We start from the raw sequence: 206,573 nt of genomic DNA, 5'->3' as shown, positions 1-206,573 counted from the left end.
AGAGGGAGGAGAGTTACATGGGCTCAGAGATTCTCCCTGAGGAATGAGCAGTTCAAACCACATATGAGGGCACCCCAACCCTGGGGTCTGATACCAGGAGTCTCTATTGTTGTTCAGTTGCTCAGTCGTGTCTGACTCTTTGTGACCGCATGGACTGCAGCACACCAGGCTTCCCTGTCCTTCACCATCTCCTGGAGTTTGCTCAAATGTATGTCCATTGAATTGGTGATGCCATCCAACCATCTCATCCTCTGTTGCCCCCTTCTCCTCCTACCCTCAACCTTTCCCAGCATCAGGGTCTTTTCCAGTGAGTTGGCTCTTCACATCAGGTGGCCAAAGTATTGGAACTTCAGCTTCAGCATCAGTCCTTCCAATGAGTATTCAGGGTTGATTTCCTTTAGGATTGACTGGGAGTCTCCACAGCAGGTTTGAAAACTACTGAGACTAACAGAAAGACTAAGTAGGGGCTTCCCAGATAGCTCAGTGGTAAAGAATCTGCCTGCAATGCGGGAGACCTGGGTTAAATCCCTGAGTTGGGAAGATACCCTGGAGGAGGGCGTGGCAACCCACTCCAACATTCTTGCCTGGAGAATCCCATGGACAGAGGAGCCTGGCAGGCTACAGTCCATGGGGTCGCAAAGAGTCACACACGACTGAAGCAACTAAGCACACACAAGCACATGAGAAACCTAGACCCCACTGGTGAAGAGCACACACGTGCTCGCTTACGCCTAGGAACAAGGCAGAGGAAGCAGACTGAAACTGCCCAGAGCTCTAGCTGGTTCCCCACAACTACCCTTGCGTGTGCCCCTACCCATGATGAGCCGCTGCTCCTGCCCCTCTTGCTTCAACACTCCTCCCCTCTGGGGTGAAGGTGTCAAAACTGGGATGGGAAAGAGTGTACCCTTAGAGGGAACCTGAACTTCAGGGCTTCTGCTCTAGTACCTTGGGACCCTCTCTGACCCCCAGTAGGGTGGTGTCAGCCACTGAGCAGAGGAGAAGCACTGGCTTACAGTGGGCTCTGGCTCTGGCCCCTGCATGTCCAGCCTCACCTTCCACCAGCATGACAGCTGACAGCACACCCTGGGGAAGGACATGACCTGTGCTCATTTCATATCCAGCTCTCCCATCAAAGCCACTGGGCACACAGAGTTTGCATACAGGTGCTCCTACACAAGGACAGAATGAGTAACTGTTTCACCTAATTCCATCGAGACAGAGAAACTTAAGCAAATGAGAGACAGAGGAATTTGTTTCAAGTGAATAAGGGGGGGAAAAAAAAGCCCTGCTGTAATAGCACAATAGCACAGGAAACTCTACTCAATACTCTGTAATAGCCTATCTATATGGGAAAAGAACCTTAAAAAAAAAAATAGTGGGTATGTGAATATGTATAACTGATTCACTTTACTGTACACCAGAAACTAACACAACATTGTCAATCAGCTATACTCCTATAAAAATTAAAAAAAAAAAATCCTAATGACACAGGGATAACTTTCCACCTAAAGAGTTCAATGCATTTGTTTTTTCAAAGCATTTGTAATAAGAGTGCTATCTGAGTTAGGGAAAAGAATACATGAACACAGAACTGTTAACAAGCAACTAGAAAATATAAAGAACCAGTTAGAGCTGAAGAGTAAAATAACTGAAATGAAAAACACACTAGAGGGAATTAACAGCATATAGGTGATACAGAAGAACACATAAGTGCTCTGGAAGGTAGAAAAATGGAAATCACTCAACCAGAATAGCAAAAATAAAAATTTTTTAAAGATGAGAATAAGGGACCTCTGGGATAAGACCAAGCACACTAATATTCACAGAAGAGAAAAAAGGGTTAAAGAAAAAAAAGATGAAATTATGGCTAAAAACTTCCCAAACCTGAAGAAACAGGTATCCAGGTTTAGGAATCACAGAGTTCCAAACAAGATGAATCCAAACAGACCCACACCGAGACATGTCACAATTAAAATGGCAAAAGTTAAAGACAATTCTAAAGGCAGCAAGAGAAAAATAAAGACTCACACACAAAGAAACCCCCTCAAAAGGCTATCAGCTAATTTTTCTATAGAAACTTTGCAGGTCAAAAGTGCAGTGGCATGACACTGAGCTGAAAAGGAAAAAAAACTATAATTTAGGATTCTCTACCAAGCAAGGTATCATTCAGAATTGAAATTAGAGCATCTTCTTACACCATATACAAAAATAAACTCAAAGAGGACTAACCTGGTGTCCCAGTTGTTAAGAATTTGCCTTGCAATGCAGAGGACATGGGTTTGGTTCCTGGTGGGGGAACTAAGGTCCCACATGCCACAAAGAAACTAAGCCCAGGCACTGCAACCATTGAGCCTGCCTGCCTGCAAGGAAAGATCCTGAATGATACAGTGAAGATGCTGCTTGCCACAGCTAAGACCTGACACAGCCAAATAAATATTTTAAACAATAGATAAACTCAAGATAGATTAAAGACCTAAATGTAAGACTGGGAACCATAAAACTAGAAGAAAACATGTGCAGAACACTCTGACATAAATCATAGCAATAATTTTTTTTTTTTTTTTTGGATCTGTCACCTAAGGCAAAGGAAACAAAAGCAAAACCAAGTAACTGGAACCTAATTAAATTTTAAAGCTTTTGCACAACAAAGGAAACCATCAACAAAATGAAAAAACAACCTATGAATGGGAGAAAATATTTGCAAATGATATGATCAATAAGGGGTTAATATTTAAAGATATAGAAACAGCTCATACAACTCACTATCAAAAAAACAACCTGATTTTAAAATGGGGAAGGCTAGAGATCTCTTCAAGAAAATTAGAGATGCCAAGGGAACATTTCATGCAAAGATGAACACAATAAAGGACAGAAATGCTATGGACCTAACAGAAGCAGAAGAGATTAAGAAGAGGTGGCAAGAATACACAGAAGAACTGTACCAAAAAGATCTTAATGACCCAGACACCCACGCTGGTGTGATCACTCACCTAGACTAGACACCCTGGAGTGCAAAGTCAAGTGGGTCTTAGGAAGCATCACTACTTTGTTAGCATCACTACTAACAAAGCTAATGGAGGTGATGGAATTCCAGCTGAGCTATTCCAAATCCTAAAAGATGATGCTGTGAAAGTGCTGCACTCAATATGCCAGTAAATATGGAAAATATGTAGCCTCAGCAGTGGCTACAGGACTGGAAAAGGTCAGTTTTCATTCCAATCACAAAGAAAGGCAATGCCAAAGACTGTTTAAACTACCGCACAATTGCACTCATCTCACATGCTAGCAGAGAAGGCAGTGGCACCCCACTCCAGTACTCTTGCCTGGAAAATCCCATGGACAGAGGAGCCTGGTAGGCTGCAGTCCATGGGGTCGCAAAGAGTCGGACACGACTGAGTGACTTCACTTTCACTTTTCACTTTCATGCACTAGAGAAGGAAATGGCAACCCACTCCAGTATTCTTGCCTGGAGAATCCCAGGGATGGGGGAACCTGGTGGGCTGCTGTCTATGGGGTCGCACAGAGTCGGACACGACTGAAGTGACTTAGCAGCGGCAGCAGCACATGCTAGCAAAGTAATGCTCAAAATTCTCCAAGCTAGGTTTCAACAAACAGTACATGAACAGAGAACTTCCAGATGTTCAAGCTGGATTTAGAAAAGGCAGAGGAACCAGAGATCAAATTGCCAACATCTGCTGCATCATCGAAAAAGCAAGGAACTTTCAGGAAAGCATCTGCTTCATTGACTACACTAAAGCTTTTGACTGTGTGGATCACAACAAACTGTGGAAAATTCTTCAAGAGATGGGAATACTAGACCACCTTACCTGCCTCCTGAGAAATCGGTATGCAGGTCAGGAATCAACAGTTAGAACCGGACATGGAACAATGGACTGGTTCCAAATTGGGAAAGGAGCACGTCAAGGCTGTATATTGTAACCCTGCTTATTTAACTTCTATGCAGAGTACATCATGTGAAATGCCAGGCTGAATGAAGCACAAGCTAGAATCAGGATTGCAGGGAAAAATATCAATAACTTCAGATATGCAGATACCACCATCCTTATAGCAGAAAGTGAAGAGGAACTAAAGAGCCTCTTGATGAAAGTGAAAGAGGACAGTGAAAAAGCTGGCTTAAAGCTCAACATTCAGAAAACTAAAATCATGGCATCTTGTCCCATCACTTCATGGCAAATAGATGGGGAAGCAATGGAAACAGTGACAGACTTTATTTTCTTGGGCTCCAAAATCACTGCAGATGGTGACTGCAGCCATGAAATTAAAAGATGCTTGCTCCTTAGAAGAAAAGCTATGGCCAACCTAGACAGCATATTAAAAAGCAGAGACATTACTTTGCCAACAAAGGCCCATCTAGTCAAAGCTATGGTTTTTCCATCTTCAAGATGTGAAGATCATGAACTCCTTATTGCCAAATTCATACTTAAATTAAAGAAAGTAGGGAAAACCACTAGACCATTCAGGTATGACCTAAATCAAATCCCTTATGATTACACAGTGGAAGTGACAAATAGATTTAAGGGACTAGATCTGATAGAGTGCCTGATGAACACTGGACCGAGGTTCATGACCTTGTACAGGAGACAGGGATCAAGACCATTCCCATGGAAAAGAAATGCAAAAAAGCAAAATGGCTGTCTGAGGAGGCCTTACAAACAGCTGTGAAAAGAAGAGAAGTGAAAAGCAAAGGAGAAAAGGAAAGATATTCCCATTTGAATGCAGAGTACCAAAGAATAGCAAGGAGAAATAAAGCCTTCCTCAGTGATCAATGCAAAGACATAGAGGAAAACAACAGAATGGGAAAGACTAGAGAACTCTTTCTTTTTTATTATTAATTTATTTATTTTAGTTGGAGGCTAATTACTTTACAATATTGCAGTGGTTTTTGCCATATATTGACATGAATCAGCCATGGGTTTACATGTGTTCCCCATCCTGAACCCCCCTCCCACCTCCCTCCCCATCCCATCCCTCTGGGTCATCCCATTGCCCCAGCCCTGAGCACTTGTCTCATGCATCGAACCTGGACTGGCGTTCTCTTTCACGTATGATAATATACATGTTTCAATGTTATTCTCTCAGATCGTCCCACCCTCACCTTCTCCCACAGAGTCCAAAAGACTGTTCTATGCATCTGTGTCTCTTTTTCTCTCTCCCATATAGGATTATCATTACCATCTTTCAAATTCCATATATATGCGTTAGTATACTATATTGGTGTTTTTCTTTCTGGCTTACTTCACTCTGTATAGTGGGCACCAGTTTCCTCCACCTCATTAGAACTGATTCAAATGTATTCTTTTTAATGGCTAAGTAATATTCCATTGTGTATATGTACCACAGCTTCCTTATCCATTCGTCTGCTGATGGAAGACTAGAGATCTCTTCAAGAAAATTAGAGATACCAAGGGAACATTTCATGCAAAGATGGGCTCGATAAAGGACAGAAATGGTATGGACCTAACAGAAGCAGAAGCTATTAAGAAGTGGCAAGAATACACAGAAGAACTGTACAAAAAAGATCTTCACGACCCAGATAATCATGATGGTGTGATCACTCACCTAGAGCCAGACATCCTGGAATGTGAAGTCAAGTGGGCCTTATGAAGCATCACTACGAACAAAGCTAGTGGAGGTGATGGAATTCCAGTTGAGCTATTTCAAATCCTGAAAGATGATGCTGTGAAAGTGCTGCACTCAATATGCCAGCAAATTTGGAAACCTCAGCAGTGGCCCCAGGACCGGAAAAGGTCAGTTTTCATTCCAGTCCCAAAGAAAGGCAATGCCAAAGAATGCTCAAACTACCACACAATGGCACTCATCTCACAGGCTAGTAAAGTAATGCTCAAAATTCTCCAAGCCAGGCTTCAGCAATACGTGAACCGTGAACTTCCAGATGTTCAAGCTGGATTTAGAAAAGGCAGAGGAACCAGACAGAAATCAAATTTCCAACATCTGCTGTATCATCGATAAAGCAAGAGAGTTCCAGAAAAACATCTATTTCTGCTTTATTGACTATGCCAAAGCCTTTGACTGTGTGGATCACAATAAACTGTGGAAAATTCTTCAAGAGATGGGAATACCAGACCACCTGACTTGCCTCGTGAGAAACCCGTATGCAGGTCAGGAACCAAGTTAGAACTGGACATGGAACAACATGTTCCAAATAGGAAAAGGAGTACGTCAAGGCTGTATATTGTAACCCTGCTTATTTAACTTATATGCGGACTACATCATGAGAAACACTGGGCTGGAAGAAGCACAAGCTGGAATCAAGATTGCCGGGAGAAATATCAATACCCTCAGATATGCAGATGACACCACCCTTATGGCAGAAAGTGAAGAAGAACAAAAAAGCCTCTTGATGAAAGTGAAAGAGGAGAGTGAAAAAGGTGGCTTAAAACTCAACATTCAGAAAACTAAGATCATGGCACCTGGTCCCATCACTTCATGGCAAATAGATGGGGAAACAGTGGAAACAATGGCTGAGTTTATTTTGAGGGGCTCCAAAATCACTACAGATGGTGACTGCAGCCATGAAATTAAAAGACGCTTACTCCTTGGAAGGAAATTTATGACCAACCTAGACAGCATATTAAAAAACAGAGACATTACTTTGCCAACAAAGGTCCGTCTAGTCAAGGCTATGGTTTTTCCAGTGGTCATGTATGGATGTAAGAGTTGGACTGTGAAGAAAGCTGAGCACCGAAGAATTGATACTTTTGAACTGTGGTGTTGGAGAAGACTCTTGAAAGACACTGGGACGGTAAGGAGATCCTTCTTAAAGGAGATCAGTCCTGGGTGTTCATTGGAAGGACTAATGTTGAAGCTGAAACTCCAATACTTTGGCCACCTCACGCGAAGAGTTGACTCATTGGAAAAGACCCTAATGCTGGGAAGGATTGGGGGAAGGAGGAGAAGAGTACGACAGAGGATGAGATGGCTGGATGGCATCACCGACTCAATGGACATGGGTTTAGGTGGACTCCAGGAGTTGGTGATGGACAGGGAGGCCTGGCATGCTGCGATTCATGGGGTCGCAAAGAGTCGGACACGACTAGCGACTGAACTGAACTGATGTGAAGAACTGACTCATTGGAAAAGACCCTGACACTGGGAAAGATTAAAAGCAGGAGGAGAAGGGGATGCCAGAGGCTGACATGATTGGATGGCACCACTGACTCAATGGACATGAGTGAGCAAGCTCTGGGAGTTGGTGATGAACAGGGAAGCCTGGCATGCTGCAGTCAATGGGGTCACAAAGAGTTGGACACAACTGTGTGACTGAACTGAAAAGATCTAAATAGACATTTATGTATACACACACACTAACAGACATACACACACACTCATATATATATACACAACGGAATATTACTCAGCTATAAAAAGAATGAAATTTTTCTATTTGCAACAACATAGTGGATATCAGGGCTTCCTTGGTGGCTCAGACAGTAAAGATTCTGCCTGCAGTGTGGGAGACCTGTGTTTGATCCCTGGGTTGGGAAGATCCCCTGGAGGAGGGCATGGCAATGCACTCCAGTATTCTTGCCTGGAGAATCCCACGGACAGAAGAACCTGGCAGGCTACAGTCCATGGGGTTGCAAAGAGTCAGACATCTATCCTTCTATAAAAAAACTAAAGAAAAAACAAAAGAGTCAGACAGGACTGAACGACTAAGCACATAGCACAGTGGATATTGTGCTTAGTAAAATAAGTCAGAGAAAGACAAATACTGTATGTTATCACTTATCAGTGTAATCAAAAAAGTAAACAGGACTTCCCTGGTGGTACAGTGAATAAGAATCCACCTGCCAATTCGGGGGACACGGGTTTGATCCCTAGTTCAGGAAGAGTCCCCATCCGAGGAGCAACTAAGCATGTGTGTCACAACTGCTGAAGCCTGAACATTCCAAGGCCTTCAAGCCACAACTAGCCAGCCCGCGCCGTAGAGCCAGCAAGCGGCTGCTACTAAGTTCATGCACCTGGAGCCTGTGCTCCGAAAAAGGAAAAGCCACCACATCAAGAAGCCCATGCACCTCAACTGGAGCCTACCTCCCGCTTTCTGCAACTAGGGAAAGCCCGCAAAGCAACGAAGACTGAGCACAGCCAAAAGTACAATTAATTAATTTTTAAAAATTAAAAAATAAATTTCAAAATGAATGAATGTAACAAAAGAGACTTCCAATAGAGAAAACAAATTAATGGTTACCACTGGGGTATGGGACATGGCAAGGGGCAAGATAGAGGTAGGGGTTTTAAGCTTATAAAATAAGCGACAAGGATATATTTTACAACAAAAGGGATTTAGCCAATGTTTTATAATTTTAAATGGAGTATAATCTATAAAAATAAATCACTTAATACATACACCTGAAACTAATATAATATTGTAAGTCAACTAGACTTCAATAAAAAAATAGAACAAGGAAAAATACAGTGAAAGAAATGGAAACCGTAGTTCCCTCAAGAGGTAGAGAATGGAGATAGATTACGAAGGGGCAGGAAGGAGCTTTTGGGAGCATGAGAAAGCTTTATATCTTAATTGGAGGAACTGGTTACACAGGTGTATACATTTTTCAAAACATCCAACTATATACTCATGATCTGTGTCTCATCATAGGTAAATTTTATCAAAAAGCATAAGCTAGGGACTTCCCTGGTGGTCGTGAGGCTAAGACTCCACACTCCCAATGCAAGGGGTCTGCGTTCGATCCCTGGTCAGGGAACTAGGGCCCACATGCCACAACCAAGACCCAGCTCAGCTAAATAAGTAAATATTATTTTAAAAGCATAAGATAAATATGAATGTGCTCATAATCCAATGGAAAACGGTGGACCTTCCTAAACTTCTCTGTGTAGCCACTCCTCTCAACCCCTGGTGGTGGCTCTCAGAAGCAAGTTTTTCCACACCCAATCACAGAAGGCGCAATAAACTGGCAGCCACTTGTCATGCTGAAAAGAGGACCCCAGGTCAGGGATGCAGTCACCAGAGATTGCAGGAAGATGCCCCTTCAGAGTAAAACCACACCAGGTATCTGCCAGGAACAGCCTGGGAGTGTGCATATCACCTATGGAACTAGTAGCAATGTAGATTCTGAAAAATCCTAATGAGTACATTCAGAATAAAAATGGGGACTTCTCTGGGTGTCCAGTGGCTAAGACTTGGAGCTCCCAATGCAGAGAGCTGGGGTTCGATCCCTAGTCAGGGAACTAGATTCCATATTCTGCAACTAAGAGTTTGCATGCTGAAACTAAAGATCTTTCATGTCGCAACTAAGATCCAGCACTGCCAAATAAATATTAAAAAAAAAAAAAAAGAATAAAGATGGATGCTGCATCCATAAAACAAGAAAGACTGTAATGGGTATGAAAATCTGTTTTTTCCACAAAATATCTCAGTTGATAGAGTATTAATTTTTTGTACATTTTCCAAAGCATGTTAATGAATGTTTATTGAGTATTTATATACACAGAGAAGAGAATGGGTACCCCCTCCTGTATTTCTGCCTGGAGAATTCCATGGACAGAGGAGCCTGCTGGGAATTCCATGGGACTGCAAAGCAACAGACACAACTGAGTGACTAACACTTTCACTTTTCATATTCCCCCCAAAAAACTTCAGCAATTCCCCTCCTAAGCATACGTTCAACAGAAAATATTTATTTACCAAAAAGGTGTTGACTAGCCTAATAAGAACAAAATTCATAATAGCCTCAAACAAGAGACTAGCCAAAACACTAGTAACATTAGAATGAGTAAGCTGTGGTCTAGTCACACAATGATTGCCATAAAGCATCAACAGCTGCATACAATAAGGATGAATCTCACGAAATGTTGGACAAAAGTTGCAAGATACAAAAAAGTAATACTGCATAATTTTATTAACATAAAATTCAATAACTGATGAAATTCATTTTTTAATTAAAAAAAAGTGTAAAAAAGGGCAACAAGCTAACAGTAGTTTTCCTGAGGGGGTGGGAGGAACATTTTTAAATTAAACAGAAGGGTTGGGTACAATGGAAGATCAGTGCTCTGGAAAAAATTAAGTCCAGGAAATTTCCCAGAAAGTAAAGCAAAAAAGGCAAAGAGATTATTTTAGAAGAACTTAAGAGAGACAGGGAGGATAAATTCAAGAGGTTCAACAATCATCTAAAAGAGATCCCAGAAGGTGTGAACAGGAAAAAAAAAGGGGTGGGGGGAGAAAACAAAGAAACGATAGGAAAACATTGTTATATTAATAAAAAAGCTAGTCTTCTGATGTAAAGGGGCCACCTGGTGGTGAGCAAGTTTACCGGAAAAGGATCCTCACATCACATTTCTTGGTGAAATATGGGAACTCTAAAGATAAAAATGCTGGCCACCTGATGCAAAGAATTGACTCATTGGAAAAGACCTTGATGCTAGAAAAGATTGAAGGCAGGATGATAAAGGGATGACATAGGATGAGATGGTTGGATGGCATCATTGATTCAATGGACATGTGTTCGAACAAGCTCTGGGAGTTGGTACTGGACAGGGAAGCCTGGTGTGCTACAGTCCATGGGGTTGCAAAGAGCTGGACATGACTGAGTGACTGAACTGAACTGACTGAAAGATAAAATCCTTCAAATTTTGAATGAGAGAAACAGTAAGTCTCTTGTTACTGACAAGAGGACAGTAGGAAATATCAAAGGTCACCCTGAATATTAGAAAACAATGAAGCAGTAGCTTCAAAATTGGAGGGAAGTAGCAATTAAGTGAGAAGGCAAATAAAAATCTCCATCGCCTGCACCCCAGGTAATGACTCTAAGATTACCACTGACAAACACTTGCTAAAAAATAAATTAATTAATTAAAACATAGGACTTCCCTGGTGATCCAGTGGTTGGGAATCTGACTGCCAATGCAGGGGACACAGGTTCCATCCCTGGTCCAGAAAGATTCCACATGCTGTGCACATGCTAAGCCCGTGCGCCACAACTACTGAGCCCATGAGCCTTGAAGCCCATGCTCTGCAACAAGAGAAGCCACCTAACGAGAGGCCTGTGCAACAACTGAAGTGAGGCCCCCACTCGCTGCAACTAGAGAAAGCCCATGCACAGCGATGAGCAGCCAAAACTAAATAAATTTTTAAAAAATAAAAAGCATAATACAACAAAAAAGTTTTTTTTAATTCGAAGAGAAACTTCTTTTGTCTAATCCTTTATTTGCTTATAAAAAAAAAAAGCAAAAGAAGAAAATGAAAAAAGAACTGCACCTCAGCCTTAGACATATCAACTTGAAATCTGGTAAAATACACATAAAATTTACCATTAGTGACATCTAGTACATTCACAGTGTTCTGCAACCATCAACACACATCTAGTTGCAGAACGATTTCATCACTCCAGAAAGAAGCCCTGTACCCATTAAGGCATCATTCCCCATTCTTTCCTCTTCCCAACCCCTGGAAACCAGTAACTTCCTTTCTATTTTTATGGATTTGACTACTTTGGGTATTTCATGTAAATGGAGTCATGCACTATGTGACCTTTTGTGTCTGGCTTCTCTCACTTAGCATGTTTTCAACTTTTGTCAATGCATAGTATGTATCAGTACTTCTTCCTTTTTAAAAAAGAATATTTAAAATTTTTATTGAGGTACAATTTACATAATATAAAATTAACCATTCTACAAGGGCTCAGGGCCAGGGCAATGGGATGACCCAGAGGGATGGGATGGGGAGGGAGGTGGGTGGGGGGTCCAGGAAGGGGAACTCATGTAAACCCATGGCTGATTCATGTCAATGTATGGCAAAAACTATTACAATATTGTAAAGTAATTAGCCCCCAACTAAAATAAATTAAAAAAAAAAATAAAAAAAAATAAATAAAAGCAGAGACATTACTTTGCCAACAACAACAAAAAAATTAACCATTCTAAAGTGAACAATTCAGTGGCATTTGTTACATTCACACACTTGATGTATGAGAACCAGACAATGTCTCATGAAGGAAAAGGCAATCAACAGATAATAATTCTAAGAATAACACAAACGTTAGGAGGATTAGACAAAGATTTTAGTGAGAACATTATAACCATGCTATAATAATACATGAAATAAATGGAAAGTCTTAGAGAAGAAATAGAAGATTTTTTTTAAAAGAATCAAGAGGAAATTTTAAAACTTATAACAATAATCAAAATATGTAACTCACTGAATGGGCTTAATAGAAGAATGGAGAAGATGACAGAAGAGTTAGTGAACTTGAAAAAATTTCAGTAGAAATAATTGTGTTTCACAAAAGGGAGTAAAAAGATCAAAAAAATGAAGAGTGTCTCAGGGACTTTAGAGATAATTCCAAAAGGTCTAACATTTGTATAAATAGAAGGAGAAGAGAAAGTGAAGAGTCTCTTGATGAAAGTGAAAGAGGAGAGTGAAAAGTCTGGCTTAAAACTCAACATTCAGAAAACTAAGATCATGGCATCCGGTTCCATCATTTCATGACAAACAGATGGGGAAACAATGGAAACAGTGACAGACTTTATTTTCTTGGGCTCCAAAATCACTGCAGATGGTAACTGCAGCCATGAAATTAAAAGATGCTTGCTCCTTGGAAGAAAAGCTATGACCAACCTAGACAGCATATTAAAAAGCAGAGACATTACTTTGCCAACAAACGTCCGTGCAGTCAAAGCTATGGTTTTTCCAGTAGTCATGTATGGATGTGAGAGTTGCACCATGAAGAAAGCTGAGCACCAAAGAATTGATGGTTTTGAACTATGGTGTTGGAGAAGACTCTTGAGAGTCCCTTGGACTGCAAGGTGATCCACCCAGTCCATCCTAAAGGAGATCAGTCCTGGATATTCATTGGAAGGACTGATGCTGAAGCTGAAGCTCCAATATTTTGGCCACCTGATGTGAAGAACTGACTCATTGGAAAAGACCCTGATGCTGGGAAAGATTGAAAGCAGGAGAAGGGAATGACAGAGGATGAGATGGTTGGGTAGTGTCACCGACTCGACAGACATGAGTTTGAGCAAGTTCCGGGAGTTGGTGATAGACAGGGAGGCCTGGTGTGCTGCAGTCCATGGGGTCACAAAGAGTCAGACATGACTGAGTGACTGAACTTAACTGAAGAGAAAGTGTGGCGGAAAAAATTGAAAAAATGATGGCTGACAACTTCCCCAGATTGGCAAAAGACATAAATTTACAATTTCATGTTCAGTTCAGTTCAGTTCAGTCTCTCAGTCATGTCCGACTCTTTGCAACACCGTGGACTGCAGCACGCCAGGCCTCCCTGTCCATCACCAACTCCCGGAGTTTACTCAAACCTATGTCCATCGAGTCGGTGATGCCATCCAGCCATCTCATCCTCTGTTGTCCCCTTCTCCTCCTGCCCCCAATCCTTCCCAGCATTAGGGTCTTTTCCATTGAGTCAACTCTTTGCATGAGGTGGCCAAAGTATTGGAGTTTCAGCTTCAACATCAGTCCTTCCAATGAACACCCAGGACTGATCTCCTTTAGGATGGACTGGTTGGATCTCCTTTCAGTCCGAGGGACTCTCAAGAGTCTTCTCCAACACCACAGTTCAAAAGCATCAATTCTTTGGTGCTCGGCTTTCTTCACAGTCCAACTCTCACATCCATACATGACCACTGGAAAAACCATAGCCTTGACTAGACGGACCTTTGTTGGCAAAGTAATGTCTCTGTTTTTTAATATGCTATCTAGGTTGGTCATAACTTTCCTTCCAAGGAGTAAGCGTCTTTTAATTTCATGGCTGCAATCACCATCTGCAGTGATTTTGGAGCCCAAAAAAATAAAGTCTGACACTGTTTCCACTGTTTCCCCATCTATTTCCCATGAAGTGATGGGACCAGATGCCATGTTAAGTAAATTCCAAATAGAATAAATTTTTAAAATCCATGCCCAGATACATCATAAATTTTTTAAAACTAAAAATAAAGGAAAAAAATCTTGAAAGCAGCCAGAGGGAAATGATGCATTACTTTTAGGAAAACAAGAATTTGAATGATTGAGGATTTCTCATCAGAAACCATGGAACCCAGAAGGAAGTGGTACATTTTTCAAGTGCTGAAAGAAAGTAACTGTCAACCCAGAATACTATATCCAGTGAAATTATCTTTCATCAGGGAAGGCAAAATAAAGACATTCTCAAAAGGAGTAAAACTGGACTTTCCCACTGGTGCAGTGGATAAGAATCTGCCTGCCAATGCAGGGGACACAGGTTCCATCCTTGGTCCGGGAAGATTCCATATGCTGCAGAGCAACTAAGCCTATGCACCACGACCACTGAGCCCTCACTTTCAAGGCCTGTGAGCTGCAACTATGTATATATATGTATACATATATCCCCTCCCTCTTGAGCTTCCCTCCCACCCTCATCACCATTCCATCTTATCTCATAATGCTAGCTCATCCAGCTCATTACAGAGCACCGAGCTGAGCTCCCCGTGCTATATAGCAGCTTCCCACTAGCTATCTGTTTTACACATGGTAGTATATATACATCAATGCTACTCTCTTAATTCATCCCACCTTTTCCTCCCTCCCTGCCACTGGTTGTGTCCACAAGTCCATTCTCTACATTTGTGTCTGTATTCAATATTCAGTCTTTTTAAATACTCATGGAACATTTACAAAAATTGACTATTTATTAGGACACAAATACTAACAAATTCAAAAAAGCAGAACATATAGAACTATTCTCTGAATAAAATAAATAAAATTAGAAACTAACCACAAAGTACAGTCCAAAATTTATCTAATTAAAAATATCTTTTAAAAGTTATTCTTAGATTAAAGAAGAACTTGAAATTGAAACAACCAGCTAGCTGGAAATGGATTGAAAACTAGAGCAACATTTTGGGGATGTATCTGAAGTTATTCTCAGTGAAAAAAATTACGGCTTTAAATCTCCTCATCAGGCAAAATAACACAAAAAATAAAATGAAACAAAAATTAGAGGTCAATTCTATTTATGAAAAATAGGCCAAAATCCCAAGTAAAGTACTAATAAAGTGAACCCAGCAGCTTATCAAAACAGCAAAAACACCATGACTAAGAAAGGCACATCCCACAGATGTAAAGATGGTGAGCATCAGGGAGCCTGCTGCTGTCATTCACTACATTTATAGATTCAGGGAGAAAAACAGCAGGTTCTAAAGGAAAAAAATCTGTGTGGCAAAAAAGCCAAGTAAAAGACAATTGACAAACCAGAAAAAAGACTCATAACTAACATTCAAGATTAATTTCCTGAATATATACTTCTTAGACATCAATTTTTAAACCAGTAATTAACAGAAAAATATGCAAAGGATATGAAAAGTTGCTTCTCAGAAAAGGAAATGCAAGTGGCTCTTACACATGTAAAAAACTCAAGTTTGATCCACTCATAACTAGAGAAATGCAAATTAAGACTGTCCCGAGAGATCACGGTTGCTAAACATGCTTCTCCACTAAAAAGCACTTTTAGCTTCTTAGAAGAACAGCTGATCCTAGGGTTGAGATGGGGAGAATATAAAACGAACCCGAAGCGTCTTATAGTGTCAGGAAATAAGACATGGATGGGACTTCCCTGACAGTCCAGTGCTTAGGACTTCACACTTTCACTGCAGGGTGCACAGGTTAGATCCCTGGTGGAGGAACTAAGATCCACATGTTTCTCAACATGGCCCCCAAAAAAAAGAGGAAGTAGGGGGAAAAATAGATGGGGCATGTTAGATATAGAGGCTCCTACCTGAAGGAGGTGGGTCCTAATGGCCAAAGATGGAACTACGTAAGCAACAAAATTAAGCATGATAGTATTTAATTATAACCTGAAGAATAAGATAAATAAGTGAAGGAGAAAATATTCCTTACACAAAGAATATAAAAGAAAAAGGGCCACCCCACTTCATTCCACAGCTGACATTTCTTAATGCATCCTGTGTGACGGGTTCTGGGATGGGGCGGGCCATGATGACAGGCCCCCGGGAAGCTCAGAGCCTGCCAGGGGACACACAGTGGTCACAGGGCACCTCACGCAAGGGCACCCACCCGTCTCTGCCTGCCCTCTCCTGGGCCGTCTCAGCCACTCTACTCAGTCCCTATATTTTCTTTTTCCTCAGAACCCCTTCAGTATAAGAGGTATAAATTACATGAAATCCTATGCGCCCATTTTAAGTGCACGGTCTGGTGTGTTTTGACACATGTAAGTTCCTGTAAAACCATCACCCCAGTCAAAATAAAGAACATTTCTAACACCCCAGAAAGCTTCCTCATGCCCCCAGGTAACCACAGATCTGACTTTTGTCACCATAGGTTCGTTTCACCTGTACTAAAATTTCACAAAAATAGATTCAAAAGTATCATCCCTTTGAGGCTGACTTCCTTAATTCAACACAATATTTGCAAAATGTATCCATGTCACTGCATGTGTCAATCATTTATTTTTTTTTATTGCTGAGAAGTATGCTATTACATAAGCATCCCATGGTTAGTTTATTCCTTTACCTGCTGATGGACCATGGGTGATTTCCAGTGGGAGCTATTAAAAATAGGCCTACTATAAACATCCATCTACAAGCCTTTGTAGAGATGTGTGCTTTCATTTCTCTTGGGTAAATACCTAGGAGTAAAATGGCTGGGTCATATGGTAGATCTCTGTTTAACTTTTTGTTTAAGCTTTTTATTTAATTGAAGAAAGTTAATCTACAATGTTTTTCTGCTGTACAGGAAAGTGATTCAGTTATACACGCATATATATATTTTCCATATTATTTTCCATTATACTCTATTAAAGGATATTGAATATAGTTCTCTATGCTATACAGTTGGACTTTCTTGTTTATTTATTCTATATACAATAGTTTGCATCTGTTAATCCCAACCTCCCAATCTATCTCTCCTCCACCCCCTTGGCAACCACCAGCCTGTTCTGTATGTCTGAGTCTTTTCTGTTTCATAAATAAGTTCATTTTGCCATGTTTTAGATTCCACATATAAGTGATATCATAACATATTTGTCTTTCTCTTTCTTTGTTCAGTATGATAATTTGTGGGTCCATCCATGTTTCTACAAATGGCATTATTTCATTCTTTTTATGGCTGAGTAGTATTCCACTGTATATATGTACCACATCTTCTGTATCCATTCCTCTGTTTAACTTTTTAAGAAACTGTCAAGCTTTCTTCCAAAGTGGGGGTAAAAATTTCCACCCTTATCTGTGTCTGAGAGTTCCAGTTGCTGCACTTAAATAGCAGCATCCCCTTTTACAAAGCCATTTTGATAGGTGTATAATACAATGTGATCTCATTGTGGCTTTAATTCACATTCCAGGATGTCTAATGATATTGAACATCTTTTCATGTGCTTCTTGGATGTTCATATACCTTTGTTGAATTGTCTGTTCAAGTCTTTGGCCCATTCTTTAAATTGGATTGTCTTCTTACTGAGTTAGTGTTGAATAGTGTTTAATTAACACAGATCAGAACCAGGTCATCCTCTATTCTAATCTTCACCTGGCCACCTCCCAGAGAATCTGGAGTAAAATCTAAACCCCAAGGCCTGGTCTTCTACAGGCTGGCTCCTCCTCTTGTCTGATTCATCTTCTCCCCCTGGCCCTTAGCTCAGTCCTTTCTTCCACACAGGCTGTTTGGCTGCTCTTTGAACCAGCCACTCATTTATTACCAAGAATCATCTTACTCAGGATTGTCTGGACACCTTTAGTGTTTACCCACCCACCCTGCCCTCCCAAACAAATCTGGGGTCCCTGCCTCTTGGGCTTCTAGCACTGGTGTGGAATGAATAAATAAATGACTCAATGACTCTTACCTAGCTGGGAAGGTCGGGAAGTCTCCTGAGACAGTGACAATGTGGTTATGATCACAGAATAAAGAGGAGTTAATCAGATAACACTTTTCTTCCTGGTTATCTGATTCCAGGCAGAGGGGTCAGCATTTACAAAGATCCCTTTGCAAGAAGCAGCATGGAGGAGATAATCGGCTCTACAGGTGGGAGAGACAGAGGAAAGGGCAGCAAGGGGCTGTTTTTACTCTATACCAAGACCCTGAGCAAGATGGGAAGTTATCAAGGTCTTTGCAGGTGAGGAGAATGGAAGCAACTGTGATGGATGACTTAAGCATCCCTCTATCTGCCAAGAGAGGAAGCAGAGATGCCCGCTAAAGGCACCCTCACAGGACTTCTCTGGTGGTCCAGCGGTTAAGACTCTGCTTTCCAAATGCAGGGGGTGTGGGTTTAATCCCTGGGTGTGGAACTAAGATCCCACATGCCAAAAAAGTAAAAAGGAAAAGAAGAAGGCACCCTCACAATAGTCCAGGAAGGAGAGAGGAGTTGTCTTAAGTCTAGTGGAGGCTGCGGTGGTTAAGACGAGATACAAGAAAGCTTTAGGAGGTGAAGATGGGCGGGTCACTGGCTCTTAGGAGTAGAAGGGCAATTGGCACTGTCCATTGCAGAAGCTCAGGCGTATTAAGAATGTCTTGGGCAGGATTTTGGTCACACTGAACTCCATGGAGATATGTGTGTGTGCTGTGTAGGGGCTGGGGCTCCGATGTCTAAGTATGGGAGTCCTCCCAGGATGAAGATGTGTGTGTGTGTGTGTGTGTGTGTGTGTGTGTGTGTGTGTGTGTGTGTGTGTGTGTGTGTGTGTGTGTGTGTGTGTGTGTGTGTGTGTGTGTGTGTGTGTGTGTGTGTGTGTGTGTGTGTGGCGGGGGTGGGGGTGGGGGTGCCGAATCCAGGGCTGGGGCAGCCAAAGAAGAAACTCCAGGAGGCTGAGCAGGCCAAAGAGGGGTGGGGTGGCCAGCGGAGAGAGAGAGGGAGTGGGGCAGGGAGCTGACCGCGAGGGTCAAAGCCCCAGGAAGACAAGAAAGTGGTCTCGCTCTTTGAAGGCGTAAGTTCCTGGGTCCCCAGCACGCATGGGCAGGAAGTTAGACGGGAGACAGCGAAAACCGACAATATTCTGGGTAAGGAGGGGTGGTTTGAGAGCTCCGACGGCAATAAGAAGGTCTCCGGCCGCCAGGACAGGGGTGAGGGGAGAAGGCGGGGATCTGAGGAAGCCCCCGGCCAGCGCGGGCTGCAGAGTACGGGCAGCCGAGGTTCGAGGGGGAGGAGGGGCGGAGGAGGAGAAAGGCGGGCGGAAGAGGGGAGAGAGGAGAGGAGGGGGCAGGAGTCAGGGAGGAGGGCTGCAGGCGGGGAGCGAGGAGAGCACAGGAAGGGAGGCGGGGCGGAGCGGGGGCGGGGCAGCAGGGATGCGCCCCCGCGCCCTGAGAGTCTGGCCCCGCTCTCCTTCCGCACAGTCGGGGTTTCCGCTTCCCTCCCGGGCGTAGGGTGAGAGGGAGCGAGGCCGAGCCTCAGCATCGGCCGCCGTCGCGGCCGCCATGTGGCCCCCAGACCCGGAGCCCGACCCGGACACCGAGCCCGCCGGCCGCTCCCAACCCAGCGCGGCCCTTCCCGGGCTCCGCGCCCTCCTGCCGGCGCGCGCCTTCCTCTGCTCGCTCAAAGGCCGCCTCCTGCTGGCGGAGACGGTGAGTGCGGCGCCCACGGCCCCCTCTCGGCGGAGCCCAGCCCCCAGCGGCCGCCCCCGCCTGCACCCCCGGGGCGTTGGGCTGGGGGCGCCGCTGTCTGCACGCCCGGCGCCCTGCCCGCCGGCCTCGCTCGCAGCCCCGCAGAGTTGGGCTGAGTTGGGCAAACTTCTCCGGTTTGGGATGGGCTCGTTGAAGCTGAGCCGCGCGCGGGTCGCAGGCGATGCGGGGGCCGCAGGGGAGCCCGGGGAGGGGGCGACCCGCGCCCGGCTCAACTTCAATGAGCCCATCCCGGCGCTGTGTGACCTCCGGCGCCTCCGCCCTCTCTGGGCCCCTGGGATGGGCTGCGTCCCCGCATCTTCAGGCCTCCCTCACGGGCACCCCGCTCCGCAAAACCTCCCGCCACGCCCCGGCGGGGCCCGGGAGGCATCGGCCCTTTGCGACCCAGGGTGGGCCCACTGCTCCTTGGCTCGCTTCCTCGGGCAAAGGGAGGACAGGCCCGGCCTCGAGCTGCTGGGCGGAAGCCAGAGTGGAGTCCCGCCAGCTGGGAGGGGGGACCCCCCGGGATTGGGTGAGGCCGGGGTCACAAGGTTGGGGGGCGCGCAGGAGCCTACCCCCACCCAGACGGCGGAGGGGCAGCCGGGGGGGGGGGGATGACTTCATCTCCCCCTTCCCCGCCCTCGCTGCGATCCAGCTCCAGGCGTCCCACCCGCGCTGAGCTCCTTCCTTCTTCCCGCACCCCCTACCCAGGCCCGTCAGCCCTTTGTCTTTGTGACACTCTGAAAACCCCCCCGCACTGTCGGCCTGTGGGGTTGGGGGTTGGAGCTGGGCCTCCGTGGAGGGGAGGGAAGGAAGACGCCTAGCGGGGAGGCGGGATGAGACAGAAGCGCTTGTTACTTGGATCTCCAGCAATTTGATAACCCCTGTCATTATTCCCACTTTGCAGACGGGAAAGCTGAGGCCCCAGCGTCTAGGGGATTTGACACGGGTCGATTGCGGGTCAAGTGACTGGACGGTTGAGAACAGCAGGGATCAGAGGGAGGAGGACTCTGTCCCCACCTCTCCCAGGGGGCAGATGGCAGGTGTCGGTCCTACCACATCCTCTGCCTCTGGGGTCAGCTCAGAGGTCACAAGGCCAGCACCTGTCCAACTCCCCACATGAGGCATCCGGATCCCAGACTCAGCTCACACTGCTGGGAGTCACCTCCTGGTTGGCCACTTTGCAGACTGATAGGAGCCACTTTTGTGGAGGGAAGCCTTGAGTCCAAGGCCCACTGAGAGGACCCCAAACACACCCAGCTCAGGCCCTCCTCGTGGGTGGAGGAGGGGTGGCCAGAGTGTAGAGGAGGCCCTTGGCAAAACTGGGCACCAAGATTCTAGGTCCAGGTGGATAAAGAGGAGGAGAGGAAGGACAGATGAGGGATGGGCACTGAAGAGGCAAGGGGAGCCAGTTGAGATCACTCTTGCCCCCCAGGTCACCTCTGACTGCCCCCAGGCCCAGGCAAGTGGGAGGCTGACATGGGCAGGAAGGGGGAGGAAGTTGCCACCAGGAATCCGGGGAATGAGGAACAGAATCAAAAGGGGGATCCCCAGAATCAGGCTCTGGGGGTAGGGGAAAGGAAAATGAGGGCCACAGATAACAGCCTGTGGCACAGGAAGTAGAGGATAGGGTTGGGCCAGAGTCCCGTGGCCTTGCCTTCCTGGGAGGCCCCAGCAGCCTCTCAGCACATCTCTGTGCCTTAGTTTCCCATCTGTTCAAGCTGGGCTCAGCTACCTCCGTCGTCATGTTCAGAGCAGAGGCCTGTGCTCTGCAGCTCAGTCGTCTGAAGTCACCATGGTGCCCCCTATGGGGCATCTGGGTGTCATCCCTACCGAGCCCCGCCCTGCCCCGTTCAGCCATGGATGTGCTGAAACCCAGCCAGAGCGACAGAAACCAGCACAGAAAAGGGCCAGCAACCACGGAGCAGAATTGCTTAAGAACTCCACATGTGGAGTCAGCCAGACTGGAGTTCAAATTCTGATGCCCTTTTATTAGCTGTATGACACTGAGCAAGCCACTTCATCTCACAGAACCTCACTCTTCTCATCTGCAAAGTGGGCAGTGAACGGCAGTGGGTGCATGGGTGGTGGTGAGAAGCTCCCACAAGCCTCGTCAGGCCCTGGCCCTGTGAACAGCCCCATCAACCCCGTCTGCCCTTCCCGGCGCACAGTCTGCAGAACTGACTGGGCCTTGGCATCCTCCGGCATCAGTTGCCAAGGCTGCAGAAAACATTTCATTCTCAATCAGTTCCTCATGACACCTTGCCCCTCCTTTCACAGGGGCTGAACCAGTGATGCAGCAGGGCATGCAGTGACAGTGTCACCACTCCCTCTCCCTCTGGATGTTTTTTCCTTACGAAAATTTGAAAATATACAGCAAAAACATCCCCACCAATTATATAGTTGGTAACACATTGCCTTATTTGCTACTTACTTTCTCTCATACCTCTTTGAGACCTGGCTGACTCTTTGCGACCCCATGGACTATAGAGTCCATGGCTTTCTCCAGGCCAGAATACTGGAGTGGGTGCCTTTACCTTCTCCAGGGGATCTTCCCAACATAGGGATCGAACCCAGGTCTCCCGCATTGCAGGCGGATTCTTTACCAGCTGAGCCACAAGGGAAGTCCAAGAATACTCTAGTGGGTAGCCTATCCATCCCTTCTCCAGCAGATCTTCCCGACCCAGGAATCAAACTGGGGTCTCCTGCATTTCAGGTGGATTCTTGACCAACTGAGCTGTCAGGGAAGCCCCTCTCATATCTCTCTGTCCATCAATCCATTTTCTTAACTTTATAATTTATTTTTGGTTGCACTGGGGCTTTGTTGCTGCTCGCTGGCTTTCTCTAGTTGCGGCGAGCAGGAGCTACTCTTCATTGCGGTGCATGGGCTTCTTATTGTGGTTTTGCTTGTTGCTGGAGCACAGGCTCTTGGCACATGGGCTTCAGTAGTTGCAGCACACACAGGCTCAGTCGCTCTTTGACATGTGGAGTCTTCCTGGACCAGGGATCGAACCAGTGTCCCCTGCATTGGCAGGCGGATTCTTATCCACTGTACCACCAGGGGAGTCCAATCCGTTTTATTTTTGGTGCATCCAAAGTAAATTGCAGACATCAATACATTTCAACTCTTGAATACTTAAGGATGCATATTATTAACTAAAGTGCCATTATTAACTTTTGTGTCCTGTTTTTCATGTAAATTCTTCATTCATTGAAAAGCACAGATCTTGGGTTTTGCGTGTAATTTTCTGAAACTGGCTCTTGCTTAGTTAACTGCCTTTGAGAGGGCGTAGGTTTGATTCTCCCCTGTGGAGCACCGTATGGGTTGGGTGGATTCTACCACAGAGCCTCGGGGGTGGGTGGCGGGGAGGTAGCCTTCTGGGGGACTGGACACCGTGAGAGGCTGGGGCTTCCTCATTGGGTCCTGGCAGGGAGCTAGCCTGAGTCTGGGTGCAGCACCGTGTGGGTTCTAATCCTGCGGCTGCAGAACTGGGCTCCCTGCTGGAGCCACCTCTTCCTGCCTGCAGGGCGAGGCTGTGCACAGGCCCTGACCTCTCCCTCCCTCACCTCCCAGGGTCTCTCGTTCATCATCTTCGTCTGCTATGTGGCGTCCTCAGCATCTGCCTTCCTCACGGCGCCCCTGCTGGAGTTCCTGCTGGCCCTCTGCTTCCTCTTTGCTGATGCCATGCAGCTGAACGACAAGTGGCAGGGCTTGTGCTGGCCCATGATGGTGAGGGCTGGGGCCCCACGAGGAAGAGGTTGGCTGGCCCTCACCCTCCCTTCAAGTCACTGGAGGCCGTTTGCAGCTGGTTGGAACCTGTTGGGTAGGCCTGGCCTCGGATGATCCAGGCCTCACAATGCAGCAGCCAGGGCACCCAGGGAAAGTTGCCTGCCTCCTGGGCCTCCAGGGTCCCTCTAAGAGGCTGTGAACCCAGATGGCATTCTCACCCTCGGCCATCAGGTGGCGCAGGTGCTCCCAGCTGGGCCTTTTGGAATGAGCCTCAGCCGCAGGAATTCTAGCCATTTCCATATGGGGCAGGGCGGGTTAACTGAGGACTTGCAGGGCTCCCCCAGATCTCAGCCATCTGGCAACTCATTTTATCACCTGGGAAGGTCCAGAAACCCACCCTGGACTTTGCTGTATGAAATGAGTCAGAAGGGACAGCAAAGGTACACTTGAAACACGTGGACCCTGGTCTCCAGCTTTCTCCCCTGTCCCCATTTTAGAGATCAGTAGGTGCAAACCGTGATACATAAATGGATCTGCCACAAGCATGTGGCAAAGCAAGGCCGGTGACCAGATCTCGCTATTGGAGAGCCAGAGGGAGCGGGTGACAAGGTTTCCAACTTCTCCCTCCCCACCAGATGGGGCGATCTGCATCTGGGCCAGGCCACAGGGTGCTCTGCAGCCTGGTCCGTACCCTGTTGTCTACCTGTCAGAGAATGGCAGGCAGGAGGCACCTGGACAGGCAGGAGTAGAGGTTGGAGGAGGACCAGGGCGTGCAGGTGAGGCCTGGAAGGGAGAGTGCATGGATGCTGGTCTGGGGGCCCGGCCTGTGTCCCGGATCTGACAGTGGGATTCTGGCCCTGTCCTTGGCACACACTGCCCTTCTGAGCCCTCCCCCCTGCCTCAGTTCCCTGTGGCCGCCTTCCCATGCTGTGTGCCCCACGCCAGGGAGTCACAGCCATGCGACCGCACCCCTGTCTCCCCAGGACTTCCTCCGCTGTGTCACGGCGGCCCTCATCTACTTCGCCATCTCCATCACAGCCGTGGCCAAATACCCAGATGGGGCTTCCAAAGCAGCTGGGGTGAGTCGCTCCCCAACCTCTGGGAAGGGAGGGTGCCCCACTCACATTCACCCCACTCCTAAGTGGGTACCCCTCCTAGCTCCTTGGGCACAGCCTGCTTCTGCTGAGGTACTTTGGCCTTTCATCGTGGATCTCAGCAATGCCACAGTCCTCTGGTTGAAGACTGACTCTGCCCAGAATTTGGAAAGGCTGTTGGCCAAACCAAATTAACAGCTTGATTTCCTATCTGTCATTAACGGGAGGGGTCTGTGCCTGCCATTCTGAGCTGCTTATCCAAGCAGATGAAGACAAGCTATGCGGATGGGGCAGCCTTCCCCATTCCCAGGCACCCCACTCCTACTGACACGTGCCATCCGCCCACCCGTCTCCCACAGGTGTTTGGCTTCTTTGCCACCATCGTGTTTGCCATTGACTTCTACCTGATATTTAACGACGTGGCCAAATTCCTCAAACAAGGGGACTCTGCACACGAGACCACAGCTGACAAGGCAGAAGGTGGGTGGCTACCCTGTGGGTTTCACCAGAGAACCGGGCTCGCCACTTGGGATGGTTGCTGCGGGGACCCTGCCCTCCCTTGGGGGCACTTGGCTAGTTTAAGGCTGGAGTAAGAGCATTTCCTCTCTCCCCACGGGCAGGAAGTATGTTCACAGCCTGGTTCTAGTATCTCTTCATGTGGCACTGATGATAAAACTGGTCCCCTCTGGGGAACACAGGGTTCTCCGGGGCTTCTGCCTCTCCAGGAAGGGCACACTGAGGGCACGCCTGGCACCTCCTCACCTCACGAGACCACTCCTGGATGTTGTCCACTGGGCTGCAGAGTGGCCACCGGTCCCAGAGTAGCCCCCCAGTCTCGCCTGCCCCCCAGCTTAAAGACCAGCAAGCCAAGCTCTTATCCACAGCACCCAGGCAAATACAAGGCAGCTCGGGCTTGTTTTATCCAAGGATGGATATTTTTTATTTCCAGGGAAAAGTGCCACAGACTTTCTGGCCTCCTCCAGCCATTCTTCAGCTCAGAATGGCTGTTGTGCCATTACCTGACTTAAAGAAAAAACCTGCAAGCTGGATGGCTGGTTTTTCCATCCGTGACAGCACCAGTACCAACATGTCACATCCTTGGGGTACATGTGTGCAGCACAGGGGGGCCCTTGAGGGACATGCCCAGAGGAACCAAAGCCAGTTTGGAGCTTATGATCTCTCAGGGCTTCCCCAGCCACAGCCTGGGGCTTTCCTGCCCGGGGAGGCCATCAGAGGAGGTAGAGGTCCCTGCCCAGAGGGGCGGGACTTACAGAGGCATTGGAGGCTCCAACATAGAAATGCAGGGAAGCCCAGGCGCTGACCTGGGATGGAGGGCCCAAGCTGTTTACCTGCCTGTCCCTCTCCAAACCCCCAGGCAGGCTTTAAATGGACAGGCAGATGTCAGCTCCCTGCAAGTGAGTAAATCAGATGTTTGGCTCAGCACAACTCCTCCCCCCAAGCCTGGTGTCCCTGATCCCTCCCAGCCCTTCTGTCAGCATCTGTTGACCCAAACACCTGCTGAGGCTGCTGTGTGCTGGGCCCTAGGGATGTGCAGATGGGTAGGTTAACTGCTTGCCCTCAGGGAATTGAGAGGGCAGGAATCAGACCCAGAGACAGAGTGGTGGTGTACACCCACAGCACGAACAGGGAGCAGAAGGAACCCGAGTTGATGTCAACTCTAACAGCAAAACGAGAGCTCACAGAGGTGCAGCTGAGGGAGCGCCCATCCTACGGGCCAGCTTGGAGGCTGTGGAGGTGACCCTAGAGCTGGGTTTTGATAGATGTGTAGGAGTGTGCAGGCAAAATAAATGGGGCAGGGGGAGTGAGGACAACAGACTGTAAAGGGCAGGTGCCCCCATCCAGGTGAGGTGTTTCTCTGGAACAGGTAGTCATGCCCTGTGAGGATCAGCAGTGACACGGGGCTGGACAGAGACAAGGGGGGCTTTCGCGGGACATCTTTCCAGTGAGGGCCTGCTGTCCCCAGGCAGGTGACATTGAAACTCCTGGGGCAGGGGAGACTGAAATGGCTGAAAACAAGCTTCCTGCTTTTCCAGTATGTTTTAGTTTCTCGGACAACAGCCAGCCCCACTGCAGGTTGGGGGGGCGGTGGGGGAGCAGATATACAAGCCTGCCACCTGCAGTGAGAACAACCAGGCAGATTTGGGAGGGCCTGAGGCCCGAGGAAAGGGCATCTGGGTTCCCCGCCTCCCTTCTGCTGCACCCTAGAGGGTCCCAGGCACTCATAGTCCCCACACCAAGCAGACACCACCATCAGCTGTTGTGGCCTGAGCCCAGGGTTCCAGCCGACAGCGCCTCCCCAGAGTCGGCTCAGGTACCACTGGCCCCGGAACTCCTGTTAAGTGTCCTCTCTGCTTTCCTTTCAGAAGAGAATTCCGACTCGGACTCCGACTGAAGACCTGCCCTGCCCTGGCACCTGAGCCACGCAGGCCTCCGCTCCCACATCTTCTGACCAGGCCGGCCAGAGTGTGGCCAGGGAAGCATGTGGGGAGGGTCAGGCTGTGATTTCTCGAGCAGCAGTGGGAGCTGCTGACGGAGCAGGCCTCCTTACAGCCCCAAGCAACATTCCTGAGCCCGGTATTCACAATGGCACCCCTTGGCTTAGCGCACTGTCCAGCCTCTCTGCTCCTCTCTGCTCGTGAGGGCATTGTGAATATTCTGCCCTTTCTCATTTCTGCCCCCACGACCTTAAGCTCTTTAATCTCTCTGCCAAAAATAAGCACGGGGGACAGAGCAGATGGAGCCTTGTTACCCCATCACAGGGGGCCCCTTCATGCTGTGGCGGGTGTGGGGGAGAGAAGCAAGATAAAGACTGCCGCAGGGCCAAGCCCTGGGCCCCAGTGGTTTCCGTCTGAGGCTGGGGCCCCTGCTCATGCCAGGCACTTTGTCAAGAATGATCCTTCCAAAAATTCTTTTGTTCAAGGAGCACCAGTTCCCTCTTCCTTCTTGAAGCAGGGAGAAAACTGGCCTTTACCCTGTGACCTAGGAGAGAGGTCCCATTGCCCACCTCACACTCTTGGAGACCACGACCATGACTTCAGGTGACCTGCCTATTCCGGGTGTATGACTGTTTCCAAGAAAAGGTCGTAGACTAGCTTACTAGCTCCAAAAAATCGAGGGCGCCAAATGACAAGTGGCAGCGAGAGCACCTGGGGCAGCTGGGCAGGCCCAGCTCAACCCTCTCTTTCCCCGGGGCCGTCAGCAGGTGAGCGGCTCCCAGGCCCTCAGGACAATGTACTTCTGGACACCTGACCCCCATGAGGGGTGAGACGTGCCTTCTGTGTTCACCTATATGCTGTGCATATATCTTCAACAGGATGTTGTAACTTTATGTGTTTTTTTTTTTTTTTTAAACACAAAAAAGCAGCTTCTTCAATGGCATTTCCTATGACCCGAGAGACCTTGTGAATGAGCCAGAGTTCTGGACCCATGTTTTGGGCATTTGTAGTCTTTCCTTCTTCTCTTGCATGTGAATCTCCTATCCTGAAAAAAGCCATCGTGGATTAAACCAGACTGACTTCCTGCTTGGAGTGTGTGTGTTTGATAAAAACCTTACACACCCAGAGCGACACTGTCAGGCATGATGCATCTGCACATAGTGGTCCCACGCACCGCCTGGATCCTGCATCTGCAGGTTACAGCAGCGATGCCTGTGCACGCACTCCCCGCCAGGCATCTTCGTGTGGCCTCTTTACTCTTCACATGATCCTCTCGTAGTCCAGGAATCTGACGGAAGGTTCGGTGACTTGCTCAGGTCTCCACGAGAGGCCCGGGGTCTCAGCTTCTTGTATCAAGCTAACAGTCCCACAGTGAGTCAGTGTCTTGGCCCAGGCGATGGGAAAGATCAAGGCACTCTGCCCCACCTTTTCACACAATGTGTAACGTGTTCTGAAAACGTATGAAAGCAGAACCTGCAAAAGCCGACAGGCTGCTGGGCGTGGCTCCACCTTGCCAGCCCTGGCCAAGCCACTGGTCAACAGCAGTACTGAAGTGTTGTCACCCCTGACTGTGGCTGTTTGGCCCCCACCTCACAGGCCTGTTTCAGGGTCCGGGCCACAGCCTTTGAAGGGGCGGGAGCAAGGCAGAGTGAAGAAAGAGATGATACAGTTTTTACACGTCCATTTATTAAACAAGAACTCCTTCATGACAATTTAATACAATATTTATTAGCGATTAGTGTTGAGAAAATTATTTCCCTCTACATACAAAAATACAGATTTGAACAATGAAAACAATCAGGACAAGTACCGTGAAAAAAATTGGTCCTTCAAAAGAAATAGAGGGAAAACTGAGGGCAGTGTGAGGCTTTGTAGGCTGTCAGGAATAAACCAACAGGAGTGAAGGCTCTGGGACCCCCAAGCCACTCTGAATGGATAGTCAAATCTGGGGCTGGTGGGAGCTGGGTGGTACCCACCCCAGGACATCCACACCAGCCTCAGAAGCCAGGATGGGAGCTCGGACCGACCAATAGCATTTTGCCAAACACACATCACCTCAGCTCACCCCACAGCTGCATCTACACTGTTAAAGGAAATAGACTTTTAAGAAGCAAAGTGTAGTAGTTATTAAATTAACATTGCCCCTCCCCCAAGTACCACTGGGCCAAGTACCAGAGTAGTCACATGGGAATTATCAGCCATCTGACTCGTCTTCCTTTGTTAGAAAATAATGACACATTCTGTCTGACCCTTCAAAGTGGAAAAAAAAAAAACAATTTTATGTTCCAATAAATCCGTTCCTTCATTTTAAATGGGCTCAGCTAGTTTCCTCAAGATTTCTCTTGACCAGACAACTCAGTCCTGCAGGGGCTGGAAAGCAAAAGGTCATCTGTGTCTTCATCAAGCTCATGACAGCACGGAATCTAGTATGTTTGGGCCAGAAACCAGAAAGGGCTGTCGAACCTATCCAGGGCATCCACAAACCAATCAGAGATCCGAGTGGAAGATGAACCTGAGACCAGCAGAGTCCCCACTCCCACCCCTGCCCCAGGACGTCTCACACAGGCAGAGGGAAGCTGGTAGCTGAGGAGGATAGCCTGAGCGAATCTGGAAGACAGGCAGCAACTGGGAAAGGGCTTGTCACCGTTTCAGACCCAAAGAAGGGGAAGTCAGAGCACCAAGAATGTTCTGTTCTGTTCTTATGGAACCACTTTCCTCTTACCATTTGAGGTGAGCAGTGGCTGTTCAGAAGGAGCAAGTGGGTAAAAAAATGCCAAATGCAGTTATACTGATTAATAACTATTTCACAGAAATATACTCTTACTCTCAGACTGTTTAAGTAAGCAGAAACGAGATGTTGGGGAGAAAGCAGCAGAGAAGAGACAGGGAAAGCTGAGGGGTTGGATTTTTTTTTTTTAAATACATAATGAAGTTTTAAAGGGAAAACAACCGAACCTCAAAACTAGCATTGCTGAAAGCAATGTTAAAAGGACACAATCTAAAGTCATGCTACAAAAATAGTGTTATCTTGTTTAACCAAATGTACATCTTTTTCAATTCCATGATTGACGGGAATGTTTATGTGACTGACACACGGAAGGCACCGAAGGTGAAGTGATTATTATTTGTCTTAAAATATACAAAGACATAATTACCTACTTTTGGAAAACGAAAAAATACAGCCATACCTGTAATAAATAGCTAAGTGTTTTTGCCATGGGTTCCTGAACCCCTACAAATTTCAACATATACAAATAGTTTCACCCCCTAGCTTTCTCTTATTGCTTAGGAAAAGCACTGGTTTTATCCACATACATCAGTTTCATCATGAGGCAGGGTTTGAAAACTCGTTTTTAAACGGGTTACTGGGTGACAGAGCTGGGAGCAGGCGAGGCCTTGGGCCTGGGCCAGTCCTGGGGGGATGGGGGCAGTGCACAGGCGCCCCACCCTTGAGCTCTCCCAGGAGGCCTTGGACCAGTCAGTTTTCCCTCCAAGCCCCGAGTATCTGCCTTTCTCACATCTGCAGAGAGGAGAGCAGAGCCCTGAAACTTGCAAAGTCGATTCTGGAAAAGGCAGAAAAGCAAAATGGGCCACAAAGGGAAGCAGCCAGACACGTCCCTGCCTGCCTGGGCACCAGGCCCCCACGCTGTCCTCGCTTCCTGACCGTTCCTTCGGGTGGCTGTCCTGATAAAAGGGGCACTTCCTACCGCGGGTTTCGGCAGCATCCTCCCAAGATGACTCAAATTGGATAGTTTCAGATTATTACTGAATCCCATATAAACCCTCGTCAAATCAATTGTGTCACGCATTCTCTCTTCTGAGGCGCAATGGTGAAAAGAAACTTTGGGCCTCACCCTAATCCTGCCAGCAAAGCTGATTAAGGTCATTTGAGACAAGGTCCTACTCTAAATGCAAGTTCTGATGTAGCTCAGTAGAGTCCAGGCTATTAACCCCTTTCATGAAGGCTCTCGGCCCTATGTAGGATGCATCCCAAAGGAGATACGACACGCCAGGGTGTCCAGATACCAAGTCACCCAGACTGAAGTCTTGGAATAAAAACTAGACAACAAACTAACCCTGTGAAAAAGATACATGATTCAAGGATCCATAAACTAAACTTTATTCTAGGCAAATTGCCACTGATTTAGACTCAGCGGGCTGGCGGGTAATTTTTTTTAATGTTTATAGAATAATAAAAACGAGAAAGGAAAAAATAAATCCCCAAGGCTGAGAAATTACATCCAAATGAAATGAGAATATAATCTAAACCAAAGAAGGGAGTTTCAAGCCTATAAGTATATAAATGCCATTTACTGGTATGAAGAAAAGCTAAACAAACATTAAACTTTGAGAAAAAAAATTCTTCTAGATCTAACAGATATTGAGGGCAGAAACAGCTTCTAAATAAAAGAAATGTAAAGAGCCACAAAGATTTCCAATTACTTTCTCAACCAAACAGTTACAATTTCAGCAACATCTGCTGAGGAGAGAAGAAATGGGAGATTTTACAAAGAGCCAGGAAGGTTTACACGGCTCGAGGCAGGCGGTGTTAGGTCTGCGTCCTCTCTGAGGGGGCTCCCAGATCAGAATCTGAGTCACCTGTCCACACTTGTGAGTTCCCAAACTCACACAAAGAGCCCAGCAGCGCCCAGGCACGCTGGTCCCTGCATTTGGCTCCTGCTCTCAAGTGGGTTCCGGAACACAAGAAGGACAGGAAGGCAGTTAACCAAGTACAGCCCGGGTGGGTAACCATGTCCAGTGCCCTCGACAGGCCCACAGCAGATGGTCTGGGCCTCCTCCCCCCTCCTCTCACCTCCCAGATCCGCCCCTGCTCCCTCCTCATCAGCTGTCACGGAGCTGCTGCTGGGAGTGGGTGCTGATGAAATAAGAGAACCCCTGGGTACTGCACACTTCACCAGGAGCTAGAAACGTGTCTGGAGACCTCACTCGCTAATGGCAGTCACTAGAGCAGGAAGCAATTTTTTAAGTGGTTGAGACAATCAATTTAGAAGCAGCCCTCAGCTGAGTTGTTTTCGCCTTTTGCTATCTGCTCAGTGTCATGTTTTCCTGTAAACCGCATGTGGAGAAAATGACTATCGGGCCTTGGCACAAGGACTTCATGGTTGCTTTGTTTGGAACATGGGTGGCACACTGGGACCCGCTTACATCGTCACTGCCTCCCAGAATCACTAAAGTGGCCACGTGTTGTCTCCACATTCTGTTAGGGCAGATTCTAAGAAGAGCCCACAGAAAACCTTGCACAGCCCGAGATTAGGAACTTGGTCCACCTCTTAAACACATGGAGAGGCGAAGAGTTCCTTCCCAAACAGGTGAGTCTATGAGAAAAGTGAGCTTGGGCCACACACACATGACACATGGAGGGGGTATTCGAGGGTCATTTGCCGCAAGCAGGAATTCACATACATGTGCAGACCAGAGTTAGTGCTTTATCTCCTCAGAGGCCGCCTGTGGCTCAACGCAAGACTGAGTCACTCAGAAAGCCTCAAAGAAAGGCGAATGAAACTGCAAACTTTAAAAGACTAGGAATGTTTTCAACTGAGTCACCAAGCTCTCTCAAGAAGCCTCTGACATGGGGTGGGGTCAGATGCACTCCATGCCTGCCCACAGGAATGAGCCTTAAGCCAAGGGACAGTGATGGTGCCCAAAGGGTAGGGGATGACATCCACCTCCCAGAGCCGAGCCCCCAGAACCAGACTGGGTCCCCGGCTTCCCGGCGGCCAGCCTGGGCTCTGTCCACATTGGCACTTTGGTTCAAGCTGCCAAGGAAGACATGGATATTGGGACTGGGCAGGTGTCAACATTCTTGCCTTTCTGTGGGCAAAGGTATTCTCTCTTGAATGACTTGCTGCAGAGTGAAAATCTGTCTCCTTTACTTCAAATAGAACTTCTGCTGTGAGGTTTTAATCTGTAACTGCCTGTGCCTTCCCCGGCTTTATATAGAGCTGACAAGTATCTTTAGGCTCTCGTGACTGGAATCTCTCTGTATGAAAGGGGTAAGGTACCCCACCCCTTTGCCATGTCTTTGCAATGTGAAGGGAGGGTAAAGGAGAATTAGACAAAAGAAAAAATACCACATCAACCAGATCAATGCCAGGATAAACCTTCTCTGAAGACGTCAGTGTGTGCATCCATCTAAAACCACCAGAGGCTCCACCAAATGCTTAAGGGTTTCAACCATCCAGTCTCCAGGAACAAATTCAAACATATACAAGTTGGGCATCAACTATGAATGCCAATATCATCCCACCAGAAAATTAAGAAACACTAAGATTGCCTCAGTCTTAAAAGTTCCCCAAACCAAATTGACACTGGTCCATATTACAACTATTAAATGCAAAAATAAGCTTATTTCAATCTGCAAAAAAAAAAGCCCTTTTAAGCCTCCCCAAATCTTGATTGTCTTGTTTGTACACAGAAACAACATAAAGAAAATGCGAGTATCTTTCCCTTCACACTAGACAACCATATTCCTTCCTTCCTTCTCACCACGTGACAAGACTTATGACTGCAGTACGCCAATCAGCATATCTGGTCACTTTCGGCTATACTGGGAGCTAATTAAATATAAAGAAATATATTTACAAAAACCATGGGAGAGCCTCATGGCACAAGGAACATTAAATAGTTACAGGGACATAAATAATTCCAAGATTCTAACACTAAGATGTAAATTAATTCCTAAGTGGCCTATGGCACAAGGTGTCATCACTTTTTATCATCTGTCAGCGTGTACAACTTCAATGGGCTTCAGAACTCTTCCTTGCAGCTGACAACACATCCTCAGGATACCAACAGACTCCTTTCAACCAGAAGATAAACTGGTTTTATTTGACTTGGAAAAACGTGGGCAACAACCCTCACCTGAAGAGTCTTCTTTTTTCCAATCTCACTTCAAAGGCAGCTTTTTATTGAGGCCAAGTAACATGAATCCCAGAAGGAGATTTCTGATAAAGTTCAGGGTGGTCCTTCCAAGTGGGCCCCATTTGACGCAAGGCTGAGTCTTTGTAACCCTGTTTTTAAATGGAACTCTCCGAGGGCAATAAGCCCCATTTTGAAGAAGCATATACACTCCACAAATGCAAAATAAATATATAAAATGAACAGATAAAATCCAGATGTCATAATCTCCTCAAAAGTCACTATACATAATAGGTATGAGGTTTGTGAAGCCTGGTTTGTACTGCCTCACAACATCCATGGGAAGAGGGCTCAGTCAGACCCACCATGACCAGGCCTGGCTGCCCTAGGCAGGGACAGTGGGAGGTCAGTTACCCCCAGACAAGCTGGGTTTCTGAGCAGACCAGGGGCTTGAACAGGTGGCCTAGGTCACGGCCCCAGAAAGGAACTTCAGCAGAACTTGAGTTGTATGTATGGGATGTTCGGTTCAGGGAGCCCTAACCCCGACCCTTCAGAGATGGCACAGTACCATTTCCTGCAGGGTCCCGAGCCAAGCAGTGCTACCTGACGAAGCGTGCAGGAAATCGTACGCTGCTCTGCTCTGCAGAAGACAATGCCAGGCTGTGCAGGGCTGGACATTTCTCACACAGGCTCTGCTCCCCCAGACCCCCTCTCTCATGACACTGCCCGCTGCTGAAGCTGTAACGCTCACTAGCACAAGATCCTGGGGATGCTCCTCATTAATGCAAAATCTTCCCACCAGCAGTGAGCGTTCTTTTCCTTGGTGAGGGCAAAACGCAAAATATTAGAGCTAGAGTGAGGTTTGTAAACATTAAGGACAGTTCAAAGAGTGAAAACCCGACATGTAAAAACAAATTTTCCGTTAAGAGAAACAATTAGCCTCCAACAGAAAAAACCAAAAAACTACGGTATTGCAGGGGCTTGTGTAACTTAGTCACCCACAATAATCTTCACTTTATCAAGAATTCGTACAAAACCTTACGTAACTAGAATGTTCCCCGACAGCCTCCAAGATCGACGTTCATAGTTATGACCTTGAGGTACAGGGTCGTCGCCCTCCGAAACATCAGTGAAAGGGGGTGTCGTGGTGCAGGTTCAAGTAGTTTTCAAATCCTAGACGGAGCCACTTAGAATTCACTCTAGAACTCTTCTCAGGCATTTGAAAATCAGCGCACACCCTTGAAACAGAGGCGTGTCCCCACCTGTGGTCCATGAGGCCAGCAAATGGGCAAGGGTCCGGACTGGTGGAACAGACTGTATTTCTTCTGTGGCTTTTATCTGAGAAGTGACATGACAGAAAATCTGCAGTCCGGCCTCGGCGTATTCAGGGAAGGTAGGAAACTGGAAAACAAGATGGTCCCCGTATTCTTGGAGGAGCATCTGGGATTTGGGAAGATGATTCCAGGGACGTCTCAGCAGGGTAGGAAACAGATGGTGACCTCCTGAAGGTCAGCAGTGCCCTGGAGCCCAGCCAAGAGGATGCCAGCCTCCCCCACCTCCATAAAGCCCAGAGCCAGCAAAGCACCCGGTGGGCACACCCACCGCCGAGACCCTTGGTGTCACACCTGGCTTTCCATGCTCGTGCTGGGGTCCTGGTGCCCCAAGGCATGGAAAACAAAGGGGAGAGGGGCATCCTGGCAGCGAGACTAAAGCGCATCCAGGGCCTCTATGGGGGTTGCCCAGAAATCACTGCTGACCCACCATTCCAACCATAAAGTTTCACTCCTTGATATTTGTTTTTTCCCCTCCTAGCAGCCCCCATTTAATCCAAAGTCCTGACTCATCACGAACACATATGAGGGGGTGGCTCAGAGTCAGCCACAAAGCCTGTGCTCAGGGACAGTGAGGTGGACACGGCGGCCCGCAAGGACAGTGCCTCCCACGGCCACCAAACCAGAGGATTGGGGGGGGGGGGCAGGCCCCTCCCACCACCTCTGTGTGAAAGGCTGGACACAGGGTCCCCCGCCTCCTGCATCCACCATCAGGGCCACCGTGAAAACCCTTTCCCAGAATGAACTGTTACCAAGGAGGACAAAATTCAACTTAGTCACATGATAATCTGATGTGATGAGGGAAAGAAAAACTTGATTGAAAGGACGGGCACGAGGACCAGGGGGAAGAAGACTCCAGTGCGTCCTCACGTGTCCAGGCGCTGGATCTCGGGCCGGCTGTCCACGTCTCTGGACTCAGTACGGGCACGGATGTAGTCGTTGGCGCTCTGCTGCCGGAGGCTGACCCTCCACTTCTTCACGGCCAGGAACGTGTTCACCGCGTAGGCCGCCGTTGCCAAGAAGCCGAATATCTACAAGACACATGCTGGGTTAGTCCGCAGGGCCCCTGGGCAGCTTACAGTGAGCGAGGTGTATTAGCCTCTCCTGGCTGTAACCCCAACACCCAGACCCCGCTAAATGTCCAACTGTCAGACCCTGGCCAAGTTCACAGTCGTGTGACCCACAAAAAGGCAGCCTCAGGTCTCTTTTGAAGTATTCTGGATCTACAAGGGAAAAAAGATCACAGAAGGGCTTCTTTTACAGACCTTCATGACACTGGTCCCCGGGAGAAATGTAGACAAAAACACCATATAGATGAAAAATCAGGGTCTCAAGTGTGACCCAAAATCAAGCCACAAGGCCCAGCATTCCACATCTTAGGCCCCCAGCCCCACTGCCTCTCATGTGGGCAGCTTGACAGTGAGAAGCGGGTGTTTTAATGATCAGATAATGACTGATGAACCTGTTGAGTGACACCTTGGAGAGCTCATCGTTTAGTATTCTCAATAAACCTTTTAACCATCCTCTCAGTTATAAAAGTGCTGCATATTCTTTGTAAATACCCAACAATAAAGAAAGGCAGACCACAGAGAGAGACAGTCTTACATTACCTGGTCCCATCCTCCGCCCCCACCCCCCACTGTGCTGACTGCCATATGGTGTCCAGGCTGCATCTTCTTCATGAACACCCCACACTGGCAGGGAAGGCCCTTAAAAGCAACAGCCCTTTCAGACATCCAGGGCTCCGCTGGACAGACTGAAGCAGAGGTGCTCAACAAGCCAGAGTGTGCATCTGAGAGCTTGTTAAAACACACTGCCCATTCGGCAGCTCTGGGGAAGGCTGAGAACACCATCCCCAACAAGCTCCAGGGTGACGCTGCCATTCCAGGGACTACACTTTAAGAACCACAGCACTGAAGGAACCGCGGCCTCTGCTGGCCCAGTGACATCATTAGCAAAGGAGAAGCTAAAGGAGAAGCAGTGGGACACAAGCCCAGGGGACAGAGGAACAAGGCACAGAAAGTGTATGAACCAGCCTTGTTTCGACCTTTTGAGTTCACTTACCACGGCAGCGATTTCTGCTCCGGTTTTGTGGTTTAAAGCAGCCAGTACAATCGAAGCAATAAAGAAAAAGAAAGTGCTGAGTCCAGTGTTGACCAAATCCTAAAGAATAAGATAAAGTCACTTGAAAAGGATCATTGCAGGTTTTCTGAAAAAACCACTGAAGAACTTTTGACATAAAAAGCACAATACCTAGCCTCTCTGATGGCTCCTTATTTTTGTTTTGGTGACCCAGGGGTATTGATCACACAGAGGAAGGCAAAGAGGATGCTATTAATCCTCTTGAATTTAATTAAATAGTTAATGATGCTGTTTGATAAACCACCACAGAGAAATCCACATTTTAACCAAACACATCATGTTACCATTTCTTTCTTTATTCTTTATTCATGCCTCAAGGCATGTGGGATCATTTTCCCTGACCAGGTATTGAACCCAAGCCCCCTGCAGAGGAAGCTCAGAGCCTTAACCACTGGACCACCAAGGAAGTCACCATGTTAAATGACTATTTCTTAATGACCTATTATAGAAACCAAACTGCTAACCCACAAGGACACACTCATTAATTACCAGGTAGAGTTCTATTGTCTTCTTTCAAAACACATTCAAATCCTCTTGGCATGGACAAGAATGGACTTAAACTGGTGAAACCCCTTCATGCATTTGTGACATATAAAAAGTACTGCTTTCAGACCTGGAGAACCCACTTAGCCAGGCCTCACACTTCTCTTTCTCATGCGTGGTCTTTCAAGTCTCCATGATGCTAAAGCCTAGAGGATTTTCCCCTAAGCTCCTAGCAAAGCAAATCAGGTTACAAATCCAACGCTTCGAAGATTTAGCTCCTGTCTTACTTATCTAGGGGAATACAGCACAGTTATTCATATAAACACCCAGACGAGGGTCCTAACCAACCACAACTGTGGATGGGCCACTTTGCCTCTCATGTCATATGTGGGCACAGCCCCCCACCCCTCCGGAGTTGTTTCAAGGATTGGGTGGAACAGCGTACATGAAAAGCCAAGCATGTGCCTAGCCCACACTTAGGGTTCCCTGCACATTTATTGTTACTTCCAGTATTTCCACTTGTACATTAGGCCCCCACAGCCTGGGTCATACCAGAGCACCTCTGTGATCTCTACAGGCAAAACCCTACAGTGCTTAGGTGCCAGCTCGACTGTATCATCAATATCAGGTGGGTCTTGCTGGCTGACCTGGCTTTGGGGGCCATCTCCTCCTTAAAGATGGCAAAAGGCAACATTCACCTCCTAATAGTCCTGAGCCCTGCAGCAGCTCCTGCCACACTCCTGGCCAGCGCCTCTGCCCCTGCTCATGGACAGCAGTGAAGCACAACTACAAACTCTACCCAGAGAGTTCTACTAGCAGGGCAGTTTTCAGTGGTGACCAGCGTGAAGCCAGGACAAATGTTTCACAAAGTTAAACCTGGACGCATTTATTTACACCCAACTCTGGGTAAGGAGCTGCAGGGATAAAGATAAATATAGTTTCTAAACCAAAAGCTACTCAGAAACAGGAGGAAATGTTTTATGATAAAATGCTGAGATTTTGAAGAGGTTCATGTGTCTATGGCTACACCACCCTGAACATGCCCAGTCTCCTCTGAAGACATGCATGTTAATTGTCTATGAATTCCACATTTGGAAATCTTCTTAAATAGCATACTTCTTAAATTGTCTTAAATAGCATACTAGTTGCACAAAGGTCTAAGCATAAGGATGTTTATCATGTTATTTAAAATAGCAAAAAACTAAAGATAAAATACTTAAGAATCAAGGACTTGTTAAGTAAAATGGTATTTCCAATTGGAACAGTATGCAATCATTAAAACTAATGATATAGTTATATTTAACATGGAAGACACTCAAGGTAGTTCAAATGGGAAAGCTTGACTTGAATGGTTCCATTTTGGGGCATTCACATATCACAACATACATCTACTTGTGAAAGACAGCCTAGGGAATTCTAGAGTATTACACCCCTGTATTAAGTGGTTACCCCTGGATGGCTGCTATCACATATGATTTTAATAACAGTTTTACTGAGATATAATTCACCACAATCTAATTTTAGAACATTTTTAGCACTTCCAAAACAAACCTACTCATTAGCAGGTAATTCTTCATCCTTTCCCTTAATCCTAGGCAACTACCAATCAGTTTTTTGTCTCTAAGAATTTGCCTATCCTGGACATTTCATATAAATAAGAAACTCCTTTAAAATAAAAAAAAATCCAGGGACTTCCCTGGTGGTCCAGTGGTTAACAACCCACCTCCCAATGCAGGGGATTCAGGTTCAATCCTTGGTGTAGGAATTAACACCCCATACACTGTGGGGCAACTAAGCCCGTGCACCACAACTGCTGAGCCTGTGCCACAACTAGAGAAAGTCCTCTCACTGCCACAAAGACCCAGTGCAACCAAAACTTAAAAAAAAAAAAAAAACTTTCAGCTGCTCCTGAAAAATTGTTCTTAAAAGTCCCGTGAAGTAACACAGCTGACTGAGACTTAGTAGGAGAACAACCTCTGGGTCTCAGACTGCTGGCCCATCTCCTCACTTGCCCATTTCCACCACATACCCAGCCGCACAGGGCCCTGAGTCCACGATCCCACTCCAGTCCCAGAGGATGGGCCATCCTACAACGCGCCCCACCCTTCCATACTCTGTGCCCAGCAAGCATCTATTCATCCCTTGAGGCTCAACTGGAATCTGGCATTTCCTCTGAATTTCCCCAATTGACCTGCTCCAGGCCCCCTCCCCTGAGGAATCCACCATGTTCTCCCAGGCCTCACACAAAACTGCGTCACACACAGCACACATACCACAGGAGAGCAGCTAGCATCTACCCTGTGCTTGCTTTCAGTTCCCAAAGCCTGGCCCAAAACAGGTGTTCAACACCACTGGGCTCTGTGACTGGCTGAAGTCAGTTCTACACATGGATAAGAGAGGAGGTTTACAACCATTCAGCCCATATTGTGCCCCGACGGCCCCAGTACCATGAGATCGATCATAGTACTGATGGCAGAGTGATAGAGACAGAGTAAAGGGACAATGTAGGTAATTAAACAGCTGATCCCACTAACAGATTGTAAGTAAAAAAAAAAATATGGGAGACCCTTATAAGTTAATAATCACTTAAGAAAACAGTTTTTAAAAAAAAGAAAAACAGGTTTGCTTAACTACAAAACCAAGCAGGCTTCCTGAGCAACAAAACCATGCAGCAAAAGCATGAGACATGACCCAAGACAATAAAACAATGGTGGCATGAGACCCACATCCTGCCCAGTGAGCTCAGTAAGTTAATGACCCCTAGGACATGCTCTTTGCACCCATAAAAAAACAATAATTTATGGAAAGATGACATTTCAAAGTAAAGACCCTCATTGTACTGAGGCCTGAAATAACATTTCCACAGTGCCATGACCATCTTGGCTTAATCACATAGGGACAAAAAAAAACTCCCCCACTCAACCTGGAGGAGGAGCTGATGATGGAGGCATGATATCTGCTTAAAAAAAAAAAAAAAAAAGAGGAAAAAGAAGTGGTCTCTTTCCCCTCCCCACTTTTTCTTTGATTATAAAACTGTAGCCCTCTCGCCCAGCTGCTTGCAAGCCTCACAAGCATCCTGTTCTAAGAAATCACTTCTTATCTATCACTTTGCCTCTTGCTAAATTCTTTTTGCACTGAGACATAAAGGATGGGAACTCCTCTGTGGAATGGTTTAGTCACTAAGTTGTGTCCAACTCCCGCAATCCCATGGACTGTAGCCCACCAGGCTTCTCTGTCCATGGGATTCTCCAGCCAAGAATATTGGAACGGGTTGCCATTTCCTTCTCCAGGGGATCTTCCCAACCCAGGGAGCGAACCCAGGTCTCCTGCACTGCAGGCAGATTCTTTACCTCCTGCACTACCAGTGAAGCCCCTTCAGAGCCCCCTTGAAACACCACCTTATGGTTTCAGGGGCAGCTACCATCTATAGAGAGCCTACTGTACCAACCATACAACTCCCAGTGTCTCACTGAATCCTAACCTAATTAGGATCCAAGACACCTCTAATGAAGGGCCTTGAGGAAGTTGAATTCTAGAAAAGATGAGTTTGGCATAATGAAAAATACATATATGGTCTTGTCCCAGATTCCTTAACACTTCCTGAGTGCCCTTAGTTGCCCTTTAACCTGTGGGGTCTGCATTGACTCCAGGAGTTAATGTCAGAACTAAACTGAATTGCTGAATACCCAGGAGAATCCCCATGGACAGAGGAGCCTGGTGGGCTACTGTCCATGGGGTCGAAAGAGTCAGACACGACTGAGCGACTAAGCACAGCACAGTTGGTCTTAGAGAATTACTCAGTGTGGAAAAAGCACACAGATTTGGTGTCGGGGGAGAAAAAACAACCTATATATTTGATGTCAAAAGTGGTGTCAGAAAACAACACACAATGAGTCACAGCAAAGTCTCAGGACTCTGCAGGTGGGCCCTCTGGGTGACTCCAGACAGTTCTCAACTCACCACAGCCCCCAGCCTGGGTTCCCAGGTCAGGAGACACCTGTGAGACAAGCAGAGGCCCCAAAGGCCACTAAGAAGGAACACAAAGAGGAAGAAGAAAAACAGACTGTGGTATCATCAGAGGCAAGAGGAGACAGTAGCGCAGGAGAGAGACTGAGCAGAGCACACTCCAGGGCTGACACGATTGGTGGGGGCGGCGGGACTGGAAGCAGAGGATCCAGGAGCACAGCGATCCCCCAGTGATCCTGACCAGAGGATTTTCAAGGACGGAGTGTCGGGGGAGTGGATGGTAGAGGGGAAGAGGTAGTCCCCATGTTTGGAAGAGACACGTGGGAGGCTTGTAGGGTGTTGACACTGTCCTAACTCTTGGCCCAGGGGTCTGGCTACACAGTCTTTATCATTCTTCACTAAACTGTATTTTGACTTCTACAGATTTCTCTGAATATGCTTTATTTGACAATAAAAGCTGAGAAAAAAGAGAGATCGGGAAGTAGGGAAGTGGAGCAGACATGTGCGGACCTCTTTCCTCTACAAAGTCTGACTGAGCTTCCAGGGCTTGAGGGCTCTGAATGCCAGCTACGGGGAATGGGAGACCCTGGTAGGAAAAGGTTGGAAGGACGGAGGGACAGGGTGGGAGAGGAGGCCAGGGGCACCACCCAGTCATCTGCCCCAGCCAACACCATCCTAAAGAAAAGGAGGGATGTTAACTTTTCAGCGAAAAAGATGCATTTTGATACAACCCCCAACATATGGTTGCCAACCAGTAGAAAGACTTTCATGGTTAAAACAGAAAAACTAGGTATTTAAGAAATCTCACCAAATGGGTATTTCTGGAGATAAAGACCTGAATGAATTAATTAGAACCTGAAGTCTTTTTTGTTGTTATGGTGATCTGGGATCAGGGGTCCTTTTAAAATTAAATGTTTATTTATTTATTTATTTATTACTTTGGCCACACCACACAGCTTGTGGGCTCTTAGTTCCTCAATCAGGGATTGAACCCTGGCCCACAGCGGTGAAAGTGCAGAATCCTAACCAGTGGACTGCCAGGGAATTCCTGGCGATTCTTTCTTTAAAAAAAATAAATTGGAAGTGTAGTTGATTTACAATATTAGTTTCAGGTGTACAGCAGAGTGATTCAGTATTTTTGCAGATTCTACTCCCTTATACGTTATTGCAAGATAATGGCTATAATTGCCTATGTTATACAATAGAGTGAGGTATGAAGTCTCCTAATAGATTTATGGCTGTCAAATAAGTAGATAAGATAGAATTCAGGGTGTGACGTCAAAGCTGGTGAAGTCTACAGGAGAATGACGTGACTGACAGACACCAATGGTCTCTGACTCACAGTAAAGTGACTATTTCTCTTACTGGCAGCAGCGCCCACTGGTTTGGAGCCTTTGTACACACTTGTCTCATTTCATTCTTAAAACAACCCTGCAAGAAAATGCTACCATCTCCACTTGGGGGCTCTAAGTGACTTGCCCAGGGTCATATACAGCTCTTAAGAGCCACCTCGGACTTGAATGCAGACAGGGCAGCCTGATTCAAAGCCCCTGGGTCTTAACCATCTTAACAGCTGGTTCTTTGTCAAACAGGATCTCAGGCCTGTTTTTTTATTCACAGCCCAGCCCAGCCCCTCCCTCAAAAGTATTTATCCTGGCCTTAGACACTCCAGGGGTCTGGGTTTCCAATGTACCTTGCCCCAAGACAATGACCTTGTCCCCACGGAGCCTGCATGCTGGTTGGAGGAGGTTTGCGAGGTACTCTTGCATTGCCTGTTCATTACACACTGTCAATTTAGATCACAACACTGGAAGCATTTTCTTTAACATAGACTTTATCTTAAAAAGAGCTGAGAGACTAAAACCTGTCACCAAAAACTGTGACGAAATGCCTCCAGTAAATCTTGAGGTTTTAGAGCTTATTTCTTCCTTTTCAATGTCAGGACAAAACCAACTGAGTTTTCAATGGACAACTTCCCTAGCCCAGTTCTCCTTTCATTTTTCTTCCCAAAAGGGTCTGAATGACGCAGACAGCACTCTGAGGAAGATGGTCACCTCTTGGTTCCCCCACAGGAACACCATGGGAGCGGCCTCGCCAGGCAAGGTGACCAGCCAGGCTGCCTCCTCCCGGGCTCCAGCACTCCAGGCCAGCTCTCCACAGTGCTGCCCGCACCAGCGCCGGCCAGCAGGAGAGGAGCCCAGGTGGGGGCAAGTGGCCTCAGACCCCTCCCCTCCAGTCCGAGGCAGCTAACAGGGCCTGCCTGTGTCTCCCTAACTGGTTCTCTTTGAGCTCCTGCAAGTGCTTATTTGCAAAGAAGTATCAAGGAAACAAGTGCTATTAAGTTCACTCTTCCACTTGGCACAGTAGGGACAAGTAATACAAGTCCATGAAAGGGGGCCTGGGAGTGACTGGCCCTGAGCTTCCCGTGCCGATCAGAAAGTAAGGCTGTCAGAGCTAAGAGCCCCAAACCATGGAGAGAAAAGGACACATTTCCTCACGACTCGCTGATCAATCCAGCAAACCCTCTGGGACCTCCCAGCTGCTTTGAATTTAATAGTAATAATATTCCTAGGTTTCACAAGTTAATGGCAATTTCATTCATATTTTCAGCTCTTCCTGAATCAGTACTTTTGCAAATGGCTTTCAGGTCCAGTGTGAAAATATGCAAATGTATTCATTCCATGCTCTCTTTCCCATATTCTATAAATATCAACATTACCAATCGTCTTAAAGGATCCGCAAATTGAAATGACATCTTTAAAGAAGTCAGAATAATCGTTATGTTTCTGTCATTAGTGAAGGTCCCATTAATTCTGTAGTCATGTTATTCAACCCAGGAAGGAAATTTAAAATTTCACAGTTGCATTACAAGGGAATACTTATGTATCAAAATGAACTGGAACCAAACATGCCATGGAATGATTCCCGATTTTTCTGGGAGCCGTGGAGTAGTCGATTCTTTCCTAGTCAGAGAGCATGACTTTTACTCACTGTCAGGTTCCAGTTGATCTGGGGAATTCTCATGTGAAGGTTGAGACTGAACAGAATCAGCAAGACTCCGGTCACCACAAATGCACTGCAGCTCACAAACTCAAAAAAGTAGAGGCCTTCACATGGGGAGCATTCCATGATGGTCTCTATGCAGATGAATGCGATCAGGGCCAAGATCTGAGAAGAAAATTGCAAACACACATGTACATGTATGGTTAGCACACGTCTGTGGACACACGTGCCTGCTGCCTTTAAATAAAACTCAGCCGCCACCACATAACAACCACGGAGTTTTCCCCTGGGGACAGCAGTCTACGGACAGGAATGTGACCTGATCCAACTCTTACATAAGAATAGGTACAGGGGTACATTAAAAAAAAATACATTTGAATCGGTTCTACTGAGATGGATGAAACTGGAGCCCATTATACAGAGTGAAGTAAGCCAGAAAGAAAAACAACAATACAGTATACTAATGCATATATATGGAATTTGAAAGATGGTAACGATAACCCTATATGCGAGACAGAATAAGAGACACAGATGCATAGAACAATTTTGTGGACTCTGAGGGAGAAGGTGAGGGTGGGACGTTCTGGGAGAATAGCATTGAAACATGTATATTATCATATGTGAAACAGAACACCATTCCATGTTCAATGCATGGGACAGGGGCTCAGGGCCGGGGCAATGGGATGACCCAGAGGGGTGGGATGGGGAGGGAGGTGGGTGGGGGGTCCAGGAAGGGGAACACATGTGAACCCATGGCTGATTCATGTCAATGTATGGCAAAAACTATTACAATATTGTAAAGTAATTAGCCCCCAACTAAAATAAATAAATTTATAAAAAAAAAAAAAAAAGAATAGGTACAGGGGCCTTAATGAAAGGATCAAATTCCTCATGTGAACAACCGTGCCACCACAGGATGCCGACACCAGGCTGCTGCGTGAGGCCCCCCGTGAGGAAGCAGACAGGAACAGGCTCATAGTGTTTTTAGTTCTGTCTCTGCCACCAGTAAGTGGACACCACCTATGTGCGTTTCTCACTTACAGTCTCTATCAGGGTGATGTCAAACATTAACAGGGCAGGGTCCTGGTGGTGTCCGTGTTAAGATATTTGCAACTACCCTTGCTGGTTCAGCTGATGTCATACAGGCTGACTGAGACCTGTGTGAGGTCTGACTGTGAGGCTGACTGAGACGGCTTTAGAAGGACTTGTATAACCCCTCCATTTAGAAGTCCTACCCCAAATAAGGCCCACCTAATTAAATCATGTGTGAAAGGAGATATCGGCGGCAGAGGATGAGATGGTTGTATAGCATCACCAACTCAATGAACATGAGTTTGAGAAAACTCTGGGAGATAGTGAGGGACAGGGAGGCCTGGCGTGCTGTAGTCCATGGGGCTGCAAAGAGTTGGACACGACCTGGTGCCTGAACAACAACTACAATTAATTTATGAGCCGTGCTTTTTAAAATGTTTATCATTGGAGGGACTTCCCTGGCGGTCCAGCAGTTAAGAATCCGCCTTGCAATGCTGGGGACGAGGGTTCAATCCTTGGTTGGGAAACTAAGATGCCATCTGCTGCAGAGCAATTAAGCCTGAGCACCACAACTAGAGAGTCGGGGTGCTCGAATGAGAATCCACATGACACAACTAAGACTGTCTGTGCCAAAACTAAGACTCGGCACCACTAAATGGATGAATGATTCTACCTTGCAATGTGGGGGATGTAAGCTCATCCCCTGGTCGGGGAACTAAGATCCCACGTGCCTTGGGGCAACTAAGCCTGAGTGCCACAACTTGAGAGCCCGAATGCTGCAACGAAAGATCTTGTATGTTGCCACAAAGATCCTGCATGCCACAGCTAAGACCTGATGCAGCCAAATAAATAAATTTTTTCTAAGTTTACCATTGGATTTGACCATGAAGAGACAGCCTGGGAAGTTCATAAAAACATTTAAAATCTACCAACATTAGAAATACTTTCTGAAGGACCACAGTAACACTCTAGCAATATGTCCTAAGAGATCAGAGATCATGAAGGTAAAGAGGTGTCAATGAAAATCACCAGGTCAACTTTTAAAGCAAGATTTCAAGAACAGGAGGAGGCCCAGGGACTGAGTTAATGGCCCTGTGATCAAGGAAAAGTCAGGTGGTCTTACACCTAAAACCAGACCAGTCTTGGGCTCCTGGCCTGTACCCTACTTCTGTAACTCAGCTCCTCACCACCTACCACCTGTCAAGCCTATGCCAGAGCTTCCAGGCTGACCTCCACCTCCAAGGTGGAGGAAGAATGGGCAGGCAGCTCTGTGGTCCCAGGCCTGTCCTCAAGACCAGCAACATCAGCATCACCAGGGAGCTTGTTATAGATGAAAATGCAGAATCTCTGCCTCCCCTCCTTAACCCCCCGAGTCAGAATCTGCTTTTTGACAAGATTCCCAGATGACTGAAGTGTGGGTAGAACGGAAGGCCCAGGCTATTCTGGGGCCCTTCTTTTCCTCCAGGGGTCCCACTCGTGCCTTGATCAGCTCACCTCCTCCCCCTGCCCTCCCTGATGTCGCTTCTCCCAGTCAGACATGACTGATCCCACCCTCCCCCAGGAAAGCTTGGTCTGCGGTTGCATCCCATCTTTTACACCTGCCACTACGCATCTCTCTGCCTTCTGAGCTCTCGGAGGGCAGGGGCCAGTTCACCTCCCTCCACTCCCAAGGCACCAAGTACACGAACTTGCACAAAGCAGGCAAATGGGGGCTCAGGGAGCCTCTACAAACCCACCCCAACAATTCCTGACAGACTCGTCAGTCTCCACATGAAAAGAAGGGAGACTCTCCTTTTTCCATGCCTTTTTAACAATATGTAGTCTTTCCATATTTCCAAGTCAACACGTTACAAATACGGGCCTTTTAAGCACACACTTTCTGCTTCTCCTAATGGCTCTCCTAACCCTCTACAGAACCAGACACTTTAATTCTCCATCTGAATTACATGCCTGACTTGCAATCAATTCACAAAGAAATAGTTTATATAAGGGAAACTCCAGAAAAAAAAATTCTTTTTCACCCCTGTAATTGGATATAGTAATCTTAGACAAGAAATAATACACTCTACTGATGAGTTACAAATGTTTCTGGTATGCTAACTTCAACCATATTTGTGTGGGAAGATAACACCTACATTCTTACATATTAAAATAAAAATGGTTTCAAGAATATGCAAATCAGATAGGCCATTCAACACAGGAGTGCACAGAACAAAATTCCCTGTTCTTTAGCTCATATGCTAATGAAGAATTTTTTAAATTAATTTTTAAAATGTAGCATATTAGACAGTGATAAGTACAAAGGAGAAAAATCAAAGCAGGGAAGGAAAATGAAATGTAACCAGGACAAGGGTGTTGGAAATTTTAGGCAGAGTGACCATGGAAGGCCTCTATGAGAAGGTTCTAGATTTACTATAAAGTTCACTTTAGTTTATTATAAAGTTATTAAAGAATACAATTGAAGAGTCAGATAAAGAGATACACAAGGCAAAGTCCAGAAGGGTCTCAATTACAGGACCTTTGTCTCCCTGAAATTTGAAGTGCACCCACCCCCAGCACTTGGATGTGCTTTGGCTCACCAACGTGGAAGATCACTCCTGTTCAAGAGTTTTTATAGAGTTTAATCTGGAGTCCCCTTCCCTTTCCAGAAGTCGGCGGTAAGGTTAAAAGTTCCAACTCTCTTATCACCTGGTTGCTTCCCCTGGCAATCAGCCCCCATCCTTAGGAGCTTTCCAAAAGTCATCTCATTTAACACAAACTCCAGTGTGGCTGAAAAGGATTTGTTGTAAATATCAAAAATATAGATATCAAACACCTCTTATCACTTAGGAAGTTCCACGAGTTTTAAGAGCTCTGTGTCAGAAATGGAATGAAGACCAAATATATATTTCATTATTCCAAATCACAGTATCTCAAGAGTTAGACATAAATACACACATATATACAACTATAAACATACAGTAATACCCACTGATAGGTGTTTAGGCGGTTTGTAATACTCTAACATAAACTGTACACTTTAAAAAAAAATTGGCTGTGTTGGGTCTCAGTTGCGACTTGTCGATCTTTTCTTGCAGTGCTGGGGCTTAGTCGCTCCTTGGCATGTTGGGGGCTTCCCTGGTGGCTCAGATGGTAAAGAATCTGCCTGCAATGCAGAAGACTGGGGTTCAATCCCTGAGTTGGAAAGATCCCCTGGAGGAGGGCATGGCAACCCATTCCAGTACTCTTGCCTGGAGAATCCCCACGGACAAAGGAGCCTGAGCGGCTACAGTCCATAGGGTCGCACAGAGTCGGACTGAAGGGACTAAGCAGCAGCAGCAGCAGCAGCAGGCATGTGGGATCTTAGTTCCCTGACCAGGGACCTTATTGTTTATCCATTCTATATATAATAGCTTATATCTGCTAATCCCACACTCCCAATCCATACCTCTCCCATCCCCTCTCCCCCTTGGCAACCACAAGCCTAATCTCCATGTCTATAAGTCTGTTTCTGTTTTATACATTGATAAGTTCATTTGTGTTATATTTTAGATGCCACATGTATCAAAGAGTGTTCTGCCTATGTTTTCTTCTAGGATTTTTATGGTCTTACATTCAGGTCTTCAATCCATTTTTTTAATTTTTGTATATGGTATTAGAGAATGTTCTATTTTCATTCTTTTACACAGAGCTGTCCAGTTTTCCCAGCATCACTTATTGAAGAGACTGTCTTTTCTCTATTGTATATTCTTGCCCCCTTTTCTCATAAAGGAACTGATCATAAATTCTAGTAAGGAGAATACTTTTTTTTTTTGCCTGCATTTTGGTACAGCAAATGTCAAATTTCCTCCAGCACAGTCAAATCTAACAGTCATTGCTGAAGTAAAACCTATCTAATAGCCAATAAGAAAACAGAGGCTCAGGTAGTCCCGTGGTTAGGACTGCGCACTTCACTGCAGGAGGCATGGGTTCAATCCCTGGTTGGGGAACTAAGATCCCGTGTGCTGTGTGGCATGGCCAAAAAGAAAGAAAACAGGGACTCAAAGTTATACTGGAAGCCAACAACTTCGAAGCACCTACAGAATCAAAAGTAATTCAATTTATAACAATTCTGGAATAGACAAATATACATGTAGAACTGTACAGAGATGTTCAAAAAGATGTAAATAAGGAAGAGCCATTGCAGTTGCTCACCAGGAGATCACAGTGCACCCTTGAAGAGAGTCCAATCTGTGTAGCACCTACCAACTGTTCAGGAGTAAATATTTGCATGCTTGAAAGGTATTGATATTAAAAGGTTGTCAGTGCTCTGTAACAACCTAAAGGGATGGGATGGGGAGGGGGTTCAGGAGGTAGGAGACACAGGTATGCCAAAGGCCAATTCATGTTGATGTATGGCAAAAAACCATCACAATATTGTAAAGTAATTGGCCTCCAATTAACATAAATTAAAAAGAAACAAAAAAGGTTGTCAAATTTCCACAACTATGGCTAATTATGACTGGCAACATCAAAAAGCATGGATGGGGGGCAAACAGCTGTCTGATTAAGATGACATAAAACTTTTTAAAAATTCATAACCCCTGTTACTACTGGTGGGAGTGCAAACCATCAGGTCAGGACCCTTCTGGAGCACTGTGCTAACAACAGCATGGTTCACAGTACAGCCCATTCTCTGATTTCCAGGCTCACGGTAGGGTTGGAGATTGGGGCTGAGTTTCCCAGGGCGAATTTATTTTCAGGATGATGAAGCTTGTGCCGCAACTTCCCATCCATTACAATGCCTTTTGCCAGTGGTGATGGAGTAACAGTGGGCGTTTTGGGGATTCAGTTAACTGGAAGCTGAGTGAAAGAGACTGAATTTGGGTCTAGCGGTTGCTTCCATGTACAGCCACTGTAGTCTTCCCTTTGTAGGAATGGCCTCCAGATATGCGTTGATCTGACATCATGATGAAGAAACAGGCCTCAAAATTCACAAGATCAACATGCCCTTCCATGCCAAACTAGAAGTGTCTGAGTGGTGAAGGAAGAAAGGGTTTGAATCATAAGGGGCCAGAAGCTAGAATTTTTTAGCAGGAGAATTCTTCAGATCATCAAATTCGTGAAACAGTTGTCAGTGGACAATTCTCTTTTCATCAGTGCCCAAATGGAAGTTATTTCCCAACAGGGATATACCCCATAACGCAGAGTATCCAATTATAAACACATTGTACCTTTCCTCCCATTTTGGTGGGAATCACATGAAATAGAACTTATGAGAATTCCAGGATTCATAGGGCAGAAATCTGCAGCAGTACTATAAAGGGAAAATACCTATGTGTGGGAGATTAACATAATTTATGTAGCCACTGTATCAGATCACATCATAAAGTATCTGAAAAATCCTGAACTGACAAAGTCTGACAGTCCCAAATAAAATGGCACATAAAGTTGCCTCCAACACATGGCAACAGCCTGAAGAGACAAATGTTCCAATGACAGCCTCCTACACACACCCATCAATAAGTTGATGTATGCAGTATAAGAGCATATTGATTGTGTAGTGACATCACCCGACACAAGGGAGTGGGGAAACTAAAACTTGAATTGGCCGGTGTGTGTTATGTCCCTCAGTCGTGTCCAACTCTTTGCCACCCCACGGGCTATAACCTGCCAGGCTCTCTCTCCACGGGATCCTCCAGGAAGAACACCGGAGTGGGTTCTCCAGGGGATCTTCCTGACCCAGGGATCGAACCTGCGTCTCTTGCATCTCCTGCATTGGCAGGCAGATTCTTTACCACTAGTGCCACCTGGGAAGCCCCAGATTGCTCCGATGTCCTCCTAAATTTCAGATCAATTTTTGTGCACTTTTTCAAAATTAACTGATCATACTAACATTCAAACACCATCTATCTTAGTGGTCAGTCAGTTCAGTTCAGTCGCTCAGTCGTGTCCGACTCTTTGCGACCCCATGAATCGCAGCACGCCAGGCCTCTCTGTCCATCACCAACTCCCAGAGTCCACCTAAACCCATGTCCATCGAGTCGGTGATGCCATCCAACCATCTCATCCTCTGCCGTCCCCTTCTCCTCCCGCCCCCAATCCTACCCAGCATTAGGGTCTTCTCCAATGAGTCAACCCTTTGCATGAGGTGCCCAAAGTATTGGAGTTTCAGCTTCAACATCAGACCTTCCAATGAACACCCAGGATTGATCTCTTTTAGGATGGATTGATTCGATCTCCTTGCAGTCCAAGGGACTCTCAAGAGTCTTCTCCAACACCACAGTTCAAAACCATCAATTCTTCGGCGCTCAGCTTTCTTCACCGTCCAACTCTCACATCCATACATGACCACTGGAAAAACCATAGCCTTGACCAGACGTACTTTTGTTGGCAAAGTCACGTCTCTGCTTTTAAATATGCTATCTAGGTTTGCCGTAACCTTCCTTCCAAGGAGTAAGCGTCTTTTAATTTCATGGCTGCAATCACCATCAGCAGTGATTCTGGAGCCCAAAAAAATAAAGTCTGACACTGTTTCCACTGTTTCCCCATCTATTTCCCATGAAGTGATGGGACCAGATGCCATGATCTTAGTTTTCTGAACGTTGAGCTTTAAGCCGACTTTTTCACTCTCCTCTTTCACCTTCATCAAGAGGGTCTTTAGTTCTTCTTCACTTTCTGCCATAAGGGTGGTGTCATCCGCATATCTGAGGTTATTGATATTTCTCCCGGCAATCTTGATTCCAGCTTGTGTTTCTTCCAGCCCAGCGTTTCTCATGATGTACTCTGCATATAAGTTAAATAAGCAGGGTGACAATATACAGCCTTGACGTACTCCTTTTCCTATTTGGAACCAGTCTGTTGTTCCATGTCCAGTTCTAACTGTTGCTTCCTGACCTGCATACAGGTTTCTCAAGAGACAGGTCAGATGGTCTGGTATTCCCATCTCTTTCAGAATTTTCCACAGTTTATTGTGATCCACACAGTCAAAGGCTTTAGCATAGTCAATAAAGCAGAAATAGATGTTTTTCTGGAACTCTCTTGCTTTTTCGATGATCCAGCGGATGTTGGCAATTTGATCTCTGGTTCCTCTGCCTTTTCTAAAATCAGCTTGAACATCTGGAAGTTCACGGTTCACGTATTGCTGAAGCCTGGCTTGGAGAATTTTGAGCATTACTTTACTAGCGTGTGAGATGAATGCAATTGTGCGGTAGTTTGAGCATTCTTTGACATTGCCTTTCTTTGGGATTGGAACGAAGACTGACCTCTTCCAGTCCTGTGGCCACTGCTGAGTTTTCCAAATTTGCTGGCATATCGAGTGCAGCACTTTCACAGCATCACCTTTGAGGATTTGAAATAGCTCAACTGGAATTCCATCACCTCCACTAGCTTTGTTCGTAGTGATGCTTTCTAAGGCCCACTTGACTTCACATTCCAGGATATCTGGCTCTAGGTGAGTGATCATCGTGATTATCTGGGTCGTGAAGATCTTTTTGGTACAGTTCTTCTGTGTATTCTTGCCACCTCTTCTTAATATCTTCTGCTTCTGTTAGGTCCATACCATTTCTTTCCTTTATCGAGCCCATCTTTGCATGAAATGTTCCTTTGGTATCTCTAATTTTCTTGAATAGATCTCTAGTCTTTCCTAATCTGTTGTTTTCCTCTATTTCTTTGCACTTATCGCTGAGGAAGGCTTTCTTATCTCTCCTTGCTATTCTTTGGAACTCTGCATTCAGATGGGAATATCTTTCCTTTTCTCCTTTGCTTTTCGCTTCTCTTCTCTTCCAAGCTATCTGTAAGGCCTCCTCAGACAGCCATTTTGCTTTTTTGCATTTCTTTTCCATGGGGATTTTCCTGATCCCTGTCTCCTGTACAATGTCATGAACCTCTGTCCATAGTTCATCAGGCACTCTGTCTATCAGGTATAGACCCTTAAATCTATTTGTCACTTCCACTGTATACTCATAAGGGATTTGATCTAGGTCATACCTGAATGATCTAGTGGTTTTCCCTACTTTCTTCAATTTAAGTCTGAATTTGGCAATAAACAGTTCATGATCCGAGCCACAGTCTGCTCCCGGTCTTGTTTTTGCTGACTGTATAGAGCTTCTCCATCTTTGGCTGCAAAGAATATAATCAATCTGATTTCGGTGTTGACCATCTGGTGATGTCCACGTGTAGAGTCTTCTTCTCTTGTGTTGTTGGAATAGGGTGTTTGCTATTACCAGTGCGTTCTCGTGGCAAAACTCTATTAGCCTTTGTCCTGCTTCATTCTGTACTCCAAGGCCAAATTTGCCTGTTACACCAGGTGTTTCTTGACTTCCTACTTTTGCATTTCAGTCCCCTATAATGAAAAGGACATCTTTTTTGGGTGTTAGTTCTAGAAGGTCTTGTAGGTCTTCATAGAATCGTTCAACTTCAGCTTCTTCGGCATTACTGGTTGGGGCATAGACTTGGATTACTGTGATATTGAATGGTTTGCCTTGGAAACGAACAGAGATCATTCTATCGTTTTTGAGATTGCATCCAAGTACTGCATTTCGGACTCTTTTGTTGACCATGATGGCTACTCCATTTCTTCTAAGGGATTCTTGCCCACAGTAGTAGATATAATGGTCATCTGAGTTAAATTCACCCATTCCAGTCCATCTTAGTTCGCTGATTCCTAGAATGTTGACATTCACTCTTGCCATCTCCTGTTTGACCACTTCCAATTTGCCTTGATTCATGGACCTAACATTCCAGGTTCCTATGCAATATTGCTCTTTACAGCATTGGACTTTGCGTCTGTCACCAGTCACATCCACAGTTGGGTATCGTTTTTGCTTTGGCTCCATCCCATCATTCTTTCTGGAGTTATTTCTCCATTGATCTCCATTAGCATATTGGGCACCTACTGACCTGGGGAGTTCATCTTTCAGTGTCCTATCTTTTTGCCTTTTCATACTGTTCATGGGGTTCTCAAGGCAAGAACACTGAAGTGGTTTGCCATGCCCTTCTCCAGTGGACCACAATCTGTCAGACCTCTCCACCATGACCCATCCGTCTTGGGTGGCCCCACACGGCATGGCTTAGTTTCATTGAGATAGACAAGGCTGTGGTCTGTGTGATCAGATTAGCTAGTTCTCCTTGTCGGCCGCCACCCCCGGCCCCCGGCCGGGCCTAGCCCCTGTCGGCCGCCGCCCCCGGCTCCCGGCCCGGCCTAGGCCCTATCGGCCACCGCCCCCGTCCCCCGTCCCCCGTCCCGGCCTAGCCCCAGTCGGCTGCCGCCCCCGGCCCCCGGCCCGGCCTAGCCCCTGTCGGCCGCCACCCCCTCTTAGTGGAGGCCAAAGTAAAAACAGAAGGAAAATACTTCTAAAATTTGTAATTTTGTGTGCTTCTCATTCTTAAATACTATTATACCTAGTTTTATATTGTTAATTCTAAATCTTTTTCCTTAAGAGTGGGTCTCCAAAATCATAGGACTCTCAAGCCTCTCAAAACCTGGCTCTGCTTCTGAGTTTGGGCAAAGAAAGGTGAGTGGACAAGACACCTGTTACTTCCGGCTTCCTTCAGGAACGTGAGCAACTTCACGACACTCCTTCTCTAGCTGGCCAGCAGTGTTTCCGGTGGGAGTGACCTCTGAGTGAGGCTGATGGGCAGCCAGCTTCCCACTGACCTGAGATGAGCACATGACATGAGGGAGAAGGAAACCTCCCTTGTCCTAAGCCGTGGAGATTTTAGGTTTGTTTGCTACTATGGCATACTTGAGCTCATACTGACTAAAAAGGGCACCTGGGCATAGAGTTAAATTTGCACAACAGGTCCTGGGTATTTACTACAATGCAAATTTTTGCAGGATAGATACATTACTATACTGCTGCTGCTAAGTCGCTTCAGTCGTGTCCGACTCTGTGCGACCCCATAGATGGCAGCCCACCAGGCTCCCCCGTCCCTGGGATTCTCCAGGCAAGAACACTGCACTACACTACTCACTCTTAAAGATACCAGATTCAAATGGTTTTACAGACCAATTCTTTTTTTTTTTTGGCTGTACAGCTTATAGGATCTTAGTTCCCTGACCAGGGATGGAACCCAGGCCCCTGCATTGGAAGGTCAGAGTCCTAATCCCTGAACCGCCAAGGAATTCCCTACAAATCAATTCATAACAGGCTGTTAAGGTAAAGATATTGACTATATTATTTAAATTTTTTCAAAACAAAGAAAAGTATAAAACATTTGGAATTTCAGGGATCTATCTATGTGGCAGGATTGTGTATTTTTTTTTTAATTTAGGCTTTTATTACTTTCCAAAATTTCTACGATGAGTATGTGTGGTTTTATTTTAAAAATTAAATAATTTTATGTGTAAACACTTTGGGGAAATATCCATATTTATTATGAGTTACGTTTTAGTGACTTCTAAGAATCATTTATTTGTTTTGAAACTAGTCATGAATATTTTAAAATATTATACACTTGAATGGAAAACGAAAGTCACCCTCCAAATCCACATCAGTCCCATTTCTTTATCAGAAAAGTTCATCATCTCCAAGGCCTAACATATGATATGCTTATGTATATATATATGTGTACATGTATGTGTGTATATATATATATCTGAATCTTATACTTTGTTGTACACCTGAAACCAACATAATATTGCTCGTTTCATTAAAAAAAGAAAGAAAAGAAAAAGGCAGCCTGGGCTACCCAGGTGGCACTAGTGGTAAAGAACCCACCTGCCAATGCTGGAGACAAAAGAGATGCAGGTTTGATCCGTGGGTCAGGAAGATCCCCTGGAGGAGGGGATAGCAACCCACTCCAGTTTTCTTGCCTGGAGAATCTTCACGACAGAGGAGCCTGATGGGCTACAGTCCACGGGGTCGCAAAGAGTTGGACACGACTGAAGCAACTTAGCATGCACACACACACACTCTCACCAATGGGATGGCAAGGACCCTCCCCCCCTCACACCTAAGCGAACAGTACCTGTGCATCTATGAAAGCATCTTTGAAGATTAGACAAAACCCTAACCTTCCATGATCACCAGTTTATCAAAGGATTTCATGAAGCTCATTTAAAAATACATCTACAAGCAAAAATCACAGCTTTTAAAAACAATTTTCAGGAGTCTTAAAAACCACCAGGTGTAAACTGACTTCGAAGATGTCTGGAACAACGTTAATCTGCGTGGCTCCTATGTAGTCAGATGGCTTCTTCACCGACCCTGACAGCTCGGGGCACCTGGGGGCTTGCTGTGCTCAGTCTCTGTTCAAACCCAACCACCACATCCCAGAATATACAGACAGGCAACTAACCAGGTACCAGGGGCTTGGGGCAGGGTAGGGAGTACGAGTTGAGGTTTGGAAGGCAGAGGATCACTGAGAGTTTGGGGACCAGCAGAAGGCTCTAGAAGGTTTCCTGGAGAGCAGCAGAGTCAGTGAATGCTTGTGTCTGGTAGTGCCTAGCTTCCACACTGAATTCCTTAGCTAGGGGGGAGGTGGACGAGTACCTTTGTTTTAGTGGTTCCTAAACTCTTCTGATCAAAGAACAGAACACCTATTTTTATTTTTTGGCCACGCTGTGTAGCTTGTGGGATCTTAGTTCCCAGGTATCTTAGTTCCTTGACCAGGAATGGAACCCGTGCCCTCAACAGTGAAAATGCAGAGTCCTAACCAGACTGCCAGGGAATTCCCCAGAACACCTGTTAATAGTCTCCTGAACCAATGCTCCAAGAAGCATAGTTTGCAAATCATCAGCCTGGTTTATGCACTGGGAAAATATTTCTGTTGTGCTTTAAAAAATAAAATTCTTTTAAGTTTGAAAACAACTACTACAGGCTGACTCTTCCAGTTACAGAGCAGCAGTCCTGAATTCACACAGGGTGCTTGGCTGTGGCTCCCACAGCCACCCAGCCTTGGGTTTTCTCACGCTAAGCTCCATGCTGTTTCCATCATAATGACATCCCTCTTGGTCTTGGGGTCCTCAGAACACATGGGCATGTTAATCTTTCTGAAAAGCCTCACAGTCAAAAACCTGTTTACCTTCATCTGACACGTGCACGACATGACCTGAACACAAAATGTTTTTATGTCTCAGGATGCCTATTAACACTACATAGCAGTGTTTAGAGGGAAACAAGTTTTGCAAACACAAAAAGGGTGTGCTGGTCAGTATCCAGCTTTGTCAGGTCACAACAATTTAAATGCACAGAGTAATCTACCTAGAAGGACAGGGTGGTGAGGGTAGTGGGAAAAGGGTTCAGAATGAAGGGGACACATGCATGCCTGTCACTGATTCATGTGGATGTATGGCAAAAATCATCACAATATTGTAAAGTAATTATCCTCCAATTAAATTAATTAAATGCACAGAGTAAAACACAGAAGCTCATTTACTCATCAGGGTGGCAACGACCAAGGACCTGTTAAGTGAGTAATACACATACACACACACACACACACACACACACACACACACACAGAGGCAACGACCAAGGACCTGTTAAGTGAGTAATACACACACACACACACACACACACACACACACACACACACACACACACACACACACACACACACACACACACACACACAGGGTTCAAAGTACCTTCAGAATCAGACCAAGCTCTAATCAACTCTGGCATGTTCAAAATTAAAATCTCTCTCTTCCCACCCATGGAGCTACCCAGGTGGCTCAGTGGTAAAGAATCAGCCTGCAGTGCAGGAGATGTGGGTTCAATCCCTGGGTTGGGAAGATCCTCTGGAGAAGGGAATGGCAACCCACTCCAGTATTCTTGCCTGGGAAATCCCATGGACAGAGGAGCCTGATGGGTTACAGTCCATGGGGGGCAAAAGTGTCCGACATGACTTAATGACTAAATAACAACAACAAACTTCCCACCAGTACTGAAAAAAATATCTGAAAGATGAGCACGTCTGGCATTTAGTCACAGAGATCCAACAGGTAAGTGTTAAAATGCCACCGCACTTCAAGAAGCAGTTCCACTCTAACCACTCACAGCAGATGCTCAGATGGGGTCCCTGGGATCAGAACTGCAGAAGAGGTACAGCAGGCCTTTCCCTTCCATCTTTCTGAGTCTGGAGACCAGGGAATTTAAGCTGCTCTATACCGGGCCAAATGACAGACCACCCTAAAGCATAAGCAAGCTCTCAGGTCAGTAGCCATGCGGCATGGTATGCAAAGGGTCTCAGTAGCAGTGCTTCAGAAAGACAATGGCTTGCATTTAAGCAGCATCAATAATGTAACGAGGATGTTCTGAGGCCTCATGCTGGGCACGATCCATCTGTCATCTCTCTCTTTTTTTTTTTAATATTTATTTATTTGGCTCTGCCAGTCTTTAGTTTCGGCATACAGGCGGTAGTCGTTCCCTGTCCAAGGATTGAACCTGGGCCCCTTGCATGGAGTCCAGAGTCTTAGCCGCTGGACCACCAGGGAAGCCCCGTGTGTCATCTCTGATACTCATGCCTCCCCATGAAGCCAGTGGTACCGAGCTCTGTCCCAGGGCCCAGAGCTGGTTTCCCCACATACCTCATTCTTCTACCCCAGATGCCTAATGGTGGGCTTATCCAGGGTCCAGAACCTCCCCACACCCTAGGCCACGGGAAAAGGCATCCGTGCACAATTTCTCTTCAAGGAACACAGTAGGAGACACCAGGAGCCAGAGTCATGAGAGTCTCTGACAAAACATACAGCTTGATTACTCAAAAGGATCTAACGACAGCAACAACTCAATTTTTCTAAGAAAAATAATCCTTGAGCTGCTCCACTCGAGGGAGGTCATCCATCCCATGAGTTGAAATATAACCCTCCCTCCCCTGAGACAATAGAGCCACAAGCAAACACCTTTTGGTTCCGAAAGAAAGGAGCTAATTACAGGTGTAAATTATTTAATCTGCAATCAATGCTTTTTCCCCATGAGCTCTGGTTCCATTATTTTTCTCCAGCTAAACAATGTCCAAGCTACAGACCTGAAAGATGCAGAAATTAAAAGGAAACTACCTGCTTGGGAAAGGCAGGGACGCCCCCAGAAGCTAAAGGCACCTAGCCTGGTAGGGAATACAAATTAGGCAGTAGTTGAGCAAGGGGGCCAAGGGGGCCAAGGCAAAATAAGTTCCTGACTGCTGAGAAGAAAGGGAGAGATGAAGATAAAAGCGGGGAGGCTGCTGAGGGCTCAGGGCGGTCAGAAGAAAAGCAGGGACTGGGGGGTCGGCTCTGCTAGGTACATTCTAGGCTGTGCTCGCTTCGAACCTCTGAGGGCTTGGTTTTCACTGAGGACAGCAGGGTTCAGGCTGCTGCTGCCCCAGAAAGCCGTCTGTTGGTTGGCCCGAGGCTGACCCATGTGACAAGGACAACTCCAGCCAGTACTCTGACCTGTTGTTCAAGCTGGGTTCTACTGTGTAAATAAGTTTGCTATTTTGGAATCCTAAACCCATATGTAAGTTAAGAGCCAGACTCAGCATTTCCATTTCTTTTTCTGGCAAGACTCTTACCTTTACCATAAATTATTATACTTAAGACAGTGTGAGCTCTAGGGCACACATACTAAACCCACAGGTTACTTGTTGGCAATGGCTGCCCACAGTCTATCAGTCTCAGACCAATTAAAATAGGCTTCTCTGGGGACATTCAGTGACTGAGAGGACGCAAACAATATTATTCGATGAAGTGCAAAAACATTTCCTTGTTTTTTAAAAAAAAAAGTCTAGAAAACCTTATTATGTGGTTGATGATATAATTGCACATGATTTCAGAAAACCACAGGATGGTCAGCATCTTTCCTGCCAAAAGAATGCCCACAACATTTTATTGCAAATGCCACCCTGCCCTCAAAGCTGCGTTTTCAGACCATGTGAATCAGTAATGGAGCGAAAACGATGCATGTATAGAGGACACAGGAAACAAGCCCTTCAAATCATACACATCTGAAGACGTTTAGACGCTGCTGGCATCTGGACTTTCTCTGTCCCCTTCCTTTCTGGTGTCCTAGCTTCATGAGTGAAGCTGAAATCCCAGGAAGCAGTGTCACATCACCAACGTGATTCAAAAGCAAAACCTTTCCCCTTCCTTTTCCTTCCTCTCCCTGCTTTAATTCCTGGGCACCTCCTACCCCAACATCTCTGACAAACTACCTCAACAGATATGAACAGAACAGCTTTTCTCAGGAGACCATGAGCAATTTTTTGCTAAAGATTAGTTGAGGCCAAAATAGAGATGTAAATGGTGTGCCTGAAGAACTACGGACAGAGGTCCATAATATTGTACATGAGATTTTGAACAAAACCATCCCCCCAAAACAGAAAAGCAAGAAGGCAAAGCAGTTATCTGAGGTTTTACAAATAGCTGAAGAAAGAAGAGAAGCAAAAAGCAAGGGAGAAAGGGAAAGGTACACCCAACTAAATGCAGAGTTCCAAAGAATAGCAAGGAGAGACAAGAAGGCCTTCAATGAAAAATGCATAAAAACAGAGGAAAACAACAGAAGGGGAAAGACTAGAGATCTCTTCAGGAAAATTGGAAATGTCAAGGAAACACTTCACCCAAAGATGAGCACAATAAAGGACAGAAACAGAAGAGACCTAGTAGACGCTGAAGAGATCAAGAAAAGATGGAAAGAATACATGGAAGAACTGTACAAAAAAGATCTTAATGAACTGGATAACCATGATGGTATGGTCAGTCACCCAGAACCAGACATTCTGGAGTGTGAAGTCAAGCAGGCCTTAGGAAGCACTGCTGTCAATAAAGCCAGTGGATGCAATGAAATTCCAGTAGAGCTATTCAAAACCCTAAAAGATGATGCTATCAAAGTGTTGCACTCAACATGTCAGCAAATCTGGAAGACCCAGCAGTGGCTACAGGACCGGAAAAGGTCAACCGTCATCCCAGTTCCCAAGAAGGGTAGCACTAAAGAACGTGCTAACCATTGGACAATTTCACTCAATTCCCACGCTAGTAAGGTCATGCTTAAAACCTTGCAAGCTAGGCTTCAGCATGGGCTTCCCTGGTGGTTCAGACGGTAAAGAATCTGCCTCCAATGTGGGAGACCTGGGTTTGATCCCTGGGTTGGGAAAATCCTCAGGAAGAGGACAACCCACTGGCAACCCACTCCAGTATTCTTGTATGGAGAATCCCCACAGACAGAGGAGTCTAACAGGCAGTCCATGGGGTCAAAAAGAGTCGGACACGACTGAGCAACTGAATGACAACAGAGAACTGCATATTCTAAGAGGCCAGGAGGAAGTCTGTCTGGAAAAGCCCAGCACAGCTCTAACAGCCCCCAGCACCGCAGCAGCATCGTCCAGCTGAGGAAGGGTCCCAAAGGAGAGAAGCCTCCTTAAGTGGCCACACCCCAGGGCCCTGTGCATACATTCAGGGACTCAGACATTCAGGTACCTCCCCCCGCACTTTAGCACACAAATCCAGGCACTGCCGTTCAGCACAGTCTTGGTAAGCTGGTGTCCCCAATACCGAAGGCAATAAGGACAGTGCCCTCCAGAATGTGTGACCCTGTGGCCCTTCTCAAAATCCAATATTTGCTAGGTCTTCCCTGATGGCCCAGTCGTTAAGAATCTGCCTGCCAGAAACCCACACAAAATTGTAAAGCAATTTTTCACCAATTAAAAAATAAACAAAAATTTTAAAATAAATAAATAAAAATGTTTAAAAAATGAAGAGGAAGAAGAAGAAGAATCCTCCTGCCAATGCAGGAGACACCACCAGTTCGATCCTTCTCCGGGAAGATCCCACATGCTGCAGGGTAACTAAGCCTGTGCCCCACAACTGCTGAAGCCCACAAACTCGAGAGCCCTGTCTGCAACTGCTGAGCCCGTGTGCCTATCGCCTGCGCTCCACAACAAGGGAAACCACTGCAAAAAACAGAAGAAGAGAGAGAGAAGTCACCGCAGTGAGAAGACCAAGCACCGCAGCTAAGAGAGTAGCCCCCGCTCGCTGCAACTAGACCAAGGCTGGGTGCAGCAATCAAGACTAGCGCAGCCAAAAATAAATAAATAATAAATACATAAATTTTATTTTTTAAAAATTCAAGATTTGCTGAGTCCTTCTACCATGGGTCAAATGCTATGCTGGGCAGTGTCACAAGATTCTCTCCTTTTACTTAACCTGTACCCGATCCTGGGAGGAACATGGTTGGTTTGCTTGCTTTTAATTGAGATGTAATTCACTTGCATCATAAAAGTCATCCACTTCAAGTGTACATAGAATTCAGTGGGTTTTAGCACACATGCACCCATCACCATTATGTAATTGCAGGGCATCTTCATCATGCCAAGAGGAACATCATTTCTAAGCCCCATCCTACTGATAAGGAAAATGAGGGAGCAATGTTAAACAACCCAACCAGGATCAGCAAGTCTCTGGCAGAGCTGTGGCAAAACACAGTCTCTGAACCCCTCATAGCACTGGCCGCCGCTGATCACCCTCCCATCCACCCTTGGCTTCCGCTCCTTCCTTCCCATCCTACGGCCCTGCAAACGGTGGGTGCTCCCCGGGGCAGTTCCCTCTGCTGCTTTCTCATCAGACGTGTGTACCCAACAGATTTCCCTGACCCCGACTCCCACTCTCAAATCTGCTTCTCTAGTCCGAGCTCCTATCTAAGCCCCGGATACAGGCTGCGACACTGCCCCACGTTGGACACCAGCACCTAAATGTCCCCAGTCACCCACAAATGTGAACACAAAACTCCCTCCCTGACGCAGCTAATGGCATCGCCAGCTGTAAGCAACAGTCACTCAGCATAGTAGTTAGAGAGTTGGGGCTCTGGGGTCTCATGATCCTGAGTTCTGACTTCAGCTCTGCCACTTACTAAAAACAGCTCTGTACCCTGGGCACACTGCTTCTCTTCTCTGGGCCTCTGTGGCTGCTGTGAGGATTAAAACCTGCAAGACACTTAGCAGCACACCCAGCACATAGTGAGTGTCCAGTACAATAAACAGTAGCCCTTGTCATGACTATGCGAAAGGTCTGGCAGAACCCACACGCAATCCAGTCTTCATCAAGCTGACGCCAGTGGGGAAATGTGTCCAGGCTGCAAAATTTGTCAGAATTTCCTTGTGAAGGACAAACGATATTCCATCATATGTGTATACCACACTCTGTTTATCCATTCCTCTGTTGATGGACACTTGAGTTGCTTTTATCTTTTGGCTATTGTGAATAACACTGCTATGAATGAGGCTGTAGAAACATCCCATTTGAGTCCCTGCTTTCAATTCTTTTGAGTTCTCCTCAGAAGTAGAACTGCTGGCTGTTGTTCAGTTGCTCAGTTGTGTCCGACTCTTTGCAACACCATGGACTGCAGCACACCAGGCTTCCCTGTCCTTCGCTACCTCCAGGAGTTTGCTCAAACTCACGTCCATTGAGTCAGTGATGCCATCCAACCATCTCATCCTCGGTTGCCTCCTTCTCCTCCTGCCCTCAAGGCAAGAATACTGAAGTGGTTTGCCATTCCCTTCTCCAGGGGAACTGCTGGATCATATGGTAATTCCACTTGTAATTTTTAGGAGTCAAAAACTTAGGCATAAGAGAAAAAGAAATGAAAGTATAAAAATCAAAGTAGTTAAGTAAAACCCCTTAAATTTCAATAGAAAATATTAATATGAATTTATTTCTTTTAAAAAATAGCTGTATCCATTGAAAAGGGCTAGAAACAATAACTCGATAATGATAAGCACCTCAAGTGTCCAGAACAAGGTTCTGAATATTATTTCCCACTAATAAGAATGGAAACTTCTTGGTGAAATAACTGATTCCAGGTCTGGGGCAGGACATACACAAGATGAGCATGTCAGAAAGCAAGGATGCTCTAAAGACTACTGGGACTAAGGATACAAGTCAACCTGAAGAGGCTCCCACTGGCCAAGAGGACGATATAAGCATCAAAATATTTATTCATTAATTTATGTATTTCACTAAAACAACACCCAAATCTTGGTTTCTAAATACCATTCTTTTTCATTGAAAGGAACCAGGGTTCCTTGGAGCTGAGGTAGAAGAGTTTGAGATGAGTCTTTAAACCTTGTGTTAGAGAGTGAAGTGAACATGTCTAAAGGGCACTGGAGCCAGTTCAAAGGGGCTTTCATTGGCCAAACCCAGGACAATCCGATCAGAATAAATAATAATAGTTATTAAAACCCACTGATAACATATGAACTCATGAGTCTACACTGATGTAAACAAACAGGGGAGAAGAGAAAACTCTTCCTTAAGATTGAAAATCCTGCTAATAAATACAGAAGGAATGATGGATTCATAAAACTGCCATCACTGGCAGCCATCATGAATAATACTTGGTTCAAGCAAGAATCATCAGAGGATATTAAAAATACTGAGTGAAAGCTGGAGAAGTTATAGGATATTTACAGTCTAAAAGTATCTCCCCCACAAAAATAGTTACTAATGACATAGAAAAAAAACAACTTCACAGCAGAGAAGTGTGGCACACATCACTTTGACAGAGTTAAAATCATCAGTAATGGAACAAATTGGTATCATTTGCCTCTGAGGTGATCCACTGAAAAGAACGCATCATCATTTCTGTGGTATTCCTGACAATACCACAAAACAACCAGGATCAAAACAGGAGACAACATCAGACACACCCAAACTAAGGAGCCTTCTACAAAATAACTAGCCTGTATTCTTTCAAAATGTCAATGTCATGAAACACAAAGGCTGATACTCCAGACTCAAGGAGATTGAAGAGACGTGACAAGTGAATGCAACATCAATCCAGGACATTCTTGTACCATAAAGATCAGTTTTGAGACAATCAGGGAACACAACTCAGATGAACAGGTTAGCAACTGTATCAGGGTTAACTCCCTGACTTCCATCATTGTACTGAGGTTACTTAAAAAGTGGTCTTGTCTGTGAGGATTCTGAAGTATTTAGGGACAAAGAGGCATCAAGTCTGCAACATATCCTCAAAAGATTTAAAATATTACAAAAATATACAGATACACTTGTGCACATATATACATATAAACAGAGGGAAATAGAAAGGATAAAGCAAAAATGTAGTAAAAAATTGAAAATTTGGAGAATCTAGGTGAGAGTATGTATGATTTTATATTCCTGCAATCCTTATGTAATACTGAAATTATTTCAAAATAAAGTATTTTTAGATGATAACAAAATATTGAAATATATTAAATACATAAAAATTCACAAGTTCCCTGGTGGCTCAGACAGTAGAGAATCTGCCTGCAATGCGGGAAACCCAGGTTCAATCTCTGGGTCAAGAACATCCCCTGGAAGAGGGAACAGCAACCCACTCCAGTATTCTTGCCTAGAGAATTCCAAGGACAGAGGAGCCTGGCAGGCTACAGTCCTGAGGCTGCAAGGAGTCAGAACAACTAAAAGACAAACACCATATCACAAGTTTGTATGGACATTACAAGGAGGAAGAATCCATTGTTCAACTGTGGAAGTTGCTAAACCATCAGCTTGTTATTAGGAATACTGATAAATAAAGGGAAAAAATCTAGCATGTACCCTGCCTTTCCTGTATAAACTGTATTTCAGGGTAATCAAATGGATGATGAGGGCAAGTTCTCTACAGAATCGCAGGTAACAAAGGCAGAAGGACTGATAGAGAATCACCATTGTGTAATGGACCAAGGCCAGAGTTTCTCAATCCACTTGATGGTTTTAACTTTGCTGGACTCAACCAAAAACCTTCTTTTTCTGTATGTTCACTTATCAAAGTCATTATTCTAACTCCAATTTGAGTCAGTCTCCACTAAAGCTTTCTCTGGCTCTTTCTTCTGCCAAACCAGTCTTATCTCTCTCTCTCTCTGATTTCCTGTAGCTTTTGGTCTATGCTAATGGTTCACATCCTTGGTTCATCGTTTCAAAATTCTGATACCCACACTATACCTACCCTGCACTCCATGTTTTCATGAACTCAGCAGTACTGACTCTGTGGGCCAGATCACTTGTTGCAGGGATGTTCCTGTGCACTGCATATGTTTAGCAGCATCACTGGTGCCTACCCTCTAGATGCCAATACTTACTCTAACTGTTGCAGGAAGGGGGACCCCAGTGGTGACAACCAAAAACTGTCTCCAGATACTGTCAAATGTTCAAACGGTTCTCATGGAACAATGGACTAGTTCAAAATTGGGAAAGGAGTATGTCAAGGCTGTAACAAACCCTGCTTATTTAACATATACGTAGAATACATCATGTGAAATGCCAGGCTGGATGAAGCACAAGCTGGAATCAAGATTGCAGGGAGAAATAGCAATAACTTCAGATATGTAGATACTACCATCCTTATAGCTGATCACGCACCCTGCAACTCTCAACCGGATGTAAGCAGGAGAAAGAGCATCTTTCTTGACATAAGAGAAGTCATTTTTGACCTAAGCTATTCTATTTTTGATCTAAGCCTGGGCACAATGCTTGTCCTTAAATGGAGCTCAGTAATCAGTAATCTTAAGGGAATAAAAGAATGTAGGAACACACAACTGCTATCAGGCAGGAGAAGCAATAGTAGCAAAGATAAACACTCCCAGTTAGGTTTCAACAGTAAAGACTAGCCTGAAGTGCTCAAGCACCAGATCAACAGGAACCTAGGGGAAGATGAGGAGATCAAACCAGTCAATTCTTAAGGAAATCAGTCCTGAATATTCATTGGAAGCACTGATGCTAAAGCTGAAGCTCCAACTGGCCACCTGATGCAAAGAACTGGCTCACTGGAAAAGACCCTGATGCTGGGAAAGATTGAAGGCAGGAGAAGAAGGGGACAACAGAGGATGAAATGCTTGGACAGCATCACTGACTCGATGGATATGAGTTTGAGGAAGCTCCAGGAGTTGGTGATAGACAGGGAAGCCTGGCATGCTGTAGTCCATGGGGTCGCAAAGAGTTGGACATGACTGAGCAACTGAACTGAACTGAAGGGGAAGATGGTGTTGACCTTTTCTGACACTTGAGATTTCAATCAACTAATGCTTGGACTCTGCCTACCATCCAAGCCCCTTCATGAATTTGCATGAACTCTTAGCTTAAAACTTCCCCAATTATGCTATTCAAGAGAAACACTGCTTTGGAAAGGATCCCCAGTGTTCTCCTTATTTGCTGCATATAACAATAAATCCTTCCTTCCTCTAATCTTTGGCTTTGCTGTGTCTTTTGGCTTGACATCCAGCAAGAGATGAACCCAATTTTCCACGTAACACTAATGTTGCCTTTTAAAACTCTTCCCTGAAAGCCACTGGGGAGTTTAGCTCTTTTGAGCACGAGTTGCCCATTCTCCTTGCTTGGCATCCTGCAGCAAACTGTGTATTCCTTCACCACAACCTAGTGTCAGCAGACTGGCTTTGCTTGGTGTTGGTTCTGTCTGTGCAGCATGTGGAATCTTAGTTCCCTGATCAGGGATTGAACCTACACCCCTGAATTGGAAGGGTGGAGTCTTACCCACTGGACCACCAGGGAAGTCCCTTGGTGTTGGTTCTGATGCCAAGCAGGACCCTGTGAGGCTCCTGGGCATCGAGGCCTTCAGTTCAGTTCAGTCGCTCAGTCGTGTCTGACTCTTTGCGACCCCATGAATTGCAGCACGCCAGGCCTCCCTGTCCATCACCAACTCCCGGAGTCTACCCAAACCCATGTCCATCGAGTCGGTGATGCCATCCAACCATCTCATCCTCTGTCGTCCCCTTCTCCTCCCGCCCCCAATCCTACCCAGCATTAGGGTCTTTTCCAATGAGTCAACTCTTTGCATGAGGTGCCCAAAGTATTGGAGTTTCAGCTTCAACATCAGACCTTCCAATGAACACCCAGGATTGATCTCTTTTAGGATGGATTGATTGGATCTCCTTGCAGTCCAAGGGACTCTCAAGAGTCTTCTCCAACACCACAGTTCAAAACCATCAATTCTTCGGCGCTCAGCTTTCTTCACCGTCCAACTCTCACATCCATACATGACCACTGGAAAAACCATAGCCTTGACCAGACGTACTTTTGTTGGCAAAGTAATGTCTCTGCTTTTAAATATGCTATCTAGGTTTGCCGTAACCTTCCTTCCAAGGAGTAAGCGTCTTTTAATTTCATGGCTGCAATCACCATCAGCAGCGATTTTGGAGCCCAAAAAAATAAAGTCTGACACTGTTTCCACTGTTTCCCCATCTATTTCCCATGAAGTGATGGGACCAGATGCCATGATCTTAGTTTTCTGAACGTTGAGCTTTAAGCCGACTTTTTCACTCTCCTCTTTCACCTTCATCAAGAGGCTCTTTAGTTCTTCTTCACTTTCTGCCATAAGGGTGGTGGGCCTTACTGTCCCCCATTTCTACTCCAGCCTCCATGACCTTTCCCCAAAGGGCAGCTGCTAATCAAGGGAGGAACAGCCAAGAAACCACCTGAAGCAAGATTAAAGGGACCAGAGAAGCTCATCAAGATTAGGAGATTTGACCACCTGAGACCCTGTACACACCCTAATCTTGTCAGCACCCCCAGCCTTTTGAAGCTCTGCAAAAGAAGAATGTAAGACTATTAACTGCCTTGACCCTTATCACACCCCTGCCTGACTATATAACCTCTCCCTGTTCTCCAGGGAGGGGAGCATAGTTCCTGAGGCACTAGCCTACTGTGTTCCCTCTTTGCCTGGCAAAGAAATAAAGCCACTCCTTTCTTCTCCATAGCTCTGTCTCTGTATTTCTGCTTGGCATTGGTGCACAGAGAGCCAAGATTTTGGCAGCAGCTCCACAACACACTCACCAATCCATGTCTTGTCTCTACAAAGTAAGGCAACAAGACTACTACTGCCTTCTGATGTGGACGCAATAAGACGCAACAGCACCACCTATAAGGCTTCTTGCAGGACCCCTCTCCCAAAATCAAGCGTCTAGACTTAACCAGCTTCCAGGAAATAGATGAGTTAGAGGAACCTGTTAAAATTACACTACAAGGTGGCCATCAGCCAAATCTAAAATGTGGGAAAGTCTACACAACAAATTAGCGTATCGCATCAACAAATACATGGCATTAAAGGAGAGGGGAGCTGTTACAGAAGAACAGAGACTTAAAAACCACAGCAAACTGAAGCAATGTGTGAATCTTGTTTAGATCCTAATTCATTCAAACCAAAAAGGCATTTTTGAGATCACTGGAGAAAAATGAACACATACTAGATATTAAATGATACTGAGGAATTATTAATTATTCAGATGTGATCATTGAGAATGTATCATTTGGGGGAAAATGTCTTTAATTGTTGTTGTTCAGTTGCTAAGCCATGTCTGATTCTTTGAGACCCCATGGACTGCAGCACACCGGGCTTCCCTGTCCTTCACTATCTCCTGGAGTTTGCTCAAACTTCTGTCCATCGAGTTGGTGATGCCATCCAACCATCTCATCCTCTGTTGTCCTCTTCTTTTGCCTTCAATTTTTTCCACCGTCAGGGTGTTTTCCAATGAGTTGGCTCTTCATATCAGGTGGCCAAAGTGTTAAAGCTTCAGCATCAGTCCTTCCAATGAATATTCAGGGTTGACTTCCTTTAGGATTGACTGGTTTGGTCTCCTTTAACTGTTAGGGTTGCATACTAATAAGCATTTACAGTAGAAATGCTATGGTACCTGAGACTTGTTTTAAAATAATGCTAATGTGCTGTGCTCAGTCGTGTCTGACTCTCTGTGACCCCACGGACTGTAGCCCACCAGCTCCTCTGTCCATGAGATTTTCTCCCTACAAGAATACTGGAATGGGTTGCTATTTCCTCCTCTTGGGGATCTTCACAACCCAGGGATAAAACCCAAGTCTCCTGCACTGGCAAGCAAATTCTTTACCACTGAACCACCAGGGAAGCCCTGAAAGGTATACTAGCTAATGGTTAATTTTATGTGTCAACTTGAGTGAGTCACAGGTGCCCAGATTAAACACTGTTTCTAGGCATGTCTGTGAGGATGATTCCAGGTGAGATTAGCATTTGAATTGTAAACTCAGTAAAGCAGACTGCTTCCCCTCAAGTAGCTGAGCTTTGTCCAATCTCTTGAGGGTCTATATAGAATAAAAGGCAAAGGGGGAATTTGTCTCTTTTTCCGGCCTCTCTGTTGAGCTGGCATGTCTCATCACATCTTTTCCTGTCCTTGAATTCGTTATCAGCTCCCCTGGTTCTCAGGCCTTCAGCTTCAGAGTAAATTGCACCACTGACTTTCTTGGGTCTTAAGCTTGCAGATGATCAAGGGACTTTCTCAGCCTCCATAATCTCACGAACCAACTCCTCAATAATAAATCTTTCACATCGCATTGTTCTGTTTCTCTGGAGAACCCTGATTAACACAATTAGTAAACATTTGAAAGTTTCTATAATAAAAAGCTAAATTTAAAAAGAATATTGAAGGACTAGATCCAGAATATACAGATGACTCTCAAATCTTTATAAGAAAACAATCCATGGGAGTTCCCTGGTGGTCTAGTGATTAGCATTTGGTGCTTTCATTTCATGGCCCGGGTTCAATCCCTGGTTGGGGAACTGAGATCTCACAAGTCACACAGCATGGCCAAAAAATAAGCAAAATAAAAATGGAAGGAAGAAAGGAAGAAAGAAAACAAACCCAATTAAAAAGTAGGAAGAAGATATGAACAGACACTTCATGAAAGAAGAAACATTATGGCAAATAAGCACAAGAAAAGATCCTTAACATCATCAGCCATTAAGGAAATACAAATTAAAATCACAATGATATGCTACTTCACACTCACTACCATGGCCATAATTTTTAAAAGTTTTAAGACACTAAAAAGAGTGATGGCAAGGATGCAAAGCAACTGGAACACTCATACACTACTGATGAGAATGCAAAATGGTACGGCCACTCTGAAAACAGCTTGGCAGTTTTTTATAAAGTTAAACATACACTTGTCATATGGCCCAGTAATCCCACTCCTAGGTATTTGCCCTAAAGAAATGGAAATTATAATCCTATACCTCAATGTAAATTGTTTATGTGCTTAGTTGCTCAGTTGGGCCCAACTCTTTGTGACCCCATGGACTGTAGCCTGCCAGGCTCCTCCATCCATGGGAATTCTCCAGGCAAGAATACTGGAATAGGTTGCCACACCACCCTCTAGGGGATCTTCCCAACCCAGGGCTCAAACCCAGGTCTCCTGCATTGCAGGCAGATTCTTTACTCTCTGAGCCACCAGGGATAGCACCTCTACTTATGCTGCTGCTGCTGCTAAGTCGCGTCAGTCGTGTCCGACTCTGTGTGACCCCATAGACGGCAGCCCACCAGGCTCCCCCGTCCCTGGGATTCTCCAGGCAAGAATACTGGAGTGGGTTGCCATTTCCTTCTCCAGTGCGTGAAAGTGAAAAGTGAAAGTGAAGTCGCTCAGTCGTGTCCGACTGTTCGCGACCCCATGGGCTGCAGCCTACCAGGCTCCTCCATCCATGGGGTTTCCCAGGCAAGAGTACTGGAGTGGGGTGCCATTGCCTTCTCCTACCTCCATTTATAATTACCCACAAATTGGATACAATCCAAAATGTCCTCCAATGGGCAAATCGATAAGCAAACAGTGGTATGTCCATAAAATGGAATACTATTCAGCAGTAAAAAGCATCAAATCATAGATACACACAGCAACATGGAAGAATATCTCAAATACATGGTGCTAAGTGAAAAAAGCCAAGCTCAAAAAGCTACACACTGGAAAAGGCAAAACTTACATGGATGGAAACACAATCACTGGTTGCCAAGGGTTGGATCAAAGAAGAGAGGGACTGACAACAAAGTTGCAATGTGAGACAATTTTGAGGGGTGATAAAAGCATTCTGAACTATGCTGTGATGGACACATGACCATATGTCAAACTCACAGAACTGTACACTATGAAAAGTGATTTTATTGTATGTAAACTAAGAATAAAGAAAAACAGAAAAAAGAAAATGCTGTTAAGGCTGTTGGTAAACAGAGGCATGTATAAAATAGTCGTGTTATAAAGCCATTTATAGTTAGTGTGGGTGTGTTTATGCATGCATATGTACATACCCATATTTACACATTAGTAAATACACAGGCAAAAGTATCACATGGGCAACATAAACAATGTTCATCTCTGATTAGCAAAATTCCAAGAAACTTGCTTTTTTCTTTTAACTTACTGCTATTTCCTGATTTTTTTCCCCTAAAATAAATTAGTACTATTTGTACACTTTCTTTAAAAAGTAATTTTAAAATCAACAGATAAAAAGAAAAATGCAAGCTCCTCTGGGAAGCTTTCCCCGATCCCTCCACAAATTAACCTTTCACCTTTCAGGCTTCCCCTCCTTCTCCTCCAAGCACTTGACCACGGGCCGCCCTGCAGCCTCAATCTCTCTGAGGATGAGGAGCCTTAGTCTCCTTTGCTGAGCCAAGGGAGGAAGTGCCTCCTCAGCAGCCTTGCTCCTGTGTTCACTCCAGTTTACTCCAGGGGGCGCCTGCCTCAGGACTCATGTGTATCTGGTTCCCTGCTTTATTCCACAAGCGGCCCCCAACAGGCACTCACTAAAGTGACTCACCAAGCAATTGGGAGTGCATAGGCATCTAATAAATGACCAGTAAAGCACATCTACAGGTAACTGGATACTATCCAAAGGGTGATAATTAATGTTTCACACCAACTCACAATATGGGCTCAGGTGAAGGGCCTTTGAAATGACCCATGCCCACTTTAGTTTCTAGAAATTATTTGGGAGAGAACATACAAGGCTGGCTTATCACTTACCATATTTGTGGATAAGACTTGGGATTGTTAATACTTAAAATTAAGTTTCAAAATAATTCCAACAGGTGATAAAGTGGATGCTACCTAGAATACACTGAAAGTTCAAAGAGCCAACTGAGAGAGACTTGATAAAACAAGTCTTGATAAAACAGAACAGCAGAGGGTAGACTTGATAAAAGCAGTCAGGTAAAAACAGACCTGGTGATCTGAGGTGACATCAGTCACGCTGAAGCTAAATGTCCGTCAGTAAATGATGAAGTTACAAGACAAAATTTTGGTGGCAGGGTTGAGCTGAGTGATCACCAATCTTTCTCATCTAGGACCCTCCATTTTCACATCCACAGGCTGAAGTCTGTGTATTAGTTTGAAAAGACAGTAAGTCCAAACCTTATTAAAATGGTCGTTTTACACTGATGGGAACAGGACCCCACGGACGTTTGTGCCCTTGCAGCCGGTGCGGACCCCAGCCCGTGTAGACTCCCCGGGGATACAGCCCCCTTGGGCGTACACACTGCAGGCACTCTGTCTTCACAACAGTTGGGCCGCATCCATCATCCTGCTGCAGGGATAAATCCGTGTGATCTTCACACATCCTTGTCTAAAAACTGCCAATGTGTGCTCCTTTTGAAATATTCAAGATGCTGGGTGTGATTAAACAGGAGACAGGTTAAAGAAAAATAAATAAAATAAAAATAAAATGGTCGTTTTAATGATTCCATTCACATGTCAGGAATATTCAGAGTGACATTTTAAACATTTCCTTACTTCAAAAACAAATAACAATATAAACAAACCAAAATATGACAGCATTCTAACTTCTCTCTAGCCTAAGCAGACCAAGGTCCCAGCAGCCTGCAAGCCAATAATCTCTCTGCTGAATAAAAACATAACAGAAAGCTTCCAAATGTCACAACTTCGGAATTTCAGTTCCAGTTAATGGAGTAAGTACACTCTCCCCTGGATGCTGCTATCATGGCTGCAAACAATGCATGGAGCAGCTATTTCAGGACTCTGAAAAATACACAGCAGCAGGTAAATGGGAGGAGGAAGACCAGAATGCAAAAGTTCCACTGAGCAAGCAGGCAGTTTCCTATTTTTCCTACAAGATTCCCCAGCTTAGACTCAAAGTAGCCTCAAATTCAGGAAAGGGAACCAGGTGTGGACGAAGAGAGCTCCAGGACAATCCCTCCTATTCTGGCTGGGGACATGGGCAAGGGGATTCTTAATACTACAAACACTGGGAGAAATCTTGTTTTTGTTTTATTTCATTTTTTATTGAAGGATAATTGTTTTACAATATTGTGTTGGTTTCTGCTGTACGTCAACATTAATCAGCCACAGGTACACATATGTCCTCTCCTTCCTGACCCCCTCATTATCTCCCTCCCATCTCACCCCTCTCGGGTATCACAGAGCACTAGGTTGAGCTCCCTGTGTCACACAGCAAATCCCCACTTGGTATCTATTTTACATATGGTAATGTACATGTCTCCATGCCATTCTCTCAATTCGTCCCACCTTCTTCTTCCCCCACTGTGTTCACAAGTCTGTTCTCTATGTCTGCGTCTCCATTGCTGCCTTGCAAATAGGTTCATCAGTACCATCTTTCTAGATCCCATATACATGCATTAATATAAAATATTTTGGGTTTGCTTTAATTTTTTCCCCTTCATTCTCTCCTATTCCAGATTCTAGGCAATCCTGAAGTGGCAGAAACAGCTGCAGCAGCAGAAGCCTGCAGATGCCCGAATCTCTGAGGGAGGGGACTCTTCCTGCATGATCAGAGGAATGAGAATTCCAACAGTGTGGGTGAACCCCCCACTGCTTTTTCCTATCCCTGTCCTCCCAGACAAACAGTTTGGCCCCAGACAAACAGTTGTGACTGTAGTTACACTAGTAACCAAAGGGCCAGCTTTCTGGACACAGACCTGAAAGGGGAGTTACAGAGAAATGGACAGAGACCACAGAAAGGGAAAGCAAATTCATAAAACTGCTGCTGCTTATACAGCAGGGCTCACTCCAAGCTGTACATGCATATCCTACTTGAAACAGCACAGTAAAGACTAAAATCTATGGGACAGGTCACCACACAGGTAATAGACTGGCCACTGGGTGGTACACACAAAGGAGAGATCCAAAGAGCATTGCAAAGGCTTTGAAACAACTGACACTGAATCCTTAACCCACAGAAGACTGGCCACCACTTGCCACCTAAACCCAATCAGATTGACTGTCTTATAAAATAAAACAAAACTCAGCATTCTTCATAGGATTTAAATAAGGCCAGAATTTCAAAACGCAATAATCAATTGTTCATGATATAATCCAAAATTACTTGAAATACAGAAACTAGGAAAATCCCATCTCACAGAAAAAAACAACCAACAGATGCCAATGGTCAGATGACAGAGTTGTTGGAATTATCAGATTATAAAGTAGCTATAATAAGTATAATCCAAGAAAAAAGGATGGACACTCTTCGAAAGAATGGAAAGATAGAAAGCCTCAGCAAAGTAACTGAGATATGAAGAACAAAGTGAAAATTTCAAAACTATAAAAATCACAATATCCAAAATAAATGCAATGTATGGGCAAAAAAATGGAGGTGATGAAGGAAAATAATCAGTGAACCTGAAGATAAGTCAATATAAATTACCAGATCTAAACAACAAAGAGAGAAAAAAATGAACAGAGCTCAACAGAGCCTTGAGATAATACCAAAAGGTCTACTATTGGTGTCACTGAAGTCCCAAAAGTAGAAGAGAATGTGGAATGGAAGAAGTGTTTGAAGAAATAATAGCAGACAACTTCCCATATTTGGCAAAAAAAACACATAAATTTAAAGATTCAAGAAGCGCAGCAAACCCTAAATAGAAAAAAAAAAAAAAAAGCAAAACCTCAAAGAAATTTATGCCCAGATGCATCCTAATCAAACTGCCTAAAACTGAGAAAGACAAAGTCCTAAAAATAGCCAGAGAAAAATGGTGTATTATACATAGCAAAACAATGATTCAAATGATGCAGATTTATCATCAGAAACCACAGAGGCCAGAAATAAGTGGAATAACATTTTTAAAGCGCTAAGAAACAAACTGACAACCCAGCATTATACAGCCAGCAAAACTGTCCTACAGGAATAATGGTGAAGAGACTTCCTTGATGGTCCAGTGGTTAAGACTCTGCACTTCCAATGCAGGGGGCCTGGGTTTGACCCTTGGTTGGGGAGCTAAGATCCCACATGCCTTTGGCCAAAAAAATTTTTTTAAATAATAAAGGTGAAATAAAGACAGTCTCAGACAAAAGAAAATTGAAAGAATTCATAGCCAGCAGAGAGGCTGTAAATGAAATGACAAAATTTCATATATTCAGATAGAATGAAAATGATACCAGAAAGAAACTTGGAACATCAGAAAAGAACAACAGAGACGGTAAAAATCTGGGTAAATAAATAGACAATACTTCCCCTTTTGAGTTTTTTAAAATATACATGATGTTTGAGAGCATCAAATAGATAAACAACAAGGATTTACCCTATAACACGGGGAACTAAATAATATGAAAAACATATGTATTAATATAAGTGAATCACTTTGTTGTACACCCAAAACTAATACAATATTGTAAATCAACTTCAAATGGATAAAAATAAATAAAATAGGTAGAGAGAAAATATGTTTTTCATATTTTGCATATTTTATCACAATTTCAAAAATATAAACATATTGAACAATATCATCTACCACCTGAATCTCATGTTTATAAAACACTTCACCTATCTAGAGGAGAGAACACATTCTTCATAAATACATATGGAACACCACTGAAATAGACATCTTCTTTTATCAGAAAACATACTTGAATAAATTTTAAAGAATCAAAATCACATAAAGTATGTTACCTGGCCATAATGAAACTAAACTAGAATAATAGAAAGAAAATTGGAAAAATCTCCAATCACTTGGCAATTAAATAACATATTCTTAAATAATTGATGTATTAAACAGGAAGTTTTAAGAGAAATTAGAAAATATTTTGAACTGAATGAAAATGAAAACATTATACAACTTATGAAAAGTTTGTGATATAGTTAAGCCAGTGCTGAGGGAATTTATCACACTGAACGCTCACATTAGAAAAGAGCAAAGATCTCAAATCAACAACCTAACTTCCTACCTTAAGAAACTAGAAAGTAATCTCAAAATAAGTAGGAGAAAGGAAATAATAAAGAGCTAAAATCAATAAAGTGGAAGAAAATAGACAAATGTCAGTGCAACAAAAAATGTCAGTTCACAGAAAAAAAAAAAAATTTACCAGTTATCAGAAATTAAGAAAACACATACCAACAAATCCCCACAAACATTAAAAGGATAATACAGAAATACTACAAACAACTCTACACACATAAATTAATAATGACTGGGACCAATTTCTTGAAAGCCATGAACTACCAAAACCTACCCAAGAAGTAAAAGATGACTATACCCTTCATGAACACAGACACAAAAATCTTCAACAAAATATGAGGAAATCAAATCCAACATTAGGTAAAAAGAGTAGTAAACCCCAAGCATTGTGATTTATTCCAGGAACTTAAAAAAATTGGTTCAGTTTTCCAAATCAACAGAAGTAATCCACCATAGAACACCTGATTATTTCAATGGATGGAGACAAAAAAAACCCCAAAAAACTCACATTTGACAAAATTCAATATTCATTCACGATAAATGTTGCCAGCAAACTAGGAAGATAGGCGAACTTCCTCAACCCAAGAGGCATCTACCAAAAATCAACAGCTAACATCATACTTTGTAAAGAAAATGAATGCTTTTCCCCTTAAGATGGAGAGCAAGGCAATGCAGTCTGTTCTCACCACTGCTATTCCACATCCTACTGGAAGTGCTAGCCAGTGCAAGGAAAACAGATAGACGGCAAACAGGTTGGAAAGAAAGAACAACTGCCCCTATTCACTGATAGCATGATTGTCTACACCGACAATTCCATGGGAATCTATTAAAAAAAACTCCAAGGACTAATGTGTGAGTTAGCAAGGTTACAAGATATCAGGTTTACACACAAAAATCTATTGTATTTCTATATCGTAGCAGTAAATCATCAAAAACTGAAATTTTAAAAATATATATTAATTACAATAGATCTGAAAAGAATAAAATACTTTCATATAAATCTAACAAAACATGTACAGGATCTGCACAATGAAAACTACAAAACATTGAAAGAAGAAATTAAAACAACCTAAGTAGGTAGATGGGAGAAGGCAATGGCACCCCACTCCAGTACTCCTGCCTGGAAAATCCCATGGACAGAAGAGCCTGGTAGGCTGCAGTCCATGGGGTCGCACAGAGTCGGACACGACTGAAGCAACTTAGCAGCAGCAGCAGCAGCAAGTAGGTAGATAGACATACACTGTTCTTGAATTGGAAAGCTCAATACTGTTGTAATATAAATTCTCCACAAACTGATCTGTAGGTTTAACACAATCCCAAAATCCTAGCGAGATTTTTTTGTAGATAGAAACAAGGTGATTATAAAATTTATATGGAAAATCAAAGGAATGGTCAAAATAATTTTGAAGAAGAACTAAGTTGAAGGATTCACACTACCTGATTTAAGAATTACTGTAAAGCTACAGTAATCAAGACAGTATAATAGTAATAAAGGGATGAACACACAGATCAGTGGAACAGAATAGAGTCCAGAGACAGACATACACAATGTGGCCAGTCAATTTTTGACAAAGGTGGAAAGGCAACAATAAAGAAAGGATGACCTTTTCAACAGTGTTGGAACTAGACATCAGCAAGTATACGAACCTCAAGCTAAATTTCTCACCTTGTATAAAAACTTACGAAATCTAGGTCTACATAAATGTAAAACATGAAACTATAATTCTTAGAAGAAAACATGGGAAAACTTTTTGTGACCTGAGATTAGTTCTTAGATATGACATAAACAGCAGAATCCATGAGAAAAAAAAATCTGATACACTGATTTTCATCAAAACTAAAAACTCACTCTGCAAAACATGGTTAAGAGAATGCAAAGAAAAGACACAGAATGAGTTTAAAATATTTTCAAGTCATGTATTTGACAAAGTTCTTATATCCAAAGTATATAAAGAATTTTTTTTTTAACACTTAATTAATTAATTCCCTGGGTCTTCATTGCTGTGCATGGGCTTTCCCTACTTGTGGCGAGGAGGGGCTACGCTTCATGGCCAAGTGTGGAAGCTCAGTAGTTGCGGTCCACAAGCTTAGTTGTTCCGCAGCATGTGGAATCTTCCCGGACCAGGGATCGAATCTACGTCTCCTTCATTGGCAGGTGGATTTTTCAACCACTGGACCACCAGGGAAGCCCTACAAAGAATTCTTAAAATTGTCAGGATTTTCCTGGCAGTCCAATGGTTAAAAATCCGCCTTGCCATGCAGGGGACACACATTCAATCCCTGATTGGGGAACTAAGATCCCACATGCCACGGGGCAACTAAGCCCGAGCACTGTAACTAGAGAAAACCCAGGCACTGCAAGTGACAAGCCCATGTGCCACAACAAAGACCCAGCACAGCCAAAATACAAAAAATTTTAAAGCAAATTGTCTAATAAGAAAAACAGTCAGAAGACTCAAATTCTTCTCCAAAGAGAATATACAGATAGCAAATAATAGCATGATGCTTAAATCATTAGCTATTTAGGGAAATGCAAATTAAAACTGCTATGAGATACCACTTATTACCTTGGTTTAAGAAAAAAGATGGTAACACCAAGTGTTAGCCAGGATGCAGGGCAACTGGCACTCTCATATACTGATAATAAAATGCAACATGGTACAGACACTCTGGAAAACTGTTCAGCAGTTTCTTATACATGTAAGGCTTCCCTTATGGCTCAGATGGTAAAGATTCTGTCTGCGGTGTAGGAGACCTGGGTTCAATCCTTGGGTTAGGAAGATTCCCCTGGAGAAAGGAATGGCTACTCACTCCAGTATTTCTTGCCTGAATAATTCCAGGGACAAGAGGAGCCTGGTAGGCTACAGTCTACGGGGTCACAGAGTCAGACACAACTGAGCAACTAACACTTTTACTACACATGTAAACATGCACATACCATATGATCCAGCAATTTCACTTCTAGATATCAACCCCAGTGAAATAAAACCTATGTTCACACAAAAACTGTATATGAATATTTATAGCAGCTCTATTCATAATCACCAAAAACTGGAACTCAAATGTCCTCCAACAGTAAATGATTGTAAACAAACTGTAGTACATACCTACAGTGAGAAACTACTTAGCAATAAAAAGGAATGAACTACTGATAAAACACAGCATAAATGAATCTCAAACGCATCACACTGAAACACAAAATCGAAAGGTTGTATACTCTATGACGCTCTGGAAAAGACATAGCTATAATGATGGGGAAGAGGTGAGTGGTTGTCAAGGGGGAGGATGTGACCACAAAGGAAAAGGATGAGGAAGTTTTGTGGGTTGATGTAACTGTTCTGTATCTTGATTGTGGTAGCGGTTACATGCATGTATGTATATCTTTGTTATAACTCATAGACCTGAACGTCAAAAAAAAAGTCAATTTTATTGTATTTGAATTTAAAAAAATGAACATGTGGAGACCACCAACATTCTTAGCATGTTCCCAAACCTCTAGAGCTTAAACTTCCATCAGTTTTCTTATACTCTCAGAAAGAAAATAGTGTGAATTCCCTTATTAAATTTTTTTTCTTGTTGGTTTATTTCTCAAAACCTCAATGTGACAAATTTCAAATTAGCTTTTAAATGCTGTTTTTCCAGAATTCAAGATACAGAGTGAAAGCCTTCAATTTTGCCACTCAGTCATGAAACAAAAATAATCTAAAGAAAGAAACAGGTCCACTTCCAAAATGGCAACCAAAACAAAGCAAGACTGAGTCGACTGGATGGGGCCAACCAGCTAAAGTCTAAAGCATAATGAAGCATGACATTCAGACATTAGCTGTGTATTTAAGAGCTGTGCACTTTTGGGGCTTCCCTTGTGGTTCAGTGGTAAAGAATGAGCCTGTCAGTGCAGGAGACACAGGTTTGATTCCTGGTCTGGGAAGACCCCACATGCCATGGAGCAACTAAGCCTATGTGCCACAATTATTGAGCCTGTGCTCTAGAGTCTGGGAACTACAACTATGGAGCCCATGTGCCGTAACTACTGAAGCCCGCATGCCCCAGAGTCTCTGCTCCACAACAAGAAGCCACTGCCATGAGAAGCCCAAGCACTGCAGCAAAGAGTAGCCCCTGCTCACGCAACTAGAGAAAAGCCTGCACAGCAAGGAAGACCCAGCACAGTCAAAAATAATAATCTAAAAAAAAAAGATTTGTGCAGTTTTCTGAATATATACAATTCCATAAAAAGTCGTTAAAGGCAATAACATAAATCTATAGCTGTAACTCAAAAAAAAAGAAAGAAAACACCACTCTGTACCATACCTGAAAGCAAGTTACTGAATGATATTCCATTTTTATAAATATGCACACAAAGGAATAACAACAGGTACCCGATCATGGAAGTAGGCTTCCCAAGCAGCTCAGTGGTAAAGAATCTGCCTTCCAGTGGAGGACAAACGGGTTCGATCCCTGAGTCGGAAAGATCCCCTGGAGAAGTAAATGACAACCCACTCCAGTACTTTTCCCTGAAGACTCTCATGGACAGAGGAGCCTGGCGGGCCACAGTCAATACTGTCGCAGAGTTGGACACAACCGAGCAACTAAACAACAATGGAAGTTCTCTCTAGCTAATGAGAATACTACTGATTTTTACTCTTTTCTTCATTGTTATATAGTGGGTTTTTTTTTTTAATAACCACAAATACTTTTATAATCAGAAAAGATGTGGGGTTTTTTTTCCCCCCCATTTTGGAAAACAGCATTCAAGTTGAAAATGTGATATTTATACTACGGTTCCATATATATATATGACTTAGGCTGTGGACTCCTTGACATAATGGAGCCTTGTTAAGCCTCACACAATACCAGATTCCCAAAAGACACTTAACCAGATGCATGACTGGAGAAGGGAGAACAGAAATATGGAAAGTTTGTCATGAGAAGTGGTAACTTCTCTAGTGTCTCTGAATAAACAGAGGGGAAGAAATCAGGCAAGTGGCAAAAGTATTCAGATGGGGGAAGGCCTGAAAGTGATAATAGATGCCGACATGGAACAAAGGCAGGGGAGTAGACCAGGGTGGGGGACCAGGAAACCTAGAAGAGGTAACAAGGTAGAGACCACTGTGCCCACTAAAGATCAGAGAGCTAACTAGTCCATCCCTCTTCCCACCCTGCCTCCCCACACTTAACAGAAGGGACCCCAGGCTGTTCCTTGCCCAGGGGTGTCATGCTCAGGACCCCAGTGCACAAGAGGCATGGGCTCTTGACCCTAGGACAGCCAACCCAGAGGCCGGTGAGGCTGTCTCACCTGGCCTGGCTGGGAGGCTCCACACAAACACAGGCAGTGGTAAGCAGGCCAATCTGACACTTTCTGGAATTCAACTGCAGTGAGCAAGTGAGCATCGGCAAGGGCAGACAGACCTGGGGCTGGCATTTTAAATAATCTATCAGAATCTATTTATGACATGTACATCAGAAACCATAACACCTGCAACTTTACCTAACCGTTCTTTTAGATTCCTCTGAATTGCTTTTTGTGTTATACCATCATTTACAGAAAATACCCAAGGGCACACACTGCAGAGCCTGAATGCTCTCCTGCACTTTGGTGCCGCTACTCAACAGTGAGATGTGTTTATTCCATAGTCAATTCCTAGCAGCAGGAGATTGTGTTCCCCCCACAGCTAACAAGTCAGGCAGCAATGTTTTTAACATGCTCCTCTTTGCAGTCTTTCCCTCAGCCAGTTTTCTCTTCTTGGAAGCAAGCAAGCGGAGGGCTCACATTTTATTAAGAAAACCGTCTCCCTGTGCATAGGTTTCAACCTCCACTCGGATCCCTGACCAGACTCACTGCTAGGATTCTTTCAGGTTGACAGCATCCAGCCCTTGGTGACCTGAGACAGACCCCCTACCACAGGCTACACTCCACAGTGGGGCGGGACCCTGGAGCCCCACCAGCCAGGTCGTGCCCCCAACTTCTCAGACCAAGGCAGTCAGTGCTCAGAAGCCCCTGCTGCCAGACCAGCCCAGCGGACAGATGCCCACCCCTAAGCAGGCCCAGCTGTCAGAGCATGACGTGCTTGGCTGGCCTTGGGTTAGAATGGGGCCAGCTTGGAGCTGGGCAGAGCCCAGTTCGTTTCAGATGTGATGAGGTCACAGGCCAGGGCATGGGCCCTGTGATCATGGAAAGAGAGGACATGGACCATTTGTGGCCCAGGAGCCACAGGCTGCCCTCAACCCGGCAGCTAGAAAGAGAAACAGTCCTGCTGAATGAAGCACCAACTTGAGTAAAACCCCCGAGTCATGAGGGCCCACTGCTTGGCCCTGCCAGGGCTTATCCAAGGTTTATCTGCTCTTGCAGTCCACCCAAAGGAACCTGTGTGTCCCTCTGTTCTGGGCAACTCAGAGCGGACACACATTGCACGGATGGGCTTGGCTGTGTGAGCAGCCCACCCGGTCAGTCCTGGAGGCCCCTCAGTGCTCACACCCAGAGCTCCTGGGGTAGAAGGCATGTCAGGGGATTGGTACGGCCTTGATGACCCAGCACACACCATCAGTTGTTGGACAGATGTTCCAACAATAATTTAGGTTCAGAGCGGGATTGCAAGTTTAATTTCAACAACATGGGAGCTCTCGTTGAAATGAGTCAGAAGGTTACCTTTTTATCTGTATTCACCTATTCAGCACTGAATACATCATCATCTACATACCTCACAGAGGAGCACACAAAAGGCTAGAAGGCCCTGCATACGCTTACTAATCTAGATAAATTTATTTACTGAATCTGGAAAATTAAACTTCAAGTTCACACTTTTGTTTTATCCAGTCTTATTAAAAATGCACTCGCACGACTTCCCTGGTGGTGCAGTTAAGAATCCACCTGCCAGTGCAGGGGACAAGGGTCTGATCCCTGGTCCGGGAAGACTCCACATGCCGTGGGGCACCTAAGCCCATGCACCACAACTACTGAAACCCATGCACCTTAAAGCCTGTGTCCACAAGAGAAACCACTGCAGTGAGAAGCCCATGTACAGCAACTAGAGAGTAGCCCCTGCACAGCAACACAGACCAGCGTAGCCAAAAATAAAAATAAATTTTAAAAAATTTTAAATAAAAATGCACTCTCGTATCTAACTTAATATCACAGCTAAGCCATGCCTCTAAAACAAGTTTCCCAGTTAAATAATCAAGACATAAGCTACTGCACATAGCACCTTTGTGCCAGTCAGAGACATTCCAGTCTGGGTGGCAACTTGGCTTGGCAAGAGGATAGCAAATTAAAAATGGCACCTGCTCTGGGCTGATGAATTGGGACGCTGCCCAGTACCAGGGCATGTGCCTTGGCACAGAGCATGCAGGCTGGATCTCAGCCTCCTTTACCCTCTTGGCTAGACACACTGTGCAGTACACAACCTGTCCAACTGTACAAAATAGCCACGGACAATACAGATTCAGAGCAGGATCTCGGGGACTTTCTTTGTTCCCCTATGACAATAATAATAATACTGAACCAATCTTGCTAAATCCTGCATTTGGCAGGTCTTGATAATCTGTTTGTTAAGTATTAAGAAGCTTACTAAATAGGTAGAATTTTAAAATACTGTTTTACTTTGTTTTCATTTACATGGATCTAGTCTAAGACTCAACGATAGATGTCACTGCCCATTAAAAAAAAAAAAAAGACAAAAAATAAAGGGGCTTTCCTGGTGGCTCAGTGGTAAAGAAACTGCCTGTCAATGCAGGAGACACAGGTTCGATTCCTGATCTGGAAAGATCCCACATGCTTCAGAGCCCGTGCACGTACCTGAGCCCGTGTGCCACAACTACTGAGGCTGTGCTCTAGAGCCTGGGAGCTGAAACTGCTGAAGCCCATGTGCCCTAGAGCCAGGGCTCTGCAACAAGAGAAGCCACTGCGATGACGAGCTCGTGCACCATGACTAGAGAGAAGTCCCCACTCACTGCTAGAAAAATGCCCGAGCAGCAACAAAAACTCAGCATAGCCAAAAACAAATAAATAAATAAAATGATTAAAAAATAAAAATAAAAACGGCAGGTCTCCTACAGAACTCCATGGAGCTAAACACAGAGGAGAAATCTCATAAACTATTGCCCCTGCTGAGTTCCCCCAGGTTTCCCTCAACCTAGTAATTCATCATTCTCTGTGGGCTTCCCTCATCTAATAAGCCTGGCAGTCCCAGGCCCAAAAAATCCCAAACTAAGAGCTGAAATTTTTCCAAAGCATCTAGTGAAGGTGAGATACATGCAGCATCTCCCCAGCTACCTCACCAAAACCAACTCTGAGCACCCACATCACCAGTAACATCCTCATCACCACCTCCACACCATCGCACATTTTGGGACCATGCACAGAGCCGTGTGGATGAGCCCACCTGTGACAAGTGGGGGTCTGTCTCCCTAGTTTCAGCTCTAAAACCAAACTCTAAAGGAACATACATCAATTTGCTGAAAAATTATCTGGATCTCAACTTTTTAAATAACTGTATTTATTATTTTTGGCTGTGGTGGGTCTTTGCTGCTGCACAGGCTTTTCTCTAGTCTCAGAGAGCGGGGTCTACTCTATGTCTTGTACGCAGGTTTCTCATTGTGGTGGCTTCTCTTGTTACAGAACACGGACTCTAGGGCACTTGGGCTCAACAGTTGTGGCTCACGGGCTTAGTTCCTCCATGGCATGTGGGATCTTCTTGGACCAGGGATTGAACCCATGTCTCCTGCATTGGCAGGAGAACTCTTTACCACTGAGCCACCAGAGAAGCCCCCCTGATCTCAATTTTTAAAAAATTATTTTTTGACCTCTCTGTGCAGCTTGCAGGATCTTAATTCCCTGACCAGGGATCATACCCAGGTCCCTGGAATGAAAGCACCAAATCTTAACCACTGACGGCCAGCAAATTCCCCCTGATCTCAATTTATTAACAAACTAAGGAACTAAAAGGCAAATTATATCTACCAACATTAGGGCTTTGTTACAATCCAAGCTTTGGGGGTTCCCAAGTCCACTGCCTACCCTAGTACGTTCACTTGAGCCATGTGCCTGGGCTGGGCAAATATCTGCACTTTAAACCGAATATCACAGGTAAAGACTTGATTTGTCATATACAGCTGTTCTAAAACTACTATCCTAGAATGTGCCTGAGGCTATTAACCATTCATCTGTCTTCCCCATAATCACATAAAGGATAAGAAAGATGATCAGAATTCAGAGCTGTCCCACATCTGGCTTCACAGAAAGGAATCAAACTGTCACCAACAGCAGCAGCTAGCTACACGGGCAAGCACACCAGTCTGAGACCCAGGTTCCAGCACCACCAACAAACTGGGTAGCCATAGGTTAAGTTATAGCTTCTCTAGGGTCAGATTCCTCACCTAGGAAACAAAGGAGGGGCACACATGGATGGCTTCTAGATTCCTTCTAGTCTAAAATTGTAAGTTGGAGTAGGAAACAGCAACCCACTCCAGTATTCTCACCTGGAGAATCCCATGAACAGAGGAACCTGGCAGGCTACATACAGTCCATAGGGTCACAAAGAGTTGGACACGACTGAACACGCATACAAAATTGTATTATAAGTTGGAGTTTCAAGATGTTTTGAGCCATCTCAAACCTGATTTATACCATGCTCTCATCTTGCTATGGACTGAACTGTATCCCCCTACCCCCCAAATTCACACTTCTCACAGCCAAGCTCTATGCTTGGCACTTTCAGTTCAGCTTCACATCAACTCTACAGTGGCAGGTAATCAGCTGTGCGTGTGTGCTAAGTCACTTCAGTAGTGTCTGACTCTTTGCGACCCCATGGACTGTAGCCTGCCAGGCTCCTCTGTCCATGGGATTCTCCAGGCAATAACACTGGAGTGAGTTTCCACGCCCTCCTCCAGGGGATCTTCCTGACCCAGGGATCGAACCTGCATCTCTTATGTCTCCTGCATTGACAGGCAGGTCTTTTACCACTAGTGTCATCTGGGAAGTCCCGGAAGGGCCAGGCTGAGGCCTAAAATGTATAGTTCTACGGATGGGTGATCAAGGTTTATTTTTGTGGAGAACAGTAACCAGGGAGAAATAAGAAAAACAAAAGAGAAATCTAGAGTAGGGTGCAAGAGGCCATAAAGAATGTTCCTCCAGTCACCCGACAATGTGGACATCAACTGTCAGGTTGGAGGAACACGGGAAAGAGAGTAAGGAATGAATAAAATCAGGAAGTTCTAACATATACAAGCTGGATAAAAACCCTGCCTACCCAGAACCCTCCCCATTTATTTCCCTTCTCAGGATAAACTGTGGACGATTTTGAAAATAGACCGAAAAGACATATTCAATGGATGAACAGGCCTTGTTAGGACGTAACTTTGCAACTTATCTGATCCTATGGTTTTTATACTTTTCACAGTCTTTTGAGATATTTTGCAACTCTGTTAAGTTGTACATAAGTGATAGCAGTGCAAATAATTCTTGTCTGAAGACAGGTACATGAATTGTCTGGCAGAGACACAACCGACTCCCCCCTTCAAAGTTGCATCTACTGAAATTCATTTCATGATATTTGTATGTATGCCTACTCTGAATTTTCCTTTGAACAGGCTATAACATCTTACTGGCTCCTTCATTAATTAACCTTCCATATTTGTATGTGAGTCATGATTTTATCTTTTAAAAATTATCTTTTAATACCCATAAACATGGTTTCCCAGGTGGCGCTAGTGGTAAAGAATTGGCCTGCCAATTCAGGAAATATAAAGAGACGTAGGTTCGATCCCTGGGTCAGGAAGATCCCCTGGAGGAGGGCATGGCAACCCGCTCCAGTATTCTTGCCTGGAAAATCCTATGGAGAGAGGAGCCTGGCGGGCTGCAGTCCAGTGGGTGGCAGAATCGGACATGACTGAAGCGACTTAGCATGCATGCACCCGTCCAGTGGGTGGCAGAATCGGACATGACTGAAGCGACTTAGCATGCATGCACCCATAAACAAGCTAAGTCCAAAAGGGTGCCTAAGGGTGTATTAGCTGCTCTAAGAAGGGGAAAAAAAGGTTCCAGAAATCAATAATCCTTCCAACCCCACATACTTTGAAAGCCACTGGCTCAAGCAAACAGGACAATAAAGCTTCAATCTTTACCCCTCTACCCCTCCTCTACCAGCAATTCTTAAATTTCACTGATAATCCAAGGAGTTAGGAGAGAAGGACTAAGGGGCCTCGCTCTGTAATACCACCCACCCCCTCCAACTATGACAGATGTGATTCATGTATTGTGCAAGAACTGGGAGCCAGAAGGTCTCTTAAAGCTGTCAGGCCCACCAGGAGCAATACAGGCAGAAGAGGGAAAACAGAAATGGGTTAAGTCCCTGTAGAATGGGAAAGACGAGTGATGTTGGAACAATTCTCATAATCTGTCTAATGGTTGTATTATAGAATCACACACATGTAGGGGTTCCAGGTGTGGTCTCCAAAGGCAGACTGTGTAGCTCCCCACTCACTAGCTGTGGGGACTCTGAGTGAGTGATTGAACTCAGTAAGCCTCTGTTTCCTCAGCAGTCAAGTATCTGCCTCGCAGGACTGCTATGAGCATTAAATGAAATAACACATGTAGAACACTAGCAGTTTGGACATAGTAGAAGTGCAATAAATGTTAGCTTCAATACTTCTTGGTTTGAGAAACAAACTATGAAAAGTAAAAACGAGGGATATAATAAAACATGTTTGCCACCTCTTCTCTCCCATTTGTCACATCCTTTCCGCCTCTGATCCTCACCTGAGTTACTCAAAGTCTCTTAGCAGGCCTTGGATCATTTTGTCCTTCTCAAAGCCATTCCTCACACTCTCTGACCCAGCGAGGGCCAATAGAAACACACAAGCCACATGAGTAATTTCAAATTTTCCAACAGTCATACTTTAAAAAGTAAAAAGAAACAGGTGGCGTGGACTTTCATGGTGGTACAGTGGATAGGAATCCACCTGCCAATGCAGGGGACATGGGTTCAATCCCTTGTCTGGGAAGATTTCACATGCTGCAGAGCAACCAAGCCCAAGTGCCACAACCACTAAGCCTGTGCTCTACAGCCCACAAGCTGCAACTGCTAAGCCCTGCACCTGGAGCCTGTGCTCTGCAACAAGAGAAGCCACAGAATGAGAAGCCAGCACGCGGCAATGAAGAGGAGCCCCCTTCTCCACAACTAGAGAAAGCCCTCGCACAGCAATGAAGACCCACCACAGCCAAAAAAATACACAAATACTTTAAAAAATAAGACTCCAAAATGGAGACCTTTCCTTGATCCATGGTTCCACATTTTAAAAAAAGAAACAGGTGGAGCAAATCTTAATAGTAAATTTAATTTATCCCAATGTAGCCAAAATATCACCATTTTGACACATAATTTTACATTCTTGTTTTTTCCTATTACATCTTTAAACTCTAGCATGTATTTTACACTTACGCACACCTCAAATTCAATATGTCAGCAAATCTGGAAGACTCAGCAGTGGCCACAGGACTGGAAAAGGTCAATCCTCATCCCAGTTCCCAAGAAGGGTAGTACTAAAGAATGTGCTAGCCATCAGACAATTGCACTCATCTCCCATGCTAGTAACGTCATGCTTAAAATCTTGCATGCTAGGCTTCAGCATTATGCAAATCAAGAACTTCCAGATGTCCAAGCTGGGTTTAGAAAAGGAAGAGAAACCAGAGATCAAATTGCCAACATTTGCTGGATCATAAAGAAACCAAGGGAATTTCAGAAAAACATCTACCTCTGTATCATCGACTACGCCAAGGCCCTTGACTGTGTTCAGTTCAGTTGCTCAGTCATGTCCAACTCTTTGCGACCCCATGGACTGCAGCATGCTAGGCTTCTCTGTCCATCACCAACTCCTGGAGCTTGCTCAAACTCATGTCCATTGAGTTGGTGATGCCATCCAACCATCTCATCCTCTGTCATCCCCTTCTCCTCCTGCCTTCAATCTTTCCCAGCACCAGGGTCTTTTCCAATGAGCCAGTTCTTCACATCAGGTGGCCAAAGTACTGGAGGTTCAGCATCAGTCCTTTTCAATGAATATTTGACTGTGTGGATCATAATGAACTGTAGAAAGCTCTTAAAGAGATGAGAATACCAGACCATCTTACCTGTCTCCCAAGAAACCTATATGCGGGTCAAGAAGCAACAGTTAAAACCCTGTATGGAACAATTGATTGGTTCAGGATTGAAAAAGGAATACAACAGGACTGTTTGCTGTAACCCTGTTTGTTTAACCTATACGCTGAGCACATCATGAGAAATGCTAGGCTGGATGAGTTACCAGCTGGAATCTAGACAGGCAGGAGAAACATCAACAACCTCAGATATGTGGATGATACCACTCTAATGGCAGAAATCGAAGAGAAACTTAAGAGCCTCATGATGAGGGTGAAGGAGTAGAGTGAAAGAGTTGGCTTAAAACTAAATATTAAAAAACCTAAGATCATGGCATCTGGCATGATCTAAGATCATCACTGCATGGCAAATAGAAGGGGAAAAAGTGGAAGTAGTGGCAGATTTCCCCTTCTTGGATTCCAAAATCACTGCAGACAGTAACTGCAGCCATGAAATCAGAAGACTATTGCTTCTTGGCAGGAAAGCTATGACAAACCTAGACAGTGTGTTGAAAAGCAGAGATATTACTCTGCTGACAAAGGTCCATATAGTCAAGGCTATGGTTCTCCCAGGGGTCACGTATGGTTGTGAGAGTTGAACCGTAATTACAGAAGGCCAAGCGCTAAAGAACTGATGCCTTCAAACTGCGGGGCTGGAGAAGACTCCTGAGAGTCCCTTGGATAGCAAGGAGATCAAACCAGTCAAATCTTAAGGGAAATCAACCCTGAATACTTGTTGGAAGGACTGATGCTGAAGCTGAAACTTCAGTATTTTGGTCATCTGATGCGAACAGCCAACTCATTGGAAAAGTCCCTGATGCTGGGAAAGATTGAGGGCAGAAGGAGAAGAGGGCATCAGAGGATGAGATAGCTGGATGGCATCAGCGATTCAACGGACATGAACTTGGGCAAACTGAGAAATTATGAGGGACAGAGAGGCTTCGCCTGCTGCAGTCCATGGGGTCACAAAGAGTCAGACACGACTGGGAGACTGAACAACAACAACAGCACCTCAAATTCACACTAGCCACACTGCAAGTGCTCAACAGCCACCGCTCTGCCTGCTCATCTCTTTCAGAAGATTCAAATTCATTGGCCTAAAGAGTCGGGCCCAATTTCGGTGTCCCCCCCACCCTCCCCCATCCCTGCCCTTCCATACCTTTGTCTGGTGAACCATACCTGGTACCTCCTTCTCACCCCTTTCCTGGGCTCACCCCTGACTCCCAGGACCTGGTATACTCCTTCTCCATAGGACACACCATACCTGTTACCAGGCCCTAGCCATTCAATGTGCAAATATGTCCATTTCCCACAAGGGCTTCCTAGCCAAGCCCACTGTCCTGGGCCACTAGTAGAGCACTTGGCTCCAGTGGTCAGGATGGATGGTGTACCTTTTCTGCCTCACACCAAACCCTCCAAGCCCCTCAGAGGCAGGGGTTTGTGTTCTATTGATGGATGTACAATAGCAACTGGCCCAGCCTAGGTGTTCACACATATACAAAGCATAGATTTTTTTTTTTAATGGAAAGAATATGTTGGAATTTTTACCAACATCTAGTTACTGACCTTGATCTAACTCTAAAATTATTTAGCCAACTCTTAATCTGAAATTATACACAATGTGTAGGGCTTGGACCAAAAATGGTTGAAAGTAGACCAGCTATAAAGAAGCAACTACTGCTGGAAGAGCCATTGTTCCTGAGGTTTGTTTTTTTTCCACTGGCACAAAAAACTTTTAGCCTTAAACTGTTTTTCATAGCTGTGCTGGAATAAACGGGAAACCACAAAAATGAAGGCTTCCCCTGCACCAGTCATCAAATCGTAGTGGCAAGAAAGAAAGCATCCAAAACAATCCACGTTTGATTAAACCCAACATTTTAAGTGTTTATTAACCCACTGAATTCCCAAACTGAACCAATCATTTGAAATGCTCAGAGACACCATTCTGGATTCCAATATTTCCTACGGGCCTCTGCGGTCTTCATTGAAGATCAAGGCCTCCCTTTCTCAGGCCTCACAGAACTGCTATTCTTCTGTTTTCATCAGAGAATGCCATAAAAACAAGCACAAGGACCCTCAGTTGTGACTTCTTTGCACGTGTTAAGTGTCTGCTCTAAGGATTCTCAAAACACTGACTTGGCAGATCCTGAGTGACCCTCTCGCCCAGCAAGTCAATCAGAAAGCAGACAACTTTAATAATAATTACAGAACCCCTGGTTTTCATTTTATACTTTCCTAAGCAGAAAGTTTGGCAAAGCCTCTTATGGTTTCCTCTTCTTTTACAAAAATCTGTCTCCTAAGCAAAAGCTTCTGTTTCCTAGTAGCGCTCTACACACTTTTAAAACTCACAGTTTAAAAAAAAAACAAAGAAAAAAGAATTACAAAGGCATTTGGTTTCTATACTTTCTCCCCAATATTTTCCATTTACAACAGAGTCCAGTTTATCTGCTTAGAAATACATGTTATTGTTCTCTGATAGATTCCATGTTTTCAAACAATTGGACCTTTTAGGAACTCTTAAATACTACATAAACTATAACTTTTTTTCTTTCTTCTGTGAAACAAGTATGTATATTCGCCTGTTTATTCAGGGCCTCCCTATGGGCAGGCACTGTTTTAGACACTGGGGATACAGCAGGGAACTCAAAACACAAAGCTTCAGCTCTAGTGGAGTTGAAATTCTAGTTGGGTAATAAACGCTGCAAAGCAAAGTACAGCAGGGTGAGGGGGATAAAAAGTGGGAATGGGGGAACATCCTACTTTTGACAGGGTGGTCAGGAAAGGTCTCCTGGACAGAATAGAAGAACAGCAGTTCTGAAGAACAGAGCCACGTGGGCATTTTGGGGAAGGGATGGATGGCGGGGGGGTGGGGGGGCGGTTTCTAGGGAAGACTGACTGAACTTCAAATGCAAAGACTCTGAGGCAGGAATATGTTAATCAAAGTTTCTGGTCAAGTGAAATAATCAGTACCTTATAACCCTAGTGAAAAAAGAAATTGGGGGGGGCGGAGGGAGGCTCGTGAGGGAGAGGAGATATATATATATACACACAAACATACATACTTATGGCTGATTCACACTGTTGAATAGAAGAAACCAACACAACACTGTAAAAGAATTATCCTCCAATTTAAAATAAGAAGAAAAACAAAAAGACACTGATGCTGGGCTTTATACGAGATTTTCTGAAATACAACTGGTACACAGTCCCTCAGTCTGACTCTCAATCTCCCATTTCTATCTTAATAACCTTAGGGCTCCCAGGGGACACCCCCACTCTGAAAACCAGTGGCAGACTCGATCATTTAATGTGAGCGCACAAGGCCACACATGAGAGGAGCTGAGATGAGGGCCGGGCCTTCCTTTAAGTGAGAATTTTTCACACAAAAATCCTCCCCTCCAAGAAGTTAAACTGGGCCGTTCTTACATTTTGCAATGGACTTCACTCTGTGAAGTGTGTTTCTCTCTCTAAATAATCCACTTCTTACCTATCACTTTATCTCTCACTCAATTCTTTCTGCGATGAGCTTCATTAAGTTCTGAAATCAGGTGTGTGATCTCAGTTGGAAGACTGTGGGGTTTGGCCAGGTTCCAGTCCCCGTGTATGGGTTCAGGTTCTAATCTGAGGTTTCAAAGGTTACCCAGTGTGTGATTTCAAACAGTTTCAAAGGTTACCCAGTGTGTGACTGGCAGAGCCTGAAGTTGAATCTTGGCTATCCCACTTTAGTGTAGCCTGCATGCTGTAATGTTCCTAGTCTAACGTGCCCACAGCAATCTGTACATATATCACCCCTGCGGTACACTGCAACTATCTGTTTACATCTCTCTCCCAGCCTCGAGGTGCTCTTAAGAAAGAGCCATTCATGGAGAAGGAAATGGCAACCCACTTCAGTATTCTTGCCTGGGAAATCCCATGGACAGAGGAGCCTGGTGGGCTACCGTCCTTGGGGTCGCAAAAGAGTCGGAGATGAGTTAGCAACTAAACATGACTATGCTAAAAATATTTTCAATAGTAAAGGGTATTTTCTTACCTCCATTATCGCTTTAAAAATAGCATTAAAAAAAAAAAAGAAGTTAAACTGTTTGACAATAAGATGGTTTCCAAATGCTAAAAAGACAAGCTCTTCTCCCAAAAGAGGTGTCACTTTCTGACTTCTGTACTACTCACCTGTCCCCTCTTCAGTCAGCTACAGGCCTGCTCCCAGCTCTGGACCACTCTGAACTGAGCCTCTGAAAGTTTAAATTGGCTCCTGGCCACCACATGAGATGCTGAGGCCATGCCCTCAGCCAGAGGTGTCTTGTTCTCTCATTCTCTGCCTTTCCTGGTCTATTCCCCTCCTTCTAGACTCGCTGAAGGCTCACCCTGCTAACGAATCCAAATCCCAGCTTGTCTCACCCACTTTTATCTCTTCTGCACACACAGCCTGTCTCCCAGGAATAATCTTACTTTCCAAAGAAAAACCTCAGAACACACTGTCAATACATGAGCCCTTGCTGCTCTGATTTCAAAGATTGGACTATTTCATAATTTAAAGTACAGTAATTTTTTTTAAACTTAGGATGTACTTACAGAGAGTCTGAGACAGCACAGGAAATAAGGACTGTCTGGGAAAATGTAGGATCTGTGTTCAGGCCTTTGACTGTTGCTCTATTCTCTAATAAACAACTTTATTTTCTAAAGACACATGACATCGTTCTACAAAAGGATTTGGAGCTACTTCTAGGAGTAAGGATAAAGAGTCAGCGAATGATAGCTGTGGGTTGAAGGCCAGAATGCTAGTATTTTCAGTCATTTCAACAGCTCAGGAAGCTAAACGGACCATCATGGAAAATAATCAGCTCTGGCCGCCACACAGACCTCAGCCCTTACTGGGGTGAATCACACACCCCATTACCTGTGCTGGAGCTCAGGTAAATGCAGCACTAATGCCAGAGGATGGAATATGCCTCTCCCCAGCATGCAAGAAAGCACCCATTCATTCTACCAGGAGAAGCCTCGTGGATCTGACAGGACATGTACACCTGACCCCTTGACCCCTCTAAGCATCCTCTGAAGTGCCATGACCTGGGAAAGGCTCTTAGCACTTTCTAATTAAGAAAAAAAGTCATCATAGTGATAATCTGAAATGTATACAAATACCAAACTCTATCTTGTATATAACAGAAACTAACAGTGTGTACGTGCTAAGTCACTTCAGTCGTGTCCAACTCCTTGCGACCCCATGGACAGTAGCCCGCCAGGCTCCTCTGATCATGGGATTCTTCAGACAAGAATACTGGAGTGGGTTGCCATGCCCTCCTCCAGGGGGTCTTCCCAACCCAGGGATTAAACCCGTGTCTCTTATGTCTCCTGCATTGGCAGGCAGGTTCTTTACCAGTAGCGCCACCCGGGAAGCCCCAACACAGTGTTGTAGGTCTATTATACTTCAAAACTGAACTCATAGAAAAAGAGATCAGAATTATGGCTACCAGAGACGGAAGAAGGGGAGGAATGAAGACAGTCAAAAGGTACAAACTTCTAGGAAGAAGGGGAGGAATGAAGACAGTCAAAAGGTACAAACTTCTAGTTACAAGATAAATAAGGACTAGGAATGTTATGTACAATCTGGTAAGTATAATTAACACTGCTATTGTTATATATGAAAGTTGTCAACAGAGTAACTTCTAAGAGTTCTTCTAGTCACAAGGCAAAAAAGTTTTTTTTTCTATTTCTTTTTTTTTTTTACTGTGCCACACGGTGTGTGGGGTCTTAGTTCCCGGATCAGGGATTGAACCTACGCCCACTGCAGTGGAAGCACGGAGTCTTAACTACTGGACCACCAGGGAAGTCCTCTATTTCTTTAATTTTTATCTATATGAGATAGATGTTCATTAAAGTTAACTGTGGTAACCATTTCATGATGTATGTAAATTAAATCATTATGCTGTACACCTTAAACTTACAGTGTTTATGTTAAGTATATCTCAATAAACCAGCCGACTCCGGTATGTTCTTGCCTGAAAAATCCTATGGACAGAGGAGGCTGGCAGACGACAGTCCGTAGGGTCACAAAGAGTCAGGACACGGCTGAGTGACAGAGCAGTCACGTACATATGTCAATAAAACTGAAAGGCATTTTTTTTTTTTAAAGAAAGAAAGAACAAAGGTCTTCCAGAGCTGTCAATTGAGAATTAATTTGGTCCTGGGACCCAGAAGGAGTCCTGAAGGTCTTACCAAGCTCACCATTTCCCATTGGAGGTTCTTATGGGTAAGCACATTGGTAACTTGGAATAAACTGAGACCTTTAGATATGTTGTAGGACCAAGTTCATAATTTCTTAAAAAAATGTTCAGAAATGTAATGATATTGCCCTTTGATCTAGTAGAAGTACTCCTTGAAATTTAACAACAACAACTAAAAAATAGTAACAATTCAAAAGAAGAATGCAGGACATTTACTGAAGGATCCTTCCTTTTAGCAAAAAATTGGAAACCATGATCAGGGGAAACCATAATCAGGGGATCTTATGCAGTCTTCGGAAGGGAAAAATTCCCAAATTCTTTTCATTGCCTAAGATTTTTTTCCCCTAATTTCCTTCTAAGTTACAATTTTTTTTTCCATTGAGATTTACCTGGCATATAACATTATATTAGGGTGTACAACAAAATGATTCAATATTTCTATATACAAATATTCGTATCAATAATGATGCAGACATTATCACCACATGATCAGCACAATAGATGTTATTTAACATGCATCATTATACATAGTTAAATTTTTTTCCTGATGAAAGCCTATCAGATCTATTCTCTTAGCAACTTTCAATTGCAATACAATTGCAATACAGTATTATTAACTATAGTCATCATGCTATAGCGTAAATTCCTTTCAAATGGAAGACGTTTTCCCATTAGCATCAACAAATTTATTAAGCACCTGCTATTACACAGAAGCAGAGAAGGCAATGGCACCCCACTCCAGTACTCTTGCCTGGAAAATCCCATGGACAGAGGAGCCTGGTAGGCTACAGTCCATGGGGTCGCTAAGAGTCGGACACGACTGAGCGACTTCACTTTCACTTTTCCCTTTCATGCACTGGAGAAGGAACTGGCAACCCACTCCAGTATTCTTGCCTGGAGAATCCCAGGGACGGCGGAGCCTGGTGGGCTGCCGTCTATGGGGTCGCACAGAGTCGGACACGACTGAAGCGACTTAGCAGCAGCAGCAGCATTACACAGAAGGCTTTTTATTTTTTTATAGGAAAATAGACTGAAAAACTTCTTAAACTTCAAGTTTCTTCAAGATGTCTGTATTATTGAAATAATTCTCCCCAAGGGCCTCCAAATTATAAAGTAAGGAAAGTAATAAGAGGTTAACTAAAGATTATGATGGTGTAACAGCTTTAAGGCTAATCTATCCTAAGGTAGAGCTAGTGACAGCTGACGCCCTGGGAGTTTTTTCATAGAATACACTTGCATGTGATATACAAAAGGATGAAGTGAAGGATACAGTGAAAAGTAAGTCTCCCTTCCACCCTGACCCTCGGTCACCCAGTTTCCCAACTGGGGCCATTTCAGAGACATGTGCCAGTGCCAACAGGCTCATGTGACTTCTGTGTCAGAGACACTCTGTTGAGGACTTTGTACAGAAGGCTCACGGGTGCCGTGCCAATAGCATTCTGATCAGCTTCGGTTTACAAATAAGGAGACCTGCTTGTGGCCTGAAGTGAACAAGCAACGGCCCAAAGTCTTGTGGTGATAAGAGTACTCTCAGAAGCCCTCCTCATCCCCCTTCCCCCTACACAACCCCCTAAACTCCACATTCTCCCTTCCCGTTGTCTTGTTTCCTCTGCCCTGGAAACCAATCCTTCACCACTCCTTTGCCTGGTTAACTTGACTTTCCATATCAATTTTAGAATCAGCTTGTCTCTTAAAAAAAAAAAACCTTGCTGGGATTTTGGGATTATGTTAAACCTACAGATCAATTTGTGGAGAAAAGATATTTTAATAACTATAGAGTCTTCCAATTCATGAATATGTCTGCCCACTTATATTGGTAGTCTTTGATTTCCTCCTTCAGTGTTTCATAATTTTCAGATCCTGTACATATTTTGTTAGATTTAGACCTATTTCATCTGTTTCAGAGCTATCGTAACTGACATGGGTTGCTTCCCCCCTCCCCCAATTTCAGCTTCCAGTGATTTATTGCTAGGATATAAAAATATGATTGATTTTTGTGTGTTGACCTTGCTAACTCACACATTAGTCCTTGGAGGTTTCTTTTTATAGATTCCCATGGGATTGTCTACATAGACAATCATGCCATCTGCAAATAAGGACAGTTGTTCTTTCTTTCCAATCTGAATGCCTTCTATTTACTTTTCCTGCACTGGCTAGCACTTCAGTAGGATGTGGAATAGCAGTGGTGAGAACAGACTTCACTGCCTTGCTCCCCATCTTAAGGCGAAAGCATTCTCTCACCACCAAGTATGTTAGCTGTAGATTTCTGGCAGATGCCCTTTTCCGGGTTGAGGCAGTTTGCTTACCTTATTCGTCTGCTTGGCAACACTTATCATGAATGAATGCTGAATTTTGTCAAAAGTTTTTTTTTCCTGCATGCACTGACATAATCAAGTGTTTTTTGCCCTTTAAACTGTTAGTATGGTGGATTATATCTCCTGATTTTGGAAAACTGAACCAGCCTTTTGTTCCTGGGACAAACCACAATGATTGTGGCGTACTATTCTTTTTACATAACATTGCTGGATTCGATTTCCTCGTATTTTGTTGAGGATTTTTGTGCCTGTGTTCATGAGGATGACTGGTCTGGAGTGTTCTTTTCTTGAACCGTCTTTGTCTGGTTTTATAAAACAGATGTGTACTAGACATTTTTCTGAGGCCTTGAATGATAATTTTACTATTTTAAGCACCATAAAAACTTATGAATGGTTTTAATCTTCGATTTTCTGCTAGAATTTCTTTGACTCCAAGTTTTTGAGCAGGAACACAACTTTCAAAGATAACAAACTTCCCAAGGTAAAATAAAACGATTCTAACTATTCTCACCTTAAGGTACATGTGAGACCCTCATGCAGTGAAACTATTTCACCTGTCATTCTCTGCACATCCCTGCCCTGCTTCAATATAGTCAAGGAAGCAGGAACTGTGCTCCCCAGCCAGGGATGAAAAACTGACATAGTTTCCATCCAATAAAAGATACATTATTACCCAACCCTGAAAGGCAAATACTCACAGTGGTCTTTGAGTTACCTAAGAAAGCACCTGCCAAACATTAACCCCTTTAGTTCTTATAATTCCCCAAATGTTCAGTCATTACCACTCACATTCTACTATGGGAGAAGCCAAAACACAATGGGGTTAAGAGATTTCAAGGCGATCAGCAGAGCTAAAGTCTGAATTTAAACATCACCTACTACCCAATTTTGTTTTAAAAAATAGTCTTAGACAAATGCAATGCAAGGTCAGAAGGTCAATCGGGCATGGGAGGGACGTCAGAAAGGGATTCAAGGACTTCCCAGACGGTCCAGTGGTTAAGACTCTGCACTTCCACTGCACATGGCAAGGGTTCCAACCCTGGTTGGGGAAGTAATATCGCTCAAGCTGGGCAGCACAGCCCAAAAACATTAATACAAATGATGAAAGAAAGGAAGAAAAGGAGAGAGAGAGAAAGAGAGAAAGGAGAGAAAGAAGGAAAGAAGGAAAGGAAAGAAGAAAACAAAGAAAGACAGGAATCTGATGCAAAAGAGCTCACTGAGGGGTGTTTTAGGAACTTAAATGTTGATTCTGGTCTTGGCTCTTTTGATAAGGCCCATCCCCTCACTGCAGAAAGTGAGCAAGACTAATGGCTGAGGAACACGACACTACACAGGAACTGCTCACCTAGGGACAGCACAATGGCCACAGAGAAATCAAAACCCTTGTAAAGTGTATCATTTCAGCATGTAAAAGTCAGCCAAAAGGTCACCCAAAAGTCGCCCAAAAGGGTGGACCAAAGGCCACAGAAATGTCCCTGGACTCAAGATCTGTCCTGCTCAGTGGAACAACTCAAAGTGATGTGTTCAGGAGGCAGTAAAGGGCACATGTGTGTGCGTGCTAAGTCACTTCAGTCGTGTTTGACTCTGCAATGCTATGGACTGTAGCCCACCAGACTCCTCTGTCCATGGGATTCTCCAGGCAAGAATACTAGACTGGGCTGCCATGCCCTCCTCCAGGGGATCTTCCCGACCCAGGGATCGAACCTGCATCTCTTATGTCTGCTGCGTTGGCAGGCAGGTTCTTTACCATTAGCACCACCTGGGAAGCCTAAAGAGCATACTGCCTGGGTTCAAATCCCAGTTCCACCAACCACCAGCCACGAGACCTTAAAGGAGTCACAACCTGTGCCTCTAATTTTCTCATCCATAAAAGTGACAAGAGTAAGCACTCATTACGATGTCTGCTGTTGTTATTACTCAGAAAGTTGTCCCACAGAGGGCCTGTGCTTTTCTGACACTGTTCTAACATCATGGTATAATTGATGGTGTGCCCCCTTCCCATCACAAGAGCAAAATTCTGCTTTCAACCAAGTGTGCTTGAGGAAAAAAAAAATCAAAACAGAACAATAAACAAATAAATAAACAATAAATAAACATTAACTATTTCATTAAATGATGTCTGGGAGCTAAAAACCAATAAGCACTCACAGAATCCACATTCAAAAGGAAGAAGAAAGTATTTAAATCTATAATTTAAACCAATTGTTTTCCTACAAAAAGCACATTTACATTGTTTGAGATAACCACAGGAGATATTCTCCCCAATGAAGAAACAGGTATGAGTTTCATTTTTAAAAGATATAACCTATGAAAATGCACTGATTAATTTCCACGCTATTTCAGATTAGTTTTACGATCAAATAACGTTCCACTTAAAAGATCAATTTAACTTTTAAATCACTAGGCAGTAAGCTATCTTTAATTCAAATATGTAATTTTAGGACTTCCCCGGTGGCGCAGTGGATAAGAATCTGCCTGCCAATTCAGGGAACACAAGCTGGATCTCTGGTCTGGGAAGTTTCACGTGCTTCGGAGCAACTAAGCCCATGTGCTCTAGAGCCCGTGTTCCCCAACCAACGAAGAGTAGCCCCCATTCGTGGCAACCAGAGAAAGACCTTGCATAGCAACAAAGACCCAGCACAACCAAAAACAAATAAATAAAACTTTTTTAAAAAGAGGGACCAGATAGCTGGTGAAAGTTTATTTTTAAAAAAATTCAATTATAATTTTGGGGTGGCATTTTCATCAAGTTTCTTTAATTAATTAGCAACAGTGACAGCTAACATTTTATTACACACTAACTAAGCACCTAATAAGCTAGGTGCTAATTTCTACGTATTACCTCATTCTCTTAATCCTCTGAGGGAGGTATAGGCTCATTTTACAGAAGAACCCCAGCCTTAATGCTGACTATTTACAGTTCTGACAGAGAATTGATTGCCAGTACCTGTATATAAAATTTTAACACTAAAATGATACACAGCTTCCCTGGTGGCTCAGCTGATAAAAAGAACCCACCTGCCAACGTAGGAGATGCAAGAGACATCTGATCCCTGGGTCAGGAAGATCCCCTGGAGAAGGAAATGGCAACCCGGTCCAGTACTCTTGCCTGGAAAATTCCATGGACAGAGGAGCCTGGAAGGCTACAGTCCATGGGTCGCGAAGAGTTGGACACAACTGAGCACGTATACATGGGTATAAAGTTTTAACACTAAAAATGATTACAGAAAGGTAAGCCTCAAACTCTGACGTGCAGGAGAACTCCTGGCAAATCTTGCTAAACTGTAGATTATGATTCATAAGGTCTGAGATGAAGCCTATGATTCTGCAATTCTAACAAGCTCTTATGTGCTAGCAGTGCTGCCAACCACACTTGGAGCAAGAACCTACAGGTGGCAATAGGCCACAGACCACAAAAAAATGCCTCTAAAGACTAAAACAAAATTTTAAAAAATCAAAATTTTCACAAAAGCCACAGAATTAGAACTTATATTAAACATATTTCCTGATGGGCTGTTCACCATCTTAGAAATATCTTCAGGGACTTCTCTGGTGGTCCAGCGAATAGGACTCCAAGCTTCCAGTGCTTCCAAGGCAAGAGAGATGGGTTTGATCACTGGTCAGGGAACTAAGATCCCACATGCTATTTGGGGCAGCCAAAAAAAAAATCTTCATAACGACTCTTGTTTTCTTTTCCAGTTTAAGTCAAGAGTCCAATTTCTTGGAGTTTTGTGGAGGGGTTTTTCCCCTAAAAACCCTGATTTTTTAATCAAGGCTGAAAAGCTAAATGCATGGGAGACTATTTCATGCCATACCCTCAAGTAGATCCTTGTGCTTCACTCACCCAATATAACACAACCTCTCACTGTTTAAATTCTAGAGGCAAGAGTTAGGGGAGATTTTAGGAGCTGGACACCAAAGTTCTTCCAGATGAAAAGTAAAGTTCTACCAAAAACAGCACCTTACAAAAAGGCAATGATAAATACCATTTATCATTGGCTTCCATTTATGGCCTTAGGTGACAAAATTCCAGCGATGCGGTGATAGCAAACATTTCATACAAACTACTGGATTCATTCTTTTACCAGATCCCTTAAGTGGCAAGGCCTATTTACTTTCAAAAGTCCAGAGTGAACAAAGCAAGGTACTTAACGAGATCCCTAAATTCCACCTGGGTCCAAGTTCCCTTTCTCCCAGCTCTTTTATTCACTTGTGATTATCTGTGCTGTACTCAAACATCAGCTATCTGCCTCTTCTAAATGGCACCTCCCCCACCTTCTCCATTATCTTTACTAACAGCAGTGCCTAAGTCCAGAACCAATATACCTCTGAGAACATTCCAGTTTACCAGATAAGGTCAGTTTAAAATTCTAGAGAGGAATAACCTGCTCCGTTTGTCTTTCAAAAACTACCACCCCACAATCAGCAGAACAAGCCTTTCACTCAAAAGAAAGATAAAACAGTCTATGATTCTGCAATTTACAAACACTGAGACCTTTACTGAAAGGATATTCACGTTAAATGATTCCCAAGGAACCTTTACCGACGTACTCAAGTAAGCACAAGGCGACCAATGCTTGGAAGAAACAAAATGCATATACCGTGCAGGTCCGTGCAAATGGCTTCTCTAGCTGAGAAGTCAATGAAGTTTTGCTAAGGGGCCTCAGAGGAAGGCCTACCTGTGTCAGGGAATACCGGGACACAGTTTTGTCCCAACCGGAGCATGTTCTATCCACAACAGAGCTAAGTAAGCAACTAACCAAACAGGCTCGTTCAGAAACCCACAAAAGAGGGGCAGAGGGGACAGGCCCCTGCCCTGAACGCCCTGGAAGCTAAATATAAGTATTCTGAGGAACGAGCTCTACCATAGACAAGCCCAACAGAAAGTTCTCTGTTTCTATTACCTCCAAAACTGGCTGCCCTCCTGCAGTGATTTAACTCTGGGTACCAATTGGGCAATGCCAGCCACCGTGCTGGGGCGGAGGGTTCAGAGATGCCGGTTCTATCTTCTGGGCTAATTAGAAGGAATCCAAACCTCTGCAGTATAAACTGGAGACTCTGCGGGCAGAGTTGGGCTCCCTCAGTGCCTCTAGACTACATGCCTCCATTCAACCAACATTTATTTGAGCGTCTACCATATGCTCAGCACTCTGTTGGGCACCGGGGGAAGAAATCTTCCCCAGTAGTGGAAGCAGAGACAAACGAGGACGGTCCGGAGGAGTGGAGGACGTGCGGCCCCCGAAAACCTAACACAAGTTGTTGCTACGACCTGCAGCACCCAGGAGAAGGCGTGACCCCCGCCGGGTTCCGCGCACCACCAAGTCCAACAGTGAAAGAGGCTCGCGATAGCGAAGGCTGGCGTGGACAGGTAGGCCCGGGGGCAGGTGTTCAGGTAGAAGGCGCACACCTGAGGCGGCAGGGCTGGGGAAGGCGGGGTCCCCAGGGGAGGCGGGAGGGAGGCCCGGGGATCAGGCTAGAAAAGGGGCGCAAGGAGCCAGGCGATGGGAAGGAAGCCGGGGGCGCCGTGGAGGCCGACCGGGCCTGCGCCCCCTGAAGCGGGAGCAGCGAGGGAAGGCGCGCGGCTAGGCCGCCCGCCCGCACCTGGGGCCCCGCCCGGCACCTACCACTTGGGCGACCTTGAGGCAGCCGAGCGCGCCGCGCAGGTAGTCGGGGTCGCAGCGCAGGCCGGCCAGCCCGCGGCGCTGGCTCACCGGCTCGGTGGTGGGCTGGTACGGGCTGCTGGCGCCCGAGATCATGGAGGTGCTCGAGGCCTCGCCCTCGAAGCCGTCCAGCTCCTCGCCGCTCCGCATGCTGCCGCCCGGCCCGAGCCGCCTGGCGCGGCTGGCTCCCGGCGCCCGGAGCTGGCGGGCTCAGCAGGGCCGCCGCATTGCCGCCGCCGCCGCTGCCGACGGAGACGACGACAGACTGACTTCCCGCACCAGCGCCGCCGCCGCCTCTGCACCCGCCGCCCCGCTGCGGCCGCGGTTCGGTCCGCTCGGGCTCGGCTCCCGCCGCCTCAGCAGCGGAAAGGGAGGGAGGCGGGAGCGAGTGAAGAGGGAAGGAGGCGGGAGCCGGCGCGGCGGGCCGGGAGGGGGCGGAGCGAGCGCCAGCCCGCTGGCCGCTCGGCGGCGCTCTGCTCGGCTGCTCCCGCGAGGGGAGGCGGCGGCTTGCGCCGCGGGGCCTCGGGGAGGCGGGGCCTCTAGCCAGGCGGGGCGGGGGCGGGGCGCCGGGAACTCCGGCCCCGCCCTCACCTGCCCGCGGGGGGCCCCGGCCGCGGCTGCGCGTCAGGCCCTCACGGCGTGGGAGTGCAGGGATCCAGGAGACTGGGGATTGTGGGGACCCTGGAGAGTGGGGGCTAACGGAGGGTTGAGATGGACCTAGAGGGGCACGGTGTTGCTTTCCCAGGGAGCTGCCTCAGTTTCTCCCCTGGAGGAAGTAGGCCGGAGGACTTTCTGGTGAAGGCCGAGATGTGCGACCTCAGTCAGTGCTGAGAACAGTACGAAGTCCGGGGTGGACCTGACTTGGACTGTTTGACTGACTGACAAGAGGGGGCTAAGTGTCTGAGCTCCCACATCGGGCAACAAACCAGTTCTGAGGTCAGGGACACGAGTGAGGAGAAATCAGGGTGAGTGAGTGAGTGAGGTCGTTTAGTACCGAGTCTGCAAGACGGACACACAGTAAGATTTGTGAATAACTCCCAGTGTACGTTCTGGGTCCACCTGCCTGACCGAGGAGTGGCCGCTTGCCCATAGGAGACCCTTGGTGACGAACATTAGTTTCCTCTCTTAGATGCAAAGGTTTTGCCATCTCTGTCTAATCATCAAGGCAGGTAAAACACAGATTTTTTACACTGAAGGGCATTAATTAGGGGCCAATTTGCAATTCAAGTGTGAAGGCTAATTTTAAGCGTAAGTAAAACACTGACTTTCTAAGAATTGTCGCTTTGGTATTGAACCCTTCCACACCACAAATATCTAGAGTTTATCATGCTCTGGGCACTGAGGAAGACGCTTGGAAGTGTTATTCCCATTTTACAGAAGACTCGACTAAGGTTTCAGACTGGTAGTCCCAGGCCACACAGTTGGTGGGCAGAGCCGGCTTATGTCCAATTTTTTTTCACTACACGTTGTTCAGTTCAGTTCAGTTGCTCAGTCCTGTCCAACTCTTTGCGACCCCATGAACCACAGCTCGCCAGGCCTCCCTGTCCATCACCAACTCCCGGAGCCTACCCAAACTCATGTCCATTGCCTAGTATATATTTCAGATGAGGTTGTGGAGTGAGAAGCAGTAAATGCCATAACTAAGGAGATCTCAATTTAAAGGGCTCTCACCCTTTGGTTACCAAAGATGGGAAACACAAGGACTCTAACACTCTATTCAACCAACAAATATTTATTGGGCGCTTATATGCTAAAGGATATGTTAAGACCTGGAGATTGCCAGTGAAAGACAAGTTGAATGACTGGATGCAGGCTCTGGCCTCTGCTTTCTTCCCAAATCCCAGTGAAATGACAGTTACACAGATTTAAGTTTTAAAGGCATAAAACCACAGGGACAAAGAATGAGAGAGGAGACAATGACAACAAAATGTTGGAAGCAGAAGAGCAGAGGGGCAAGTGGTAACTGACTCAGCAGATCCAAGAAAGCTAAACCCTAAGCTGGTACAGGGGAAGGCTGAAATGCAACCTAGATCATATCACAGGAAAAAAGGCTTGGGAATCATGACATCACCAAGCACATCTAGAAGTGGGGGTGAAAGCAGAAATCTAAAAAATAAACTAAAAAAAAAAAAAACCCAACTGAAAGCCTTTTAAGAAGCAAATGGAAAAAAAAAAAGCAAATGGATTCCTGGATCCCCTCCCATGCCCATCCCCCACAACTAGAACTTTTTTCTCTAGAGAAGGTAAGACAGAGAGTCCCTTAGCTAGGGAACACTAGGCACAGTTGAGGGTAGGCGGTACCACATTAAAAATTATATGTATTTGTGTCCTTGGATATTAAATAATATGAAAGCAAACAAATTTTAATTCATAATGAGTTAAAGAAAATCTCACAGAAAAAAGAATCAAAAGACAAAGAAGTGGAAAATGAGAGAAAATAAAATTAGAGGAATAGTCCAAGAGACTAATAGAATAATAAGACTTTCATAAAGTTAGAACAGAGAATATGGAGGGAAGAAAACAAAAAATAATAATTCAGGAACATGTTTACAGAGCCAAAGGATATGAGTTTTGGATTTAAAGGACCCATCAGTGCCCAGCACAATGAATCAACATGGACCAGCATCAGATACATCAGATCACTGGGTCAAAGAGAAGAGCCTCAAGGTTCCAGAGAACTGAGCGGGTTTCATTATAAAGGATCAGGAATCAGATAGGCATCAAGAAAGAAAGAAAGAAAGGCATCAGACCTTTCAAAAGCAACTTAGGGAGGTACAAAGGAATGGAGTAAATCATTCCATATCCTGAGGAAAAATGATGCCCACTTAGAAGTCTGATTCCAGCTGGAGTATAAACTGGGTATGATGACTTATGAAAGACTCTTTTGGACATGAAAGGCTCCTTCTGTCTCTTCTCAGGAGGCTGCTGGAGAATACCATGAGCACAAGGATTTAAACCAAAGAAGCAGAGAACATGGGATACAGGAAAGGGTGGATGCAGCCTAGAGAGAGGTGATAAGGGTCCTTATGGTGAAGGGGACATAGGCCCCTGCGCAGCAGGGCTGGGGTTAAGCAGACCAGATTAGAGCAGCTAGAGGCTTCGAGAGACATCTTCAAGATGAAATTATTCTGTTCGCCAAAAAGTTCGTTCAGGTTTTTCACCATCTTACCCAAAGAACTTTTTGGCCAACCCAGTAAGAATGTGTCTGAATATACAGAAAAGAAAGATTCATAGTTTCAGTAAAGTTTTCAGATAAATTAGTGATAAATGTGTGCTTCCCAGGTGGCTCAGTGATAAAGAATCTGCCTGCCATTGCAGGAGACGCAGGAGACGTGGGTTTGATCCCTAGGTTGGGAAGACCCCCTGGAGGAGAAAATGGCAACCCACTCCAGTATCCTTGTTGGGAAAATCCCATGGACAGAGGAGCTTGATGAGCCCATCAAGCTCCATGGGGTCGCAAAGAGTCAGGCACAACTGAGTAACTGAGCGCACACACACATATAGGGATAAATGCACAGAAAATTAAGGAAATGTTGGTAGATGAACTGTGGGGAAATAAAATGATACATAGAAAAGAAGTATGGTAAATCAGAGGTGAATAATACCTGCATAATTATAACAATGTAAACAATGAGTCTGATCTAACCACAGTACCTGGTCATATTAGGAAGAAAGGACAGAGACATAGAATGTGTCCATGTGGGATAGGGAGAAGGGGAAGATGGGCAAAAGACCTAAATACTCATCATCTATGCTTAAAACTCAAGAGGTAGCAGTATATGCATGTCAATTACAAAGACAATAGTAAAGGGACTTCCCATATAATGATGAATACGATTGGTTAAAAGTTTTAAAATGTCAATTCTGGAAAGCAGAAAATGTAATGGGGGTTATAGGCCTTGTAGAACTATTTGATTCTCTCAACGATATATTCATGTCATTTTTATGTGTTCATATAATTGTAATAAATGCTAGATTTTAAATGATTTTTTTAAAAAGAAACTTGAGCATTTGCTATCATCCCTGCCAGCGCAGATGTGGGGAGCAAGCATTGAAACCAGTAAAATGTGCTGAGTATTGTTCATGGTGGTAAGGGAATTTCCAGGAAGGATTTCACTGAGTCTGTGGGTCAGCATTTCAGCTGAGGTCTGAAATACGAAGAGCAGCTAGCAAGGCAAAGAGGTGATAAGGATTGGTGGAAAAGTGTTTCAGCAAGAGGGAACAACATGCACGAAGACCCAGAGATAAGTGAGAAAGCAAAGGACAACGAAGAGGGTGAAATGCGGCTTTGGGCATCCCTGCAGGGCCTCGGGGGCCATGTGAGAGGATGGATTAAGCAGTGTTAAGCAGAAGAGTGACACCTCCCTCTAGAATGTTCTCTTGGCTTCATCAAAGGAGATAGATTGAGCGGAAGCAAGACTGGAGGCTCCTCTCCAGTCCTCATTAACTGTTCCCTGTTCCTGGACACTAGCCTACATTTATTTTTAGTTCCAGGGACACATTTGAAATTTTTCCTTCTGGTTTTTAACAAAAGTTCACAGACTTTCAATGGGCGTTGTTGGGAATCCCACATAGTAGATAAAACTTGGCATCGTTGCCTTCCTCAAGTGATCAGCTGTAATAGAGCATGAGCTTGTGGCTAGAGCTGTGCCTCCAGGTGTCTGCAGATGCTGAAGACAAAATGAAGATGAGAAATGACAGAGAGGTGGGCAGCCCTCGGGTCCCTGGGTTCCAGCGTCTGGTCCACCTATCCAGGGCTTACTCAAGGAAACCGGACTCAGAAGAGATTGATGAAGGAACCAGACGCTACTTCACTCATTGCAGCCAGTGGATAGCCTCTGCCAGCAAATACAATGCTGATTCTTAGCTCAGTCCCTGAACTTATTGTGAAAGAGCTGCTCAAAGCACAGCATCCTTTGTTGTTCAGTTGCTCTGTTGTGTCGGATTCTTTGCGACCTCATGGACTGCAGCACGCCAGGCTTCCCTATCCTTCACTATCTCTCGGAGTTTGATTGAACTCATATCCATTGAGTCATTGATGCCATCCAACCCTCTTGTCCTCTGATGTCCCCTTCTCCCCCTGCCCTCAATCTTTCCCAGCATCAGGGGCTTTTCCAAAGAAAAGGTACTGGAATAAACTCTTTAATGTCTGAAGGTGCAAGCTATGCCCCAGTGTCCACTGCTTTACCTGCATCAGGCCTGACCTCTTGCCAAGTCTCTCAGCTTCTCATTCAGCCCAAAGGCAACCACCTCCAAGTCTGGGGGACTCCTTACTCTAGCCCTTCTCCCCAAGCATGTGGATTCCACGGAGAGTACTAACCTCAAAAGCATTGGTACTACAAGGGCTTTAGATTCTAAATTCCATGAAAGTCTGGGAGCAAAACACCTTCCCCTGCTGGGGTCCCTGTCCCTGAAGGCATTGCCTGATGATGGTGAGGAGAGAAGGGCTTCCAATTTCACTTTGTTTCTTACTGAGGCCCCTCCCCAGGGCAACTCCCTGAGTGTTGGGGGCTGGGGTAGCTTTTCCTGTGACTTCAATTAAGCAGTAGATCTAATCTACCACTTTTAATAAGCTCAGTAATTAGCAGGATCCCTAGAGACTTCTACCTCAAACAGAAAAACATAGACAGTGGTAGTTAAGTAGAACACTGCAAGCATAAAGCAGGTAGTGGGAAGACTAAGTTGATCATGAACAATTATTAATATTAAGCATGATCCAAACACCCAAGAAAATGATGTTTAATGTTTCCAGACTATGAGCTTGGCCTGAAATGATTCTCTACTTTTAAAGAAAGGTACCGGTATAAACTCCTAATGTCTGAAGGATTCAACTCAAAGATGTAAAAATAAACAAACAACCTCTTTCCATGTTTGAAAGGAGCCGATAACCCCCTCCTCCATCATACCCCCCACCCCCCACCCCGACCTCGAGTGTTCCCATGAGCCTGGAGGGCCTGGGCTGATTCCAGGCGGGAGCGGTTCAGGGGTTAGAGTTAACTGCTGCTTCTGCAAGAACTTGTCCCTTCAGCCGGAAAAATGCTCTCCAAGTCTCCTCTAAAAATAGTGCTCGCCGGGATTTTCCAGTTTGACATTCCTTCAGTTCCTATGACCAAGGACAACCCGGGCCAAACCATCTGCACCCCTCATGGGGCCTCCAGTGGAATCCCACCCTCTGTGGGACCCCAGTTTGTGGTTCCTGCCACCTCCACACCCTGCCGGCACCTGACGATTCAGGGGAAGATTGGCCCGCTCAGCAGCTGTCTGGCTTCTCCCTGGTTGCCTTCCTCCCTCCCCTTCTCTTCCCAGGGCAGGCGCAGGGGAAAGGTTTTCTGGGGAAGAAAGAGGAAAGCATGGCTACAAGGGAATGGGGACACTGCCTACACTTACCTCGGAACGGGGACACTGCCTACACTTACCTCCGATACCTGTGGCCCCCACCAGCCTGGGCTGGCTAAACTAGACTGTGAGCCTCCAGGAGCTGCCCAGGTTAGCCAGGAGTCAAGGCACATAAAGTAAATATTTGCTGACGGCGCACTCCCGGTGCCCGAACCACATGCTGGAGCTCAGAGGCTCTCTGGAAAGAACTGTGGAAGCGTCAAGGACGTCTGTCTGTCCAGCACGATCCCTGCTCCTAGTAACGCAGCTCTTCTGTTCCAGGGCCGTTCCTCTTCTACTCCAGCATCCACCCCCCACCTTCCACCTTCCAGGTGATGCCCACCTGGGAAGAGTCAGTACCTGACCCAAGAATGACCAATCAGGGTTCCCTTTCACCCTAGATGGGCTCAGGGTGGGGCCTGGGACCTAGGTTGAGCCAATGAGAATCCTACCCTGGGATTTTTGTCTCTAGAAAGCAGGCGTCTGCAGACTTTAATGTACATAGGATTCACTCAAAGGGTAGATATTCAGGACCTCCCCCAAGAGTCTGATGCTTAGGCCCTAAGGTGGGGAACAGGAATCTGCTGCTACCATATATACAGGACAGGACTACAAGGCCAGTACAGTCGCCCAGGGTGAGAGAGGAAGAGAAAGCTTCGCGGAGTTATACCGCGTCTCGAAAGCTAAGGAGGAGTTCACCAAGCAGCATGTGATCCTGCCAACTGCTTCTGCCTTCTTGTGACAATCTCCCTGCGTGGCACAGATGGCCCCAGGCTCTCCTGATTTTCCTCCCATCTCTCTGGTGGCTCTCGTCAGTCATCTTTATGGGCTTAACTCCTAGTGTTCGGTGTTCCTCAGGGTGCTAGCTTCATCCTCTTTCCTATGACCTTTCTCCCACTAGAAGTCCCCCTTGGGTGTCCTGAATTCCATTTGGCCAGAATGTAACTCATAATCTCACCTGCTGCACTCCCTTCCACATTAAAAACATCCATTCCTTTATAAGGCCAAGAGGAAGAGGAAGAAGAGGAGAGGAAGGAGGAGGTGGCACCCTTACCATGCTTTCTACATGCCAGACACTGCTGTACTTGTTCTCACATATTAAAGCATTTAAACCTCAAAACAGCAGAGGGCTACGTCCTGCATATCAGGAACACCTTCCTGCATTCCCAGGCTGGGTCAGGTGCTCCGGCCCTGGCTTCCATGGCTCCTTGTATCAAAGTGTTTATAACACTGTGTTATGACTCACTGTTTACCCATCGGTCTCTGACCATGAGCTCCGAGAGGGCAAAGGCCTCTCTGTTGTATCCTCTGGCCTAGCTCAGGGCCAGATGTGGGGTGGACGTGCAAGGAAGCATTTGTGGAACACAGGATTGTATTCACTGGCTGCATGACCTCAAACAAGTCATGAACATCTGTGAGCCTCAGTCTCCTCATCTGTACCTTGTAAAGGCTCTAGCATCGTGTCTGAGACAAAGGAGACACTCAGCAAATGTTTACTCGTTGTTGTCACCATTCTGAACAAGCAAGGCATTCTGGAAAGAGGACCCAGCCTAAGAAAAGGCCCTGATGGAAAGGCTGTAGAGGTTTAGAAAGAGGGGAACAGTCTGGGTTCTTGTTCAGACAGAAAGGGGTTAAAAGGTATGTGAAGGGTGGGGGCAAGGGCAGATTCTGCAGGACCCTGCAGTCAGAGGAGCCATCAGAGCTGCGCTGTGCTTTTTAAGCAGGGAGCTGACGTGATCGGATATGGGTGAAAATGAAGTACTGATGAATAATTCAAGTCCTATCTCTGCTGTATCAAATGGGTACTAGAGCTTGTTATCCTGAAAAATGTAGAGCTCTTTGAAAGAAGAAAGGTCTCAGAGGCCCCTAAGAATACTTCTCTGGATGCCTAGGGGGTCCCCAGACCTACTCAGGGAAAGCCAGGGGGCAGCCAGAAATGCTCCAGGAGCTCTTTGACCTGGTTCTTAGAAGGGGCACGGAGGCCCCGGATCCATTGGCAGGAAAACAGATGGGACTTAGGTAAACGATAAGAGTGGGCAAGAAATCATGATGGTAGGACATGCCAAGGGCAAAGTGTGGAAAGCCAGGAGACTTGGGGAGGAAGAATGAAATATGAGCTGAGAAAAACACAAAGAAGTCATGGCAATGGAAAGGTTCTAGGAGTTACTATGAATGGTGGCCTGAATGTGTGGTTTGTTTGAATTAAATGTATTTGAAAGCAGTCTCCAGAAAAGTTGTAAGTACAGAACAAAGAACTTCCCCCCACCCCAAACTATTTGAGAGTAAGTTGCCAACCTAACACCACATCACCTCAAATACTACAAACAGGGATGATTTCCTCCTTTACCAGAATACAACCATCAAAACCTGAAAGTTACTCAAGATACATTACTACTATCCAACTGTCAATGACATTACTTTGCCTACAAAGGTCTGTATGGTCAAAGCTACGGTTTTTCCAGTAGTCATGTAGGGATAGCCAGACAATAAAAAAGGCTGAGGCCAAAGAATTGATGGCTTCCAACTGTGGCGCTAGAGAAGACTCTTGCGAGTCCCTTGGACTGCAAGATCAAACCAGTCAATCCTAAACGAAATCAGTCCTGAATATTCATTGGAAGGACTGATGCTGAAGCTTCAATATTTTGGCCACCTGATGTGAAAAACTGACTCATTAGTAAAAACTCTGATGCTGGGAAAGATTGAAGGCAGGAGAAGAAGCGGACGACAGAGGATGAGGTCACCAATTCAATGGACATGAGTTTGAGCAGGCTCCAGATGGTGATGGACAGAGAAGCCTGGCGTGCTGCAGTCCATGGGGTCACAGAGTCAGACACGACTGAGCGACTGAACTGATACTGACACTTATATTACTAATGGCATTTACTTCTAGGGATTAGGCTCGGGTCTCCCAGGTTTGTCCTCCACTGTTACTCTTCCCCATCCCTCTTTTGTAATGAACAAATAAATCTGTGAGCAATCAAATTAAGTACTGACTGTAATGAATTATAACCCATCAAAGAAATCACATCCATTGAAATTTTGAGGAGGCAGGGACTGCTGTTTCTTATTAAACTTTGAATTAATTTATATAGACTCACGACTTCATTTTTTTTTAATGGGCTGTAATCCATTACAAATTTTGTTTTTTAATGCTCAGATTGTCCCTCAAACCTGGCCACTGGACTGCTGGTTTTTTTTTTTTTGGACAGATCTTCATTGCTCTGAGCTCTGTCTGGCGTAGATGTCCAAGCTCACTTACACTTTCCCTGTCCCAGCCCTGACTTCTTTTTTTGGAAAATGGTACCTAGAAAATGAGTCTGGACCTGAGGTATGTTCAGTGGGCTGTTGCTGCTGTCAGGCCTGAGCTATCAGTGCAACCAGCTAGGGAATGTGTATGTATATAAACACACACATATACATGCACATGCTTACATCCATATATTCGTTCTCTCTCAGTGTGAAAAGGAGTTCATAACGCTATGTCCAACTCCAATTCAACATTCTAGTTTTCTCTCTCTTCATTCTTTGTAACTCCCTTCTCCGGTGGTGAGGACCCTGGCTACTCTTTTCATCTGGTAATTTGCTTGATCCATGCCTCCATGTTCATCCATCCCCACATCACCCCCACCCCTACCCAGATGCACTTCTACCACCAGCCCCACGCCAGGCCACCCCTCTCCTGTGGAGGCTCCCTTCACCTGCCTCCAGTTCTGACACCTCATGTGGATGCTCTCCTCACCCCACCCACACTGACAGCTTGAGCCAGGTCAGCTCCGCGCCACCCTCCCTCTGGCGGGCTTGCTCTCCTCACCTGACTAGGGCTCCAACACCGGTGTCCCACCCAAGCCCTGCCCTGGGCAGGAGGCTGCCCTCCTCACCCTGCTCAGGTTGATGCTCCATGCCGGGCCATTCCCTCATCCCCACCCATGGGGACACTCTCAGTTTCCAAAACCCAGCCCGGGGTCACCACCCCACCCCTCCCTGACCTACCAAATTCTGCCCACCTAAAGGCTGTAGGCCCAAGTCGGTGGGGAACAGGAAGACCACAAAGACCTCAGCGTTTATTTGGAGCAGAGAGCTGACTGTGGTGGTAGAGACAGCAGGTGTCTGTTGCTCCCAGCAGACTATAAGCCCTGCGGGGAAGGCTCACTTTGTTCCCCTCCATCACCAGCATCTTGAGTCACCCTCTCTTGCCCACGATTCCCTGGGAGAGGGCAGTGGTAGCTGAGGAGGAGCAGGGAGGAGGCCCCAGGAGATCCCATACCTCACCACGTATTCAGGTGCCCACGCACACAGATGGAGCGCTGCCTTGCCCAAGAAATCAGGCAGTTGCCCAGGTGATGGAATTGATGGTGTGCTGAAAGTGTGCCTGCCCTAAAATAGCTCTCTTGCTCACAGTCTAAACTAGCAGTTTATTTCTTCGGATTTAAGACCTGGTGTTTAGCTCGGCCGGGTGGGGAAGAGGCCAACAATTGGGTAGAGGAAGGCAGGGACGGGCAGCAATGACTCTTGGATTCTCAGTCACAACTCTGCTCTCTTCTGTGTGACCTGGACAAGTCATTTCCCTCCCTGGCCTTATTTCCCCACCTTGAAAGTGGTGATTTCTAAGACCCTTTCAAAAACTAAGGTGTGTCTCTCACACAGCTGGTACGGAGTTGGCTATTTCAGGACAGTCTGCACACCAGGCGCTGTGCTGCATGTCCATTTCAATGCATCCAGCCTCCCTGTGAGGCAGGTGAGAATCTGCTCACCGCTTTCCAGATGAAGACGCTAAGACTCAGAGGGGTTAAGTGACTTGTCACCCAAGTCCACCTGACTTAGGGTTCGCAGCTGAGACCACCCAGGCATCCAGGCTGGAACTGTGGGCAGTGGTTTTCCTTGTATGTCAGAGCAGCTCCAGTTCAGCTCAATGCCAGAAACACTTCTGGTTCCAAGTGTGGGCCGAGTGGCTGGTCTGAGGCTGTGTTGGTGATGCTCCCCCTTAAGGACCCACAGCCAGCTGTGTCTGCTGTACTCCTTTTGTGCCTAGGACCACGATGGCTGTGAGAGCCACTGGAGAAACCTACTCCCAGGGGCAAAACCTCCCAGGAGTTGTCCCAGTTATGACAAACTCACCAGTCTACAGAAGCTGATCCCTCCTGGGGCAGTGAGAGGGAAGAGAAGGTGGGGCAGGAAAGAGGATACCGAGAAGCCACATGCAAAGATCACCAGCGTCCAAATTCCACGAGTCATGAAAACATGGACCTTGACCCAGCCTTACAAACCCTGCATGTGGATGTTCTCAAAGGGCGTTCTGTGGGACCTGGAGGTTGTCCACAGTCATGGTCAGCTGGGAACGCCCACAGTTGAGTCTTTCTGAAGAGTCACACCTACCCAGTCCCTTGTAAAACAAATCAAGACTGAAAACCTGTTTCCGCTGAGTTAAACCTTGAGTCTTCCAATCCTTCTTGACCGCCTATACTATGACATGGCCAGAGGACACTCTGGGAAACCTAGATTGAGGCCTTCACAGATGCAAAAAGCGATGTAAAGAGCAAGGCTGCCCAAGAGGGGCCGCACCAGCACAGTCGCTTTACTACAGAGCAAAGCCTTGCAGCCTGCTGGCCTCCTGGAGCTCTGCTGGGAGAGAGAAAGGATCTGCTCAGATGGGCCTGCAGGGCACAAAGCCACCTGATGCTAATTGGAACCTTGGAAATACCCCTCGCCACTCACATATCATCTGTATACATAGTTCAAACAATGACAGTGTTTCCTTTCCCATGGACTCTGAAGATTCATTCCAGGCCAGCATTTGTTAGATGATTCTGAGGAGGTCAGAGATGGATTCACAGTAAAATGGTGCCAAATATTTTAAGTATCAAGGACAGATGTAACATGCCACAGGCTGCTGACAGATGTGCCAAAGCACCCCCCACTCTTTAAAATAAATTACTGCCTTCAACAGGGACATAGTTTAAATTGTTAAATTCTTCCCCATACAAAACTTAAGATGCTTAAAGTCTGAGGTTCACATCATGTTTGCCTTTCAAGGACTTTAAAATAGTTCCACAGAGAAGCTGATTGGGTGAGGTGGGTTTGTGGGGAGGCAGGCTGAGGAAGATGGTGAAGACTGACAATCATTTAGGAATGTTAGCTCAGTCCTACACCCAAAAAGTAAGTTCAATTAAATGTTCCACGAAAACATCTAAGAAACATAAATGAAAACATCTTATTTCGTTCCTGTGATTTATCTTTTGAGTTGCCTGATGAGATCAAGATGGAACACAAAAGTTAATTTTAACTTGACCCACATAGAAATTTCTTCACAAGATTAGAAACACTTTAAAGGTTAGGTTCTTCTTGTCTGAAATGCTGGCCAAGGCTGGAGAAAGGACCTCGTGACTTAACCCTCCCACACAGCACCCTGGTTCCCAGTTAGCTGGTGACCGCCCCTCCCCCCATTCCTGGCCTCTCAATCCCCTGCTATCTCAGCAGCGTCTCCTCTCCCATCAAGCTGTGAGTCCCTCAGTCAGAACCCAGGGAGAGACTTCTGGGCTATGCCTCAGCCAGAGTCTGGTTCCTTGTACCAGCAGGAAGCAATGTCCACCCACAGTGGGAGTTTTGGCTTCTTCCTCCTGCTCCCAACAACCCTGCCTATCATCTCTGTCTCCTCCTAGTCAGAACTCACCATCTGTGCCTCCCCCAGCAAGTCAGAAAGAGCATCCAGACAGCACTTTGCATCCTTGTGGTTATCTGCAGGCCTTCACAGGGTAAGGCACACAGCACGAAGTAACAAGCACTGTCCTTGCCTTCAGAATCCAAGGCTCTGGTGTGGGATCCCATGGGAACAGTACCAGACAAACGGTTACAGGATATCCACCCCTCCGACCTATTTTCTTCAGAGATGAGACGATCTTTAGACTACTAACCGTGAAATCCCACAAATGGATAGGGTAGATTCTACAGGGATACAAATGGGGTTGCTGGGAACAACATTCACTGGAGTTTCCTCGAGGTACTTTCAGGGTCAACCATCACACTGAGGACCTACCACATACCGGGCACTTGTGTGCCTCCTCTAATGTTCACAATGACTGGGAAGAGATTTTATCCCCACTTTACTATGAAAGGAGGCCTAAGAGGGGTGAAGTTACCCAAGCCTCACTGTTTTCATGTTCTACTTGTTGATCAATTTCTCATCTGCCGAAACTATTACTTGCCTGATTCAAAAGTAATGAGACTTCCATAAGGTCAGAGGAAGCACCAGGACTCCCCAACATTCTAGCTGCTTCACTCCACGTGCTGTCCCCAGTCCACAGGTGGCCAGAGAGGGAATGGGGGTGGTGGTGGCACGCAGTGTGTGTGAAGGCCACCAGGCAGGTGGACAGGCAGGCTGGCCTCTCACATACATTCAAGAAGTGTCTGTACTGATGAAGGTCTACACCTGCCAGGAGCCCTTACCACTTGTGACCCACCAAATCACCAAACCTAAGAGGCAGAGATCCTTCCAAGGGGAGTGGCAGGCATTCCAACCTGCATTTCTCAGCAAAGTAACTGACTGCAATCATGTGCCCTTTTGCATAGGTGTACTGTATACTTTTCCTTTGGGTATATTCTCTGCCATGTTTTCCCCCACCTAACAAGGACTCCTTCATCCCCAACAGAAAGGGGAAAGGTTGTAGAGGAGCACCATGCATGCTTCCAATGACAGATGAAAACACTTTCAATTGCTTTTATTTTCCCCATTTGCTTTAAAAATGAGCACAATGAATTCAAGCATAGCTCCGCTGACTGGGTTCAAATTCTGGCTCTGACCCTGGTAGCTGCCTAACCTATCCATGTTTAGTTTGCCTCTACAGGGTTTTTGTAAAGATTAAATCAATTTACATAAAACATCTAGAGGAGTCATTGGCATCATCAAATACAGTAAACTCTATTTACTCACAACATTTCCTAAACTAAATTTTAAGCCAAAATATAATAAGTTAATAATTTCCACAACTGCTGACAGGTGTACAGAATGATGTGATCTTTATGAAAGGGACGCTGAAACATTTAACAAAAACTACATTTACTTGGGGATTTCCTGGCAGCCCAGTGGTTAGGACTCTGAGCTCTCACAGGCTAAGGGCCTGGGTTCGATCCCTGGCCGAGGAACTAGGATCCCACAAGCTGCACAGCACGGTCAGCCAAAACAAAAAGAAACAAGAAAAGAAAAAAAAAAAAAAACAAGTAATGCAGTAAAGGAAGTCACATGAAATTTAAAAACAAAACAAATTCACATTTACCTTTTAACAAGGAAGAGCTGCAACTAGGAATTTATCCTGAAGATGCATCTCCGCAAATGAAAGCAACACATGCACAAGCTTACTCACTGCAGCATTATCTAAAACCAGAACGACTGGAAATGTCCCAAACGCCTATCTACAAGAGACGGGTTCAATAAACTACGGTACACCCGCATAATCAAGTACTGTGTAGCCATCAACAATAACAATAAACTGAACTGATATATATAAACAACTGAAAGGGCCTAGAGGCAACAGCATCCATAACATGAAGCATGCCTACAGTCTAGATCTTGGTTTCTAAATACCAACCCTCCCTAAAGGTACCAGGACTCCTTGGGCAAATGGGTGATTCCAGGTCAGGGGAAATACAAGGTGAGCTTGGAACACCTTTTTGTGGCAGAAAGCAGAGAAATGCTCAAAGAACAATGATGGAGTCAAAAGGACACACTCTATCTGTGAGAGTCTACTATCCAGAATATATAAAGAACTCTTACCATTCAACAATAAGACAAATAGTTTTAAAGTGGGCAAAGGATTTGAACAGACATCTTTCCTAAGGTGTTGGCTATGTAAATGGCCAACAAACAGATGAAAAGATGTTCAACATCATTAGTCATTGAGATACCATTTCACTCACTAGGAGAGCTACAGTCAAAGCAAACAAAAAACTCCAGATAGCTATAGTCAAAGCTAACAAAAAACTCCAGAAAACAAGTCTTGGCCAAGATATAGAGAAAGAACATTATACACTGATAGCAGGAATATAAAGTGGTTCAGTTGCTATGGAAAAGTTTGGTGATTCTCTGCTAAAACAGAATTACAAATTTAGCCCTTCCACTTGTAAGTATCTGCCTAAAGAACATATGCTTACGTAAAAACTCACACATGAATCTTCACAGTAGCCTTATTCATAATAACCGACAACTTGAAATAACCCAAATGTGGATCAACTTATGAATGGATAAAATATGGTCTTCCATGCAATGGGACATCATTCAGTCATAAAAAGGAATAATACAATGTTACAACATGGATGAACTTAGAAAACATGCTAGAAGGAAAGAAACCAGATACAAAAAGGCCACATGTTGAATTAGCCCACCTATGTAAAATATCCAGGATAGGCAAATCCGTAGTTAGATCTGTGGTTGCTAGGAACGGGGAGAAGGAAGTGGGACTAACAGGTATGGAGTTCCTTTTTAGGGTACTGTATATGTTCTGGAGTTTGATGATGGCAATAGGTGCACAATATAATGAATATACACACTAAAAACCCCTGAATATTCTAAAATGATGAATTGTGTCTCAATAAAAGGGAAAAAAGGACACAGCTGGTTGAAGAAGCTCCCACTCATCAAATCTGGAGCAATCTGAGCATCAAAAAGAATGAGCTATTAGATTACAACAATTCGAATTAAAAAAACAAACCTGTAAATTCATAGTGAAAACAAGAAGGGTGGAGGGATGAAAACTTTTTTATAGATGAATATCAGCTGACACAGGCAGGGAATGATGGGATAAGAAAATTACCATTTAAGAACTTCTAATGTGGTAACTGATTTAGGAAAGGATCATCAGTAGATGCTACAAATGATGTGTAAAAGGTGGCTGAGAGCCAAGACCTTCAAGGGTATCACCCCAGTTTGACAGACGGGGAGGACACACCTTCCCCAAGGCATCAGCAGCACAGCGGTAGCCTGATTGCCACACTAGAGCACATACAACTTCACTCATACAGCGTTCTTACAAAAACCGTTTAACCGAAATGAAATCATGAGGGAACACTAAGACAAATCCAGACTGTGGGATAGTCTCACAAGACAACTGGCCTGAACTCAGCTAATACATTTAGGGGTGAAATACCCTGGTGTTTAAAACTGATTTTAAAAGGCTTGGGGGAAAACAAGGTGTATGTGTGTGTACTGAGACAGATATAAGGAAGGAGGGAGAGAGGGAGAGAGGGAAAGAGAAAAAAAATACTGCAGAAAGTCAATTACTGGTGAATCTATGTAAAAGAACACAGGTATTCAATATATTCCTCTTTCAACTTCTCTGTTGAAAACTTTTTTCAAAATAAAAAGTTGGGGAGAAAATTTCTGTAATCAATCAGCTTTAAAAGAACAGAAAATTCAACATACTTAGTGTAATAATCAGAAACACAATTCATCTCTAATATAAAGTATCCGATTTTCTTAAACATACCTTACTGTTGCCCATTTCAGCAAGTGAGCAACATGGTATAACTGCTCTGAAATTCCTCTATGAATCCTCAAGGTTTCTAAATAAGTTAAGCGAAAATTTCTTAGCCCAATTCTGACAATCAAAAATTTACCTAAGAGGCAAGAAACTATGCTGGACAACTCACAACCCTTGCACTTTACCCACAGCCTGGAATTCCACATACCTCAGAATATGGCTTTAACATGTTCTTTCTTTAATAGAATTTCTGATATTTTTAAGTGAGAGAGGTATACATTTTTAGCTACATGGTAGACACCCCATATATGACTAGTGCACAACTCAATGTATCTCCAGCGGGATGATTTATCATAAAGAAAGTCACCAAAAATTGTAAGCAGTCTGGATTCGTGTTTATTGAAGCCAGTAATTAGAGACATCTTCTTTTCAGCACTAGAAAGCAAGGTTCCACATGACTGCATACTGCATCCAGATCGAGTCACACCCCTGGACTAAGGCTGGTGGGGGAATATATCTGCAGTCCTAATTTTTAAGTTAAAAACACCAATAAACTTAGCATAGAGACAACAGTGAACTTTCACTTACAGCATCAACATTGTTAAGGTCATGATGTACAGAGCAGTCACTTTCAATTAACTAATAAAACACATCTTCAGTTTAAATACTGGTTTAAAAATGCCAATCCAAAAAAAAAAAAAAGTGCAAACAAAATTAAATAATTCTAGCAGCATACCCGTTGCATTTTTAGGAAAGACCAATTCATGGCCTTTATCATGGCCATATCTTTAAGGTTGGGCTTGTTTCTTTGATTTTTTCATTTTGAAGACAAACAGCAGATGTAGCCACTACAATGTATATAAATAGTCATAAAATTATCTTTAACAGTCTACCATACAAGTGTATTCTGCAAATAAAATGAATTTTACTTTAAAAAGTAAAGGCTGTTTATTGTTTGGCCTTTGGTTCCAATGCTTGAAAACCCCCAAAATAACAAAAAATATGCCCCCTCCTCCCAGCCCCCGGAAAAAGAACCCTGCAGCTCCCCAAAGTTGGTAGACTTTGGCAACCACTGAGCAGATGACACTATACATCAGCTTCTTTTGATCCTAGGAGTAGCCACTTGTCCCGAGAAACTAAAAGTGATTGCCAAGAAATCCTCCTTCACAAGACAGGTGTCTTGGCATTTCTTCGGTTTTAGTACATTTTATACTGACACAAAAAGTGCTTATCAGTTTTAAGTGATAAAAGTAAAGTCTTGCATTAAAATTTAAAACCACACTGTATCCCTCCTGGATATGTGGCCTTTCAAAGAATTTTGTTTTATTTCTGAGGTCACTTATTTTGTGCCCCCTGCCCACCCCTGCCAGATGCTAGAGAGGGATAAAGTGACCCCATCATTCATGTGGCCGCAAGCTGTTTGGCATCTCTTGGTCATTATACCACAAATATCATTCCAAGTCAGTTTACTGTCATCACCTAGACAATCTGGTAACTGGAAGCCACAATACATTACAAAATAAAAAAAAAAAAACTGAATGAAAAAAGGGGGGAGAAAGTGTATTTTCAACAATAAAACTGGCACGAGAAACATATTTTTATGTTTGTCAGAAAGGTAAGTAAATACTCAGCTTTCTCCTTAACAGTGTTCAGACCTTTACAAAAAAGCAATTCAAGACAGTCTTAGAGTCTTGTTATATAACACAGGATATTAAGTTATACCCAGTACAGTTAGTGGTCAGTCAAATCTGGTATGTAAAGGTAATGATATTAGGGAAGTTATGCTCAGAAACAGTACAACAAACATTCATATAAAAAAAGTAAACTCCACAGAAGTGAACTGTGGTTTTTCCCTTGGTTTGACAACGAAGGTTTTATACATTAAATTAATGGTAGTGTTTGCATTTCAACGTTCTGTGTCATGTATAAAATTAAAAGTGCTGTTTTAAATCCACAGAAGTCACTTCCAGGATGATGGTGTGACATGACAATGTACATGAATGTGCCCTAAATGGAAACACTTGAAACACTTATTTCCATAAGAAAAAAAAAATGCTAGTTTATGAAAGACATAAAACAAGAGAAATGCATCATTTCCATCCTCAATATAAAACATTCGTACTAATTTGTTTATCTGATAGCACTGATCAGACCAGGGAGCTAGGACAAAACCCTTTTGCATCACTGGAACTCCATGAAGGTCTCCAATGACCTTAAGGCAGGGACAGTGTGAGCCAATTAATCAGAGTGCAATTACATTAAAACCTCCCTCATACTTTCTGTAGCACACTGCATTATGGTAAAATGAGAGGTTGGTCATCCATTCTCTACTAGTAGGCCAGCCTGTGGTATTAAAAAAAATAAAAATAAAAATAAAAAATGACAAAGCAGAAGCTATTCAGAAAACACAATTCAAGGTAAACTAATGTTGTAACTGCTGACTTTCAACACATCCCACAGTGACTGACTGCCCCACGATGCACATGTGTGGAGCCCAACACCTCCCACGAGGACATGGCCTGGGCCATGCATGTGAGCCCTGGGCAGCTGCCATCTTTCCCACCCCGACATCAGCTCCACCTGACTCAGGCATCCCCATGCTTAACACATCTTCCGTAAGGTAAAGATGCATTCAGAACAAGTCCAATCCCTATTTTGCTTAGTGTTTAGTTTGGAAACGCTTCTGATTTTTAAGTTTTAAAAATGATTTGACTTCTACTGAACACACAGTATTTACTAACATTGCTCATCTCCTCCTCCGCCTCCTGCAACGTTCAGCTTTCCCAACACTTTTCTCATTCTTCCTTCTCGTCTTTCTCTTCCCTGGACTTTCTGCTACTTAATCTGCTTCCCATGAAGAAGTGAATCTGTTAACATGCAATTGGTTGGACTAGCCACCATCTGATCAATGACTTCCCGGTCTCACTGGCTCCACCCTGAAAGAAAGTGGGCCCTCTTTCTCTCCATCTATCTTTCCCTTCCACAAGAGGCCCAGCTGCACTTGCTGCCCACAAGAGAGCCACACGCCTGAGAGTCCAGGGGTTATCCATCACAAAGGGGTCTGACACACAACCTTCCTAAAGGTGCATTTCACACTCGGACAGCCACTGAAGTTTTTTTTTTTTTAAGTTCATCTCCCCTGCCCCAAAAAACTGATAGCATGTGCCATATCAGAAAAATCCTGGTCTTAGAGAAGATCAATATACATAGTTATTTGGTCATTTTACATATGCACTTTTTAAGGAGGATCAGGCTTCATTTTCTGTTGAAGAGTTTGTTACCATGGAGTCTGGCTTTCGAGTCATTCTATCCAGTTCTTCCTGAACATTTGTCAACACAGTCTTTTGTCCTTAAAAAAAAAAAAAGCAGCAGTGATGAGAGACCAGGAAAAAAAAAAATTTTTTTTAAAGGGACATTTAAAATAATACAGATTTCTATAATCATTTTTGGTGATAATTCCAGTAAGAATGAGAAAAGTCTTTTTTCATTGTACTGATTATAAGGAGACAGACCCTAATTCAGCCCTTCTTTATTCCAAATGCCACAGGTCTGGGCTCCTGGACTACATTACTGACCCCTGCCTGGAGATGCCTTTGTGCCAAACACAAAGGCCTTTCTGAAAACCCTCTGAGCCCTATGCACTCCCATCACCATCTTCCAAGAGGTGGTATTTGAGTTTCTGGCATGCAGCAAACTACTCTCTGTGCCTCAGACAGATGTTTATGTTTTGTTTCTAATACAACGGACTCATATGGAATCCTGGAATCACTATATTTCAATAGGAAAAGGCTGACAATTTCAACCTTGCACAAAGTTGGTGCGCACATTATTGAACACTAACTGGGGCCTAGAAATGATCCCTATTTCCTCCCAGGGAATACCAGCTTATAGCCTGGGCCACCAGGCCAGACTCTTGAGTCTCCAGGAACACAAGAACCCCTGAAGGCCCAGGCTGACTTGAGGATACAGTATTTCCTGAGGGCTTTGATCAGAAAATACCAATTAAGGAAAACACTGTATTAATTAATACTCCTTATAGCCAATGGAAAATTAAAACCCTTCTGAAATGGCCTCAAGCTTCCTGAGAAAATGTATACGTTTTGAGGAAGCTGGTTCTTTTGTTTCAGAGACCTCCGAGTCATAGACTTGCCCCACCTGCCCATCTGGAAGAACAGATGAGTAGGCGGTCACAGAGATGTGTATGTGTGACAAGACAGGGACCTTCATGGAGGAGAAATGCCTGCGGAGTTCACAGGCAGCAGATAACAAGACTGGGGGGCAGCAGAGTGAACAAAATCCTTATAAAGCAACATAGAAAATTAAAAAGTAAATAATACATCAACAGTACACTCTAGACCATACTTCCAATGGACAGACCTTCTACACCAGGGCCATATGTTTAGGATCTACCTCAATTCACCCAGTACTCAGTTCCTGAGAACCAAATATACATAAATACCACCTCAAATGTGCCAAGAAACATGCATGTTAATACGGTAATTCTGTTGTAAAGTATACTGCTCAGTATAAACCAAACACCTGTTCAGAACATCGAGGGTCTGCAGGTCAGTGGAAGCAGACACTCTTGTCTACCACCTCATCTTCCAGCACCCCTCCATCACAAGGGTCATAAATCTTTGGGGCCCTTCAGTACCTGACTTCTTGGATGTGCTCTGCACCCCACCAGCACCAGGACTTCCAGGAGAGCCTGTTTTTTTACTCAATAGACTATTGAAGAAGCTGGCCAACACCCCTTCACTTGCTGCATTATCTAAGAAAACATTAAAGAAAAAAGCATCATACAAACTGGATGACTCAATTAAACAACAAACTATTTTTCAGCTTAGAAATATCCACTTGTGGTTATGATCTTTGATACTGAGCACATTCCTTCACTATGATGCCTCATATACTGCTACTGCTAAGGCTGGTTACATGTTAGCAATAATTAATTAAGTGAAACTTGTTTATATTTCTCACCTGAACCTGTACTCCAAATCATCTCCCTGTCTATGAGGCAGAAGTTTTACAAGCCCATGACATTCCAAAGGTGCTGTGAAAAACTCTCATTCAGAATACAGGCATCAAACATGCAAGAACTAAATACAATTTGAGCGTTTTACTAAAGCCAGTATCTTGGGGTATTATTAAGTCACTGGGATGAGGGCCAAACTAGTAAGGGAATGAGCTTGACAAAAGAAGTGACAATTAATAATTGGTAAAAATATATACCTATTAAGTAACAAAACCAAGGATTCAAAATATACATTTTAAAATGACTTCTTATGCTGTATTCTTCTCTGAATACAGAGAGGCCTAACCAAGGCCTTTACAAAGCGAGGTGTGAGGGCCACCAGTTCCAGTGAAGGAACAGGCCTTGGTCTCTGCCAACCCACGAGCTCCCTCTCTCTAAGACAGGAAGTGGAAAACAGCCCTTGTGGGGAAGAAAATAGCTCAGCTGCCTTACAATTCCACCTTCCAAACCCACCAACTCAGCCCCTAAAGCAGGAAAGAGGCCAAGGACCCTCCAAGAAGACAGGATACATACTTTTGATGTTCGGGTCTGGCTTCTTTACTGACGTGCCTGGGGAGGCACTGGGCACGCTGGCTGGCCCTCCCCGGCCCTGGGTTCTCGGAGAGCCAGAGGGTCCTCTTGCAGGGGATTCCTAAGTCCAAAACCAGGTCGAGTCACACACAGGCATCAAAATATCAGAAAATACATATTCCAAAAACAAAGACGTGCCTCTGCGGGTTATTTTTCACAGTCTAGAGAGATAGGTGGCAGGAATGGGAGTTTGTGCTCAGCTCAGTTTCTTTTTAGACCCCAGTTTCTCCTGAGAGAAAAAATATCAAGATAACAAAGGCTGTTCACTCTAATGCCCAGAGCTCTGTATTCCTTCATCAGACATTTTCTGATTTTCTACCATGTTTCTGGCCCTGGGCTTTTAGGGGGACAACATTCCCTCTGAAAATATAAAAGCCCACACAAATATAAGCTCTCACAAATAACGGTACAAAGCTTGGACACCCATGACACTGGCCCTTGACCCTCAGCTTAATTTAAGGTACTTACGGAGGCTCTAGTGGGCGTGGCTGGCTGCTTGGCAAGGAGTGACTGCAAAGAGAGGGACACACCGGCCATTATCACACGCCTGCAGAGAGCACGGGTCTGGAGAAACACTTCTGAGTATTTCACTAGAGGGCACCATTAACAACAACCAAGTCACAGGGTCTACACTATAAATGCAAACATTTTAATTGAGCAATTTGATAGATGGTGGGAAAAAAAATACTTCCAGGAACCAGTTTTTAAGCTAAAGAAGTAAAGAGAGCACAGAAGGGAGGAAAAGCTGGCAGAGGAACTATCGACTTCCTCTGCTGACCTGTCTGCACCATGGGGTCTGACAACAATCTCAGTGAAACAGAGAGGTGGGACTGGGTCTGCAATCTGAACTGTCAGCTTGGCTTTACTCCCCTCACCTACAAAGTGTGTGTATTGGCTCAACTCCTTCACGCACAGGGCTGTGTGGGGGCTATGTGACAAACTGGAAGTGAGGTCAGGGCATCTGGTAAACTGTTAACATGGAAAACGCTATGTCAGAAAACGTACATTTACAGACAGAACAGGTACTTAAGGGACTTCCCTGGTGGTACAATGGTTAAGACTCTGAGTTCCCAATGCAGAGTGCACAGGTTCAAATCCTGGTGAGAGAGCTAAAATCCCACATGCCACTCAGCACCGTCAAATAAAAATCCCAAAAAGGAACAGGCACTGAATAAGGTAGTAAGCCTACTGCTGTAAGAGAATCTGCAAGGCAGGTACCTTGTACTGATTCGATAAACGAGAGGAAATGACGAGAACTGGTAACAACCCCTTTGTCGCTGCAAGCTCTTTGTGGTATCTCCTAACCTCGCCCCAGGGAGATGACCTTCCACTCACGAGAAAGCCTCTGCACCGGCCTCACTGGTCTTCTTACCTGTTGCTTCATTAGAAACACCTGCTCATCCTCCGCTGCCAACTCTTTGTCGTGGACCAGCTGTGAAGTGAAGCGACACACTCGTTTGTGGTCACAGGCCAAGAACACCCCAACTACTTGTCAAAATTCACGCTGAAAGGAGAATCTTGGGTTCATGTCTCAACATGGGTTTGGGGAGTCTCTGCAGAGGTAGGTTCTTCTAGCCTAGCAAAGACCCTGTTTCAAGGCCAGCCTTGGCACGTGGGCAAATGATATTTTTAAGTCTGGCAGGTTCTAAACAATACCTCCCAGCTCAGGGTCTGCAGGTGATCTCAGGAGCAAAGGGCATCTACGAACAGTAACCCAGAGGCAGTGGGCACTCCATCCCTCATGCCGCACCACCCAGAGCCATTTACATAACACCAGATTTCATCTAAAGACTTTTTAAAGGCCCTTGTATTATTATCTAATTTTTACTCCCTAAATGGTTCAATGTATAAGACTTGTATCTTTATACATTAAAAAAAAAAAAAAATCTACAATTCTTAAAATGACTGATTCGGGTACCTTTCTCACAGGAGGTTTCACAATAAAGTCTTCATATGCATCTTCTGGCTTAACAGTTGTGAAATTTTCATGTAAAATAGCTATTTTCTTTTCATTGTCCCAGCCTGCGGGTCTAAAGGCAAAGAGACAGAGACTGACTTGCTTCTCCTTAGACTGCATTAGAGAACACTCTGCACACTCCAGGTTAGAGAGGAACCCCCGGCTGATACCCTTTTCCCCCAAGTTCTGATATGCAGTTGCTGGACTGGCTGGTAGCCTCTGGCAAACAAGCCAATATTCACTGCAGGTCCAATTCCATACTGAGGTCACAGGGCTAAGGCCTAAGGAGCCAACAAGAGATCTGACTGTACATGCTGACTGACCCACAGCGAGTGTTCAGAGCTTTTCCACAACTCCGCCCAGAACAAGGACTCCACGGGGCCCTGTTCTGACAAGAGGGGAAAATACAGAGCAACACAGAGCTCAGGGTGAGACTTTCTCTTGGACTCTGGCACGGAGACCCCCCTGTGAGTCGTCTGAAACCTGTTCTTTCTGACAATGGCTTTCTTATGGCTGGGCTAATTTTACTGATGTGTGAATATGTACCCTGGAGCAAAGGGGAGTGGTAGAATCTGCACTACTCTGTGCCTCTAACCAGAGGAACACAGTTTTTGAGGATCCTAAATGGGTGCTGCCCAGCTCGACATCGCAGGGCAGGATGGCACCCAGGTTCCATTAAGCTAAGCTGCAGCCTAAGGTAAGGAGCAAGTGTAAAATGCCCTACATGACATACTTTTGTCTAGGCTTCTCATTCTCCATCCAACTCTAGTTCTACAGCTCTATGACCAAGGAGGTGCCTAGTCAGGGTGCTCCCCACGAATGGCTTTACTGACTTTACCGGCTCCTCAATGGGCAACGACCAACAGGAGCCAAGGTGCCAAAGACACTGCCATGACCCATGTCACCCTCAGAAGCTCTGAGCTTCTTCTCCACTCCAGACCGCCCTGAACACAACCAGTCTCCCTGCGTCTCCTCCTCCTGAGATCTTAAGTGACTTGGGTACTGACTGACTCCAAAAGCATACCACTCACTGAGAGGTTGTGGCTTTGGTGCCGGCCTGACTGCTCTGGACAACGGTTCTCTGAAATCAGTCCACGTCTCTAAGTTTGCTGTCTGGGAATCTCCTGAGTGAGGCTCTCCCTAAATGTCAAGGAGACAGCCTGTTCAGTCCCCTGAGCACTCCGGGCTTCCACACCTTCAGTCTTCTCCCACACTGTCCCTCCCGCCCTTCCATTCCTCTGGCCTGCACACACCACTCACCCTCCCAGCATCTCTCCTCTGCTCTCCCTGTGGCACTGCCTCTACTACCCCACTAGTGACCTACCTCCCCTCAGCTGTGTCTCTTACAGGCCACATACAGGGACCACATCTTGTTCCTTTCTGTGTCCTCAGCAAAGAACACGGTCACCTAGGAGGTGCTCAGTGTTTGCTGGATGAACTGCCATTCTTTTTTAAGTCAAGAGGACATCTAAGCCTAAAAACACACAAGTCCTCTCAGAGACCACATCTTCAACATTTATTTATGCATCCACCATACTTCTCATTCTCCAGTGAGAAAATGACACAGGTTCCAAGTCTCTGCCCAGGAGAGTCGGCCTCAGTGGCTCCCAAGTGTGAAACGCCAGAAACACAACAGGCATTCAGTATAGCCAAAGCCCAAGCTGATGAGGTGCCAGGGAGGGCGCAGGCAGTCATCCTGCCAACGATGCCAGTAAACCAGACGTTGCAATGGAAAATGTCCAGGATCCCCGAAGCGCCAATTCCCTATGCTGCCACTCCTTTGCTCAGGAGTATTTTACCAGAGTTGACAGTAAGTGGCAAAAATGTTTTGGCAACTTGCTTTCAATGAAGAGAGAAGCAGCACACCTGACCTCACTCCACCCACTTCCTTCAGACAGGAGGCAGGACGGCAAGTAATCTGGGAAGGAGTGGAGAGGTAAAGTTGGGTGTACCTATGCCCTAGGAGGTCCAACTCCAAGAACTTTGACAAGCAAGCTGGCTGTATGAGAGAGCAACAGAGGTACCTCATTTGGAAGGATAAAATGTAAAGAGCAAATGTACCATAAAGAGAAGCGTTCAAAAGCATCACTCTCTGCCCTCTTCCTGGAGAAGGAAATGGCAACCCACTCCAGTACTCTTGCCTGGAAAATCCCATGGATAGAGAAGCCTGGTGGGCTACAGTCTGTGGGGTCACAACTGTGGGGTCGCAAAGAGTCGGACACAACTAAGCGACTTCACTTTCTTTCTGCCCTCTTCGGATGTCTATGTCAGAAGCTTCTTCTGTCCCTTTTTCACTGTAATAAAACTCTGCTACACACACACACACACACACACACACACACACACACACACACACACACCCCACCTATAAAGAACTCACATAAAAACTGCTTCCTTTTCCACAACTAAGGCAGGTGTGGTAAAGTGAAAACCGTATGTTTTATGAACGATGTACTTATACAACAGGTCGAGGTTTTTCTCTTCTTTAACTGATGTGTATATCAAAGCCGCTCCATCTAATCAATCTGCTTAAGGAAAATAAATTCACTGCAGGCGGAGACAAAAACAAACATATACAAGCACAATCCTCAAAGTATTAGTCACAGGTTGCTCAGTTTTTGATCAATACACGATTAAGAGAAAGTGTTAAAATTTTAAAAACGAAAAAAGGAATAGTAGCAGAGGAAGCAAGTCAAAAGCATTGAGCATGTTGATGACAGCAGGCCATGTAGGTCTTTTTTTTAAACATGTAAACTGCCATCTTCTGACTCATTAGGCTGTGTCCCAAGCAGTCAAGTTACTGGTTCTGAGGCTAGCCCGGGAAAACCCTCAGCACTGCCAAGGCACACAGGCTCTTTCCCAGACTGATGCCCACATGTGATCAAGTGTGCCATTAAGCATAAGAGAGATGGGTACCACCATGTTACTGGCCCTCACCACTGAGCTGGACAAGCTGAAGAGCCCGAAGGAAGCAGCTGAACCCACCTTTACCCTCCCCAGCCCAGGATGTGGGGCTATTGGATTTTCACAGAAATAAGACTCAAAAGACTATTGACACAGCATCTCTCTCATTGACAGGACAAAACATAAACATACAGGAAACTCTGAAGCATCTAAAACACTGTCATTTGGGTAATTAACCTTTTCTAAAAACAAAAAAAAGTTTAGAAAGATTTCCAAGATACAATAAAGATAATTTATAATAAAATTACCACGTATCGGCTTTCTTCTTAATATGAAAGCCTATCATATGTACACCATTAAAAATAGAAATCAATCAAAAACAGGCAGAAATTATTAAGTCTCAAATACCAACACTGTAAAATTTTAAAAAGTAACAACATGTATACAGCTTCATCCTGCCATGAGACTATTCTGGGTTCAGGAAGTACTTCATCTCTTTGAAGATGCCCCATTTGGAGCAAGCCTGGATCAACACACAGAGGGAAGCCTGTGCCCCTGGGCCCCAGCTCAGCGCCCCAAGGATACACTGAAGGCAGAACCTCCGTAGGTGTGACTGGATGAAGTCAAAGTGCTCATCCCTGTAATCGTGCTCCTTCTCCAGGACACTCACCGCATCACACTGCAGGGAAGATAGAAAGAGAAGGGAGTCACCTTTCTGCCTCTCTGCCTGCTGAGGTGGGGACCACTGGCTGCTTCAGAAATAAAAGTATCACAGCTTCAAAGAAGGAAGCCACAGCCCAGAGTCCACAAGAGTTAACTAACTAAACAGACAAGAGTGAAAAGCAATTGGAGATTTTTCCCTTCATCCTGGGCCTCAGCTTCCACATCTGTAAAGTGGGATAAGACAGCCCCGATCATCTCACAGTTGTTGTAGGAATCAGACAAAGTCACACCAGGGAACAGGCCCCCTGGACATGACTGTGCACTGCACACTCCACAGGGCTCCATTCTCACAGAGTATGATGTGAACAGCTCTGCTATACTTAGGCAACCTACCAGCTCTCGCTAAGATCACAGAACTTCTGAAACCCAAAGTGTTTTTACAGCTATTTCCTTCTCATTTCTAAGAGACACAACTTTATGTCTCTATGACTACCCTTAATTTCTATTCCCACCTCATTAGTTTACAAACTCTGAATCCCCTTTCTTCCTTTTCCAGGGTTGCTATGTTCCTTTCTGAAAACAAGTCCAACAGACTTTAGAGACCAAAGGCCAAAAGAATTCTGCTCTTCTGTGTTCCTTTTTCACCACTAGTTTGAGCAAAATGAACTGGTTTACATAGCCTTAAGAAAACTACTTTCAGTTCCGAGTCTGAATCTCTCAATAAAGTTGACAGTGCTCCATGAGGAGATTAATTCAAGCTATAAGTAAATGTCACATTTCTACCAGCAAGGTAAAAATGACGATATTTTCTATACTGATATATTCAGCGTACCTTAATGAATCCTGAATTAGCCCAACATCCCTTTGGGAAGACACCTAATTAGAGCTTCTCAAAGTTTCTTACAGAGGGTGAGTGTTCACTGACCAAACCAGCCAACCTTACGATGCCCACCTTTGTGCACACCACCAGCACTGGGATCCCGAGGTTATGAGTCAGCACGTTGTCACCGAGAGGCAGGGCAACATTTTCTTCATCAGGACCTGAGGTCAGAGGCCCTCTTCTTTGCGGGGAACCTTGACAACCTTCCTCAGGCTCGACATAGTCTTGAAAATCTTTCACAACTACAGGTAAAGAAGGAAAAGAAAATTACACATGCATTCACACAATAAAAAATACAGAAGCCAGCTTTAGAAGACTGAAAGAGGGAGTAATAAGCACAAAACATTAAGAGTTGTGACAAACTTCCTAACTGCATCCGACTTAACTGCAGTATTAGGGATTTAGGGGTACTGATGCAAAAATCTCAATTCTGACATATTCAGTCTGAGCAATGTAACCTCAGAGCAGCAAAGATATTGCGCTGGTCATCTTCAACTGTATCCAGCTCTTAACAATTAAACAGGTTTTTAAAAATCTCCTAAGGTGGAGAAGGAAATGGCAACCCACTCCAGTATTCTTGCCTGGAAAAGTCCATGGACAGAGGAGCCTGGTGGGCTGCAGTCCCTGGGGTTACATGACTGAGCATGCGTGCATGAGGGTGGAGGGAGATGGGTTGGTAGCAATAAACTGGCAGAACTAAAAAAAAAAAAATCTCCTAAGGCTTTAATAGTTCCTACTATGAAAACAAAAAGCAAACACTTTTTTTTTTTGTCCACACAGGGAAGCTTGCAGGATCTTAGTTCCTCAGTCAGGAATTGAACCCGGGTCATGGCAGTGAAAGCGCTGAGTCCCAGCCACGGGATCACCAGGGAATTCCCAACGATTTTCTTATACGTTTTACACTTTCAAAATATTAGGATAGTTGAACTGTATTAATTCAACAGAGACAACCACTCGAAACAGGTTATAACTTATAAAACTCCCCAGCTTTCTCAGTAGAAATAGTTAAAACCACCTGATCTACACAAAAACGTGCTGTTTCCACACAGAGGAGGTGTGTCCGTGGTAAAGAGTGAGGCTGCACTTGCCCAACACCACCTGCATCTCCTCATCGTCCTCACTCTTGCGGACTTTCACCTTTAGGAGATCCTGAGGTGTCATGGACCTGTCCCTGCCTAACACAAGGAGGGGTCAGTCGTACCACACTCACTCCCTGGCGCACACAGTCACTACTTTGGCCAAGGATGCAATCCCACAGGAGGGCCTTCAAGCTGAGAGTGGTCTATGGTCTTGGTCCAGGCAAAGCCCACAGAGCTGCACCTTTTTCTTGGTGCTTCAAGGTCATAGGTCAAGCCAGAGAATAAGGACATGGTGATTAAAGCTGCTTCGAGCCAGAGGAACAAACGGGCAGCTCCACTTTTCTACCAATAACACGAGTAAAGAACCAAAAGGACTTTTACTCACATCCACAACATGCTCACTGAGAAAACACACAGGACTAGATGAAAGCAAACCTGGAGAAAGGCGCATGTTCTCTTCTTCACTCATAGAACGGGTTTCAAATATTTTCAAATGATGAGTTCTAATTTACAAAGGGTTTAGATTATCATTATCCAAGCTTCTGGAATTATCTGGGAACACACTGTCTTTCACATAAATTGAAAACCATTGATTAACCCCAAAAGTGTAGATGTTAATATTTCATCTCTACAACTTCTCTTTAATTAAGCTCATTCATATAATTTCATTGCCAACATAAACAACTGACTGAAGAGATCTTCACTGCATTGCATTTTGGACAAAAACAGAGAAGGGTTTTTTGATGACTGCTGAAGGATCTTGAAGGAATCAAAAGTCCCCACTTATTTTTTTTAAAAATCTGCTTTATTTTAGCTTTATGGAGCCAAGACTGACAAATAACAAACTCCACGTTTAAAATGTAAATTTGATTTTTGTGGGGGGAAGGGGGACCTGACTTGTGTCTTGCTGGAACTCAGTTCCCTGACCAGGGATAGAATCTGGGCCACAGCAGTGAGAGCCTGGGATCCTAACTACTAGGCCAACATGGAATTCCCTAAATTTGGTATTTCTGACATTATGAATACACCCCTGAGACGGTACCACGATCAAGATGCTGCATGTATCTCTCACCCCCAGAAGTTTCCTTATACCTTTCGGTAATCTGTTCTCCCCACCTCTCCTCAACACCATCCCTAACTCCACGCAATCACTGATCCACTTTCTTTCAATACAGATTAGTTTGCGTTTTCTAGAATTATATATAAATGTAACTGAGAATATGTTCTCTTTTTAGCCTTCCCACATTTTCTCTTTTTTTCTCTTCCCACATTTTAACAGATCTTCAGGTCAATGAAAAATACAATGGCTTAACTGGGTGGTATCTGTAACTCCCCAAGGTCACATGCAGCACTCAAACAGGCCGCGAGACAGCGAGCTAGGTGACTGCGGGAAGGCAGGCAGGGGTGGGGCAGCTCCAGCAGTCTGCTCCACGAACCTCCATCCCAGCATGCTGTACAAACTCTGCTGTGTTCTACACATGCCATGACATGAACATGGGTGGGAAACCCTGGGCTAGGCTCCTTATTCTCTGAGGGACTGGCTTAACTACTGCTATCCAAAAACAGTAGGAAATGCACACATGTTTTTAATAATCCAGCATTTTAAAAAATAAGTTGGAAGGCAGAGCAGATATTCCTAACGGGGGTGATGAAAAGGAATGATAAAAATCAAGTGAGGACTGTGTAATCTGAATAATAAAATGCACATTTCCCTTAGGGCACACATATTTGTTGTTGTTTAGTCACTAGGTGGTGGCTGACTCCTTGTGACATCATGGACTGTAGCCCGCCAGGCTCCTCTGTCCGTTGGATTCTCCAGGCAAGAATACTGGAGTGGGTTGCCATTTCCTCCTCCAGGGGATCTTCCTGACCCAGGGATCGAACCTTTGTCTCCTGCATTGGCCTGCGGATTCTTCACCACTGAACTACCAGGGAAGCCCAAGTGCACACATACTATAGTATCAAGTTTCTCTCTAGCAGGTGGGATGGCCAGGATTTCACAGCAGGAGCCATCCGCCCACCTGGGGCGTCAGATGGGAGTTGGTACAGGAAGGAGCAGCGCTCTACCCTAGCTGCTGACGCCTCTTTCTGTTCTTTTCCCTCCTACCTCACTGATCACCTGTTGGTTCCACAGTTCTGAGAAAATGTAAGAGACAGTACCTTACTTTTCTCCTCTTATCTACCTGATAAGCAAGGGAAGCCCCAGACACAAAGCTGGAAAGAGAAGACCAACCTACACACAAGCACCACCTTCTGGCAGCTTCAGGGACTGCTCTATCCTCCCCCATCAATCCTGCTGCCAAACAGCTGACACGGATTCAGGACCACTGGGGACTCTAATCCGGAAACAGAGCGGCTGGCCAGGGAGCAGCCTTCCAAACTCAGCCGACTGGAGACTGAAAGCAGGATGGGCGACAGCCTTTTGCTTATTCAATACAATACCTAGAGCGCAATTAATCTGAAAAGTGGGAGTCCTTCAAGCGAGAAGATGGCCAACCGCTTTATTAAAATGTAACCTAAAACCAGCACTAACAAAGGCACTCCTTCAACGGGTAACACAAAGGCGTGAATACCATTCCAAACATCTCAGAGGGAAGGCAGTGAAAACAAGAGAGGCCCTCAGAAGGTTAGCCAGAGTCATGAGGCATGGATGCAGTTCCAGCAATTGCTAGCTGCCCTCCAGTGTCCCTTCCTCTTCTTCCTTACAACCAAACCGAACCGTGATACTTAAAACACACGGCCACACCTACTACATTTCCTAAGGAAATGTCTTCTTAGGAAGATCACGGGCACACGCCCTTCAGTCCTTCTTTGCTTTTCCTCCATCCAGCTGCCTGCAACACAGATGTGAAGGCTGGAGCTCTAGGTGCCAAGAGGAAGTGAACCACACCCTAGAGTGACCAAGCAGTAAGCAACAAGGAGCCTGGGTCCTTGACCTGTCTTCCTTGAGCTGCTTTCCAGGCCTGAACTAACCACCTCTGGATTTCACTTGCAAGAGCGAGAAATAAAACCCAGCCTTGTTTAGGCCACTGTTATTTTGGGGCTTGTGACACATGCAGCTCAATCTAATCCTAAGTGACACAGACATCAATGACTAAGACCACAAAATAAATTCAGTGTGTCATGGGAACACAAGCTCCCCAGGATTGGGCACCCTGTCTGCTGTATGTATCCCCAACGCCTAGAACAGACCAGGCCCCAGGCAGACACTTGCCCTCTCTGGGAAGCAAAAATATCCTTGGCCCAATCTCCTTTTTTTATCTGTTTTAACAAGCCTTTACAAGGTTTATAACTCTAAGAAAACAGGTTCAGAAACTGAAATCTCTTGTGCCATTAATCTGGGTATGATGGTAAATGTGCAGTGAAAAGGAAAACGGCTCTTCAGCCTCAGAAGTCTTCTCAGAAGTTGTCTTCAGGGTTTCTATTTCAGAGGCAAGATTGACTCTATCTAGAAAGATCAGTATTTGAGGACAGATAAGCTGAGCTGCATAACAATCACTGCAGCACACAGGCAGGTGTCCCAGGAAACATATGCACATGGCAAACCAAACAATCATCCGTTAAACTCATTTTAGCTAATCTGAGACAGGGGCAAGCTGAAGTTAAGACAGGAAGACACTCAGCAAGAAATCTGATTTGAAAAGCACATCGAGATTCCCAATGTGTCTCTGCCAGTAAGTATGAAGGTCCCGTGTGCTATGCCCCAGCAGCCCTCATTAATTCACTAAAGGGAATGATGTCATCCTGTGGAAATAAGCCAGGCGGAGCCAAGACTGCCCTGGCCAAGACAGCACTGCTGCTGCCGCCACAGTTCCAGCCCCTGCCCCTCCCATTTCCCTGGCAAGCGGACAGAAGCTGATGTAACTGCACAGAAGCAAAGAAAACGAAAAACAAGCTTCTGAATCACAAAAAGGAAAAACAAAACAAAAACAAACTTCCTTTAAAGTTTGTTCTCAAAAGGCCTTGGATGTCCTGAGTCTTAAAATATCCTTTCATTTTAATGACAAAAAAAAAAATGAACTTCCTATTTCTTACTAAAATCGTATTTGCTGGATGGCAAAATGAACTAAGGGCTGAAAGATTTATTTTTTGTGAGGCTTCCTTTAAACCTGTAAATGAAAAGGTCCATAGGACCTCAACGATATCCAGGGCAATGGACTTGCTACAGAAATCATAATACATCTCCACACCAAAGATGCGAATTCAGAAGACAAGGGGTAAACAGAAGAGGAAAAAGACTTACAGAACCGATCACATTTTAGGGGATGAGGCAAGAACACTTATTACAAAAGAGAAGCAATGACAATAAGGAATACTGATTCATATATTTTCTTCAACTGTGACAGCTGAGACAAAGACTGCTTTGAAGACTCTTTTTTTGGCCATGCCACGGGGCTTGTGGGATCTTACTTCCCCAACCAGGGATGGAACCTGTATCCCCTGCAGGGGAAGCACGGAGTCCCAGCCACTGGACAGCCAGGGAATTCCCTGCTTTGAAGACTTTCTGACTACTGAATTGACAAAAGCAACTCTGAAATAAATGGTGCAAACAAAACAAACACTCTGAAAGGGGAGCTCTGCAGCCCCTTGATCCTGTGAAAAGGAAGGTGGTTGGAATCATCAAAAGAGACCAGGGAATTTTCCAGTTAAGAAAACCCTACATTACTTACACTTCCGTTCCAGCTCCCTCATTTCTTCTGGTGGGATTTTCATTTTATCAATGTGCTCACGTAAAACACTAGCCCATTTCTGTAGTGATTCCATCACAGTCCAAGGCCTAGACATATCTGCAACAAAGATGACCAGGGTCTCCGGCAAGGATTCAGCAGAAACTGCAAATTTCAGCAGGCCTTTGTGGTATAGATCTCCATCGAGAATCCACACATTGCAGCGCGTGTGATCTAAGAAAAGAAGCGAAGCAAAGTTACTGACGATGACCGTCAGCACAGCTGAAAAGGAGTCACAGCAGGAAAAAACTTGAAGATGACAGCCACAGAATTCCACACAGAACACAAAAAAATCCTAACCAGAAAACACAACAACTCTTCATCAAGGTACCCTGTGCACTGTCCAAACTATAAAATTTCTTTAACAACCATAATATACTGTGCCCACATCTAACAGGATTGCTGCAATGCCTGAGGAGTAAAGAATAAAGGACATTTTAGCTTTCAGTAAGAATCAGAAAATATGAATAAAAGCTACAAAAGTTCCCTGGACAACTGTGCCATAGTCTAAATAGTCCATTCTAAGATATCAGCAATCTGTGAGGCGGCAAGCTGTGGCCAAGAGCCTGTGGTTAAACAAGCTCTTCTTCTGTCAGTCACACTAAACAGTGAGCTCACATACCACAAAGGGTGCCAAAGAGACAGGACCTTTGTATTTAAATGCTGAGATAAACTCATTACTTACATAATTGAGATATGGATTATAGGATGCCTGATGATATTAAGGAACCACACTTATTTCTTGTATAATACAATTACATTCTCAAAAATCCTAATCTTTTAGACATACATATGGAAGTAGTCACAGATAAAAAGACATAATGTCTGAAGTTTGTTTCAAAATAATCCAATGTGGAGTAAAAAGAGGGTGTAAAGTATAGCTGACATAACACTGACCAAGAACTGAAGACAGGGGATGGATATACTAGGCTCATCAAACTAGTCTGTGTTTTAGGCAGTTTGGTTTTCCCCAGTAAAGTTAAAAACACATATGCACAAATGGGCAAGTGCTGACCTTTAATGAATCACATGATTCTAAAATTATACCTAGATAATCAAACCGTAGAATTCTCCAAATTAATAATATACATAAAATTTTTTAAATATCTTTTTCAAGAAAAAAAATTTTTTAAATATAAGCACCTCTTGGGAGCCATCCTACTATCAAAAATAAAATTTTGTCAACTTCTTCCCCAATAAATTCCAACTTATACTTTAAAAAACCTGGAAATTCAAATTCAGGAAAGGTCAAAAGGAGATTCTAGGTGTCTTACTGACCTCCCAGAATCCTCCTTCTTGGAAACCATTTTGGCTGAGCAATGCATATGCTACCAGGAAGGACCCTGAGTCACAGTGACTGGCCAGAGACAACCTAGAAACTAATCCTATCACCATAAAATCTGAGAATTCGAGCCATGAAATCCGAGAAATGGCAGAGCATTTCTCCTGGATTCCCTTACCCTCCTGTGCTCTGCCTGGGTGCCCCTTCCCAATGAAGTCTCTTGCTTTTTTTAAAAAAAAATAAACAAAAAACATATCTTCAGTTAACTACCTTTTTCTGATATAATCAATTCATTTACAGGCTGTAAAAAATTTTATATTCATGACTTTATTTCAACAGTACAATAAAGGTATGTATCTACATCCAACTATGCTTTCAAAACTCTTAACACATTTGAGATAGTGGTTTTGATTTGGATTCTACGAATGCCTTTGAAAATACTGCATTGTACCTAAAGTCTGCAGATTTTAATGCCTGCTCCTCACAAGACATAGCTCCTTTCTTCCCACTGCCCACTACATATAACTCACCTGTGTGCGTGGAGATCACACACACCACAAGTGGTATTAAATGGATACCCCAAGCCCTGAAGGCAGAGGTCCTTTGACATGTCAAGTCCTACCACAAATGAAGGACAAACCAGATCCTATATTCTCTACCTATGTGATTGCCTGCAAAATGTATATTTATAACCCAGTCAAAACACACAATTAAAAAAAGGGAGGCTGAAAGATGTATAATTAACCACAGGTAAGGACAACTCTTTCATCAAAGAGGAACTTGCAAGTAGGCGGCCTAAAAAAAATCCCATAAATGCAGAGGTCAAGAAGTTTTTAAGGCAACCTTAAGGAATCTGAAATAAAAACTAACATGTACTGCAACTCAAAGGCAAGTGAACATGGTTACTTTGAGGCTGGGGATGAGATATATTTATCCCCTTTGAAACAAGCATCTGTAGAAATGTACAGAGTATATACATGATGTTTCATATACTTGCAAAGTTACTAGATCCCTTGCTGTGCCCCTGAAACTACCACAACATTGTTAATCAGCTATATCCCAATACAAAATAAAAAGTTTAAATTTTGGGGGGAAAAAAAATGGGTACTAGACCTATCACTGTGTTTCAAGCACTCAGTGACACTCAACCCCCACGCCACCTCTCCTTCTGTCAACTTACAAACTGGTTTCATTGCCCAATACTGCTAATGAGGAAACCGAGGAACAGAGTGGTTAAGTCAGTTACAACTAGTGACTACAGGAGTGGGATTCTAAACCAGTTCTGCCTGGCTACAATGCCCATTCCACAATAATCATCAAAGACAGGAAGCAAAAGACCCATACATGTAAGGCCCCCTAGTCTAGCTCAGTGACTCCTGAGTCCCAACCCTACTACCTACACAAACTCCAGTGGGCCTAGGCGGGCACTGGAAAGCCTCTGCTCTCCTTAGACAAGGAGTCCTCAGAGCCTTCTACCCCTCTTTCACATCGAACACAGGGAATGTTCAGCAAGGCAAAGGAAGCCAAGGAAGGAGGAGCAGGAAAAAAGTCCCTGGGGTTCTAAGATGACCATAAAGCTAAGATTAAAGGGTTTTTTCCCCTCTATTTAAATGATTCTTGGAGCTCGAAGAATTAAGGTAGAAGGAACCACCTGAGATCAGCTTCTTCATTTCAGCAATAAAGCAATGAGGGACTAGAGGTGGTGGAATTTGTCCCCTTGTAAAATCACTGTTACATGGTGATTCTTACTGTTTAAATGGGTAAAGGCAATTTTAAAGAAAGTAATTTAATTAAGATATTTCATCCTTAGGCTACATAGATAACTTTCCTACAAATTAAAAGACCTAGGCACTAATAATTATTTCTTTTAGAGTCATTCAAGACCTAACATAAAATCTGAAAGTTTAGAAAGGAGGCAATACTGACTGCTGCTGCTGCTAAGTCGCTTCAGTCGTGTCCGACTCTGTGCGACCCCATAGACGGCAGCCCACCAGGCTCCGCCGTCCCTGGGATTCTCCAGGCAAGAATACTGGAGTGGGTTGCCGTTTCCTTCTCCAGTGCATGAAAGGGAAAAGTGAAAGTGAAGTAGCTCAGTCGTCCGACTCTTAGCGACCCCATGGACTGTAGCCTACCAGGCTCCTCCGTCCATGGGATTTTCCAGGCAAGAGTACTGGAGTGGGGTGCCATTGCCTTCTCCGGCAATACTGACTAGTGGTAACCAAAAACCATTATTCCAACTGGACTCATAAGAAAAAACTTTTAAATGATATCTAATCCTTATAAGAGAGCTTACCATGCACTTTTACTCATCCCAAATACTCACAGATAGAAAATGATTACTATCCACATTCTACAAATGTGAATTAAAAGAGAACATTATTGCCTGAGTCTCTAGTCTCTCCACTTAGGGAAAACAAACAAAAAACACTGAACAAATATCCCCCAGGAAATCAGCATTTCTACACTGTCACAAAAAAAAAAACTCCAAAATTCTCTTGTGAATATCTGTTAAGCTGTTACATTCTGAACTACACCAATTTCAGATTTTCCACTAGAACCAGACAGAGTAACAATGGTGCCCAGATCAGCCAGCTAAGCATTTCTCTCATAGAAAAGTCCAAAGCACTTAAAAATTTCTTAGTTTCTTATGTTTATGTGCATCTGTAACTTTACCCTCAGTATCTTCTTTTAAGTGGGGCCACCCAGCTAACAGGCCCATTCCCCATTTTGTTACTATACTCTATATAAAGAGAAGTAGGTAAAGTCCTACAAAGACACACACTTCATCTATTCCCCTGTGACTAATTCTCTTAGAACTAAATACAAAACTGAGAATGCCTGGCCATGTTGCAGGAGTGGTAACCAAGGACTCAGACACCTGCATGGGTATCAATGCTTCACTCACCATCTCGGTCCTCATCGTGGACGCTGAGGTAGAGATACTCTAGGCCTCTTCCTTTTTTGCCATGCTCAGCTCCTTGAAGTTTAGTCATGAGGGTTGTTTTACCAGAACCATCTTCACCTACAAGTGATGCACGTAAGAAACAAAGTGTACTGTTTATTCTAGGCAGGATGGGAAGTCTGCACAGTCACACAAGGAACTTTCATACGGAGCTTGCTACAGAGGTCTCACCTGCATTCATAAACAAAGCAAGACCTGCTGCAAGAGTAGTCAGGGTGGGGAGAGGTGAGAAAGATGGCAATTTCCAAGATCTCAAACGACAATCTACTGCAGCCATCCTTACCTCCCAAGGAAAGGAAGAAGGCAGGTCCACAGATCCTATCTACAATTTATAAGACACCCAAATGGAGAAGTGAAAGTAAAAGGTGGGGCTAGTGTCTCACAAAATAAACTTCTACCCCAAGAAAAGCAAATCTTCAAAATATAATCAACCTTAATGAAAAAAACTCTAATCTTGCCTCATAACCATGAATGATGAGGCTGCTTTTCACTTTCAGTTTTCGTACATTTCTTTCGTAAGCACCCTGAAGTCTAGGAAACCAATGAAAATAATCACAGACCTAAGCAAAACTCTTAAAGTGCAACCTTAGTAACCACCAAGCCTCTCCTCATCCCCCTCCACCAAGCAAACAACTCCCCTTCCCCAGCCTCAAAAGAAACCTTAAACATCAGAAGGAGCCACCACCAAGAAACACTGCTGGCACTCTTGGGATTTAATAATACAGAATTATGGACCAAGAAAACTGAAAGGCAACCCAAGTTCTCCTCTCCGCCCCCAATGCCACTCTCACTCAGGCCCTCCGCATCCCATCTGGATGTGATGAGCACTCAGCCTGACTTCAGGCCACCTGCCGCTCTCTGCCAGAGTCCCCTTTCTAAACAGAGATCTGGTGCCCTGGATCCCCCAATTTGTGAAGACCTCTAAGGGTCTTCCATTACCTGCTGCAGTGATCAACTAAAGATCATCCATTCCCCTCAAAAACAGTGGGAAAACCACCCTCCAAGTGAATTCCATGAAAATCAGACCTCAGAGGTGAAATAAAAAGCCCCCAAGAATCAAGCGGCTTCAGGAAAAAGCAGCAACTCTTCAGCCTTCTACAGTGTACCTCCACCTTACCTCATCAGTCACCTTCCACAAGGAGGCTGTGCCAGCTTCCACCCTCCTCCATCCTCGTCACCTCTGTGTTCCTGAGAACACTAACCCTCTTAGGCCCTGCATGTTGACGCTTATCCTTCAAAACACCTAACTCCAAACAGCAGCAAGGCATGGCTGATGCTCTAGGATCATCTGCCTATGCCCAGGACATCCATTCCCCCCTCACTAGACTGAGATTCTTGTGTAGTGCCTGCAGGATGTCTGTACAGTCCCAAGGCCCAACCTGGCCAGTACAGGGCCCACTCAACAAATGGATATTGGCAATGAACTTAGCCAAAGCCTCTCACTAGACCAGAGATGTTGAGAGACCTAAGCCAGGTAAACCAGCAATGAAGCCTGAAACAATGCAGGAAAATTCCCTGGTGGGGACTCCAAAGCCTGCTGCCCTTTGCGGCGTCCCTCCCATCTTACACTGCTTCAAGATCGAGAAATAGCTCCTGTGGCATCTCCCCCCAGTCCGACGACTCCCAGTCCACCTCGTTCCCTCCGCCTCCTCCGCTAAACTCCTCATCCAGTCCCTCCCCTCTTTATGCCCAGTTTGGTGAACTTCGAGGCTATGAGCGCAGGAAGTCAGGGACATTTAAAGCAAAGCTAATATTGCGCCCAGGCGACTAAGGAATGTGCCGAGAAGCACTTGCCAGCATCCCTGGGCTCTCGAAAAGGGGCAGCGTCCCGACCTCGGCCGTGGTGACTCGGCCACACTAGGACTGTCCAGCCAGGGTCTCCAGGCCCTCCCGAGCAGGCAGGCGGCAGAGGAGAGGAAGGCAGGGACCAGGGAGAGGGCGCCCCACCTCGCCCACCCCAGCTCCCCGGACAACGCCCCGCCGGCGGCGCTCACCGAAGACCAGAATGTTCTTGCCGGACGGTAGCTTGGATCTGGCGCGGGTGGACACCTCGCTCAGGATCGAGGACCTGTGGGGAAACGGCAGAGCGGTCGGCCCCGGGGCCAGCCTGAAACTGACCGGCCCGCGACTGCCCGTCAGTCCGTCCGACGGTCTGCCCCGCCCGGTCGCACCCTCCCCGGACCGGCTGCCCTAGCCCGGCCGCCTCGCAGTCTCACCATAGACTCTGGCCCTCCTCCTCCTCACTGGTCAGGTCGCCGGCGGCCGCCACTGCGGGCCCGTTGGGGCCCAGCAGCAGCTTCTTCTCCACCCCCACCGGCGCCATCTTGCCAACTGCAGCCACAAAGAGGGCCCTCCCCCGGGCTCGCCGAGGACCCGCGAGGACCCCGCCGGGCCGCCCGCGCTCGCCGCGCCCCGCGCCGCCCGCCCCGCACGGTCCGCGCAGCTCGCCGCGCACCGCCGGGCTTGCAAAGTCCGCGGGCTCCTGCAGGGTCGTGAGGCCACCGCAGTGGCGGGAGGTAGGCGGTGGTCAGGCAGCCGCCTGGGCAGCCCTGCTCTGGGAGGCGGCGGTGCGAGTGGGAGCCGCCCGGGCGGAGGTCGCACTGGCGGCCTCTGCCGGCCAAAGGGCGCAACAACACCCCCGTTCCAGGTCTTCCGTCCAGTGGCCGCTCCGGCTGCGCTGTCCGGGGGCCCAGGCACCGGACGGAGGCGCTGAAGCGAAAAGCTCAGGCTTTGGAATGAGAACAATACAGGATAGCGCCGTTTATCGAGCGCTTATCATGTGCCAGAGTCCCACGTTATCTTACTAAATCTCGTCTAACTCTTTAAGGGTGAGGAACCTGAAGCTCAGAAATCTTGAGAAACCTGACCAAGGACTCAATGGTTTCCACCTATCTTCTGATAGCATCCTGGTACTTCCAGTCTTACTCACCAGTTTTAACCTATTATATATACCATGAACTTTGCCTAATCCTAATCGAGCCAAGAGTTGAAAGATCGGCCTTAAACGAGACTCCCCAAATACAAATATCCTGCTTTTCGCCTCGTCCTTCCTTGACCCTATTAAGACCACGAGGCAGTGATTTTTACCGCAGTGAATAATACACTTTTTACGTTAATAACAGGGCTTTTTTTTTTTTTTTAATATTTTCTGGGAGCCAGCGTTTAACACCAAAGATAGGCTTTAATTTCCTTTCTCCAGGAAAAGAAAGAAAAAGGAATAGATGTGAAAGGAGAAGGGGCAGGGGTGAAAAGGGGAAGGAAGAGGGTAATGGGAAAAGGAAAGAAAAAATACATTTCACCTGTCCAGTTTTACTTTAGGTGTGACTGCTACCTGAGGGCTCTGTGGAAGCAGAGGCATTTTACAAGGCACTTCTAAATATCACATGGAAGTAGGATATAGCAGAAAAGCAAAGGAGTATGGGGGTTTCAGATGAATAGGACTCTGATCCTGACTCTGCCAACATTTTGGCAGCATGAATTAAAGGATCCAACATATCGGCATATCATCTGCCAACCTGAATGTAAGGTTCAAACAAGACAATGGGAGTGAAAACTTATTGAGAATTATACCTCTGGAAGTCTAGGAAAAGCAGAGAAAGCATTCTAAATCATAAGGCAAGTAGTATCAGAATTTTCACAGGACAAAAGACAGAGTTGAAAACTACAGGGCAGTGAAATTCATCAGCCCTAGGTGAAATTCTCTAATGTGACCAGTTGGAAGAGGAAAAGATAGCACCAGATTTAGTTTCTTTTTTTTTCTGCAGGAATACCAAGTAGGAGGATGCTGCAGACATAGCAAATTCAGATGTCAACAGGACATTTGCCAATGCACATCACAGACAAGAAAGTGAAATGTAGGCTGGATGATGGTATTGAGGCTTGTTAAAGACCAGGCTCAGAGCGGGCTGATGAGCAAGCCCCCACCCCCACCCCCAGAGGAGGCTGCTAGGAGCCTGCTCCAATCTCCTGCCTTGGCCCAGTCAATTCAGGGTATACCATTCGTGACTTGGATGAGAATGCAGCCTCACACTCATAGAAGTTGTGGATGACCTGAAGCAGGGAGGGAGGCCTAACACACTGGATGACAAACTGAGTACAGAATAAATCTAAGATTCAATTTAACAGGGACCACTGAAGCCTTATGGGGCTTCCCTGGTGGCTCAGATGGTAAATAATCTGCTTGCAATGCAGAAGACCCAGGTTTGATCCCTGGATTACGAAGATCCCCTAGAGAAGGAAATAGCTACCTACTCCAATATTCTTGCCTGGAGAATTCCATGGACAGAGGAGCTTGGCGGGCTATAGTCCATGGGATTACAAAGAGTTGGACACAACTGATTAACACATACAAACACTGAAGTCTTGTAGTGGACTTAGTCTTATTTTAACAAATAAGAACAAGGTAAGAATTAATAAAAAATCATGTCTTAACTATATCAATTATAATTGGAGAGTTGGTCATGTAGAATGCCAAGAAGCATCTTAGGTAAGGTCCATAAAACCTTTGGGGCTTTCCAGGTGGCACTAGTAGTAAAGAATCCACCTGTCAATGCAGGAGACACAAGACACAGGTTTGGTCCCTGGGTTGGGAAGATCCATGGGTTGGGAAGATCCCCTGGAGATGGAAATGGCAACCCACTCCAGAATCCTTGCCGGGAAAATTCTATGGACAGAGGAGCCTGGCAGGCTACAGTCTATGGGGCTGCAAAGAGTTGAACATGACTGAGCACACAAGACTCAATGAATCGAGTCCATGCTCACTTGCTCTTATAAAACCTTTGGGCTAGCAAAGAAACTGGTCCCTATAGTCTGCCAGTCAGTCCACATTTTTGGGGGGACAGTCTATAAACAAAAAGGTGGCCAGTGACTAAGTTCATAAGGGGACATGACACTGTTCAGCTGAAGCAGGAAGTAGCTAAGGTTCAGCAGCATGGAAGATAAAGGATGTAGAGGGGAAATTGATGAACATCTATCTTTAACTCTCTAAAGGGCTGGTATGTGGAAAAGAGATTCGACTTTTGTGGCTCCGCAGGAGGTACTCCAGAAAGGCATATTTCATTTTGGCATAAGGAAGAACTGCCCATCAGTTATCACCCTGTGAAACAGTAAATTCCAGGTTTCTGAGCATAAAGGCAAAACTAAAGACAGCCACCAATGTCCAGATTGTTGTACAGCAGTTCATGCCTCTGGCAGGGAGCTATAACTGAGGTAAGCTCCAACTCCAAGGGTCTGACTTTTTGTTCCCTGTGAAACTGGTCGGGTTTGGGTTCCTAAAACCAAACAGTCCTCTAACATGTGATCATTCTTTGGCTTTCCTTTTGATGTGTACTTATTTACTATCAAATTTCATTTGAGGGGAAGAAAGCAGTTCATGTTAACCAAGTTAGCCAAGGGTTAGGGCAAAATTTCAAGGTTTCAGAAGGCAATGTAAGTTATTTTAAATAAAGTGTCAGTGACTGATACAAAACATTGTCCAAGTTACAGTGTGTCGTACTCTTGGGGATGTTTCTGTAAGTAGTATTTGATTTTCTGTTACATAGATAATTTCCAATTAAAAAAAAAAAACTATTGCCAGCAAGGTTGAGACAACAAAACGTTTTCCCCATTGACCTAAATCAACATTCATACATCTTGAGAATTACACATCAGAATAGCCCAGCAGACCATTTAAATCACCTCCATTGAGCTTAGGAAATACTGACAGATAATGGACTAAATTCACTCACACTTTAAATGATGCAAAGAATTCTCCTAATTGTAAATTATTCTTAGGCCTAAAGGAACTTTTGGATTTTAAACAGAGACTTTTCTCCTTATTGATCCTCCGGAATTTTCATTGTGGAACAGAAATTAATAAAAATTCTGTTTTACCTAAGTTGACATACTCATGATCTGAAAGGGTCAAAGAATACACGCTTAGAGGAAAATACCCTTCAGTATCTGTAAGAATGACATCAAGCAGTGAGCCAATGTGTACAAAAGTACAACTGAGCTTTCAGGCCTTGATACTTGATCACTCTGCCACAGTAACAGTATTTTAAGTATAATGAAGAATGCATTGATGTGATGGAATATAAAAAGAGTAAGAAAAATAGAAGTTTGAGATTTAATAGTTTGGCTTCCAACTAGAAGAAAACTAACTTAAAAGCAAACAATCAAAAATTGTTTCAAACTTTGAAAATGCAGAAGCAGATAAATATGCACCAAAAAGAAGTGAACCTGACAATAGAATTTGGAGTATCTGGAGCAACTGCACAATTGCCTTTAGAAGGAGAAACATTTGAATTAACAAAATGTCAAACAATGATTTAGTATGTGGGAACATGATTTGAACAACTTGGGAAACTATAGTAAGTTCCAGGGAGGGACTTTCACTGGGTAAAAATACTAAATCCAGTGTCTCATATAGTATGTAATGTCAAATAATGTTTAAAGGAATAATTTTTTTTCTCTGACCTAGGTTGAGCTTAAGGGAAAAAAGCATAATCCTAAACATATGTTTGACCTCATATGGAATTTTGTCCTTCCAATCTACACATTGAAAATGTATTTGTTGTAGGGACTTCTCTGGTGGTCCAGTGGTTAAGAATCTGCCTTCCAGTGCATGGAACATGGGTTCAATCTCTGGTCGGGGAACTAAGATCCCACATGCTATGGGGCAACTAAGGTTGCATGCTACAACTAGAGAGCTCTTGTACCAGAACTAGAGAGAAGCCCACACATCACAACTAGAGAAGCCTAAGCGCAGCCAAAAACGATAAAATAAAATTTTTAAAAGAAAATGTACTTGTTTTATAATTTTAAAAAAATTTTATTTATTTGACTGCACTGGGTCTTAGTTGCAGGAGGTCTTTAGTTGCAACTTATGGGATCTAATTCCCTGACCAGGAACTGAACCCAGGATCCCTGCATTGAGAACACAGAGTCTTAGACACTGGACCACCAGTGAAGTCCTTATAAGTTATTTTAATAGTCTGATGAGCTACAGCATCACAAAAAATAATTAAAACAGTATCCCCATTGCCACATTTCCTGTCTCATCAGAGTGTCGAAGAATATTTAAAATTTTGTATTTTTAACACATTGTTTTTCAAAGTGTCAAACTAAAAACTGGCAAGTCTTCCTCCAATCAAGGAGCCACACACTTGGGGTATTTGGTCAGCCTGTGGTATTTGTGAGCAAGGTCCACAGCCTTCCGTCCTTGCTGAAAGGGGAAAGACCACAAAATTAAATTCCAGTGATTTCCCATTTTCTTAACTCCATTGAAAAGGTAATTTATTTCTTCTTTGGTAAAGTTTTTACGAATTCTTCTTTTCTCTGTAATTAATGAGAATTGTAGAATATATTAGTACTTGCTAAAAAAAGAGCTCTTCTTGAGACTCAAAAACTTATTCTAAGAATATAGATTATACAGTGAGAAAACTTCATGCCTGGGCTGCTCATCATACCCACTTCAAATGAAAAACACAAACTGAGTGCCTACTATCAATCTAGATGCTATACTGTGATCTCTGCAATAATTGTAACTTAAGCTTATGATAATCAAGAAACACAAAATTTTATAAACATTTGGTTAACTCTTTCAACATTCCTGTGAGGACAATTAACCACTTACCTGTCTTACAGCTACAGTCTTCCCAAAGGGCTCCATAACTTCATAGAAAAGAATATCAACACTTGTTACTTTAATTATCATGCTTGCTTAATATTTTTAAAGGATTAAGGGTCTTTTTTGAAATTTGACTTAAAGAACATGTTCATCACCTATCTGAGGGCTCAGCTTGATTAAAACTCAAAAAAAAAAAAATAGGCTGCACAAGGAGGAAGTTTCATCTGGTTTTAGGGGTAATTTCTACAACAGAAAGAATACACTGTTGGTATCTGTAAACATATTTTCTAGTCATGATTACCAGGAAATAGTCTTCCTTTTAAGGTTTTTAATTCATTGTTAATGCTGCTGAGGAGGAGTTTTTGTATTTACAATTAAAGTTGCTATTTACCCTAGCAGGACCTGGAATAACTGCTGGGACCTTAGAAAATCTTGCCTTTGCAGGTCAGGACTGTTAGTCCATCTCTCCTAAGATAGAAGCCACAGTTCAGATCTCTTAAATGAGAAGAGAAAAATCTTAGCAGCAGAAGGCCAAGAAATCAATGAAATAATGTCTAATTATTACCTAACGGTATTGCTTAGAATGCAAGATCCATGAAGATTGGGATTTTTGTCCGTTTCACTCACCATTAAGTCCCCTGTGCCTAAAATTGTGTCGGACACACGGGAGGTGATCAATAAATATATGTTGAAAGAAAAAAAAGTTACTACTAGTAAAAAGTGTTTTAAAACTTATCACTGGGACTTCCCTGGTGGTACAGTGGATAGGAATCCACCTGCCAGTGCAGGGGACACGGGTTCGATCTGTGGTCTAGGTAGATTCCACATGCCTCAGAGCAACTAACCCAGTGTGCCACAACTGCTGAGCCTGCGTGCTGCAACCACTGAAGCCTGTGTGCCTAGACTCTGCTCCACAAGAGAAGCCACCACATTGAGAAGCCCATGCATTTGCAATGGAGAGTAGCCCCTGCTCTCTGTACAACTAGAGAGTGCCTGCACACAGCAATGAAGACCAAGAGCAACCAAAAATAAAATATATTTAATATATTTTAAATATAAAATTAATATATACATATATAAATTTTAAAAAAACTCATCAATGAAGTTACTTCTTACTTTTGGGTCTACTGGAAAACTGTAGTTCTCCAAGAAATAGATGATTTCAATTTCACTTGCTAAATGATCTCAAAACTCATTATAATCAGAACCAGATGGGTTATTATATCATTCAGGATATTGGGTCCTGGGGTTGTTCATGTAGAGCCCATCCCCACTTTTCCACTGTGGTTGCCATTTCACTGAATTCTAACTTATATTAACAACTGTGCCCAACTCCTCAAAGGTTTCCGCACCAGAGTAGTGGGCAGCCTAAAAGGGGAAACAGCTCTCTACACCACAAGGCTCCCTTCTGTGCTTCTTTAGTGCTCTTTTTTAACTGATTGGGCATTAGAAGAAAGCAGGGGGAAGAAAACAGCAGGGAAAAGTAGGCAAGAAGACTCAGTTTTACAGACTCTTTTATTTTTCAATCCATCCTAAAAGAGCCTTGTCCCCAAGACTCTTTTAAATACTTAGATGCTGCAATGGTCCCTTCTCAAAAGAATAGTCTCAAATTTGAGTGTAACCTATAACCAAATGAAAGGTAATGAATGTCTCTAGTATGAAAGGGAAATTTATTAAGAGGGGGAAAACAACAGTACATCAAATATTCCTGGCCTGCTTGTAAAAGAGATATGCGTGCATACTAAGTCGCTTCAGTCGTGTCCCACTCTTTGTGATCCCATGGACTGTAGTCTGCCAGGTTCCTTTGTCCATGGGATTCTCCAAGCAAGATTACTGGAGTGGGTTGCCATGCCCTCCTCCAGGGGATCTTCCTGACTCACATCTCCTGCATTGGCAGGGAGGTTCTTCACCGCTAGTGCCACCTGGGAAGCCCCGTAAGAGATATAAGACCAATCTAATCACTACCGCCTCAAGATGCCTACATTTGAAAAAAGCAGGCCAATTTATTATTTGATTTTAACTAAGCAGTTCTAACCTACAAAAAAGATGTAGGTGTTTATGAGTTGAAAATGATCCTAACCATATTTAGGATCCCTCTGTATAATCAATATATAAGAATAATTATGTATATTTCATGAGGCTCTGCAAATGACTTTACTATGAAAAATGATTATCGAATATTTTTAGTTGTTTTATATTTGCTTTTAAGATATGCTGCTGAAGAAATTCTATTGTTAATTTGATGCCAACTCCTTGTCAAAGACAAGATTTCCAACTGCAACATTTCTATGGAAAAATATCTATTTTCTAACAGATTCTACAGAAAATATTACTTCAAAAAGTGGGCTACCCTGTACTGGTACTGTACTTAATTTTAATTTGTATGCAGAAATTTTAATCTTGAAAAAGACCCAGTTATAAAAAGTAAATTTGAAATTTCTTTCAAGGTTTTGGCAGCAAAAATGGCCAAACAAAAGTGAGTGGCAAAATGTTTCCTGGATGAATCAAGTCCAGACCTCTTCTCAATAAATAACAGAATGGCTCTATAGTTACTAATGGCTGTTAATTTCTAGGTTACTTTGACAAGTAATGTACTCAATTGCTTACTCTTATTCTGCAGGTACTAATTCCATACGAACAGAAGAAAATGGTAACGTTAAGTCTCGTGATAAGTTTGAAATGGTGATACACCTGAACTGTTAACCTTGTAGTTTAATAAAAACTCCTATAAATTAACTCATAGTTTGAGAAGTATATTAGTTTTTAAGCAGTTATCTAAGCTTTATACTATTTGTCTCTTCAATTTTGATTATTTGAAGTGCTATAGATGTAAACCAAAATCTTCAAAACCTTTCTGAAGCACTTGTGCATCGGAGAATAACTTTATTCTTAAAATAAAAATGTGATCCAGAGGAATGAACCGGGGGTTCTAGAGAAAGACAAACTTGCATTTGAATCTAAGTTCTGCCATTTGCTCACTGGCAAGTTTTGGCTAGTCAGGGATTTTCCTATTGCTATGCAACCTAAAAGAAAAGAAAGTAAAGTGGAAATAAAGTAATACCTTATCTTACAACTTTATTTTATGAAATAAAGGAAGTAATATCTATAAAACAACACCAATACATAATGGGTTCTTAATAAATGTTAAGTTTTCTCCTGCTCCTTTCTCAGCTAGAAAGCAAGAGATGAGCGAGTGGCAGGAGGAAGGGAGGAGGGAAACCTCTTTGCTCAGAAAATATGACTCTTATCAGAGCCAAGGGTTATTATTTAGAAGCCATTAATGATGTGACTGAGAACAATCATTGAGCTGTTCTGTTTCAGGAATATATGAAATTGCTATTTATTTAAAACTTAAGTATATTCACTTATTCTTCCAGGGGTAGTAGATTCACTACTGAGTTGACGTCTTCTACGCGGGGTCAGCAGAATTTCTGAAAAATACGAAAACATTTAGCCTACTTAGAGTATTAATCTGAGTGGTATCACATCAATTCCATTAGTATGATATTTCCTTTTCCCCCCTTCTAATGGGAATCCTTAGGTGGATTAGGAAGAATTTTTAAACCACCAGAGACTAAATCTACTCCCTGGGAACATTTTAAATCATGGTTACTCAGAGACAGATTTTCTTTTCAACACTTTTTGTACCCTTTAGCTTTTAATATACTTAACGTTCTAGATCATAGTTCAGAAGGTACAGTCATAATTATAGCTTTAAAACTGCTGAATTAATTACTTTTGTTACATATAAGTGATTTCCTTAGTTCACTTTTATATCTGTCTTCAGCTTCCACAATGGCTTTGTGACGATCACATTGGTATGGGCAACAGTGCAAGAGCTTGCTAAAATTTCGACTATTCAGGGATTTTCCTACTGCTATGCAACCTAAAAGAAAACAAATTAAAATGATGCATAGATGTTATAAAATATTTAATAACAAATTTATGAAAGCAAATATCTTTATGATGGTAACTGAAGTGAAATCAGGAAAGTTAATTATAAATACATCAGGAAACGCAAAGCCACATCATATGAAAGAGTAAAGACAACAAATACAATACAGGGAAACAAGTGTTGCCACAGAGATGTAAACGCTTATGGTGATACAGGAAAGGAGCGTCTAGCTTGGTCCAATTCTGAGCAGGAGTCACTGTCAAGGAAGATATCCAAAAGAAGTGACCCTTAGGCTCAGTCATCTTTTTTTTTTAATATTACGGAACACTTCAAATACATGAGAATGAATGGAGAAGAATAATGAACCACCATGTATCCATCATCTAGCTTCAACTATTCTTAACTCATGGCCAATCATATTTTATCTCCCTCTACCTACTCAGCTCTGCCTTCCTGTACACACTGGATTATGAAGCCTGGAAGTTGCATTTGAGTATTACTTCATATGCATTCTTAACAGATAAGAACTCTTTTTAAAAAGTATTTTGTCTTATTTTTTTAAACAGCAAAACCACTATCACACCTAAGAAAATCATGCTTAATATAATCTAATATCCAGTCAGTGCTCAAATTTCCCCATCATTTTAAAACTTTCTCTTTATGGTCGGTTTATTTGAATCATGATTCAAACAAGGTCGACCATTACATTCAGCTGATATGTCTCTTGAGTTTCTTTTAATCTATCAATTCTCCTCTCTTCCTCTTTGTCATTTGCCTGTTGGAGACACCAGGTCATGTGTAATGTGCAGTTTCCCAAAGTCAGGGTTTTGCTGATTATATCCTAGTTGTATCCTTTAAAATGTTCCTGTGTGCCCAAGAAACTGTTAATTAGATTTAGATGACTGATCAGATTCAGATTAAGTTGTTTTTAGCAGAATTCCTCACAGGTAGTACTGTGTACTTCTAACTGCATCACATTAACAGACACATAAAGTCTGACTATCTTTTTTTAAATGTTAACATTGATCAGTAGCTTCAGGTAATGTTAGCCACATCCATACATTATAAGGTACTCTATCTGCCTGTCACCTAAAGGAAAAGTTAGCCAGACAGAAAGCTGGCAGGGATGAGGACATTTTAAGTACAAAGAACATATGCAAAATCACAGAAGAATGAGAAAGTGTAGTGTGTTCAGACAATCACAGGTGTCCTATGTGGCTGGAGTATAAGGTATGAGAGAAGTGTGGGAGAAAATTTGAGGCTGGTAGGGTTGCCAGGGGCCGATCAACAAGAGTCTTGAGAACCATCCTAAGGATTTTTAGCTATCTTCAAGTCAATGGGAGAACTGAGGGATATTTATCAAGCAGGGATATGATGTAATTTGTCTGACAGAAAGCTCAGCTGAAAGTAAGAGAATCAGTTGAGGGGTAACTTAAATAGTCCAGAAAACAAATGAGGGGATTCTGAAATACAACATTTGCTGGGAGAAGGAAGAGATTTCTGAGGTAAAATTGATGAATAATGAGCTATTAGAGTAAGAGAGACGTTTAGGACAATCCTCAATTGTGATGGATCGAATGGCAAAGTCTGGAATAAGCACAGCACATTTCTGGTAGAACAAATGTGCAGTAAAATTTTACAAGCGGAAGCAGAACAAAATTCCACACAATTTTGAAAGCCAGGCAGAGAGTCTGATTTGGTGAGTTACAGAGAAGCACTGAAGGTTCTTTACCCTGGTAACATAATAAAAAGCACACGAGGAAGAGAAGTTAATAGCAATATGCATGACTTGGGGGTTGGTGAGACTGGAGACTGAAAGACTGCTAGAGAGTTGCTGGAGTAATTGAAGCATGAAGGAAAAGGGGCCTGTGTGGGAAAGAAAGAAAGAACCAAATCTGATAGACTAGAAATAGAGGATGTAAGGAGAAAAGATAGTTATAGATGACTCAATGTTTGAAATCTGGGGGGCCAGAAGAATAGTGGCAATATTAACAAAAATGAAGATGCTGGAGGGAGGGCAGTTTAAGAGGGAGAAAGTTGTTGTGTTTTGAATATATTAAACTTGAAATAACAAGATATTAAAGTGAGTATGTCCTGGATACAGCTGGAAATGGCAGAATGTGGCTATAACCCAAGGTACAAGTGAAGTGTGGATATATAGATTTGAAAATCATTGGTAAAATGAGAGATGATACCACAAAAGTATATGTTGCAGCAGAGTTGAGTAAGTGCTGTAGATTATTTAGTGGGGGAAATATCTGCAGAAATTTGGCAGGAAGAGAAAGATCAAGGAATAACACATGGCTCAGTAGTAAAGAATCTTCCTGCCGATGCAGGAGACACAGAGACACAGGTTCAATCCCTGGTCAGGAAGATCCCCTGGAGGAGGAAATGACACCCCACTCCAGTATTCTTGCATAGGAAACTCCATGGACTGAGGAGCCTGGCAGGCTATAGTCCTGCAAAGAGTTGGACACGACTGGTGGAAGACAGAAGAATAGTAGTATTTTGAGCCTAATGTGGAATAGCCTCAATTTTCTCCAAAGGGCAGAGTGCAACAGTAAGAGTAACAAAGAGCAAATACTGGGACATGAAGGAGAAGAAAGGACAGAGTAAGCACGGAGGACCCTGAAGGAAAAAGAAATAATGGGACATGGAACACTAGGAAAACTTATCAATTTACTATAAACATAAAGATAGACTGTTAATGCCTATGATTTTCAGAACATAATCCAGAATATATACCTATTTATTGGCTCTCTGAAAATACAAAAAATGTTTACCTTACTCAGTAAAGCTAAACTTATAGATAGTGACAAAAAGAGAATAATAAGCTAATTTTTAAAAACTATTAGCTGTGTTGACTCATATGAACAAATATTGGGAACACAGGCTACTGTAGATAAAAGGTATTAATTTGAATTTTTTATGACACCCCAGATTGTTATTTCTCCAAAGGGAATGAAGTTTAAATCACACTGGTAGAACTGTTACAAATTCTAGTTAATTTATGTCATATAAACTTTAATTATGAAACAATTACAATTAAAAAAATACTTACCTGAGCATCTATACCTCAACATTTTGGAACAACCATCTGTTTCTAGAAAACTGATGACTTCTTTATTTATTATATCTGAACATAATGTAAATGGATCTGGAGAAAAAATTGCAAAATGCAAGGTATTTTTGATTAGTAAAAAGTATGTGACATTTACAAAATTTATTAATTCTAAAAATTTTCATAAACTGTAGCCTGAGACTACACATCCAATCATCCTAGTGGATAAACAGAAAGGTTTTGGCTATTAACAAAAGGTGACTGAAGCACTTAGTTTAGAAAGAGAGGTAAAGGCATGGCTTGTATGTTAGAGGGAAGATATACCAATGTACATTTTTAGCTATATTAATCACCTGAATATGTTCAACAATCAAAGAAGAAACATTTTTAGTCATACCTGTTACTGGTAACTGCTGCTTTGTGTTTTTGGCAATAGGAGTTGGGTGTTTAAAAATATGGTCTCTAAAAGAAAATAGACACAAGATTACTATAAATAAACATTGGTGTGTGAACAAATGTTTCTATATAAGCAGTGTTCGGCAGACAGAAGGAGCTGGAACCAGGATCTACCAAAACCCACCAAATTCTGCCAAAGTATGGTATGCAGCAGTTACATACAACCTTGTTTCTAGAAGTGGAGTTAACTATTATATATAAATAGATAATAAGGACCTACAGTATAGAATGGGGAACTATATTCAATATCTTGTAGTAATGTATAATGGAAAAGAATCTGAAAAAGACAGTAAGTGAATCACTGGTGTACAGCTGAAACACTGTAACTGTAACATCAACTCTACTTCAATTTTAAAAAAAAAGTGGAGTTAAACAAGACTCCAAAGGGCAATAATACTGATGTCAGCAGAAACAAGGGGAGAAAAAAAGAGGAAAACAGGAAAGAAGAAAAGCAAAAAAGAGGAAATAACAAATTCAGTGGGCCAGAGGGCAAGAAGGCTGGCCCAAGAGCATATCTCACTAATTCCCAAGTCTATATCCCTAAGAAATCAAGTTAAAATTACATGAAGAATGGTTTGGAAAAGCAAAAAGGGAATGTGATGACATAATCCATCTATCTAACACTTGGTTTACCCTGCAACCTCCCAAAACATAGCAGCATCCTCTTCAGTCTCCCTCATAGTCCAGTAACTATCAGAAGAGCAGAACACAAGAAAGGTTCTAGGAAGAAAAGCTATGATTCCAGGTCTAGACCCATAGGCTACCCATGAGGGTACTGGGTAGCGGGTACTGGAGGGGCAGTACAGGGAACAAATGAAAAGGTAAGCCTAAACCAGATCTTAACCACACCTTACCCTCCTTTATCAAATTAAACTTACAAACTGGCTTTTGCCAAATTGCTGATTGATTATCAATATGTGCATCGTTATTTCAGCTACAGACATTCAGTTTAAGTTTTCTGAGTATCCCTTCTAAAATTCAGATCTGATTATGCCATCTGATTTAAAATTGTCAATGGCTCCTTATACCTTATAAGTTAAAACAGAAAATCTTGAGTATGACATGCCAGACCCTAGATGAATTGGCCAAGACTGTCCCATCCAAACCCCTTTCCCAAAACTTCCTACATTAGGTTCCTCCCCAAAACCACGTTTTATCATTTCTATATCCCAGTACTTAAGAGTATAGCACATTGTACTACATGCACACACACACACAAATGCTGAATAAGTAAATAAAAGTTAGAAACAATTATTAAATTATACCTTGACTGAGAAACAAAGTTCTTTTTTTCAGAAGTTGTTTCTTCACATACGTTTTGTTTGCAGCTTGAACTGGCTGTACATAAAGTCTTATTTTGTTCACTCTCCCTATAACAAGCATTAACTGGATTTACACTCCTTAACACCATCTTCACTTGATCATCATTTGTACCTGCTTTAGATGTGACTTTATGGGACTTAGAACCATGCAGCTTCCTAGCCTGGCTTTTATCTTTATCCTCTGCTTTGGGAACACCACCGCTGCTATCTGCATGGAGGTGTTTCAGTGTATCTTGAATATTTATGTTCATAGATGAAAGATTATTCTTATAATTCTCTCCTTGTATGTTTTCCTATAATATAAAAATAAGTAAATAATTTCAAAATAATCATTTGCTTTATAATCCAAATTACACTCCCTTTAAATAATGCATAAAAAGTTTATGATTGTCAATAAAATAAACATTATAAAAGATGAAGTTTACATTAGGGAGAAAGGGGAGAATATTTATTAAATGATTTGGGGACATTTGGGTAGTCAGATGGGAACATATCTCACAATTTACACAAAAATAAAGTCAAAATAAACCATGTATGAATAGAGTCAAGCAGTTCAAATACCTGTTGTTCACGGGTCAACTATTACTTCTCCATTCTTTCTCTTTCTCAAACTCTTACTATATAAATGATAGATCTTATGACTCTATCCTCCATGTCTCTTATTTTTTCAGTCATTATTTCCACTTTTTTAAATATTTATTTTAAGCTGCTTTACAGCTGTGGCACCTAGGCTTCTCTGTAGTTGTAGAGAGCAAGGTTCTGGAGTGCCTGGGCTCTGCCGTCTGCAGCAGGAAGGCTCTCTAGTCGTGAAGGCCAGGCTTACTGCCCCCACAGAATGTGGGATCTTAGTTCCCTGACCAGGAATCAAACCTGCATCCACTGCATTGGAAGGCGGATTCTTAACCACTGGACCACAAGGGAAGTCCTTCATTTTCACTTTTTAAAAATATCTTTTTTCTGTGTTCAAGGATGATTCCTCAAGTATTTATTACTATTGAATTTTAAATTTAAAACCATAAAAATAAAAAGCAAATTTGTAAGAAAAATGCTTTACCCTCCAACCTCTATTATTAAAAAAATTTTGAAAAAAGTTCTGTATTATTTGAAACAAAAAAGCCAACCTCATTTCCTTCTGTTTCAAGTTCTTCTATTCTGTGTAAAATTTCCTTTGCTTTCTTCCAGTAATCTTCAAGATTCTTCTCTTTCATATTTATGTCCTTTAAATGCTCTTCATTTTTATCAAAAGAATATTCTCCTAGACTTAGAGATAACTTCTCAGCTTTGTAATATGGAAAAAAATAATGAGTTTATCCATTACTAGAAATGCTATTTGAACACTTTAAATAAGGACAAACTCATACCCCACAACCCCTTCTCTAAATTTTGCACATCCAAACCATCTTAACTGCCTAATTGGTACTGAAAATAAGTGGAAAGAAAGCGCTTAGCAGAAGTTGAGGACCCAAAGAGTCATAAAATAGACTTTACTTTTCAGACTTATAGGGAAAAAAATAGCATGAAAACATGTTATACCAGGCATATAAACATCCTCAAGTTTATGGATACTGGTTTTAAAGTATTTTTTTAACACAGTTTCCATAACTATGGATTACAGGTTCCTTCCTATAATTTTAAAATTTTTTACATATTGTGGCTGCAATTTTTCTTTCAAAAGGGGCTATTTCCTCTATGCTCCAGCCATCAATTCTTGGATGCACCAGGTTCTCTCCTCTCACAGGACCTTTGTGCCTCACTGTTGCTTATGCTTGAGACACCGGACCAAGAAAAACTCCCTTCTTTTCACCTACATTCAGATCTCAGGTGAAGAATCACTTCCTCCCAAAGCCTGTTCTGCTCCAAGTCTAGGTCACCGTCTTTTATTACAGATTAGGATCTGTGCTCCATCCACTCTTAACCTTTGAATTAATTTATAATAATATATTCATTTACTTCCTATTTCTCTAGTTAAACTAAGTTCTATGACACGTACACATAGACTGCTGTATCTTATCACTGTCTCCCTAAAGCCTAGCACAGTGCCTGGCAAATAAGAGGCACTCAAATAATTTTTAAATAAATAAATAAATGAACATACTTTATATTATGATTTAATCCTAAGTCAACTGTAGCCCTCAGATTTAAGTCCTACAACTAAATCTGTCCACAGTGCATTAAATAAGTGAATTATCTATACTGTTGCTCCCTTCCATAGAAGTTTTTTATATGCTGTAATACTCTAGTTGTCATGTCAAAATTATATAATCCACTTTTCAAATGCAAGAAGAGGCTGGGAGCTAAAGGGGCTTAGTTCATCAAAGCAGATGTAAATTCCCTTTCAAAAACTTTGGTAGGTATTTTTTTAAGTAACAGTAAACTTACTAATTTTTTTGCAGTTGTGAAGCACGAAAGTGGCAGCTTTGTTTAGTTCCTCGCTCTGAGATTCAGTTAAGGCTTGTATCATGAGTGGAAGGCCATTGTTTTTAAAAAGGTCATACTGATTTTCCTCTGGAAAACACATCAAAAATTAAAGTAGAAAATAGTTATTTCATCTTTTTTTTGGCTGTACCATGGGGCTTATGAGATCTTGGTTCTCCAACCAGAGATCAAACTGATAGTGCAAGTACCAAGTCCTAATCACTGGACCACCATGGAATTCTGAGAGTTATTTTATCTTAAACTATATGCATGAGGTCATAATTCTTTCTTGTGATAATTATGAACATAGTTCAAATTTAAAAATACAAAAAACAAAGTTTCAAAAGTATTTTCAATTTAGAAAATAATCTACTTACATAAGATACCTAAGTCTCATAAGTGATAATCTGTGAAATACAGCCACAGAGTAGTGTCATATCTCATAAGAGTAAATGAACTGTCCTCACTTGGTTTAAAAAAAGGTTTAGTTGCCAATTATACCACAATTAAAAAATAAAAATTTAAAGGTATAGTAAACCCTAAATTATATACAGGTGAAGAGAAAGTACAGAGAAACAAATGAATGGAGAGAATGGAAAATGAGGGAAGAGACAGCAGAAGAAGCAAGAAAGCACAAAGAAAGGGAAGTGGAAAAGTGGGAGGAGGAGAGAAAAGTGAAGAAGGCTGGAAAGGAGGCATGTGAACAGGGGAACAATGGTAGGAAACTAGAGAGGGAAAAAAATGAAAGGGGAAGAGAAAAAATAGGAGAGAATGATAAATAAATAAAGAAAGAATTTTTGAAGGTTTTCAACAAGGGAGAACAGGATTATATCTGTGCAGCAATGTGAAGAGTAGAATGAAAAAACAGAGACAGAATGAAGAGGACACAGGGAAAACACTTGCGAAAACACTGATGAAAGATGTTGAGGGGCTGAGGGCTTGAATTGGGAAAGTAGCACTGGAATTGAGCAGAAAATGATAAGGAGGGATAAATAGATGTACTAATAGAACCACAGGTCTTAGTGACTGACTGAATACCATGGATGAAGGATGAGGAGCAATGACTGGCTGGGGGACTAGGAGAAAGGCAACAGTACTTTTAAGCTGGGGAGGAAATAACAGTGTACTTCCACTCTACTGTTTTAATAAACATGCTAAATAAATCCAGTACTTACCACAATCCTCTGTACAATGACCAAGAGTAAGTATGACACTAAATTTTTCTCCTGAATCCAGACTGTCATGAAGCAGCAATGCCAGAAGTTTTGAAACAATGTGGTACTTGGATAATACAACACCAAAAGTAGCTTAAAAAGGGAAAAAAAAAAGAATAAGGACAAACTTACAACTTATCCCTACCTATACATATAGTATTTTCCAGATATTACATATACCATTTTTCAGATCTTATCCGGGAGAATGATATTATATATCTACATAGTATCTAAAATTCACATCTCATATAACATGCCATACATATGTATGACTATAAACAAATGCATTATAATAAGAGAGAGGCTTATAAAGCCCTCATTAATTCCTCTTCCCATACTAAAGACATTATATTAAAGCAAATTTTTTGAAGAATGCTTTCTGCTAAGTTGTCCTGTATAGTGCTGTGAATATGAAGCAATAATACTACCTTCGTAAAAGCTGCTTACTCTCATCTTACATATCTTGTCTTATCTAGACTGACAGTATAGACCTTCCTATGTAATCAATTCCTGCCTGTCATTGAAATACACTACTAACTGGTCATGTTTCTATTGATGTTAATGATGCAGTGAAGCATACTTGAAGCTATACTGAGATGTGAAAAATTCAAGAAGCCTACCATTTTAAACTACACTTCCATGGTGGGTTTTTTTTTTCGCATTTTTTAAAAACAGAGTTCAGAGTCTAACAGTCCTGATAGCAACAAAAAGGTTGTGAATTCCTCAGAGGACTATGTTGTGATCATTTTTTTATCTCTACAGCTTACATACAGCCTAGCACATAACTGAATTTTTAAAAAATGATCTACCATTTTTTTTTCAGTTATTCATGAATGTCAAGAACTGCTTATTACAAAGATTTGTAGACTATCATTCTTCAGTATTTGTACATGTGAGAAGTAGCCATGAGTTCCAGTCTGGTTCAGCCACTCACTAGTTGTGGTAGGATAAGTCCATCTCATACTTACCAGATAGAGGCATACCTTAATTCTTTATCTCATTTTTTAAAATCTATAAATTGGACTTTCCATTCCGTATGTCTCCAAAATGTCCCTTGGTTTCTCATCTAATCTTTTTCATTTAATGCTGCCTTTTAAGTGAAACAAAGATTTAGGACTGATAGACTTTTCTCTTGATCCTGTCATCAAACCTGAAATCAGAAGACCTAGATTTGAATCCTTAGGGACGTCATAACCTCCATGAGAAAATAAGGAGTTGAACTAGATAATTTCTAAGTTTCTCTCCCACTTAGGAGAACCTAGAAGTCCAATCTATGTTTGTGTTCAATCTACCATTTCAACACTCACCATGCCAAATTCAAACAAAATGCAACTGTGGAAAAATTACTAAGCATTTTCACTCACGATTATCAGCAATGCATGCATCCACTGTCTTTGTCACCACCACTGCAAGTTTAGCACTGAAAGGAGTCTTGTGTGAATCAGATTCCAGCTGCACAAGAACTTGAGACAATACATCCAGTCCACCCACAGATATGAAGTATTTCTGAACATAAACTTCAGGAATAAAGTAGCAAAACTATTAATACTTCAAATAAGACAGGTATATGGTTTCATTAAATTAATTGTACTAAATATAACATTAACTTGACTTTTAAAAATACTTACTAAAAATCCCAAAATTAAAGAATGAAAAATCTAATCCTTACCTGTGCATATACATAACCACAAGATTGATTCTATTTACTTATATAAGAAACTCATTTCAACATAGTACAATCATGTGTATAGTACAGTACTTCTTTCTTGTATGTTAGACATCTCATTTCATTTATTAAGAACTGGTAAATTTTGCAAGAATGATATTAAACTCAAGTCCTACAAGAGCTATAGATTCATTCATTTAGCTTGGTATTACAACTAGCAAGCTGCCTATTTTCTGAATTCCAAAATAACTCATTCCTCAGATTGGCTAAATCAACAAAAAACAAAGTAATTTAACTGTTTCAAAAAAACCCCACATATTTCATCCATCTTATTTAAATAAGCACAAGAATATAACATAAGAATATAACACATTACTGAGAGTCATAACAACTATTCCAAGTAAAGATTTGATGACAGACATATTTTTTAAAAGCCTTCAGTCTTTTGTTCCCCTGTTGAAAATGATTCTGATGGCAAAGTACCCCATGGGTCTGTGCATTCAATAGTCTCTATATCCCCTACCCCAGCAGGGGACATATAACAAATGGATATATGGGCTAATGATTATAATTCTGTGATAAACCTTCTTCCCAGTCTACCTTAGAACCACAAATTGAGCCAGGATGATTTAAACACAAAACATACTTTTCGTATTAAAATTGTTTAATAAAACACAAAGCTCTTAATCTAAAAAAAATCATGTTCAAATATCTCTACATCTGGGAACAGACTGTTAGGAAATGTTATTTAAGGATATGTAAACATTTTCAGTTTCTCCAGTTTCCCTGTGGCTTAGACAGTAAAGAATCTGCCTGCAGTGTGGGAGACCCGGGTTCTATCCCTGAGTCAAGAAGATCCCCTGGAGAAGGAAATGGCAACCCACTTCAGTATTCTTGCCTGGAAAATTCCATGGACAGAGAAGCCTGGCAGGCTATAATCCTGCAAAGAGTCAGACACAATTGACCAACTTTCATTCATTCATTCAAACATTTTCAGTATTATAGGGACTCCAAAATAGGTTTCTTTACTAAAAAGTATTTTCAATTATATTCTATGTAATGAAAAATCAGACTTATAAGCAGAACATCCTAGTCTACACTTGTACAGAGTATTTAAAATTGTTGTTCAGTCCAACTCTTTGCAACCTCATAGATTGCAGCACGCCATGCTTCCCTGTCCTTCACTATCTCCCAGTTTGCTCAAACTCTTGTCTACTGAGTTGATGATATCTCTAATCTATTTCATACCAGTCTGCTGAGAGTAATAAGGCCCTATATGTATTATTCACTCAAGTTGGTATTTAAAGAAAGAGGAAATGTCAAAGCATCATGGAAATAGGTTTCAATTTTTGAAATTATATAGAGATATGTTCCTTTCCATATGAGCATGTGAAAGACAACTATTTGCTTTAAATATCTGAATATAGATATACCACCAGCAATGTGTGAGAAAGTTCTAGTTGTTCCACAACCTCAATATTTAATGTCACTAGCCTTTTTACTTTTAGTCATGTTAGTGGGTATATAGTGATATCTCCTTGGGGTTTTCCTGGGCACAGGTTCTTTATCAGATGTACATTTCGCAAATATTTTCTCCCAGCCAATGGCCTGCCTTTTCACCTTAACAGGAACTTTTGAAGAATAAAACATTTTGATTTCAGTGAAGTCCAAATGATAATTTTTTCTCTGGCGGCTCATGTTTTTTGTGTCCTAAGAAATGTGTGTCTACTCCCAAATTACAAAGATTTGCTCCTGTTTTTGTCTAGAAGTTTTATAGTTTATTTCTTATATTGAGGTATATGTATCATTTAAAGTTAATTTTTGTATATTGTGTTAATTTTGTATACCAGCTTCCCTGGTGGCTCAAACGGTAAAGAATCTGCCTGCAATGCGGGAGACCCAGGTTTGATCCCCAAATTGGGAAGATTCCCTGGAGAAGGGAATGGCAACCCACTCCAGCATCCTTGCCTGGAGAATTCTATGGACAGAGGAGCCTGACGGGCTACAGTCAATGGAGTCGCAAAGAATCGGACACGATTGAGCAACTAACACTTCACTTCACTTCATACTGTGTAAGGTAAGGGTTGATATTCATATTTCACAAATAGGTAAATACTTTTACCAGCATCATTTGTTTAAAATACTACCTTTTCCAACACAGAGTTACCATGGCACCTTTGTAGAAAATCAACCATATGTGTGTGTGTGTGTGTGTGTGTGTGTGTGTGTGTGTGTCTATTTTTAGGCTATTTTGTTCCATTGATCTATACCTACACTTAAACCAGTACTACACTGTTGATTACTGTATAGTACGTATTGAAATCAGGTAACATAAATTCTACAATTTTGTCCTTTTTCAAATAAATTTTACTATCCTAGCTCCTTTGCATTTCCATGTAAATTTTAGAATCAACTTGTCAATCTCTATAGAAAAGCCTGCTGAGATTTTGATAGGGAATGCTATGAATTTAAAGACAAATTTGAGAAATGACATTATGACAATATTGAATCTTACAATCCATAAGTATGATATCTCTCCCATTAAGTTTTAACTTTTTTTTAATCTCAGCAATGTTTTAAAGTTTTCAGCATATAGACATTCCACATATTTCACTAAACATATCCCTAAGTATTGAGTTTTTTATATTATAATAAATGATAGCCACTTGAAGTTCCTAATTGTCTCCATATGACCTTGTATCCTGCAACTTTGCTAAAATCACTTATTAGTTTTGTAGCTTTTTGTAGATTCTTTACACAATCAGGTCATCTATGAATAAGTACTATATTTTCTTCTTCCTTTTCAATCTCTATGCCTTTTATTTCATTTTCTTGCCTAATTGCACTGACTTGGATGTCCAATTAAATAAAGAGAGTGGCCATCCTTGTCTTCTTTCCAATCTTAGGGGGAAAGCATTAAGTCCTTCACCATTTAAGTATATTGGCTATAATATTTTGTAGAGGTCCTTCATCACATTGAGAAAGTTCCCTTCTGTTCCTAGCTCACCAAAATCTTTTGTCATGAATGTATGTTAAATTATGTGAAAAGCTTTTCCTACATCTTTAAAGATCATATAGTTTTTTTTCCTAGTCGATGAATATTGTGAATTTCCTATGAATGTCACCTAATCAGAATACATTATCCTTTCTATATTTTGCTGAATTGATTTGTTAATATTTTGTTAAGGATGTTTACATCTATATTTATATAGGATATTGGCCTATAGTTTTCTTGTAATGCCTTTTCAAGCTTTAGTATGGAAATAATGCTGGCCTTAAAAATTTGTTGGGAAGTGTTTCTTCTACTTCTAGTTCTTGGAATAATTTATGTAGAACTCTTTTTCCTTAAATGTTTGGTAGAATTTACCAGTGAAGCCTTTATGACCTAGAATTTCCTCTGTGTTAAGGTTTTAAACTACAAATTCAATTTCTCTGTTAGATACTGAATACTCAGGTTACATATTTCTTCTTGAGTGAGCTTTTGTAGCTTGTCTTTCAAAGAATTTGCCCAGTTCATTTAAGTTATCCAATTTAGTGGCATAAAGCTATATTCCTTATAATTTGGGCCTTCTCTCTATTTCGTGATTAGTCTGGGTAAAGGATCCATTTTACTGATCTTTTCAAAGATCTAGTTTTTGGTTTAATTTATTTCTCTATTATGTTCTTTTTATATTTCATTGATGGCTAATCTTCTCTTTATTATTCCCTTTGTTATGCTTACATTGACTTTAAGTTGTTTTATTATTTAGTTTCTTAGGTGGAAACTAATATAATTGATTTGGAACCTTTCTTCTTTCCTATGCAAGCCTTACTGCTATAAATTTCCATCTAAACACTGATTTTGCATCATCCCACAGTTTAATATTGTTTTTCATCATTATTAAGTTAAAAACATTTCTAATTTCCTTTGTAATTTTTTTTGACTCATAGGTTTGTGTTTTTGTTTTGATGTGGGTTTTTAGTATTTTGTTGCTTACTTTCTAGATATTAGGGACTTTTCTAGATGTTTTATTTTTATTAATTTCTAATTTTTTCAGAGAACACTCTATGTGGGTTTTTATAGTTTTGCTATGTTTTTCTATGTATAAGATTTTAACTTATACAATAGTAAAGTGCATCCAAAATGACCCAATTTACTGGAATTCATTAATTAATTCAATAAGTTATGCTTTGAAATATATTTCTTCAAATAAAGCCTGGAGAATAATGAATACTTACTGTTATTTGCAAGAGTGAGTCCAATAAATGAGCAAATAGGGCGAATTATCTCAGCTTTCACGCAATTTATCAGCCAGTCATTAGCATGTGTAAAAAGTGAGCAGCAAAGCATTTGATTTTCATCTGAAAGGGATAAAGGCAATCATATTTTAGTATACTTGGAAAATATCAGCTTTTTATCTGTCTTTAGTATTTTTTTATATTTAAATATTTGAGATAATCACCATTTTGAGGATTGTTGACACAGACACACAGAGTACTACACACTGAAGACCACAACTGATAACTCTGCAAAGCGCTTTCATCTGACAAATTCAACTCATATTTTGAAAGAACAGTCCTATTAGGTTAAAGAGTAAAGAAAGTAATTAATACATATGTGTTAAGGTATTAAGTTATGAATAATTAATAATAAGAAACATATATATTTACTTACTTGAACAACTTCGATAGAACTGAAATACAACCTGTTTCTCTCACAAGTGTCTGTCCAGTCCCTTAAAAAAATAGCCATGTATTACACGAAAGATTTCTGTTTAGAAAATAATTTTGCACAAATGGAAAACAACATTTAAGTGTAATTAAACATTAGACAACATTTAATCATACTTTTAATAAATAACTTTCAGTCACTTTAAAGTATTATAAAGTACAATACAGAATTACAGTAGGTAAAAATCTATAATCAAGATTATTATGGAAAATATATTACTTATGCTTAGAGAATGACAGTATTCAAATTTCCTCTAAAAATCGCAAAACATTTATTTTGCATAGTTCTGTGTTATAGCACCAAAATATGCTCCAAAATAGAAAAAAAATAATTTAAAATATTAAAACCTGAAAAAATAAAATCTAGAAGCATTTAAATGCATATAAAATTTCTAACAATTTGAAGATCTAAATAAAGCAACAAAAAAATAGCCTTAAGCCTGAGCAAGAGGTATACAGGAACACTCTATATATTATCTTTGCAACTTTTTTGTGAAGCTAAGATTATTCCAAAATAAAAACTAAAACAACAAAAGCAAAGTAAAACTTTAGCCAAGAGCTACATGAAATTCAAGGTCATTGCTGACTGATATAATGACCTTAAATATGATGATAACTGAATGGCCAATTCAATGGAAAATCAACCAAACTAATTCATTAAAATGGGGCTTCCCTGGTGGCTCAGCAGTAAAGAATCTGCCTGCCAATGCAGAAGATGTGGATTTGATCCCTGGGTCAGGAAAATTCCTAGAGAAGGAAATGGCAACTCACTTCAGTATTCTTGCCTGGGAAATCCCCTGGACCGAGGAGCCTGGTAGGCTACAGTCCATGGGGTCACAAAAGAGTTGGACATGACTTCGTGTCAAAACAACAATTCATTAAATGCTTCTCTTTTGCTTTTAATGCCATTCCTTTTCAATGCTAGTTAAATAATACAAATCACTTTACTATTTTTTAAATTAATAAATATCAAATAACTAAAATCATACTATATTGTCTTTAGAGCCAGTAGTTCTAAGAAGTTAGCAAGGTTTTAAAAGGCACTGACTAGAATAAAAAGATTAATAATGTCTGTTCCAATTTATTATTTTTAAAAATATTTCTATAACATAAGAGAATGTACTTACTGTTATTTGAAACCAGAACCAAAATAACATAGACAGACATTCTTTTCAAATTTGTGTTTGAATCACTGTTAGATAAGAACGAAGTTAAGTCTTCAAACAATTCTGAAGTACACAAAGTCTGCTGACAGTAAACTGAAACATGAAAATATAACTTTAATTTCTATGTATTAGCACAAACAAGTTTTAAAATATGCTGAACAAAATATAAAATTGCCATATGGATGGTTCTCAACCAAGTCTCATTTCACTGACATTCATCAGTCATATAACAAATTCTGACAAATTTAAGTGCTTACTCAATTAACAGACCAAAGAAGCAGTATCTTAATCAGAAGTACTTGACCTAGTTCTAAAGCACGTATTGCAATCTCATAGAATTTCCAGTAACTAAATTTCAAAATTGAGCCTAACAAAAATTTAAGATAAAACATGACCAAAAAATTTAAGGATAAGTAACAAAATATAGCCAAAGAAAAACTTAAGAAAACTCAGAAACCTGCTTTAGAAAAGAAGGGTAAATGATAGTTGTGCTATTTTTAAAGATGCTTCTAGATATAAAAATATCTTTCCAAAAAGCAAAAATGACACCTACCTGATAAGGAGGGGTTCTTTGGTGATAATCAAGCAATGAGCAGAATTTTAAAAAATAATTTGAACACATATATACAGTGTCTAGAACAGTTTTTTGACACTCTCAAAGGCAAAGACAATGTCTTATTTATCCCCAGTGCCTAGAGCATAACTTATTCTCAAAACAAGTGATGAAGTTAATGGATGAAAATATAAGAATATAAAATTATTTGATAAATTGATGGTTTAGATTTAAGTTCATTTCAGGTACACTACAGAAAAAATATTTTTGTCAGCCACATCCAAAATATGGAGAAGGAAATGGCAACCCATTCCAGTGTTCTTGCCTGGAGAATCCCATGGACAGAGGAGTTGGCAGGAAACAGTCCATGGGGTCGCAAAGAGTCGGACACGACTGAGTGGCCAAGCACCCAAAACATCTTTATCCACATACAAGATGGTTGTGGGTTATCTTCATATTCTGATTCAAGTACCCGGATACACAGACAATGAACAGAATAGAAAAACTAGAGATAGACTCATTAAGTAATAGTGGCTGCATCTCAAATCAATGTGAAAAAGATCTACTTTACAATAAGAAGTGTTGGGATAGCTGGATTGCCACATAAGACTGGAACCATTCATCATCTCATACAACAGGAGAATTCAAAAAGAATAAAACATGCAAAAGTAAAAAATAAAGTCACACAAGTACCAAAAGAAAACATAGGTGGATTCCTCTATGACCTGAGAATATGGGTAAACTTCCTCTGATTCAAAATTCAGAAACAAGAAAGGAAAAGAAGGATGAATTTTATTTTTATAAAAATAAAAAACTTCTGTATGGCCAAAAAAAAAAAGGATAAGTATAGTAAAAGACAAAGTTAAAAAAATGTTTCCAACTAATGGCAAGAAAAAAATTGTGAAAGATTTCAAAATGGATGATAACAAGTACTGAATGTCCTGTCTAGCCTTCTTTCTAGATTATTTGTGCCTTTTACTGTCTTTGGGCTATTCCATAACTCTAGAAAACTGATAGTGACACAAGTTATTCTTGTCCACAGAAATGCAAAACATTTTGACCAGTAGAATGCAATTGATCTTTGACCTGCAGACACTGACTAGTTATGTACCTGTTCATAAAATTCAGCTTTCCCAAATGTCTACAGCACTGTTTTTTGCCATTACTTTTGAAGCAGTGGTAACATTTTACTGCTTCCCTCATTAGTTAAAAAGTTAAATAAAATCTTTGGCATGCATTAATTTAAATAAAACACTTGGATAAAACTAACCAGACATGTAAAAAATTTAATTCTAAAATTATATTTCAATAGTTTGTTAAAGTAAAACACAATGCTTACGACAGTGAAATAAAGTTTTCATATTTTACCATTTTGTTCTGCAACAGCTCCTAGTGTATATAAGGCTGCTTCTTTTACCATACTATGTTCACTTGACTTTGCAAGATTTTTTACAAACATCAAACCACCAATTTCCCGAAAATAAAGACTTGCATTACCTGTAAAATGTGCAGACAAAACAAAGAAGAATATTTATTGTAATTATTCTTTTAAGGACAATAAATCACATGAACATAGTAACATATAAAGTAACTGAATAGAAGAGAAAGAACAATGCATATTTCATATATCACAATACTAAAAAGAATCACAAACAAAATTTCACTATCACGTCTTACTGTTTTGTTGGCAAATTGAATGAATAGTGACCAAAGCTTCCTTTTGCGAAAAAGCATTGTCCATTTGATACTTCAGACACTCCAATAATAAGTTCAGGTCAGTCTTCACTTCTAAAGAACAAAAGTTTCATTATATTAAACATTTCCTTTCAAAAACTAATCATTTAAGTTTCACCCTCAATATACATATTTTTGTTTTTTAAATAACATGTATTACTTTAAAAAAATCTAACAAGGAATAAAAATATGTAAAAGAAAGATGCTCCTTAAATAAAACAACTTGAAATGAGCGTCTTATAATTATTTGATTTTCCCCTCGCACAGGAGAAGGCAATGGCACCCCACTCCAGTACCCTTGCCTGGAAAATCCCATGGACGGAGGAGCCTGGTAGGCTACAGTCCATGGGGTCGCTAAGAGTCGGACACGACTGAGCGACTTCACTTTCACTTTTCCCTTTCATGCACTGGAGAAAGAAATGGCAACCCACTCCAGTATTCTTGCCTGGAGAATCCTAGGGACGGCAGAGCCTGGTGAGCTGCCGTCTATGGGGTCGCACAGAGTCGGACACGACTGAAGCGACTTAGCATAGCATAGCATAGCACAGCATAGCATTTCCCCTCGCACAAAATACAGGAAAAGAAAATACAAGTATTATTCTCTTTAATTAAAGCCACTTCGGTTTAATTATTTATTTAGAATGAACTGAATGAAAATGAAATACAGTATATTAGAATTGGTGGGATGTACTAATTGCCTGGTGGTCCAGTAGTTAAGACTTAGCACTTTCAGTGCTGGGGCCTGGGTTTGATCCCTGGTTGGGGAACTAAGATCCCACAAGCCATGCAGCATACACTCCTGCAAAAAAAAGAATTTGTGGGATGCTACTAAATCAGTGTTTAGGAGAAACGTGTAATGCTAAATGTCTACATTATAAAAGAAGAAAGTCACATATTAATGATCTCAGCTTCCACCTTAAAAAAACTAGCAAAAGAGTAAATCAAACCCAGCATAAGCAGAAGGAAGGAAATCATAAAGATCCAAGCTGAACTACAGAGTTGGGTCTTTGAGGAGACCAAACAAACCCCTAGACAAACTGATCAGGAAGAAAAAGAGCAAAGACAAAAATTACCAATATCAGACTGAGACAGATGCATCAACATAGATTATAAAGATATTCAAAAGATAACAATGGTCATGTACAACTTCATACCTACAGATTCAATGACTTAGGTGAATGGACAAGTTGCTTCAAAGAAACAAATGACCAAAACTTGCCCAAGAAGAAATAAATATTTTATATATATATATATATATACACATATACATATATATGAAATAGATTGAAATCATAGTTTAAAACCTTTCTATAAAGAAAACCCCACGTTCAGATGGCTGCATCTGTAAATTCTTCTGAACATTTAAGGAAGAAATAATGTCAATTCTACACAAAGTTTTCCAAAAAGTTTCAAGAGAAATAATACTTTACAACTTATTTTAGCAAAGTATTATTTCCTCATTCTAATATTAAAAGTAAGTCATTAGAAAGGAAAAAAGAAAACTACAGACCAATATCCCTCACAAACATACATGCAAAAAACATCTAAACAATTTTAACAAATTGAATTCAAAAATAAATTAAAATAATAATGCATCATAACCAAGTGAGTTTATCCCAGGAATGCAGGATTAGTTTGATTTTAAAAACCAGTCAATGTAATACAACAAACTAAAACAGAATACGTCATCTCAGTATATGCAAAAAAAGCATCTGATAAAATAAAATTTCATTTCTGATCTAAAAAAAAAATTCAGCAGACTTGAAATAGAAAGGAACCTCCTCAACCTGGTGAAGTATATCTACCAAAAACCCTACAGTAAATATACTTAGCAGAGAAAGAATGAATTCTTTCTCCCTAAGGAACAAGACAGAGATGTTTAACATTGTACTGGAGAAGCTAGCCAGTGTCATTCTATTTAACATTCCATTTATCATTGCACTAGAGAGCCTAGCCAGTGCCATCAGGTAAGAAAAAAGAAAAGGCATCCAAATTGGGAAGGAAGTAATAAAACTATCAGTATTCACATACGACATGACCTTCTATGTAGATAATCTGATGGAATCTACAAAATAGCTACTGAACTAATAAATGAGTAGCAAGGTTTCAGAATATCCATCTAGCATGCAAAAATCAGTAACATTTCTATATACCAGCAATAAATAATTAGAAATTGAACTTCAAAACCAATGCCAATTAAAATGGCATAAAAAATATGAAATACTGGGAAGTTCCCTGGTGGTACAGGGATTAAGGCTCTGTGTTTGCATTGCAGGCGGCACAGGTTTGATCCCTGGTTAGGGAACTAGGATCCTGCACAAGGTGTGGCCGAAAAAAAGAGAAAGAAGTTTTACTGGCAAAAGATATGAATTACATACACACTAAAAACTAAAACATACTGTGAGGTACTAAAGAAGACTGAAATAAAGGAAGTGATACACCTTGTTCATGGGTCAGAAGATTAAATACTGTTAAGATGTCAATTCTCCCCCAAATTGATCTAGAGATTCAATGCAATCCCAACAGGCTATTTTGGTACAAGTTGACAAGCTGATTCAGAAATTCATACAGAAATGCAAAGGACCTAGAATAGCCAAACAGTTCTGAAAGAGAAGAGTAAAGATGGAAGACTCAACTCTTTAATTTCAAGACTTAATACAAACCTACAGTAATCAAGAGTATAGTATGGCATCAACAGATAAACAGATAAATGAAACAGAATATAGTCCAAAAATAAACCCATATATATGAGTGGCTGTTTTTTTTTTTTTTACAAAGGCAATGTAGAGAAGAAAGCATAGTCTTTTCAACACATGGTGTTGGAACAACTGGATATTCATATTCAAAAAGACAATAAAACAAAACTTGAATCCATTATTCACACTGTATACAAAAACTAATTGAAAATGGATTGTAGTTCTAAATGTAAAATCTGAAACTATAAAACTTAAAATACATATATATATATATATATGTATATTTGGCTGCGCCACATCTTAGTTGTGGCATGAAGGATCTCCTACCTTCATTTGGTATGTGGAATCTTTTAGTTGGAGTATGAGGGGTCTTTTCAGGTGCAGCATGCAGGATCTTGTTAGTTGGGGCATGCAAACTCTTAGTTGCAGCATGTGGAATCTAGTTCCCTGATCAGGGACAGAACCCAGGCCCCCTACAGTGGAAGTGTGAAGTCTTAACCATTAGACCACCAGGAAAGTCCCTTCACAAATTCTCTTAGCTCTGTACCTCTTATAAGATCCTTAACATTACAACCTCCCTCTAGTTACTGCCATATATCTTCAGATAAGCTCTGAAGAAGAGCAAGCTATTCATGGGAATCCCTGGTGGCTCAATGGTAAAGAATTCGCCTGCAATGCAGGAGACGTGAGTTTGATCCCTGGGTCAGGAAGATCCTCTAGAGAAGCAAATGGCAACCCACTCCAGTATTCTTGCCTGGGAAATCCCACAGACAGAGGAGCCTGGCAGGCTACAGTTCATGGGGTTGCAAAGAGTTGGGTATGACTTAGCAAGTACACAACCACCACCAAGCTATTCATACTGTCTCCAGATTATTTCCCACCCAGACCTCAATATACTTCAATCTGGCTGAAATCTATTAAGTTTACTATTAATAAAACAAATGAAAAGTCCACTGGACACTTCAGTCATCATCTGTGACATTTAACACTGAGCCTCTTGGCTAATGAGAATGCCTTTCTCAAAGCATTCTCATAAGGCTAATTTCCAAAATACCACATTCCTGTCTCTTTACCTTTCTGAAATGTTTTTCTTAGTCTTTGGGGGGGGGGGTCCTCTTCCTCAGCCAAACCCTGATGTGATGGGGTCCATTAGGGAGTACTATTTCCCATCCTATTCTATTTTAGTATTTCCTCTCTGGTTAACCTCCTCCATGCCCATGAATTAAATTTCCATTTTTCTGAAAACAGCTCTGAAATTTGCTGGTGGTCCTCTCAGGTTTCCACTGTTCTTACATATACCTCCACTGAATCAGCTATCATCTGGTATTCTAATTATCAGCATGCCATCTCCCATTAGAATGTCAGCTTCCTGAAGTCAGCGTGACTGGTACAGACTAGATGTTTAATGAATATTTATGTAAATTACTGAATAATTCTTTCAATTCCTGGAGCCTGTCAGATAATCTGGAGTATATTCCACAATACAATAAAAAACAAATCCCAGATATATGATCCATAAATTTCTCACCTTGTATTTTCTTTGTGTCCTCACTTTCCATGCTTGTCTGCATTCTTTTTCCTTATATTTCATCTATAATATAAAGGTATTTTCTCAATTTAAATCTTTTTGAGAATTCCAGAAGTATAGTATGCAAAGGAGTAGGAAAAGAACACGTGTGCTCAGTAGTGTCTGACTCTTTGCGACCCCATGGACTGTAGCCCTCCAGGCTTCTCTGTCTATGGGATTTCTCAGGCAAGAATACTGGATTGGGTTGCCATTTCCTTCTCCAGTAGATCTTCCTGACCCAGGGATCTTCCTGAGCCACCAGGGAAGCCCCTGAAACTTACTAGATATTAGGTATACTTAAGTTCTCTGTGGCTCAGTTTCCTCATCTATAAAATAGAAATTTCCAACTTCACAGAGTTGTTACAAGAATTAAAATTGAAAACATACACGAATGCACCTCACATTCTTAAGTGCTACAGGCATTCAATAGGTTTTATTAAACAAACACATGAATTATTGATTGAATCTAACTGCTCTGCTCCTCCTTCCTTATTTTCTTTTCTGTAAATTTTCATCCCATCATTTCAGATTGGGCACCCCTCCATGAATCACAGGTTTTAAACACAAATACACACACACTCTTTAGATGTGCATTTCTCTTCACAAGCTTAGCTTAATACTAAAATTTTTTTCTAACAATTTCTGCTTACTTTCAAGCTTAAATCTTTGTTTATATATCATTCATTAGAAGAATTTTAAAAATAACTGGCAACCCTAACATGGCCTCTCACATTCTTTACTTTAAAATGCTAAACTGATTTTTTTAGAAAAATATATCAGAGTCCAGTCAACTTCTTAGAACAATAAATCAGGACTCACAGAACTCAAAAATTCTTATTTACCCCAATACTATGTAGTTAAAGGGAGACAATTATTCTATTGTTCATTCTTACTCTCAAAATTAAAATTCCCAACAAAAAAATTAATGATAAATATGCAAATCTTTTATAAAGTAATATACACATATTTACTGGGGGCTTCCCAGGTGGTGCTAGCAGTAAAGAACCTGCCTGCCAATCAGTTCAGTTCAGTTCAGTTTAGTTCAGTTGCTCAGTCGTGTCCAGCTCTTTGCAACCCCACGGACCCCATGCTTGCCAGTACAGGAGATGTAAGAGTCATGGGTTCAATCCCTGGATCAGGAAGACCGCCTGGAAGGGGGCATGGCAATCCACTCCAGTATTTTTGGACTGGAGAATCCAATGGACAGGGGAGCCTGGCAGGCTACAGTCCACAAGGTCACACAGAGTCAGACATGACTAACGTGACTTAGTACACATGCACACACGTTTACTAGTTTTGCCAGTTTTTTAACCTAAACATTCCATTAAAAAAGGAAAGGGTAGGTACATCATAGTATATCCATAGGATAGGATATTGTTACAAGAATATTTACATTTACTTGAAATGTTTGATAACATGGAAAAATGCTTGCTGCTGCTGCTAAGTCGCTTCAGTCGTGTCCGACTCTGTGTGATCCCACAGACGGCAGCCTACCAGGCTCCGCCGTCCCTGGGATTCTCTAGGCAAGAACACTGGAGTAGGTTGCAATTTCCTTCTCCAATGCATGAAAGTGAAAAGTGAAAGTGAAGTCGCTCAGTCGTGTCCGACTCTTGGCGACCCCATGGACTGCAGCCTACCAGGCTCCTCCATCCATGGGATTTTCCAGGCAAGAGTACTGGAGTGGGGTGCCACTGCCTTCTCCTATGTTACAATATAATCAAAAAGAGCAAGACTCAAAATTTTATCTACAGTATGACCCCAATTATCTAGAGGCAAACATAAAATTAGATGGAAAACAGCAACATATTAACACTTGTTGTCTTTAGCTGATAGAGTTTTATTTCACTGTTTTTCATTTTTCACAGGTTTTACAATAGAAGCTTCTAATGTTCAGCAAGCCCAATGGTAGGTCAGGCCCTGTAAACCTCTATAAACATTATAAATGTTATATTTTTAGTCTTTACAGCAACCCTGCAAGGGAGCTATAAGGATAAAGATAGACGAGGAGAAAGTAAACAATTTGTCCAAGTTCAAACAGCTAGTAAGTGACAGAGCTGAAATAAGAATCAAGAAAACTAAGGTAAGGGCTATACTCTTACCCTCCATTACACTGTTTCCTACATATAATTTGGAGACATGTTATAAACAGACATACTATATATACATAAAAGTGTACAGGAAAATTTTCATTCTTTTTTAAAGGTTGAATTGCCTATAAGAAAATGGGTTAAGATTTGGAAAAAGACTAGATTAAAAAACAATCTGTTAAAAAATTAGTCTATTCAGTGGGGAAGGAGAAGGTGGGATGAATTGAGAGAGTAACACTGAAACATATACATTACCATATGTAAAACAAAAAGCTAGTGGAAAGATGCTGTAAAGCACAAGGAGCTCAACCAGGTGCTCTGTGACAACCTAGAAGGGTGGGATGGAGTAGGGGTGAGAGGGAGGTTCAAAAGGGAGGACATATGTGTATTCATGGCCGATTCATGCTATTGTATGACAGAAACCAACACAGCATTATAAAGTGATTATCTTCCAATTAAAAATACTTCTGCAAAAAAAACAGTCCATTATATCATACATGGAGGTTTTTGCTTTGTGAGAGAGTTTAAGGACTAGTTCCTTCATTTTAATTAGTCAATCTGCTTTTTAATAAGATTTTCATTATTAAAGAGGGATATAACTTTTAAACTGAAACTGACAACACAAACTACCTTCTACTCCCCTGTCTTTTTTATACCATTTTTTTAATAAATAGTTACACAGTAAAATAAGGTAAAGTTTGCCAAATATCTAGTAACATTAAAAACAAGTCATTATATTTACTTGCTACATACTTAAAAACATCCACGGCAAAGGACAAGTTATAACTTTCAAGTGATTAATAATTATAAAATTAATTTTAAAGTATAAGATACAGTATATTCCCAAGAACCAAAGCACCTGCCCCAATAAAGCAAATTGTTAAGTATTTTCAGAACTTAGTGAACAGATGCAAACTGTCATGATCAAGATTTCAAAATTATTTACTGTATTCTCACAAGAGGAAAAAAGGGATTCCTCCCCTGACCACCCTCCTCACCCCCCAGGTACCAGAAACAAACTATCCTACTTACAGGTTTCACTCAATAAATTCCCCCAAACAGTACTTACTGTTAACTCAAATTAAAATTTAAGCAAGTAAAGGAGCTGAACATTACTTATTTATGTGGTCTAGAATATGTTAACATGAAAGGCTTTTTGAAATCTAAATAGCACCCCAAAATATCAGAAAGATAAATGACATCATTCTGTGGTGAGGCTGGCAGGGGTGAAAATCCCACAATAAATGCCACCACTAAGTAGCTGACAGTGGATCCCCAGCTTGGACTCATACCGCGTGGAAACATTCCTCTAAAGCAGGCGAGGCAGGGGAGAAAGGGCCAATATGCAAGTAATGTTAAACTTTCCCTTACAATAGTTTAGGTTGAGAAATAACACTCGATCGGGTTCAGAAACAGGCTGCCAGTACCAGGAGCCATTTCACTACAACATCAGCACTCCCAGCCTCAGGAGCCTGGAGCTGCCGGTCCGCGTCCACCCGCATCACCTCGTCCCAGTTTCCACAGGTAACCGATAGACGTCCTTCCCAAGAGGGAGGGCAAACTCCACCCTGTTTCGTCAATGGGCGCTCCTTAACCCCCCCTGGCCTGGCTCACCTAAATAGCTGGAGGAACTCCTTTTGAAGAACATAGGTGGTCCCTCGGGCCTTTCTCTTTTAGACCAGGGTTCTCCAACTCCTGCAGTGAGCGGGGCGCTGGTTAGCGGCCTGAGGCCGGCCCCACCACTTGCGATTCACCACGCAGGACAGTGCGTGGGTCCGAAAATCTGCCCCTTTAGCATGCCTTCCCCCTCAAGTGCGCAGGACACAGGGACCCACACCCGACCTGAGAAACGACCTCCGCAGCCTCGCACACCTCCTTCATATATCAGAATAACTTGGGGAGACTCTCGCCCGGGGATTCTGAAGTACTATCCGGCCGAAAACTGCCAGGATGTAGCCTCCTCAGTGGTACGTGACAGTTCTTTTTCCCTGTGGGGGCCGCAGCCGGGGAGCGGCCGCCTCCTCAGGAAGGCCGCTTCCCGCCAACTCATTCCATCCCCTCTTGTGGGTCTGTTAAGAAGGCTAAGGCGAGGTGTGCCGCATCCCAGACATTCCACATGAGGCGACGGGCTGGTTCCCAGGAGGGACTGAGGCAGGGGCCCAAGACGCAGAGAATGGAGGCCGTGGCCTTTACCCTTTAAGTCGCAGCGCGTTGGGTTTCGCCTTTTCTCCCTCGACGTGCGCCTAGTTCGACGCCGGGCCTGGTTTCCCGCCGAGAGGGCGGCCGCACTTCCGCGGAGCGGGACTTCCGGCCGTCCCGCCCCACTCGGAGTCAAAGGCGCGCAGCCGCTCACCAGCATTCCAAAGGCCCGGGGTTTAGTAACTGTGCGCCCGTTTAAGTGGTGGGAAGTCACAACGTGAACAGGGAACTCCTCTAACCTCACCGCTCTCCAAGTAAAGGGCTTTCTTTCCTTAGAGGGGCGTCTGCCTTGGCTCTGGAGTTGCTGAGGCCTCGGTGTAGGTGTATGCAGACGTGGGGACTAAGACTAGGCCCTACCAGCCCCAAGCCCTGCCTTCATTTCTCTTTTCCAATCTTCCCTCTCCCTCCCCTTTGTAGCCTGTTTTTGTTTTCTGATAAAACTATACATTTGAAATATGTTTTCTTTAAATTGTATTAGTTTTAGCAAGTAGTGATGGGTACTAAGATCTCCACAGCTAAAATCTGCACATGCCTTAAATTCATTATTTAAGACTAAGAAAAAATATTTTAAGCTGTTTCTAATGTAACACATTTCTATAAGTAACTTTGAAATAGCAAGCCAGAAATAATGAACTCAATTAGGAATGGATAACTTTTATTCTCTGAGAAAATTGTTTCCTTCCTCTCCACCTCAGCTCCCCACCCCCTCAAAGAACAAGATTACATTATTACAAATGAGAAAAATGTTTATTAAGGAAACAATTTAACAATTTTCCCTAGCAGAACTTGACAGACTAGGCACAACCTGAAGACAATTACAGTTTCAGTCATTAACACACTACAGGGTGCTTATTCTACAACTGAAAAGTTGCTGAAGTTTGTGACATGCCACTATAAATGTAAGTATTATTAAAAATTACAAATTGTTTGGTGATTATTTTGATAACCTCTTGAGCAGCAGCTCCTGCAAGGAAAAAGGAGAAAGGTTTGAAAAAGGTAAATTTAAAAAATTATATAAATATAAAAATACTCAATTCTGTTAAGAAAACCTTTCCTTTCCAAAACCAAAGATGTTTAACAGTAATCCAAAACAGACATAACTTACTGAGTCATATCAAAACAAGGGACTATAAGCTTTTATAACTAGGTTATTAAAGGAAATAAAAATTTTGTTCTATACATTTACACCTTGAAATATTATGCCATAGTTTAAAAGAAAGAAGCTTTTTAAATTACGGTGGTTTAAAAATATTGGCCGGAGAAGACAATGGCACCCCACTCCAGTACTCTTGCCTGGAGAATCCCATGGACAGAGGAGCCTGGTAGGCTGCAGTCCATGGGGTCGCTAGGAGTTGGACACGACTGAGTGACTTCACTTTCACTTTTCCCTTTCATACACTGGAGAAGGAAATGGCAACCCACTCCAGTATTCTTGCCTGGAGAATCCCGGGGACGGCGGAGCCTGGTGGGCTGCCGTCTATGGGGTCGCACAGAGTCGGACACGACTGAAGCGACTTAGCAGCAGCAGCAGCAAAAATATTGGCAAAATATATTATGCAAGAAAAAGTCAAACAGTATTATGAATTACTGCATTTTTTTAAAAGGCTTTTTTAAAGACAGAAAAGATTCTCAAAGGATACTCTTCTGTTGCATTTGAATTTTACCCTGTGCATAATTTATAATAAAAAGGGGTTAAAGGAATATTTGTAATTTGGAAAAGATCTATATTAAAAACCGCTAGACTGCTATACTCAGTCTGAGTATATAGAGATAGTAACAAGTTTTAAAGTTACTATTCAAAACCTGGCTTCCCAGGTGCCTGCAAAGCAGGAGACACAGTAAACTTGGGTTCCACCCCTGGGTCAGGAAGATGTCCTGGACAAGTAAATGGCAACCCGATCCAATATTATTGCCTGGAAAATTCTATGGACAGAGGAGCCTGGCAGGCTATAGTCCATGGTGTCACAAAGAGTCAAACACGACTGAGTACGCATGCACATTCAAAACAAAACAATAGAAAACAAAGAACAACAAAAAACAACTAAGGAAACCATTTTTCATCTTTTATAATCAAGCTTCTGCTTTCACATTCATTCATTCAATAAAATCAGACTCTGCTCTGTACCAGATACCGTCCTAGGCACTAGGGATACAGCAGGGAACAAAAGACAAAAATCCTTGTCCTCGTGGATCTTACTTTTTAGTAGTGAGGGAGAGAGAATTTACAAACAAGTAAAATGTCAAGTGACTAAGAGCTAAGGAGAAAAAGCAAAGGGTGGGGTGGATATGAGTGCAAGAGGAGGGACTATTTTAAATCAGGGAATCAGAAATGGCCTCACAAAGAATATAATATTTAAACAAAGACCCCAAAGAAGTGACTTGTACAGAATAATAATAGGATGCATGTGTTGTAGACCAAAGGCATGTACTCCAAAATTTGTATGTTAAAGCCTTAGCCCTCATTGTGTCCATATTTGGAGATAGTCTTTGGGAGGTAATTAGGTAACTAAGGTCATGGGGAGGGGCCTTCTAAGAAGAGACACTAGAGAGCTTGTGTTCCACCCACCCTCACCTTTCTGCACAGACAGGTTATGGCACACAGCAAGATGGTGACTGCCTACAAGCCATGAAGAGACGAAGAGAGGCCCCACCAGAAATCAATTACACTGGCCCTGATCTCAAACTTCCAGCCTCCAAGGAGTCTTATGAAAGGGAAGGTGTTGTTGAGTTGGGTTATGAAAAACAGGTCAATTTTCGACATGGAAGAAATAGGGAGATTTAGGGCAAATGGGTCCAGAGAGGGGTAAAGATTCAAGGAGCAGGAAATCAAAGGGCATGTCTAGGGGGAAAGCAAGTAACTTAAAAAAAACAAGGAAAGAAAGTCTGGTTAAAACCAGAACACAGAATGAGGGACTCTGGATTTGTTTTCTGAGGACTACTATAGTGTATATGTGTGTACTGGCAGGTCAGGTTAGTTAAGTGAGAGAAACAATCAGAGCTATGCCTTAGAAAGATTAATTACACTTCAGGACAGCAGTGGGAGAGATGGAAAGCAGGGAAACCACCTGTGCTACACTGACCTCCCTAGTTAAAACAGCTAGGAAAACAAAACCTCACAACTGTACTATGTAACAACAGGTGACAGTCTTCTCGTCTCTGGAACTTACCCCCTAAGAATGCAGCAATGGTGTGTGGTTCAGCAGCTCCGTATCGGCAACTACAGGAAAGGATGGAGACAGGAACACAGATTAGCCATATGACACAACAGTATTGTCTCATATTCCCTAACAAAAAATACTCACAATTCATGGACATAGTCATCTTTCACCATTACAGATAATCCATATTCTTGAAGGAAGCCAGTGAGACAAGACTTCAACTTTCCTATATCTTCTTCAACTTGATAGTTAGACACCCCTAAAACATATATATATATAAATTAATTTTCATTGAAATAAATACATGATTCAAAATTGTTGACTGCCTCTTCTATTTAATCCAGTTTTAGCTGTTTAGTCAAAACTATAAATCTGAAATAAGAACAAAAATAATGGAAAGTATGAGACCAGTATTTGCAACTATCACAAACCTGTAACAATCAAAGAAACCATCTAAAAACCTATTAAAAATTTGAGTTTGACAAATCTGCTTTGTTCAGTGCTCTATACCCAGTATCTAGAAGACTATCTGACACACAGTTGGCGCTCAATAATTGTTTGATAGAACTGAATGAATGAGAAAGTAATGTCCTATATATATATACAAACACACACCCTTTATAAAAATTCTGGTGTTTATTACCCTTTCCAGGAGATTAAATGAAACTAAGGACATAAAGCTATAATAATAAGTAACACTTATGGAGCATTAATAGACGCTGGACATTGTTTTAAATACCATCTGTATATTACTTCATTTAATCCTCACAACAACCCTGTGAAATAGACACTATTATTATCTTCATTTTACAGATGGGAAAACTGAGGCACAGAGAGATCAGGTTATTTGCCTAAGTTACTTAGCTCGTAAGTAGCAAAACTGCAATATGAGCCCAGGCAGTTCTTAATGATCATACTATGATGTCTCCAAAAGGAAGCTGTTATTATTACTACTGGAAGGAAAAATGTAATTGCCATAATATCCAGGTACTGTTAAATCCCTCTGGTTTAGTTTTTAACCCCTCTAGTTTAAAAACTATCACTATTCCTTGTCCTCAAAATAGTAGCATCTACCCTTTATTTTTCCAGTAGTCATGTATGGATGTGAGAGTTGGACTGTGAAGAAAGCTGAGCGCCGAAGAATTGATGCTTTTGAACTGTGGTGTTGGAGAAGACTCTTGAGAGTCCCTTGGACTGCAAGGAGATCCAACCAGTCCATCCTAAAGGAGATCAGTCCTGGGTGTTCATTGGAAGGACTGATGTTGAAGCTGAAACTCCAATACTTTGGCCACCTCATGTGAAGAGTTGACTCATTGGAAAAGACCCTTATGCTGGGAAGGATTGGGGGCAGGAGAAGGGGACAACAAAGGATGAGATGGCTGGATGGCATCACCAATTCGATGGACATGAGTTTGGGTAAACTCCAGGAGTTGGTGATGGACAGGGAGGACTGGTGTGCTACGATTCATGGGGTCGCAAAGAGTCGGCCATAACTGAGCCACTGAACTGAACTGAACCCTTTATTAAGTACTTATAAAAAGCTAGGCAGTGTGTTAAGTGATTTTCATACATCATGTACCTAACCCTAACAATCTAACAGAGTAGTTACTATTATCACCATTCCATACTGAGAGAACTGAGACTTGGAAGGAAATAGTGACTCACTCAAGATCAAGACAAGAAGTGATTTGAACCTAGATTTAACTCCAAAGTCTGTGCTCTATGTAATAGCTAATTTCCCAAGATGGCTCCCCAATGAACACCTCTTCATGCCCTCACGTGGTCCCCCTTCCACTCTTAATCTAAGCTGACTCTGTGAAGCCAATAGGACATAAGTGATGCTCTGTGACTTCCAAAGCCAAGTCATAAAAAGCCTTGTGCCATTGACCTGGGTCTTTTGGAATTGTTAACTCTGGGGAAGGCAGCCACTATGTAAGAAATCTCAAACTGCCATGCTAAATGGAAGCCCCAGTGAGCCACAGGGTGAGAGATGCCTCAGCAGCCCCCAGCAGTTCCAGATATCCTGGCTGAAGTGCCACACATGTGAGTGAAGACGTTTTCTTGGATGACTCCAGCCCCAAGTATCCTGCACCTCCATTCTTGGATGACTCCAGCCCTAAGCATCATGCATCTCCATGGGATCCCCTTTCCCCAGTAAGAACTATCTAACTGAGCCCAGCCAATCCTCAAAGTCACAGACACAATAATGGATTGTTTTAAACTACTAAATTTGAGGATGGTCTGTTACGCAGAAGATAACAAAAAATACATTCTAAGCAAACAATACAAATAAAGCAGTATATTTATTTGGTGTTTTATTCTTTTTCCTTTTCTAGTAAGCTTGCTCATTAAGATTATAACTTGTTGGGTATACTACATCAGTTGGGGCAACAGGCTTCATGACACACCCAGAATGTGCTACTATGCAATAATCTTGCACAATTAAAACTATCATCTTAATAAAGATGTCCTGGACAACTGAAGACCTTTGAGCATATGCCAATTCCCCAATTACTACATTTATAGATAACAAAAAATAGATACTGAGCAAAGAAACATTTCAGAGTTTTGAGTTCAGAAGTCACTGGCATACTTCTTGTGATTTTCCCATTCTACCAAATCAAACTCAGTGTGAATCTTAGAAGTCAACTATAGAAACTAGCAGGAAAAAGTTTTATCCTATATGCAACCAACCAACAGTCCCCTGTAATAGTTCAGAATCAAATACTGTTTGCAGTTGGTTACACTTGGCCTCACTGAGATGAACCATGTATAAACTGTTTACAGAGTGAATTCAAGCACCGTACTACTGTAAATACCCCAAGAACCCTTTAAGATTTCATTCCATTTAAGTATTTATTTAAGATTTTATTGGGAACTCCCTGGCAGTCCAATGGTTAGGATTAGGAGCTTTCACTGCTCTGGCCTGGGTTCAATCCCTGGTTGGGGAACTAAGATCCCGCAAGCCATGCTGTGAAGCCAAAAAAAATATTTTCACTGTATTTGATAATTTAATTGCCATCCTTACCTGGATATCTACCATGCTGTTTATGAAATCTATCAACAGCCCGTAACATTAAGTATAATACTATCTCACTATCTGGATTGTCCATGCTGGAAACTGAAAGAAAAAACATTTCAGTATAATTTGGGTAATTCATGATTTAAAAACAAGGAAAAACCGAATTTACTATATACTCAAGTTTCAGAATACAAGGTAATTCTATCACAAAATATAAATATTTTCTGACAATAAAATAGAAAATGATACATAATCGTAAAATAAAGGGAAATATATTATTAAAATAAAACCCAGTGGTATTATGGATAGTTAGTTATGGTCACATAATCTCTAATAAAGTAGTAAAATCCTAAATTTAGCTCTTCTACACATAACACAACTTACTCAGTGACCTAAATATGATTATATATATATACATTAAGTTTTATAGGCTTCGCTGGTGGCTCAGATGGTAAAGAATCCACCTGCAATGTGGGAGACCTGGGTTCAATCCCTGGGTTGGGAAGACCCCCTGGAGGAGGGTGAGGCAACCCACTCCATTATTCTGGCCTGGAGAATCGCCATGGCAGAGGAGTCTGGTGGTCTACAGTTCATGGAGTGGCAAAGAGTCAGACACGACTGAGCGACTAAGCACCACAGAGCACACTGAGTTTTATATTTTGAAATTACAACCACTTGGACAGGCTTATAGAATAACATTTAGAGTATAAATATTTATATTATCTTTTATATTATCACCATACACTCTATTATACATACTGTTATACTGTATGTATAAAATATCCTATCTTTAAAGTTAATTAATAACCTAGCATCAAAATGTTATTACTCACTAATTTCATCCTTGTTAATTGTATCCAAGCTGTATTCTTCAGCTAAGGATCGACATCTCACCACTCGAAGAAATGCTGAATTGCTGCCTGAACACAGGGAAGGCATGATGGAAGTAAATGGTTAAGATACACTAATATCCTGATTAAGAACAGAAAATTTTGTGTATCCTCTTTACAGACATAGAAATATGAAGAAGTGGCTCTAATGGTTAGCAGAAATGGCACTACAACACAAGCCATCTTAAATTCATGTTCTTGGCATTACAATCAGTTCAGCACTGAGTACATGGGTGACGGCACTTGTCTTGAGCCTCAGTTTTCATTTGTAAAACAGAAATGTATTTTTTAACTTTGAATTGTTCTGTGGATCAGAATTGCAACTGTATAAAGTATATACCTAGCAGAAAGCCTGACAGGGCTCAATGAATAGTAATTTTTATTATTATTCTGGATAAGCAGTCCTGAAGGAGAGTGGTATATATACTGTGCTCTGTGTATATGTTAAGGCTTTAAAAACAAAAAACTTTGTATTATGGGAATTTTCAAACATATTCCAGTAGAGAGACCAAAATAATAGCCAAATACCTTCAAATACTCTCAAATACCCAATATCTAGCTTTTAATCTGGTATCATATAATGTAGTAGAACAAACACTAAAGGCATAAACGAGGTGCAAGATTAGTAGTGGAATAAAACATTAAACCTAAGCCTAAACAAACATTGCTGAAGAATCTTAAAATGGATAATTTGGATACATATATTTTAAGAATGGGTAACATACAAAACATGCTTTTCCAGAAACGAGAGGTCATAGCTACAGGGAAAAACTCTCAGATGGCATATGAAACAGACTTTATTATTCTTAAACTCTTAAATACTCTGGGCTTACTCAAGAGTTACCAAAAAGACCCCAGGAGCCTAGCCACTGAAACTAAATGGCAAAATTCCTAATTCTATCACAGTCTGATCAAATACTGATCAAAACTAGTATTTAAACCAATCTTGTCAATGTACATGTGACTCAAGACTTCATAACCAAACTCTTCAGATAAGACTTTTCCAAGTTATTTAAAATCAGTAAGCCGAAAACAATTCTGCACTACTGATAATTTTCAATGTATTGATACAGATATGGTATGTCTCTGACCAGTCTTAGAATACCTTCTCCTTTCATTAGGAGAGAGAGAAAAAAACCTTACCCAATAATTACCTATATCGATACCACTGAGACCACAGAAAAATTTTAATTTCAACCATTTAAAATTGCTGGGAACAATTCCCATGTCACATTTTTTATCAAACAAAATAAGGAAATTTAAGTCAAGGTGACTTACAGAGTAATTTTAATTCTTTCTCTGAAATGGACTCTGGTGCCTGTAAAGAGATAAATGCAGATTTTGCTCCAGTGTAAAAGAAGATCAACAGAGGGTGCAGCACAAAGCCGTCACTATGACAGGCCTTCTCATTACGCAGGCAAGTGAAAGACCCTCTGCAGAAGGTCTGAGCCAGTGCCACACCCTCTCTCTGAGCCCTTCCTGGCTGGGTTTATGCAATGCAATCCGGCCCATGTGGAGCTGTACTGTCTGTCAAAGGCACTGTGCCCAGCAGCTTACCTGGCCTATAGACTGAAGCAATTTGGCAACATGATTACCCACAGCAGCAGCATCTTTCTTTGCTTTTTCTCGGTAACTGGAAAAGACCAACAAAAAGCTACTATTAACAAATATTTAAATTGCCAGATTTAAATATCACCATGAAGCAAACAAAAAAATGTCTTTCCCTTTCATGAAAAAAATACTGATCTGGCAACGTTATGAAATGTGACAATGACATGGAAATGCTACCAGTAGCACCTATTAGTGATTGGTGATCGACTCTAGGACTTCACTAATACCTAGGCCCTCTGAGTAATTAACAGCACCTAACTTAAAACCTGCCCTCCTGGAGAAGTCCATGATCCATGCTTCTCTGACCAGGACCTAACGAAATATGCTGCAAAAGAACATGCTTAAGCTCCCTCGTGGCTCAGATGATAAAGAGTCTGCCTGCAATGCAGGAGACCTGGGTTCATCCCCGGGTTGGGAAGATACCCTGGAGAAGGGAATGGCAATCCACTCCAGTATTCTTGCCTAGGGAATTCCATGGATGGAGGAGCCTGGCAGGCTATCGTCCATGGGGTCACAAAAGTTGGACATGACTGAGCATCTTCACTTTCACTTTTTCAATCTCCTTGAAGTCGAGTCCAAGGAAAGTTAAACCCTTCAAAACCAGCCATCTAACAAATCCACGTAAAACTTGAGATGGTCACCCTCTAGAGATGATCAGTGTTAAGCTGATCACCTCTGATATGAGGTCATACTTCTTTCTCTCAACTGACTTTTCCCAAGTTTTCAGTAGTTGAACTTTAAGGCTAGGGCAACAAAGATTTGTTAAGAGAATGACTGAGATGAAGAGTACAATCCGTCTATGGACTAGAGACCTTCTCTGTGTGACATTATCTGGCCCTTGAAGAAGCCCGGCCAGGGGCCCTGCATTTATCTGCAGCATGCCCAAAGATACACAAGGGTAATATCTATTGAGACCCATCCTTATGACAGTCTATCTGGGTTCAGGCTAATGGATAGCACATGTCCGTCTATTGTCATGAACTCTTTAAATTATGAAACATTAATGACAAAAAATTTATCAAAAACTAAAGTCCTGAAAGCTTTAAATTACAGATAAAAGAGTATAGAGCCGTGGTTATGAGTCCAGATCTTGGTTTCATGAATTCAAATCCTGGTTTTACCATTTACCAGTTGTCCTGCCCTGAATAAATTACCTCTTCTATGCGTTAGTTTCCTCACCTGTAAAAGTGGGACAATAGCAGTATCTCTTTCATAGGATTTTTGTGACTATTAAATTAGTTAATACATAGAACAGTTCAGAGCACAGAGTTAAGTGTTCAAATGTTAGGGTTTATCTTAAAATATGAAAGAAAAAGTCTGATGCCCAGAAAGTAAGTGGGAACTCTCTATACTTTCTGCCCAATTTTGCTGTGAACCTAAAATTATTCTTAAAAATAAAATAAAATTTTAAAAACATCTGCCCTCTAAGTTTTTTAGCTTATTTTTAAAGCAATGAGATTATAACAAACTTACATTTGATTTCTGGTAGACTAATAAAACATGTTCCTCTCTAATATAAACAGATTAATTTTTCTCTTACATAGCTTGAAGACAGGTGACTTACACATTTTGAAGTTTTATATATTTGCCTGAATCTGCAATCATATCAGGAATTGTGCCTCGAACAGGTAGATTTCCTTGACCCTCTTTGGCAACAAATTCCTTTAAGGCACGAGCTAAAATCCAAAATGTCGGAGTCTAAAAAAAAAAAAAAAAAATTAATATTAAGTGACATCTCAATTTGACCTGAAGGTTAAGGGACACTAATTTTACTTTTTTGTTGTTACCTGTTTGGTGATATTTATGCAGCGATCATCATTAAATATATCTTCAATACTGCTTGGGATCTAATAAAGGAACACAAAACATTTACCTATACTAAGAATTTCCACACCTTTATTTTCACTGTAATCTTCCAAACAAGTTCAAATGCAAACTTCTGATTTGTTTGGACTTTTATTCAGTATTATCACCAGATGGAGATTTGTTGGGGAAAGAGAGAATGGAAGAAAAGTCCCCTCCTGCCCATCCCTGTTAGCATTTAAAGACTGACCTATTTTCTTACATCATATATGGAGTAAAGAAGGAGCCTAAGTAAATCTTTTTATAGTTATATTTGAAGACAGAATGAAAAAAACAAACATTAATCCCAAGCTAGATTTGTAATCCTTCATGTTTTTTCAGCTTGTAAAAAATCTGAAACCCCTATACCCTAACTAGTGATGGTGGAAGGAGATAAGCACTCTGAAAAAAACAAGATAGTTAAATTAAGAACTTTTAGTGCAAGCAAGAACATCATACGTTATAAAATCTATAGAAATTGTAGGCTTTGGTTCTACTGTTATGTGGAAAAAGAAATTTCTTACTGGTAACTCCTAACTGGTCTCTCTGCTTCCACTCCCAGTCCTCTAGAGTCTTTTGTCCTCAAAAGAGCCAGAATAACTTTTTTAGAAATATAAATCAGGTCACTTCATTCCTCTGCTTTAAACACTTCAGTGGCCTGCATTGCCTTTATGATGGGGCCCTTTCTGCCTCTCCAAACTTAAATTCCTCCCACCACTTTCCCCCTTGTTCGCTTCATTCCAATCACAGAGGCTTTCACACCCATCCTTAAACAAACGCCAGGCGTCATCCCACTTCTAGGCCTTTGCACTTGTGCTTCCTCAGCCTGAAAAGCTCTTCTTCCAGACCTCTGCATGTCACACTTTACTTAGGCTTCTGCTTCAACACATCTCCCTCAAAGTCTCCTGGTCCCTCCCGATCCCAGCCCTCCTCCTTCCCCTCATGCTGTACCCCTTTGTTCTGCTCTAATTTTGTTCACAGCACCTAGTACATTTGTCTGTTTGCTTAGCTCACTGTCCCCCAACCACAGAACCTTGTTTGTTTTTTTTCAATTGGGGTAAATTATACACTCAGTGAAATGCACAAATCTTAAATGACAATTTGATGCTTTCTTGTAACTGCTACTGCTACTGCTGCTAAGTCGCTTCAGTCGTGTCCGACTCTGTGCGACCCCACAGACGGCAGCCCACCAGGCTCCGCCATCCCTGGGATTCTCCAGGCAAGAATACTGGAGTGGGTTGCCATTTCCTTCTCCAGTGCAACTACACATATACTTTTAACCATCACTCCAATTGAGACATTAGAAAATTTCTATCACCCCAGAAAACTGTGTGATTCACAGAGCACATACTTTTAATCACTCAGCAACACTACTTCACTGTCTCCAGAAAGTTTGTAATGACACCTTAAGTGCTTTCCTGAAAGGTAGCGTTTTTTTGCTGTTTTAAACTATAAGAAAATTCTAACTTAAACTACTAATTGTGTTATTCCAAAGTTCCCCCAAAACTTCACTGGTCAGACTTCAATAATAAAGTCCTTCAAGTAATTTTTAAGGTGTATGATGTCATTAAGAACATCTTCCAATGTATTCAAATAATTACTGTTAAGAGCAAATGCAAAAAAATAAAATAAAAGCAAATGCAGAGTAAGATTTAACTTTTCAGGCAACACTATTTGGACCAGCAAAATACCACCTTCATTATATAATTCCTACCCCTAAACCCTTACTACTCACAAATCATGTACTTCAAACAATTAATTTATGTACATCACTGCATAAATATTATATGCTGAAGCACTGACATCCATTTTAACAAGGACAATACAGAATCTAATAAAAGAATATTAAAGCTGTATTATAATATTAATATCTAACCAACGATATAATTTAAGAAATATTAAATTAAACCCAAAATCAACTATTTCACCTATGAGGACTTCAGAAAACACCTTTCACTGGTGAATAGTTCAGTAGCGCTTAATACCTGAGTTGTATTTAGTGCTGTATTCACATTTTTAATAGCTTCTTCAAAATTCTCTTCATCTTCTGGAGCCCCATTTTCATTCTTTAAAATTCCTATTAAAATAGAAACTGATTAGCAAAGAACAGCCCTTTTCTTTTCATTCCTTCTCTTTCCTCAACATTAAGGAAATAACCTTGTCAGATTCAGAAGGGAGGATTGGATATTGAACCTTAAGAAGAAATATAGCTAATCATTAGTCATTCTTAAAATTATACAAGGAGTGGTTCCTTAACCTCCCCTGAGGAAAATAAAATAAAAGCTCACGATGGCATCATCCAACAAAAGTGCTGACAGAAATCCAATAAACATTAGCTTCAAGCAATCTTTTTAAACTTTATACGAGGTTTAATCAAATCCCAAATTACCTTGTCTAATCAAATCTCTGAAGTCTTCTTTTTCTTTATACGTTTTAGGTATTCGTCCATTGGTCTAAATTGGGTTAAATAAATTTAAATATAGTTGTAAAAACTCAAGATATGGAAATTAAAAGTCCAGTTTCCCCCCATTTTCCCATCCACGTGAGATTGCATCAGCAAAATCGATACCTCAGTGAAACCAGCTGACTTGATAGAAAACAAAAAGTGTAGGCCATTTCTCTACATTCATTCCTCACTGCCAGTTTCAGAATGACATTTGTTCAAATTTCATTTTGTTAATAAAAATGTCAGTATCAAAAGAGAAAATGCTAGATTCAAACTGAAAAATACCCACCTTTCCTATAACCTCATAAGGAAAAAATATCAGTCTCCCATCCCCTCCAATGAAATTCTTTAAGCTGAAAAAATGAAGTCACATATGGAATGTCCTTTCTCAAGAAAGGACATACTGGGACTTCCCTGCTGGTCCAGAGGTTAAGAATCCACCTTCCAATGCAGGGGATGTGTGTTCGATCCCTGGTCAGGGAACTAAGATCTCACATGCCGTGGGACAACTAAGCCCATACCACAACTAGAGAAGCCTGTGAGCAAGCAACAAGAATGCCCGTGTGCCAACAAAGATCCCACGTGCCACAGCTAAGGCCCAACACAGTCAAATAAATAAATAAATCTTAGAAAAAGAGAAAGAAAGAAAGGACATACTTCACTATACCACTGTGCTAAGTATTTAGCTACGATCACAATCCATGGAGTGTGGCTATGGTCCTAAATATGAAACAATCAAAGAAAATACCAGTATTAGTTAACATGTCACTACACCACATCATTTTCAACAAATTCAACAATATTTTACTCAATTATTCCACCATGTTTGCATCTCTAAGTATATGTGGAATAATGAATAGAGGAAAAATGAGCTGGGTTAATAAAAATTGCTTAACAAAGCTTTTCGAGGCAGTGTCCAATTTAATCCTAGTAAGGCAGGTATATACTACGACTGTCCCCTTTTACCATTCAGAAAACAGTCTCAGAGACTGTCACTCAGAAATAAAGCTCAAGTAGAGCTTCCCTGATAGCTCAGTTGGTAAAGAATCCGCCTGCAATGCAGGAGACCCTGGTTCGATTCCTGGGTTGGCAAGATCCCCTGGAGAAGGGGTAGGCTACCCGCCCCAGTATTCTTCAGCTTCCGTTGTGGCTCAGCTGGTAAAGAATCCACCTGCAATGCAAGAGACCTGGGTTCGATTCCTGGTTTGGGAAGATCCCCTGGAGAAGGGTAAGGCTACCCACTCCAGTATTCTGGCCTAGAGAATTCCATGGACTGTATAGTCCATGGGGTCGCAAAGAGTCAGACACAACTAAGCAACTTTCACTTTCACATCTTGATTTCAGACACCAGTCCTAGACTAAGGACAAGGGATCTTTTCTGTGTTTGCTGATGAACCAAATACCTGCATTTTAATTAATGTGTAGGTAGGAAAATACATATATATGCCTTAAATTACATGGCCTGTTATAAATATCATTATTTCTATAATGAAATATGCAGTTGCCTTGGTAATTCTCAAACTCTAAAAATAAGTTTAAACAAGAGTCAATTTCAACAAACACCCACCCCACATTCAAACTATTTTAAAAAGTACATCTCTTTGTTTGGGAAAAAAGAACCATGAAGAGGGCTTCTGGTATATGTCAGTGTCCAATCCCGTGGTTAGGACTGCATGCTTCCACTGCAGGGACACAGGTTCAATCCTTGGTCAGAGAACTAAGATCCTATGTGCTGCAAGGCAGGCAAACACACACACGCACACACAAAGTCCAATTTCTTGACCTGAGTGTTGATTATACAGATATGTTCAGTTAATGTACTTTTCTTCAATAAAAAAGTTTTTAAATTTGGGGGGAAGATAGATTTATTTAAAATAAATCAGGTACAATGTTGTTACTGTGTGACCTGTGTGACCTGGATGAGGTTTATATTTTCTCACTTTGTAATTCAAAAACCTTAGGTTAAAAAAAAAAGTTTCTAGTATACTTATAAATGAAAAGTCACACACACTACCAACCTTTTTTTCCATATGATCCAAATCATAAGACTGAAAATGTTCTCTCAGTTCAGGAAATGGCTTATCCAGTCGTAGATCCTCTAACGCATTATCTGGATGAGATTCTATTACTGTGAACCAAATAATCCCGAAAGATAAACTTACTTCTTTAGCAGTATTGCTGGCAACATATATATTACAGGAACTTAGAAAATCTGTAATTTTTAAATGGACATAGGGCCTACAGGTTTTTCTCATTGTTCTGTTCATTACTGAATTAAATTTACATATACATATAAACTTATATTTTACTAAATGCACAAATCATAAGTGGACTACAGTATTAATAAAAGTAAAGCCAAGATTCCTTTAGTGCAGAATTTTCCTGTTATTTTAATCAGAAAAGATGAAAATGTGTTCAGATAGCACCCAAAAACCTACCCTTCCTCCTCCTGTGGTTTTCAACAGACAGCATCACCATCTACCTATACCTCTTCCTTAGGAATGTGATGGTCTTCCTTGACTTCGAGCTTCCATGGCCCAGTTATCAGTCATTTCCCACATCCTGATGTCACTTCGTACATAGCTCTCCATATAGAAGAGTACGGGAAAGTGTGTAATTTCAGCAAGTGTTTAGAGTGAGGCTCAGTTCTGTCACTTGCTAGCTGTGTGACCTTAGGCAAATAACTTAATCTCTCTATGCCTCAGCATCCTTATCTATAAAAAGTAGATACAACAGCATCTACTTTATAAGGATTTGGAAAAGAGTAAATGAAATAACCCACACAAAGGCCAGCACACAGCTAGCAAGCTTAACCTTCGTTATCATCTCTCCCCTCTTCTTTATCCTCATAACATCTGCCCTCAGTCAGGGACGCTCTTTGTCTCTCTCTCTTTCTCAGACCTAGACCACTGAAAATCTCCTAAAAGCAATCCTTGCCTCCAACCTTTGTCCCTCCAAACCCATTCACTCCCCACTGGGCTTCAGAGTGACCCATTTAAAACAAAATGTTTACCTTATCACTCTTCTCACAACTCTTAAATGACCCAGCCCCACTGCCAAAAGCTTATCCCCAAAAGCCACTCCCGAGCTTCCCAAGCAGACGTGATGATGACTATCACTGTACTAACAGACGACCTGGCTCACAGCAATGCGTGAGTCCTGAGTGAAAATCTTATGATGATTTAAGATCAAAATTGTGTAAGTAAGGGACTTGAGTTGATGCAAGTCTGCGTTTGAATGACCTCAGTCTCCTACTAACACGGTTTCCTTGAAACAGTAGTCAAATGCCTTGATTGTTGTGTGCAATTACACCTGAACTGGGGGAGCCTGAGGCCTGTATAAGAACAGAATAGAAAACTGGTGGGGAAAAGGTAGTGTAACCTCTCCGTATCAGTGTGACCCACATACCTTGGCTCTTGCCTGTGCCAGCCATATATGCCCTATGTAGGTTAAGAGGCAAAAAAAAGTACTTGCATAGCTGCCAGGCCTCCTAATAACATGAAGAAGCTGTACCTATTTTATCTCCTGCTTTGTATCCTTCTATAATGCTTAGTAAAGGAAATAGGAAGATTAAAGCCTACTGATTCTGATTAGCACTTTGAACCTGTAACCAAAGTTGTGCTGCTATAAATTAACTTTGTGATTTCAAACTGCCTTTCTAAATTATCAAGTTCCTAAAATTATAGCTAAAACAACCAACAGGAAGCCCCATATGTGCAACAATTTTACCTGGATGTTCTTTTATAACGATCCTCATATAACCAACTAGTCCGTATGTCCTACAGATCAAAAGAGGGATTTGGGAATTCCAGAGGACATGTGCTAAACGTAGTAATGTACTGTAAAAGAAGGCATAATAGACAAGAACATAAGCAAATGGATATATGTCCAACATGAAAATGCCTTAGAATGAAGCAACTTCCTTACTAAATAATAAATGCAAAGATATATCTATTGCATTCATATAAACAGCATATTTACATAAAGATAGGCTGAAAAGCAAGCAAGTCCACAAGGCAGCAGTTTCAAAGTAAGTATATTTTTTGGACTAGAGAGATATGAAAGCCTTGTCTTTTGTATTAGGGAGAATGTTACTGAAAAATGTTTCTATAATAAAGAAGAAAATATTTATAAAACCTATTTATCTTCCCCCAGGCACTCCCTATAATTAATTCTGGGTTTTTTTCCACTAAAAAAATTACCAATGTTCAATTTAACTGTTCTAAGTTTCACATCTTAGTGTTTTTCTCTTCCCTATCTTTTTAATGCTGGAGATTTTAATTAGACCACTTCTAATTAAAGGTTTCTACGGAATTGAAGAATTTAAAAGACCATAGACTCTGCAGAGAAAACAAAACTATGCAAATCTAATAAGAGGTTAAAATAAAAACAAATTAACTTAAAAATTTACCTTTCAGAAAGCTGAGTTGCAACCACAATGGTAAACCTACAGAAAAATGAAGGATCATTGTCTAGAAGGTTTTCTGGACTCTAAATAGGACAGGGGAAAGAAAATCCAACAATTTCACAATCATATTAAACACGACAGAAACGGTTAAGCTTTTTTAGAACAAGTGAGGCAAATGATAGACTCCAATGTTAAAATAATTCAACTTTCAACATAAAAATACAAAGATTAAAAATTCTAAATTCCTAGGGCTCTGAATTACTAAAAAATTATATTTCTGTACAGAAATAATAACGTATATACATATATACCTCTTCCACAAAACTCCCAGAGACATCGTTATTTAATTCTTGTAAGAATTCCATGGCAGCTTCAGCTCGGTTCTTTAAAAAACAAAGCATTTGACTTCAATTAGAAAAAAATTTGGTTAAAATGTAACCCCCTAATTTACAGATCAGGCAAACAGACTGTAAAACAACCCAAATTCCATGCATAGATATGAAAAGTCTGCTTTTCATAGTGTTTAAAAACTGAGACTAAGCCATAATATTATTTAAAACAGAGGTAAACCATCATTATTCAGAATTCTTACATGACTACATGATTTGCACTCTACTTTTCTGATTAGGCAAATGACCAGAAAACTCTGGGTAGCAGGCAGGGATATTCTAAGTCATGTTTAGACTTATGCTAACCTTCCACATTTACAATCCTGTACAAGAGAGGTCAGTCATTAAGGAAACTACAGACATAATACTATATAATACATTATGTAGTACATAATACTACACTAAGTTGACTGATATGGTTCTGTAAGATTTTTAATATGCAATACAAAAATAATACACATTCTAACTCTTGGTAAAAAATCTTAACCAAAATACCCCAACTTCTGACCATTAACATTACTCAGTATTTAGCTTTAATACAGGATACAATATAAAACTTCTAAGTACTTAAACTACCAAGCACATAAATCTTTATAAGATCAGAAAGAAATGAGATAACTTTTTTCTCAGAGAAATAATAAGATCTTTTTAAAAAACAGGTTATAATGATTTTAACACAATTTAACAGTTAACCTCTTTCAAAGTAAAGCTTTTCAAGCAATCAAAACACAGTGACATCACTAGGTGTTCAAATACAACTATATTCTATTACAAATTGATTTGTTTACCTTGCCAATACTGCTTCTCTGAAGGAAAAAACTAAAATAGAATAAAAAAAATTTTTAATGGCTTCTTTGACTATAAAGGGAAGGTTATGTGTAATACCCGGTACACTTCATTCATAGTTTAAAACAAACTATATTTTAATTTTAGACTGTTACAGACTTCCTAGAGGAAGAAAGCTGAGTGAAAACTTATAACCAAAGACAGGCTAATAAATCAATGTTTCCCAAAGTGTGTGCCATAGAATATGAATTTCATAGCATTTCAAATGTTGAAATGCTCTGAGAGAAAAGGGTTCCCTGGCTTTAAAAAGTCGGGGAAACACCATGCATTATATCCTCTCTTAGAAATTAATAGTATACATAATACACAATATTAAAATCTTATACTAAGGAAATACTTTATAATTTGACCATGGAATCCATATGTCCATTTAACAGCTATAAATGTTCCCTAGAACCAAAGTTCCACAGACCCGCCCTTGGGAAATGCCAGACTGAGCAGTCTGCTCTTGCAGGCAACTCTAACAGATTTATTCGGGCTTCCTCCCACACATATCCTTATCACGTCCCGAGGCCCAGATCTGAGTCTGCTTCTCAGAGTCAGCGTACTCTACCCAAAGAAAGGATAACCAAGCTCAATATGAACCAAAATCTGATTTCCCTTGTATTTACTCATTGTTGTTGATCTTTGACAAATATGAGAGAACCCAGACTCCAAGTTCCTGAAAAGGGAAGCTTGAAATCCAAATTCGGGAATGCCCTGACAGTCTATATATGATCATCTTTAAAGAATGATATACAAGCCAACTTTAAAATGGCATTTTTATAGAGATAATATAGTATAGAAAGAGACATACCTGGACCAAGCTTAGAAGACACCACAAATAAGAGGCAGTTTTTATTATTCTTATAATCCCAAAATATAATTACTGTTAATTACATACTAATACCTAGGAATCAATGCAAGGACTTAGGAAGGATACAGATTTCACAAATTAAGGAATAATGACTACTCTTTGCATTAATAACAACGATAAAGACAGTAATGATGGCTATCTTTTACTAACAGCCTGTTTGCCAGACACCTTGCTAGCACTTTACCTATATTAACTCACTCCATCCTTGCCGTAATCCTAAACACAGAGTTGACTTGACTTTCCACCTGAAAGTCAAGTCACCCTGACTGAAGAGGTGAAGTTGGGATTTAGGCCTTGCTCTCCCATGACAACACACTGCCTTCCCTAATGCATGTATTTGAAAAGAACAGAACATACTTATTTCCAGCATCTTCTCCGCTGACCTGATTTCCATCAATAATTGTAAATGAACCAATACCTGGGAAACAAAACAGAGTCCGTCAAGAACATGTTTCTAGTTAAAAATCTTAAAGAAGTAAATTTACAGCCACAAAACTATCATACCTGGTAGCACCAAATTTTTAAGGATTTCAGTTCCTGTGGCTGTTGCGTTTATTAGGCAAACATGAGCAGATTCTAGAGCCTCCTGGCCGTGATCACCCCACAACCTACAAAAGAAGACACAAATTTAACATTTTAAAAACTTCCATGAAAATACAACTTTATTTGAATGGTGATCGTTAAAGTGTTCTTGCATCGAATAACTGATGTGACCAGCATGGCACACGCGTGAGACAGGAACAGCAGGAGAATCACAGCAGGGAATCACACAGCTGAGTAACCTGAGACTTAGACAGCTTGAGTCTGTCGTGGTTTAACGGGGGGGTGGGGGGGGGTGGGGGGGGTGTTCAAATTAGAACTAGACACTTGGGTCTTTCAGCTCTTAGTCCATTACCCTTTTTAAGTCAGATAACTTCCAGACAGAAAGTCTTTATATTCATTAACATTAGAGAAGTACCTTAGCTTTAAAACCTATTATTTTCTATTATTATTAAAACCTATTATTCTCAGAAGGCTGAGTGCCAAAGAATTGATGCTTTTGAACTGTGGTGTTGGAGAAGACTCTTGAGTGTCTCTTGGACTGCAAGGAGATCAAACCAGTCAATCCTAAAGAAAATCAATCCTGAATGTTCACTGGAAGGGCTGATGCTGAAGCTGAAGCTCCAATACTTTGGCCACCTGTAAAGAGCCAACTCATTAGAAAAGACCTTGATGCTGGGAAAGATTGAAGGCAGGAGGAGAAGGGGACGACAGAGAATGAGATGGTTGGATGGCATCACCAACTCAATGGACATGAGTTTGAGCAAGCTCCGGGAGATGGTGAAGGACAGAGAAGCCTAGTGTGCTGCAGTCCATGGGGTCGCAAAGAGTCAGACACGACTGAGTGACTGAACAAGAACATTCTCTATTTTGGGTTTCCCAGGTGGCTCAATGGGTAAACAATATGCCTGCAGGGCAGGAGACTCAGGAGACACGGGTTTGATCCCTGGGTCGCAAAGATTCCCTGGAAGAGTACATGGCAACCCACTCCAGTATTCTTGCCTGGAGAATCCCATGGACAGAGGAGCCTGGAGGGTTACAGTCCACAGGGTCACAGAGTCGGACACAACTGAAGCAACTGAGCACACATGCATCTTCTATTTTATTTCTCCTTAAGCTATAGGGATCCAGTGTAATTTAAGATCTTGACATAATACTGATCCACCATGACATTTTCAAAAGTGAGAAAAGCTTTACCAAGAAAACTGAAGTACCATCTGAAAAGCCTTCACACTGACTTCTACAGGAGGGCTTTAAAATGTTATTCCCAACTCTAACAGCATGACTCGTAAATGCATACATTAACAAACAGAAAGATGTAATAAGGATCAGAAATGTGTTATAACCTGAAATATATGTTACATCTTGTCACACCAGCATATCATTAACAGGGCAAGATATGTGATCAAACAAGCATCATGACAGCCGGGCTAACATGGCTATCTTTGCCCAGAAAGCCTAATGTATCTATTCTTGTCAGTATAGGAAATACAGAGGAAACCCAAATTATTAGAAAAATGTCATAGCCTGGAGGACTGAGAGACTTTAAGCTGCTTCCTGCCCGTTGTCTAAAGCAGATCCTCTCCTATTATGTAGCCTGTACGTCCTCCAGAGCAAATCACAACTGTAACGGCCTCATCTGGTGTTTTATTTGCTGAATATCCATCTCTCCATTCCACTCTAAGTTCCATAAGTGCACAAACCACTCCCTACGTTCACCACTGAAGCCCCAGTGCTTGATACAGTGCCTTGCCCAGGATAAATAATCATTGAATAGCTGTCAAATGCATGGAGGATGAGTCTAGAAGAACCAGATAGACTGGAAACCTCTGTTTTTTTCCTATGAAAGTAGGGCACACAGAAGACACTTGGCATATTTGGGTAGTTGGAGAAAGAGCCTAAGAGAATATTGGTGCATCTCTAGGTAATATGTTTCAAGAAATGGCCCAAACAAAAATCAATCCTCTCCATTCTCTTGCTGGCGAAGGAGGGCAGGGCCTGCTGACTGCTAGCTGGCGGCAGCTTACAATCTTGCTTGTAACTGCTTCCCTCTGACACTTCAAAACCAATCAACAGTTCTCACTGTTTGTTCCTTAAATGGACTGGATTGAGCAAAAACTCTCTTTTGTCACAGTTATTTAGTAATCTAAAATATTTTATCAGCGCTGTCATGTATGGTTACCTCTGCTTCAAAACACAAGGATCCCCAAGAATTTACAAGAGAACACAAGTTGGTTACAAAGTCTCTACCATCTTGCTTCTTTCCCCAGAAACTGCCCTTTCCCTTTCCCCAGGGAGCAGACAGTGCCAGCTCTGGAAAAGCCAGAAGGGCCTGAGTTTACATCCTGGTTCAAACACATGGGAGACTCAGGGCAGGTTATCAAACTTTTAAGACTCAGTTTTCCCATCTATAAAGCAGACAGAATATCTGCCTTCAAGACTGCTCTCAGAATTGAGTGCATAAAGACCCTAACACAGTACTAAGCCAGAGGTGCAAAGGAGTTCCGGTTCTTAGGGACATACTGTAACTTCTGGCTTGTGGGTCTTCAGAACGGCGAGGGGCCAAACAGTTGTGCAATTTCTGCTGCCTTTAGTGGTGGTTTAGTCTCTAAGTCATGTCCGACTCTTTTGTGACCCCAGAGACGACAGCCCGACAGGTTCCTCTGTCCATGGGATTTCCCAGGCAAGAATACTGGAGTGGGTTGTCATTTCCTTCTCCAGGAGATCTTCCCAATGCAGGGATGAAAAGCCGTGTCTCCTGCATTGTAGATGGTCTCCTGTATTGCAGGTGAATGTTTTACGGCTGAGCCACCATGGAAGCCCTTTAAACACATAGAAAATGCTCAATAAATAAGGAATGGGGAGTGTTAGGAGAAAAGGCATGGGAGAGGAAGTAGTCAAGGACTAGCCTGATGGACCTAGTCCATTGGACCTGCTGTCCATTAAGTAGATATCCATTTGTCCATTAGCCACATGTGGATACTGGGCACTAGAAATAAGGCTACTCCAATTTGAGATGCGCCAGAAGTGTAAAAAGTTGGATTCTGAGAACAGAATGAAAAAATCGTAAAATATCTCTAATAACTTTTTATACAGATTATGCGTTGAAATAGTAATATTTTGCACATACTGGGTTAAATAAAATAAACTGAATTATTAACATTATTTCCACCTGTTTCTTTTTCCTTTTTTAATGTGACTACAAATATAAATATTATGTATTATATACATATACACACACATATAACTACATATGTGGTTCACATGAGACTGGCATTGTATTTCTACTGGACAGCGCCGGCTTAGAACAATACCTAACATTCGGTGCTGCCCTCGGCGGCCGAGATGGGGTAGTCCTGAGCCCCTCCTTCTTCAAAACCAGGAGCACAGCGAGGCGGAACCGGCAGCCGCCGCGGTGACCCGGCGGACGCTGGGGGCGGTGCACCTCGACCTGCACACCGCGTGGCGAGCGGGCGGGCGCGCCCCTCAGGGAAGGCGAGTGCCGGCCCCCGAGAAGCACCGGGGCCCCAGGCCGGAACCCTGAGCACAGGACGCACGGCCCGGCCCAGCCCGGCGGGAGGCCCGAGAGAGGCCCAACCGCGCCGCCCGCTCGCTTAGGCCCGGCCCGGACGCAGAGGAACCCGCTGGCCCGCCCGAATCGGTGAGCCCTGGCTCACCTCAGCTGCCGGTCGTACTTCTGCTCCTTAAGCAGCTTCCCCGGCTGCGCCATGGCCGCGCCCGCCCCACGGAGAACCGCCGGGCCACTACCGAAAACTGCCACCACCTCCGCGAGCGCGCAGGCGCACTGAGCGCCCCTTTGCCGCTGCCGTCTCCAGCGCGCGGCCGGCAGGGGGCGCCTGCACTGCACTGCGCACGCGTCGCCTGTACACCCGGGCGTCTGCGGCCAAAGCTCAGAAACGGAGCTGGTAACCACGGGTCTAGTCAAGGCTATGGTTTTTCCAGTGGTCATGTATGGATGTGAGAGTTGGACGGTGAAGAAAGCTGACCGCCGAAGAATTGATGCTTTTGAACTGTGGTGTTGGAGAAGACTCTTGAGAGTCCCTTGGACTGCAAGGAGATCCAATCAGTCCATCCTAAAAGAGATCAATCCTGGGTGTTCATTGGAGGGTCTGATGTTGAAACTGAAGCTCCAATACTTTGGCCACCTCATGCGAAGGGTTGACTCATTGGAAAGGACCCTGATGCTGGGTAGGATTGGGGGCGGGAGGAGAAGGGGACGACAGAGGATGAGATGGTTGGATGGCATCACCGACTCAATGAACATGGGTTTGGGTAAACTCCGGGAGTTGGTGATGGACAGGGAGGCCTGGCGTGCTGCAATTCATGGGGTCGCAGAGAGTTGGACACGACTGAGCGACTGAACTGAACTGAACCACGGGTAAGGTGGTTGTGCCTTACCCGTGCAGCAGTCCTTCTGGTCCACCAA

General features: G+C 42.8%; 5 protein-coding genes across 30 annotated transcripts; 1 reads left to right on the top strand and 4 right to left on the bottom strand.

Annotated features, from left to right (window-relative positions):
• The first annotated feature begins 19,296 nt into the window (after positions 1–19,296).
• On the top strand, positions 19,297–27,930 carry CMTM3 (CKLF like MARVEL transmembrane domain containing 3). Its single transcript, XM_081513343.1, has 5 exons — positions 19,297–19,528; positions 23,139–23,294; positions 24,278–24,373; positions 24,748–24,868; positions 26,773–27,930. The coding sequence occupies exons 1-5, from the start codon at positions 19,382–19,384 to the stop codon at positions 26,799–26,801; spliced, it is 549 nt and encodes a 182-aa protein (XP_081369469.1). The 5' UTR covers positions 19,297–19,381; the 3' UTR covers positions 26,802–27,930.
• A 583-nt stretch (positions 27,931–28,513) lies between these two features.
• On the bottom strand, positions 28,514–105,408 carry CMTM4 (CKLF like MARVEL transmembrane domain containing 4). Of its 2 annotated transcripts, none has more exons than XM_081513342.1 (4): positions 104,920–105,408; positions 44,637–44,813; positions 37,119–37,217; positions 28,514–36,085 (listed from the first exon to the last, which is right to left on the bottom strand). In XM_081513342.1, exons 1-4 carry the CDS (start codon positions 105,016–105,018, stop codon positions 35,921–35,923), a joined length of 540 nt encoding a protein of 179 aa, XP_081369468.1. In that variant the 5' UTR covers positions 105,019–105,408; the 3' UTR covers positions 28,514–35,920. The 2 variants fall into 2 exon arrangements, with proteins under 2 accessions (XP_081369468.1, XP_081369466.1); XM_081513340.1 differs by having other exon boundaries at positions 104,833–105,384.
• Positions 105,409–122,082: 16,674 nt separating this feature from the next.
• Positions 122,083–146,109, bottom strand: DYNC1LI2 (dynein cytoplasmic 1 light intermediate chain 2). 3 transcript variants are annotated; one of them, XM_081513314.1, is made up of 13 exons: positions 145,985–146,109; positions 145,763–145,836; positions 143,712–143,828; positions 139,468–139,698; positions 133,791–133,960; positions 132,761–132,854; positions 131,652–131,787; positions 129,233–129,344; positions 128,687–128,746; positions 127,783–127,824; positions 127,258–127,375; positions 126,364–126,480; positions 122,083–125,058 (listed from the first exon to the last, which is right to left on the bottom strand). In XM_081513314.1, exons 1-13 carry the CDS (start codon positions 146,089–146,091, stop codon positions 124,958–124,960), a joined length of 1,479 nt encoding a protein of 492 aa, XP_081369440.1. In that variant the 5' UTR covers positions 146,092–146,109; the 3' UTR covers positions 122,083–124,957. The 3 variants fall into 3 exon arrangements, with proteins under 3 accessions (XP_081369440.1, XP_081369442.1, XP_081369441.1); XM_081513316.1 differs by lacking the exon at positions 139,468–139,698; XM_081513315.1 differs by lacking the exon at positions 143,712–143,828.
• A 4,605-nt stretch (positions 146,110–150,714) lies between these two features.
• On the bottom strand, positions 150,715–182,219 carry TERB1 (telomere repeat binding bouquet formation protein 1). 16 transcript variants are annotated; one of them, XM_081513310.1, is made up of 20 exons: positions 182,113–182,219; positions 181,534–181,614; positions 177,794–177,856; positions 173,513–173,623; positions 173,204–173,332; positions 171,244–171,375; positions 170,061–170,121; positions 169,849–169,964; positions 169,625–169,747; positions 165,105–165,257; positions 163,702–163,833; positions 162,491–162,616; positions 161,233–161,390; positions 160,055–160,404; positions 158,731–158,795; positions 158,334–158,429; positions 155,114–155,263; positions 154,743–154,808; positions 151,384–151,421; positions 150,715–151,085 (listed from the first exon to the last, which is right to left on the bottom strand). In XM_081513310.1, the coding sequence occupies exons 3-20, from the start codon at positions 177,834–177,836 to the stop codon at positions 151,044–151,046; spliced, it is 2,091 nt and encodes a 696-aa protein (XP_081369436.1). In that variant the 5' UTR covers positions 177,837–177,856; positions 181,534–181,614; positions 182,113–182,219; the 3' UTR covers positions 150,715–151,043. The 16 variants fall into 16 exon arrangements, with proteins under 16 accessions (XP_081369436.1, XP_081369435.1, XP_081369423.1 ...); XM_081513309.1 differs by lacking the exon at positions 181,534–181,614 and having other exon boundaries at positions 181,762–182,219; XM_081513297.1 differs by lacking the exon at positions 151,384–151,421.
• A 627-nt stretch (positions 182,220–182,846) lies between these two features.
• On the bottom strand, positions 182,847–205,933 carry NAE1 (NEDD8 activating enzyme E1 subunit 1). Of its 8 annotated transcripts, none has more exons than XR_014060304.1 (20): positions 205,804–205,933; positions 202,091–202,194; positions 201,944–202,004; positions 200,673–200,703; positions 199,807–199,878; positions 199,499–199,578; positions 198,817–198,926; positions 197,106–197,215; positions 195,745–195,807; positions 195,031–195,094; positions 194,627–194,718; positions 192,587–192,646; positions 192,364–192,497; positions 190,746–190,821; positions 190,467–190,506; positions 189,132–189,218; positions 188,275–188,397; positions 185,421–185,598; positions 185,286–185,335; positions 182,847–183,082 (listed from the first exon to the last, which is right to left on the bottom strand). XR_014060304.1 is itself a non-coding variant. In XM_081513294.1 (20 exons), exons 5-20 carry the CDS (start codon positions 199,858–199,860, stop codon positions 182,973–182,975), a joined length of 1,338 nt encoding a protein of 445 aa, XP_081369420.1. In that variant the 5' UTR covers positions 199,861–199,878; positions 200,673–200,703; positions 201,944–202,004; positions 202,091–202,194; positions 205,441–205,933; the 3' UTR covers positions 182,847–182,972. The 8 variants fall into 8 exon arrangements, 7 of the variants coding, with proteins under 7 accessions (XP_081369420.1, XP_081369416.1, XP_081369414.1 ...); XM_081513294.1 differs by having other exon boundaries at positions 185,421–185,535; positions 188,305–188,397; positions 205,441–205,933; XM_081513290.1 differs by having other exon boundaries at positions 185,421–185,535; positions 188,305–188,397; positions 201,944–202,006; positions 202,084–202,194.
• Between the last annotated feature and the right edge of the window lie 640 nt (positions 205,934–206,573).

This window comes from Giraffa tippelskirchi, chromosome 7 (genome assembly GCF_054371585.1).
Source record: "Giraffa tippelskirchi isolate mGirTip1 chromosome 7, T2T-mGirTip1v1.2.pri, whole genome shotgun sequence".
In the NCBI taxonomy this organism is placed as follows: domain Eukaryota; kingdom Metazoa; phylum Chordata; class Mammalia; order Artiodactyla; family Giraffidae; genus Giraffa; species Giraffa tippelskirchi.
The sequence above is the reverse complement of the archived record's forward strand: the minus strand, read 5'-3'. Positions and strand labels throughout refer to the sequence as shown.

Coding starts and splice junctions, on each gene's coding strand:
- NAE1 (XM_081513290.1), bottom strand. CDS start 205,856: ATGGCGCAGCCGGGGAAGCTGCTTAAGGAGCAGAAGTACGACCGGCAG. Junction 202,007..202,083: donor TTGGTGCTACCAGGTATGAT/AGTTTTGTGGCT, acceptor GTTTTGTTTCCC/AGGTATTGGTTCATTTACAA. Junction 185,536..188,304: donor ACAGCATGGTAGATATCCAG/GTAAGGATGGCA, acceptor TATATGTTTTAG/GGGTGTCTAACTATCAAGTT.
- CMTM3 (XM_081513343.1), top strand. CDS start 19,382: ATGTGGCCCCCAGACCCGGAGCCCGACCCGGACACCGAGCCCGCCGGC. Junction 24,374..24,747: donor GGGCTTCCAAAGCAGCTGGG/GTGAGTCGCTCC, acceptor CGTCTCCCACAG/GTGTTTGGCTTCTTTGCCAC. Junction 24,869..26,772: donor CACAGCTGACAAGGCAGAAG/GTGGGTGGCTAC, acceptor CTTTCCTTTCAG/AAGAGAATTCCGACTCGGAC.
- DYNC1LI2 (XM_081513314.1), bottom strand. CDS start 146,091: ATGGCGCCGGTGGGGGTGGAGAAGAAGCTGCTGCTGGGCCCCAACGGG. Junction 145,837..145,984: donor GAGGAGGGCCAGAGTCTATG/GTGAGACTGCGA, acceptor GTTTCCCCACAG/GTCCTCGATCCTGAGCGAGG. Junction 126,481..127,257: donor GCCAGACCCGAACATCAAAA/GTATGTATCCTG, acceptor ATGTTTTCTTAG/ATAATGCAGCAAGTGAAGGG.
- TERB1 (XM_081513298.1), bottom strand. CDS start 177,836: ATGCAGACAAGCATGGAAAGTGAGGACACAAAGAAAATACAAG. Junction 173,624..177,793: donor GGACACAAAGAAAATACAAG/GTGAGAAATTTA, acceptor TTTGTTCTTTAG/AAGTGAAGACTGACCTGAAC. Junction 162,617..163,701: donor TCATTGTACAGAGGATTGTG/GTAAGTACTGGA, acceptor TGTGTTTTCCAG/AGGAAAATCAGTATGACCTT.
- CMTM4 (XM_081513340.1), bottom strand. CDS start 105,018: ATGCGGAGCGGCGAGGAGCTGGACGGCTTCGAGGGCGAGGCCTCGAGC. Junction 44,814..104,832: donor GCCTCAAGGTCGCCCAAGTG/GTAGGTGCCGGG, acceptor TTTTCTTCTCAG/ATCTTGGCCCTGATCGCATT. Junction 37,218..44,636: donor AGATCAACTGGAACCTGACA/GTGAGTAAAAGT, acceptor CTTATTCTTTAG/GATTTGGTCAACACTGGACT.